A 288,358-nucleotide genomic window follows, 5' to 3' on the forward strand; every position below is an offset into this window, starting at 1 on the left:
CCTTCTACCAATCACCTTAAATCTGTGCCCCCTGGTAATTGACCTTTTCGCTAGGGGAAACAGGTCCTTCCAGTCTACTCTATCTCGGCCCCTCAGACTTTTGTCACCTCTCAGCCTCCTCGATTCTAAAAAAAAACTTATCCAATCTTTCCTCATAGCTGCAATTTTCAAGTCCTGGTAACATTCTTGTAAATCTCCTCCATACCCTCTCCAGAGTAAATGTATTCTTCCTGTAATGGAGACCAGAACTGTACGCAATAATCCAGTTGTGGCCTAACCAGCGTTTTATACAGTTCCAGCATTACATCCCTGCTTTTGAATTCTATACCTCAGCCAATAAAGGAAAGCATTCCATATGCCTTCTTCACCACTATCTACGTGTCCTGCCACCTTCAGGGGCCTGTGGACATGCACTCCAAGGTCTCTCATTTCTTCTACCCCTTTCAATATCTTCCCATTTAATTGTGTATTCCCTTGCTTTATTTGCCCTCCCCAAATGCATTACCTCACACTTCTCCGGATTGAATTCCATTTGCCACTTTTCGGCCCACTCAACCAAACCATTGATATCATTCTGGAGTCTACAGCTATCCTCTTTGCTATCAACTACACAGACAACTTTTGTGTCATCTGCAAATTTCCCAATCTTGCCTCCCACATTTAAGTCCAAATCATTAATGTATACCACAAACAGCAAGTGACCCAACACTAAGCTCTGTGGAATGCCACTGGAAACTGCCTTTCATTCACAAAAAACATCCATCAACCATTACCTTTTGTTTGCTGTCACTGAGCCAATTTTGGATCCAATGGAAGGTGGCATTAGATTGGGTGGCTAGTTTTTTTGGCTGGCACGGACACAACGGGTTGAATGGCCTCCTGTGCTGTAATTTTTCTATGTTTCTAAATCGCCACATTCCCCTGCATCCCAGACCTTTAATTTTCTGACCAGTGTGCCATGTGGGACCTTGTCAAATGCTTTACTAAAATCCATGTAGACCACATCCACTGCACTACCCTCATAATCCTCTGTTACTTCCTCAAAAAATTCAATTAAGTAAGACACAACCTTCCCTTAACATGTCCATGCTGTCTATCCCTGATTAATCTGTGCCTAAGTGACAGTTTATCCTATATCTCAGAATTAATTCTAATAATTTACCCACCACTGAGGTCAGACTGACCAGTCTATAATTATTTGGTCTATCCCTCACACCCTATTTAAACAATGGTACAATGTTTGCAGACCACCAATCCTCTGGTACCTCACCTGTATCTACTGAGAATTTGAAGATCACCTAGTCTAGCTCCTACCTACCTAAATCCACAAATCTTAATTAAATTGTCAGTTAAAACATTGTCAGTATTTTAATTCACAACAAGACCCATTCACCCCATGCTCTGACATACACTGCTCCGAATCTGGCAATGTCTTGAAAAAATTCTCATCCTTCTTTTCAAATCGCTCCATGGCCTTACCCCTCCCTACCTATAACCTCCTCCAACCCAAGAATCCTCCAAGATCTCTGAATTCCTTCCAAGCGAGCCTCTTGCATCTCCAATTTTATTTTCTCCACCACTGTCTTCAACTGCTTAGGCCCTAAGCTCTGGAATTTCCACCCCTCTTTTAAAGGTGCTCCTTAAAGCCTACCTCTTTGAACAAGCTTTTGGTCATCATTCCTAATAACCCATTATCTGGCTCAGTGTCAAATCTTGTTTGGTAATACTCCCGCTAAACTCATTAGGATCTTTTATTAATTAAAAATGCTTTATAAATGAAGCTGCAGCTCTTATTGCTGTTACTCTGCTGCTTTCAACAATGAGAAAAACCTACATAAGTTTTGAAAAACACTAGCAAAATAATACAGAAAACCTGTGAAAGGCTTTATCTACTGGAACCATCTGGTATCTTCACAAGGCGTTTCTCTTGTCTTCAAAAAAGTAAAGCATCAGACATTGTTTCAAATTGTAACCATCAAGCAATTTTATTGAACAAATGAACAAGAATATGCAACAGTAATAGTATATAGATTGCATTAGATAATACTAGCCAGCTTACTGAATAAAAAGATTGCAATTTATATGCTAAGCTATTATTTTGTACTCAACCTTTGTTTTTGCAGCAATGAAGAACCAGCATTCTGTGAGTGAAAATTGCGTGAGGGCAGCATTGGAATTGGCAGTTGTGCAGTCTACAAGAAAGTTTTATCCTTTACCTCCCTTTCCTTGAACCACCTAGCAAACCTATTCATAAATGTTGATATGGTTTCTGCTTCAATCACTAACTCCAGCAGTGCATTCAACAGCTGCACAAACGTGTATTTAAAAGTTTTTCCTGTTCCTTGTCCTACATCTCTTACATGCTTTGACGTTTCTCCATCCCCCTCACCTCTTCCACCTCCCCCCCCCCCCCCCACCCCTCTAGATTCCTCAATCACTGGAAACAATATTAATAAAATTAGCAGTGAAAAAGAAATTTCAAAATTTTCAACACTTACCACTCCTTTCCTAAATGTTCCAGCAACTTACTAATACCTTCTTCACATGATCTCGTTGTTCATGTGTGAACTGAGTGTCATCAGGCTATTCAGTCATGAAAGCCATCTGAACCAATCCTGAACCCATTCTCATCCAATTCCCAAACACATGCTTTACAGAATGTCCCATATGTCTAACCATTTTCATCTTCGGAAGTTCACACAACCTTTGTTAAAACATGAAAACATGCTATTTGCTGTTCTTTTGAAGATTTTAGAGATAAATAAATCACTAGATGGATATAGATGAGGAAGGCCATTTGAGACATCTTAAATCATCTATCCAGAATGGCTAAAAATCATGGTACCCACCACGACTTCAATGATTCTAGTGTTTTTGCCTCCACTACCCTACCTGGATGTGTATTCCATGTGTGGATCATTCTATATTAAGAACTTTCTGAGATCAATATTAAATTTGCCTTTTTACTAGTTTAAAGTTGTGCTTCTTTTTCCTACTCAGTTTTGGTTTGAAGTAGCATCCATTCTTTATGCAATTTGCCCCTCCCCAGCGTTACAACCCTCTGAGAACTCTGCACTTCTCCAATTCTGGCCTCCTGCACATCCCTGATTTTCCTTGCTCCACCACTGGCTGCTATGCCTTCAGCTGCCTCGGCCTCAATGCCTGGAATTCTCTCCCTAAACCTTTCATCCTTTAAGACGCTCTTTAAAATCTACCTCTTTGATCAAGCTTTTGTTAACTTGTCCTAATTACTCATGTGGCTCAGTGTCAAACTTTGTTTGACAATCATTCCTATGAAGTGCCTTGGAATGTTTTACCATGTTAAAGGTGATAAATAAATGCAAGCTGTCGTTATATTTCTCTATATCACTTCCCAGTCGCCTTTCAAGGTTACCAGCTCCGGTTTCCTTGCAGCTCTTCTCTGAACTGCCTCAGGTCTTGAATGTCTTTGCGAACAAAAACAGACTTAGTACTCTAGATGTGCTCTGACCAGACACTGAACAAGGTTTCCTCTGACTTGTACTCTACTATTTTGACAGTATAAAACAGCAAATGTAATTCTTAGTTCACAATGGACATGTTCATTCACTGAGTATGCTCTTCTACTGTGGATCACCGATGAATACATTCATCGATCAATAGCTCTTCCTGGTGTAGAGTTGTAAAAATGTTAGAAAATGACTGATACAATCATGTTGATTGACACCCTTACTTTTACTGTCCGAGCAAACAGCTTTTCTAGTTGGCTCGTAGCTCAGATTTGTTTTTTAAAGTGACTCCCGCTTCCAAAATAGACAGCAGCAGAGAAGAGGTAGAAGAATACAGGTAGGAGATTGGCTAGGTTTCTTTTTTAAAAAAGAGGAGTCAAATCTACATTATAGATTAGGTTAAATAGTAAAATTAAAGAGTAACAGAAATTTGTAGTTGAGGGTTGATATAGTAAAATCTACTTCTGATATGGCTATTTACTACTATAAAATTATTTCAACACAACCTGGAAATTTATAGTACAGCACACAAAAACTGTGCTTTCTGTGCATCTGCAAACAAATAAAAGTTAATGCAAAGAAATAACCAAAGAAATCCTCAGATGAAAGAGGGAAGATAATTTTGAACAAACTCAAATTACTGGTTTACTTACTTATCTTGGATAAGCGTCAAGTCCTTAGTCAAGGAAAATACCGATAACAGCAAATTAGTTACACCATGAGATAATTAATGGAATTTCTTAGACTAATAAAGAAACTGATGCTGTTAGATGTAGTGTGAATGTAATACTAAAAATTTTCATCTAACATTTCAGTGCATATACAACATGGAATCAACACATATAAACACTAGTTACAATTCAGCTCACCCAAAACTCTGCTGCCCATTTCCTACCCCACATCCAGTCCTGCTCAACTATCACCCCTGTGCTGACCTACATTGGCTTCCTGTCTCCCAGTGTCTCAAACTTGAAATTCTCATCCTAATGTTCAACTTCCTTTGTGGCATTGCCCCTTCCTATTACTGTAACTTCCCCAAATTTACAACCCTCCAAGAACTTTCTGTTCCTCTGACTCTGCATTTTGTGCATCCCTCACTCCCTTTGCCCCACCACTGGCAGCCATGTCTTCAGTAATCTGGGCCCAAGCTCTGGAATTCTCTCCATCTTTCTCACTCCTCATTTAAGACCTTCCTTAAAACCCAATTCTTTGACCAAGCTTTTAATCACCTAATTATTTTCCCCTTCGAAATGTCATGGGATGTTTTTCTATGTCAAAAGCATTACATAAATGCAAGTTACTATTGTTGCGGGATGATGAAGGCCATCATTCGTTGCAAGTGAAGGCAATCTATTCTCTGGAATCGTGAAGAATGCTGGGATGAAGCAAATTGTTCATCATACTGAAGAACACACTGACAGAAGTTAAAATTTAGGAAGCCAATAGTAAAAAAGGGTAGAACCCTTTCACTTGAAGTATACAGAGTTCTGGAGTGATGTTACAGGGAAAAGCACTGAAATAAACTGTTTCGGGTGCATTCGTTAGAAAGAAGAGATTAAGAAATGATATACAGTATATGGGGTTTGACTAGGAAAAAGCTTGTTTGGGCCTAACTGACAATTTCTTTGCTTCTGAGCATTCTTACGATAGCCCTGCCCTAGCACTGAGGCCAAAGGGAATCTGATGATTTCTGATACCTACAGTAACTGAAACATCGTTTTAGAACACCAGACATTTTGAACACTTTTACTTAATTCTGTACTTCCTTCCTAGATCAAGCATTAAATGGTGACATGTATTAAACAATAAAAAAAATACTACAAATGCTTAGGAGGCACGAACATAAGAAAAAGGAGCAGGAGTGAGCCATTTGGCCCAAGTCTGTTCCATCATTCAATAAGATCATGGCTTAACTTCACTTTACTGCCTGTGCCTCATAACCCTTTACTCCCTTGTAGATCAAAAATCTAACTCAGCCTTTAATATATGCAATGACCCAGCCTCCACTGCTCTTTGGGGGTAGAAAAGTGCACAGATTAGCAACCCTCAGAAGAAATTCCTCCTCATCTTCCTCTTAAATGGGAGGCTCCTTACTTTGAAACTGTGCCCCCTTGTTCTAGATTCCCATCTGGCAACATCTGTGGAAAGAGAAACAAGAGTTTCAGACTGCTGTATTCAACAATATTGTATAAATGCAGACAGAATCATGTACCAGTCACAGGTAGTATCTACTATCCAGAAAGAATTATCAATTTCTAGTTTCCATTAAGAGCTCTACCATTATCAAGCCATCTAAACACATTGACACTAGTTTCCACAACAGCGCTACTGATATGTCTTTTTTCCTCAGCTGAGGATTCCCCCTACCCCCACCCCCCACTGTGGTTGACAGGGCGCTCAACCGTCTGACCCATTTCCCGCACTTCTGCCCTCACCCATTCCCCTCCTTCCCTGAAATGTGACAGGGTTCCCCTTATCCTCACTTTCCACCTTACACATCCTAAGGATCATCCTCTGCCATTTCCACCACGAAACACATCTTCCCCTCCCGTCGGCATTCCATAGAGATCGTTCTCTCCGCGACACCCTGGTCCACTCCTCCATTACCCCCGACGGCTCGTCCCCTACCCACACAATCGCAGGTGTAATACTTGCCCTTTTACCTCCTCCCTCACCATCCAAGGCCACAAATACTCCTTCCAGGTGAAGCAGTGATTTATTTGTACTTCTTTCAATTTAGTATACAGTACTCGCTGCTCACAATGTGGTCTCCTCTACATTGGGGAGGCCAAACGCAGCTTTGCAGAACACCTTCGTTCAGTCTGCAAACATGACCCCGAGCTTCCAATTGCTTGCCATTTCAATACAACCCCCGCTGCTCTCTTGCCCACATATCTGTCGTTGGTCTGTAGTATTCCAGTGAAAATCGATACAAGCTCGAGGAACAGCACCTCATTTTCCAATTAGGCACTCTACAGCCTTCTGGACTGAACACTGAGTTCAATCATTTCAGAGCATATCATGCCCCTTTATTATTATTATTTTTAACCATGTGCCTGCCTTACACTGGGTTTTTCATATTTGTGCTTTTCGCTAAAGTTGTTCGTTATTCTGTCATTAGCACTCTCTCTGCACTAATGCAGAGTGACTTTCACCGCACCATTTGCACAATCTGCCTTTGCCCCATGACCTCGTCAGTTAATATCTCCGGCCCTCTGTCCGACCTTCCTTTTTATTTTCTTCCCTCCTCTCCCCTTTACTTGCTTAAAACCGATTACATTTCTAACCTTTGCCAGTTCTGATAAAAGGTCACTGACCTGAAACGTTAACTCTGCTTCTCTCTCAGATGCTGCCAGACCTGCTGAGTATTTCTCGCATTTTCTGTTTTTATTTGAGATTTCCAGCATCCGCAGTATTTTGTTTTTATTGCATTGAAACCAATGCCTTGTTATGTGATCTGATTTCAGTCCCATTGCAAAAGCTAGACCAACATTTCAAGTCGAGACTCTTTGTCATAACTACGATGATGGCGGGTCTAACCACGAAAGGTGAACCAACACGTTCGGCCGACCCCTGTTCACAGGAGTGCCATTCGGTTGAATTACAATATTCCCTTTGTAACTAAAGCGGTTTAACGGAAAACTTTATATGGGAGGGGGAGAAAATTCTGTTTTAAAAGCTAAACTTTCAGCGTCTACTTTATGTGTTATAAACTGCTCAAGAGTCAACAGAAAAGTATATAGAAAGGATGAAGCAGCTCCTCTGCCTCCTTCTCCATTCAAGACGGCAGCCCCGTGCCTAAGCTCCAGCGGCGGCCTCACCAACTCCGGTCCGCTTTAAACTGCTGCAGGACGAACGACTAAGTGCAAATCTACCCGGTTGTTATCATAACACCCTCGGCTAATAAAAGACGATTCACAGTGAGAGAGAAACTGAGGCAAATCGCCAGGTCACCATCACTGGAAACTTCCAGATGTCCGAACTGCTGGACAGGAAGTCCCGCCCCTCACGCCAGTCATCCCTTCCTCTGATTGGTAGTCGGACTTCCGGCCGGGTAACCAGGTGAAACGCTCGATTCTGATTGGCCTCCGGCGGTGTCTGTCAGCGGCCCGGGCCGGATGTGGGCCTGTGATGGTCGCAGGCCGCAGCCCGCAGCCGTTTGAAGCTGTCGTTCAGCGCACTCCGGATAAAGGGTTCCAGTCTGAGTGCGTCTTCACAGGACAGACTGTCACCGACCCGAATCGTTAACTCTGTTTCTCTATCGATGTTGCCGGACCTGAGTATTTCCAGTTATTTCTGTTCTTACGCGGTTTGCGGTCTTTTTCTGATCATCATTCTGCTTACATTGGCCCTTATGTTGACAGCTAAGCTTATATATTATATGATCTTCCCTATCTCAACAACAGCTTGTATTTATGTAGTATCTTTAATGTAGTAAACTGTCCCAAGCAATGTTCCTTCTCAGATGCACACAAGTGCACTTAAACCTATAGGCTGCACACTCCCAAAAAAATTGGACGGTATGTTGGTCCCAAGGTGCTTCACCGGAACGTTATCAAGCAAAAACTTACAGCAAGCCAAAGGAGGAAGACATTAGGACAAGTGAGCAAAACTTAGTCAAAGAGGTAGGTTTGAAGGAGTGTCTTAAAGAAGGTGGAGAGGCAAGTTTCAGGAGGAAATTCCAAAGTAAATTCTGGCATAGACTTGATGTGCTAAATGCCCTCTTTCTGTGCTGTTGTTACTTTATGACTCTGAGTTTAGTGTTATGATGATTGCAGGCATAGCTGCCAATGGTGGGGCAAAGGACGGGGAGTAAAGTCTGGCTCGGGTACAAAATTATTACCCAAACCTGGGCCCGACCCAACCACAGCCAATCCGAACCTGACCCCGGCCCCAAGTCCTTTAATTTTATTTCATGCCCGACCCGACCTGAAAATATCAAACATATTATTAGTACTGAAAAAATGCGTCAAAACGTAGATTAAAAGGAAAACTAAACAAAGCCCAACCACATCCAACCCAAACCTGACCCGAGCCTGAATGCTGGACGCATAATATAGACCTGACCCGACCTGTCCCGACCCAAACCGAACCCGACACGTAGTCGGATTTGGTCGGGTAGCCAGGCTTTCGTGTGGAAGAGCCACAGCCCATTGGAGGAGTGCAAATTCCTCAGGGTTGTGGGGCTGGAAGAGTTAGAGAGATAGGGAGGGGCAAGGTCATGGAGGGATTGGAACATGAGGATGAGAATTTTAAAATGGGAGCCACTGTAGATTAACGAGCACAAGGGCTGATAAGATAATGTGACTGGGTGAGGGCTAGAAGAGGAACAGAGTTTTTGATGAGCTCGAGTTTATGGAGGGTAGAAGATGGGAGGCTGACCTGGAGAACATTAGAATACTCAAATTTGAAGGTGACAAAAGCATAGATGAAAGCTCCAGCAGGAAATAAACTGAGATGATGCTGTGAAGGTGAAAGTAGGTGTTCCTTATGATGGAGCGAATATGAGGTCGGAAGCTCAATTCAGAGTCCAGTAAGACACTAAAATTGTAAACGGTCTGGTTCAGTTTAAGACAGTGGCCACGTTGGTGAATGGAATCGGTGGTGAGAGAATAGAGTTTGTGGTGGGAACCAAAGGCAATGGCTTTAGTCTTCCCAATGTTTATTTGAAAGAAATTGTGGCTCATTCAGTTCTGCATGTCGGATAAGCATTCTGATAACATTGAGGCAGTGCAGCTTTGAAAAAGTTGTGGGGTAGTGGAGCTGGGTGTCGTCTGTGTACATGTGGAACCTGTTGTGTCTTCGAATGATGTCACCAATGGGCAAAAAGAGAAATTGGAGGACAAGGATAGATTTTTAAGAGACCCCAAATGTAATGGTGTGGGGGTGAGAAGAGAAGCCGTTGCAAGAGTTTCTTTGGCTACATCTAGGTAGGTATGAGTGCAACTATGCAGTCCCACTCAGCTGGATAGCAGAGGAGAGGCATTGGAGGAGGATGGTATGGTCAACCATGTCATAGGCTGCAGAGGAGGAGGAATAGTGCACCAGTTTCACGTAGATGTCATTTGTAACTTTGATTCATCTGTTTTTTTAGTGGCTGGACAGAAACCTGGTTGAAAAGGTTTCAACAGAACAGTTCAAACAGGTACAGAGTTGAATATTGCTTATTGAATATATTGGTGACTATCTTGTGTTGGGCTTCTTGAGTGATTTTGCAACTGCACCCATCCAGGCGAGTGGTAAATATTCCGTCACACTCCTGATCTGAGTTTTGTAGATGATGGATCATACATGGACTCTGCATGTAGTAGGTTTGATGGGCACCTTGCTTCAGCACCTTGCAGAGGAAGTGTGTGAGCATAGCCCTGTGTGATTTCATTCTCTGGTGATTTTTTTCCCCCCCTCCTATCCTATAAGGAATGGCCTGGCTTTTACATGTCAACTCTGCAGAATGCATAGCTGTGATTATTAACTCACTATATCTGATAAGTGCTGTATGACTTGGCTAAATTGGGCTATTAAATGTTCATGTTGCTATAATAAAAACAGGAAGTGCTGAAAATATTCAGCAGGTCAGGCAGTATCTGTGGAGAGAGATGCAGAGTTAACGTTTCAGGTCTGTGACCTATCATCAGAACTGGCAAAGGTTAAGAAAGAATTGTGTTTTAACCAAGTGAAGTGGCGGGGTGGGGGGGGTGATGGTGATGGAGGGTTTGGCAGGGAAGAGAACAAAAGGGAAGGTGTGTGATAGGGCAGAAGGCAGGAGAGATTAAATAACAAAGATGTCATGGGACAAAGGCAAAGAGTTTTAATCCTATTGGTGAAAGAGAAAGCATTAGTTCAGTGGGAGTGTTAATGGCAGAGTAATGAGCAGCTCTGTCCAAAAGCACTACATGAAAAACAGGTACATGGTTTAAAAAATAAAATAAAATAATAAAAGAGGAAAAAAAGGCCAGTTCTGCTCTGAAATTGTTGAAGTCAATGTTGAGTCCGCAAGGCTGTAGAGTGCCTAATCGAAAGATGAGGTGCTGTTCCTCAAGCTTGCGATGGTCGCTGGAACACTGCAGCAGGCAAAGGACAGAAATGTGGGCATGAGAGCAGGGAGGTATGTTGAAATGGCAAGCAACCAAAGCTCAGGGTCATGCTTTTGGACTGAATGGAGGTGTTCCATAAAGTGGTCACCCAATCGACGTATGGTCTCCCCAATGCAGAGCGACTGCATTGTGAGCAGCGAATACAGTATACTAAATTGAAGGAAGTACAAGTAAATTGCTGCTTTACCTGGAAGGAGTGTTTTTGGGCCTTGGATGGTGAGGAGAGGAGGTAAAAAGGCAGGTATTACACCATCTCCGATTGCATGGGAAGGAGACGAGGTGTCGGGGGTGATTGAGGAGTGGACCAGGGTGTTGCGAAGGGAATGATCCCTCCGGAATGCTGGCAGGGGAGGGGAGGGGAAGATGTGTTTGGTGGTGGCATCACACTTGAGTTGTTGGAAATGGCAGAGGATGATCCTTTGGATGTGGAGGCTGGTGGGTTGGAAAGTGAGGACAAGAGGAGCCCTGTCGCATTTCTGGGAGGGAGGGGAAGGGGTGAGGGCAGAAGTGTGGAAAATGGTCGGACATGGTTGAGGGCTTTCTCAACCACAGTGGCAGGGGGGTGGGGGGAATCCTCGGTTGAGGAAAAAGGAAGACATGTCAGCGCTGTTGTGGAAGGTTGCATCATCCGAACAGATGCATCGGAGATGGAGAAACAGGGAGAATGGGATGGAGTCTTTACGGGAAACAGGGTGTGAGGAAGTGTAGTCAAGGTAGCCGTGGGAGTCGTTGGGCTTGTAATGAATATTAGTCCACTAGTATTAGACCCCATTCCCTTTCCACGGCACTTTACTGTGCTATTGCAGGAGGTGTAATACCTGCCCTTTTACCTCTCTCTCCTCACCATCCAAGGCTCCAAACACTCCTTCCAGGTGAAGCTGCAATTTACTTGTACTTCCTTCACTTTAGTATACTGTATTTGCTGCTCACAATGTGATTGTCTCTCCATTGGACAGACCAAACGTAGATTGGATGACCACTTTGCGGAACACCCCTGCTCAGTCCAAAAGCAAGACCCCGAGCTTCCGGTTGCTTGCCATTTCAACCCCCCCCCCCCCCGCCCCCCCCCACAACCCCCCTCATCCTCGCCCCTTGCTCTCATGCCCACATTTCTGACCTTGCTGTGCTGAAGTGTTCCAGTGAACATCAGTGCAAGCTCGAGGAGCAGCACCTCATCGTTCGATTAGACACTCTACAGCCTTACAGACTGAACATTGAGTTCAATAACTACAGAGCATGACTGGTCATGTTTTTATATTCTATTTTTTTAATTACTTTATTTTTTAACCATGTGGCTCTTTTGGAAAGAGCTGCTCATTACTCTGCCATTAACACTCACTTTGGACTAATGCTTTGTCTTTCACCATAAGCATTAACACACTCTTTGTCTTTGTCCCATGACATCTTTGTTATTTAATCTCTCCTGCCTTCTGCCCTATCACACAGCTTGCCTTTTGTTCTCTTCCCCACCAACGCTGCACCCCCCCCCTCCCCCCCCCAACCGCTTCACTTGCTTAAAATGTAATTTTTTTCTAGTCTTTGCCAGTTCTGGTGAAAGGTCACAGACCTGCTTCTCTCCCCACAGATGCTGCCTGACCTGCTGAGTATTTCCAGCACTTTCTGTTTTTATTTCAGATTTCCAGCATCTGCAATATTTTGCTTTTATTTTAGTGTTTCTATAACCCAGTTTCAGTAACAAATTAATTATTTAAGGCAACTTTCAGAGTGGAAGGATTCAGAATCCTGTTATAATGTGTTTATGTTGTTATTCCTTCTTTGCAGTAATGGAAGTTCAGCGTGAGAAGCTTTCTCAGCTGGTAGAGGATCTCACCACCTCTGGACAGCAAGTGCTAGACACAGAAAAGATGAAGCAGCTAAAGAAAATCTGCAAGTATGGAGTTGCTAAATTGCAATGTTTGCTGAAGGAGGGCACTGTGGCACATTATGTTGGAATGGTGGTTTGTGCCAGTGATTTCCTGCATGGTGGATTTCTGAATCTCCACTCCATCATAAGAGACAGCAAGGGCAGATGCACTCCCCTGAGAAGTGAAAATAAACTGGAGGACAAATCACTGCAGCCCATCATTTCACACCTTCAAGTAGTTGGTTGGGACAGTGTTGTTACAAATTGGGAACAAATGTGTAGTTTTGATTGCGGAATGGCATTTGTTGAAGGGAAAGATTTAAAAAAAAAAAAAATGCTGGCTTCTGTTATAGTAGACCTGATTTTAAAAATCCAATGGAAATTGGCAACTTTAACATTAAATCCCAAACCTGGATCACTAAAGCAAAACTTATTTCTTTTGGTAGCGAATGTTGTTTACGATTACATTATTCAGAGTTTAAATCCTGAATATCTGAGTACGGTTTTGTTCCCAAATTTTGTGTTGCTTCCTTTGGTCTCAAAGTTTGATTCCCTGTTTGATAGCAATGGCTAACAACATTGGTAGACGCGGGCACGATAGCGTCTTTTAAGATGTATCTAGACAGATACATGAATGGGCAGGAAGCAAAGAGATACAGACCCTTAGAAAATAGGCGACATGTTTAGATAGAGGATCTGGATTGGCGCAGGCTTGGAGGGCCGAAGGGCCTGTTCCTGTGCTGTAATTTTCTTTGTTCTTTGTTCTTTGTACATGACAAAGGAAGTGACTCTGCTTAAATATTTTTGAACGTTTTCTCAGTCACTTCCTGGATATTTTGTCTCCATTTGAAGCACTTTGCATTTCTCTACATTAAATTTCATCTTCCACCTGTCTGCCCAGTTCTTCCTGTAACTTATCCTGTACAGCTCTGCAGTCTACCCTCTTCATTAACATTGTGTCATCTGAAAGTTTAGTCACTGTACTTGTGATTCCTAGCTGCAGATCACTTATGAAGATACAAACAAAAGAGATCCCAAATCAGACTGCTGTGGGACACTACTGGTAAATTCACCAAGGCTGATGACAAACCCTGTACTAACACTCACCCACTGGATTGTACAAATTTATATCCTATAGTTCTTCAGATACTGAGTTCTGAAGCTCACCTATCCTGTTGGGGAAGGCCCTAAATAGAAGTGAAGTGCTTTCCCAAGCTCACCATCTCAATTAGGAAATGATGTGGAGTGGGAGGAGACCTGAGACTCAAAAGAATTGAGATAATTAAAGAATGATTCAAATCTTCAATCTTAAATAAATTCTTTTTAAAACAATTATTTTGGAAACTTATAACTTTTTTCAGTTTCTAAATCTGCCTTTCACCCAGTGGATAAAGCATCATCTAGTGTAACATAAAATCATACTTGTAGCCTGCAGATTTTTAAACTGTCTTTAACAATAGCTGCTTATTTGAACAAAACTAAAGAGGCATTGCTGAAACACTCCAGTAGTGTGGGTATAGTAATCATATGGAATACTGGGCATAGTGGCCTGAAAATTCCACAGAATTCTACTGGTTTCCAGTTGTGATGCTAGCGCAACCACCAGGAAACCTAAAAATTTGCTTTCAGCCATTTAAGTAATTTCCCTGAAAGGGGAGTTTGGTGGCCTTCTGATGGGGTTAAGATAGGACGCCAGTAGAACCCTCACAGAACTTCAGGGCAGACGAGCAGGAGTAGGCCCCACTCGACCCTTTGAGCCCGCTCTGCCATTCAGTCAGTTCATGGCTGAACTGATTACTCCACATTTCAACCTACCCCTGATAACCTTTCACCCCCTTGCTTATCAAGAATCTATCTACCTCTGCCTTAAAAATATTCAAAGACTCTGCTTCCACCGCCTTTTGAGGAAGAGAATTTCAAAGACTCACAACCCTGAGAGAGAAAATTTCTCCTCATCTCTGTCTTAAATGGGCAAACCCTTATTTTTAAACAGTGACCCCTAGTTGTAGATTCTCCTACAAGGGGAAACATCCTTTCCACATCCACCCTGTCAAGACCCCTTTGCAATTGTATACTAATAAAAATACTTCAATTTTTACACCACTACTTACATTTTTTTTTTAATAGGTCATCTGAGGATTACATCAAGCACATCTATCACTTAATTATGACGCAGTTAAACCAAGAGCATGCAGAGATCCGCCTGTCTGCTTTCCAAATAGCAAATGAACTATTTGTGCGTTCAAATCAGTTTCGGATGCTGCTTATTTCAAACTTCCAGGAATTCTTGGAGTTAACGGTGGAATCAGATTATGAGCGGCCTCTGCCTCCACCAAAAGAAATAGCTCAGAAATTAAAGGAAATGGCAATTAAATCTGTACAGGAATGGCACGAGAAGTATGGGGAAGCTTACAAGAAACTCTCTCTGGGTTATCATTTCCTAAAACAAATTAAGAAGGTGAATATTTTTATCTTTTTGATAAGTGTTTTGCGGTTTCGTTTCTCTTTTAGGTATTTGAGAAGTTAAATGCTAGTTATATTTGAAATGGAGGTAGAAAAATGTGCATCAATAGTGTACTGTTCCAAATTTTAAAATATATATATCGTCTACAGCACATTTGTGAAATCTTAGACTTAACATGATCTTCTTGTAAGATTTTGTCAGGTTTCCACATGTGACATTGTTAATGTGTTCTTACAGATTTCCTGTGCTTGAAATTTTGAAAAGTCATAGGTTTTAAAGCAAAGAAAAAAATTGTCTGAGTTGTAAACTATCTTGTGTTCTCTCTAAGAAAAGTTAGCTTTGAAACACCCACGGAATGCACAACAATGAAAGTTTATAGTCTTAAAAGGACACACTAAGTTACAACAGTTGCACCTTAGAAGCAAGTGATACATGCTGCAATACCATGGCATAATATCTCCAACCAGAGGGAATAGTTTCCCTCTATTCACTTTTGAGTTAGATCTCATCTTTTATGGTCCAGTGGAAGCAGTCCCGATATCTTCAGTCTCTCCCCACGACTTCCTACTCCTGGCATAATTCCAGTGAACAGATTCTTTATGGCTTGAACTTCTAAAGTTGGACACTGTTATGACCAAGTGAGAAAGGGGTCCAGAGCTTCCCTCTCGGCCTTTTCCTGGTCTGACTGTAACCGGGTTTAATTTTTAAACCACCATGTTTTTAGCTCCCCCTCAGTGAATCCTTGTTCAGTGCTCTCCAATTGTAAGGCAAAGAAATCAACCAGACAGGTTTCCTGAGATTTAAACAAGAAAGGTATAAGTTTATTATTCTTAAAACTCTAATTCGATTAAAACTACAATACATGACGCGATCACGCTAGCATGCATAGGCGATAAACACACACGCAGATGGAGACAGAAAAGGAGAAAGAATAAAGGGGAAAGGTTTATTTCCCTGGAGTTCACTTGCTGTTTTGAGTTCGATGTCTTTGATTGCAGTTAAATCTTGCCATTTTGTTGGGGCCCAGTGCATGCTTTCAAACTTGTTTCGAAGTAGGAGTCTTCTCTCTCGAGGTTTAAGTGGCTTCAGTGAATCTGGAAATTTGAGAGAGGGAGAGAGACCATCCTTCTCTGTTGTCTTCAAAGCAGTCTCTGTCCTCAACCTGTCCTGTGAGCACAATTCAAAAACCCTGGGCCAGCAGGTTAATCATGTAACTGGTTGTTTTCAACAAACTCTCCTGCGTTTTTGTGGATTCCTTTCATCTTAGCAGGCACCTGCAGTGGGGGTGGGCGGGATGGAATGTTGGCTTCTTCCACCTTCAATGTCTGGTGATCAAAATCCATTTGGGTTAATTCAATCAGGGAGCAGTTCCATTGTCTTTCTAGGCACTGTCTCTTCGAATGCAAATTTTTCCAGCCACTGCTGATCTCTTTAAACAATTCATCTCTTCAGTCCAGCAGCAGTTTAAAATTAATGTTTCATATGACAAAATTAATATGCCTCATTTGTGGCAGGTGAGGTCTTCATGACAGATACCCAGAACTGCACACTGTACTCCAATTATGGAATAACCAATGTTTTGTACAAATTTATCATTACCTCTTGTACTCTATGTCCATGTTTCTTAAACTCAAAATGATGTTAGCCTTTTTTCTATCTACCTGTATCTGCACTTTCAGGAATTATGCCTTTGAGCCTGTAATTCTCTCCATGACTATCTTTTAATGTTTTTCCATTCACTGTATGCTCCTTATTCCTTGCGTTTTCTCCCAAAACACAATACTTCACTCTTGTCAATGTTAAATTACATTTATCACCTGCCGGCACATTCTGATAATCTGTTTATGTCTACCTCAAGACTTTTACAGTCCTTCTCACTATTTTCCAAACTTTGTCATTCTTTTTCATCAAATTTTGAGATTGTGTTCCTCTACCCATGCCAAAACCATCTGTATGTACCCAGAACAAATGTTGAACCAGCACTGACGTCTGAGATATGTCACTTCCAACCTTTCTTTGATCTGAACAACACCCGTTTGCATTGGGCCAGAATTTACTGTAACTGGTGAACGAAAGGCGCCTGCCGTTGGTTGGAGAGTTTTTGCAAGTTGCTGCAAGTGGGACAACAATGCAGTGCAGCGTCCTCTTTAGGGCATTTGGGAGCTGTGTGGACAGTGCAAACAGTTGTACGACCATACAAATTCGGAGCAGAAGTAGGCCATTCGGCCCGTTGAGCCTGCTCCGCCAATCAATAAGATCAGGGTGGATCTGTTTCTGTCTTGAAATCCACACTCCTGATGATCTTTGATTCCCTTGCCTAACAAGAAACTATCGACTGCTTCCTTTAAAAATATTCAATGATTCCCCCCTCCACCACCTTCCGAGGCAGAGAATGCCAAAGTCGTACAACCCTGAAAGAAAAAAATTTCTCCTTGTCTATGTCCAAAAAGGGTGACCCATAATTTGAAAACCATGCCCCCCGAGTTCTGGACGCACCCACAAGAGGAAACGTCCACCGTATTTCCTTAACCAATAATATTGAAGAATTATTGATGAACAGAATAGGGTTTGAACCAGGAAGTATAAGTTAGAATGGTGAATTCACTGTCAAATCAGGTGCAGAAAGCAAAATAAAGAGAGGGAAGGGAAGATTGGATTAGAGAGAGGAAAAAAAGAGATGAAAAAGTAAAACAAATCTCCAAAAAAACAATTAAAAGCTGAAAGAGTTAGACTCCATTCTAGTAATTTTCAGCGGCAGGGTGGTTGATTGGGTGTTGACTATGATCTGCAGAGCTTTGTAAATTGTCAGCGCTGTCCCTGGGTTTCTCCCATAAATTGCACAGTGGCGCAGTGGTTAGCACCGCAGCCTCACAGCTCCAGCGACCCGGGTTCAATTCTGGGTACTGCCTGCGTGGAGTTTGCAAGTTCTCCCTGTGTCTGCGTGGGTTTCCTCCGGGTGCTCCGTTTTCCTCCCACAAGCCAAAAAAATTGCAGGTTGGTAGGTACATTGGCCATTATAAATTGCCCCTAGTATAGGTAGGTGGTAGGGAAGTATAGGGACAGGTGGGGATGTGGTAGGAATATGGGATTAGTGTAGGATTAGTATAAATGGGTGGTTGATGGTCGGCACAGACTCGGTGGGCCAAAGGGCCTGTTTCAGTGCTGTATCTCTAAACTAAACTAAACAGTTACACTGGCCTACAGAGCTCTATTTTAAGTGGTTATTACTGTTTAATGCTGCTGATAAGTAACTTTTTTGTGGCTTTTGGATTGGCCATTCAATTGCGTTACTTTATGCACCCACTAATGCATTTGAGCTTCCAGAAAGTTGTGTGTGCTGGGAGTACATTTTTTAAATATAAAAAGATTTTTAAATAAAATTTCACATGCTATGTGCTCAGAGGAATTTCCCTTCTTTAATGTTATGCTTAGCTTCAATACACTACTTTTTACTCATTGTGTTTTGCTTCATTTTCCTCCAATTGATGTTTAGGTGGATTTTCAAGATATTCGGGCTAGAACACAAGCTGAGAGGAAACAAGAGGAAGAGAGATTGAAAAGGCTGGAGAATATTAATAAAGTGAAAGTAAAGAGAGTGGAACAAGAAATGGAAGGTGTGCTTCTAATTCCATTTTCTTTTTGATTCTATTGATTTAAGTGAAGCATCTTCATGGAAAATATTATGTTAAGTAATCCCCTTTTGTGTTTTTTTTAAAAATGAGAAATCTATGTGAAGGACCAATTAATGTTGAAAGAGTAGAAGAGCAGACTAGGCAAGAACTTCCATGAACCTATTTAGGGTTGCAGTGAAGGACCCAGTGCTTTGACCTTCCCATGATCCCATCTCAGATTATAGAAACAAGGTCATTAGGATAATTGAAATGGGTGACCCATACTTGTTAAGGTGCAGCAGAGCTGTATGCCCTGCTGTGCTATCAGCTACTTTGAGGTAGGCCGACCTGAACCCTTGTCAGGTCATGTAATGAGGTAAGTAAAATTCTTTGTCCCAGCAGGGAAATTTGATTGGTGCTTTGAAGATTATCAATCCATATTGTAGGTAAACAACTGAACCACTGGATAGAGGAGGGCTACACTGGACAGAATTCCTGGCTGGCTCTAGGAACACCCGCAGTCATGCCTCTAAAATGCTGCTGGGATGTAAGTGAGGCAGGCAGCAGATGCCCCCACTTCTGGCCAGAATTTGGTAGGATGGGAATCTGGTAGATCTGAGTTCTGCTCTTCTACACACTCTGCCACACCTCCACACGAGTTATGCACCTCAGAAGACCATATTTATTACACTAAAATATAGTAAGATGTAGAGACTAATGAGACCAAGCTTGGGCTTTAACAACCTAAAGGTTTCAGGAAGAAGGGAGCCTAGGAAGATAGGATTTTTTGTTTTTGAGATCTTGAGGAAGAGTTGGAGTAGGCACAGGATGCAGATTTGTGTTGAACTTTATATAGGTAAGCATTCGATATAAGATGTGGTGCCTTCCACTGGGATTTTGAAAAGTTGCAGATAAAGACACATCATGACGTCAGAACTGGCTGTTGCTCTAAGATGGCTATAAGACCTTACTTTAGGTAATAGATCAGTATTTTCGAAATATACTTGGAACAGTATATTATTTTTAATTACAGATACGTGATTGGTTTAGTTGGAGATGGGCTTATTTTGTTTCATCAGCCCAGAAAATAGTTTAATTTGACCGTTGGTATTATTTTGCCCCCCAAAAATCTTATATGAATATTGGATGGAAAACTGTTATAAAAGATATTCCATATAAATAATGGCAGATATAAACTGCCTCTTGGAACTCAAAATAATTCAAAAATCTCATTTATTAGTTTATCTGAAGTCTTGATGTGAGCAAAGTATTCTTAGACTGGTATGGAGTAGATAGTTTTGCTTTTGTTGCCTATCACCAGGCTATTTGAATATTGCTTTGTTTAAACTAAGAGCAGTGGCTTCCTTAAAAGTGCCCTGGAGTTAAAAGACTAAAAGATAGGGATAACTGATGGGCGATTTGAACTGTTACATGCTGTTTTCCCCACTGAGCTTTTAACTCCATGTGCCCTTGCAACATAAAACTCATTGTGCCAGGCCCTAAAGTTTATGTCTTGGGCACTTCCTATTGCAACAAAATAACTTCCCCTTTGTTATTTTTTGCAAGCATTGTACTGCCAGTAAGCTGAGAGGAGGCTACTTTTCTATAAATAGAATATGCCTATATATTAGTTTATTCAAGTAATAAAAAAAATTAAAAATGATGCACATTTATTCTATCTGACAGTATAAAAGCACTGCATTAACTGTAGGTCAAGCTTCTTCCATCGCGCTTAGTCTGTCTCACTTCAAAATAAAAATTAGAAAAAAGGCAAAGACTTTCAATCAAAATGTTCACAGTTTCCAGCAATAAAAGTATTTTAATAAACCTTGCAACCAGGATACCTTTACCACCTGCCTAACCTTGACAATCATACTTTACATTTAAAAAAAAATAAAGAATGCCAGGTTCTGACTTGGCGGTCCGAAGAGCAATTGATCTTTGACTTCACGTAGTGTTTACTTCGCAGCAATTAGAATTTATGGACTTAGCGGCAGAGAGCTTCACCTTGGAGCATAGCAATATGTTATACAATACATTCGTATAACACTTCTCTCTTTGTAAAAAGCATATAAATGTGTGAGCAATGCCACAGGATATCTGCTAATACAAATAGCACATCTGCATGTATTTTCTTTAGCTATTTTTCCATTATACTTGGTGTCGCACTGAATTTCTGTGTTAGAAAGGCAGACATTTGGAATGCCAATATCCAGAGTTTCTCAGCAGTTGAAAATACCTCCAAATAGGAAATGACAGATGTGCAAGAGCTATCATCTTCTTCTTTGGCCTCCTTGTCTCGAGAGACAATGGGTAAGAGCCTGGAGGTGGTCAGTGGTTTGTGAAGCAGCACCTGGTGTGGCTATAAAGGCAAATTCTAGAGTGACAGGCTCTTCCACAGGTGCTGCAGATAAAATTGGTTGTCGGGGCTGTTTCGCAGTTGGCTCTCCCCTTGCGCTTCTGTCTTTTTTTCCTGCCAACTGCTAAGTCTCTTCGACTCGCCACACTTTAGCCCCGCCTTTATGGCTGCCCACCAGCTCTGGCGATCACTGGCAACTGACTCCCACGACTTGTGATCAATGTCACAGGACTTCGTGTCGCATTTGCAGACGTCTTTAAAGCAGAGACATGGACAGCCGGTGAGTCTGATACCAGTGACGAGTTCGCTGTACAATGTGTCCTTGGGGATCCTGCCATCTTCCATGCGGCTCACATGGCCAAGCCAATTCAAGCGCCGCTGGCTCAGTAGGGTGTATATGCTGGGGATGTTGGCCACCTCGTGTGTTGGACTTCTGCGTTGGAGATACGGTCCTGCCACCTGATGCCAAGGATTCTCCGGAGTCAGCGAAGATGGAATGAATGAGACATCGCTCTTGGCTGACATACGTTGTCCAGGCCTCGCTGCCGTAGCGCAAGGTACTGAGGACACAGGCTTGATACACTCGGATTTTTTTGTTCCGTGTCAGTGCGCCATTTTCCCACACTCTCTTGGCCAGTCTAGACATAGCAGTGGAAGCCTTTCCCATGCGCTTGTTGATTTCTGCATTGAGAGACAGCTTACTGGTGATAGTTGAGCCTAGGTAGGTGAACTCTTGAACCACTTCCAGAGCGTGGTTGCCGATATTGATGGATGGAGCATTTCTGACGTCCTGTCCCATGATGTTCGTTTTCTGGAGGCTGATGGTTCGGCCAAATTTGTTGCAGGCAGCCGCAATCCTGTCGATGAGTCTCTGCAGACACTCTTCAGTGTGAGATGTTAATGCAGCATCATCAACACAGAGGAGTTCCCTGATGAGGACTTTCCATACTTTGGTCTTCGCTCTTAGACGGGCAAGGTTGAACAACCTGCCCCTTGATAATGTGTGGAGGAAAATTCCTTCTTCTGAAGACTTGAACGCATATGAGAGCAGCAGGGAGAAGATCCCAACCTGTAGGTACGAGAACACAGCCCTGTTTCACACCACTCAGGATAGGAAAGGGGTCTGATGAGGGGCCGCTATGCTGAATTGTGATTTCATATTGTCATGGAATGAGGTGATGATACTTAGTAGCTTTGGTGGACATCCGATCTTTTCTAGTAGTCTGAAGAGACCACGTTTGCTGACTAGGTCAAAGGCTTTGGTGAGATCAATGAAAGCAACGTAGAGGGGCATCTGTTGTTCACGGCATTTCTCCTGTAGCTGTCGAAGGGAGAGCAGCATGTCAATGGTGGATCTCTCTGCTCGAAAGCCACACTGTGCCTCAGGGTAGACACGCTCAGCCAGCTTCTGGAGCCTGTTTAAAGTGACTCGAGCGAAGACTTTCCTCACTATGCTGAGCAGGGAGATTCCACTGTAGTTGTTGCAGTCACCGCGGTCACCCTTGTTCTTATAGAGGGTGGTGATATTGGCATCGCGCATGTCCTGTGGCCCTGCCCCCTCGTCCCAGCACAGGCAAAGCAGTTCATGGAGTGCTGAAAGTATAGCAGGCTTGACAGTCTTGATTATTTCAGGGGTAATGCCATCCTTCCCAGGGGCTTTTCCGCTGGCTAGAGAATCAATGGCATCACTGAGTTCCGATTTTGTTGGCTGTACGTCCAGCTCGTCCATGACTGGCAGAGACTGGGCTGCATTGAGGGCAGTCTCAGTGACAACATTCTCCCTGGAGTACAGTTCTAGGTAGTGCTCCACCCAGCGGTTCATTTGCTTGCGTTGGTCAGTGATCGTGTCCCCTGATTTAGATTTGAGGGGGACGATCTTCTTGATGGTTGGACCAAAAGCTCTCTTAATGCCATCATACATTCCTCTGATGTTTCCGGTGTCGGAGGCCAGCTGAATATGACTGCATAGGTGTTGCCAGTAGTCATTTGCGCAGCGTCTGGCTGTTCTTTGTGCAGCGCTTCTGGCTGCTTTAAGTGCTACGGATGTTAACTCGCTGGGGGCTTTCTTGTAGTTCAACAGTGCAATGCGCTTAGCGGCTATCTGCATGTTTTTTCTTGAGCTATTTTTCCATCATACTTGGTGTCGCACTGAATTTCTGTGACACAAAGGCAGTCAATTTGGAATGCCAATATCCAGAGTTTTTCAGCAATTGAAAATACCTCCAAATAGTAAGGGAGAGAGAGAGAGAGAGGAGCAAATCTGCAGGAAATGACACAGATGTGCAAGAGCTATACAGTGGTGATATTGGGCAACTTTACCCAAATATTGATTAGGATAGTGTAAGAGTAAGGGGCAATGGGGGAATACTTTCTGAAATGTATTCAGGTGAGCTTCCTTGACCATATGTTCTCAGTCCAACAAGGGAGGAGGCATTGCTGGATCTAGTGCTGGGGAATGAGTGTCTGTGGGAACGCTTGGATAAGAGTGATCATCGTATCATAAGGTTTAGATTAGTAATGGAGAAGAGCAAGGAACAATCTAAAATAGAACTTCTAAATTGGAAGAGGGATAACTTCAATGGGATGAGAGGGGATCTAGCCAGACTAAAATGGAATCAAAGACTGACAGGAAAAACTGTAACAGAACAATGGGCGATCTTTAAGGAACAGATGTTTCAGGTAGAAGCTAGGTACATTCCAATAAGGCCGAAAGGTAGGGGAACCAAAGGCAGAGCTGCGTGGGTGATGAAGGAGATAAAGAATGCACGTCAGGTAAATTCTTCAAGCAAAAACCAGGCCAGATACAATAAGGTGAGAGGGTAATGAAGAGGAAAATACAACTGGCAAAGAGAATGAGAATAGAATGGCAGTTAACATAAAAGGTAACCCAAAAATCGTCTACTGGCATATAAATATTAAGTTAGTAGTGGGCAAGGTTTTAGAAACAGTAATCAGGGGAAAAAATATCAACAAGCACTTGGAGAGGTTCGAGTTAATTAAGGAGAGACAGCTCAGATTTGTAAAAGGCTGATCATGCTTGTCTAATCTAACTGAATTTTTGATGAAGTAACACAGAAGGTTGATGAATGCCATGGAGTTTGTCTATGTGGATTTTAAGAAACAAAGTACCACATCAAAGGCTGGTTAACAAAATTGAAGCTTCTGGAATAGGAGGTCAGTGTCAGCCTGGATGAAAAAAAAAACATTGGCTTAAGGACAGAAAACAGCAAGTTGTGGTAAACATTTGTTTTTCAGACTCGAGGATGGTGGACAGTGGTGTTCCCCAAGGGTCAGTGCTGGGACCACCTTTCGGCCTTCTTGGAATGTACCTGGCTTGTACCTGAAACATCTGCTCCTTAAAGATCGCCCATTGATATGTATATAAATGACTTGGATCTTGGAGTAAAGACTAAAATTTCAAAATTTGCCAGTGATATCAAACTTGGAGCTGTGGCAAACAGTGAGCATGATACCAATCAATTGCAACAGGCTAGTAGAATGAGCAGACAAGTGGCAGACAGAATTTATTAGAGAAGTGTGAGATGATACATTTTGGCATAAGAGATGGAGAGAGGCAATATATACACAATGGCATAGTTCTAAAGACTGGACGGGGGTCTTGGGGGTTCATGTGCATTGATCTTTGAAGGTGGCAGGACTTATGGAGAGAGTAGTTAGCAAAGCATATGGAGTCTTGGGCTTCATAAATAGAGGTATTGAGTACAAAGGCAGTTAAGTTATGATAAACCTTTGTGAAGCTCTGGTTAGGCCGCATCCAGTTCTGGTCACCAACTTTAGGAAGGATGAGAGGGCCCTTGAGAGGGTGCAGAGGAGATTTACCAGAATTGTTCCAGGGATGAGGGATTTCAGCTACAAGGTTAGGTTTGAGAAGCTGGAGTTCTCCTTGGAGAAGAGGAGATTGAGGGGAAATTTGATAGAGGTGTACAAGATTATGCTGGGTTTAGATAAGGTAGTCAAAGAAAAGCTGTTCCCATTAGCTGATGGTACAAGGACTAGGGGACACAGATTTGAAGGTTTTGGGTAAGAGATGCATGGGGGAAGTGAGGAAAACTTTTTTTATACTGCCAGTGGTAATGGCCTGGAACTTGCTGCCTATGAGGGTGCTGGAAGTGGAGACGATGAATGATTTCAAAAAGGAAATTGGTTGGGCACTTGAGGGAAGTAAACTTGCAGGGCTACGGGGATAGGGTGTGGGACTGGGACTGGTGTACAGAGAGCTGGCATAGACTCTGTGCCAAATGGCCTAATTCTGTGTTATGACTTTATGATCTTAATTGATGCAAGAACTGGAATGTTCATATAGACTTGCTGAACTTGACAATCAACTTAAAAAAGCAAAGGAACACTGGATTTTGATGTAGCTTAAAGAGCGATTAATTTCTGACTTTGCTTTTTGCTTACTTAACAGTAATTAAACATTGTGTCATAAAGAGACCTTCACCTTTAGCATCAGAATAACATCTTCTGCATCTTAATTGTTAGCTTGCCTTAGTATAGCACTCTTGCCATTGGTTGTGAGTTGAAGCTCTAATTCAGGACTTCAGCACAAAACCTAGATGGACACTTTGGAACAGGGAGTGCCATATTGTCGGAGGTGCCATCTTTCAGATGAGGCATTAAGCTGCGGCCATGGCATTTTTTGATGAAGGGCAAGGAGTACTGATATCCTGGACAGCATTCATCTCTCAACCAACACCGCTGAAACAGATTCATTGATCTCATTTCTGTCTGAGTCCTGACTGTACATACATAGCTGTTTGCATAACAACAATCAGTATATTTCTAAAGCAATTCATTACTTGTGAAGCATTTTGGAGAAAGGGTTGCTGAGGAGGTGAAAGGTAATATATAAATGCACATCTTTATTATTTCTTCTTGCACAGTATAATCTACTGTCCTCCAATTTACCACTGGATGACCACTAGTTTTAAAAAAAAAGTAACTAGTTCTAAGAGGTAATATTAGGCATTGATCCACTTTTGGTGTTCAGCTAATTATTACAAACCACTTGAAGGTTTTTCCGTAATGTAAGATTTGAAGCTTTTTCATTTGTGGAGTGTGTTTGAGTTTCTGCTGACTTTAAAAAAAAAAAAATCTTTGTTTGCAAAACAGAAATGTCAGAAGAAATTCAAAGCTCTTTGATGGAGCTGGAGACATGTTTCAGACTTCTGCTGCCTGATTTTACTGAGTTCACCTTCAGTGACGTCGGCACTCAGCACGAACAAGAAGCAACTGAGAAAACAGACGAAGCAAGCTGTAAAACAAGTGAGCAGAGAGATGATCACCGATGCTCCACAGATCAGTTTGACGATGAGCAGCCATGCAGCAGTAAGGACCTTGTGCCACTGACTTTGGTGAACAGAGTTCATGAAAAGCAGAAACCGGATGAAAGGAGAGATGACGTGTGTCAAAGTGAGGACAGTGAGGATGAAGAAGTGTTTATTAGAAATCATGGCCTTCTTTCACACAAATATTTTCTTGACTTAGAAATTCATGCAGGTATGTACAGATCACATTATGTGACTAATCTTTAGTTTACTAACTTGCCATTGTTTTAGTTATTAACACATCAGTAACTTATAAAGATCTTTTATAAAACTTTAGAAATTGCATAGCAGATTTCCGCCAATTGGATAATGACATCGGGTTCACAGATATACCAGCCCAAAAATAATGCAACTGCGTACTGGAAATTGCCAGGTAGGGTAGTTAAGGTCAGGACACTTGTTTCCTTCACAAACAGCAGAATTGGCATTTTGGAAGAATATCAAATGGCCTCAAGGGCTTTCTTCATTTGAAGCTACATTGTGCCATCCTTGTTCTGGTGAGTGCAGTAGGGTTGTTTGGAATAAATCATTGGTAAGCTGATAACTAAAATGAATGACATAGAAGATATGTTTCTGAGTGCATAGTAAAGTTTTATTTGCAAGAAATTTTTGCTATATTCATTTCTGAATACTGGTGAGGGTGATGGCTCCTCTGGGGAAAATAGCTAGAACCAAGTCCACAGCTCAGCTATAAAGGGAGGGCAGCAGGAAGATTGGGAAAACAATACTGATAGGGGATTCAATAGTTAGGGGAACAGACAGGCGTTTCTGCAGCCGCAGACATGACTCCAGGATGGTATGTTGCCTCCCTGGTGCCAGGGTCAAGGATGTCGGTGAGCAGTTGCAGAGCATTCTGAACGGGGAGGGTGAATAACCAGAGATTGTGGTCCATATCGGTACCAAGGACATGGGTAGCAGGAAGAATGAGGTCCTGAGGTCAGATTTTAAGGAGCTAGAGAGGAGACTAATAAGCAGGACCACAAAGGTAGCACTCTCCAGATTGCTCCGAGTGCCATGCACTAGTCAGTATAGAAATAGCAGGATAGAGCAGATGAATGTGTGACTGGAAAGATGGTACAGGAGAGAGAGGGCTTTAGATTCCTGGGACATTGAGACTGGTTCTGAGGGAGGTGGGACCCGTACAGGCAGGACGGGTTGCACCTCAACAGGGCTGGGACCAATATCCTTGCATTGGTTTGCTAGTGCTGTTGAGGAGGATTTAAACTAACTTGGCAGGGGAATGGGAACCAGCATGTGACATTAGAAAGGAGAAACGAGGTTCAGAAAGCAGTGTGAGAGACAAATAGCATTAAAGTAAGTAATAGAACATAGAACATTACAGCGCAGTACAGGCCCTTCGGCCCTCGATGTTGCGCCGACCTGTGAAACCATCTGACCTACACTATTCCATTTTCATCCATATGTCTATCCAATGACCGCTTAAATGCCCTTAAAGTTGGCGAGTCTACTACTGTTGCAGGCAGGGCATTCCACGCCCCTACTACTCTCTGAGTAAAGAAACTACCTCTCACATCTGTCCTATATCTATCACCCCTCAACTTAAAGCTATGTCCCCTCGTGTTTGCCATCATCATCCAAGGAAAAAGACTCTCACTATCCACCCTATCTAACCCTCTGATTATCTTATATGTCTCTACTAAGTCACCTCTCCTCCTCCTTCTCTCTAACGAAAACAACCTCAAGTCCCTCAGCCTTTCCTCGTAAGACCTTCCCTCCATACCAGGCAACATCCTAGTAAATCTCCTCTGCACCCTTTCCAAAGCTTCCACATCCTTCCTATAATGCGGTGACCAGAACTGCACGCAATACTCCAGGTGCGGCATGGCCTCGTGGCTCCGAAACTCGATCCCCCTCCTAATAAAAGCTAACACACCATATGCCTTCTTAACAGCCCTATTAACCTGGGTGGCAACTTTCAGGGATTTATGTACCTGGACACCAAGATCTCTCTGTTCATCTACACTACCAAGAATCTTCCCATTAGCCCAGTACTCTGCATTCCTGTTACTCCTTCCAAAGTGAATCACCTCACACTTTTCCGCATTAAACTCCACTTGCCATCTCTCAGCCCAGCTCTGCAGCCTATCTATGTCCCTCTGTAACCTACAACATCCTTCGGCACTATCCACAACTCCACCGACCTTCGTGTCATCCGCAAATTTACTAACCCACCCTTCTACACCCTCATCCAGGTCATTTATAAAAATGGCAAGCAGGAGTGGCCCCAAAACAGATCCTTGCGGTACACCACTAGTAACTAAACTCCAGGATGAACATTTGCCATCAACCACCACCCTCTGTCTTCTTTCAGCTAGCCAATTCCTGATCCAAAGCACTAAATCACCTTCAATCCCATACTTCCATATTTTCTGCAATAGCCTACCGTGGGGAACCTTATCAAACGCCTTACTGAAATCCATATAGACCACATCCACGGCTTTACCCTCATCCACCTGTTTGGTCACCTTCTCAAAAAACTCAATAAGGTTTGTGAGGCACGACCTACCCTTCACAAAACCGTGCTGACTATCTCTAATGAACTTATTGTTTTCAAGATGATTATAAATCCTATCTCTTATAACCTTTTCCAACATTTTACCCACAACCGAAGTAAGGCTCACAGGTCTATAATTACCAGGGCTGTCTCTACTCCCCTTCTTGAACAAGGGGACAACATTTGCTATCCTCCAGTCTTCCGGCACTATTCCTGTCGACAATGACGACATAAAGATCAAGGTCAAAGGCTCTGCAATCTCCTCCCTGGCTTCCCAGAGAATCCTAGGATAAATCCCATCTGGCCCAGGGGACTTATCTATTTTCACACTTTCCAAAATTGCTAACACCTCCTCCTTGTGAACCTCAATCCCATCTAGCCTAGTAGTCTGTATCTCAGTATTCTCCTCGACAACATTTTCTTTCTCTACTGTAAATACTGACGAAAAATATTCATTTAACGCTTCCCCTATCTCCTCTGATTCCACACACAACTTCCCACTACTATCCTTGATTGGCCCTAATCTAACTCAAGTCATTCTTTTATTCCTGATATACCTATAGAAAGCCTTAGGGTTTTCCTTGATCCTATCCGCCAATGACTTCTCGTGTCCTCTCCTTGCTCTTCTTAGCTCTCCCTTTAGATCCTTCCTGGCTAGCTTGTAACTCTCAAGCGCCCTAACTGAGCCTTCACGTCTCATCCTAACATAAGCCGCCTTCTTCCTCTTGACAAGCGCTTCAACTTCTTTAGTAAACCACGGCTCCCTCGCTCGACAACTTCCTCCCTGCCTGACAGGTACATACTTATCAAGGACACGCAGTAGCTGCTCCCTGAATACTAAGGTTATTCGGTGGGGTCAGACTAAGAGCAAATACAAGGAGGCCTAAATTCAGTTTACAGTGTATGTTTGTAAACGCTTGAAGTGTGGTGAATAAGGTCGGTGAGCTGCAGGTGCAAATAGCAAATAAGACTATTTGTGTTGTGGTGATAATGGAGATCTGGCTCAAAAAAGGGAAGGACTGGGTACTAAATATCCCTGGATACAAGGTGGTTAGGAAAGATTGGGAAGGAAAGAAAGGAGGAGGGGTGACAGTATTGATTAAGGAGAATATTAGTGCTGGAGGGAGAGGATGTACTGGAGGGATCAGGGACAAAATCTATTTGGTTAGAGTTAAGAAATAGTATAGGTGGCATGACACTACTGGGTGTATTTTATAGACCACCAACAAGGGTGGCGCAGTGGTTAGCACCGCAGCCTCACAGCTCCAGGGACCTGGGTTCAATTCTGGGTACTGCCTGTGCGGAGTTTGCAAGTTCTCCCTGTGACCGTGTGGGTTTTCGCCGGGTGCTCCAGTTTCCTCCCACCGCCAAAAGACTTGCAGGTGATCGATAAATTGGCCATTGTAAATTGCTCCTTGTGTAGGTAGGTGGTAAGGAATATGGGATTACTGTAGGGTTAGTATAAATGGGTGGTTCTTGGTTGGCACATACTCGGTGGGCCGAAGGGCCTGTTTCAGTGCTGTATCTCTAAATAAATAAATAAAAATAAAATAAAGGGGGAATAATCACAAAGTTTGTAGACAATACAAAAATTGGCTGCATGGTTGATAGTGAGGAGGGTAGCTGTAGACTGCAGGAAGATATCCATGGACTGGTCAGGTGGGCAGAAAAGTGGCAAATGGAATTCAACCCAGAGAAGTGTGAGATGATGCGTTTGGGGAGGTCAAACCAGGCAAAGGAATATACAATAAATGGGAGGATACTGAGGTGTGGAGGAAGTGAGGGACCTTGGAGCCCATGACCACAGATCCCTGAAGGTAGCAGGGCAGGTTGATAAGGTAGTTAAGAAAGCAGATGGAATCCTTTCCTTTATTAGCTGAGGTATAGAATATAAGAGCAGGGAGGTTATGCTAGAACTATATAAAATATTGGTTAGGCCACACTTGAGTACTGTGTGCAGTTCTGGCCGCCACACTCTAGGAAGGATGTGATTGCACTGGAGAGGGTGCAGAGGAGATTCACCAGGATGTTACCAGGGCTGGAGCATTTCAGCTATGAAGAGAGACTGGATAGGCTAGGGTTGTTTCCTTGGAGCAAAGAAGGCTGAGGGGGGACCTGATTGAGGTATACAAAATTGAGCGGCATAGATAGGGTAGATAAGAAGAAACTTTTTTCCTTAACAGAAGTGTCAATAACCAGGGGGCATAGATTTAAGGTAAGGGGCAGGAGGTTTAGAGGGGGTTTGAGGAAATAAATTTTCACCCAGAGGGTAGTTGGAATCTGGAACACACTGTTCCAGATGGTAGAGGCAGAAACCCTCACAACATTGAATAAGTATTTAAATGAGCACTTGAAACGCCATAGCATACAAGGCGATGGGCCAGGTATAGATAGATGGCCAGTACGGACACGATGGGCCGAAGGGCCTGTTTCTGTGCTGCATAACTCTGAGTCTATGACCAAGAGAGAGTATGAGAAGAGACTGGCAGCTATCATGAATGGAATCAAAGTCTTCTGTAGGCATATAAAAAATAAAAGGGGAGTAAGAGGAGGGGGTGGGACTGATTAGGGATCAAAAAGGGGATCTCCAAATGGAGGCAGAATGCGTGGCTGAGATACTAAATGAGTACTTTGCAACTGTTTTTACCAAGGAAGATGCTGCCAAAGAAGGTGCTGCCAAAGTCATAGTGAAAGAGGGGATAGTTGAGACACTGGATGGGCTAAAATTTGATAGAGGAGGTGTTAGAAAGGCTGTCTGATATTTCAGTAGCCAGGATCTGAGGGTGCTGAAGGACGTAAGGGAGGAAATTACAGAGGTACTGGCCATAATCTTACAATCTTACTTAGATACCAGGCAGTGGGGTAGTGGTTCCAGAGGACTGGAGAATTGTAAATGTTACACCCTTGTTCAAAAAAAAAAAGGGTAAGGATAAGTCCAGCAACCACAGGCCAGTCAGTTTAACCCCGTTGGTGGGAAAGCTTTTAGAAATGATCATTTGGGACAAAATTAACAATCACTTGGACAAGTGTGAATTAGTAAATGAAAGCCAGCACAGATTTGTTAAAGGCAAATTGTGCTGAACGAACTTGATTTGAACAAAGAACAGTACATCACAGGAACAGGCCATTCGGCCCTCCAAGCCTGTGCCGATCTTGATGCTTGGCTAAACTAAAACCTTCTGCACTTCCGGAGACCTGGAAATGAAAATGGAATAGTGTAGGTCAGATGGTTTCACAGGTCGGCGCAACATCGAGGGCCGAAGGGCCTGTACTGCGCTCTAATGTTCTAATGTTCTAATATTCCCATCCTATTCATGTATTTGTCAAGATGCCTCTTAAACGTCGCTGTCGTACCTGCTTCCACCACCTCCCCCGGCAGCAAGTTCCAGGCACTCACCACCCTCTGTGTAAAGAACGTGCCTCGCAGATCCCCTCTAAACTTTGCCCCTCTCGCCTTAAACCTATATACCCTAGTAACTGACTCTTCCACCCTGGGAAAAAGCTTCTGACTATCCACTCTGTCCATGCCGCTTATAATTTTGTAAACCTCTATCATGTCGCCCCTCCACCTCCGTCGTTCCAGTGAAAACAATCCGAGTTTATCCAACCTCTCCTCATAGCTAATGCCCTCCAGACCAGGCAACTTCCTGGTAAACCTCTTCTGTACCCTCTCCAAAGCCTCCACGTCCTTCTGGTAGTGTGGCGACCAGAATTGCACGCAATATTCTAAGTGTGGCCTAACTAAAGTTCTGTACAGCTGCAGCATGACTTGCCAATTATTATACTCTATGCCCCGACTGATGAAGGCAAGCATGCCGTATGTCTTCTTGACTACCTTATCCACCTGCGTTGCCACTTTCAGTGACCTGTGGACCTGTACGCCCAGATCTCTCTGGCTGTCAATACTCCTAAGGGTTCTGCCATTTACTGTATACTTCCCACCTGCATTGGACCTTCCAAAATGCATTACCTCACATTTGTCCGGATTAAACTCCATCTGCCATTTCTCCGCCCCAGTCTCCAACCGATCGATATCCTGCTGTATACTCTGACAATCCTCATCACTATCCGCAACTCCTCCAATCTTTGTGTTGTCCGCAAACTTACTAATCAGACCAGCTACATTTTCTTCCAAATCATTTATATATACTACAAAGAGCAAAGATCCCAGCACTGATCCCTGCGGAACACCACTAGTCACATCCCTCCATTCAGAAAAGCACCCTTCCACTGCTACCCTCTGTCTTCTATGACAGAGCCAGTTCTGTATCCATCTTGCCGGCTCACCTCTGATCCCGTGTGACTTCACCTTTTGTACCAGTCAGCCATGAGGGACCTTGTCAAAGGCTTTACTGAAGTCCATATAGATAGCATCCACTGCCCTTCCTTCATCAATCATCTTCGTCACTTCCTCAAAAAACTCAATCAAATTAGTGAGACACGATCTCCCCTTCACAAAACCATGCTGCCTCTCGCTAATAAGTTCGTTTGTTTCCAAACGGGAGTAAATCCTGTCCCGAAGAATCCTCTCTAATAATGTCCCTACCACTGATGTAAGGCTCACTGGCCTATAATTTCCTGGATTATCCTTGCTACCCTTCTTAAACAAAGGAACAACATTGGCTATTCTCCAGTCCTCTGGGACCTCACCTGTAGCCAATGAGGATACAAAGATTTCTGTCAAGGCCCCAGCAATTTCTTTCCTTGCCTCCCTCAGTATTCTGGGGTAGATCCCATCAGGCCCTGGGGACCTATCTACCTTAATGCTTTGCAAGACACCCAACAACACCACCTTTTTGATAATGAGATGACTGAGACTATCTGCACTCCCTTCCCTAGGCTCATCATCCACCAAGTTCTTCTCTTTGGTGAATACTGATGCAAAGTACTCATTTAGTACCTTGCCCATTTCCTCTGTCTCCACACATAGATTCCCTTCTCTGTCCTTGAGTGGGCCAACCCTTTCCCTTGCTTCCCTCTTGCTCTTTATATACGTATAAAAAGCCTTGGGATTTTCCTTAATCCTGTTTGCCAGTGACTTTTCATAACCCCTTTTAGCCCTCCTGACTCCTTGCTTAAGTTCCTTCCTACTGTCTTTATATTCCTCAAGGGATTCGTCTGTTCCTAGCCATCCTGCCCTTATGAATGCTTCCTTTTTCTTTTTGACTAGGCTCACAATATCCCGCGTTATCCAAGGTTCCCGAAACTTGCCAAACCTGTCTTTCTTCCTCACAGGAACGTGCCGGTCCTGGATTCTAATCAGCTGATGTTTGAAAGACTCCCACGTGTCAGATGTTGATTTCCCCTCAAACAGCCGCCCCCAATCTAAATACTTCAGTTCCTGCCTAATATTGTTATAATTAGCCTTCCCCCAATTTAGCACCTTCACCTGAGGACTACTCTTATCCTTATCCACAAGTACCTTAAAACTTATGGAATTATGGTCACTGTTTCCGAAATGCTCCCTTACTGAAAGTTCGACCACCTGGCCGGGCTCATTCCCCAATACCAGGTCCAGTATGGCCCCATCCCTAGTTGGACTATCTACATAGTTTTTTGATGAGCTGACAGAGAGGGTTGGTGAGAGTAATGTGGTTGATATTGTGCATATGGACTTCCAAAAGGCATTTGATAAAGTCACATTATAGGCTTCCCAGCAAAGTTGAAGCCTGTGAATAAAAGGGACATTGGCAGCATGGATACAAAGTTGGCTGAGTGACAAGAAACAGAATAGTGATGAACGGTTGTTTTCAGACTGGAGGAAGGTATACATTGGGGTTTTCCAGGGCTTGGTACTGGGACCAGTGCTTGGACTTCGGTGTGCAGGGCGCAATTTCGAAATTTGCAGGTGACACAAAACTTGGAAGCATTGTGAATTGTGAGGAGAATAGTGTTAGACTTCAAGAGAATGTAGACAGGCTGGGTGAATTGGCAGAATGTGGCCGATGAAATTTAATGTAGTGAAGTGATACATTTTGGTTGGAAGAACGAGGAGCGACAATATAAACTGAAGGGTACAATTCTAAAGGGGGTGCAGGAACAAAGAGACCTGAAGTATAGTGCACAAATTGTTGAAGGTGGCAGGGCAGATTGAAAAAGTGATTACAAAGGATCCTGAGCTTTATAAATAGATTCATAGATTACAAAAGCAAGGAAGTTATGGTAAACCTTTATAAAACAGTGGTTCGGCCTCCACAGGAGCATTGTGTCCAATTCTGGACACCACACTTTCGGAAGGATGTAAAGGCTTTAGAGAGGGTGCAGAAAAGATTTATGAAAATGTTTCCAGGAATGAGGGATTTCAGTTAACTGGATAGATTGAAGAAGTTGGGGTTGTTCTCTCTAGAAAAGAGAAGCTAACGAAGAGATTTGATAAAGCAAAATCACGAGGGGTGGAGACAGAGTAGATAGGGAGAAACTGTTCGCTTTGACAAAGGATCGAGAACCAGAGGACACTGATATAAGGTGAAAGGCAAAGGAACCAAAAATTATATGAGGAAAAGGTTTTTTTTCCCACAGCAAGTGGTTGGGATCTGGAATGCGCTGCCTGAGAGTATTTTATTTTTTTAATTTTATTTGGAGATATAGCACTGAAACAGGCCCTTCGGCCCACCGAATCTGTGCCGACCATCAACCACCCATTTATACTAATCCTACATTAATTCCATATTCCTACCACATCCCCACCTGTCCCTATATTTTCCCTACCACCTACACTAGGGGCAATTTTATAATGACCAATTTACCTATCAACCTGCAAGTCTTTGGCATGTGGGAGGAAACCGGAGCACCCGGAGGAAACCCACGCAAACACAGGGAGAACCTGCAAACTCCACACAGGCAGTACCCAGAATTGAACCCGGGTCGCTGGAGCTGTGAGGCTGTGGTGCTAACCACTGCGCCACTGTGCAGATTCAATCATGGCTTTCAAAAGAAAATTGGATAAGCACCTGAAGGGAAAAATGTTTCAGGGCTGCAGGGAAAGAGTGGGGGAGTAGCTAAATTACATAGACCCAACAGAAATAATGGCCTCCTTCTGTGCTGTAACCATTCTATGATTCTATGATCTTCTGCATGTTTGGATAACAGACTTAAAAATCGAAGAGAGTGAAGACAATAATGCTGTGGTCAACAACATAAAGGACTTCCAAAGACTATTCAGTTATAAATATCTACCAACTGTCCAATATTGGATCCAGGTATGAATGAAAAACTTCAGCGTTGTTAATTTTTGTGTAAAGAATCCTGTGAGCAGGAATAAAAGAAAATGCCAGGAGACATGGTCATAAACACCATCATTGATGATGTAGACATTTTGTTCACAGTCTTAAAGGTTTCAGGGTCTCTTGAGTTCAGCCCAGAAATAAAATGTACCAATTGTAATTCTAGATTTATGCCGCTAGAATGTTATTTTAAAAAATTACTTTACCATAAGGCCCTATAATCATCGTATGCTTTGAGAATTGGTTCAGAAGCTAGATCCCTATTTTTCTTATTTCGATTTGAAAACTTATTTAGATGTTAATTTAGAACATCTCTGGTGATTAAGAACATCACTGGCCTTTTGATGCAAACTGCAATTTTTATATTGTTTAGGTTGGCTGCTGAAAAATAAAAAGAATAGTGAGAGGTTGCTGCAAACAGATCTTGTTAGTCACTGCTTCTACTTGTATGATCCATTTGATTACAGAACAGGTTGTGTTCTTGTGTTATGTCATTCTACTATAAATCTGCATACCTGTAAATGAAAAAGATGTTTTTATTTTTATATATGCTGTTGTTAAAAAAAAAGTTTTATTTGAAGTTTACAGATTTTGTCAATAACTGCAATTTGCATTTGTACTGCACTCTTAACATGAAAAAGCATGCATAGAGTTGTTAGGAAGAACCAGATGCCAATTAATGAAAAATTAGGAGGGGTGATCAAAGGATTGGTCAGAGAGTTGGGCTTTGAAGAGACTCTTGAAGTGGAGAGAAGGAGGGAATTCCAGAATGTGGGGCCTATGTGGCTGAAGTCACAGTTACCAATGGTGGGGGTGAAGGGTTGACAGGATGTATAAGAAGTTATAGCCAGAGGAATGGAGAGTTCAAAACAGGATGGGAGCTGTACCACTGGAGATTGTTCCAGGAAAAAAATTAAACATGAAGATGAGAATTTTAACTTTGAAGAATTGGAGGACCAGGATCCAGTTCTTATACTGCTTTGTCCAGGAAGTCTTAGCTACATTCTAGAGAGCTAAAGAGTAATTAAGGATCAAATATCAAAGGACCAAATCTGCCCTTCTCTGTGGGAATCCTATTTGATATGATGCACATGTTGTAGGAAGTCAAACAAATAGAGACTGAAGACCAAGGAATGTCAGACTTCTCAGCCCGTACCAGAAAGAGAGCCAGTCCATCTCTCAGGATGTCTCATCCTAGGCCATTTCAGACAGTTCTAACCATGGCTATAAACTTTTGCACAAAAGGCTCATTCCAGAAAGCTGCAGGAAACTTTTGCCAAATCAACGAATTCACTGTACACTTACGTAAGGCCAAATTCCATCTTCCTGTGTAGATCAGTTTATGCACCTTGGCAGTGTCCCAGAATAGATTTTTTACAGTACCACCTGATTCTCCAGAGATTTTGGGCTATCAATTGTACCATGTGACCTTGTGTGCCCCAAATGTAAATTGTCTAAATGTGCAGGACATTTGCAAACATTGCTCAGCTTCCTGAACAAGGATTCACAAAGTGCTTGTAGATGTAATAATGCCTTTATTTCATCAGTTAAGTATCTTGCTTCTACTCATAGCATGGGCATAGGGCAGGATGGCTGCTGGGTGACTAGGGATACCTGCTACTCCCATGGTTCACGATGGCACTTTGTCAGCTCCACGGCGTTGCTCAGGCACTACAGTGAAGCACAGAGTAGACCAAAAGTTAGAACTGAACAAGCCATTGGGATGCTTCAAGGAAAGTTTTGATGTTTGCAATATGTGCCCAGAACCATTTCACAAATTTGTGCTAGCATGTTATGAGCTTCATAACGTTGCTATCCAGTAAAGGACTGATAATAGATGTCCCAGAGGATGATCATGACATTGTTGATGCTGAAAACCAGGCCCATGAAAATCATGAGATAGGTCCATTGGTTAGTGCTGCTGGACAGCTGAGATCGAAGACTTTTGCAATGCCATTGCAGACACATAGACAAATATTTTTGATGTTTTATCATCAGGCACCATGTCCATACCATGAGGGTTGTTGCCACTTTCTTAAATTCCCTGTTGATATCAAGACCAAAACTTCCTCCAGTTGAGTATGTGCATGACCGAGGCTGAGTCCTTTTCAGTTCATGGCAGCACCTTCATGCCCCGGACCTAGGTTCCATCAGCTTCACTGCCTGTAATTTCAAATTGTGTCAGGCATTATGGAACCTTGGCATCTTGCTTGACTCTGCACTTAGCTTCAATCCCCATATTTTCTGTTACCAAAATCACTTTTTTCCACCTCGACCTTCCCCCGAAACCTGAGCCCATGCTTGATTTCTCAAGCATCCGTTTAGTTGATCTGCCTGCCTTGACCTTCCATGTCAGACTGGCACAATCAAACCTTAACAATTAAAAGGTCCCACACTCTTATCACCATGCCCTTTGTAAGCTTCACTGACTTCCTACACCCTTGTGTGTCAATTTTTAAAATTCTAGTGATTTACTCCTCTCTCTTTTTAAAGTTTATTAGGACCTTGTCCACCCTACCTTTGGGATCTCCTCCTACTTTACCATTGAGACTGCTCAGTCAGCCACATTGCTCCTGCCTGCTAGAACTCTGTACCCAGTTCCCTGCATCTCATCGCCTCCCTCCCTGGTTTCCCACTTTAACCTTTCTATATCCCTCCCCTTTCCCCATGCTTGACGTCCACCATTCGTCATTTTTCTCCTTATTGTAAAACATTCTATGTATGCGAAGAATGCTATCTAAATTCAAGTTATTGGATTTTTGGTTCCAGTTTTCAGTTTTTTTTTCCATTTTAACTGTGGAAATTATATTGAAACAGGCTTCTAGTGATATAATTCGAAGTAACAAATTTAAAATTTTTTCTAGACGTTCACTAAAGCTGGTATTAGCGACACGCGCTTAAAACGTGCCATTGACTTAAAAAATGCGATTGATGCAGCACTGAAAAAACATGAAGAGATGAACATCAGTTATGAAAAGAGACAGAGAAAAGTGGTGAGTACTGTAATGGTTTATGCCAGTGATTCTGGGTATTTGCATGAGGAAGCAAAATGGCTGCTTAGAAAGCATGCAAGAAAATTCTGCTAATTTGTCTCATTAATTTTTATGTAATTGATATAGAATTATACTGCTACTCACCACTGCATCAAAGTCACTTATGAGTTGATCAGGTTTTCACCCTAAAGAAAAGTTACATCAAAAATGTAATCTTTTTGTATTCATTCACTATGTGAGTGTTGCTAGCAAGGGTGGCATTTATTGCCCGTCCTTAGTTTCCCTGAGAATGCTGGCAAACAGTTACAGGCCTCTATATAAAACTGGATTATTTAATTTGATGTGGCATTATCTTCACGTAGCAAATAAACATCACTCAAAATGTCACAAATCAATTTGAGAATGAAAACTCGTTGTAATAGTTCAAGCTAACATATGAACATACGAATTAGGAGCAGGAGTAAGCCATTCGGCCCCTCGAGCTTTCTCTGCCATTCAATAAGATGATGGTTGATATGATTGTAACTTCGACTGCACATTCCCACCTACCCCTGATAACCTTTCACCTCCTTGCTTATCAAGAATCTATCGACCTCTGCCTTAAAAGTGTTCAAAGACTCTGCTTCCACTGTCTATTGAGGAAGAGAGTTCCAAAGACTCACGACCCTCTGAGAGAAAATTGTTTTCCTCATCTGTGTCTTAAATGGGCGACTCCTTGTTTTTAAATAGTGACCCCGAGTTCTAAATTCTCCCACAAGGGGAAACATCCTTTCCACATCTACTCTGTCAAGACCCCTAAGGATCATATAAGAGGGAGGCAGTGGCATAGTGGTAATGTCACTGGACTAGTAATCTGGGGACGTGGGTTCAAATCCCACCACGGCAGATTAATAAATCTGGAATTAAAAAGCTAGTCTAATGGTGACCATGAAATCATTGTCAATTGTTGTTTAAAAAAAAAATCCATCTGGTTCAGTAATCCCCTTTAGGGAAGGAAATCTGCTGTCCTTACCTGGTCTGGCCTACATGTGACTCCAGACCCACAGCAATGTGGTTGACTCTTGAATGCCCTCTGAAATGGCCTAGCAAGCCACTTGGTTCAAGGGTAATTAGGGATGGGCAGTAAGTGCTGGCCGAGCCAGCGATGCCCACATCCCACGGACGAATTTAAAAAAAAAATGTTTCAATCAAGTCACCTCTTACTCTTCTAAACAAGCCTAGCCTGTCCAGCCTTTCCTCATAAGACAATCTGTCCATTCCAGGTATTAGTCTAGTAAACCTTCTCTGAACTGCTTTCAACGCATTTGCATCCTTCCTAAAATAAGGAGACCAATACTGTTACACAGTACTCCAGATGTGGTCTCACCAATGCCCAGTATGACTGAAGCATAATCACCCTACTTTTTTATTATAAAATAAAACAGGAAGGGTGGTTCAACCGTGGCTTACAAAAGAAATTAGGGATAGTATTGGATCCAAGGAGGAGAAATATAAAATGGCCAGAACAAGCAGCAGATCTGAGGATTGGGAGCAGTTTAGAATTCAGTAAAGGAGGACAAAGAGATTTTAAGAAGGGGAAAATAGATTGAGTAAGCTTGCAGAGAACCTAAAAACTGACTGTAAAAGCTTCTATAGATATGTGAAGAGAAAAAGATAGTGAAGACAAATGTGGGTCCCTTACAGTCAGAAACGGGGGAGTTTATAATGGGAACAAAGAAATGGCAGACCAATTAAATAAATATTTTGGTTCTGTCTTCACAAATTACCTCCCAGAAATGTTGGGGAACATGGGGAGTAGTGAGAAGGAGGAACTGTACGAAATCAGTATTAGTAGGGAAATGGTGTTAGGGAAATTGATGGGATTGAAAGCCGATAAATCCCCAGTGCCTGATAATCTACATCCCAGAGTACTAAAGGAAGTGGCCCTAGAAATAGTAGATGTATTGCTGGTCATTTTTCAAAATTCTATAGACTCTGGAACAATTCCAATGGATTGGAGGGTAGCTAATGTAACCCCACTATTTTAAAAAGAGATAGAGAGAAGACAGGGAATTATAGACTGGTTAGCCTGACATCAGTCGTGGGGAAATGCTAGAGTCAATTATAAAAGATGTAATAGAAGAGCACTTGGAAAACTGACAGGATCGGACAAAGTCAGCATGGATTTACGAAAGGGAAATCGTGCTTGACATATCTACTGGAATTTTTTGAGGATGTAACTAGTAGAATAGGTAAAGGAAAACCAGTGGATGTGGTGTATTTGGACTTTCAGAAGGCTTTAGCTAAGGTCCCACATAGGAGATTAGCGTGCAAAATTAAAGCACGTGGGTTGGGGGTAAGGTACTGACATGGATAGAGAACTGACTGGCAGACAGGAAACAAAGAGTAGGAATAAATGGGTCTTTATCCAAGTGGCAGGCAGTGACTAGTGGGGTACCGCAGGGATCAGTGCTAGGACCCCAGCTATTCACAATATGTATTAATGATATAGATGAGGGAATTAAATGTAATATATCATAGTTTGCAGACGACACAAAGCTGGGGGTGGGAGGGTGAGCTGTGAGGAGGATGCAGAGAAGCTCCAGTGTGATTTGGACTCGTTGAGTCAGCGGGAAAATGCATGGCAGATGCAGTATAATGTGGATAAATGTGAGGTTATCCACTTTGCGGGCAAAAACAGAAAGGCAGATTATTATCTGAACACCGATAGATTAGGAAAGGGGGAGGTGCAGTGAGAATTGGGTGTCCTTGTGCACCAGTTGCTGAAAGTAAGCATGCTGGTGCAACAGGCAGTTGAGAAGGCAAATGGTATGTTGGCCTTCAGAGTGAGAGGATTCGAGTACAGGAGCAAGGATGTCTTGCAATTATACAAGGTCTTGGTGCGACCACATCTGGAGTATTGTTTGCAGTTTTGGTCTCCTTATCTGAGGAAGGATGCTCTTGCTATGGAGGGGTGCAGTGAAGGTTCGCCAGACTGATTCCTGGGATGGCAGGACTGATGTATGAAGAGAGATTGGGTTGGTTAGGCTTGTATTCGCTAGAGTTTAGAAGAATGAGAGGGGATCTCATAGAAACCTACAAAATTCTAACAGGACTGGTGAGACTAGATGCAGGAAGGATGTTCCTGATGGCGGGAGAGTTCAGGACCAGGGATCACAGTCTAAGGATAAGGGGAAGCCATTTAGAACTGAGATGAGGAGAGATTTCTTCACCCAGAGACTGGTGAAACTGTGGAATTCTCTACCACGGAAAGCAGTTGAGGCCAAATCATTAGATATATTGAAGAAAGAGTTAGATATAGTTCTTAGGGCTAATGGGATCAAGGGATACAGGGAGAAAGCGGGAACAGATTACTGAGTTTGGATGATCAGTCATGATCGTATTGAATGGCGGAGCAGGCTCGTAGGCCAAATGGCCTACTCCTATTTTTTTCTATGTATTCAATTCTCCTTGCAATAAAGGCTAACATTCTATTAGCTTTTCTAATTACTTGCTGAACCTGCTTATTAACCTTGTGCACTTGGACACCCAGATCCCTCTGCATTTCAGAGCTCTGCAATCTCTCACCATTCAAATAACATGCTGCTTTTTCATTCTCCCTGCCAAAATGGACAATTTCACATTTTCCCCCATTATACTCCATTTGCCAGATCTTTGCCCACTCACTTAACCTATCTTTACTCCTTTGTAGCCTCCTTATGTCCTCTTCACAACTTATTTTCCTACCTACGTTAGTGTCATCTGCAAGTTTAGCAACCATACCTTTGGTCCCTTCAGCCAAGTCATTTATATAAATTGTAAAAATTTGCAGCCCAGAACTGATCCCTATGGCACACCACTCATGTGAACGAGAAAATGTTCCATTTATGCCTACTCTCTGTCTTCGCTGTTAGCTAGCCAATCTTCGATCCATGCCAATGCGTTACCCCCTATACAATAACCTTTGATGTAGCACCTTATCAAATGCCTTCTGGAAATCGAAGTACAATACATCTACCAGTTTCCCTTTATCCACGGCACATGTTACTGCAAAGAACTCCAATAAATTGGTTAAACATGATTTCCCTTTAACAAAACCATGTTGACTCTGCCTGATTACCTTGAATTTTTTTTAAGTGTCTTTAAGAATAGCTTCTAACATTTTCCCGAAGACACAAATGAAGCTAACTGGCCTGTAGTTTCATGCTTTCTGTCTCCCTCCCTTTTTGAGTAAAGGAGTTACATTGGCTATTTTCCAGTCTAACGGAACCTTTCCCGAATCTAGGGAATTTTGGAAAATTAAAACCAATGCATCAACTATCTCACTAGCCACTTCTTTTAGGACCCTAGGATGAAGTCCATCGGGTCCCGGGGACTTGTCAGCCCACAACTCCAACAATTTGCTCAGTACCACTTCCTAGGTGATTGTAATTTTCTTGAGTTCCTCCCTCCCTTCCATTTCCTGATTTACAGCTATTTTCAGGATCCTCAATAGTGAAGACCGATGCAAAATACCTGTTCAATTCATCTGCTGTCTCCTTATTTTCCCTTATTAATTCCCCAGATTCACACTCTAAAGGACCAACGCACACTTTGTTAACTTCTCTTTTTTAAAAGATCTATAGAAACTCCTACTATCTGTTTTTATATTTCTAGCTAGCTTTCTCTTGTACTCTATTTTTCCACTCCTTGTCAATCTTTTAGTCATTCTTTGCTGTTCTTTATTTTCTGTCCAATCTTCTGACCAGCCACCCATCTTTGTGCAATTATATGTTTTTTCTTTAAGTTTGATACTATCTTTAACTGTTTTAGTTAACCACAGATAGTGGTTTTTCCTCTTAGAATGTTTCTTTTTCATTGGAATGTATCTGTTCTGTGTATTCTGACATATCCCCTTAAATGTGTGCCACTGCATCCCAGTGACCTATCCCTTAACCTAATTTGCCAGTTCACTTTAGCTAGCTCTGCTTTCATGTCCTCATAATTTCCCTTATTTAAGTTTTAAATACAAGTTTTGGATCCATTCTTCTCTGCTTCAAACTTAATATAAAATTCAATCATGTTGTGATTGGTGCTACCGAGGGGCACCTTCACTATGAGGCCATCAATTAATTCTGTGTCATTGCACACTATCAGGTCTAGTGTAGCCTGCTCTCTGGTTGGCTGCTGAAAGAAACTATCCCGAAAACATTCTATGAACTCCTCATCTAGGCTACCTTTGCCATCTGATTTTTCCAGTCTATATGTAGGTTAAAATTCCCTATGATTATTGCTGAACTTTTCTGACAAGATCCCATGATTTCTTCGTTTATGCTCTGTCCTACCTTGTGGTTACTGTTCAGGGGGCCTGTACACCACTCCCACGAGTGACTTCTTGCCTTTATCCTTTCTCATCTCTACTCAAAACACTTCTACATCCTGGTTTCCTGAACCTAGGTCGTCCCTCTCTATTGTGCTAATACCATCATTAAGTAACAGAGCCACCCCTCCATCTTTTCCTAGCTTCTTGTCCTTCCTAAATGTCATCCTTCAATATTCAGGTCCCAATCTATGTCATCTTGCAGCCATGTCTCTCTGATAGCTATCAGATTGTACTTATTTATTTCTATTTGTGCTGTCAGTTCATCTGTTTTGTTTTGAATGCTACATACATTCAGATACAGAGCCTTTAGTTTTGTCCTTTTTATTATTTTTGTAATGTCTAGCCTATCTGCAGCTTTAGTGGGGGCTTTTCACTTCAGCTTTTGCAGTTCGAGTTGAAATGAGACTGTACAGCCCAGCAGAGGGAGTTTGTGCTATGTGCTGGTATGCTGGGAAGAATACAAGAGCACATGGCTGGAAGAGGCATAACAAATGTTGACTGCAACATTTCACTGCTGATTTAGTGTTAAATTTAAATTTGTGTTATGATTATTTTCTGCTGAACTGAGTTCTTTTCCCCCTCAGAATATGGCAAGGCAGCATTTATTGCCCATCCTCCGCAAACTAGAATTTTGTTCTTCTGAACTGAGTTTCAACTGCATTAGTTGTGTTAGAAAAATAACAACAAAACAAGGAACAGTACAGCACAGGAACAGGCCATTCGGCCCTCCAAGCCTGCGCCAATCTTGATGCCTGCCTAAACTAAAACCTTCTGCACTTCCGGGGTCCGTATCTCTCTCTTCCCATCCTATTCATGTATTTGTCAAGATGCCTCTTAAACGTCTCTATGGTACCTGCTTCCACCACCTCCCCTGGCAACAAGTTCCAGGCACTCACCACCCTCTGTGTAAAGAACTTGCCTCGCATATCCCCTCTAAACTTTGCCTCTCTCACCTTAAACCTATGTACCCTAGTAACTGACTCTTCCACCCTGGGAAAAAGCTTCCGACTATCCACTCTGTCCAAAACGCTTATAACTTTGTAAACCTCTATCATGTCACCCCTCCACCTCCGTCGTTCCAGTGAAAACAATCCGAGTTTATCCAACCTCTCCTCCTAGCTAATGCCCTCCAGACCAGGCAACATCCTGGTAAACCTCTTTTGTACCCTCTCCAAAGCCTCCACGTCCTTCTGGTAGTGTGGTGACCAGAATTGCACGCAATATTCTAAGTGCGGCCTAACTAAAGTTCTGTAGAGCTGCAGCATGACTTGCCAATTTTTATACTCTATGCCCCAACCGATGAAGGCAAGCATGCCGTATGCCTTCTTGACTACCTTATCCACCTGCGTTGCCACTTTCAGTGACCTGTGGACCTGTACGCCCAGATCTCTCTGGCTGTCAATACTCCTAAGGGTTCTGCCATTTACTGTATACTTCCCACCTGCATTAGACCTTCCAAAATGCATTACCTCACATTTGTCCGGATTAAACTCAATCTGCCATTGCTCCGCACGAGTCTCTAACCGATCTATATCCTGCTGTGTACTCTGACAATCCTCATCACTGTCCGCAACTCCACCAACCTTTGTGTCGTCCGCAAACTTACTAATCAGACCAGCTACATTTTCCTCCAAATCATTTATATATTCTACAAACAGCAAAGGCCCCAGCACTGATCCCTGCGGAACACCACTAGTCACATCCCTCCATTCAGAAAAGCACCCTTCCACTGGTACCTTCTGTCTTCTATGACCGAGCCAGTTCTGTATCCATCTTGCCAGTTCCCCTCTGATCCCATGTGACTTCACCTTTTGTATCAGTCTGCCATGAGGGACCTTGTCAAAGGCTTTACTGAAGTCCATATAGATAACATCCACTTCCCTTCCTTCATCAATCATCTTTGTCACTTCCTCAAAAAACTCAATCAAATTAGTGAGACACGACCTCCCCTTCACGAAACCATGCTGCGTCTCGCTAATAAGTCCATTTGTTTCCAAATGGGAGTAAATCCTGTCCCAAAGAATCCTCTCTAATTAGTTAACCATTTAAATGATGCACTGCATTGTTACTAGTGACAAACCGCTCTTTCGGCATGTGAGTTTACCAGAAGTCTCACAAGCGTATAAGAAAATTTGGAATGATTAAATGATTACTCAATCATGAACTTCCCTTGCCTGTTGATAACCTACTTTAACTACATAGGTTCCTTTCTCTAGCTCTCCTGGAAAAATTTTAAGCAGTGCTATTAATATCATCATACTGTGAGATTCTGATCTTGACTGCCAAATTATCATTGCTGAGCAGTGACTACGTGGGAAAATGTGAAGACTTGTTATCCTTTCCACCTCCCGCTTCTATTAGCCAGCAGAAGAGAGCTTAGGAGTTGCCCCCTCTGCCAGAAAGCACTCCGAGTTGCCTGGAGAACCTGCTGGAATATGAAAGAAATAGATTGGTGTGGTCTCTAATCACACATTGTTGTCAATTTCACTCTGAGCTGAATTCTGTCATCCCAAAATGTTAAGAATTTTTCAGAGGCCGCACTTTGGTCTTGATTTTTAGTTTCTGCTGGAGTGAAGGTGGGCGGGCGCTACTAATAGCACTGCAGGCCTGCATGCCATTTTCCCCAGCTCCATCCTTCCTCTGGGTCATTTTCACGGAGGCGGAATTGCAGGGCTGGGTGGCAGGGCTACCTGCCCACAAATGGTGAATAGCCAATCCAAGTAGTTAAGGGCCTATTAAGGCCTTTTAACGGAGGTTGACTTGGATTGTCCATTCGGCATCTAGGTCTCCGCAGACAGTGGGGTCCAGTTTAACTGCCTGGAGGCAGCATCCTGGCAGCAAACCAGGAGGTCAGTGCTCAAGGCAGACCTAAAGGCCCTCCCTGACTGTCTGGGTGCAGCATCAGCCGCAAGCCGTCCTTTAGAGGGGAAGCCCCCCATCCCCACCAGACCCCACTGTGGTGACCTGACTGAAAAAGCCATTTTTATTCTGTTTAAAGTTTTAAAAGTTGGAGAGAGGAAGCTTCCATTTTGAAGCACCCGCTCCCTTACCTTCCATTGCAGGCTGCTGCTCTTTTCAAGCTGGAAGACCTCTGATTGTCCCGCCAGCTTCGAGAGCTTGCCCACTGTCCTTAATTAGTCAGTGAGCCCACCCTTTGACTGTTAACTGGTCGCCCTGGGGAAAATCACAAAGAGTGACTGCTTCCCCACACGGTGCAGGTTTCTGACCCTAGCCTCCCATTCTGTTTGGTGTCGTCTTCTCCCTGCTCCTGGCCTTCACCTTCCCTGCAGATATGGTAGGAGTCTACTTGCACACTAGGTCAGACAGCAAGCTCTACAGTCTACCAAGGCTGAAAGCGAAGACGAAAATACATCACGTTCTGATCAGAGAACTCTACGTTGATCATGCTGTGCTAGTCACTCACACGGAAACTCAGCTACAAAGACGCATGGACTGTCTCTCTGGTGCCTGTAACCTGTTCTCCTTGACTATCTTTTGGGCCTCCTTATCTCGAGAGACAATGGATACGCGCCTGGAGGTGGTCAGTGGTTTGTGAAGCAGCGCCTGGAGTGGCTATAAAGGCCAATTCTGGAGTGACAGGCTCTTCCACAGGTGCTGCAGAGAAATTTGTTTGTTGGGGCTGTTGCACAGTAGGCTCTCCCCTTGCGCCTCTGTCTTTTTTCCTGCCAACTACTAAGTCTCTTCGACTCGCCACAATTTAGCCCTGTCTTTATGGCTGCCCGCCAGCTCTGGCGAATGCTGGCAACTGACTCCCACGACTTGTGATCAATGTCACACGATTTCATGTCGCGTTTGCAGACGTCTTTATAACGGAGACATGGACGGCCGGTGGGTCTGATACCAGTGGCGAGCTCGCTGTACAATGTGTCTTTGGGGATCCTGCCATCTTCCATGCGGCTCACATGGCCAAGCCATCTCAAGCGCCGCTGACTCAGTAGTGTGTATAAGCTGGGGGTGTTGGCCGCTTCAAGGACTTCTGTGTTGGAGATATAGTCCTGCCACCTGATGCCAAGTATTCTCCGAAGGCAGCGAAGATGGAATGAATTGAGACGTCGCTCTTGGCTGGCATACGTTGTCCAGGCCTCGCTGCCGTAGAGCAAGGTACTGAGGACACAGGCCTGATACACTCGGACTTTTGTGTTCCGTGTCAGTGCGCCATTTTCCCACACTCTCTTGGCCAGTCTGGACATAGCAGTGGAAGCCTTACCCATGCGCTTGTTGATTTCTGCATCTAGAGACAGGTTACTGGTGATAGTTGAGCCTAGGTAGGTGAACTCTTGAACCACTTCCAGAGCGTGGTCGCCAATATTGATGGATGGAGCATTTCTGACATCCTGCCCCATGATGTTCGTTTTCTTGAGGCTGATGGTTAGGCCAAATTCATTGCAGGCAGACGCAAACCTGTCGATGAGACTCTGCAGGCATTCTTCAGTGTGAGATGTTAAAGCAGCATCGTCAGCAAAGAGGAGTTCTCTGATGAGGACTTTCCGTACTTTGGACTTCGCTCTTAGACGGGCAAGGTTGAACAACCTGCCCCCTGATCTTGTGTGGAGGAAAATTCCTTCTTCAGAGGATTTGAACGCATGTGAAAGCTTGACTATAAGCATCAAGAAAACCATGGTTTTGTGACAAGGTTTTTCATCTCTGCCACTGATCACACTAAATAACACCTCACTCGAAGTACTTAGCAGATTCTGCTACTTTTGGTCCACAGTGACAGACAATCTGTCCCTTGATGCAGAGCTCAATATGCGCAAAGGGAAAGCAGCTACCCGCTTTTGGCCGACTTGCGACATGCATATGGGATAACACCAAGCTGACCCTTAGGACCAAGCTGATGGTTTATAAGGCCTGTGTTCTCAGCAGCATGATGACTTACAGCTACCAGGAAAAGAAGCTTAATAATTTCTATCTTCGCTATCTGCAGTGCTTGATGGGTATATCCTGGCAGGACAAAATCACAAATGTAGCAGTCCTCTCAAAGGCAGAGCTCCCAAGAGGTAGGTTCGGTGGATTGGACATGTCCGTAGGATGGAAGACGGTCGCATACCCAAGGACCTTCTATATGGTAAGGTAGCCGGGGCCAGATGACCAGTGGGGCGCCCAAAGCCATACTTCAAGGATGCTTGCAAGCGTGACATGAAGGCTTTAAAATGTCGACTATTGCACTTGGGAGTCACTAGCTGGTGAAAGAGGGAAAAGGTGACACATCCTGTGGACTGGTGCGCGCTACCACAATGACCACTTCAGCTTGGCAACAGGCGCCAACGTCAAAAACAACAACTCGCAGCGTCACTTGTATTATGTCTCCTGGTTGTTTTCTGGTTCCCATATGTTGGAAGTAATCACACTTTAGACTTGGGAAGGCTGGAGTTTTTGTTTATTTCATTCAGCCACCATACTGTCTGATATAAGACTGCAATAGGCTGGATTTCTGTTACATGTCACTTGACTCCCCTGTGCAGCTGTGAATGTGCCCCGCCCAGAACACTTCCACATAACAATTAGTTCCTAGATAATTAGTTCCTAGTACTTTACAGATGGTATAACAATAAATAACAACTTGGCAGCTTCATATGCAGCACTTGTGCCTCTCAAGGATTGTCCTTCACAGACATCAACAAAGGTGCATCAAGAGAAGACACACCACCAAAATTGATTGTTTGTTGCGTGTCCATCATCTTTCATAGATGGGAGGATGCCAACCCTGTGATATTTAAAGTAACTTTGATCTCTCCACTGTGATTGAGAGTCTTCAATCTCCTGCTGACTGGCCACTGACTATACTGGTTTTTCCACTTCATCCTGTTCCTGGCCAGAAAATCAATCGCCTGCGCTGAGAAATCACTCTAGCATCAATTACCATTGATGGAAGAAAGTTCTAAACTCCTACTGCCCTTTTTGTGTGCAGAAGTGTTTCCCAATTTCAATCCTGAAGGTCTGACTCTAATTTTAAACTATGCCCCCAGTCCTAAATTCCTGAACCAGCAGAAATAGATTCTCTCCATCTACCCTAGAGTTTCCCTTAATATCTTGAAAACTTCGATCAAATTACCCCTTAACCTCCTAAATTTTAGGAATACAACCCTAGTTTGTGTAATCTATCCTCATAATTTAACCCAGGAAGTCCAGTTATCCATCTGGTATATTCTGCTGCACTCTCTCCAAGGCCAGTATATCTTTCCTAAGGTGTGTGCCCAGAACTGCTCACAGTACTCCCAGATCTGGTCTAACCTGGGCTTTGTAAAGTTGTAGCAGAACTTGCATTCTAGTCTCCTAGATATAAAGGCCAGCACTCCATTAGCCCTTTTGGTTATTTTTTTTGTACCGATTCGTGAGATTTTCATTATCTATGTACCTGGTTCTCCTAAGTCTCATTGGAGCTCCACTGTTTCTGGCTTTTCAGAATTTAGTCATTTGTCATTAAAGGATTGAAAGGAAAAATAAAGACTCTTTTTAAAACTTTTAAATATTATTTACCACCAGCAATAGACTATTTGTTGCACTGGGGAAGGAAGTTTTAACTTGGATGAACTGAAAGTAATGCTGAGGTAAAACATTGTGAAAAGTGTGCAGGAGCAGACCTGAATACCTCCTCTGAAGAAATTCCTCTCTCACCGCTGGAACCAGGTGCTATTGAGACCCATAAAGCATTTGTGACCAAATTAGTTTCCTTAACCAATTCCATCATCTCATCCACCCTCCCATGCCATTTCTCCCATGCCATCCCCTTCCTCCCATGGAATACCATTTCATCCTTCCCATTGCCATCTCCATCCCATCCCAAGCCATTCCATCCTTCTGTTGTCACCAGTCCGATGCCAGCTCTTCCCTCCCACTCCTACGTTACTATCCTCATGCCATTCCTCCGATGTCATCCCCTCCCTCCTATGCCATCCCCTTCCATCCCAAGCCATGCTATCCTTCCAATGCCACTGTTCCGAAGCTAGCAGAGACCTGCTAAACATTTGTGGTCAAATTACTATCTTCATTGCAACAGTACTTCTTTAAATACAGGATTTCTGGTTATTCTTTCACCAAAAACTTTAACATAATCAAAACTTCTCACTGTGGAAAAAGCTACATAAAGCTGTCTCATGTGTAAAAACAGTCCTAGGAATATAAATACAAATTTTGTCAAAAGTCTGGTGACTTGTTCATTGTCTTTGAATATGAAAGTCTAATTGGAAACTGTTTTCTTCCGAGTTGAAAAGGCAGGTTTACATCTGATGTGCTCAATATTATTTGAGGAATAAACACTTTGGGCTGGATTTTACCTTAGGCGGACGGGAATTCACCACTGACTTCTGCCTAGCCTGGGGATCCTTCCCGCATTTTATGGGGATCCTTCCTGCGTTTTACCGGTCTCCGGGCTTTAATTGTCCTGAGGTGGGACTTCCATGGCCCCCCCCCCCACCCCGGTAGCTATCGTTGGGCGGCCTTTCATGTCCCCAGCATGCCTGTTTGCCACTGGTAAAATACCCATGGAGGTGGGCGAGGGCCCTTAAGTGGCCACCCAACAGCCTTGATCGGCTTTGGGTGGGCGGGCGGTTTCCCTCGCCCCCCCCCCCCCCCCCCCCCCCTTTCACCGCCTGACTGCCTTAAAGTCGACTGGAGGCGGGAGCGGAGCGGGTAGGCCTCCCGTTCAATTTTACGCCGCCCCCACACCACCATCCAACCCACTGGGCCGGGGTAAAATTCGGCCCTCTATTTCCTTGAAATCTATCCTTTATAATTTCAGCATCTATCATCAAAGAAACCAGCTTACTAACTGCCATTCTTCTCCATTACAGAGTTCTTGTTTAGGATTCAAGATTTGTAGCAACATTATAAGTGCTCCTTCCTTGAGTCTAAGCTTGTGCCATGGTATGCCCATTGGAGTTAGACTGGGTAAAAGCTCTGGAGGGTATAGATTGTTTTCATCATCGTCTTTGTCTATAGAGTCGACGCTGATGTATTCTTTTAAGTTACCTGATGGCTTTTCTAAAACCTTTTGCTTCAAATCCAGTGAATCTGCATTTTTAGTGCAAAGAATAGTTTTCAAATAATAAGTGGAATACATCAATGCTTTCACCAAATCGAAAATCAACACAATTTGATTCCTTGGAAAAACAATTCTCCGGTATTTCAGTTGAACCTCCCAATTTTCATCCCTTAGAACTTGCCCCAAAATATTGGCCACCCTGTGGTTCATGAGAAGAGTGGGTGACCGTGCACCACCACCTCCCTGCACCCACTCCCTACCACTGTAAACAGAGGACCTTGCACCTTACTCCAGGTGTCTTGTATCAGATGGATCAAAAAATTGTAATACTCAGTACCTGAATATTACAATAAAGTTTTAAAATATCCAGTTAACCAACTGTCATTGCACAGGTGCTTCAGCTACTGGCCACCATCAGACAAAAACTGGGCATTATTATTATAGATATATTTGGATTAGGAAAATAGAGTTTGGATTGGCAGAGAATGATCAGAAATTCCCAGATACTGGCTTATTTCAGTTAGTTTCTGAACCTTTCATTGTTCTCCATTAAAACTGCAGCCAAGTAAAATAAATGATGAACTAGTCTCTCAAAATGTATACTAAAATATTATTTAAGAAACAGGCATAATCATAGCTTAAAATATTTAAATGTATGCAACGATTTATGTGAAAATATTTTCAAAGTAAATAAATGCTGTAATAACTCTAATACATTTGTTACGACCAGGGGAGAAAGGTGTCTAGGTGTCCCTTTCAGCCTTCACCTGGTCTTACTGTAACAGGGTTTTATTTTTAAACACACTGTGTTTTGAGCTCCCCCTGGGTGAATCCTTATTCACTGCTTTCCAATTATAAGGTGCACAAACAGGCTTTCTTCGGTTCAAAGAAGAAAGGTGAAATTTATTAAAACTTGAACTCTAATTTCGTTGATGCCTATGGATACACGATGCACCCACGCTAGCATGCATATGTGATACACACATGCAAATAGAGACAGAAAAGAGCAGAAGAAAGATAAAGTGGGGAGGTTTGAGGCAATATCTGAAGAGTTTGTTACTGTTCTTCGAGCTCATTGTAGAGTCCTTGCTTGTCGGTAATTCTTGCTTTTCGTTGGGGCCCAGTATTCTTCTTAAACCTTGTTCACTGTAGGAGACGTTTCTCTCTTGGGGTTCAGGTGTCTACATTGGATTCTGAAGCTGGTGAGAAAGAGATGGGAGCAGACAGGAGAGAGATGTTCTCAATCTGGGAGCCAGGAGCTTTCTGTCTTCAAACACTGTTTCTCCAATTTCAAACTCTCTGTTCAAAACTCTGCAACAGCCAGTTAGTCATGTGACTAATCTGGTTTGACCACATCCGTTCTGGGAGCAGGGACTGATTCTTTTGTTCCAACACTGTCTGCAAGTATGCAAAAATATCTTTCTGGCTAGAGGCTTGGCAATTTCTTATAATAGGCCCTCTTTTCTTGCCAGCAACAATTTGAAGTTTAATGTCCATGTGGCGAAATTAATGTGCCTCATTTTTGGCTGGTGGGGGCCTGCATGACATTTATCTTGGCTTTAGTGCATCAAGGTCCTTCCAAGCATTTGGCTTTGCTTCATTGCCAAAACAGTCCCTAGTGTGCTATGATTGTGCACACCTTCTCGTTTGTTATTGGCTAATTATTTGTCAGTCAGATGCATCTCCATCAAGTTTAAATAGTTAGTGAGTAACAATGCAAGTTGATTGTGATTTTACAATTTTGCCACAATCTTTCAGAATATTGTGCTTTTTTTATTGTACAGTTAGAGGCTGAGGCTAGATGCACCTGACTTACTGGAGTGCTATAATTTGCAGGACCTTCTAGAAAGGATATTAGCATATAAATAGCAGATGCAATGACGACTATCACAGCTGAGTACATTTAATTTTTAGTTTATAAGATAGAATGGGTTTTTAAATGCATAGCCATCAAGCCTGCAGAATGACAAATGAAGTTTAGAGTTCACTTGTCTAAGGATGCCTTATAACATCATTTTTTAAAGTGTAACAGACACTTATTTAAGTCAGAACAAAACTGATTTCCTGGGTGGCAAGTAATTGAGATTGCCTCCCAAATTAATTGGACCATGGAGAATTTATTTTATGATTCTATTAAGATTTTACACAAAACAAAATGTATAGGGAAGCAGATTTTTTCGACCATTCAAATATTTAGAACGATCCTTTTCCTTTATCTTAATTTGCTCTGATAATGCAAGGATGAGTAACTCATTTGATTTTTATTTTTGCCATGATTATGGCCCATTCAGTAAAACATTTCCCCAGTGATGTATTTTGGTGTTTTGACTACATTTAAAAAAAAACTGGAAAGAGATTTGATAAGACAGATATTATACTGATAATTTTCTTTTAAATTGAGGTAGAATATATTGTTCTTCTACCCTTGTGCATTAATAGTAGTGCAAAGTTTTCTGCTCTTTTATGTGTTGGGTAATATTATTGTACTCAGCATTATACAGTTGTAGCTTTCTCCATCGTATATTAATATGACACAGATGCTGTGTTATTTTGCATAATCATTTTTGACTGCACAAGAACAGTCCCTATTCTCCAAAAGTAATTAATTATGTAAAGACCTTTGAGATGTTTGGAGGTGATAAAGCACTATGGGGTATAAATTTATCTTGGGCACAAGCAATAGCAAATTTACACCTCATTTTTAATGGAAACAAAAATTCTGTGGAGTACAACACTGGCTGCCGATTCACAATCACCCGTTTTGTGCTATTGCCAAAGACAGCCAATTTCATTCCACCCACACCCCACTACCACCCCATCTAACTAAAAGTACTTGACTTATGTTAGAATAATATATTTGATAAACTGGAGCTTCTTGGCATAGGTGGTTGCTTTATTGGCGGTCATTGAAACCAGCTTTATGTATGAGTGAGTGGATGTTTGTAAGATTTTTGGAACCGATGTAGTAAATGCATATAAAATAAATTGGGAAAATTTAACAGATTTTTTTTCTAAGATATGCCCTTCTCAGGATTTAATCAGTCCTTTTTCCGTTTTAGAGCTGTCTAGAGTTAAATGCAAAATTGTTTTCCTAATGATTGAAATTTCCTGAAGATTACTTTTTTTGAGAAACAGTAAGCATTGAATAGTGGTGAGATTTCTTGTATTTTTTAAATGCTGTATTTGTTATGCATTGTAGCACCAGACCCCCTCCTACTGCACCTTTCAGAAAATTAAAACACATAAATTCTGTTTAGTGTTTGATGTGCAGTGTGCAAGCTGAAAGCCATAATACCCTAAACCTTGGGTTGTGTTTCACCTTTCATAAATTCCTGGGTAGATTCTATACAAAAATAATTTTCAGGTCCGCAGCTCATTGTTATTCAGACTTGATTGATTGCTGTCATTTACTCACTGAGAAAGTTAAGTGCTGCTGTCATTTCCGAAGAGTATAATTAGGATGTTTCACAGGTCAGCGATAGTGACAGGTTTTCTTTCGATTTGCTTCGACAGATGAAAGCGACCGATGAGGATGATGACGATGATGATGATGAGGATTTTGTTGAAGTTCCAGAGAAGGAAGGTTACGAGCCGCACATTCAGGAGCACCTTCGGGCTGAGTACGGTGAGTTTATGCAGCTGCTGGCTGCCACTTCTCAGCACACACTCCCACAGCTAAGTAAACAAAGCCCCGTTATTAAGCAATAAGGTGATCAGCTGTGTGCTTAATCTGCCCACTGATGACTGAGGAAGTTATTACGGAGTTATTTGAACACCCATTTATTATAAACAAATAAACATCTTGTGATACTTTCTCTTGATAAACACCCAATAACTTTTTATCTCTTGAATGTATTTGTAAATTTCCTTCCTGTCTCAGACAACTCTTCTGTTGTACCTCTACCAACCCTGAACATAGCATTCTAACTCAAGTACCAACCCAACTATTCAAATCCAATTGTCTTTCTTCCCAGCAGTTTAGTAATCTTGATTTTTTTTTTTGTAATTCACAGTGCATACATGCTTTTTGGAATGGAGATATACAAGTCTGCAACATTGTACTTTCACATTGCAGTGATGTTGGTCTTAAAGCACAAACAGTTGATGTATTTATGTAATGCTCTTCCAAATTCATATTGGCATGAAGGCAATCAATTCCAGAAGAGTTGTTTTTTCATGATGCTGTAAGTGTAATTCAGCTGGGTTTACTTGACAAAATACATGCCAAGCAGCTATAAATACCAGATGATGGCATAAATGTGGCAGTCTAAAAAAGGTAACATAATAATACAATCCTAACTAGCCTGAATCAATCCATCCTCTTAATCCTGACATTAAATCCATTTTTGGCGGGTTTCACAATGGTTGGGAGTAAGAGAAAGCAGTCTAATTTATCTAAGATGTATGTAGTCTCAAAGAAAAAAAGGAAGGTCAGATGTATGCTAAACGAACAACAGTTTTCTAATAATTTTGCTTGTAAATGTTAAGTTTAAACAGTCAGTGGAATTTAGATTCACCTGAATGTAAACAATTATGAGTACGAAATTAACACACTGAAATAATTTACTGAATATTATTTAAATTAATCCCTTCAACGCTGAAAGACTTAATTCACTTTTGTATATTCATGTAGATTTTTTATTCTTTCAGTTAGCATCCATAGAGATAGTTTTCTGTGTCTTTCCTGAAATGGAGATTTATAAAGTTTTTACTGAAATTTAGCAACTTCTTACACCAGAATATGCTTGGATTAGTCTCTTATAGTCCTCTTGATTGAGTCAGCGGTTTTGGCTTCAAGGACTCCAACTCAAGGAATTAAGCTTAAATCTTGGCTGACACTCCAGTGCAGCATGAAAAACTACTGCATTGTTGAAGTTCCATCTTTCAGATGAACCATTAAATCAATGTCCAATCTGCCTGTAATGTAGAAATGTGGCAGCCAATTTGCACACAGTCTCACAAACAGCAATGTAATAACGACCAGTTAAACTTTTTGTGATATTGGTTGAGCGATAAATATTGACCAGGAAGAACTCCCCTGCTTTTTTTCAAATAGTGCTACGGGATCTTGCACGTCCAACGAGAGGGTAGATGGCCCCTCAATTTAATGGCTCATCTGAAAGATGGCAGGAACAGAGCAACCTCGGGGGTGCATTTGCAGGACATATTGAGAGAGTGGTTAGTAAAGCATATGGGATCTTGGGCTTGATAAATAGAGGTATTGAGTACAAAAGCAGGGAAGTTGTACTGAACCTTTATAAAGCTCTGGTTAGGCCCCAACTGGAGTATTGCATCCAGTTCTGGTCACCACACTTTAGGAAGGATGTGAGGGTCCTTGAGAGGGTACAGAGGAGATTTACCAGAATGGTTTCAGGAGTGGAGGATTTTAGCTACAAGGTTAGGTTGGAAAAGCTGGGTTATTCTCCTTAGAACAAAGGGGATTGAGTGGAGATTTTATAGAGGTGTACGTGATTATGACAGTGTTAGATAAGTTAGACAAGGAAAACCTGTTCCCATTAACTAATGGTACGAGGACTAAAGGACACAGATTGAAGGTTTTGGGCAAGAGATGCAGGGGGAGTATGAGGAAGGACCTTTTTACGTAATGACCTGGAATTCCGGGGGAGTAGAGGCAGAGACATTCAGTGACTTCAAGAGGAAATTGGATGACCACTTGAAGGAAATAAACTTGCAGGCTACAGGGATCGAGCGGGGTGGTGGGACTGACTGGATAGCTTTGTGGAGCGCAGGCATGGACTCGATGGTCTGAATGACCTCCTTCTTTGCTGTAAATGATTCTATGACCTCAGACAGTGAATCACTCACACAGTGCTGCACTTCAGTGTCAGCCTAGGTTCTATGCTTAAATGTGTGGAATGGAACTAGAACCGACAATCTTTGACTCATAGGTAAGAGGCCTGAGCTGTTTTGGGTTTGTTGGCATGGTAACAATAGGTAGCACTACAATTCACTTCAATGGAACTGGATTAGGGAGTAGAAAAATCAGGCAGGCTTCCCATTCTTAATTGTTGTACAGCAGTCCATGATTGATGGGCTTAGTGATGAAACCAAATTCCACTCTGCTCCCCACTGTTCAGTAGCCTACTACGCTGGCTACACATGAAGAATAGTCATTTGGATGAAATGCTGGATGAACACGGGCACTTGGAGCTAAATTAGAGGTGGAAACAAGATGATTTGAAATAGTTTGCTATGTGATTTCTTTTTTTATTTGATAGTTTTGCAAGAAGTTGGTTGTTGTATGCGATAGCTTGGAATGGTATGATATTGGTTTATGCTGTGACTCTCCTTACGCTAAGTTTGCAGTCTCATCTGGGTTGTAAAGCAAGAGTTCTGAATGTAGGTGTAGAAGAACTACTTTGGATGACTCACCTCATGATTTTTCTCTGAGAATTCTGTGAGTCATTCCAAGTAGTTCTTCTACACCTACATTCAGAGCTCTTGCTTAACGAGCCAAAGTTTAAAATATTCTAATTACACATTCTATTGCTGATAATTTCAAAGTTTTTATGCTTAAAAAAAAAATAAATTTTCCAAGAATCGAAATTAAACAAAGCAAAATGGGAATTTAGATATAAAAAAGGGAATTATCAGCTAATTTTAATTTATAGAGTCATAGAGAGATACAGCACCGAAACAGGCCCTTCAGCCCAACGAGTCCATGCCGCCCATCACCCACCCTATTTATACTAATCCTACATTCATCCCATTTCCCTCTCGCATCCCCACCTACCCTCAATTCTCATGCCACCTACCTACACTAGGGGCAATTTACAATGGCCAATTTACCTATCAACCCACAAGTCTTTGGCATGTGGGAGGAAACTGGAGCACCCGGAGGAAACCCACACGGTCACAGGGAGAATTTGCAAACTCCTCACAGGCAGTACCCAGAATCGAACCTGGGTCGCTGGAGCTGTGAGGCTGTGGTGCTAACCACTGCGCCATTGTGCCGCCCTATCTATTTATCTACTTCCAGTGGCACAATAACAGCAATTTAAAGGAAAATTGTAGAAATAATCTGGAAAAGTTGATAAAAGATAACATGAAAATGTTTTAAAAGGTGGCAAGAGCTTGCTCAGGGGTATAACTAATACAGTCTAGGGTTCTGATGCTGCCTTTATTTCTAACAACCCTGATTGTCAAGTAGTAAAATATTAAGAATATCTTGCATCTGCACACACCTTCTAACAACTTTATTCATTATAAATTTCTGTATTCATATTTATAATGGAAACTGTTTTTCTGGGGGCTGCACTTTAGGAAGATGTGAAGGCTTTGGAGAGGAAGCAGAAAAGATTTACAAGTTCGTTCCAGTGATGAGGGGCTTCAATTACATGAGTAGATTGGAGAAGATGGGCCTTTTAAAAAAAAAAAAAAAAAATTTGTTCATGGGATGTGGGCATCGCTGGCAAGGCCAACATTTATTGTCCATCCCTAATTGCCCTTGAGAAGGTGATGAGCTGCCATCTTGAACTGCTGCAGTTTGTGATGTAGGTACACCACCAGTTCTGTTAGAAAGAGAGTTCCAGATTTTTGACCCAGCGACAGTGAAGGAATGACAATATAGTTCCAAGTCAGGAGGGTGTGTGGGTTGGAGGGAAACTTGCAGGTGGTGTTCCCATGCCCATGCTGCCCTTTCCTTTCTAGTTGGTAGAGGTCACGGGTTTGGAAGGTGCTGTCGAAGGAGCCTTGGTGAGTTGCTGCAGTGCATCTTGTAGATGGTACACACTGCTGCCACTGTGTGTCAGTGGTGAAGGTGGTGGATGGGGTGCCAGTTAAGCGGGTTGCTTTGTCCTGGAAGGTGTCGAGCTTCTTGAGTGTTGTTGGAGCTGCACCCATCCAGGCAAGTGGAGAGTATTCCATCACATACTGACTTGTGCCTTTGTAGGTGGTAGACAGGCATTGGGGAGACAGGAGGTGAGTCACTCGCCACAGAATTCCTAGCCTCTGACCTGCTGTTGGTGCCACAGCATTTATATGGCTTGTCCAGTTAAGTTTCTGGTCAATGGTAACCCCCAGGGCGTTGATAATGGGGAATTCAGTGCTGTTCTCCTTCGAGAAGAGAAGGTGGAGAAGAGATTTGATAGAGGTGCTCAAAATCATGAGGGATCTAGTCAGAGTAGATAGATATTGGCCAGGATTTTATCCGGGCGACGGGGGGTCTTGATGTTCGGCAAAAGCGACACCGAGAACCCTGCATCATCTCTTCTGTGGGAGGCCCACCGAATCGAGTGCCAATTAGGTACTTAACTGGACAGTGGCGGATCTTCCACAGGTTCAAGGACCCTGGCAATGAAAGTCCCGCTCTCTCAGAACTGCTGGCCAATTAGAGGCCTGCAGCTGTCCAACTGAGCAGCGCCACTGCAGAGGTGGTGGCTACTGCCGGTGGAGCACCCACCCAAGGCCCAGGAGCAGTGCTAGACCCAAGCCACAAGTGGGTCAGGGCTGGAGGGGCCTTTCGGGATGGGGGTTGTAGGAGGATTGGCAGCAAGGGCAGGGGGGTGGCTCTCAGAGGGCCCCGCTCCCCTTCCCGATGTTGGGTCCTTCATTCAGGCACTGTGCCTTTTAACATAACTCGGAGAACAAAGGGTTAGAAGTTAGAAAGCATTAGAGTCCATAGGATCTTTCCGTGGTTCAACTTCTATCAGCAGTTTCTATTATCTGTCTCAACAATTTACCAATTAAACTTCAGAGCAGATCCAATGTTGTTAAAGTAAGGGTAAAGCCACACAGCTGAGGAAACCTTCCGTCTCTCTCTCTCTCTCTCTCTCTCTCTCTCTCTCTCTCTCCCTCTCTCTCTCTGCACCACTGAGGCCCTTTATCTTCTCCCTAATCCCAAGATTTCTGTCAGGACATAATCTCTTTCTCAAATTTACATTTTAATTACAAGTCCTGGTGAACTTGCTAAAATCAATAATGTCAGCATTCAGTGGCCTAGCTTTCAGCCACAGGCCCAGCCATGCCATTTCCTGCTATTGATTAATCTTTTTAACTCTATCTTTGTTATTGCTTCAGGCAAATAGGTGACACTGAACAATTTCAAAAAGATTTTGGCTTTTTATAATTTTGTACGAAGGTCACAGCTATAACAATGTGGTTCTGTGTATGAAAAATAGAAGGCAAAAATAGATTTTTTTTTTTAAAAATTGCAAAACAACCTTTGGGTACTTTATTCCACTAGATTTGGTTTATCTTGGCATACAAGCATAATTTTGATTAATGACCCTTTGCTGCCTTGGAATTACTTGATCCAAATTATTTGGAGAAATCCAGCACTCTGCCAAGTAATTTTACTTATTTTCCCCCGACAATTTTTCCCTCTGTTAAAGTGTTTGGGTTTAATTCCAAAGAGGACTGGAGTCTTCTGATTTCTTCTCCAAACCGCTGTTCATGTATTAGCCTGGTCAGTGAGTGTCTTGTGATTTCATTGTTTACTTGACCTTGAGGCCCATCACAGCTGAGCCTGGTTCTCTTCTGGCATGCCAGCACTTTCATTTCCAGCAGGGGTCACATGGAAACCCTGGCTTTCCCCTGACCTCTTTCATGATTTTGGCACCAAGCAAACTGTAGCACCCATGACTGCTACTACTGACTTGCCACAGTTCTCGAATTCAAGCTGGTACTTTTTAGGTCTTCAAGGCTTACTGCCAGGGCGGCGCAGTGGTTTGCACCGCAGCCTCACAGCTCCAGCGACCCGGGTTCAATTCTGGGTACTGCCTGTGTAGAGTTTGCAAGTTCTCCCTGTGTCTGCGTGGGTTTTCTCCGGGTGCTCCGGTTTCCTCCCACAAGCCAAAAGACTTGCAGGTTGGTAGGTAAATTGGCCATTATAAATTGCCCCTAGTATAGGTAGGTGGTAGGGAAATATAGGGACAGGTGGGGATGTGGTAGGAATATGGGATTAGTATAGGATTGGTATAAAATGGATGGCTGATGGTCGGCACAGACTCGGTGGGCCGAAGGGCCTGTTTCAGTGCTGTATCTCTAAACTAAACTAAACTAAAAACAATCCAGTTAACCATGAGGTGGGAGGAAAGAATGCTTATAACAATATGTTCCATTAACTGTCACTTAGGTGACTTATTTAAACACTTTATTGTTTAGGAATCCACTTTTTTTTGTACAGATTTGTTCAGACTTTGTTTCATACACCTTGATAACTGTCTAATGAAGATGTTAAATATAGTAAACTGTCAGCGTAACCAAGAAAATTAGTTTATTTAATGAATCTTGATGCTTAGAATAACAGCATGCTTATCATTGCAATTATTGAATCAGAATTCTGCTTCAAGGGACATGTAAAGTAGGCACTGTAGGATTTGGCCACAACTTGACTGAAGATAGCGGTGACTATTGTTCAACAGCTTTGTTTTGTATATTTTGTTTTTGTGGCTTTTTATGTGTAATATAAACACAAAAACATATGCATATGCATTTTTACTGTAAGAAGTTTATATTGTATATATTGTGTCTGACTCCAGGACTGGAGCCACTGGCACCAAAGACCAAGGAAACCGTGAAGACAGTAACACCATCTGCAGGGCCCCCACGACCACGGAGGAATGATGAGGAACTTGATCCAACATGTGCAGCAGCAACATTAAAGATCTTGAAGACAAAGCTGTCCATGCAGATGTACAGGTAGATGATTTTTATTTTGTCTTTTGTGACAATTTTCTTATAGATAAATGCACCATAATTTACTTTTCAAGAACAAGAATAATGTGCATTTATGTAGCACCTTTAACCTATATTTTTAAAAAAGGACCTTCAGCAATTCACAAACATAATTGGACAAAACACCTCCACCAGCGAATCTTAGTTTCATAAAAGCAAAATACTGCAGATGCTGGAGATCTGAAATAAAAACAAGAAATGCTGGAAATACTCAGTAGGTCTGGCAGCATCTGTGGAGAGAGAAGCAGAGTTAACGTTTCAGGTCAGTGATCTTTCATCAGAATCTTAATTTCATATTGCCCCTGTAACAGGAAGAAACTTTATGCCAGTATTGTAAAATGGGGAAGCAGCACTTTGAGATGATGGGTCATACAAACATACCAATTAGGAACAGGGGTAAGCCACTCGGCCCTTCGAACCTGCTGCTCCATTCAAGTTCATGTAAATTAATGTCAGACAGTTGAACCCATTAAGAACTTAACATTCGATTGTTGTACTCATTCAATGCAGATATATGGCTAGTAATAAAGCATTTTACAAAACATTTACATCATTTCCAGAGATGTACTGAACCAGTTAGAATATAATTAATTGCATTTTCAAATCTGCTCAGCAAGATACCATGGCTGAACTGATTACGCCACACTTGCACCTATCCCCGATAACCCTTGGTCATCAAGAATCTTGGCTGAGGGACTTGAGGTTGTTTTCGTTGGAGAGAAGGAGGAGGAGAGGTGACTTAATAGAGACATATAAGATAATCAGTGGGTTAGTTAGGGTGGATAGTGAGAGTCTTTTTCCTCGGATGGTGATGGCAAACACGAGGGGACATAGCTTCAAGTTGAGGGGTGATAGATATAGGACAGATGTTAGAGGTAGTTTCTTTACTCAGAGTAGTAGGAGCGTGGAACGCCCTGCCTGCAACAGTAGTAGACTCGCCAACTTTAAGGGCATTTAAATGGTCATTGGATAGACATATGGATGAAAATGGAATAGTGTAGGTCAGATGGTTTCACAGGTCGGCGCAACATCGAGGGCCGAAGGGCCTGTACTGCGCTGTAATGTTCTAATGTTCTTAAAAAAAAGTCTATTTACCTCTGCCTTTGAAATAGTCAAAGACTGTGCTTTCACCGCCTTTTGAGGAAGAGAATTCCAAAGACTCATTACCCTCAGAGAGAAAAAATTCCTCCTCATCGTGACTTAAACGGGCGACCCCTTATTTTTAAACAGTGACCCCTAGTTCTAGATTCTCCCATAAGAGGAAACATCCTTTCCACATCCACCCTGTCAAGACCCCTCAGGATCTTATATGTTTCAATCAAGTCGCCTCTTAATTTTTAAAATTCCAGCGGATGCAAGCCTAACCTGTCCAATCTTTCCTCATAAGACAGCCTACCCATTCCAGGTATTAGTCTAGTAAACCTTCTCTTTACTGCCTCCAACACATTTACATCCTTCCTTAAATAAGGAGACCAGTACTGTACACAGTACTCCAGATGTGGTCTCACCTGTATAGCTGAAGCATAACCTCCCTACTTTTGTATTCAATTCCCCTCGCGATAAATGATAACATTCTATTAGCTTTCCTAATTACGTGCTGTACCTGCATACTAACCTTTTGCGATTCATGCACTAGGACACCCAGATCCCTCTACATCTCAGAGCTCTGCAATCTCTCACCATTTAGATAATATGCTTCTTTTTTATTCTTCTTGCCAAAGTGAACAATTTCCCACTTTCCCACATAATACTCCATTTGCCAGGTCTTTGCCCACTCACTTAACCTATCTATATCCCTCTGTAACCCCTTATGTCCTCTTCACAAGTTACTTTCTTACCTATCTTTGTGTCATCAGCAAATTTAGCAACCATACCTTCGGTGCCTTCACCTAAGTCATTTATATAAATTGTTAAAAGATTCAGGCCCCAGCACAGATCCCTGTGGCACATCACTCGTTACATCTTGCCAACCAGAAAATGAACCATTTATGCCTACTCTCTGTTTCCAGTTAGCTAGCCAATCTTCTGTCCATGCCAATATGTTACACCCTCCACCATGAGCTTTTAATTTCTGCAATAACCTTTGATGTGGCACCTTATCAAATGCCTTCTGGAAATCTAAGTACAATACATCCACCGGTTCCCCTTTATCCACAGCACATGTAACTCTCTCAAAGAACTCCAGTAAATAGGTTAAACATGATTTCCCTTTCACAAAACCATGTTGACTTGGCCTGATTACCTTGAATTTTTCTAAATACCCTGCTATAACATCTTTAATAATGGATTCCAACATTTTCCCTGAGACAGATGTTAAGCTAACTGGCCTGTACTTGCTTGCTTTCTGTCTCCCTCCCTTTTTGAATAAAGGATTTACATTTGCTATTTTCCAATCTAATAGAACCATCCCCGAATCGAGGGAATTTTGGAAAATTAGCACCCTAGGATGAAGTCCATCAGGACCCGGGGACTTGTCAGCCCGCAGCTCCAACAATTTGTTCAGTATCACTTCCCTGATGATTGTAATTTTCTTGAGTTCCTCCCTCTCTTCCATTTCCTGACTTACAGCTAATACTGGGATGTTACTTGTATTCTTAATAGTGAAGACTGATGCAAAATATCTGTTAAATTCAGCAGCCATCTCCTTATTATCCATGGTCTCAGCATGTGTGATGCTCCGTTGGAGCTGTAGTCCCAATGTAAAGCTGCTTTTATATTATTAGCACATTATTGTTTTACACCTGCAGTTGACACCAGTGATCTAGGGGTGACCTTGTTTCCTTTACCTTGGACAATGCATCATTGATCACCTATTAATAACGATTAAGTCGATAGAAGAGCAGAGTTTCTCATGTTATGGTGTTTGGTTCCCTATCCCCAGATGTACAGTTGCATAATTTTATATTATGTTGATCTATGAATACACCTGGGTGAAATAGACTTGAAACCGTTATGCAGATTAATAGGGAAGTGCAGTAATTTTTTTTTAAGTAAAGTGAATGAACATTAGAAAGATTCATGTTTATGCAGTATAACATTTTCACATCTTAGAACACTTCACATTGAAGGAATTATTTTGATATGCACTGACTCCTGTTAGGTAGGTGAACTTGATAGTTATTTTGCATACAACTAACTCTATGCCTGTAGAGCTGTTTGAGATTTTTGCTGAGGTAACAGTGAAGGTTAACGAGGGTAATGCAGTTGATGTGGTGTGCATGGACTTCCAAAAGGTTATTGATGAAGTGCCACATAACGGGCTTGTCAGCAAAGTTAAAACCCATGGAATAAAAGGGACTGTGGGAGCATGGATACAAAGTCAGCAAACAGCGAGTAGTGGTGAACGGTTGTTTTTCGCTTGGAGGAAGGTATGTAGTGGGGTTCCCCGGGGCCACTATTCGGACCACTGCTTTTCTTGATCTATATTAATGACCTAGACTTGGGTGTGCAAGGCACAATTTCAAAATTTGCGGATGATACAAAACTTAGGAATACAGTGATCTGTGAAGAGGACAGAGACAGGCTGGTGGAATGGACGGACATGTGATAGATGAAATTTATTGCAGAGAAGTGTGAAGTGAAACATTTTGGTAGGAAGAATGAGGAAAGACAATAAACAATAAAGGATACAATTCTAAAGGGGGTGCAGGAGCAGAGGAACCTGTGGGTATATGTGCACAAATTGTTGAAGGAGCAGGGCAGGTTGAGGAAGTGGTTAATAAGGCATATGGAATCCTGGGCTTCATGAAAAGAGGCATACAGTACAAAAGCAAGGAGGTTATGGTGAACCTTTATAAAACATTGGTTCGGCCTCAACTGGAGTATTGTGTCCAATTCTGGGAGAGATGTTACGAAATTAGAATTAGAACATTACAGCGCAGTACAGGCCCTTCGGCCCTCGATGTTGCGCCGACCTGTGAAACCATCTGACCTGCACTATTCCATTTTCATCCATATGTCTATCCAATGACCACTTAAATGCCCTTAAAGTTGGCGAGTCTACTACTGTTGCAGGCAGGGCGTTCCACGCCCCTACTACTCTCTGAGTAAAGAAACTACCTCTAACATCTGTCCTATATCTATCACCCCTCAACTTAAAGCTATGTCCCCTCGTGTTTGCCATCACCATCCGAGGAAAAAGACTCTCACTACCCACCCTATCAAACCCTCTGATTATCTTATATGTCTCTATTAAGTCACCTCTCCTCCTCCTTCTCTCCAACGAAAACAACCTCAAGTCCCTCAGTCTTTCCTCGTAAGACCTTCCCTCCATACCAGGCAACATCCTAGTAAATCTCCTCTGCACCCTTTCCAAAGCTTCCACATCCTTCCTCTAATGCGGTGACCAGAACTGCACGCAATACTCCAGGTGGGGTCTCACCAGAGTTTTGTACAGCTGCAGCATGACCTCATTAGTGAGGGTGCAGAAAAGGTTTAGGAGAATAGTTCCAAGGATGAGGGACTTCAGTTACATGGATAGCTTCTCCTTAAAGAAGAGAAAGTTGTGAGGAGATTTGAGAGAGCTGTTCAAAATCATGAGGGGTCTGGATAGAGCAGATGGGGAGAAACTGTTCCCATTGCAGGAAGGGTCGAGAACCAGAGAACACTGATTTAAGGTGAATGGCAAAAGAACCAGAGACGGCATGAGGAAAAGCTTTACTGCGCACTGAGTGGTTAGGGCCTGAGCGTGCGGTGTAGGCAGATGCAATGGTGGTTTTTAAAAGGGAATTGGATAATTACCTGAAGAGAAAAAAAATTTGCAGGGCTACAGGTAAAGGTGGGCGGGGTGGGGGGGTGGCGGTGTGTGGTGGTGGAGTGGGACTAGCTGAGGTGTTCTTGCAGAGAGCTGGCACGCACATGATGCCAAATGGACTCCTTCTGTGCTGTAACCATTCGATGATTCCATATGTCTGAATTAGCACACACACAAACTCGGAGGGCGGAGTTCCAGAGCGGTAAGTATAAAAAGCTTACCTTGGGGATACGCGGAGCAGACTCGGAGGGCGGAGTTCCAGAGCGGTAAGTATAAAAAACCTACCTTGGGGATTCGCGGAGCAGACTCGGAGGTCGGAGTTCCAGAGCAGTAAGTTACCTCGGGTGGGGGAAAAAAAACTGAAAAAGTGACGTCACAGGAAAGCTGTGACCTGATTGGCTGGTAGAGAATCTGTACCGAATTTGAAAATAAAACTGATAAAAATTGATTAAAGCACTAATTAACTAATTAATAAGTAGAGTAACTAAATCAGTTAGCATTTATTGTAGAAGTCTCACACTAGGGACCATATAGTTAAGTGTATCATAATTTAGTAAGGATTTAATAAGTATTTATTTTATATTAATTAACTAATTAGTGATAGAAATGACAGTTAGAGGGGTGAAGTGCTTCACCTGTGAGATGTGGGAGGTCCGTGATGCTTCCAGCGTTCCGGGCGACTACATCTGCAGGAAGTGTACCCAGTTGCAGCTCCTCACAGACCGCATGGATCGGTTGGAGCGGCAACTGGATGCACTTAGGAGCATGCAGGTGGCGGAAAGCGTCATAGACAGGTGTTTTAGAGAAGTGGTTACACCCAAGGTGCAGGCAGATAGATGGGTGACCGCTAGAAGGGGCAGGCAGTCAGTGCAGGAATCCCCTGTGGCTATCCCCCTCTCTAACAAGTATACCGTTTTGGATACTGTTGGGGGGGATGGCCTATCAGGGGAAAACCACAGCAGCAGCCAGAGCAGTGACATCACGGCTGGCACTGTTGTTCAGCAGGGAGGGACAAAGTGCAGAAGAGCAATAGTTATAGGGAACTCTATAGTCAGGGGCACAGATAGGCGCTTCTGTGGAAGTGAAAGAGACTCCAGGATGGTATGTTGGCTGCCTGGTGCCAGGGTCAAGGATGTCTCTGAACGGACAGGGGGCATTCTGAAGGGAGAGGGTGAACAGCCAGAGGTTGTGGTACACATCGGTACCAATGACATAGGCAGGAAGAGTGATGAGGTCCTGCAGGGGGAGTTTAGGGAGTTAGGTAGTAAGTTAAAAAAACAGGACCTCGAGGGTTGTAATCTCTGGATTACTCCCTGTGCCACGTGCCAGTGAGACTAGAAATAGGAAGATAGTGCAGCTAAACATGTGGCTGAGCAGCTGGTGTAGAAGGGAGGGTTTCAGATATCTGGATCATTGGGATCTCTTCAGAGACAGGTGGGACCTGTACAAGAAGGACGGGTTGCATCTAAACTGGAAGGGCACTGGCTGCAAGGTTTGCTAGCGTCACTCGGGAGGGTTTAAACTAGTGTGGCAGCGGGGTGGGAACCAGACCAGTAGGACAGCTAGTGAAATAAATGAGGAGGACATAGTAAATAAGGCCAGTAGGACTAAGAGGAAGAGCAGGCAGGGAGATGTTGCTGAGCACAGCGGGACTGATGGTCTGAAGTGCATTTGTTTCAATGCGAGAAGTATAACCGGTAAGGCAGATGAACTTAGAGCTTGGATTAGTACTTGGAAATATGATGTTGCTATTACAGAGACTTGGTTGAGGGAAGGGCAGGATTGGCAGCTAAATGTTCCAGGCTTTAGAAGCTTCAGGCGGGATAGAGGGGGATGTAAAAGGGGTGGGGGAGTTGCATTACTGGTTAAGGAGAATATCACAGCTGTACTGCGGGAGGACACCTCAGAGGGGTCATGCAGCGAGGCAATATGGGTGGAGCTCAGGAATAGGAAGGGTGCAATCACAATGTTGGGGGTTTTGTACAGGCCTCCCAACAGCCAGCGGGAGGTCGAGGAGCAGATATGTAGACAGATTTTGGAAAGATGTAAAGGTAACAGGGTTGTGGTGATGGGTGATTTTAACTTCCCCAATATTGACTGGGACTCACTTAGTGCTAGGGGCTTGGATGGGGCAGAATTTGTAAGGGGCATCCAAGAGGGCGGCTTGAAACAGTTTGTAGATAGTCCAACTAAGGATGGGGCCATTCTGGACCTGGTATTGGGGAATGAGCCCGGCCAGGTGGTCGAAGTTTCAGTGGGGGAGCATTTCGGGAGCAGTGACCATAATTCCATAAGTTTTAAGGTACTTGTGGATAAGGATAAGAGTAGTCCTCTGGTGAAGGTGCTAAATTGGGGGAAGGCTAATTATAACAATATTAGGCAGGAACTGAAGAATTTAGATTGGGGGCGGCTGTTTGAGGGTAAATCAACATCTGACATGTGGGAGTCTTTCAAATGTCAGCTGATTAGAATCCAGGACCAGCATGTTCCTGTGAGGAAGAAAGACAAGTTTGGCAAGTTTCGGGAAGCTTGGATAACATGGGATATTGTGAGCCTAGTCAAAAAGAAAAAAGAAGCATTTGTAAGGGCTGGAAGGCTGGGAACAGATGAAGCACTTGAGGAATATAAAGACAGTAGGAAGGAACTTAAGCAAGGAGTTAGGAAAGTCCTAAAAGGGGTCATGAAAAGTCATTGGCAAACAGGATTAATGAAAATCCCAAGGCTTTTTATACGTATATAAAGAGCAAGAGGGTAACCAGGGAAAGGGTTGGCCCACTGAAGGACAGAGATGGGAATCTATGTGTGGAGCCAGAGGAAATGGGCGAGGTGCTAAATGAGTACTTTGCATCAGTATTCACCAAAGAGAAGGACTTGGTGGATGATGAGCCCAGGGAAGGGAGTGCAGATAGTCTCAGTCATCTCATTATCAAAAAGGAGGAGGTGTTGGGTGTCTTGCAAAGCATTAAGGTAGATAAGTCCCCAGGGCCAGATGGGATTTACCCTAGAATACTGAGGGAGGCAAGGGAAGAAATTGCTGGGGCCTTGACAGAAATCTTTGCATCCTCATTGGCTACAGGTGAGGTCCCAGAGGACTGGAGAATAGCCAATGTTGTGCCTTTGTTTAAGAAGGGTGGCAAGGATAATCCAGGAAATTATAGGCCGGTGAGCCTTACGTCAGTGGCAGGGAAATTATTAGAGAGGATTATTCGGGACAGGATTTACTGCCATTTGGAAACAAACGAACTTATTAGCGAGAGACAGCAAGGTTTTGTGAAGGGGAGGTCGTGTCTTACTAATTTGATTGAGTTTTTTGAGGAAGTGACGAAGATGATTGATGAAGGAAAGGCAGTGGATGTTATCTATATGGACTTTAGTAAAGCCTTTGACAAGGTCCCGCATGGCAGACTGGTACAAAAGGTGAAGTCACACGGGATCAGAGGTGAACTGGCAAGATGGATACAGAACTGGCTCGGTCATAGAAGACAGAGGGTATCAGTGGATGGGTGTTTTTCTGAATGGAGGGATGTGACTCGTGATGTTCCGCAGGGATCAGTGCTGGGACCTTTGCTGTTTGTAGTATATATAAATGATTTGGAGGAAAATGTAGCTGGTCTGATTAGTAAGTTTGCGGATGACACAAAGGTTGGTGGAGTTGCGGATAATGATGAGGATTGTCAGATGATACAGCAGGATATCGATGGGTTGGAGACTTGGGCGGAGAAATGGCAGATGGAGTTTAATCCTGGCAAATGTGAGGTAATGCATTTTGGAAGGTCTAATGCAGGTGGGAAGTATACAGTAAATGGCAGAACCCTTAGGAGTATTGACAGGCAGAGAGATCTGGGCGTACAGGTCCACAGGTCACTGAAAGTGGCAACGCAGGTGGATAAGGTAGTCAAGAAGGCATACGGCATGCTTGCCTTCATCGGTCGGGGCATAGATTATAAAAATTGGCAAGTCATGTTGCAGCTGTACAGAACCTTAGTTAGGCCACACTTAGAATATTGCGTGCAATTCTGGTCGCCACACTACCAGAAGGACGTGGAGGCTTTGGAGAGGGTACAGAAGAGGTTTACCAGGATGTTGCCTGGTCTGGGGGGCATTAGCTATGAGGAGAGGTTGGAAAAACTCGGATTGTTTTCACTGGAATGACGGAGGTGGAGGGGCGACATGATAGAGGTTTACAAAGTTATGAGCGGCATGGACAGAGTGGATAGTCAGAAGCTTTTTCCCAGGGTGGAAGAGTCAGTTACTAGGGGACATAGGTTTAAGGTGCGAGGGGCAAAGCTTAGAGGGGATGTGCGAGGCAAGTTTTTTACACAGAGGGTGGTGAGTGTCTGGAACTTGCTGCCGGGGGAGGTGATGGAAGCAGATACGATAGCGACGTTTAAGAGACATCTTGACAAATACATGAATAGGAAGGGAATAGAGGGATATGGGCCTCGGATGTGCAGAAGGTGTTCGTTTAGACAGGCATCAAGATCGGCGCAGGCTTGGAGGGCCGAATGGCCTGTTCCTGTGCTGTACTGTTCTTTGTTCTTTTGTTTAGTTTGAGGCTTAAAAATTCAACCATTAGTTTTTCCACCGTTACAGTTGTTAACTGAGTAATTATTTATACCTGGAGCTACAGTAGTAAATATGGCTAAAATATTTATCAAAGATTGCAATCTGTAAGCATAAAACCAAGGCAGATAAACAAAATTTGAATGGAGTATGGTTCTAATAATTAAAAATGTGTCAATTCTGCATAATAATAAAAACCCATAGTATAAGAGCGATAATAGGGACAGTTTCTCTCAAAGGAAGCTTTCGGTAAGTACTAAAAATACATTTCTTTTTTGTATTTTATATGCCACCCTTCCTTTCCACTTTGGTCCAGAAAACTCTTGTTGGGATATGGCGCCACCTGCACTGATCGCCTTCCTGCACATCAACCAAGTGATCACTGTTCTTGTGTGTCAGCAAGCTGTTCAATCTCAGGGATTCACAAATAAGCCCATTCCAGTTGCCACTCAATGTCCAGTTACATACACCTCCAGCAGGAAATAGCGACTGGGGCAGGAACTGTAGAAGATTATCCCCTTCATAACCTGGGGCACTGAAGCCAATTGTAGGGGGGAATTTTATGCTGTCCCCTGCAGCAGGTATGGAGGCAGGGAGAGCATTACTTGGATGGGATAGGGGCGGGGTGATCCCACCACCTTCCTGCCTCTGTTGAAATTAAGTCTGGGGTAGGAAGGCCTGTGAATGGCCTTCCTGTCCCGCTGCCAGTTGAGGCCCATAGGTGGGCAATTAATGCCCAATTAAAGGCCTCATCCCGCTGCAATTAGCCCAACGGTGGGCGGGCCTGTCGCCACATGGGGAGTGCGGCAAGAAAAACTGTGTGGTTGCTTGCTGCCTTCCGGTGGAGTGCTGGTGGCTTTGGCGGGGTGGGGGGGGGTCCCTTGTTCAGAGGCACTTATCCCCCACATTCCGCTCATTCATGACCCCCACCCCACGAGACTCCTCCCGTCATGACCTACTTGGGGCCTGGGTTCAGCGCCACTCCACTGGCAGTAGTCACTGCCTCTGTGGAGGAAGAGCTGCTCTCCGAGGGCGGGACTTCTGTCACCATGGTGCTTGATCCCGTGGAAGACTTTCCATTCTCCAGTTAAGTTCCTAATTGACACTTGATGCGGTAGGCCTCCCACAGAAAGGGCGACATGCGGTTCTCGCCAGCACGTTTGCTGGAGGTTGAGACCCTTGCCTCCCGGATAAAATCCCGGGTGTAGTTTTGTACCTGAGATTGGCTAACTCTGCACACGCTATGAGTCTTCCTACTTTTCTTGGCTCAGATACAATATATTGAGCCATAGAGGGAGTCCTGCAAAGTAACAATTTCTCTGCAGCAACTCGTCAAGGTTATTTTCTTAGTACTTCCATACTGTGACCTTTGCTATCGAGTACAGAGGCAATAGTGTTATTGGGACACTGTCACCTCTCAGTTAGAAAGTAAGGGCGGCACAGTGGCGCAGTGGTTAGCACTGCAGCCTCACAGCTCTAGGGACCCGGGTTCGATTCCGGGTACTGCCTGTGTGGAGTTTGCAAGTTCTCCCTGTGTCTGCGTGGGTTTTCTCCGGGTGCTCCAGTTTCCTCCCACAAGCCAAAAGACTTGCAGGTTGATAGGTAAATTGGCCATTATAAATTGTCACTAGTATAGGTAGGTGGTAGGGAAATATAGGGACAGGTGGGGATGTTTGGTAGGAATATGGGATTAGTATAGGATTAGTATAAATGGGTGGTTGATGTTCGGCACAGACTCGGTGGGCCGAAGGGCCTGTTTCAGTGCTGTATCTCTAATCTAATCTAATCTAATCTAAGGAAGTATACTTTTATAAACCACTGCTTAGGCCACAGCTGGTGTATTGGACATCATGCTTTAGGAAGGATGTCAAGGCCTTAGTGAGGGTGTGGAGGAGATTTACTAGAATAATATGAGGGATTTGGGGGCTTCAGTTATCTGGAGAGGCTAGAGAAGCTGGAGTTGTTCTCAGAGCAGAGAAGGTTAAGGGAGATTTAATAGAGGTGTTCAGAACGATATGGGGTTTTGATAGAATAAATGGAGAAACTTTCTCCACTGGCAGGTGGATTGGTAACCAGAGTGCGTAGATTTAAGTTAATTGTCAAAAGAACCCAAGAGAAGATGAAGCAAAATCTTTTTTTACTAGAAATTGTTATGATTTAGAATGCATTGCCTGAAAGGGTGGTGGAGGCAGATTCATAGGCCTGAACACCTCTATTAAATCTCCCTTAACCAAATAGCAGTGTAGTGGGAGTATTTGGTCTTTCACAGAGCCAGCACAAACAAGATGGGCCAAATGGCCTGCTCCTGTGTTATGCAATTCTATGAAAATTAATAAATACCTTCTTCTCCAAGTCACACATTGTCCTGGCTTGGACATATGCTCCTTATTTGTTGTTGCGTGAATATCCTCAAATTCCGTACTTAACATTATTGGATGGAGAACCATTACCACACACATTTTATGGAAAAGACCAATGCCATCTTCTGAGAGCAATTCGGAATAGGCAATAAATGCTGCCTTGCCAGCATAGCTCAAGTGCTGAAAAGAAATGGGACAAAAATGGGCAAATATATTCAGATATACAGTATATATGTTCCACAGAGACACCTACTGTTACAGTCACAAACATCAGCCAACAAAATGGAAAATTTAAAATTTCCCTGAAAAAAAATACATCTTTCCACTAGTGTAAATGGACAGAATTTTCGTTCACCTGAGGAAGCGGACTAGAGGCGAGTGGGCATGCAGTTTCCTGCAATTGGCCGGCGCGTTGGTCTCCTGCCATGGTCCCACCTCCAAACCATTTTCATTCACGCAGGATTTGGGGGTGGCAGGAGTGGGGGGTGACAGCTACTCGCCCGAAAGTGCCAAGTAGTCCATTAGGCCAATTAAAGGCCCTATTAAGGCCACGCTGCAGCATTTTCCAGTCGGCATTGAGCCCCCATTTAAGCTCAAACATGGCTGAGGGATGGAGGCAGCTTCCCAGGGGCAGACCGGGGAGGGGGGGGGGCCAGTGCTCCATCCTGCTAGGAGAACATCCCTCCCCCACACCCGCCATAGCCACAGGGCCACAGCTGCGGCCTTTGGCTGTCCAGTAGAGGGGTTGTCCCTCCATGGTGACGACCTGGCAGATGTGGCCTTTTAGAATTTTAAAAATTTATAAAAGCTGTTCAGAGGGCAGCTCCATCTTGAGGCGCCCTTTCCTTTCTACATCGGTAGCTCCCACCTCTGATGGTGAGATTGACAGTCTTTCTGTGCTGGAGGGCTTCTTATTGGCTCCCTACTGGACCCTGCTCGTTGTCCTTAATTGGACAGCGAGCACGCACCTTGGTTGCTATTTGACCTTGTTAAAAATTGAGTTGGGTGTCAGGTGCCGATGTGATGCAGGTCGGGACCTGGAAATGCACCCAATGTTGGCATCCCAAGTCCAGAAGGAAAAATCAGCCCAATCTGTCTGCATTCCAAAACAATTAGCTGCTGTGTTAAAGGAAGTATATTTTTATTTCTCTTAGCCTTCAGACAGCCACACAATGGTAGAAATAAAGCAGCTTGATGGGGATTATTCCTCCTGTGCGTCCCTATTAATTAACAACAATTTGAATTTGTATTGCGCCTTTAACATAGAAAAACGTTCCAACGCACTTCATGGAAGCTTGTATCTTCATCATGTAAAAACTGACATGGAGCCATAGAAGGAAATATTAGGAAGTATGACAACAATCTTGGTCAAAGTGATGTGTTTTAAGGAGGGTCTTAATGGAGAAGGGAGGTGGTGGTGAGGCACAGAGGTTTAGGAAGGAAATTCAGTTAAGGCTTAGTCTGTTGAAGGCACAGCTGCCGAGGGTTTTGGGATGCAAAAGAGGCAAAGGGACGAGGCCATGAAGGGACTGTACAATATCGAGAACAGATCATCAAAAATGACTCCAGAAGAAGCCCTTCTGCACAGACTGAATAATTTCATTCCCTGGTGTGGTATTGACTAGGAAAGTCATGTGTTGAGCACATGTTCTGTGCAGACTTGACTCATCTCAGGCTTGGTAGTTGGTACACTACAATTGGTCTTGGTATCCTTGGATTGGTAAAGAGAAAACAGTTTAGGGTTCCTATACTTGATAAATATTAATCAATCCTGCTCAATAGTGCATGTATGTGGATTAAGGGTATGAGCAGGATTGATTTTGAAGTGATGACTTCATGGGCCAGCAACTTAGTAGCACCTATTGTACAGGTTCACAGTTGAAGAATGAGATTTGGTAGTACTGTTCCTAGTGTATGTATGAAATATATGTCCTTCACAATGAGACACTTTAATCGGCCATGGTTGCACTGGTTTCAATTATACAGTATATTATGTAGTGTGTGCCTAGTGACTGCTGTCCTTTGTTTTTGTAGAGGTTACAGTTGGTTGCACTGGGTTTTTTCGGAACAATTTGCCTGAAATCAATGTAACCAGCTCGAAAGATCACAGAATTTTCAACACAAATTGCATTCAGCGCAAATTGTGTTTTTTTTTTGCACTGGTTTACAAAACATTACGCTAGAAACAGGCCCTACCCTAAAAGCCAGCCACAACCCTGGAATGAATTAAACACCATTGGGAGTTTCCATATTTGCAGGCTTTTGTGGAGGTCCTAAAAATTAAGCTGGTTCTTTTAAGGCACACCTTAATAGCTTTTGAATGTAATTTATTTTCAGTTAACCACGAAACTGACTATTGTATCCCAAAATAACTAGCAAATGGTTCTTGTTTTTTTCAAGTCATTTTCAATTATTTAAAAATTAGGTTATCCTGGTGTTGAATTTACACTGATTAAAAATGATTTTTTTTTGTGTTTAATACAACCAAAAATAGGTTTAATGAAACTGCACCAAGTTACCACTCTCAATATGTTGAGGAATTTTTAAATTTTAAATTACAGTTTAAAAGCGCTACCCAATTCCACTGGTCCATGGCAGATGTTTCTTTTGGTGATATGCAAATGTGTTTGATTAGAAGCATGAGAGAAAGAGAATGCTTCTCAAAATGGCCACAATTCTGGAACAATTTGTGCTGAGACCACCGATTGCACCCAAAGTGGAAACTCTGCCCCTCTGCTTTTGTTTCCCAGGTGGCAGAATAAGGTCAAGCGATAGATGGTTTATGCTAAAAGAAATTCTCCTAATTGATCATGAAGAACAAAGGAAGAGCTCAGGAGAATTTTTTTTATATCATTAGGTTGTTAGCACATAAAGGACAGGATCTTATCCGCTTTAAAAGTAATCGTGGGTTGGGACCATTCCTGGACAGCGTGCCCAGTGGTGCGATCTTATTGGAGGCCGCCTCCTCGTTCGCCATCTAATTAAGGATGGCAGGCGGGTTCCTAAGACTGCAGGCCCAATCAGAGGGCTTGCAGCCTTGGAAGGATAGCAGCCCCACTAGCAGAGGTGGGCACTGCCACTGCAGGATGGGGACTGTGACAGAGCCTCCATCTTGAGACACCCTCTGAGGAGGTTTTCACTTTGTAAAATAAATTATGGCCACAGCTGCCAGGCCATTCCTGTGGAGGGAAACCCCTCCATAGGATGGGCTGTGGCCGCAGCTGTGGTCCACTGATCCCTGTGCCTCTGGTTGAGGAACCTGATCGAGGTCTTGTGGCCACCCCAATCTGACACTGGCAAGCCGCATCCAGGCACCTGTTGGGCTTCGGCCTTAGCAGGAGGCCAGTCCGCCACAGTGAAGATCTTGGCAGTGACCGCAATCTGCCTCTAAGTGGGCCCTTATGTATGTAGGTTGGCTACCCGCTGCTGCTGGGCAGGTAGGCGTTGCTGGTTTCATCCGACCTTCGGCAAGATTGGCCAGAGGTGGGAATGTGTCAGCTCACCAACCCGATACCCTCGCAGTCCTGCCTTCAAAGCTGCCTTGGCAGGACTGGGAAGATTCCATCCAAAGTGCCCCACCATAAAACACTGATGGATGCAAAATCCATAATCGTTTTTAAAAGGAAACTGCTTGAAAAATAATTTTAAAAGGGTATGAGGAACTACAGGGGGATGGAAGCCAGCACAATCACTGATCTTGATGGAGGTGGGATGAAACAAGCAATGCTTCACCACTCTGCAGCGGCAGATAGCTCATCTGCTATTTAAGGGCCCATTTAGGGGCAGGTTGGGATCGCTGCCGAGATCTTCCCAGCGGGGGATAGACTCTCTGCTATGGCAGTAGTCCAGCAGGTGCTTGGATGCAGCTTGCTGGTGGCAGGCTGGGGGTCCGTGAGGCATCTTTTAGCTTCCTCGCCGCCCCACAGGAGATGCAGGGATCAGCGGGCTACAGCTGCGGCCACAGCCCATCCTGTGGACGGGTTTCCCCTCCACAGGAATGGCCTGGCAGCTATGGCCATAGTTTCTTTCAAAAATGGAAAGCATTTCAGAGGGCGCCTTAAGATGGAGGCTCCCTCGTGGTCCCCATCCTACAGCTGCCCACCTCTCACCTCTGCCAGTTGGGCTGCTGTCCTTCCAAGCATGAAGGCCCTCTGGGCCTGCAGCCTCAGAAACCTGCCCACTGTCTTTAATTGAATGAGGAACACAGAAGATCACGCCATTGGGCATGCTGCCAACAAGTGTGGTGTCGGGAACTAGAAATGGTCCCAATGCGTGATTATTTTTTAAGGGAATAAGATCCCGCTTTTATGTCCTAATGTATAAAAAAAATTCTCCTGAGCACTTCCTTTGTTGAAGGAAAACTTTTAGCATAAACCATCTGCAGCAGTTTAGTGTGCAAAAATAAAATAGTATGAAAATTGCACTTGGATCTGCAAGAAGATAGAAATAACTCACACATTAACATTTCGGGTCAGAATAGTGCTGACTGACCTGCTAGCTGTTTCCAACATTTTCTGCTTTTGATTTCCAACATTTGCTTTTTCCATTTTTGTTTCAAGCAATTATATAATTGAAACCAGCGATGGTTGATTAAAGCAGTCTCTCATTGTGAATAACATACATTTTGTAGTAGGTGAGTACAACTGTGAGACACATTTCTTCTTGGAAGAAGCCATCTCCAGAATATTTTGAGGTGCAGTTTGAATCCAAGGAATTCCAATAATTGAAGAGGGTAAAATATGAACTTCTCGTTGACTAGAAATTACCTGCAGGTGGGATTGAAGATTGGGGGTTACCGTGCATGCGAGACCTAAATTCCTTAGTAGTGAGACTGCTGATTGTAGCATGTCACAGGAAGTACTTTCTGTTGGACAAGACAAAGACAATGCAAATTGAATCTTTGTTAATGAATCTGAGGAGCTTTTGAAATTCATGATGTAGTAGCACACTGAAGAAAGCACTGCTGAAATAGATCTTGATCAAGTAATTGTACTGTGGTTTCAGTGACTGAGTTCTTTGAATCGATCCAGTAGAAACAATTTGGCCTTTATGAATTAGTTGAAGGGTTTCAGGTCACTTGGCAGGAACAGATGAAGGAAATGTACCCCAACCAGTTGAGTAATCTATCTGAGAATGTCTGAAACTGACTACTCACGATGGCCTTGCTAGTAAGACTTGACCTCGAACTAGATGGATGAGGGAGAACAACTAGACAGTTTCTTCATAGTTTCACCAGATTAGTGGAGAGCGGCAAATAATCTTTTCTTAGACAAATGATTGAAGTAAGGTTTGTATAATCGACTATCTTTGAGGGAATCAAATCAAGCCTGTACAGCTTCATTAGTTAGTTGGCAATGACACCGATAGTGTATATGGTCATAATGATTTCAGCTAGATGATACATCATAATGGCTGCAGAGAAACATGAGTGCTGCTGGTCTCAGGATAGCAACTTTAAATTACCATTGGTGCATTTTCTCTTGTAATAAATGGAAGTCTGCACAAGAGGGCAGACGATATCTACTGGTTTCAGTTGTAGAGTATGTAATATTTGCTAGATCTTGCCAAGTTTTGCGTCTAGTTGTTTAGATTGACAGCATGGCCTTGATTTTTTTTTAAGCTGGTGATAGTTGGTGAGGGAGGAGGAGAGTGCATGCGAGCTCAGTAGTGGGTGTTGCACCCCGGCCATGTTGTGAATATGGACTCTGCTGACCTGAACAGCAGGGCTTCATTTAAATGAAACTTCCCAGACACCTGACCAGATTCCCTGTCTGGCAGGCAGACTGGCAGGAGTTGGTACTTGGCTGCAGGAGGCTTCAGACAGGGACCCGTGGGAATGGTCTCTGGCCATCAGTGGACTGGGGATTCTCTTAACCTCAGGCCAAAAATTGGGACGGCTGGGAATTTGTTCTTCATGATGAGATCAGAAGCCAGCAGTGGCTGGGGATTCCTTCTTTGTGTTGCGCAGTTGGGATGGCAGTACTGATGATTCCCCAAAGATTGGGGTCAGTGGGGGAGATGCAGGGAGTGGGGAAGCCAAAGGACTCCTTGTGTGGAGGGGTGATGGTGGAGCATTCCTGCTGCTTCTGACTCACCAGGAATTCAAGGGCCTGGGCCTTTTCTAGTCAGTTGGCTCCTCCCACCAGGTTTCTGCTGTCAGTGCCAGTAATATAATTGGACCATGACTATTGAATTTTAAAAGTGTTAAAGAATCCTTTATGTATGTCAATGTTGATTCTGATGACCACTTTCAAATATCTGGTTCTCATAAGGGATTTTTTTCGAGCAGTTCCAAATCTTGCCACTGAGTTTGCTTATACCTGCATTGGAGAAAATACTTTCATCTCTCCTCCAAACGTATTGTTCTCCTCAAAAAGTAAGGGAGAACAACCTCTTTTTGGGCCAAGTAGGAATTCCATCGTCCAATTTGCAGAAAAACTGCTTTTTTTATCAATGACCCAGTAAAAACATTTTGTAGACAATAACACTGTGCCAATAAAAGAGGTGGCCAATGAGGTAGTAGATGCGTTGGTGTTAATTTGTCAAAATTTGTTAGATTCTGGAAAGGTTGCATCAGACTGGAAAGTAGCAAATATAACCCCTCTATTCAAGAAGGGGGGGAGGCAGAAAACAGGTAACTATAGGCCAGTTAGCTTGATGTCAGTCATGGGGAATGTGTTAGAATTGATCATGAAGGAGGCTATAGCTTGGGACTTAGAAAAACTCAGGGTTATCGGAAATAGGCAGCATGGTTTTGTGAAAGGGAAATCATGTTCAACCAACTTAGTGGAGTGCTTTGAAGGAGTAACATGCGCTGTGGATAAAGGGGAGCCCATTGATGTACTGTACTTGGATTTCCAGAAGGCATTTGACAAGGCATTGCACATAAAAGGTTATTGCGCAGAGCAAGAGCACACGGTGTAGGGGGTAACATATTAGCATGGATAGAAGATTGGCTGGCTGGCAGAAAACAGAGAATTTGCATAAATGGGTCCTTTTAAGATTGGCAGGATGTGACGAGTGGAGTCCCGCAGGGGTCTCAACTGTTTACAATTTATATCAATGACTTAGATGAGGGAAGCAATGGCATGGTAGCTAAATATGCAGCTGACACAAAGATAGGTAGGAAAGTATGTTGTGAAGAGGACATAAGGAGGTTGCAGACTGATATAGAAGGTTGACTAAGCAGAGTATTACTTAAACGGCGAATGACTGCAGAATTCCGAGGTGCAGAGGGCTCTAGGTGTTCTAGTGCATGAGTCACAAAAGCTTAGTATGCAGGTACAGCAAGTGATAAAGAAGGCTAATGGAGTGCTATCCTTTATTACGAGAGGAATTGAAAATAAAAGTAAGAATGTTATGCTTCAGTTATACAGTATACGGTATTGGTGAGACCACATCTCGATTAGTCTCCTTATTTAACTAAGGATGTGAATGCGTTGGAGGTGGTTCAAAGGAGGTTTACTAGATTGATACCCGGAATGAGTGCATTGTTTTATGAGGAAAGGTTGGACAGACTGGGCTTGTTTTCACTGGAGTTTAATAGAGTGAGGGGAGACTGGATTGAAGTTTATAAGATCCTGAACAGTCTTGACAAGGCAAATGTGGAGAGGATGTTTCTTCTTGTGGGTGAGTCCAGAACTAGGAGGCACTGTTTTAAAATTAGAGGTCGCCCTTTTAGGACAGAGATGAGGAGAAATTTTTTGCTCTGAGGGTTGTGCGACTTTGGAACTCTGCCTCGAGGTGGTGGAGGTGGGCTCATTGAATATTTTTAAGGCAGAGGTAGATAGGTTCTTGTTAGGCAAGGGAATCAAAGGTTATCAGGGGTAGATGGGAGTGTGGAACTCGAGACACAAACAGATCAGCCATGATCTTATTGAATGTTGGAGCAGCTAGAGGGGCCGAATGGCCTACTTCTGTTCTTAATTCGTATGTTTGTATGAGCCACCGCTAGATGTTATGCTTAGAATTGAAGAATTGCGACTGGGGCATTTCTGGGTCTGTTCTCAGTTAGCTGACCTCAGCTGTGATAGTGAAAGTGTTGTTACAGTTTGTCTTGTCCCTTTTGTCCTAGAGAGGAAGAGAAAATCAGCAAGGGTTTGCACTTTAAATTGTTTTTCAGTGATCTTTCTGAAAAATGTGTTTGGACATGAAGTGCACACATGATTGAGCTTGAGTGTGATTGTCCCTGTGGTTGAATAGCTGCCTAACTCTCCTTGGTCAGACACACACATGAAGAATGGCAACTATGGACAAGTACTGGAAAACTGCTGGCATCATGGAGTTGTATTCCAGCAGGAGTCAGAGCCTTTGGGAGAAGTGGGAATAAACTATACAGTACATAAACATTTGTAGAACAATTTAAGCATGCAAGAAAAATACAAATTATAAATGAGAGAAATATATATTCTGAGATTTATACACAAGAACAATTAATATTAAAAAAAGCAATGTTTAATTTCTGTAACAGTTTTGTTAGGCTGCAGCTGGATTACTGTGTGGACTTCTAAATACCAGTTATGGGAAGGATATTGGGTCATTGGAAAGGCAGATTAACTAAAATGACACCAGAATGAGAGATTGTAGTTATGAATAAAGCCTCTTTTTAAAAAGAAAATGAAGCTTTTTTCCTCACTGGAGTGGAGTATACAGTGGCACCTAATATATATTTTTTAAGATTAGGTAGGGTATTGAAAGAGTAAGTAGTGAAACATTGGCCAGGAATTCACTTGGAGCTGCTCCTGTTCGTTGCTGGAAGCATGTCGTAAACCGCGTTTAAGTGCGTAAATGGGGTCTCCACTACGCTTTCAACAGCTACAGCTCTGAGGGAATTCCCAGCCATTGTATCTACTGGTTAATAAAATGGTAATAGGAGGGCATATGTTTAGGAATATCACTAGAAAATTGAAGGGGAAAGTCAGAAGAATTCTTTTCACATAGAGGGTTATTGGAAAATGGAATGTTTTACCACCAGTGTCTTTTCAGCCATAAACTATAATTTCATTTAAAAGGGAATTGGGTAACTATTTGAAAAAGATTATTAAAACATATAGGGAAAGGAGGGAAATAAAATGAGAGATGCTACTTCCAGTTGAAGATCAAGCACTGACACAAACCACCTGCACTGTAATTTCAATGGTGCCTAATCTAAACAAGACTGGATATGTAACTAAAAAAAAATACTGGTTATACTAGTTTTAAAATCAAGCTGAGTACACAAAAAATATGAAAATGAGTGTGATTTATTCATGTGTGCTGTAGTATGTAATTGTATCTGAGGATTCACAAATTACTTTGGTACTATTAGCCTTCAGAGGACCAAAGTAACACTTGTGTAGCTCATTTGGTTTAGAATTTTCAATTTCCTCTTCTATTTACGAAGTGTCAGCTTAGATCAGCTGGTAGCTATCTCCGCTCTGAGTGGCAAGATCTGGGTTCAAGCCCCATTTCAGAACTTGAGCAAAGCAATGCTGAGGAAGTATGGCATTGTTGGAGGTGCCATCTTAGTGGATAAGGCATTAAACTGTTCATATGGATGGAAGATCTCTTCGTACTATTCAAAGAGCAGGGAATTCTCCTGGTTTCTTGGCGAACCTTTTGTTTCATATTTTTTTCAAAACAGATTAAGTAATCATTTATTTTGTTTGCTGTTTGTGGGACCTTGCTGTGTGCAATTTGCTATACACATTTGACTATCGTGACAGCATTTCAAAGTAAGTTGTTGGTTATGATGAGATTTTGAGATATCCTGAGGGCATGACGAGGTATTTAAATTTAAAAATGATTAATTTGTTTTCAGTTCACATTTCTCAAAATGTAACATTGAAATGATTTGTTCCTTTTTTAAAAAAAAAATGCTTGTGTAGTCTTTAAAGTGTTTAAATGTTGTTAGTTGCTGTTGACATAAAATGTTAAAGAAAAGTGATGAAAAGAAAAAGGTAGCCAGTAAAATTTGCCATTGTACCTTTTTAGTTGTCACTCTTCTAAGCTGTGTCCACTTTTATTTTCCCCTGAGTGACCTCCAGAATTATCTATAATCCTTGGAGTAAGTTGCTTGCTGGAAACTTCATCAAATTCACTGGCAAGTTGTAATGTGTATAATGACAGTGTTAGTCAAAGTGGGTCTGCAATAATGTGAATGTTAGTGCAAAGGTTAATGAAACTAGAACAGTGATTGTGCAGCACATTATCTTCTATTGATTTTTTTTAATATATGTTCTTCCAGCAGCCTGCCTGGAACCTCAGACGGAGCAGACATGCAGGCATCTACATCAGCAAGATCTGAATTATCCAATGAACTCGAAAAGAAAAGGAAAAGGGAAGAAGAGATAGCAAAAGCTCCTGTGATGCCTTTTGGGATAGACCTTTACTATTGGGGAAAAGAGCAGTCAACAACCGGCAGAATTCTCAAGTAATTTATTTTTTTGATAAATTTTTATTGTTGCAGTACTGAATAAATTGCGGATACAGGATTACCACAGTGGTACTTGGTGGGGTGGGGGGGGGGCTCCACTTTCGTGCAGCAGTGTGAAACTTAGCATTGTTTAGAATTTGAGAATCATAAATATGATTTTCTTTGAAGTGAGGAAATTAGAGGGATAATGGCTCCTTTGTAATTCAGTATGGTGAATTTCTAAAACGACGTTCAGCATATCCAACCAATGCGGAGCAGGAATCACCAAAGTCTTACAATGCTGAGCTATACAACCAACACAATAAAATACAGGTCATAGGAAATCCTGCTCAAACTGTACAGTTCTGCTGTTGAATCACACCTCAAGTGTGATTCACACTTCAAGTGTGGGGCGGCGCAGTGGTTAGCACCGCAGCCTCACAGCTCCAGCGACCCGGGTTCAATTCTGGGTACTGCCTGTGTGGAGTTTGCAAGTTCTCCCTGTGTCTGCGTGGGTTTCCTCCGGGTGCTCCGGTTTCCTCCCACATGCTAAAGACTTGCAGGTTGATAGGTAAATTGGCCATTATAAATTGCCCCTAGTATAGGTAGGTGGTAGGGAAATATAGGGACAGCTGGGGATGTGGTAGGAATATGGAATTAGTGTAGGATTAGTGTAAATGGGTATTTGATGGTCGGCACAGACTCGGTGGGTCGAAGGGCCTGTTTCAGTGCTGTATCTCTTTAAAAAAAAAAAAAAAAATTTTTTTTAAAAAAGAAAAGTAATTTATCCTGTTCTGGTCACTCATGACACAAGGAAGATATGCAAGCACTGGAGGCAATGCAGAAAAGAACCAAAATGCTGATCCCTGGTGTTGATTGTCTGCGCTATGACAAAAAATTGGGGAAACTTATGTTTTTCAGCCTCAAAAGGAGACCTCTGAGATGAGATTTTCTCTAGGTATGTAAGATTGTTAAGGCAATGGAAAAGGTAGATCTAGAAAATTATGGTAATTTAATTGATAGCATAAGTTGCCAATGATTCAGCTAGTGAAAAGAAAACTTACAATTGTTATCAGGATATTCTTCACATAAGGATTAATCAATATGTGAAATAAACCCTGGATGAAATAGTGGAGACAAAAATCATTTGAGAACCAATTGGATGCTGAGACGGTGGGACTCTAAAGTCAATTTGGTGGATAAATGAAGTTGTGCCAAATGAGCAATGAAGACAATTTCATTCATAGTTACAAGGAAGATTTTATTCTTGCCACTAAACAAAAATGGTTATATCATCAGTTCTACTGTTCCCATCCTTCTCGCACCCCCCCCCCCACCCCCACCCCCGATTTTGAAATTTTTCAGTGGCATGATGTATTGAAATGCTAGTTGCATTTGCAAATGAGTGCTTAGGGTTTTGATTCACCTCAATAATTGTCCATGTAGTAAACTTGTTAATAGGGCAAGGTGGAGAGGGACAAGGGGAAAATTCAAAGCCAAGCTGTTCCAGTACAGCTATAGCACTGGCATATACCTGACAATGTGGAAAATAACCCAGGTATATCCTGCCCATGAAAAGCAGGACAAATCAAATCTGGCCAATTACTGCCCCACCAGTCTTCTCTCAATCATCAGCAAAATGATGGAAGGTGTCGTTGACAGTGCTATCAAGTGGCACTTACTTGCCAATAATCTGCTCAATGACACTCAATTTGGATTCCACCAGACTTGAGACCCAATATTATCTTGGTCCAAGCATATACAAAGGAGCTGAATTCCAGATGTGAGGTGAGAGTGACTGCCCTTGACATTAAGGCAGCATCACACTCATGACTTGTGCCTTGTAGATGACGGAAAGGCTTTGGAGAATCAGGAGGTGAGTTACTCACAGCAGATTCCCAGCCTCTGACCTGCTCTTGTAGTCACAGTATTTATGTGGCTGTTCCAGTTAAGTTTCTGATCAATTCAGCATTTGACCCAGTATGGCATCAAGGAGCTCCAGTAAAACCCAGTAGGAATCAAGGAAAACTCGCCACTGACTAGTTGTAGTGGAGGCTAATCATTGTAGCTGCAGGGCATTACTGCAGGACTTCCTCAGGGCGGTGTCCTAGGCCTTCCCATCTTCAGCTGCATCATAAATGACTTGCTCTCCATTATAACGTCAGAAGTGGGAATGTTCGCTGATAATTGCAGTGTTCACTTCCATTTGCAACTTCTCAGACAATGAAGCAATCTGCCCACATGCAACAAGGCCTGGGTAATATTCAGGCTTGGCCTGATAGGTGATAAGTAACATACGTGCCACACAAGTGCCAAGCAATGACCATTTCCATTACGAGAGAATGTAACCACGTCCCCTTGACAGTCAACAGCATTACCATCACTGAATCCCACACAATCAACATCCTGAGGGTTACCATTGACCAGAAACTTAACTGGAGCAGTCTCTTAAATACTGTAACTACAAAAGCAGATCAGAGGCTAGGAATCATGTGGCGAGTAACTCACCTCCTGACTTCCCAAAGCCTTTCCACCATCTACAGTGCACATGCTGTGAGTGTGGTCAGTACTCCCGACTTGCCAGGATAAGTGCAGCTCCTACACTCGAGAAACTAGACACAATCCAAGATAAAGCAGCTGCTTGATTGGCACCCCATTCACCATCATAAGCATTCACTCCATCCATGACTGGTGCACCATGCCAAGATGCACTGCCAAGGCTCCTTCAACAGCACCTTCTAAACCCGTGACTGCTACTGCCTAGAAGAACAAAGGCAGCAGGTGCATGGAAGCACTACTACCTTCAAGTTCCCCTCCAAGTCCCTCAACATTCTGACTTTGAACTATATTGTCATTCCTTCACTTCATTGTGTCAAAAGCCTGGAATTCCCACCCTAACAGTACTGTGGGTACACCTACACCACATGGACTGCAGAGAGGTTCAAGATGGTGGGTCGCCACCACCTTGTTAAGGACATTAGGGATGCACAATCATTGCCAGCAATGCCCACATTCCATTATCGAATTTAAAAAAAAAGAATTCTGTGTTTTAAGTGTAGGGACTTTAAAAATTGCATATTAAAGACAAGGAAGTGGTAATAAGTATAAGAATTAAATTACAGTTAGGATTTTGCATATAATTTTGGGCAGGCCATTATAGAAATGATGTTGGGATCATGGAAGTTTCAATAAGGGTTCACCAAGATGATAATGGATATTGATGGAATGAAGAGGAAGTCCTGAATGATCTCAAGGATGCTATGATTGTGGCTATCTTCAAGAAAGGGGACAAATCCAAATGTGCAAATTACAGAGGCATCTCCCTGCTCTCCATTGCAGGAAAGATCATTACAAGAACTCTTCTGAACTAACTCATTACACTTGCTGAAGAGCTACTTCTGAATCTCAGTGTGGGTTTAGGCCATTAAGAGGCACTACTGACATGATTTTCAGAGCTCGCCAACTACAGGAAAAATGTGGTAAACAACATCAAACTCTCTCAATAGCATTTTTTGACTTGACAAAAGCCTTTGACTCTGTAAATCGTGAGGCACTCTGCAAGATTCTGTTCAAGTATGGATATCCTGCAAAATTTGTCACCATCCTTCGCCTGCTTCATGATATGCGAGCGGTGATCCTTACCAACGGATCCATTACAGACCGCTTTGAGGCTAAGCCAAGAGTTAAACAAAGTTGTGTCATCGCCCCAACTCTTTGCAATCTTCCTAGCAGCTATGCTCCGTCTGACTAGAGATGAGCTCCCTGCTGGAGTGCAGCTTATTTATCGAATGGACGGTAAACTATTTAATCTCCGGCGACTCCAATCAAAAACTAAGATCACTTGGACTTTAGTCATTGAGCTCCAATACGCTGATGATGCTGCAGTAAGTGCTGTGTCGGGATTGGATCTCCAAAGAATCGTCAATGTATTTACTGAGGCATATGAGAAGATGGGACTAGGACAACATTCAGAAGACTGAAGTCCTCCATCAGCAAGCTCTAAATTCACGCGCCCCAGCCACATTGATTAGGATTTATGATGAGTGCCTGGAAAATGTGGAACACTTCCAGTATCTTGGAAGTTATCTTTCACAGAAGGTTGACATTGATGACGAAATTCAGCATCACCTGAAATCTGCTGGTGCAGCCTATGGCCACCTGAGGAAGCAAGCGTTTGAAGATCGCGACATCAAAACTGAAACCGACCTTGCGGTCGTGATCCCTACCTTATCGTACTGGACTGAAACATGGACAATGTACAGGAGGCACCTCAAAGCACTGGAGTCATTTCATCAACGTTGCCTGTGAAAGATCCTACATATCAACTGGGAGGACAGGCACACCAACATTAGTGTCCTCTCACAAGCAGGCATCACAAGCATCGAGGCTATGATTGTCCACCATCAGCTTCGTTGGGTTGGTCATATAGTTCGGATGTCTGATACCAGACTCCCAAAGCAGATGGTCTTTTCCCAGCTCAGTCAGAGGAGGACAGAAAAAACGCTTCAAAGATGTGCAGAAAGCCAACATGAAGAAATGTAACATTGACATCAAATCCTGGGAGACCGTCGTCCTGGACCAAACCAGATGGAGGCAGAGTCTGTGGGAAGGATCCCAGCATTTTTAAACCAAACAATGACAAAATGAAGGGGAAAAGCGATAGCGGCGAAAAGAACAAGCTACATGACCAGACATCCCACATAACAACAAATGTCTTATGTGCCATAAAGTCTATAGATTCCGAATTGGCCTCATCAGCCATCTTCGGAAGACAATCAACCTCACCTGCGAGGGATAGCCAATAATAAATTTAAGTTGAAAGGATAGAGTATTTTTTTCAATGTTTAATGGGAAGCCTGAATGGCTGGCTGACAACAGATACTTGCAATTTAGGTGTGCAATGTACATGATTACATCAAGGGGCTTCAGGTATTTGGGAGGTGAGCCACTCACCATAAAATACCCAGTCTCTGACCTCTAGTAGCTGCAGCATTTATGTGGCTTGTCTTGTCAGTGGTGACTCCAGGATATTAATGGTGGAGGACTTGGCAGTATGACATTGTCATAGTCATATATGACACAGAAGGAGGCCATTCGGCCCATCAAGTCCGTGCTGGCTCTCCACAGAGCTATCCAGTCAGACCCACTTCCCTGCTCGATCCCTGTAGCCCTGCAAGTCTATTTCTCGCCTCAAGTGGCCATCCAACTTCCTCTTGAACGCAAGAACATAAGAAATGTGAGGTAATGCATTTTGGAAGGTCTAATACAGGTGGGAAGTATACAGTAAATGGCAGAACCCTTAGGAGTATTGACAGGCAGAGAGATCTGGGCGTACAGGTCCACAGGTCACTGAAAGTGGCAACGCAGGTGGATAAGGTAGTCAAGAATGCATACGGCATGCTTGCCTTCATCGGTCGGGGCATAGAGTATAAAAATTGGCAAGTCATGTTGCAGCTGTACAGAACCTTAGTTAGGCCACACTTAGAATATTGCGTGCAATTCTGGTCGCCACGTTACCAGAAGGACGTGGAGGCTTTGGAGAGTGTACAGAAGAGGTTTACCAGGATGTTGCCTGGTCTGGAGGGCATTAGCTATGAGGAGAGGTTGGATAAACTCAGATTGTTTTCACTAGAACGACGGAGGTGGAGGGGCGACATGATAGAGGTTTACAAAGTTATGAGCAGCATGGACAGAGTGGATAGTCAGAAGCTTTTTCCCAGGGTGGAAGAGTCAGTTACTAGGGGACAGAGGTTTAAGCTGTGAGGGGCAAAGTTTAGAGGGGATGTGCGAGGCAAGTTCTTTACACAGAGGGTGGTGAGTGCCTGGAACTTGCTGCCGGGGGAGGTAGTGGTAGCAGGTGCAATAGTGACGTTTAAGAGGCATCTTGACAAATACATGAATAGGATGGGAATAGAGGGATACGGAACCCGGAAGTGCAGAAGGTTTTAGTTTAGGCAGGCATCAAGATTGGCGCAGGCTTGGAGGGCCGAATGGCCTGTTCCTGTGCTGTACTGTTCTTTGTTCTTTCAATAGGAGCAGGAGTAGGCCATTCGATCCCTTAAGCCTGCCCCGCCATTCAATAAGATCATGGCTACTCTGCCTCGGACCTCAACTCCTCTTTTGTACCAGCTCCTCATAGCCCTCAGCTCTTCGATATTTCATTGAAGTCATTGATTGTCTCTGCTTCCACCACGCTTGTGGGAAGCGAGGTCCAGGTCATTATCACCTGCTTTCCAAAAACGTCTTCCTCATTTTCCCTCTGCATCTATTCTACAAAACCTTCAATCTGTGTCCTCTAGTCCTTGTACCATTAGATTAGATTATGATTAGAGATACAGCACTGAAACAGGCCCTTCGGCCCACCGAGTCTGTGCTGACCATCAACCACCCGTTTATACTAATCCTACATTAATCCCATATTCTTACCAAACATCCCCACCTGTCCCTGTATTTCCCTATACTAGTGACAATTTATAATGGCCAATTTACCTACCAACCTGCAAGTCTTTTGGCTTGTGGGAGGAAACCAGAGTACCCGGAGAAAACCCACGCAGACACAGGGAGAACTTGCAAACTCCAGACAGGCAGTACCCAGAATCGAACCCGGGTCCCTAGAGCTGTGAGGCTGCAGTGCTAACCACTGCGCCGCCCTAGTTAATGAGAACAGTTTTTCCTTGTCTAACTTACCTAAGCCTGTCATAATCTTGTATACTTCTATTACATATCCCCTCAATTTCCTTTGTTCTAAGGAGAACAAATGCATCTTTTCCAACCTAGCCTTGTAACTAAAATCCCCCATCCCTGGAACCATTCAGGTAAATCTCCTCTGCATCCTGTCAAGGACCCTCGTATTCTTCCTGAAGTGAGGTGACCAGAACTGGACGCAATACTCCAGTTGAGGCCTAACCAGAGCTTTATAACGGTTCAGCATAACTTCTCTGCTTTTGTACTCAGTGCCTCTATTTATGAAGGCCAAGATCCCATATGCTTTACTAACCACTCTCTCAATATGTCCTGCCATCTTCAAAGATCAATGCACATGCACCCCCATGTCCCTCTGTTCCTGCACACACTTTAGAACTGTGCCATTAAGTATATATTGCCTTTTCCTATTCCTTCTGCCAAAATGCATCACCTCATACTTGTCAGTATTAAATTCCATCTGCCACCTGTCTGCCCATTCTGCTAGCCTATCTATGTTGCAGGCATTCATGTCATCCTCACTGTTTACCAGGCCTCCAAATTTGTCATCGACAAATTTTGAAATTCTGTTCTGTATTCCAAAATCTAAGTCACTTATATATAGCAAAAAAAGCAGTGGTCCCAGCACTGACCCTTGGAGGACACCACTGTCTACCATTCTCCAGTCAAAAAAACAACCATTTACTACAACTCACTGTTTTCTGTCCTTAAGCCAATTCTTTTATCCTATTGGACCCTGACCCTCTAATCCATGAGCTTCGGTTTTGTTAACCAGCCTTTTATGTGGCACCTTATCGAACGCTTTCTTAAAATCTGTATAAACATCCACCTCATTCCCTTCATCAAGGAGATGTGATCAGGCTGTCTCTTGTTGGAGATAGTTATTGCCTGACAAGTGTGGTGTGAATGCTTTTGTCACTTAGTAACCCAAGGCAGGATGTTGTCCAGATCCTGCTTCATTATCTGAGAAATTACAAATGAAGCTGAACACCTTGCAATCATCAGCAAACAGCCCCATTTCTGACCATATGATGGAGTAAAGGTTGTTGATGAAGCAGCTGAAGTAAGTTGGGCTTAGGATGTAGTCCTGAGGAACACTCGCAGTGATGACCTGGAGCTGAGATAATTGGCTTCCCATGACCATCTTCCCTTGTACCAGGTGTAACTCCATTCACTGGACAGTTTTCCCCCTGACATCAAGGACAATCATTCTCACCTCACCTTTAGAATTCAGGTCTTGTGTCCATGTTCGACCCAAGGCAGGAATGAGGTTTGGAGCTGAGTGGTCCTGGTAGAACTCAAACTGAGCATCAATCAGTGAGCAGGTTATTGGGTGAGTAAGTGCCGCTTGATAGCACTGTTGACAACTCCTTCCATCATTTTGCTGAAGATTTGAAATAGGCCGATCGGGTGGTAATTAGCTGCCTTGCTTTTTATGGACAGAACATACATGGGTAATTTTCTCCATTGTTGCGTAGATGTCCGTGTTGTAGCTGTTGGCTAGGGGTGTGACTATTTCTGAAGCACAGGTCTTCAGCATTAGAGTTGGGAGATTGTCAGGGCACTCAAAATGCATATTATGCATATTGCAGAGGTGAAAGATTCATCCATCTTTCCTTTGTATTTATTGAGATGAGGACGTCAGTGCTGTGAAATGGAACAGTTTTTCATTTTGGACATCTGATCTCAGTATCAAGCATTCCCAGATCAGGTGCACACAAAAAAGAATGAAGATTTTGAAATAAAAACAAAATGCTGGAAATATTCAAAAGGTCATGCAGCATCTGTGGAGTGAGAAACAAAAGTATCATCTCCGGTCGATGACCATTCATCAGAATGAATCTTTTGAATTTGCTATAAAGTCAAGCAGGTGAATTGCTACAGAATACCTAAAACAGATGACACCCTAGTATCATCAAAAAATGAGTGAGAAAATAGACCAACAACAGACACAGTGCTATATCTAAGGACTAGAGGATAGTGAATAGTCATAGAGTCATATAGCACAGAAACAAGCCCTTCGGCCCATCGTGTCTGTGCCGGCCATCAAGCACCGATCTATGTTAATCCCATTTTCCAGCACTTGGCCCTTAACAAACTTTTAAAAAGAGGCTTCAGACATAAACTTGGAAACTAGTTAGTCTGAAACTGATAATGAAGAAAAATTTGAGAGGATGCTATTAATGTACATTTTAAAAGCATGGAGCCATCAGGATTAGTCAGCAAGAATTGGAAACAATGTGATTTACCCAGGGCAAGAAATCTGATGTGATACACCATTCCACAAATTTCTACATTTATCAAATGTAGCACAGATTGATTCTAAGTACCATAGTTTGTATAAAAAGACCTCGAGGCAGTGGAAGTGCTGGTTTCTGAGCAATACATATAATTTGTCCTCGTGCTACTTTACAAATGTGGAATTCTTGGAGAAAATAGTAAACTGGCCAGTGTCATTTACTTGGAATTTTAGACATTGTTTGATGAAATTTTATATTAGGAGTTTTCAAAATGATAGTAAGGAACCACTGCTGAGGCTCAGAGGAGAAATGGAGAACCAGGTAGACAGAACTATCAGTCTGAACATTTCCCCTTTTTAGAAGTAGTAGCGGTAAAGTGGGAGAGATTCTCATTTTATACCAACACAGTTGAAAGCTGACCTTTTGAACTATTACAGCCATAATTATAGCTGGAATGTTATCTTCAGCAAGACGTTACATCTAAGTGGAAAGGAAAATGTTAAAATTAAAATAACTTTTTAAAAAGAAAGGCTGGAGATTTAGTGGTGTGACACTGCTGGCTGCTGCTTACTGATAGCAGCCAGAGAAAATTGCTGCATCACTGTGTAGTCTGCTTACTCGATATTTTGAGTGTAACGTTTTCCATTGCCAAGCAAGGGAAGCATTTGATTTGTGGGCAGTAGTAGATCTGCCACTGGCCAAATGATCTGTTTCTTGCTTGAGGGAAAATTGAGAGACAGAAGTTTTAGAAGCATCTTCACTTAAGTGTGTCTGATTGTGGTTATTAGCCCTTAAAACTACTGAAACACTTATAGCTGATGCTCCTGTGACATCGAGATAGCTCTTCTTGAGCCCACAAGGTAACCCGATACCATTTCTAACAACTCCAACTTGTCCTTTCCCCTGAGGAAAATTCACATTGAGCTGCATTGTTATCTTGCTCTTTTCTGGTTTTGGTGGATATTGGTCAAGTAATTTTTTTTAAAATCTGAGAACTCCTGGTTAAGTCCAAAATTAGGGTCTTAAATTTTAACAAATCCAATTACGGAGTTATATGTGGTGAGTTGGCTGAAGTAGATTGGGAAATTAGATTAAAATATGTAATGGTTGATCAGCAATGGCAAACAAAGAAATAATTCATAATTCTCAACAAATATGCCTTCCCTTGAGGATTAAAGACTCCACTGTAAAAGTAGTACAACCATAGCTATCTAGAGAAGTTAAGGATAGTATTAGATTAAACAAGAGGCTACAGGAATAGTAAACCTGAGGATTGGGAGGATTTAAAAAATCAGCATGGACAATTGATGAAGAGGGGGAAAGTAGAATGAGAGTAAACTGGCAAGAAATATAAAAACCGATTGTAAGAGCTTTTACAAGTATATAAAGAGGAGTTTAGCGAAAATAAACATGGGTCCCTTCGAGGCAGGGACAGGAGAAATTATAATGGGGAATAAAGAAATGGCAGAGACGTTTACAAATATTTGGCGGCTGTCTTCACAGTAGAAAACACAAAAATCTAAATAGACAACTTTCAGTGGTTTCGCTTTAACTAACCTAATTACACACACAAAAAACTTTTAATAGATTTGTCAAGCACGATTTCCCTTTCATAAAATGGTGTTGACTCTGCCTAATCATATTAAGTGCCCTATTAGATCCTTAATAATAGTTTTGAGGAGAAATTATATGGGGAATAAGGAAATGGCAGGGATGTTAAGTAAGTATTTGGTGTCTGCCTTCACAGTAGAAGACACAAAGAACTGATCTGAAATTGTGGGCAACCAAGGGTCTAATGCGAGTGAGGAATTTAAGGTAGTTAAATATTAGTAATGCAAAAATACTGGAGAAGTTAATGAGACTAAAAGCTGACAAATCCCCTGGTTCTGATGGTCTACACCCTAGGTTTTTAAAAGAGGTGGCTACAGAGATAGTGTATGCATTGGTTTTGATCTTCCAGAATTACTTACATTCTAGAATGGTCCCCATGGATTAGAGAGTAGCAAATGTAACCTGGCTGTTCAGAAAGCAGGGAGAGAGAAAACAAGCAACTACAGGCCAGCTAGCCTGGCCTCTGATTACCAAAACCCAAGCACAGCGTGACTAAGATTGGAGACAGTGCATCATGAGAGATTGAGGACGTAAAACCATGCTTCTCTGCAGTGATCAATTTTCATTTTACAATCTCATTTGCATATCTTTGTTTACCTTTCATTGTTTTAACTACTTTTTGAATTATTTCCATAATCATCTGTTTCAACTTGGTTGCATTTTTCTCGAGACAATGTACATTTCTAGTTTTGAGTAGACGTTTTAATGGCAATATATCTCTAAAACCACCAGAGGGCATTCTACCCTTTGCTTTCGTAAGATACAGGAAGCACTGATACATTTACATTCATGATCCCACTGCTAGTTCATAGACATCAGAATAAATATTTGCTTAGATTTAGAATAGTAATTGGTACTTATTTTTCTTACTCATAACAATGCTGAATCAGTGGGTTAGTCAAAAGAGAAAAGCAGGTTTACATTTTGAGTGTAACCCTTCATCAGAGCTTTTACTTTTTGTTTATAATACCAACTATTTATTAATTCCCCTCTTGACAATGAAATACTTTTGAAGTGTAGTCCTGTGCCTTTACCAATACCTATGATGCCTGAATAGCAACATACTGGTGGCACTGTTTGGAGGCACATTACCAGCCCATGACTCACTGGCATGAGTCCACACCCAGCTACTTTGGCACAATGCTTTAGCATACTACTCTGAATTGCTTCTGACACTAATAATTCATGTAAAATATTGTGATATCTTTGACAAATGAATGCAAACCAGTGTTACACACCCATACTAGGTGGATTTTACTTTTTATACAGATATCTTTAATATTTACTAGAATTGACACTCCACATCGATTCTGGGCATGCAAAGAAATGGAGGAAGAGTCTGAGAGTAAGGAGTTGGCAGCCATGATGAAAGCCAGATACATAACCTTTGCAGGAAAGTTTGAACCTGTAAACCACAAGTGCGGAGCACCTATGCCCAATGGCAGATTTTGTGAACGCCAGGATCGGATCAAGGTTTGTAATGAAGTCATAAATTTCAGAGCATTATTTTATCATTTCTGCAGTAGAATGAAGATGTGATGAGCATGAGTCAGTGGACATGTGAAAGCTTAATTTGAGTGCACATGGCCTTATCACTGTCATGCAAAGCAACAACACTGATTACATGCCAAACTATCTCGTACATGACTTTGTTTAAAAATTAAATGAAATAAGGAAGGTAAAAAACTAAAACCCATCAATAATAAGAGGTTGCAGTGTCACAGCCTGTTCTACAGCATGCACCTCCTATGTCACAAATTAGCAAGAAACTGGTTAGATCTGTGTAAGGATACAATCGAACAAGGATGCTAAAAAGGCAGAACATGCGCAATGTGAACAAAAATGACCACAGGCCAGATTTGGATTACAGTGCTGATTTATGGAGACACAGGAGTGTATGAAGCTCATGGACATGTGTGGTTACAAGCCACAGTCTAGGCATTTGGAAGGATCCAAATGAAAGCTGATGATAAATACAGAATGAGTGAGAGAACAGAGCCTGGGTTGTGGACAATGAAACTGAGTTTTATTGTGGTCTCCATGTTGCTGTCAACTCTGAAGACCTCATCAGAGCCTTGCTAATTAAAATATATAATGTGTTATACTTGGGGCAAAACCTTTAGTCTGGGATTTTGGCGGTGAACCACATATTTTTTCAGGATACAAATTGCAATTATCTCTGGATGGCAATGAGACCTAAGTTGCTCTCACCCCAGAGGAGTCATAATGGGACATTAAGAGACTGGAATTGAAGGTAGACCTTCAATACTTCGAAGCCTAACCTACAACTCATTATTACACGTCAGAGCAATCAATGCTATAAGGGTATTTAGTCAACAAGCCATGTTAAATTTGTTTTTGTATCTTTGCAACAGTGACTTCCTGGTTGATTATTATTACCTCAACCTTGAGTCACACTTTCAACCCAGTATCTAACCAAAATGGGTAAGACAGTTGGCAACTCTGTTCAAAGTTCATGACTCCCCCTATCTAGTCCTGGATTGTTCCAACCAACTCTTAAAAAGAGACACATTTTTTGTTACAGGGAAATAAAGCACAAAAGTCCACTTTTATCCTCTTGAGGTGACTACTAGATCAGAATCCTAGAAGTAAGTGGAGAAAATGGAATCAAGAAGAAAGTGGGGTTACCTACATTGTAATCTTTGTTTTTTGGAAAAGTGGATTTTAATAGTAGGAACAAAGAGCATTGGAGGTCCAAGGCAATAGGGAGGTCACTGTTACTATGTGCAGTTTTTGATGCCTCGTTAAAGAAAAGACATTAAAGCCATAGAGATCTTACAGAAGTTACAAATCTAGCAGGATGACGCCAAGCATTGCACACGATAGCTATGAGGAGAGTATTGACATATTGGGAATATTTCCATTGGAACTTCTGCAGTTGATGTGGTTCAAGAAGGCAACTCACCACCCTCTTCTCAAGGACAAGGGCAAAAGATGCAGGGGGAATATGAGGAAGCATTTTTTTTCGCAGCGGGTAGTAATGACCTGGAATTCGCTGCCCACGAGGATGGTGGAAGCGGAGACGATCAATAACTTCAAGAGGAAGTTGGATGACCGCTTGAGAGAAATAGACTTGCAGGGCTACGGGCATCAAGCCGGGGAGTGAGGCTGACTGCGTAGCTCCGTGGAGAGCTGACATAGACTTGATGGGCCGAATGGCCTCCTTTTGTGCCGTAAATGACTCTATGACTCTCTAATTAGGGGGGGGGGGGGGGGGCAATAAATGCTGACTTTGCCAGCGACACTCCCATCCAATGAACAAATAAAAAAAAAACTTCCTCCAAGATACCTCCGTTCCGATGCAAGTATTTATGTTTTGACTATGGTTCAGTGGGTAGCACCTTTGCCTTAGAGTCAGAGCCCTAAGCTGTGGAATTCTCTCCCCAAACCTTTCCATCTCTCTATCTTTCTTCCTTTAAGACGCTTCTTAAAACCTACCTCTTTCACCAAGCTGTTGGCCATCTGCCCTAATATCGACTAGGATAGTAATGGTACAAAGGGCAGAGAGGGAGAAGAGTTTAAGTGTGTTCAAGAGAATTTTTTCCATCAGTTTGTGTTGTATGCCTTAAAGAGTGATGTCCCTTTAAGATCTTACTATACTAATGGGCAAAGTACCAGGATGCAGTCATGTGACTACAAGCCAGAGTCACTTTGCAAATAGAACACCTAGAGGAAGGTTCTGTAAATAGTTTGCTCTGTACTTTTTTTTAATTCATTCATGGGATGTGGGTGACGCTGGCCAGGCCAGCATTTATTGCCCATCCCTAATTGCCCTTGAGAAGGTGGTGGTGAGCTGCCTTCTTGAACCGCTGCAGTCCATTTGTGGTAGGTATACCCACAGTGCTGTTAGAAAGGGAGTTCCAGGATTTTGACCCAGCAACAGTGATATAGTTCCAAGTCAGGATGGTGTGTGACTTGGAGGGGAACTTGCAGGTGGTGGTGTTCCCATGTATTTGCTGCCCTTGTCCTTCTAGTTGGTAGAGGTCGCGATTTGGAAGGTGCTGTCTAAGGAGCCTTGGTGCATTGCTGCAGTGCATTTTGTAGATGGTACACACTGCTGCCACTGTGCGTCAGTGGTGGAGGGAGTGAATGTTTGTAGATGGGGTGCCAATCAAGCGGGCTGCTTTGTCCTGGATGATGTCGAGCTTCTTGAGTGTTGTTGGAGCTGCACCCATCCAGGCAAGTGGAGAGTATTCCATCACACTCCTGACTTGTGCCTTGTAGATGGTGGACAGGTTTTGGGGAGTCAGGAGGTGAGTTACTCGCCTCAGGATTCCTAGTCTCTGACCTGCTCTTCTGGCCACAGTATTTATATGGCTACTCCAGTTCAGTTTCTGGTCAATGGTAGCCCCTGGGATGTTAATGGTGGTGGATTCAGCTGTGGTAATGCTGTTGAATGTCAAGGGGAGATGGTTAGATTCTCTCTTGTTGGAGATGGTCATTGCCTGGCACTTGTGTGGTGCAAATGTTACTTGCCACTTATCAGCCCAAGCCTGGATATTGTCCAGGTCTTGCTGCATTTCTACGCAGACTGATTCAGTATCTGAGGAGTCATGAATGGTGCTGAACATTGTGCAATCATCAGCGAACATCCCCGCTTCTGACCTTATGATTGAAGGAAGGTCATTGATGAAGCAGCTGAAGATGGTTGGGCCTAGGACACTACCCTGAGGAACGCCTGCAGTGATGGCCTGGAGCTCAGATGATTGACCTCCAACAACCACAACCATCTTCCTTTGCGCTAGGTATGCCTCCAGCCAGCGGAGGGTTTTCCCCCTAATTCCCGTTGACCTCAGTTTTGCTAGGGCTCTTTGATGCTATACTCTGTCAAATGCTGCCTTGATGTCAAGGGCAGTCACTCTCACCTCACCTCTTTGAGTTCAGATTTTTTGTCCATGTTTGGACAAGGCTGTAATGAGGTCAGGAGCTGAGTGGCCCTGACGGAATCCAAACTGTGAGTCACTGAGCAGGTTATTGCTAAGCAAGTACCGCTTGATGGCACTGTTGATGACACCTTCCATCACTTTACTGATGATCGAGAGTAGGCTGATGGGGCGGTAATTGGCCGGGTTGGACTTGTCCTGCTTTTTGTGTACAGGTGATACCTGGGCAATTTTCCACATTGCAGATGCCTGTGTTGTAGCTGTACTGGAACAGCTTGGCTAGGGGCACAGCAAGTTCTGGAGCACAGGTCTTCACTACTATTGCCGGAATATTGTCAGGGCCCATAGCTTTTGCAGTATCCAGTGCCTTCAATCGTTTCTTGATATCACGCGGTGTGAATCGAATTGGCTGAAGTCTGGCATCTGTGATGCTGGGGACTTCAGGAGGAGGCCGAGATGGATCTTCAACTCGGCACTTCTGGCTGAAGATTGTTGCAAATGCTTCAGCCTTGGCTTTCGCACTGATGTGCTGGGCTCCCCCATCATTGAGGATGGGGATATTTGTGGAGCCACCTCCTCCAGTTAGTTGTTTAATTGTCCACCACCATTCACAGCTGGATGTGGCAGGACTGCAGAGCTTAGATCTGATCCGTTGGTTATGGGATCGCTTAACTCTGTCTATCGCATGCTGCTTACGCAGTTTGGCATGCAGATAGCCCTGTGTTGTAGCTTCACCAGGTTGACACCTCATTTTGAGTTATGCCTTGTGCTGCTCCTGGCATGCCCTCCTGCACTCTTCATTGAACCAGGGTTGGCCTCCTGGCTTGATGGTAATGGTAGAGTGGGGGATATGCCAGGTTACCGATTGTGGTTGAGTACAATTCTGATGATGCTGATGGCCCACAGCGCCTCATGGATGCCCAGTTTTGCATTGCTAGATCTGTTCGAAATCTATCCCATTTAGCACGGTGATAGTGCCACACAACATGACAGACGGTATCCTCAGTGTGAAGGCAGGACTTCGTCTCCACAAGGACTGTGCGGTGGTCACTCCTACCAATACAGTCATGGACAGAAGCATCTGCGGCGGACAGAAGCATCTGCAGCAGGCAGATTGGTGAGGACGAGGTCAAGTATGTTTTTCCCACGTGTTGGTTCCCCCACTACCTGCCGCAGACCCAGTCTTGCAGCTCGGTCCTTTAGGACTCGGCCAGCTCGGTCAGTAGTGGTGCTACCGAGCCAGTCTTGGTGATGGACATTGAAGTCCCCCACCCAGAATACATTTTGTGCCCTTGCCACCCTCAGTGTTTCCTCCAAGTGGTGTTCAACATGGTGGAGTTTTGAGTCATCAGCTGAGGGAGGGCGGTAGGTGGTAATCAGTAGGAGGTTACCTTGCCCATGTTTGACCCGATGCCATGAGACTTATTTATTTTTATTTATTTTATTTAGAGATACAGCACTGAAAGAGGCCCTTCGGCCCACTGGGTCTGTGCCGACCAACAACCACCCATTTATACTAACCCTGCAGTAATCCCATATTCCCTTTCACCTACCTACACTAGGGGCAATTTATAATGGCCAATTTACCTATCAACCTGCAAGTCTTTGGCATGTGGGAGGAAAGCGGAGCACCCGGCGAAAACCCACGCGGTCACAGGGAGAACTTGCAAACTCCGCACAGGCAGTACCCAGAATCGAACCCGGGTCGCTGGAGCTGAGAGGCTGCAGTGCTAACCACTGCGCCACTGTACCGCCCCGGACCTCATGGGGTCCGGAGTCGATATTGAGGACTCCCAGGGCAACTCCCTCCCTCCTGTATACCACTGTCCCGCCACCTCTAGTGGATCTGTCCTGCCGGTGGGGCGGGACATACCTGGGGATGGTGATGGCAGTGTCTGGGATATTGTCTGTAAGGTATGATTCAGTGAGTATGACTGTCAGGCTGTGGCTTGACTAGTCTGTGGGACAGCTCTCCCAACCTTAGCACAAGCCCCCAGATGTTAGTAAGGAGGACTTTGCAGGGTCGACAGGGCTGGGTTTGCCGTTGTCGTTTACGGTGTCTCGGTCGATGCCGGGTGGTCCGTCCAGTTTCATTCCTTTTTATTGACTTTGTAGCGGTTAGGTACAACTGAGTGGCTTGCTAGACCATTTCAGAGGGCATGTAAGAGTTAACCACATTGCTGTGGGTCTGGAGTCACATGTAGGCCAGACCAGGTAAAGACAGCAGATTTCCTTCCCTAAAGGACATTAGTGAACAAGATGGGTTTTTACAACAATCGACAATGGTTTCATGGCCATCATTAGACTAGGGTTTAATTCCAGATTTATTAATTAAATTCAAATTCTACTTTCTGCTGTGGTGGGATTCAAACCCATGTCCCCAGAGAAATACTCTGGGTCTCTGGATTACTAGTCCAGTGATAATCCCACTATGCCACCGCCTACCCTACTACGCCACCGCCTACCCTGCTGTATATAATAGTTTAGCTGTAATAAACCTGTTTGAGCTTCAGCAAACTGGACTCCATGCATCTCATTTATGTTGCATCAGACAACATAAAAAGAGCTCATTACACTATGTGGGCGGCAAGGTGGCGCAGTGGTTAGCACCGCAGCCTCACAGCTCCAGTGACCCGGGTTCAGTTCTGGGTACTGCCTGTGTGGAGTTTGCAAGTTCTCCCTGTGACCGCTTGGGTTTCTGCCGGGTGCTCCGGTTTCCTCCCACAGCCAAAGACTTGCAGGTTGATAGGTAAATTGGCCATTTTAAATTGCCCCTAGTATAGGTAGGTGGTCGGAGAATGGTGGGGATGTGGTAGGAAATATGGGGTTAATGTATAAATGGGTGGTTGTTGGTCGGCACAGACTCGGTGGACCGAAGGGCCTGTTTCAGTACTGTATCTCTAAATAAATAAATAATGTTTCCAGTACAATGAGAAAGGAGGCATTGCTGGTCTGGTTCTGAGGAGTGAGGTGGGTCAAGTGGATCAAATGTCAGTTGAGAAATGTTTAGGGGACAGTGATCATAGTAACATAAGGTTTCGGTTAGCTATGGAAAAGGGCAAAGAGCAATCCAGAGTAACAATAATTAATTGTGTGAGGGCCACTTTAAATGGGGTGAGAACAGATCTGGCCCTGGTAAATTGGAGTCAAAGGTTGGCAAGTAAAATTATACTTGAACAATGGGCTACCTTTAAAGAAGAGATAGTTTGGGTACAGTTGAGGAACATTCCCACAAGGGGGAAAGCTAGGGCAAGCAAAGCCAGAGCTCCCTGGATGATGAAAGAGATAGCGAGTAAGGTGAAGCAGAAAAAGTATGCGTATGACAGATAGTAGGTTGATAATACAAGTGAGAACCAGGCTAAATATAGAAAGTTCAGAGGGAAAGCGAGAGAAGAAATAAGAGCAGCAAAGTCAGAGTATGAGAAGAAACTGGCAGCCAACATAAAAGGGAATCCAGAAGTCTTCGATAGGCATATAAATAGTGAAAAGATGGTATAAGGAAGAGTAGAACCAATTAGGGAGCAGAAAGGGGATTTACGCGTGGAGGCAGGGGGCATGGCTAAGATACTAAATGCGTACTTCGCATCTCTCTTTACCAAGGAAGAAGGTGCTGCCAAAGTCATAGTGAAAGAAGCATTAATTGAGACTCTGGATAGGCTAAAAATTGATAAAGAGGAGGTAATAGATAGGCTGGCTGTATTTAAAATTGATAAGTCACCAGGATCAGATCAGATGCATCCAAGGATGCTGAGGGAAGTAAGGGGGGAAATTGCAGAGGCACTGGCCATAATCTTCCAATCCTCCTCAGATACAGGCGTGGTGCCAGAAGACTGGAGAATTGCAAATGTTACACCCTTAATCAAAAAAGGGTGTAAGTATAAGCCCAGCAATTACGGGCTGGGATCATAGGGGACATAGACAAGCTGGTGGAATGGGCAGACGTGTGGCAGATGAAATTTAATGCAGAGCAGTCTGAAGTGATATAGTTTGGTCGGATGAATGAGGAAAGGAAATATTAAAATAAAGAATATAATTCTAAAGCGGATGCAGGAGCAGAGGGACCTGGGGGTTTATGTGCACAAATCATTGAAGGTGGCATGGCAGGTTGAGAAAGTGGTTAATAGGACCTATGGGATCCTGGGCTTTATAAATAGAGACATAAGGTGGAATTTAATGAGGTCATTAGGAGTGGGAATGGAGGCATCGGCAGCTAGAGACTAGCGATGGATGTGCCCACCTGGAAGAACGATGTTGTGACGTTGGTTCTGGATTTGGTCAGCGGCAGGAAAGCTCCAAGGCAGCCTTGCCGCCCCGACGCAATGTGACTGCTATTTGTATTGTTGAACAGGTCATTGTCATACATTAGCATCCAATTGATCGCAATTCAATGGGGGGCTTGGAATTAAGTGAACGACAGGTGTGGGCTCACATGCATTTGGATCCCCAACTGTTGAAAGGTAGTGGAACTGAAGCAAGCCATCAGCAACAGGAATGAGGGAAGTAAGGGGGGAAATTGCAGAGGCACTGGCCATAATCTTCCAATCCTCCTCAGATCAGGCGTGGTGCCAGAAGACTGGATAATTTTTCCAGGGATCCACCGATGACATGTGTGCATCTGTCAGAGGGTGGGCCAGGAGGCAGTTGCACATGCCTGTGAAGCTCCATGACGAGAGCGACAGCAGCCGGCCATGCCAAGAAGGGCCCACCTACGTCAGAGAGTGTACCAGACTCGACACAGCCAACTTCAAATGCCTGAGCAGCAGTGAAAGCCAAGACTGTGGCTCTCCATGGAGGCTGCCACCCACTTACGTGCCACGCTGCAGGATGAGTTGCGACCTATGGGATTCGATGGTCACCCCATTCCAGTGGCCCTGAAGATCACCGTGGCACTCAACATTTACACGTCTGGATTTTTCCAGGGATCCACCGATGACATGTGTGGAGTCTCACAGGCAGCAGCCCACCACTCTATCAAGGAGGTGACCAAGGCCCTGTTCAAGAGGGCTGGCGACTATGCATGCTACTGGACCGACCCTGACAATCAGGCGGAGAGTGCCCCCATCAGCTTCAGGGCCATCGCTGGATTCCTGTAGGTTAAAGGTGTGATAGACTGCACGCATGTGGCCATCAAGGTTCCAATGGACCAACCAACCGCCTTCACCAACAGGAAGGGCTTCCATTCCATCAAATTTCAACTGGTCTGCGACCGCCAATAGTGTTTTCTGCAGGTGTGTACCCACTTCCCAGAAAGCAGCCATGACGTCTACATACTTTGATAGTCCTAGGTGCCACAGCTTTTCAGGCCCCTTGCTTGCCTTCAGGGATGGATTCTCGGGGACAAGGGTTGAAGACGTGGCCACTGACGGCTGTAAGGAATCCTCACACTGCAGCAGAGAAGAGGTGCAACACTTGCCACGGCTCTACCTGAGTGACCATCGAGCAAGCCATTAGGCTGCTGAAAGTGAGATTCTGGTGCTTCGATCAACTCAGTGGGGCCCTGCAGTATGCCCCCATGACGGTCTCGCGTATCTTGGCGGTCTGCTGTTTTCTGCACAATCTAGCACTGCAGAGGTGGGGGGAAGCCTTGCATGAAGAGGACATGATTGTTCGCCAGTCCTCAATCAACAAGAGGGATGTGGAGGAGGCTAATGAGCAGGCAGCACTGGATCTTGAACTCCTTGCACTGGAGGCCAGGCACATTGAGTAACTGGCAAGGAAGGCAAGAGAAATTCTACTGGCTTTCAGCCACCATGATGACCTCTCAGTGAACTCAGCAAAGAGTTATCCCAATGTATCCAGTCTGTTGCCTCCTTTCTGTTTGGATTGTATGCCTAGCACCCAGCTTAACCACGTGCTCTGCCAATGAGGGAGGAAGGGTGAAGGCAGAATCTCACAATTAAGGCACGTGAGGATAAGCATTTTTCAACAACGAATGTGAACTGTAATAACGATAGAACTTTATAACACAATACAAATGACAAATGTCAACTACCCGTGAAACCCCAAGTGTGTCTTGGTGCTTTACTTAATAGGTTTACGAGTGTTTCTACGAAGTGTGAACCTTGCAATAGCAGCTGGGACTGGAGGCAGGCTGCCCTTGGCCTGGGATGACTTTGGCTGCCTGGGGCTTTCCTGTACATGCCCAGGACTATCCTCGGGCATCGCAGCTACTGGAGCTGGGCTCACTGGCAGAGGGGCTGAGGAGCTGCTGTCTGCACTCAGAATGCTCTGAGGGGAGCCCCCAGCTATGGAGGTCAGCCTCTCCTCCTCCCTTTCGTGGCTCACTTAAACCTCCCTGCTGACCAGAGCTGGACAAGGACCTGAAGAAGACTCCAAGCGCCCCGTCCTGTTCTCGCCTTGCCACTGCTGAATTAAACCCCTGGCCAAGGCAATGGTGTGCAAGTCTGTGCACATTTTGTAGGATCTGGCTCTCCATAAGGGTCACCAGCTTCTCAATGGAGGAAGCTATGTGCTCACACGCCTGAGCCATGGCAGCGCTCATAGCATAGGTAGACTCCTCCATCGTCCTTTCATGGCTGCATATGGCCTCTGGCAGCTCCGCCTTACAGCCTTACCTCTCTCTGCAACTCCAGCATGCCCTGTGCTGTTGACACCAGAGGCTCGTCATCAGCTGGGTGCTCAGCATGGGCCTGGCCATTCACAGTCCTCTGAATGTTGGTGGCTTCGGCTGTCACAGTCTCAGCCAGCTGCTTGGGCGCCTGTGTGGTGCTGTCACCAGCTGGTGACCCTGATTCTAAAGTTGAGAGGTTACCCACCGAGGTGAAAGTCAGTCAGTGAAACAGCAGTTTAAGCAGGGCTGGCAGTGCTTTAAATATGATGCAAGCACTTGCGTTCATCTCCTCTGATGATATCATTGGTGTCTTGTCACCCACTGCCATCCTCCAATGGGACGGGTTCCTTGCCTGCTGCGTTCATGTGGGCCAGCCAGCACATGATCATGGTCAGCCAACTGCATACGTGACAAGCGGTGATAGCACCCTTTTCCAGGACCACTGTGCGACCCACGAGGGGTTGACTAAATTCAGCCCATAGAGTGCAAAAACAAGGAAGTTTTGGTGAACTTTTATAAAACACTGGTTTGGACTCAACTGAAGGATTGTGTTCCGTTCTGGGCACTACACTTTAGGATGGATGTGAAGGCATTGAAGAGGGTGCAGAAAAGATTTACGAGAATGGTTCTGGGGATGGTAGACTTCAGTTATGTGGATGGATTGGAGAAGTTGGGACTGTTTTCCTCAGAGAAGGAGAAGGTTGTGAGGAGATTTGATAGAGGTGTTCAAAATCATGGGTCTGGACAGAGTAGATAGGGAGAAACTATTCCTATTGGCGGAAGAGTCTGGAACCAGAGGACACCAATTTAAGGTGATTGGCAAAAGATTGGCACAGGTGACTTGAGGAATAACTTTTTTATGCAGAGTGGTTAGGATCTGGAAAGCACTGCCTGAGAGTGGAGATTCAATCATGGCTTTCAAAGGTGAAGTGGTTAATTATCTGAAGAGCAAAAATTTGCAAAGCTACAGGGGAAAGTTGGGGGAGTGGGACGAGCTGAGGTGCTCTTGCAGAGAGCCAGAACGGACACAATGGGCTGAATGGCCTCATTCTGTAACCATTCTTATGATTCTATAACATAGCCTTATGTACCTTGATGTCTAATTTTGCTTTTTAATGATCATGTGAATTGTCTTGGGGTGTTTTAATACATTAAAGATGCTATATAATTACAAGTTGTTGTTGTTGTTGACGCTCCAGTGCAACACTAAAGGAATATTGCATTGTTGGAGAGACTTTCTTAAGGATGAGACATTAAACTGAGGCCCCATTTGCCCCCTCAGATGAATGTAAAAGATCCTATGACACTATTTTAAAGTATAATATTACTTGTTCCTTTGGTATGTGAACTATTGTCAAATTCACAGGACTGCAAATAACATCTGAAGAAAATGTGGATTTTTATTGTAACTTAACTAGAACATATATAACTACTGCAGGAGCCAACACGCATGTTACTGTGTCAGGCTACACCCACAACTCCCTGGTCATGTGTGACATGACATCACTTCCTCTGGTAACCTTCACTTGCAGCTTCTTAAGGTGGTCTGCTCTTAAGTTAGTCCCACAAAAAGAAGAGAAGGGGAGCTCCCCGGTGTCCTGTCCAATATTTATCCTTCACCCAATATCACTAATATCATTATCTGGCCATTACACTTTGCTGTTTGTGGGACCTTGCTGTGTGCTGATTGGCTGTAGTGTTTCCCTTATTGCAACTACAACTACACTCCAAAAGTACTTCATTGGTTTTGAGTATCCTGAGGTCATTAAAGGCAACATATAAATGCAAGTCTTTTTTAAATAGAGATTTTTAAAATTGTGGAGTGTTTTGACTTGGTGAATAAAGAACTATTCCTCTGATTAGTGATGAAGAGAGGGGTATGGAGGAATTTCTTTATGCAAAGGGTTGTTGGAGCAGAGAGTGATCTAGGTATGGACCATGGTATCTTTTAAGGGAAAAGTGAATAAATATTTGAAACTAATTAAGATATAGGGCTGTAGGGCGGAAGAATGGGAATTACTACATTAGAGCATAGACACCGTGGAATGAATGGCTTCCTTCTGACTATGAATCTTTCGTTCTATGCTACATGTACCAAGGTCATTTGGCTCCATCTGTCCGTCTTAACCATATATAACTGATCTTCATCAGGAAAGGATGAACGGGCTGGGTCTTTTTTCTCTTGAGAAGGGAAGGCTGAGGGGTGACCTAAGAGTTGTTGAAAATTGTGAAAGGTTTTGAAACAGTAACCAGAGAGAGAGTGTTTCCACTTGTGGGAAAAATCAAAACTAGAGGCCATCAGAATAAGATAGTCACCAAGAAATCAAATAGGAAATTCAGAAGAAACTTCTTTATTTGATAAGGTGCCACATAAAAGATTATTACACAAGATAGGAGCTCACAGTATTGGAGGTAATGTATTAGCATGGATTGAGGATTGGTTAACTCACAGAAGGCTGAGAGTCGGCATTAATGGGTCTTTTTCAGGTTAGAAAGACGTAACTAGTGGAGTGCCACAAGGATCAGTCCTAGGGCCTCAATTATTTACTATCTACACTAATGACTTGGAGGGGGCAGAGTGTAATATATCCAAATTTGCTGACGATACAAAAATAGGTGGGAAGGCATGTTGTGATGAGGACATAAGGAATCTGCAAGGGGATATAGATAGGTTGAGTGAATGGGCAAAAACTTGGCAGATGGAGTCTAATGTAGGAAAGTGTGAGGTCATGCACTTCGGTAGGAAGAATCAAAAGGCAGACTATTATTTAAATGGAGGGAGACTCCAAAAAGTGCAGCACAGAGGGATCTGGATGTTCTTGTGCATGAAACACAAAAAGTTAGCGTGCAGATGCAGCAAGTAATTAAAAAGGCAAATGGAATTTTGGCCTTCATTGATAGGGGGTTGGAGTTTAATAATAGGGAAGTCTTGTTACAACTGTACAGGGTGTTGGTGAGGCCGCACCTGGAGTACTGTGTACAGGTTTGGTCCCTGTATTTTAAAAATGATATACTGGCATTGGAGGCAGTTTAAAAGAGATTCACTAGGCTGATATCCTGGGATGGAGGAGTTGACTTATCAAGAACGGCTAAACAGGTTAGCTCTTTCTCCATAAAGTTTAGAAGAATGAGGGGTGATCTTATTGAAACGTACAAGATTCTGAGGGGGCTTGACAGGGTAGGTGTTGAGAAGATGTTTCCACTAGTGGGGGAATCTAGAACTAGGGAACATAGTTACAGAATAAGGGGACACTCATTTAAAACTGAGATGCGAAGGAATTTCTTCTCTCAGAGGGTAGTGAATGTCTGGAATTCTCTACCCCAGAGAGTTATGGAGGCTAGATCAGTGAAAGTATTAAAAGAGGAGGGAGATAGATTTTTGAAATATCGGGGAGTTGAGGGCTATGAGAAGCTGGCACGAAAGAGGAGTTGAGGTCTAGGGCAGATCAGCCATGATCTTATTGAATGGCGAGGCAGGCTGAAGGGCCGAATGACCTACGCCTGCTCCTATTTCTTATGTTCTTATGTTCGTATTCAGGGAGTAGTGAGATTGTGGAACTCATTATCGTAGGGAGTAGTTGAGACGAATAGTATAGATGCATTTAAGGGAAAGTTAGATAAGCAATGAGAGAGGAAGGAATAGAGAATTTTGCTATTAGAATTAAATGAGAAAGGATGGGGGGGAGGCTTGAGTGTAACATATATGTTGTCATGGACTGGTTGGGCTTAATGGCTTGTTTGTGTGCTAATTCTGTATAAAATAGATATTGTCTTTTTAACATTTCTTTACTTGCTAAATTATAACAAGTTATCTTGCACTGATGCTATCTGTTATACAAGCCATCAGGAAATATTAGTCATTTGACTTTGCTTTTTGCTTAATGTCTTGTGTTATGACTAACCCGCAAACGAAGGTGACCGTGGTGACTGCAACAACTACCGTGGAATCTCCCTGCTCAGCATAGTGGGGAAAGTCTTTGCTCGAGTCGCTCTAAACAGGCTCCAGAAGCTGGCCGAGCGCGCCTACCCTGAGGCACAGTGTGGCTTTCGTGCAGAGAGATCGACCGTTGACCTGCTGTTCTTCCTTCGTCAGATACAGGAGAAATACCGTGAACAACAGATGCCCCTCTACATTGTTTTCATTGATCTCACCAAAGCCTTTGACCTCATCAGCAGACGTGGTGTCTTCAGACGACTAGAAAAGATTGGATGTCCACCAAAGCTACCAAGTATCATCACCTCATTCCATGACGATATGAAAGGCACAATTCAACATGGCGGCACCTCATCAGACCCCTTTCCTATCCTGAGTGGCGTGAAACAGGGCTGTGTTCTCGCACCCACACTTTTTGGGATTTTCTTCTCCCTGCTGCTTTCACATGCGTTCAAGTCTTCTGAAGAAGGAATTTTCCTCCACACAAGATCAGGGGGCAGGTTGTTCAACCTTGCCCGTCTAAGAGCGAAGTCCAAAGTATGGAAAGTCCTCATCAGGGAACTCCTCTTTGCTGACGATGCTGCTTTAACATCTCATACTGAAGAGTGCCTGCAGAGTCTCATCGACAGGTTTGCGGCTGCCTGCAATGAATTTGGCCTAACCATCAGCCTCAAGAAATCGAACATCATGGGGCAGGACGTCAGAAATGCTCCATCCATCAATATTGGCGACCACGCTCTGGAAGTGGTTCAAGAGTTCACCTACCTAGGCTCAACTATCACCAGTAACCTGTCTCTAGATGCAGAAATCAACAAGCGCATGGGAAAGCCTTCCACTGCTATGTCCAGACTGACCAAGAGAGTGTGGGAAAATGGAGCACTGACACGGAACACAAAAATCCGAGTGTATCAAGCCTGTGTCCTCAGTACCTTGCTCTATGGCAGCGAGGCCTGGACAACATATGTCAGCCAAGAGTGACGTCTCAATTCATTCCATCTTCGCTGCCTCCAGAGAATACTTGGCATCAGGTGGCAGGACTGTATCTCCAACACCAAAGTCCTCGAGGCGGCCAACATCCCCAGCTTATACACACTACTGAGCCAGCGGCGCTTGAGATGGCTTGGCCATGTGAGCCGCATGGAAGATGGCAGGATCCCCAAGGACACATTGTACAGCGAGCTCGCCACTGGTATCAGACCCACTGGCCGTCCATGTCTCCGCTTTAAAGACGTCTGCAAACGTGACATGAAGTCCTGTGACATTGATCACAAGTCGTGGGAGTCAGTTGCCAGCGTTAGCCAGAGCTGGCGGGCAGCCATAAAGGCGGGGCTAAAGTGTGGCGAGTCGAAGAGACTTAGCAGTTGGCAGGAAAAAAGACAAAAGCGCAAGGGGAGAGCCAACTGTGTAACAGCCCCGACAAACAAATTTTTCTGGAGCACCTGTGGAAGAGCCTGTCACTCTAGAATTGGCCTTTATAGCCATTCCAGGCGCTGCTCCACACACCACCTCCAGGCGCTTACCCATTGTCTCTCGAGATAAGGAGGCCAAAGAAGATATGACTAACCCGTGATTTTCCTGGGAAAACAATTGATAGATTCCTCCCCCACCCCCCCAGCCATTTTCTATATATAGCAAGGACATAGGGGTGACACAATAATGTCATATATATATTGATCGCAAAAGTTTCTTAAAATCTTTGATAGGTTGTCATCTTTGCAAACTGAATACTTTTATTAAAAGGATAAGGAAGATCTGACAATTCCAGGTTTCAAGTTATTAAATTATTTTACTCGGCTGCATTTTTCAAAATTACAGTACATGTATATCTGGATATAAAAGAAGAATTGGTCTTTCGTGAGATCTCTTGCAGTTCAATACTGTAATCCTCCTGTATCTTCATGAAGATTTGAAACGAATAATAACTGAAATGTATCAAGCTATTTGAATAAGATTTGACCATATGTTGCATTAACAGGATGGAAAAAAGTTTTGTACAAAATTTGAGACTATGAAATCTGAACATAACTGGCTGGTATTTTTCACAATCAGTGGTTTGCATGACAGAAGATAACATATTTGGGAGGTATTAACTCCTGAATAGTTCTGCAATTGCTACAACCATGAAAGATCTTCCAAATCTGGAATGGGATAAAGGACATCTTGAGTGAAAAGATCTTTTTTATCCGAGAAGGAAGCTATTATGATAACTGCTGTATAAATATTCATGAGTGTTTCTTAGCATCTGGACTGGCAGACCAACATTGTTATAAGCTGTGAATTACTAATGGGTATCAGAAGCAGTGGTCGAGTGCTAGACAGTTTATTTTACCTCTCCGTAGTCAGTCGTGTTTATACTTGATTGGCTTGTATAACTAGTTTGCCAAGAAATATAGTAGTTGGATTTATATTTCTAGATAATGACTGCGGATGAGAATCTGTTGGAATTCCACTGTTATAGCAAGTATTTGAGATATTGTAGCAGTAGGTGAAGCATGCACTATAGAAAACAATATTTCAAGTTATTTACTGCTTCAGCAAGCTTAGAAAATGTTCATGAAAAGTGTTTTGTTTTGCTAGAGGAAAGAACTTTCTCCACATATTCCTGCTGGAGCCCTACTTCAAAGAATATTCCTAAAGTCACTTACTTGCACATGATAATGCATTTGATACTACCGTTTTGCAGCAGTGGTTTACACTCGATATCCCTTGAAGAATTCAACATTTAAATCTGTACATAAACTTATCTTGAGTATGGCTTGCTTAAGATCTTAATGTTAAAGTGGAAGGAAAAATGTTATCAAAATTTTAGCTCCTGTTTGAATTGGTAAGAACAGGCCAAAGGACTGAACAAATATCAGTCAAAAAGTAAAGGACGTTAGCCCATCTGGATTACCCTGATTATGTATAGGACCCACTCCATTTTCATTTCCCTCTTTGAACCATCTCTATCCACTCCTTGTTGAAATAGGAACCCCTAGTTAATTTCTGGTGTTGTTCCTTCAGATGAGTATGCTCACTCTGCTGGGTGATTGATACACTCTCTCTGGGTCAGCATCCTACCATTCTCCTAGCTCTAGCAATTGCTACTACAAAGCAACTGGTTGTTTTAGTGCTTAGTCAGACAGCACACTCAAATGTTCAACTCGCTGTATGTTCCACAGTGAAGGGTATGTAATTATATCTCAAGCGTTGAGGTTAAGAGGGAGGATGTGCTGGAAATTTTGAATGATATGAGGACAGATAAGTCCCCGGGGCCAGACGGGATATACCCAAGGATATTACGGGAAGCGAGGGAAGAGATTGCTGCGCCTTTGGCGATGATCTTTGCGTCCTCACTGTCCACTGGAGTAGTACCGGATGATTGGAGGGTGGCAAATGTTGTTCCCTTGTTCAAGAAAGGGAATAGGGATAACCCTGGGAATTATAGACCAGTCAGTCTTACGTCGGTAGTGGGCAAATTATTGGAGAGGATTCTGAGAGACAGGATTTATGATTATTTGGAAAAGCATGGTTTGGTTAGAGACAGTCAGCATGGCTTTGAGAGGGGCAGGTCATGCCTCACAAGCCTTATTGAATTCTTTGAAGATGTGACAAAACACATTGATGAAGGAAGAGCAGTGGATGTTGTGTATATGGATTTTAGCAAGGCGTTTGATAAGGTTCCCCATGGTAGGCTCATTCAAAAAGTAAGGAGGCATGGGATACAGGGGAAGTTGGCTGTCTGGATACAAAATTGGCTGGCCCATAGAAGTCAGAGGGTGGTAGTAGATGGAAAGTATTCAGCATGGAGCTCGGTGACCAGTGGTGTTCCACAGGGATCTGTTCTGGGACCTCTGCTCTTTGTGATTTTTATAAATGACTTGGATGAGGAAGTGGAAGGCTGGGTTAGCAAGTTTGCCGATGACACGAAGGTTGCTGGAGTTGTGGATAGTGTGGAAGGCTGTTGTAGGTTGCAACGGGACATTGACAGGATGCAGAGTTGGGCTGAGAAGTGGCAGATGGAGTTCAACCTGGAAAAGTGTGAAGTGATTCATTTTGGAAGGTCGAATTTGAATGCAGAATACAGGCTTAAAGACAGGATTCTTGGTAGTGTGGAGGAACAGAGGGATCTTGGGGTCCATGTCCATAGATCGCTCAAAGTTGCCACCCAAGTTGATAGGGTTGTTAAGAAGGCGTATGGGGTGTTGGCTTTCATTAACAGGGGGATTGAGTTTAAGAGCCGCGAGGTTATGCTGCAGCTCTAAAAGGCCCTGGTTCGACCACACTTGGAATATTGTGTTCAGTTCTGGTCGCCTCATTATAGGAAGGATGTGGAAGCTTTAGAGAGGGTGCAGAGGAGATTTACCAGGATGCTGCCTGGACTGGAGGGCATGTCTTACGAAGAAAGATTGAGGGAGCTAGGGCTTTTCTCATTGGAGCGAAGAAGGGTGAGAGGTGACTTGATAGAGGGGTACAAGATGATGAGAGGCATAGATAGAGTGGATAGCCAGAGACTTTTTCCCAGGGTGGAAAGGGCTATCACCAGGGGGCATAATTTTAAGGTGATTGGAGGAAGGTTTCAGGGAGATGTCAGAGGTAGGTTCTTTACACAGAGAGTGGTGGGTGCGTGGAATGCGCTGCCAGCGGTGGTCGTAGAAGCAGATACATTAGGGACATTTAAGCGACTCTTGGATAGGTACATGGATGATAGTAGAATGAAGGGTAGGTAGTTAGTTTGATCTTAGAGTAGGTTAAAGGTTCGGCACAACGTCGTGGGCCGAAGGGCCTGTACTGTGCTGTACTGTTCTATGTTCTAAGTGCTGAGGTTTATTGCTTTACATTTCTCGATAGTAAATGCCTTAGTTGCCTTAAAGGGAAATAATTCCGTACTTTCAAGTCATATCTGATGCTCACTGATATAAACTTTTGTTGAAATTAAGTTTAAAGTTTCTGGCTCTGAAAATCTCTCAGGCCACAATCCCAGCAGTCATGACTTGATCCTACCTGCCTCAAAACCTGACTGCAGCCAAAATTCACAAAGGGGCTCATAGGCAACTCTCTATGAACTTAGAATGTAGCCAATTTCTTATCAGTGATAATGCAAACATCGCTTTAGAAATGTTTTATTTTAAAATTGAATGAGAGAAGCACCTACATCCCACTTTATGCTAATATAAATTTCTCAGGATGTTTGCTTTGGATTCTTCTGATTTTTGGAAAAAAAGGTTCAAAATGTACTTATGCAGGTCATTTTTGATGAAGTTAACAATACTCTGAATGAGTAGTTGGGTTGAAATCCTTGCTGTGTTTGGAGCTAAGGACTGAGCCTACATCGTGGGGGAAATATTGCTACTGACTAGGAAAACAAGTGCTGTTAAAATGGAAAATTGATCCACTGGTATGCACCATTAACTCTCACTAAGGATATGAGAGTACCTGTACCATGTAGTCCCCCTGATACCATTTGCTGTAAGATCAACTTTTCAAGATGTCTGAATCAGTCATTTTTGTTGTAATTTCACACTTTCTTTCTGAATTACCCAGCATTTTGGTAAAATATGAATTTCTGCTAATAAGGTGTTTTGATCATTGAATATTGCATGCTTTCTTGGCCTGTTTATCTGCTTCAGCTGTAAAATACACTAATTTTTTGAAATTTGTCACAGTCATTTTCAATAATGTACTGAAAAGCTTTCTAATAGGTGTGTCCAAATTGAATATGTATTCAACACCTGCCACTACCTTGTTTGTATTGGGTTTTAGTTATGTAGAAATTGCTACGTGTATTGCATCTGCCCAAGCATTGAACCGCCTTGTCTAAACAAACTTGTCTAAATTCAGTATTTTGGGGCATGGTCCTGTGAAACTCCAAGATGTGGTCCACCATCTCTCAAATAAATTATACCTCCATTTGTTTCTAGTTATTCAATATTATCCCCCAGCAGTGGGTAAATCATGCTGGGAGTATACATTTCATGGAAAGATACTGAAGAATGTGAATGAACAGAGGAACCTACTGTTTCAAATACAGTGGCCAGGATTTTATGTTGGCGACAGGGGTTGCAATGTCTGGAAAAGTGATGGCGAGTTCCCTGCGTCGCCTCTTTTCCGGAAGGTCCGCCGAATCTAGTGCCAATCAGGCACTCAAGTGGACAGCAGTAGGCCTTCCACAGGATCAAGGACCCCACTGTGGGAAGTGCAGCCCTTGGAGAGCGGTTGGCCAATCAGAGGCCGGCAGCTCTTCCACTGAGCAGCACCACCGTGAAGGCGGTGGCTGCTGCTGGACAAGCACCTACCCGAGGCCAAGGAGCGTCACTGGACCAAGGCCACAGGTAGGTCAGGGTGGGAGGGGGTTGGTAGCAAGGGCAGTTGGGTGGCTCTCAGTGGGAACCCTCATTTAGGCACTGTGTCTTTTAACGAGAGACCCCCTTCCACTTCCCCTGGCTCTTGGTGCTATGCTTCTCATGTTGAACCACCTGCTGCATGGCTAATTGCAGCTGCAGCGGAATGAAGCCCTTAATTGGGTTTAATTGCACAGCTAAGGGCCTCAGCTGGCCGTTCATAAACCTGCCGTGGGGAGAGCATAAAATTTCCCCAGTATCTCTGAAAGTATGAGTGCAAGGAGATAGAGCCATGACAAAGGACAATAGAATTTGGCGTTTTATAAATGGGGGGTATATGGTACAGAGTGGAATAAAGAAGTAATGCTGAATTTATACAAAACCTTGGTTTTGCTACAGTTAAGAGAATTGTGTTCAGTTTTGGGTGCCCCATTATAGAAGGGTCATTAACGCCATAGAGAATATACAGTATAGATTAACCAGAATAACCCCATGGGATATTGAAGTTATGAGGAGAGACTTGAGATACTGGAACTGTTTCTACTGAAGCAGATAGGCTAATGGGATATTTAATGGAGGTCTTTTAAAAAAATTATGAAGGTTTTCAGAGTGCGTAGAGAGACTATTTCCTCTGGTGAGAGAGTCAGTGATGAGGAATTTAAAACTGCTCCGAGGAGAGTAAAAAGAAGTTTGGAGGAAATTTTTGGCAGAGGATTGTTGGAGCATGCAAGTGGTGAAAACTGAGAATTACATCTCTGAAGGGAAAATTGGATAAATATTTGAGCTGAGGAAGATATATAGCTATGGGAGAGAGAGAGAGAGCGTAAGGCATTGGGATTACATTTGCAATGCTCGAATAAATCACCTGCATAGTCAGAGACTGAATGGCCTCCTCCAATTCTATAAACGTCTATGAACCATAGAATATTAGAACACATGTTCATGATTCCTTGCGAGCAGTTTATCTGTGACATTCCAGGTTGGTGTGGAACATCTGTCAGATATTGAGTCACAGAGGAAATACTAGCAGATAATTTGCCCTGTTGCAGTGGGAGGAATTTTTTAAAGAAAAAGAATTGAAAGATCAATTGTCAAGTATTTTCCTTCAGTCTCGCTCACGCATTGCCCCTGTGCTTGCTGACCTATCCTGGCAAACCTGATCTGGTAACATGTCAGTTTTAAAATTCTCATCCTTGTGTTCCAATCCCTCCATGAGCTCACCTATCCTTATCTCTGTAATTTCCTCTTCCTACAACCCTCTGAGATCTCTACACCCCTCCAGTTCTGACCTGATTTCCTTTGCTTCACCATTGGTGGCCATGCCTTCAGCTGTCCAGGCCCTAAGCTCTGGAATTGCCTACCTAAACCTCTCTGCCTCTCTCCTCCTGACGTTCCTTCAATCATAACGTCAGAAGTGGGGATGTTCGCTGATGATTGCACAATGTTCAGCACCATTCGTGACTCCTCAGATACTGAAGCAGTCCGTGTAGAAATGCAGCAAGACCTGGACGATATCCAGGCTTGGGCTGATAAGTGGCAAGTAACATTTAGTTTAGAGATACAGCACTGAAACAGGCCCTTCGGCCCACCGAGTCTGTGCTGACCATCAACCACCCATTTATACTAACCCTACACTAATTCCATATTCCTACCACATCCCCACCTGTCCCTATATTTCCCTACCACCTACCTATACTAGGGGCAATTTATAATGGCCAATTTACCTATCAACCTGCAAGTCTTTGGCATGTGGGAGGAAACCGGAGCACCTGGAGGAAACCCACGCAGACAGGGAGAACTTGCAAACTCCGCACAGGCAGTACCCGGAATTGAACCCGGGTCGCTGGAGCTGTGAGGCTGTGGTGCTAACCACTGCGCCACACAAGTGCCAGGCAATGACCATCTCCAACAAGAGAGAATCTAACCATCTCCCTTTGACATTCAACGGCATTACCATCGCTGAATCCCCCACTATCAACATCCTAGGGGCTACCATTGACCAGAAACTGAACTGGAGTAACCATATAAATACCGTGGCTACAAGAGCAGGTCAGAGACTAGGAATCCTGAGGCGAGTAACTCACCACCTGACTCCCCAAAGCCTGTCCACCATCTACAAGGCACAAGTCAGGAGTGTGATGGAATACTCTCCACGCCTGGATGGGTGCAGCTCCAACAACACTCAAGAAGCTCGACACCATTCAGGACAAAGCAGCCCGCTTGATTGGCACCCCATCTACAAACATTCACTCCCTCCACCACCGACGCACAGTGACAGCAGTGTGTACCATCTACAAAATGCACTGCAGCAATGCACCAAGGCTCCTTAGACAGCACCTTCCAAATACGCGACCTCTACCTTTTAGACGGACAAGGGCAGCAAATACATGGGAACACCACCACCTGCAAGTTCCCCTCCAAGTCACACACCATCCTGACTTGGAACTATATCGCTGTTCCTTCACTGTCGCTGGGTCAAAATCCTGGAACTTCCTTCCTAACAGCACTGTGGGTGTACCTACCCCACATGGACTGTAGCGGTTCAAGAAGGCAGCTCACCACCACCTTCTCGAGGGCAATTAGGGATGGGCAATAAATGCTGGCCTGGCCAGTGACACCCACATTCCATGAATGAATTTTTTAAAAAGCCGCTCCTTAAAATCTGTCCCTTTGATCAAGCTTTTGACTCTGTGTCAAAGTTTGTCTGATAGCACTCCTGTGAAGTACCATGGAATGTTTTACTGCATTAAAGGCACTTTATAAATGCAAGTGATTGCTGTTGACCAAACATGGAGCACTATTAGCAGCTGTGGTCAGACAGAAATGTGGAACAGCTATTGCAACACAGATGACTAACCTCTTGGAACTCAATGGTAGACAGATTTTCTTTTAGACTATATGCAGTACTATGCTCATGCATCTCTTTTTGTGTATAGTGCCCTTTCCACGGAAAGATTATCCCAAGAGATGAGCAAGGAAATCCTGTGAATCCAGAAGATATTCAAAGACTGAAGCAAGAAGAACAGAGAAAGCAGGAAGCGAAAGCTGGTATGGCAGTGTGATTTTTTTTAATGTATATTTGTCAGTGAGCTAATACATATGAGGCAAATACGTGAGATTTAAATGTATGTATATTAATGTAGAATGTAAATTTTCAGTTATGTTATCATTGTTGCACTGTACAGGAAAGGGAATAGTTGTCTCTGAACAAGGAAGAGTTCACCCTCAATTCTGCAGCTTAAACCAAGTTGCTTAAATCAGAGACTTTATAAAAAGTGACAGACCAGATTTTTTTTTTAAGAGCTCCGTCATTAGTACCTCCCAGTTACAGTAAATCTAAATACCTTTCTGTTAATGTCATGCATCTTGATTTTCACATTAGGTGTATTGTGTAGCACTTTTCAGCATCATGGAGTAGCAAGAAGAAATATGATCTGGTGAAATATATTTGTGACTATCACAATTAAATTGTGAGTAAGATCAACACATCAGAAGAATCAGATTTGAGGTGTTCTTAAGCGATCTTGCATAAATTGAATGGGATAGTGCCCCAATTTCAGTCTCAGATTGTGATATATAGATTGATACAGAGGCAAACTGGGAGAAACAGGGGGACTAGCAGGGTAGTGAGGATAAAGGAAAGAATTTACATTTATATAGCACATTTCTCATCCTCAGGATGCCCAAAAGTGTTTCACAGCCAATAAATTTCTTTTTGAAATGTTATGTGGACCAACATGGTACCTACTTTGTGCAAAATAGGAAAATAAAACCTACATTGAGTGCTGTCAAAGTTTTATAAAAGTAGACATTTTTTTTTTACATGTTATCTTTTTTTTTAGCCTAGACTTGTCATGCTTTCACTGATTATCAGAAAAATTAGGGATTGAAAGGAGCATAAAACTACTGGGGGTTGCACTTCATTCTGTCTGCACTTCCCAACTATTTTCTTAAGGGTTCATCCTGTTGGCTAGATTACCCTGCCCATATGCAAGCAGGCGCATGTAAATTTGATGCAGAAGGATAAAACACAGTCTCCAACACATTTTGTGTTTTTGACCAGATCTACCTCAATGTAGGGGCCACCTGTTAGGCTGCACATCTAGCATTCAAAGGTCAGCAGTGGGAGCCTGGAGGTACCAACAGGTGCGGGGCCCATGTAAAAGGTCTTGAAGCATGACACAGACTCAGGCATCAGAGTCAAACATTTTCAGTCCAAAAACCTCTTTCTTTTTTTCCCCCTTCAGTCAGCTCTTTCTCCTAGGGCAGTAAGTTCTCAAGGTCTACCACATCAAATCTTCACCCCTCTACTGGCTCAAATTAGGACCTCTCCTCCTGCATATTGCTGGAGTCAGGGGAATCTCTGAGGGGCAGAAGTCTTTGCCCACTGGAGCTGTCCTTCCCAATTCCTATCCCCAGTCAGAAAACCTAAGCCCAATTATTTGGTTGACCAAATTTAAGAGTTTCTATGGATTACATTGCAAAATTAGAGGTTATTGATTTTTGAAACAATCTTATATTTAAAGTAATTCAGACAGTCTGTGAATAAGAGGAAAATTTAAGGATTTAAATTATGGAACATATTGTTGCCTAGTTCAGTGAATGCTAAATCTCCAGGTTCTTTCTTAAGGGTGCTCAAGTTTCCATTGCAGGTGTTAGCTGACTGACCTGTATATTCCCAGCAACTTCTTATATGATAATTGTCACATCTTAAATATGGTTCTTTCATGAGACATTGTTTTTAGACAGGTTGAGTTTCTGAAAAAGCATGGTCAGAAAGAGCTGCTGTTTCGGCACAATATTGCAAAGAAGCAGTTGGGCTACACCGCAGCGGATTTGCAAATAACATTTGTTAAGTATTTTTGATCATCCAATCTTACCTTTTTTGTACTAGAGTCAAAAATAATACAGACATAAAAAGCTGGAAATATGCAGCATATTGATCAGCATCTTTAAACTGAAATGGTAGAGTAACACTTTGGGTGGGACCCTTCAGTAGAAGCTTTTCAGATTTCAAACATTTGCAGTTTTTCTTTTAATCTGTGCTATAAAAATAAAACAAATTATTGAATCAATAGTGCCATTGTGCCACTAAACCTGTTATCTCGCTCTTCCACATTACACACATGCTGAAGTTCCTTGCAAGATATTTTATCTGGATAACGTTGTCCCTTTATGTCTATCTCTCGTGTAAATGAACATCAAGAAAAATGTTTAAACAGAAATGATACTTTGAGTTTCCAAGAATCAGATTGCAAGAAGCACCATTTTCTGCTGTTGTTCCCGATAGATAATTTTGGCTTTGGTGTGCCTTCGATGTTAATGGACATTTTATTGCGCCAATCAAATAATTTCAGTTTTTGTGCTATGCATATCCTAGATTTTGATTTGTAGTTCTAATAAGTGTGCATTTAAGACCAAACTGATGGCCATGTGTGTAATCTCTGATTGTAATTGTGCTGCTCTGCTACCTCCAGGTGGCTTTGAATCTGAATTCAGTCGGAATTCAGCAGTTTGAAGTGTTCAGTGTTCCATTTTAAAATAGATTGAATCCCAAATACTGTTTGACACAGTGAATGAACATAGACATAACAGTATTACAATCTATTTGGGAATGACAGCAGAAAATGTGCATAGAACAGTGGTGTTTCCTGCAGTCTGATCCTTTCTAAATCACTTGATTCTTTCCTAGTTTGCAGTGTTTACGTAAAACCTTAAGTGTAACGCAGATGCCCCACATAATAACAAGGTCTTGGTACTATGAATCAATGATAAAGCACAGTGACCTTTTAATCTGTGGCTTTCATCCTTTCCAATGGTTCGCACATAGGAGCAAATTAAGTACCTATTTTTTGTGTCAGTACTCAAGAATATCTGGTCTTTCAGCCTTTAGTGACTTGTTAACAAACAGGTATCAGGACAACCACGGGAAGGCAGGCCGCTGGCCAGTCAGATGTGAAATAGCATCTCTTTACTAACTACAGTATTGATTTTTCTTCCCCAACAGTGTAATTTTTTTCACCATCAGTAAAGTCAGCAACACTATATGAAGAGCTTTAGGGTCCATCAAGGCTCTAAAGACTGTTCTTCCTTGGCACTCTATTGATTTCTTTTCAAAGGCTTTTAAATTGGTCCTTCATTTTGTTGAAATGCTCATTTCATACTGACTGGGCCCCAGTATTTTTTGCTGTATTTATACAAGTGTCCCATTCATGGTGCTCTAAGCCGGTACCGCCTTGTTGTTATTGGAAGATCTTGTGTCTAACTGTGTTTTATTTTGGCCTTAATCATGGATTAATGGTTTCATTTTTTGACTTGTGTTACTTTATATTTAATCTCTCTCAAGATTAAATAAATCTTTTTTGGATCAACTTTCTTCATGAGCCTGTCTCTTTCTCTTCTCCCTTATCTTGCTCCAGCTCCATTTATGGATGACATTTAGTACTGATTTAACCCTGTGTGAATCACAGTATCTTTGAGTGCTGATTTTAAAAAGAACAAAATCAGATCACTCCTTTCTTCCTAAAATCTATATTTGCTGTTGAATTTTTGTGTTCATTGAGATACAGCGTTGCAGCCAGTTGCATTTTAGACAGGACAGCCCGGCCCTAAAATTCTTTAGGGTTTCTACTAGTGTCCCATCGTAATGCTGGTGTAAGATGAGCACAACCCTCTGGAAAATGGCACACATAGCTGTTTACACCATTTTTCTGTGGGTTCTAGCAGGAGACAGTGGAACCGTTGCGAAATTTCAAGGGCTGTTTTTATATGATTTGACTGGAAACTTTTAATGGTGAAACTAGACATTAGGGTCTATAAATTCATCCAAAATGGCAGGAAGGAAGTGCGTATTGGGAAAGGACAAAAAATTCTTATGCAGTGCCCTATGCCTGAAACAGGCATTAGGCCCTTTGCAAGGAAATAAGGCACCAAATGCATATTTGAGGCCCACACTGCACGATTGATTTGCCCTGAGGAAAGCCAGGTCTTGTTAGTATCTGTTATACCACAATAAAAAGGTAAATTTTTGAAATAAACTTACCTGAATGTGGAGCCAGGAGGAGCAGGTTGGTTAAGAGGTCTTAACAAGAGTAAGGGAAGGTTTGACCCCCAAGGATGCCGTGGAACTGAGGGACTGATATCACAGAAAACATTAATTGTGAGAGTATTACTTAATGTAGCCACAGTGTGCCAATTTATAATACCAGTGGCAGTGCAAAATTAAGCCATATTTTAGATTGTGATGATGTAATGGTGAGATATGCTAGCTACAGGGAATTTGGAAGGTTCATGTGGGGATGAAATATGAAGGACGTATTTTATGTAAGTGTGAATACTGGTGTTTCTTTACATGTAGCTAAAGTATATACACGATTTAACAAAACACTCCAGTTCAGATCTCTGTCCCAAGTTCATTTTGCAAGTTTTGTCAGTTATGGACTGGGGAAAGGAATAATCAGACTTGACAAAATGCTGTATGACTGGTTCCTTTTGGATGTATGTGATTAGTGGGATATTCAAAGCACCTGGATTTAAAAGACCAATTCTGTCTGGAATAGAGGGCCAGATTTTATTCAGTTGACTGGAATCCCAGCAGCAGGCAGGAAGGCAGGGGAGACCCTCCCTCAGCTCTCTGTCAGACCCCCGTTGCTATTTCGCAGCGGGTGGGCAAATAACTGCCCGCTGCTGCGGACGCCATCCCTTTAAGGGACACACTCCCGCCTCCAGAGCTGCTGGCTAATCAGAAAGCAGGCAGCTCTGCAGTACTGGGACTGGTGGCCAATGCCAGTACTGCAGGAGGCCTTGCAGTATGAAGACAGGAGAAGATCCCTGGAGAGGTAAGTGGGATCAGGGTCACTGGGGCCAGTCAGGCAGGCCTCAGCAACTGAGTGGTAGGTGATGTTATTGGTGAGAGGGTGCTTGGGTTTCCAGGGGTGCCCTCCGGGGGCCATGGAGTGCCCTCAAAGGAGGCACCCCCCCCACCCCAACCCCGCTAGGCGACCACCAGCACTCCTCTGCCTTCAAGATAAGGGCTCATGGTGTTGGGGTAATATATTAGCGTGGACAGAGGATTGGTTAACAGGCAGGAAGCAGAGAGTGAGCATAAATGAGGCATTTTCACATTGACAGGCAGTGAATAGTGGAGTGCCGCAAGGATCAGTGCTGGTGCCTCAGCTATTTTCACTCCCTATATTAATGACTTGGATGAAGAGACGGAGAATAATGTATCTAAGTTTACTGATGATACAAAGCTTGGTGGAAAGGTAAACTGCGGGGAGGATGTAGAGGCTGAAAAGAGATATAGATAGGTTAAGTGAGTGGGAAAAAGATGGCAAATGGCGTATAATGGTGGGAAGTATGAAGTTGTTCACTTTGGTCAGAAAAATAGAAAAGCAGAATATTTTTTAAAAGGTGTGAAACTGCTAAGAGAGACTTGGGAGAACTCGTATAAGGAACGCGCAAGGTTAACATGCAGGTGCAGCAGGCTATTAGGAAGGCAAATGGCATGTTGGCCTTTATTGCAAGGGGATTGGAGTACAGGAATAAAGAACTTTTAGTAAAATTTTACAAGGCTTTGGTGAGACTGCACCTGGAATACTGTGTGCAGTTTTTGTCTCCACATTTAAGAAAGGATATACTTGCACTGGAGGCAGTGCAGCGAAGATTTGCTAAATTGGTCCCTGGGATGAGGGGGTTGTCATATGATGAGAGGCTGAGTAAATTGGGCCTATATTCTCTGGAGTTTAGAAGAATGAGAAGTGATCTAATTGAGACACACAAGATTCTGAAAGGACTTGATAGGATAGAAGCTGAGAGATTGTTTCCACTGGTCAGGGAATCTAGAACACAGGTACACAGTCTCCGGATAAGGGGTCAATAATTCAAGACTGAGATGAGAAATTACTTCACTCAAAGGGTTGTGAATCTTTGGAATTCTCTACACCAAAGGGTTGTGGATGCTCCATCATTGAATACATTTAAGGCTGGGACAGATATTTGGTCTCGCAGGGAATCTAGGGATATGAGGAGCGGGCAGGAAAGTGGAATTGAAGCCTAAGATTGAATGGAGCAAACTCGTTGGGCCATATGATCTACTTCTGCTCCTATTTCTTGTGTTAAACAAAATTGAGGTGGCGGTGCGAAGAGGCTTGGCTAACTGGACGGGGGTTCCAGTTGGCAATACGCCCGGCCGGCCATCCATTAACCTGTCACTGTCCTCCTTGTCCCCTTCCTCCCTACCTGTCTCACAGGCCTGTGCTTGTCTGTCCTCTTTTGTTTTCAGCAGGGGTCCCACACAGTCCACCAGCAAAAGCCGGTAAGGGAATTAGGGGTCTCATTGCTGGTTGGGGCTTCCCCACAATGTGAAACATGTGGCAAATGTTACAGAACTCCATCACGTATTTGTGGAGCTTTGGCCAGTCAAAATGCTGTCTTATGTGAGCTTGGGTTTTTCGTACACTGACTTGCAGCCATTGGAAGTTCTTGGGCCATTCTTAGTATTTCTTTATGGTACCTTCGTCTGCACCACTATCTGGTGAACCACTGTCCACTCTTCATCCACAGGTCTATGAGGAGGTCTCCACTTCCTCATCAGTACGTCATTCTTTAAAAAGTAGCACTCAGGGACTCCTTCTACTTCAGTTTTGGTTTGGGCTGCCTGTGTTAACTTCTTTCATACTGGGTAGGCTTGCTGAGCTGGGTCAAAATCCTGGAACTCCCTTCCTAACAACACTGTGGGAGTACCTACCCCACATGGACTGCAGCGGTTCAAGAAGGCGGCTCACCACCACCTTCTCTAGGGCAATTAGGGATGGGCAATAAATGCTGGCCTATCCAGCAATGCCCACATCCCAGCAACAAATAATAAAAAAATCTAAGGAAGGTCTGTTTAACCCATCCTTTTGGTCCTCTAACTTCCTAAAGAAGGTTTCAGATAACCAGACGGTAGGGTCATCTGCCTGCAGTGCCAGTTCTTCTTCCTCTGATAGAGCTTGTTTGGCCATGGACCGAGCCACCACATAGTCAGGGGAATTGCTGGGGGCCCTCTCCTGCAACTGCTCGGTTTCCTTGACGTCTTACGGTCTCTCTAAAACTACTGGGGAAGCTACCACCTTTGCCCCCACCAGATCATTACCCAGGAGCAAGTCCACAGCATCCACCGGTAAACTAGGGACATTCTCCACAGTTACCGGTCCTGAAACTAGGTCACACTTCAAGTACACCCAATATAAAGGTATTGGCATACACTGCCCTCCGATACCATTCATTAGTACTCCCTAGCATTCACTACACTCTCTGGGGGAAAGGCCATGCCTTTTCCCAGCAGAAGGGATTGGGTGGCCCCGGTATCCCTAAGTGCGACTGTGGGCTCGCTGGCCTCACTTGAGCGGGTCACTTTTCCTTGGGATACAAAATCCTGATGACCTTCAGGATTTTGTTAGATTTTCCCTCACTCACAGCGGTAAGTTTATTGGGTCTTACTGCCACAGTTGATGCCACAGCCTGCTCTGCTGTGCTTTCCATCAGGCCCTTTCTCCTGAATTGGTCTGGTGTGCTCTGATTAGTCCTACAGGTTTTCTCTTTAATGTCCAGCAGTCAGCTCGAAGATGACCTGCCTTATTACAGTGGAAACACCCTGGTCTTCGAGTCCCACTCCTGCACTCAGCAATGTCTTTTTTGGCTTGATGAGAGCCCCCTGTGTCTCCAGCTGTCCTTTCTCTCCCTGGGCTGTTCGGGCTCCTATCACCCTCCCACCTTTTATCCTTTTTCGGGGTTCTGGAGGTGACTGAGGAGGGTTTCCTTTGGGGTAAGGGTTTGTGTACAAGGGTAAATTCATCAGCCAGAACTGCAGCTTGCCTGGCTCTTTGAACCTGTTGTTCCTCTGCATGGGTTTTAATAGAAAGGGGAGTGAGTTTTTAAATTCCTCAAGAAGGATCACCTCTGAGATTTTCGTATGTGGGCTGTACTTTAAGTGCCCTTATTCACTCGTCAAAAGCAAGCTGCTGATCTCTCAAACTTGAGGTAAGTTTGGTCAGGCTGCTTCCGGAGGGTTCAGAATTTCAGGCGGTACTCTTCCGGTACTAGCTCATATGCCCCCAGGATAGCATTTTTGGTCATTTCATAATCTGGTGGACTTTCATCTGGCAACCTCATGGACTTTTCCTGTTAGCTTGCTTTGTAACAACAGAGTCCAGCTCTCACCCAGTCATTTCAGCTTTCTTGCAAGCTTTTAAAATGACAAAAAATGGTTCCACATCCCCCTCTTTGAACTTTGGAATCAACTGGGAGAACTTCAAGAGCTGAACACACGGTCTTGAGCTAGGGGTATGTTCCTTACTAGCCGTGCCTTCACTGGGTTTACTGAGTCACCCCCTAGTTAATTCAAGCTGCTTTAGCTCTCTTTCCTCCTCCTCCTCCTTCTGGAAAGCGCTCTCTTTTTTCCTTTCTTCACACTCTCTCTGCTCTTTCTCTCTTTGGAATTCTAACTCTAGTCTCCTCTGTTATAATTGTATTTTAGCTAACATTACCCTGTCGATTTCTGGCTCTAACCCTGTCTCTGAATCTTCAGGTACAAATGAAAAATGGTTGACCACAAATCTTAGGATTTTGGATTTCTTAGCTTTTGCACAGAAAGTAATCCCTAACTGCCCAGCTATGTTCCTCAACTGTTCAATAGATAAGGCCTTTAACCTATCCCAAGTTACTTCACTCAGATACTGGCCTCGAGTGTGGATATGTTAGCAGTGGAACACAAGAAAACCTGTATTGAATTAAATTTTTTTTTTTACTAGGGATCAATTTGGTTTCCCACTGCCATTTTCTTGTTTGTCATTGGGTTATGATCCTGGACTCCAGCCCCTAAATTTCTGTTATGGCCAAGTGAGGAGGGGGTCACAGTTGTCCCTCTTGCCTTTCCTCTTATTTGACAGCAACAGGGTTTATTCATTTTTAACAGTAGTTGTGCTTACCACCTCTGAGTGTTTTACCTTTCACCTTTTATTGTGATTGTGAAAGAACCAATCGGACAGGTTTTCTTGAGTTTAAACAAGGGAGAGGTAAGTTTATTATACATAACAATCTAACCGCGATTTAAAAACTATTTAAAAAATACTCTACACATTCATGCACATTCACACGAGGATCATGAACATACAAATAGAGTGCAAAGTGGAAAGTCGGTATTTTTGGATGGATTAAAGACCAGAATAAATATAAGTTAAATACACAGACTGAGGCTGGATGATTTGTTGGACGTCTGACTGGAGTTGTATTCTTGAAGTCTTGGCTGGTCAAAGTGCACTTTGTGGCTGACCAGCTTTGCTCAGGGATTTTTGGAGGCAGAATCGTAGTTGGTGCTCTTCCCCGGTCTCTGGAACAATCTGTAGTCTTGGAGGATCCACAGTTGCAGACGGTTTTCAAACTTGATGTTTTCTGGAGAGAAAGTTCTGGAGCACAGGTCTTCAGTACTATTGCCAGAATATTGTCAGGGCTCATAGCCTTTGCCGTATCCAGCGCCTTCAGTCGTTTCTTGATGTCACGCTGAGTGAAACGAAGAGAGAGAGAGAGAGAAAGGGATGCACTCCGCCTTCTGCTGCTGCACACTCAATTATTGCTTATCTCTGGTCTAACAAAACTCCCAGTTTTCTCAGCGATGGACAGATGGTTCACATGGTTCTCTCAATCTCTTTTGTTTTTAATGAGGTCCAAAGTCTAAAACCCAAAACCTGTCTCGGGTGTTGTCAGTGGTTATGCCCTGAGGGATGTCTCTACTTATTAATGTCTCAGGATGACTTTGAATGTCCCGCGAACGAGGATGATCTGGATAATCTTCTCAATTAGCCAAAGCATTGTTCTGGCTGGCTTCTTGTTAGACTTCTGGCTCCGGTTGGGGTCTTGTAATGTGCAAAGGTGCTTCAGATGCAAATTGCAGTGGCCATCTTGGCTGCCAGTTTTTTAAGAAGTTAACTGTAGGATTTTTTATTATTCTCGAGAAATGGATGTTGTTCCAAGGTTGGCATTTATTGCTTTTCCCTGATTGCTCCTGAGAAGAAGATGCTGAGCTTTCTTGAACCGCTGCAGTCTTAAGTAATGAAGGTATTCCCATAGGGCTTTTAGATAGGGAGTTCCACAATTCTGACTCCGCGATGATCAAGGAACGGCAATATATTTCCAAGTCAGGTCTGTCTTGGAGGTGATAGTGTTTCTCTGCTTCTTTCAGCCTCTAACAGTGATAGGAAATGCAAGAAAAAGATATTTGCAAATAATTAGCTTAGATCTTAAATGTATGATTTTTTTTATCTACTTGACGAATGAAGAGAAAGGACATCTACTATAGATAAGTCACAATCATATAACAGCCATGAATGGTGGTGGACAATTAAACAACTAACTGGAGGAGATGGCTTCACAAATATCACCATCCTCAATGGTGGGGGAGCCCAGCACATCAGTGTGAAAGATAAGGCAGAAGCATTTGCAACAATCTTCAGCCAGAAGTGCCGAGTTGATGATCCATCTCGGCCTCAACCTGAATTCCCCAGCATCACAGATGCAGGACTTCAGCCAATTCGTTTCACTCAGCGTGATATCAAGAAACGACTGAAGGCACTGGATATTGCAAAAGCTATGGGCCCTGACAATATTCTTGTAATAGTACTGAAGACCTGTGCTCAAGAACTTGCCTCACCCCTATCCAAGCTGTTCCAGTACAGCTACGACACTGGCATCTACCCGGCAATGTGGAAAATTGCCCAGGTATGTCCTGTACACAAAAAGAAGGACAAATCCAACCCGGAAAATTACTGCCCCATCAGCCTACTCTCAATCATCAGTAAAGTGATGAAAGATGTTTAGTTTAGAGATACAGCACTGAAACAGGCCCTTCGGCCCACCGAGTCTGTGCCGACCATCAACCACCCATTTATACTAATCCTACACTAATCCCATATTCCTACCACATCCCCACCTGTCCCTATATATTTCCCTACCACCTACCTATACTAGGGGCAATTTATAATGACCAATTAACCTATCAACCTGCAAGTCTTTGGCATGTGGGAGGAAACCGGAGCACCCGGAGGAAACCCACACAGACACAGGGAGAACTTGCAAACTCCGCACAGGCAGGACCCAGAATCGAACCCGGGTCCCTGGAGCTTTGCGGCTGCGGTGCTAACCACTGCGCCACTGTGCCGCCCATCATCAGCAATGCCATCAAACGGCACTTGCTTAGCAATAACCTGCTCAGTGATGCTCAGTTTGGGTTCCGCCAGGGCCACTCAGCTCCTGACCTCATTACAACCTTGGTTCAAACCTGGACAAACGAGCTGAGCTCAAGAGGTGAGGTGAGAGTGACAGCCGTTGACATCAAGGCAGCATTTGACCAAGTATGGCATCAAGAAGCCCTAGCAAAACTGAAGTCAATGGGAATCGGGGAAAACTCTCCGCTGGTTGGTGTCATACCTTGCACAAAGGAAGATGGTTGTGGTTGTTGGAGGTCAACTTCTGAGCTCCAGTACATCACTGCAGGAGTTCCTCAGGGTAGTGTCCCGAAGCCCAACCATCTTCAGCTGCTTCATCAATGACTTTCCTTCAATTATGAGGTCAGAAGTGGGGCTGTTCGCTGATGATTGCACAATGTTCTGCACCATTTGCGACTCCTCAGATACTGAAGCAGTCCTTGTAGAAATGCAGCAAGACCTGGACAATATCCAGGCTTGGGCTGATAAGTGGCAAGTAACATTCGCACCACACAAGTGCCAGGCAATGACCATCTCCAACAAGAGAGAATCTAACCATCTCCCCTTGACATTCAATGGCATTACCATTGCTGAATTCCCCATGATCAACATCCCAGGGTCCACCATTGACCAGAAACTGAACTGGAGTAGCCATATAAATACCGTGGCTACAAGAGCAGGTCAGAATCCTGCAACGCATAACTCATCTCCTGACTCCCCAAAGCCTGTCCACCATCTACAAGGCACAAGTCAGGAGTGTGATGGAATACTCTCCACTTGCCTGGATGGGTGCAGCTCCAACAACACTCAAGAAGCTCGACACCATTCAGGACAAAGCAGCCTGCTTGATTGGCACCCCATCTACAAACATTCACTCCCTCCACCACTGACGCACAGCGGCAGCAGTGTGTATCATCTACGAGATGCACTGCAGCAACGCACCGAAGCTCCTTCCAAACCCGCGACCTCTACCAAGTAGAAGGACAAGGGCAGCAAATGCATGGGAACACCACCACCTGCAAGTTCCCCTCCAAGTCACACACCATCCTGACTTGGAACTGTATCACCGTTCCTTCACTGTCGCTGGGTCAAAATCCTGGAACTCCCTTCCTAACAGCACTGTGGGTGTACCTTCCTCAAGAAGGCTGATCACCACCACCTTCTCAAGGGCAATTGGGGATGGGCAATAAATGCTGGCCCGGCCAGCGACGCCCATGAGGGAATAAAAAAAAAAGTTACTTATGTACTTGTTCATCTTTAGTAAAATTAATTTACTTGCTATTTTAAACTTATAACAGTCTCTTAATGCTTTACCATTTTAAAGCTTGAGTGAAATCTTTAAGGGATGTGATGACTCCTGTTTGTAAAGGCAGTTGCAAGCCAAAATTTTCTGTTTTCTTGAGTACAAGCGCTTACTTAGGAAGATATGAGAAGTTGGGAGAAAGGAGGAATAAGAAGGTTAGAAAAAATCTAAACACATAATAGTCTATCCCAATACTGTAAGAAATTCATAAATGTTTCTTTCGACAGACTGGCGGGATCCAGAATTGATGCGTGAAATTGAAGCTGCCACAGGTGTAGATCTTGGTTCTTCGAAATGTGACCGAAAAGGTAAAAAGGGAAAAGGAAAGAAGAAAAAGTATCCAAATCTCACTGATTTGAAACAGCAGAGTAATACATCTCGATCAAGGCTGGAGAAACGAGTGTTCAACAAGTAAGGGCTTTATGCAGTATTTTCTTTTGAAGGGCCCCTTTTTCTATTTATTTAGGAATATTTACTTTTTACCTGGAGCAAATACACTTTGCACTTAAGACAACTTTTTTTGAAATTCATATTTCCAATCTTATTTTTTTTCATTATAAGTATTTATATTTCTTTACCAAATTGGGAGTTTGTCATTTGGTTTTGATGTGTTAACCAAAAGTCTGTGTACACAATTTTTTTTCTTCTGCTAGCTTGATTCCAAAGTTCTGGCAACAAGAATCATCAAATGATATGGCATCAAATGAGGTCATTTAGCTTGTGCCAGCTCTTTGAAAGAGCCATCCAGTTGGTCCCAACTACCTGATTCTTTTCTCATAGCCCTGCAAATCTTTTCCCTTCATGTATATATCCACATTACTTTTGAAGATTACTGTTGAATCCACTTCCACCACCCTTTCATGCAGTGCATTCCAGATCCTAACACACTGCTTAAAAAAAAAAATCAGTCCTCAATTATGAAATAACCTAGGCTGACATTTCAATTCAAGTACTGAGGGAGTGCTGCATTGTTGGAGGTGCAATTGGTTAAACCAAAGTCCCATCTACCTGTTCAGGCGGATTTGCAAAAAGGGCAAGGGAGTTGTTTATTGCTCAACCAACGTCACCATAAATGGATTAACTGGTTAATTATATCAGTTGATGGTTAATTCCTATTTGTGTCACTCCAAAACCAAACCCCACAAAATATATATACAAGAAAAATCTATAAAAATGCAACATTTTCATATCCTGCCCAAAAGTTATGTTCTGTAGTGCTTAGAAAGTTAATTAACCTTCAGGCCTTTTTTACCACAAGGAAAGAAAAGAGTTGAATTTTTCAAGTAATAAAATCCTGCTGTTCCTGTCAATAGAATTTAGTGAGTGGTTGCACAGGACTGAGATGGATATCATTTCAGTTACAGCACCACACAGTGCAGTGATGCTGATGCCAGACTTAACATTACACACCAGGACATGTCAAGGCCACTGAATTAGTGCTAAAGACTCCTCTTAAGAATTAGATATTTGGGCTGCAGCTCTGCGGCTTCCTAATTTCACAGGTCTTGAAGATAGAAATAATACTGTTAAATGTACACAGTGGCCTGGTGTGCTTTTATTAACAGAATGTATTTTCAAGGTATTACATTGCTTAAAGTATTGATCTCTTCTGTAACTGCTGCAGGGGAAATCAGTGTTCAGGCACTCGTATTTGAGTTATTGTGATTTTTATTAAATTCAGGCTTTTCCTTTTCGGCATTTAGTTCAAGCTAGTCATTGCTAAACAAATTAGACCTACAATAATAAACATATTTTGTGTTGATAAGATCAGTTCGAGGGATTGGGTGTGAACGATTTTTTAAAAATCCTATTAAAAGAAAGGCAGTTGATTAAAAGCAAATTCATTGATGCCATTTTGCATGAAGCTATTAAACCTTTTGGATACTGGTTGTTGCTTTGAATTTTAAAGGCAGGCATGGATGATTTTCAATACCTGTAAACATAGTCATTTTTGCTTAATATTTTCCATGCAATGATAAATTAAAATTACAGAAGGCACATATAAAGATCTCTTGGAAAAGGACCCTGAAGACCTGAAGTATGAACTCAGCCATAGGTGACTACTAAGTGAAAGTCTTTTCTAAAAAATGTTTAAAGAACTCTGCTGTCCATAAACTCTGCAGGGCACAGTTCGCACATTTTGACAACTAGTTAGTTATGTGAGGAGAGAGAGAGAAAGAGGCTAGAGCTGATTAGTGAAAATGGACAAATACTCTAATTTTGTTATCTTTTGGGATCAACAAATAATTGTGTAGTAGAGCTTTCCATTAGGTCATGAACTTGATCTGCAGTAGGTTTCATAAGGCTTGTGGAAGGAGCAGGTTTGATGTTACCAAACTGCCTTTCATTATTATTTGCTTCCTTTTAAAACAAAAGCAAGGAAATTTAACCCTTTTAGTTTCGGTATCATTCTGGTGAATCTGCACTGCAGCCCGTCCAAGGCCAATATATCCTTCGTGAGCTGCGATGTCCAGAACTGAACACAGTACTCTGCATGGGATCCAACCAGAGCTTTGTAGATCTTTCTCCCCCAAAATGCTGTTGAGGCTAGGTCAATACAAAATTTCGCAACTGAGGTTAATAGATTTATTTTAGGCAAGTGTATTAGGGGTTACGGAGCCAAGGTGGGTGGATGAAGTTGAGGTACAGATGAGGCATGATCTAATTTTATGGTGGAACAGGCACAAGGGCCTGAATGGCCTATTCTTGTTCCTGTGTAATAAAATTAGTTGCTTTTTGTTGACTATTAAAAGATTTTATGGTCTATTTGCACAGAACTGGGGATACGTTCTGAGTCAATACTTTTGGTGATGCAGTCTGTTGGAGGATCCTTATGGATAAAGGATCCACCAGTTTTCACATTGTGTACAATGTAAAATGAAAAGGGAATGGGGGTAAGGGGTGTATGAACAAAGGCAAATAGGGCTGTAAGGAAGAGGCTACCTTACAAAAAATTAATTCATGCAGGGAAGAAGGAGGGGGAACAAACGGGGGAAAAGACTGAGGTTAAAATTTAAATTGCAAAATGTCAGCTGCATAAATCATAGAATGGGTTGCAGCAAAGAAGGAGGCCATTTGGTCTGTGGAGTCTATGCTGTCTTTCTGCAACAGCAGTTTAGCTTGTCCCACTCCCCAGCCCTTTCCCTGTAACCCTATAAATTTTTTTCCCTTCAGGTATTTACCCAGTTCACTCTTGAAATCCACAATTGAATCGGCCTGCACCACCCTTTCAGGCAGATCATTACCACTAGCTGCGTTTAAAAAAAAAAGGTTTTCCTCATGTTGCCAATGGTTCTTTTGCCAATCACTTTAAATCTGTCCCCTCTGCTTCTCCTCCCTTCTGCCAATGGGAATAGTTTCTCTCTATCTACTCTGTCTAGATGTCTCATGGTTTTGAACACCTCAATCAAATCTCCTCTCAACCTCCTAAGGCGATTCTCCAAACTATCCATGTATCTGAAGTCCTTCATTCCTGGAACCACATTATTGCAAATATTTTCCGCGCCCCCTCTAAAGCTTTTACATCCTTCCTAAAGTGCGGTGCCCAGAATTGGACACAATACTCCAGTTGAAGCCAAACCAATGTTTTATAAAGATTCATCAAACCTCCTTGCTTTTGTACTCTGTCTCTATTTATAAAGCTCAGGATCCCATATATCTTTATAACCACTTCCTGCCTTGCCACCTTCAACAATTTGTGCACGTATACCCCTAGGTTTCTCTGTTCCTTCACCTCCTTTAGAATAGTACCCTTCTCGTTCTTCCTACCAAAATGTATCACTTTATACCTCTTTACGTTAAATTGTATCTGCCACTTGTCTGCCTATTCCACCAGCTTACCTATATTCTCTTCAAGTCTATCACAATCCTCCTCGCAGTTCACTGTGCTTCCAAGTTTTGTGTCGTCTGCAAATACTCAGTTGGATTAGATTAAGTTTGTGCAATGGAGCTATAAAATCATCTTGTACATTAAGTAACAGATACTATTCAATGTGGTAAGTGTACAGTTAGTATAAGAGCAAAGAGCCAAAAGAGTGAGTGAGTTTGTGTTAAAGGACTGATTGTACAGTATGCTGATCAGGGAAGAATCCAAGAAAACCATCTGCTCACATGCACTTAAAAGAAATTGTAAAAAGCGGCAAATATGTTGCTGGGTTGTATTAGAAAAGAGTACAAATTAAAATTATTATTTGATTCTATTGCGGTATAACCACATATTATGGTTGATTTATGACCTGAATTCAGTGCTTCAGTTACTACGCTGTACCTGACTTGGGTTGTCTTCACAGGCCCAGTTGAGCTGCTTGGCTTTTGTTCTTTATCCACAGATATTACCTGACCTGCTGATTATTGCTATCAATTTTTGCCTATATTTCAGATATCCAGCATATGGAATATTTTGCTTTTCAATATTCTACTGTTCATTATTTCCTAGATAAGTGACTGGTTACTCAAGCCAAGGTGCGACAATGTCTCAGTACCTTGTGTTAATGTATCATTAATCAGCTGTTTTTTTTTACCGAATTGTTTGTCAATGATGAGATAGGACAAATTACCTTCCCTATCTTTTGTCTTGTGATATTGTGATTAGAATCTTGTGCATTGATAGAAATTGTTTTGTTTCCTTCTCTTGTAGCTATTCAGTGGATATCCAAAAATAGATAGGTTAAAAAGATTTGGAGGAATATAGAGGAATGTGTATTTCACTTTTATATTGGTTATTGTTCATTCATTGACCTTCTGTAAATAAAACTACTTGTTGGTCCAATGCCTAAGTCTCAAGTTAGCGCTTTTAGAGAGAGAAGAATTCTTGTGTGGGCATGTGATATATCTCTAGCTGCTGAACAGAGTAAGGTTTCTCTATTGCAATCCTTGGGTCTCACTATCATTTATCAAGATATGTCGGAAAAGGGGCACTGTGGAGCATTGAGAATATAAAGTCCATGTATAAGAGTTTATGATGCTAAAATATCTAGGCCTGTTGTCTTGTTTCAGAACTTTTTTTTTAATCCTTGGGACCCCAAACATCGCACTGTTGAAGGTAAAAATTCAACTTGATCAGCTGTCATTATACACTCTGCTCGATCTTCCATCCATTGAGGACAATGATAACACTGGACATGGTGCATCATGAGCAGCAGGTCCTTATCGGCCATCTGTGTCCCTGCTGAGGTTGAATTTTACCATCTTTATCTTTAGCCTGCGCACTCTCCCACTCCCACGATTGATCAGGAGGACTCTACTGAAATATGTGTTTGTAAATCATTTTGTTGGCTCCTTTGAATCAGTCAAATACCAAATTTCAATATGCTTTCATTTCTTTGTTATCTAATTGACCTCCAAGAGGTGTGAAAGCGATACATGGCTCTCCCTCCATTTTCTCCTCAATTCTCAGAAATATGTTGCCACTGTTCATTTCATTCGTTTGTTGGTGTCATCATCTTCCCAGAAGGTTGACTGCCATAGATCTCCATCTCTGTCTGCCATGTGCTGCCCTCACACATTCCACATAGGTCAACTGCATCCAGTCCATTATATCCGTCATCCAGTTTCTCCTCTGCTTCCCTCACCTACGTTTTATGTTGCTGTTTACTTTCAATAATTGTCTCATAGGAACTTAGGAGCAAGAGTAGGCCATTCAGCCTATCGAGTCTGCTCCACCATTCAGTACGATCCTGGCTGATTATCCACTTCAGTGCCTTTTTGCCACACTATCCCCATGTCCATGCGATATGCGACATCCAAGCAGCATGCGATCCCGTAACCAACGGATCTGATCTAAGCTCTGCAGTCCTGCCACATCAAGCCGTGAATGGTGGTGGGCAATTAAACAACTAACTGGAGGAGGTGGCTTCAAAAATATCCCCATCCTCTATGATGGGGGAGCCCAGCACATCAGCGCAAAAGATAAGGCAGAAACATTTGCAACAATCTTCAGCCAGAAGTGCCGAGTTGATGATCCATCTCGGCCTCCACCTGAAGTCCCCGGCATCACAGATGCCAGACTTCAGCCAATTTGATTCACTCCCCATGATATCAAGAAACGACTGAAGGCACTGGATACAGCAAAGGCTATGGGCCCTGACAATATTCTGGCAATAGTACTGAAGACCTGTGCTCCAGAACTTGCCGCGCCCCGAGCCAAGCTGTTCCAGAACAGCTACAACACTGGCATCTACCCTACAATGTGGAAAATTGCTCAAATATGTCCTGTACACAAAAAGCAGGACAAATCCAACCCGGCCAATTACCGTCCCATCAGTCTACTCTCAATCATCTGTAAAGTGATGGAAGTTATCATCAACAGTGCCATCAAGCAGCACTTGCTTCGCAATAACCTGCTCAATGATGCTCAGTTTGGGTTCCGCCAGGGCCACTCAGCTCCTGACCTCATTACAGCCTTGGTTCAAACATGGACAAAAGAGCTGAACTCCAGAGGTGAAGTGAGAGTGACTGCCCTTAACATCAAGGCAGCATTTGACCGAGTGTGGCATCAAGGAGCCCGAGCAAAACTGAGGTCAATGGGAATCGGGGAAAACCCTCCGCTGGCTGGAGTCATACTTAGCGCAAAGGAAGATGATTGTGGTTGTTGGCGGTCAATCATCTGAGCTGCAGGAGTTCCTCAGGGTAGTGTCCTAGGCCCAACCATCTTCAATATAAAGTAAAAGCAAGAAATGCTGGAAATACTCAGCAGGCCTGGCAGCATCTGTGGAGAGAGAAGCAGAGTTAATGTTTCAGGTCAGTGACCCTTCTTCAGAACTAGCAAATATTAGAAATGTATAAGGTTATAAGCAAGTAAAGCGGGGGTGGGGCAAGAGATAACAAAGGAGAAGGTGTAAATAGGACAAGGTCACAGAACAGCTGACCAGAAGGTCGTGGAGCAAAGGCAAACAATATGTTAATCGTGTGTTGAAAGACAAAGTATTAGTACAGATCGGGTGTTAATGGACTGCAAATTGAACAGCCGCAAGTACAAACATGAAAAAAAACAGTGGGTAAGCAAACTGAACAAACTAAGATGAAACAAAATAAAATAAACACAGAAAAAAATTTTAAAAAGGAAAAAGAAAAAAATAACGAGAAAAGTAAAGTGGGGAGCCCATCATGCTCTGAAATTATTGAACTCAGTGTTCAGTCCGGCAGGCTGTAGTGTGCCTAATCGGTAAATGAGATGCTGTTCCTCGAGCTTGCATTGTTGTTCACTGGAACACTGAAGCAATGCCTGGACAGAGATGTGAGTATGAGAGCAGGGGGCAGTGTTGAAAGGGCAAGCAACTGGAAGCTCGGGGTCCTGCTTGCGGACTGAGCGGAGGTGTTCCGCAGAGCAGTCACCCTGTCTGCGTTTGGTCTCCCCAATGTAGAGGAGACCACATTGTGAGCAGTGAATACAGTATACTACATTGAAAGAAGTACAAGTAAATCGCTGTTTCACCTGAAAGGTGTTTGGGGCCTGGGATAGTGAGGAGAGAGGAGGTAAATGGGCAGGTATTACACCTCCTGCGATTGCAGGGGAAGGTGCCATGAGAAGGGGATGAGGTTTTGGGGGTAATGGAGGAGTGGACCAGGGTGTCACGGAGGGAACGATCCCTTCAGAATGCTGACGGGAAGGGAGGGGAAGATGCGTTTGGTAGTGGCATAATGCTGGAAATGGCGGAGGATGATCCTTTGCATATGGAGGCTGATAGAGTGGAAAGTGAGGACAACCATCTTCAGCTGCTTCATCAATGACCTTCCTTCAATCATAAGGTCAGAAGTGGGGATGTTCGCTGATGATTGCACAATGTTCGGCACCATTCGTGACTCCTCAGATACTGAAGCAGTCCGTGTAGCAATTCAGCAAGACTTGGACAATATCCAGGCTTGGGCTGATAAGTGGCAAGTAACATTCGCGCCACACAAGTGCCAGGCAATGACCATCTCCAACAATGAGGATCTAACCATTTCCCCTTGACATTCAACAGCATTACCATCGCTGAATCCCCCACGATCAACATCCTAGGGGCTACCATTGACCAGAAACTGAACTGGAATAGCCATATAAATACCTTGGCTACAAGAGCAGGTCAGAGGCTAGGAATCCTGTGGCGAGTAACTCACCTCCTGAATCCCCAAAGCCTGTCCACCATCTACAAGGCACAAGTCAGGAGTGTGATGGAATACTCTCCACTTGCCTGGATGGGTGCAGCTCCAACAACACTCAAGAAGCTCGACACCATCCAGGACAAAGCAGCCCACTTGATTGGCACCCCATCTACAAACATTCACTCCCTCCACCACTGACGCACAGTGGCAGCAGTGTGTACCATCTACAAGATGCACTGCAGCAACTCATCAAGGCTCCTTAGACAGCACCTTCCAAACCCGCGACCTCTCCCAACTAGAAGGACAAGGGCAGCAAATGCATGGGAACACCACCAACTGCAAATTCCCCTCCAAGTCACACACCATCTTGACTTGGAACTATATCGCCGTTCCTTCACTGTCGCTGGGTCAAAATCCTGGAACTCCCTTCCTAAGTGCACTGTGGGTGTACCTTCCCCACATGGACTGCAGCGGTTCAAGAAGGCAGCTCACCACCACCTCCTCAAGGGCAATTAGGGATGGGCAATAAATGCTGGCCTGGCCAGCGTCACCCACATCCCATGAATGAATTTTTTAAAATCCCTTTATGTTATTGGTATTTAGAAATCTGTCAATCTCTACTTTAAACATACTCAATGACTGAGCTTCCACAGCCCTCTGGGGTAGAGAATGCCAAAGATTCACAACCCTCTGAGAAAATAAATTTCTCCTCATCTCTGTGCTATGTGGCTTCCCCCTTATTTTGAAATTGTGTCCCCTTATTCTAGACTCCCCAACCAGGGGAAACATGTTACCTGCATCTACCCTGTCTATCCCTTTAAGTATTTTGTAGATTTCAATGAGACCACCTCTCATTTTTTGAAGCTCTAGAGAATACAGGCCCTGTTTCCCCAATCTCTCTTCAAAGCACAGCCCCGCCATCCCAGGAACAAGTCTGCTGAACCTTCGTTGCACTCTCTCTACGGCAATAATATCCTTCCTAATGTAAGGGGACCAAAACTGCACATAGTAACATGTAAATAGGCTCGCCACACTCTGGGTGGAGAAATTGCTCCTCATATCAGTCCTGAAAGATTTACCCTGTATCCTTAAGACTATGACCCCTGGTTCTGGACTCCCCCATCATCGGGAACATCCTTCCTGCAACTATCCTTTCAAGTCCTGTTAGAATTTTATAGGTTTCTATGAGGTCCCCCCTCACTCTTCACTCCAACGAATATAATCCTAACCGATTCAATCTCCCCATACGTCAGTCCTGCCATCCCAGGTAAACCTTCGCTGCACTCCCTCTATAGCAAGAATATCCTTCCTCAGGTAAGGAGACCAAAACTGCACACACTATTCCAGGTGTGGCCTCACCAAGGCCCTGTATAATTCCTGCTCCTGTACTCGAATCCTGTCGCTACGAAGGCCAACATATCATTTGCCTTTTTTACCGCCTGTTGCACCTGCATGGTTACCTTCGGTGACTGGTGTACGAGAACACCCAGGTCTCACTGTATATTCCCCTCTCTCAGTTTATAGCCCTTCAGATGGTTTGCCTTCCTGTTTTTGCTACCAAAGTGGATAACTTCACATTTATCCACATTATACTGCATCAGCCATGCATTTGTCCACACACTCAACTTGTCCAAATCACCCTGAAGCCTCTCTGCATCCTCCTCACAACTCACCCTCCCACCCAGTTTTGTGTCATCTTCAAATTTGGAAATATTACATTTAGTTCTCTCATCTAAATAATTAATACATATTGTGAACAGCTGGGGCCCTAGCACCGATCTCTGCGGTACCTCACTAGTCACTGCCTGCAATTCGGAAAAAGACCTGTTTATCCCTTCACTTTGTTTCCTGTCTGCCAACCAATTTTCTATCCATCGCAATACACTACCCCCAATCCCATGCGCTTTAATTTTACACGCTAATCTGTTATGTGGGACTTTGTTGAAAGCCTTCTGAAAGTCCAAATAAACCACATCCACTGGTTCCCCCTCATCAACTCTACTAGTTACATCCCCAAAGAATTCTAGTAGATTTGTCGAGCATGATTTCCTTTTCGTAAATCCATGCTGACTCTGTCCGATTCTACCACTGTTCTCCAAGTGCTCTGCTGTAAAATCTTTGATAATGGACTCTAGAATTTTCCCCACTACTGACATCAGGCTGACTGGTCTATAATTCCCTATTTTCTCTCTGTCTCCATTTTTATATAGTGGGGTTACATTCGCTACCCTCCAATCTGTAGGAACTGTTCCAGAGTCTATAGAATCTTGGAAGATGACCACCAATGCATCCACTATTTCTAAGGCCACTTCCTTAAGTACTCTGGGATGCATACCATCAGGCCCTGGGATTTATCAGCCTTCAATCCCATCAATTTCCCCAACACCATTTTTCTACTAATACTGATTTCCTTCAGTTCCTCTCTCTCACTAAGCCCGGTATTCCACAACATTTCTGGTTTGATATGTGTCCTCCTTTGTGAAGACAGAACCAAAGTATGCATTTAGTTGGTCAGTCATTTCTTTGTTCCCCATAATAAATCCCCCTGTTTCTGACTGTAAGGGACCTACATTTAGCTTCACCAATCTTTTTCTCTTCACATACCTATAGAAACTTTTACAGTCAGTTTTTATGTTCCCTGCAAGCTTGCTCTCCTCTATTTTCCCCTTAATCAATCCCTTGGTCCTCCTTTGCTGAATTCTAAACTGCTCCCAATCCTCAGGTCTGTGTTTTTTTCTGGCGAATTTATATACCTCTTCCTTGGAGCTAATGCTATCTCTAATTTCCCTTGTAAGCTATGGTTTGGCTACCTTTCCCGTTTTACTTACGCGCCAGACAGGAATAAAGAATTGTTGCAGTTCATCCATGCGCTGTTTAAATATTTGCCATTGCCTGTCTATCATCACAGGACTCCAGGAGCAATCTAACCGAAGTTCTATATAATTGAACCAAGACTTCACTGCTCTTGTACCTAAATCTTCTTGCGATAAAGGCTAACATACCATTAGCCCTTCCTAATTGCTTGCTGCACCTGCAAATTTGCTTTCAGTGACTTATTGACAAGGACACCCTTGTACGTCTTTTTACACCCTTTGTACGTCTACATTTTCTAATCTCTCGCCATTTAAGAAATACTCTGCACATCTGTTCCTCCTACCAAAGTAGATAACTTTACATTTTTCCACATTATATTCCATCTGCCATGTTCTTGCCCACTCACTAAGTCTGTCCAAATCCCCTTGAAACCGCTTTGTATCTTCCTCACAACATTCATTTCCACCTAGTTTTGTATCATCTGCAAACTTGGAAATATTACATTTGGTCCCCACACTCAAATCATTGATATATACTGTAAACAGCTGGGGCCCAAGTACTGATCCTTGCGGTATCCCACTAGTCACAGCCTGCCAAAGCAAGAATGACCAGTTTATTCCCATTCTGTTTTCTGCCTGTTAAACAATCCTTAATCCATGCCAGTATATTACCTCCTATCCCATGTGCTTTAATTTTGCTAACCAACCTCCTATGGGGGACTTTATCAGAAGCCTTCTGAAAATCCAAGTATACTATGTCCACCAACTCCCCTTTATCATCGTAACATCCTCAGAAAAACTCCCAACAGGTTCGTCAAACATGATTTCCCATTGTCATGGAGGCCCTCACCTGCCAAGCATGAGGCATATTAATTTCAAACTGTTTCAAGCTTTAAAAATAGCCAGATCTTGGCTGGAAAGACAATAAAATTAGGGAAAAGGCAGGTTGAGTGGGACTAGCTGAGTTGCTCTTGTAGAGAGCCAGCATGGACATGATGGGCCAAGTGGCTGCCTCCCATGCTGCGACTGTTATATGATTCTATGAGTGAGAGGTGATCTCACTGAAACATACAAAATTCTGAAGGGTAAATTTATGGGCGGCACAGTGGCGCAGTGGTTAGCACCGCAGCCTCTCAGCTCCAGGGACCCGGGTTCAATTCTGGGTACTGCCTGTGCGGAGTTTGCAAGTTCTCCCTGTGTCTGCGTGGGTTTTCCCCGGGTGCTCCGGTTTCCTCCCACATGCCAAAGACTTGCAGGTGATGGCTAAATTGGCACCTAGTGCAGGGAGGTGATAGGGAATATGGGATTACTGTAGGGTGGGGTGGTATACCCTGAGGCACAGTGTGGCTTTCGTGCAGAGAGATCGACCGTTGCCATGCTGTTCTCCCTTCGTCAGATTCAGGAGAAATACCGTGAACAACAGATGCCCCTCTACATTGCTTTCATTGATCTCACCAAAGCCTTTAACCTCGTCAGCAGACGTGGTCTCTTCAGACTACTAGAAAAGATCGGATGCCCACCAAAGCTACTAAGTATCATCACCTCATTCCATGACAATATGAAAGGCACAATTCAACATGGTGGCTCCTCATCAGACCCCTTTCCTATCCTCAGTGGCGTGAAACAGGGCTGTGTTCTCTCACCCACACTTTTTGGGATTTTCTTCTCCCTGTTGCTTTCACATGCGTTGAAGTCCTCTGAAGAAGGAATTTTCCTCCACAAAAGATCAGGGGGCAGGTTGTTCAACCTTGCCCGTTTAAGAGCGAAGTCCAAAGTACGGAAAGTCCTCATCAGGGAACTCCTCTTTGCTGACTATGCTGCTTTAACATCTCATACTGAAGAGTGCCTGCAGAGTCTCATCGACAGGTTTGCGGCTGCCTGCAATGAATTTGGCCTAACCATCAGCCTCAAGAAATCGAAAATCATGGGGCAGGACGTCAGAAATGCTCCATCCATCAATATTGGCGACCACGCTCTGGAAGTGGTTCAAGAGTTCACCTACCTAGGCTCAACTATCACCAGTAACCTGTCTCTAGATGCAGAAATCAACAAGCGCATGGGTAAGGCTTCCACTGCTATGTCCAGACTGGCCAAGAGAGTGTGGGAAAATGGCGCACTGACACGGAACACAAAAGTCCGAGTGTATCAGGCCTGTGTCCTCAGTACCTTGCTCTATGGCAGCGAGGCCTGGACAACATATGTCAGCCAAGAGCGACGTCTCAATTCATTCCATCTTCGCTGCCTCCGGAGAATACTTGGCATCAGGTGGCAGGACTGCATCTCCAACACAGAAGTCCTCGAGGCGGCCAACATCCCCAGCTTGTACACACTACTGAGCCAGCGGTGCTTGAGATGGCTTGGCCATGTGAGCCGCATGGAAGATGGCAGGATCCCTAAAGACACATTGTACAGCGAGCTCGCCACTGGTATCGGACCCACCGGCTGCCCATGTCTCCGCTTTAAAGACGTCTGCAAACGCGACATGAAATCCTGTGAAATTGATCACAAGTCGTGGGAGTCAGTTGCCAGCGTTCGCCAGAGCTGGCGGGCAGCCTTAAAGACAGGGCTAAAATGTGGCGAGTCGAAGAGACTTAGCAGTTGGCAGGAAAAAAGACAGAGGCGCAAGGGGAGAGCCAACTATGCAACAGCCCCGACAAACAAATTTCTCTGCAGCACCTGTGGAAGGGCCTGTAACTCTAGAATTGGCCTTTATAGCCACTCCAGGCGCTGCTTCACAAACCACTGACCACCTCCAGGCACGTATCCATTGTCTCTCGAGGTAAGGAGGCCCAAAAGAAAGAAGTATAAATGGGTGGTTGTTGGTCGGCACAGACTCGGTGGGCCGAAGGGCCTGTTTCAGTGCTGTATCTCTAAATAAATAAATAAATAAACACTCAGAGATTGCTTCCTCTGGCTGGGGAATCTAGATCATGGGGGCACAGTCTAAGGACAAGGTTTCGATCATTTAGGACTAAGATGAGGAGAAATTTCTTCACTCCAGGCAGGACAAAATCACATGTGGCAGTCCTTTCAAAGGCAGAGCTCCCAATTTACTTATTTCGAGTTGCAACACTGAAACAGGCCCTTCCGCCCATCAAGTCTCTGCCGACCAACAACCACCCATTCATACTAATCCTACATTTAACCCCATATTCCCGAGCACATCCACACAATTCTCCTACCACCTACCTACACTAGGGGCAATTTACAATGGCCAATTTACCTATCAGCCTGCAAGTCTTTGGCTGTGGGAGGAAACCGAAGCACCCGGCAGAAACCCATGCGGTCACAGGGAGAACTTGCAAACTTTGCACAGGCAGCACCCAGAACCGAGCCCGGGTTACTGGAACTGTGAGGCTGCAGTGTTCGCCACTGTGAGCACCAGACATTGAAGATGGGGGGAGCTCGCATTCCAGGTTGACTGCTAAGATGTCCAAATGGACATGGTCAAACCAACTAGTCACATGACTAACCTGCTGGGCAACCTGAGTTTTTTGAATTTGTACAAACAGTTTGGGCAGAAAGCTCCTGGACTGAGAAGATCTCTCCTGACTACCTGCTCCCATTTCCTTCTCACAAGCCTCCAAATCCACTGAAGACACATGAACCCCAAGATAGAAAAGTCTTCTACAGCAAGCAAGGTTTCAGAAGAATACTGGGCCCCAATGGAAAGCAAGAGCTGCCTACAATCAAAGACTTTACAGTGAGCTTGAAGAACTGTAACAAAAACTCTTTAGCTATTGCCTCAAACTTCTGCACTTTATTTCTTCTCTTTACTGTCGTTATTTGCATGTGTGTATCACGTATGCATGCTAGTGTGGGCGCATTGTGTATCTGTTTGCGTCAACTGAATTAGAGTTCAAGTTTAATAAATTTCACCTTTTCTTCTTTGAACCTAAGAAAGCCTATTTATGCTGGTTTATTTGCCTTATAATTGGAAAGCAGTGAACAAGGATTCACCAAGGGGGAGCTAAAAACACAATATGTTTAAAATTAAACCCGTTTACAGTAGACCAGGTGAAGGCTGAAAGGGAACCCTAGACCTCTTTCTCACCTGGTCGTAACACCATTCATAAATCCATGTTGACTCTGCCCAATCAGACCATAATTATCCGTGTCCATTTATCACATCCTTTAGAATAGATTCTAGCATTTTCCCTACTACTGATGTAAGGCCAACGGGTCTGTAGTTCTCTGTTTTTTTCTCTCCCTCCCTTTTCAAATAGTGGGGTGACATTTGCTACCTTCCAATCTGCAGGAACCGTTCCAGAATCTGTAGAATTTTGGAAGATGATCAGTGCATCCACTATTTCTTTAGCTACCTCTTTCAATACTCTGGGATGTAGAATATCAGGTCCTGGGGACTTATCAACCTTCAGCCCCCATTATTTTCTCCAATACAACCTTCTTTGTCTCTGTCTACCTTTCTGCTCTGATGATGTGACCACAGTATTGTATCTTTCTCTCTTTGCTGTTATGCACTGATTTTCTCTTTTCTCCATTTCCAGTACTTCCTCATCAGTCTTTTGTCTGTGTAGGACATCCTCCTATACATACTGTTCATTACTTCTCCCTAAAGACCAGAACAAGGTTAAGAGCTTGACTCCTATCATTTTGTGGCACTTCTTGTTTTATGAAATTAAATCAAACTGAAGGACATCAAATATAGTATCTTTTTTATAAATTGAAATGTAGTCTCCACACAAGAATACTATAGTGGCTATTTAATTTCAATATTGAGGGGTCTGGATAGAGTCGATAGGGAGAAACTGTTCCGTTGGTGGAACGGTCGAGAACCAGAGGACACCGATTTAAGGTGATTACCAAAAGAACCAGACGCGACAAGAGGAAAAACTTTTATGCAGCGAGAGGTTAGGATCTGGACTGCACTGCCTGAGATCTGGTGGAGGCAGGTTCAATCATGGCTTTCAAAAGGGAACTGGACAATTGTCTAAGGAGAAAAAAATTGCAGGGCTATGGAGAACGTCGTGGGAGTGGGACTAGCTGAGTAGCTCTTGAACAGAGCCACCATGGACACAAGAGGCCAAATGCCTTCCTTCTGTGTTATAAACATTCTAGGATTATAGTTTGTTCTTTGCAGCTGTTGGTCCTAATGGTGTCATCTTTGCAGCTGCAAGAGTGAGTTAAAGCTATAACATAATATGATGGTGGTATGTTGAGCAAGATAAGTAATATTCTGCCAGCACACTGTATAAGTCCAAACAATACACCTGTTTATTTTTGTTTCTCTTCGCAGGACTTCAATGAAACGAGTCTCCGAAGCATTGGCTCGTATAGACAAAAGGAAACATGAAAAGTTTGCAAACCAGTTCAACTATGCATTGAAATAAGGACAACAAAAGTGGCAAAAATGGACTCGTGACACTATTATGTGTAACTTTCAGGTCTCTTGCAAAAGGGATTTCAAGCAGCTAAATCTACCTTTTTCCCTACAGATTGTTATTTTAAAATTTTTAGAATGTCAATTTTTACATCAGTGTGCTACATTTGTAAATTAAGTATTTAATCTATTTAGTTATTGTGATGGGCGATAATCATGATTGATAATGTAATATACAAAACTGCTTGGACTTCAGAGTTACTCATGGTATTTTTTGGTGTAATTGAAAGAAATGCACTGATTAACTACTCTTGTTACCAGCAGTTCAAATCAATTTAAACTTTACTACAACCTCTATAGATTTTCTTTGTATTTGAATGCATCTGATAAAGACACACTTTTTAAATCTTTACTTCTTAAATAAAGGATTCAGTGCCTCTTTACTAATTGTGATGCATATTTTATTCAGATTAACAGTGATCCTTGCAACTTAACTGATGCAAAACTATCTAAATGTGTTCTTTCCTATAGAGAGACTGTTAAAATATTTCAGTGGCCCAAATGTTTGGAGTATTCCAGCTTGCGTTTTGTCCAGAGAGTACATGTGGAGAAAAATGTGGGGTAGCTGTTGTGGGGAGAGGGGGGTGCAGGAGGGGAGTATATTGCCGCATGATGATAAACACCCAGAGTGTGGTGGAGGCCAATTCAGTTGTGGCTTTCAAAGGAGAATTGAATGATTATCTCAAGAGAAAAAATTAGGGAAAAGGCAGGTTGAGCGGGACTAGCTGAGTTGCTCTTGTAGAGAGCCAGCATGGACATGATGGGCCAAGTGGCTGCCTCCTATGCTGCGACTGTTCCATGATTCTATGAGTGAGAGGTGATCTCACTGAAACATACAAAATTCTGAAGGGTAAATTTATGGGCGGCACAGTGGCGCAGTGGTTAGCACCGCAGCCTCACAGCTTCAGGGACCCGGGTTCAATTCTGGGTACTGCCTGTGCGGAGTTTGCAAGTTCTCCCTGTGTCTGCGTGGGTTTTCCCCGGGTGCTCCGGTTTCCTCCCACATGCCAAAGACTTGCAGATGATAGGTAAATTGGCCCCTAGTGTAGGGAGGTGATAGGGAATATGGCATTACTGTAGGGTTAGTATAAATGGGTGGTTGTGGGTCGGCACAGACTCGGTGGGCCGAAGGGACTGTTTCAGTGCTGTATCTCTAAATAAATAAATAAATAAACACTCAGAGATTGCTTCCTCTGGCTGGGGAATCTAGAACATGGGGGCACAGTCTAAGGACAAGGTTTCGATCATTTAGGACTCAGATGAGGAGAAATTTCTTCACTCAGTGTTGTGGATGCTCCATCATCGAGTATATTTAAGGCAGGGCTATATAGATAGATTCTTTGTTTTTCAGGGAATCAGAGGATATTGGGAGCGGGTGGGAAAGTGGAGTTGAGGCAGCAGATCAGCCATGATTGTATTGAATCGTGGAGCAGTCTCAATGGGCCATCTGGTCTACTCCAGCTGCTATTTCTTATGTTCCTATGAGTGATGTCCCTCCCATGCCTGTAACATGTCCTCCTTGATTATAAGGGTCAAGGAAACCATGGTCATGGGACAAGGTGTTGCATCTCCACCCCGATTACACTAAATAATACTCCACCAGAAGGGGTTAGCACATTCTACCACCTTGGGTCCACGGTGACAGACAATCTTTCCCTTGATGCAGAGCTCGATACACGCATAGGGAAAGTAGCTACTACCTTTGGCCAACTCATGAAACGCGCAAGGGATAACCCCATATTCCCTACCACATCTGCACAATTCTTCTACCACCTACCTACACTAGGGGCAATTTACAATGGCCAATTTACCGATCAACCTGCAAGTCTTTGGCTGTGGGAGGAAACCGGAGCACCCAGTGAAAATCCACATGGTCACAGGGAGAACTTACAAACTCTGCACAGGCAGTACCCAGAACTGAACCTGGGTCGCTGGAGCTGTGAGGCTGCAGTGCTAACCACTGTGCCCTAATCAAACAGAGGTGGCTTCAGTGGATTGGACATGTCTGCAGAATGGAAGACATCGTGTACCCAAGGACCTTCAGTATGGTGCGGTAGCCGGGGCCAGACAACTAATGGGAAACCCAAAGCTTCGCATCATGGATCCTTTCAAGCATGACGTGACGGCCCTAAATGTCAACAATAACACCTGGGAGTCACTGGCTGGTAAAAGAGGGAAATGGCGACACATCTTGTGGACTGGTGTGCACTACCACAATGACCAGTTGCTACAGCAGCTTGGCAGCAGGCACCAATGTCAAAAACAACAACTCAGCGTCACTTGTGGCAGAACCTGCCTCTCAAGGATTGGCGTTCACAGCCATCAGCAAATGTGCGCCCAGAGAAGACACCCCACCTAAATGGATTGTTTGCTGCGTGCCCATCTTTTGTAGATGGAAGGATGCCAACATGAGTGATGTTCCACAGGGATTTGTGGTGGAGCCACTCTTACTTAAATGCTTCCATAAATTATCTAGAAATAGGAATTAAAGGAACAATTGAGTAAATTTTCCATTTCAATTCTCCCTTTCTACAACTATGCCCACCAGGAGCACAAATCATGAGCTGGGGATGTACAATTTCCCAATATGCACCCTCAGCAGGCACGGACTCCACAGTAAAAGCACTGAAACAAAGGTCACAAAGAAGAGTACAGCACAGGAACAGGCCATTCGGCTCTCCAATCCTGCGCCGATCTTGATGACTGCCTAAACTAAAACGTTCTGCACTGCCCGGGACCATATCCCTCTATTCCCATCCTGTATTTGCCAAGATGCCTCTTAAACGTCTCTATGGCACCTGCTTCCACCACCTCTCCCGGCGACAAGTTCCAGGCACTCACCATCCTCTGTGTAAAGATCTTGCCTCACACATCCCCTCTAAACTTTGCCCCTCTCACCTTAAACCTATGTCCCCTAGTAACTGACTCTTCCACCCTGGGAAAAAGCTTCTGACTATCCACTCTGTCCATGCCGCTTATAACTTTGTAAACCTCTATCATGTCGCTCCTCCACCTCCGTCGTTCCAGTGAAAACAATCAGAGTTTATCCAACCTCTCCTCATAGCTAATGCCCTCCAGACCAGAGAACATCCTGGTAAACTTCTTCTGTACCCTCTCCAAAGCCTCCACGTCCTTCTGGTAGTGTGGCAACCAGAATTGCACACTATTATAAGTGTGGCCTAACTAATGTTCTGTACAGCTGCAGCATGACTTGCCAATTTTTATACTCTATGCCCCGACCGATGAAGGCAAGCATGCCGTATGCATTCTTGACTACCTTATCCACCTGCGTTGCCACTTTCAGTGACCTGTGGACCTGTACGCCCAGATCTCTCTGCCTGTCAATACTCCTAAGGGTTCTGCCATTTACTGTATACCTCCCACCTGCATTAGACCTTCCAAAATGCATTAACTCACATTTGTCTGGATTAAACTCCATCTGCCATTTCTCTGCCCAAGTCTCCAACTGATCTATATCCTGCTGTATCCTCTGACAATCCTCATCACTGTCCGCAACTCCACCAACCTTTGTGTCGTCCGCAAACTTACTAATCAGAACAGCTACATTTTCCTCCAAATCATTTATATATAATACAAACAGCAAAGGTCCCAGCACTGATCCCTGTGGAACACCACTTGTCACATCCCTCCATTCAGAAAAGCACCCTTCCACTGCTACCCTCTGTCTTCTATGTCCGAGCCAGTTCTGTATCCATCTTGCCAGCTCACCTCTGATCCCATGTGACTTCATCTTTTGTACCAGTCTGCAATGAGGGACCTTGTCAAAGGCTTTACTGAAGTCCATATAGATAACATCCACTGCCCTTCCTTCATCAATCATCTTCGTCACTTCCTCAAAAAACTCAATCGAATTAGTGAGTCACGACCTCCCCTTCCCAAAACCATGCTGCCTCTCGCTAATAAGTTCATTTGTTTCCAAATGGGAGTAAATCCTGTCCCGAAGAATCCTCTCTGATAATTTCCCTACCACTGACGTAAGGCTCACCGGCCTATAATATCCTGGACTATCCTTGCTACCCTTCTTAAACAAAGGAACAACATTGGCTATTCTCCAGTCCTCTGGGACCTCACCTGTAGCTGATGAGGATGCAAAGATTTCTGTCAAGGCCCCAGCAATTTCTTCCCTTGCCTCCCTCAGTATTCTGGGGTAGATCCCATCTGGCTCTGGGGACTTATCTACCTTAATGCTTTGCAAGACACCCAACACCTCCTTTTTGATAATGAGATGACTGAGACTATCTACACTCCCTTCCCTAGACTCATCATCCACCAAGTCCTTCTCCTTGGTGAATACTGATGCAAAGTACTCATTTAGTACCTCACCCATTTCCTCTGGCTCCACACATAGATTCCCTCCTCTGTCCTTGAGTGGGCCATCCCTTTCCCTGGTTACCCTCTTGCTCTTTATATACATATAAAAAGCCTTGGGACTTTCCTTAATCCTGTTTGCCAATGACTTCTCATAACCCCTTTTAGCCCTCCTGACTCCTTGCTTAAGTTCCTTCCTACTGTCTTTATAGTCCTCAAGGGATTTGTCTGTTCCTAGCCTTCCAGCCCTTACGAATGCTTCCTTTTTCTTTTTGACTAGGCTCACAATATCCCGCGTTACCCAAGGTACCCGAAACTTGCCAAACTTATCCTTCTTCCTCACAGGAACATGCTGGTCCTGGATTCTAATCAACTGACGTTTGAAAGACTCCCACATGTCAGATGTTGATTTACCCTCAAACAGCCGCCCCCAATCTAAATTCTTCAGTTCCTGCCTAATATTGTTCTAATTAGCCTTCCCCCAATTTAGCACCTTCACCCGAGGACTATTCTTATCCTTTTCCACAAGTACCTTAAAACTTATGAAATTGTGGTTACTGTTCCCGAAATGCTCCCCTACTGAAACTTCGACCACCTGGCCGGGCTCATTCCCCAATACCAGGTCCAGTACGGCCCCATCCCTAGTTGGACTATCTTCAAATCCTTAAATTTGCTGATGACACCAATTTGAAGTATGGCAAATTGTGATGAGGACTGTGAAAGACATCATACGTAAAGTAGCAGGATGGCAGAGAGGTGGCAAATGCAATTCAGTGTAGCAAAATGGCAGGTGGGATGGTTGCAGTTTTGAAAAAAAGACTTGAGAAGTTGGGACTATTTTCACTAGAGCTGAGAAGTTGAGCTTTAACCTGCTACAGATCATTACAAAGGATAAGTAGTGATATATTTTCATTTTTGGAAAGACTAATGACAGGACATAAATTTCAGATAATCACAAAGAACTAAAGGGAAATTCAACATTTGTCCCAAGACCAAGGTTTTCTTGATGCTCATTCACAGAGAAGGTGGTTTGAATCTGTTATTTTCTGTCACAGGCCTTATTGAAGCAGAGTCCATACATTATTTTCAAAGAGAATTAGATCGATTCTTTCAAAAGAGGCATAACAAAGAGTTTGAAGATTAAACTATGTTGTAAATGTGGGGGGAAAAAACACTGGTGCAAACTAGATGAGTTGAAAAGCTCCTTTTTATGCTCTAATATTCTATTTTCCAAAAAAGAAATCAGCCTATCACCGGCATCAGATACCAGCCTGATCTAAGAAGTAATATTCTGTTTAGCCACATTCATGTTGGATAGGAGATCTGCAGAACAAATCTTGGCTTAGTTAGTGAGCTGTAAGTAATGAGCTACCCATTTTCCTCAGAAATGGCAGTCACAGCTTTAGATTATTTGCAGCAGAGTGCTGATGTGAAGTTGTACAATTCTTAAGGAAATGTAAATAACTTGTAGATATTTAATTTCCATGTTTTCTGGAGTAATGATGACATAAATAATATGTGACCAGAACATTAAGTGTTGAAAAATAGCTAAAAAGTATTAACGTTAGATTAACTCGTCAGTTATTAATGTTTATTTTATTAAATCTCACTGTTACTGATTTATATATAACATCTCATGATTTCATCATATTTTTAATGGGACAACTGAGTATTGTCAGTAAGATTAGAAGTTTTATTTTTAAAGAGGAAAAGTTCCATTATTACTGATTAATTTATTTGTTTAAATTATGTGAACAAATGTCTAATAAATCTTATTTCACTTAACTCTAAATGTAATTTAAGACAATAGAACAAGAATGAATAGTAAAAGCTTCTGTTGACTATTGACTGAATAAGATGCTTACCTTGTAGACCAGACCTGATTTTAATCACAGTACTTAACACATTTGTTCTGAAGGATTAACATCTATAGCTCATTCTTATGCATGTAATAAGATCAAAGTGGATAACATGGGGTAAAGTGGATTAAATGCTTGATCCTTCTGACAAACGTGAAATGTAAGTCCTAGTCCAGACTATAAACTTAACATTAACCTAACACCCTAACATTAACCCCGATCCCGCAGCTAGTATTTTCTCCTCTGCCTTAATCCTAAACCTATTTTTTGTGTTAGCTGAACCATTGCTGTGCACCGTATGCTCCAAGTGCTAGATTAGATCCAATTTTTTGGTATGAATGGACAGATAAGTTATAATTAATTGTACAATCATTGCAATTTAAATCCAAAGAAAAACCTGGCACTCCTTAAAAATGAGTTGATAAAGACTCACTCACGTTTTCGATCTGGAGCAGCGGCTGGGGACACTGTGGAGCATCTGTGAGGCTGAGATCATCGTGGGTAGCACATACAGGGAGATGGTCACATCGCAGATAAAGACTGCTCAGGCAAAAAGGGAATAGGTAACCGCCAGGAAGAGTAGAAGAACTAGGCAGGTAGTGCAGGAGTCTCGTGGGTCCCTCTCCCTCTCTAACAGATTTTCCGCTTTGGTTACTGTTGGGGGAGATAGCTTCTCGGGAATGCAGAAAGAACCGAGTCTGTGGCACCACAGATGGCTCAGCTGCACAGGAGTGGAGGAAAAAGAGTGGGAGAGCTATAGTGATAGGGGATTCTATCGTAAGGGGTAAAGATAGGCGTTTCTGTGACAGCAAACGTGACTCCAGGATGGGATGTTGCCTCCCTGGTGCTCGGGTCAAGGATGTCACGGAGCGGCTACAGGACATTCTGAAGGGGGAGGGTGAGCAGTCAGAGGTCGTGGTTCACGTTGGTACCAACAACATAGGAAGAAAGAGGGATGAGGTCCTGCAACAGAATTTAGGGAGCTCAGTAGCAGATTTAAAAGCCGGACCTCAAAGGTTGTAATCTCTGGATTACTCCTGGTGCCATGTGTGAGTGAGTATAGGAATAGGAGGATAGAGCAGATGAATACATGGCTGAAGAGATGGTGCAGGAGGGAGGGCTTTAGTTTCCTGGATCACTGGGTCTATTGCTGGCGAAGGTGGGACCTGTACAAGTTGGATGGGTTGCACCTGAACTGAACGGGACCAACATCCTTGCTGAGAGGTTTGCTAGTGCTGTTGGGGGGGTGGCGGGGGGTGCTAAACTAATTTGGAAAGGGGGATGGGATACAGAGTGAAGGTACAGTAGGGGTGATGCACAGCCAAATAGAGAAGAGAAACTAAGTCAGACTGGAAGACAGAGCAAATATAGGCCTGTTAAAGCACAAGCGAATAATGCAAGGCTGGATTGCATCTATTTTAACGCAAGGAGTCTTACAAGTAAAGCAGATGAATTTAGGACATTGATTAACACATGGGAATATATTATTGCTATTGCAGAGACATGGTTGAGGGAAGGGCAGGATTGGCAGCTCAATATTCAAGGCTATAGAATCTTCAGGTGTGACGGGGTAGGGGGTGGTGTAAAAGGAGGTGGCATTGCACTATTGATCAAGGAGTCAATTACTGCAGTAAGAAGGGATGATATCTTAGAAGGTTCCTCAAATGAGGCCATATGGATAGAACTTAAAAACAAAAAGGAGGCAATAACTTGGCTGGGAGTGTACGACAGGCCTCCAAAAAGTCAGGGAGGGACAAAGGAGCAGATATGTAGGCAAATCTCAGAGAGGTGTAAAAATAATAGTAGGGGATTTCAACTTCCCCAATATTAACTGGGATAGTCTTAATGCAAAAGGCTTAAAGGGGACGGAATTCTTAAAGTCCGTACAGGAGAGCTTTTTGAGCCAGCACGTAGAAGGTCCTACAAGAGAAGGGGCGGTACTGGACCTAATCCCAGGGAATGAAGCCGGTCAAGTGGCAGAAGTGTCAGTGGGGGAGCATTTCAGGGATAGTGACCATAACTCTGTAAGATTTAAGGTAGTTATTGAAAAGAACAAAGATGGACCGGAAATAAAGATACTGAATTGGAGGAATGCAAATTTCAATATGATAAAACAGGATCTGGCCAAAGTGGACTGGGAGTGGCTACTTGTAGGAAAGTCTACATCAGACCAGTGGGAGTCATTCAAAAAGAAAACAGTGAGAGGTCAGGGCCAACATGTTCCCAAAGAGGTGAAGAGTAGGACCAACAAGTCCAGGGAATCCTGGATGTCAAGGGATTTAAAGGATCGGATAAGGAAAAAAAAGGAGGCTTATGGCAGATTCAGAGCGCTGAAAACAGCGGAGGCCCTAGAGGAGTATAGACAGTGTAGGGTGGTACTTAAAAAAGTAATTAGGAGAGTGAAGAGGGGGCATGAAAAAACACTGGCAGGCAAGATAAAGGAAAATCCCAAGGCTTTTTATCAGTATGTTAAGGCAAAGAGGATAACCAGGGAAAGAGTGGGGCCCCATAGGGACCAAAGTGGCAATCTGTGTGTGGAGCCGGAGGACATAGGTGAGGTTTTAAATGATTACTTTTCATAGTGTTCACTATGGAGAAGGACGATGTAGGTGTAGAGATCAGGGAGGGGAATTGTGATATCCTCGAACAAATTGGCATTGAGAGGGAGGAGGTATTAGCGTTTTTAGCGGGCACAAAAGTGGATAAATCCTCAGACCCAGATGAGATGTATCCCAGGCTGCTATATGAGGCAAGGGAGGAGAAAGCAGGGGCTATGACACAAATTTTCAAATCCTGTCTGGCCACAGGAGAGATACCAGAGGACTGGAGGACAGCGAATGTGGTGCCATTATTCAAGAAGGGTAGCAGGGATAGACCAGGTAATTACAGGCCAGTGAATCTAACATCAGTGGTAGGGAACCTATTGGAAAAAATTCTGAGGGACAGGATTAATCTCCACTTGAAGAGGCAGGGATTAATCAGGGATAGTCAGCATGGCTTTGTCAGGGGGAGATCGAGGCGGTGACTAGATGTGTAGATGAGGGTAAAGCAGTTGATGTAGTCTACATGAACTTCAAATTTGATAAAGTCCCGCATGGGAGATTGGTTGAGAAAGTAAGAGCCCATGGGATCCAGGACAATTTGGCAAATTAGATCCAAAATTGGCTTGGTGACAGGAGGCAGAGGGTGATGGTCAAGGGCTATTTTTGCAATTGGAAGCCTGTGACCAGTGGTGTACCGGAAGGATCGGTGCTGGGACTCTTGCTGTTTGTTGTGTACATTAATGATTTAGACGTGAATATAAGAGGTATGATCAGTAAGTTCGCAGATGACATGAAAATTGGTGGTGTCGTAAATAGTGAGGAGGAAAGCCTTAGATTACAGGACGATGTAGATGGGCTGGTAAAATGGGCTGAGCAGTGGCAAATGGAATTTAATCCTGAGAAGTGTGAGGTGATGTATTTTGGGAGGACTAACAGGGCAAGGGAATATACAATGGATGGTAGGACCCTAGGAAGTACAGAAGGACCTTGGTGTACTTGTCCATAGATCACTGAAGGCAGCAGCTTAGGTAGATAAGGTGGTTAGGAAGGCATATGAGATACTTGCGTTTATTAGCCGAGGCATAGAATATAAAAGCAGGGAGGTTATGTTGGAGCTGTGTAAACACTAGTTAGGCCACAGCTGGAGTACTGTGTACAGCTCTGGTTGCCACACTATAGAAAGGATGTGAAAGCACTGGAGAGGAGATTCACCAGGATGTTGCCTGGGCTGGAACATTTCAGCTATGGAGAGAGACTGGATAGGCTGGAGTTGTTTTCCTTAGAGCAGAGAAGGGGGACCTGATTGAGGTATACAAAATTATGAGGGGTGTAGATAGGAAAAAGCCTTTTCCCTTAGCGGAGGAGTCAATAACCAGGGGGCATAGATTTAAGGAAAGGGGCAGGAGGTTTAGAGGGGATTTGAGGAAAAACATTTTCACCCAGAAGGTGGTTAGAATCTGGAACACACAACCTGAAGAGGTGGTAGAGGCAGGAGCCCTCCCAACATTTAAGAAGTATTTTGATGAGCACTTGAAACGTCATAGTATACAAGGCAATGGGCCAAGTGCTGGAAAATGGGATTAGAATAGTTAGATGCCTGATGGCTGGCACAGACACGATGGGCCAAAGGGCCTGTTTCTGTGCTGTATAACTCTATGACTTAGAACAAGCTTGTGCTCTGCCTTGTAAGAGCAGTATTACGGCTCTTTCCAAGACACAATCGCTGGAACTTCCTAGTTTCCATTTGCCAATATTTTAGCTGAAAATTCCAAGCAGGAGCTGGAAATTGCTCAGCAATGTGCTCTACAGTATCTCTACTTATTTTCTTCATGTCCTTGGTTTCCCACTGGGCTGGGCATGACATTATATAATAAGCAACTCATAAATAATCAGTGTATTGATGTTGACGATGATGGCAGATTCTTCGCAGACAAGATCATGGGAAAGCTTTTCTCTGGTAGTTGGCATGATTGTTGGTGACTGAAGAGGCCAATTCTTGATCTGCAGCTCTTGAGCAGTTGGGGCCCAAGAGCTCCTAGTTTGGAGGAGCTCTGGTATAATTAGTCTCCTGTTATCTGCACCTTTCTTTAACAGACTCTTGTCTGTCCATTTCAAGCTTGTAGGTTGCTTTCCTTGTCGTGCGCCAGCTGTCTCTGTCAGCAGCCCCCTGCTCCCACGCTCATTGGTCTGTTCAGCCAGAGAGAGCTGTCTTTTCAGCTGCTCTTTGACTCATTTGCAAGGTGCACCTCGATCTCGCTGACCAGAGCATATTCACCATAAAGCACTGCTTTTGGCATTCTGGAATCCTTCATGTGTGACACATGTCCTACCCAGTGCAATTGGTGTCATGAGAGAAAGCATTCAATGCTGGGCAAATTGTTTCTGTTGAGGACTTTACTGTTTGTGGTGTAATCCTGCCATCTGATGTTCATGATGGATTGAAGACAGTATTGATGGAAGTGCTCCATCAGTCACATTTGTTTTCTGTACAGAACCCATGATTCTGACCCATACAAGAAGGTGTTGATGACAAATGTTCTGTACACTTGAATTTTGGTGGAGATGTGTAGTGAATGGTTTTGCCAAACATGCTTCAAGGGGCCAAAGCAGCTGTTGGCCTTGTAAAGGTCGATTATCTGTGTTCTTTTGACAGTGGCATTATTTGAGATTGTGCTACCTAGACAGATAAATTGTTCTACTGCATTGAGGTTGCTGCTGTCAATACTGATCTGTGGTGGATTGTAATTTCCACAGGGCCATGGTTGATACAGCACTTCTGTTTTCTTTCAGCTAATGGTAAGCCAAAGGCATTTGCTGCCTCAGAGAAACAGTTTACAATAAGCGGCCTTGCCTCCTCCATGTGTGCCTGAAGGACGCAAACAGAAGCTCCAGGATAAGCTTTTATGTGGTTTTGGTACGTGCCAGTAGTCATTGCAGGTTGTCTATTCGGAAGTGGATGTATATATCCATTGTCAAGCCTGCATTTGCCTCTTGAAGCATTATACTGAACAAAATAGAGAAAAGGGTTAACAGCATTGGAGATAGGGAAGCTGTCTGCGAGGGCTCCATTCTGCTTGACCTAACCTTTCTGGCCTTCATGCAGTTGACGGCGAATGATGAGGAACCTTGGAGGGCACCCCAATCTGGATTAGTATCTTCCAAAGTCTGTCCTGGCTGATTGCCTTGGTGAGGTCTACAGAAGTAGCATACAGGCCCATGTTTTGTTCTCTATACTTCTTTTGGATCTGTCTCAGCATAAAAGTCATGTCTGTAGTTCCCCTGTTGGGTCTAAATCTGCACTAACTTTCAGAGGTACAAAAAGATGTGTGGGATTATCTGTTCATCTATGGCATCCAGCAAATAGAAGCTATGATGGTGGGTGGGCCCTCTCAGTTTTTATCAGTCACAGAGCTATGGATTACACAGGCCTGATAAGGTATTTTTGTTTATTCTCATGATATGAGCATCATTCGTAAGGCTGGAATTTATTGCTTTATCCTCCTAGTGGGTCTTCTTGAACTGCTGACTTCTGTTTTGGAATGGTGCTCCCACAATGTTATTTGGAAGGGAGTTCCAGGATTTTGGCCCAATGACTTCAAGGGGAACTTGGAGGTGATGGTGCTCCCCTGCACCTGCTGCCCTTCTCCTTCTAAGTGGTAGAGGTTGAGTGTTTGGAAAGTCCTTCCAGAGAAACTTTGGCAACTTGTTGCAGAGCATCTGGTAGATAGTACACACAGAAACCATTCAGACAGGTGAAGAATGGTGGCTGAGAGGCATTAGGCATCAGGAGGTCATCCACTCAAAGAACAAAGAACAGTACAGCACAGGAACAGGCCATTCAGCCGTCAAAGCCTGCGCCGATCTTGATGCCTGTCTAAACTAAAACCTTCTGCACTTCCGGGGACCGTATCCCTCTATTCCCATCCTATTCATGTATTTGTCAAGATGCCTCTTAAACGTCGCTATCGTACCTGCTTCCACCACCTCCCCCGGCAGCAAGTTCCAGGCACTCACCACCCTCTGTGTAAAGAACTTGCCTCGCACATCCCCTCTAAACTTTGCCCCTCGCACCTTAAACCTATGTCCCCTAGTCACTGACTCTTCCACCCTGGGAAAAAGCTTCTGACTATCCACTCTGTCCATGCCGCTCATAGCTTTGTAAACCTCTATCATGTCGCCCTTCCACCTCCGTCGTTCCAGTGAAAACAATCCGAGTTTATCCAACCGCTCCTCATAGCTAATGCCCTCCAGACCAGGCAACATCCTGGTAAACTTCTTCTGTATCCTCTCCAAAGCCTCCACGTCCTTCTGGTAGTGTGGCGACCAGAATTGCACTCATCACAGCATATCCAGAGACTGGTCCAGTTGAATTTCTGTTCAATGGCGATCCCCAAAGTGTTGATAGTGGGGATGGACATTGTCTGATACTTGCTTGGTGCGAATGTTAGTTGCCACTAATCAGCCCAAGCCTGGATGTTGTCCAGGTCTTGCTGCACATGGGCATGGACTGCTCCATTAGCTGAGGAATTGCAAAAGGAACTGAACACTGTGCAATCATCAGAAAACAGCCCCACTTATGTCCTTATGATTGAGGGAAGGTAATTTATTAAGCAGCTCAAGGTAGTTAGGCCTAGGACACTGCCCTGAGGAACTTGTGCTGCGATACCTTGGGACTGGGATGATTGGCCTTCAACAACCACAATCATCTTCAATTGTGCAGGAATGACTCCAGCCACTAGAGAGGTTTCCCCCTAATATCTCTTGACCTCAGTTTTACGAAGGCTTCTTTGTGCCACACTCTTTCAAATGTTGCCTTGATGAAGGACAGTCATTCTCACCTCATCTCTGGAATTCATGTCTTGTGTCCCTGTTTCAACCTTAAAGGTAATAAGGCCTGGAGCTGAGTGGTCCTGGCAGAACACAAACCTAACATTAGTGAGCAGATTATTGGTAAGTGTTGTTTCATAGCACTGTTGAAAACTCCTTTCATCACTTTACTGATGATTGGAAGAAGACTGATGGGGCAGTAATTGGTCGGGTTGGATTTGTCCTGTTTTTTGTTGACAGGACTTAAATGGGCCATTTTTAACATTGTTGAGTAGATGCCAGTGTTGTAGCCGTGCTGAAACAGCTTGGCTAGCGGCACAGGTCTTCAGCTCTTCAGTCAGCTTTGGCTAAGTGGTAGCAGTCTCACCTCCTGAGTCAGAAGATTAAGAGTTCTCGCCTCCCCCCGGAGCACATAATCTAGGCTGATACCTCAGTGCAGTCATGAGACAATGCTGTATTGTCAGAGGTGCCATCTTTCGGATGAGATGCTAAACAGAGGCCCTGTCTACCCTCTCAGGTGGACGTTAAAAATCCCTTGGCACTATTTCAAAGAAGAGTGGTTCTCCATGATGTTCTAGCCAATATTTATCCATCAACCTAAATCATTGAGACAGATTATCTGGTTATTATTACATTGCTGTTTGTGGGAGCTTGTTGTGTGCAAATTAGCTGCTGCATTTCTTACATTGTAACAATTACTACACTTCAAAAGTACTTCATTGGTTGTAAATCGATTTGGGACATCCTGAGTTCATGAGAGGCGCTCTATAAGTGGAAGTCTTTCTTTCCATCACGCTCTCATTCAATGGCCTTCATCTTTTGTTTTTCTAAGAACCATTTTATTTTTATCCTTTACTTCCTCTTGACATATTCAATTTGAATTTCTTTTGCCGTTTTGATGCTTTCTGCACTCCAGGCAGGCCTTGTATTTCACTTCATTGTTGTGTCCTGTTTGCAATATCTGAGATGTCCTGAGGTAGTGAAAGGCACTATATAAATGTAAGTATTTCTCTTCATTCATTCCTTTTGTACATGTTATGTATAGTATATATTTTTGGATATACAGCATATCCATCACAACAGAAAATCGGGAATATGGCACACGTGCACAGCTCCATTGTTTCGGAGAATTGACCCACTAACATGTGTAATACCAACCAAAAATACTCTCAACCTGGGTGAGAGAATCTTGCTTCATAAAATAGACTTCACTTAAAACACATTGTGTAATTGTAGCGAAAGGCTCCCCCTTGTGTCAGAACAGTTTCCACCTTTGCTTTGCCAGAGCACTTAAAGCCTGGGGACAGGAGAATGATTGCTTTTTTATATCAGTTTGGAGCCCAAAACCAGTCATTTATACTGTTATATATTCTTATAACAGATTCTTTATCCAGTGGGTGATTAGCATACAATTAGGTTCAATGAAGAGTGCAGGACAGCATGCCAGGAGAGCACCAGGCATACCTCAAATGAGGTTTCAACCTGGTGAAGCTACAAAACAGGACTATTTGCATGTGAAGTGGCATAAGCAGCATGCGACAGACAGAGCTAAGCGATCCCGCAAGCAACAGATCAGATCTAAGCTCTGCAGTCCTGTCACATCTAGTCATGAATGGTGGTGGACAATTAAACAACTGACAGGAGGTGGCTCCACAAAGATCCTCAATGATGGGGGAGCCCAGCACATCAGTGCAAAAGATAAGGCTGAAGCGTTTACAACAATCTTCAGCCAGAAGTGCCGAGTGGATGATCCATCTCACCCTCTTCCTGAAGTCCCCAGCATCACAGATGCCAGTCTTCAGCCAATTCGATTCACTCCACTTGATATCAAGAAATGACTGAAGGCACCGGATACTGCAAAAGCTGTGGGCCCCGACAACAATCCGGCAACAGTACTGAAGACCTGTGCTCCAGAACTTGCCGCGCCCCTAGCCAAGCTGTTCCAATACAGCTACAACACTGGCATCTACCCAGCAATCTGGAAAATTGCCCAGGTATGTTCTGTACACAAAAAGCAGGATAAGTCCAACCCGGCCAATTACCGCCCCATCAGTCTACTCTCAATCATCAGTAAAATGATGAAAGGTGTAGTCAACAATGATATCAAGTGGCACTTGCTTAACAATAACCTGCTCAGTGACGCTCAATTTGGGTTCCACCAGGGCAACTCAGCTCCAGACTTGATTATAGCCTTGGTTCTAACATGGACCAAAGAGCTGAACTTAACTGGTGAGGTGAGAGAGACTGCCCTTGACATCAAAGCAGCATTTGACCAAGTATGGCATCAAGGAGCCTGAAGAAAACTGGAGTCAATGGGAATCAGGGGGAAAACTCTCTGCTGGCTGGAGTCATACCTAACGAAAAGGAAGATGGTTGTGGTTGTTAGAGGTCAATCATCTCACCTCCGGGTCATCACTGCAGGAGTTCCTCAGGGTAGTGTCCCAGGCCCAACCATCTCCAGCTGCTTCATCAATGACCTTCCCTCCATCATAAGGTCAGAAGTGGGGATGTTCACTGATGATTGCACAATGTTCAGCACCATTCGTGACTCCTCACATATTGAAGCAGTCTGTGTAGAAATGCAGAAAGACCAGGACAAATATCCAGGTTTGGGCTGATAAGTGGCAAGTAACATTCGTGCCACACAAGTGACTAACTCAAACAAGAGAGAATCTAACCATCTCCCCTTGACATTCAATTGCATTACCATCGCTGAATCCCCCATGATCAACATCCTGGAGGTTACCATTGACCAGAAACTGAACTGGAGTAGCTATATAAATACCATGGCTACAAGAGCAGGTCAGAGGCATGGGATCTGCGGGGAGTAACTCACGACCTGACTCCCCAAAGCCTGTCCACCATCTACAAGGCACAAGTCAGGAGTGTGGTGGAATAGAGCATGGGTACCCGACCCAAACTCGACGGGACCCGACGACATGTGTCGGGGTCGGGTCGGGTCGCTCTTCCGGGTCCGGCATTTGGGCTCAGGTCGGGTTGGGCCGGGGCGGACGCACTCTAATTACAACCTCTGGTATGTGGCTCCAATGCTAATGTACTTTTTGGACTTGAAAAGTTGTTTAGTTACAGTTATTTAAGCTTGTGCAGATAAGCAACAAAGTGCAAAACAGAAGCTAAGTTAACTGAATGGTCGGCTCAGGCGCGGGTAAAAAATGAAAGGCCTCGAAATGAAAAAACTGAAAAAAAACTGAAAAAAAACCTGAAAAGTTGACGTCACAGGAAAGTTGTGACCTGTTTGGCTGGTAGGCAATCTGCACTGAATTTGAAAAATAAAACATTGATAAACTAAGTAACCCTAATTAACTAATTAATTAATAAGTAGAGGAGTAACTAAACCGGAGGGAGGAGATTACTGTATGTAGCATTTAATATTTATTGTAGAAATCTAGCGCTAGGGACCATATAATTAATTGTAATTTAATTTAGTAAGGATTTAATAAGTATTTTAAATTAATTTATTAATTAACGCTAGAAATGTCAGTTAGAGGGGTAAAGTGCTTCACCTGTGACTTGTGGGAGGTCCGTGACGCTTCCAGCGTTCCGGACGACTACATCTGCAGGTAGTGTACCCAGTTGCAGCTCCTCACAGACCGCATGGATCGGTTGGAGCAGCAATTGGATGCACTTAGGAGCATGCAGGTGGCAGAAAGCATCATAGACAGGAGTTTTAGAGACGTGGTTACACCCAAGGTGCAGGCAGAGAGATGGGTGACCGCTAGAAGGGGCAGGCAGTCAGTGCAGGAATCCCCTGTGGCTATCCCGCTCTCTAACAAGTATACTGTTTTGGATACTGTTGGGGGGGATGGTCTATCAGGGGAAAACAGCAGCAGCCAGAGCAGTGGCACCACGGCTGGCACTGTTGTTCAGCAGGGAGGGACAAAGCGCAGAAGAGCAATAGTTATAGGGGACTCTATAGTCAGGGGCATAGATAGGCGCTTCTGTGGACATGAAAGAGACTCCAGGATGGTATGTTGCTTCCCTGGTGCCAGGGTCAAGGATGTCTCTGAACGGACAGGGGGCATTCTGAAGGGGGAGGGTGAACAGTCAGAGGCTGTGGTACACATTGGTATTAACGACATAGGCAGGAAGAGTGACAAGGTCCTGCAGGGGGAGTTCAGGGAGTTAGGTAGTAAATTAAAAAACAGGACCTCTAGGGTTGTAATCTCTGGATTACTCCTTGTGCCACGTGCCAGTGAGGCTAGAAATAGGAAGATAGTGCAGCTAAACACGAGGCTAAACAGCTGGTGTAGGAGGGAGGGTTTCAGATATCTGGATCATTGGGATCTCTTCCGGGACAGGTGGGACCTGTACAAGAAGGACAGGTTGCATCTAAACTAGAGGGGCACAAATATCCTGGCTACGACGTTTGCGAGTGTCATTCAGGAGGGTTTAAACTAGTGTGGCAGGGTGGTGGGAACCAGAGCAGTAGGACAGCAAGTGAAATAACTGAGGGGGAACTGGTAAATAAGGCCAGTAAGACGAAGAGAAAGAGCAGGCAGGGAGATGTTGCTGAGCACAGCAGGACTGGTGGTCTGAAGTGCATTTGTTTCAATGCGAGAAGTATAACAGGTAAGGCAGATGAACTTAGAGCTTGGATTAGTACTTGGAACTATGATGTTGTTGCTATTACAGAGACTTGGTTGAGGGAAGGGCAGGATTGGCAGCTAAACGTTCTGGGATTTAGAAGCTTCAAGCGGGATAGAGGGGGATGTAAAAGGGGAGGGCGAGTTGCATTACTGGTTAAGGAGAATATCACAACTGTACTGCGAGAGGACACCTCGGAGGGCTCATGCAGCGAGGCAATATGGGTGGAGCTCAGGAATAGGAAGGGTGCAGTCACGATGTTGGGGGTTTTCTACAAGCCTCCCAACAGCCAGCGGGAGGTAGAGCAGCAGATATGTAGACAGATTTTGGAAAGATGTAAAGGGTTGTCGTGGTGGGTGATTTTAACTTCCCCAATATTGACTGGGACTCACTTAGTGCTAGGGGCTTGGATGGGGCAGAATTTATAGAACATAGAACATAGAAAATACAGCACAGAACAGGCCCTTCGGCCCACGATGTTGTGCCGATCCTTTGTCCTCTGTCAAGGACAATTTAATCTATACCCCATCATTCTCCTTTATCCATATACCTATCTAAAAGCCGTTTGAAAGTCCCTAAAGTTTCTGACTCAACAACTTCCCCAGGCAAGGTATTCCATGCCCCGACCACTCTCTGGGTAAAGAACCTTCCCCTGACATCCCCCTTATATCTCCCACCCTTCACCTTAAATTTATGACCCCTTGTAACGCTTTGCTCCACCCGGGGAAAAAGTTTCTGACTGTCTACCCTATCTATTCCCCTGATCATCTTATAAACCTCTATCATGTCACCCCTCATCCTTCTCCGTTCTAATGAGAAGAGGCCTAGAATGTTCAGCCTTTCCTCGTAAGACTTATTCTCCATTCCAGGCAACATCCTGGTAAATCTCCTCTGCACCCTCTCCAAGGCTTCCACATCCTTCCTAAAATGAGGCGACCAGAACTGCACACAGTACTCCAAATGAGGCCTTACCAAGGTCCTGTACAGCTGCATCATCACCTCACGGCTCTTAAATTCAATCCCTCTGCTAATGAACGCTAACACCCCATATGCCTTCTTCACAGCCCTATCCACTTGAGTTGCAACTTTCAACGATCTATGCACATAGACCCCAAGGTCTCTCTGCTCCTCCACATGCCCAAGAACCCTACCGTTAACCCAGTATTTTGCATTCGTGTTTGTCCTTCCAAAATGGACGACCTCACACTTTTCAGGGTTAAACTCCATCTGCCACTTTTCAGCCCAGCACTGCAACCTATCCAAGTCCCTTTGCAGACGACAATAGCCCTCCTCGGTATCCACAACTCCACCAACCTTTGTATCATCTGCAAATTTACTGACCCACCCTTCGACTTCCTCATCCAAGTCGTTAATAAAAATCACAAACAGGAGAGGACCCAGAACTGATCCCTGTGGCACGCCACTGGTAACTGGGCTCCAGGCTGAGTATTTACCATCTAAGACCACTCTCTGCCTTCTATCAGTTAGCCAATTCTTAATCCAACTGGCCACATTCCCCACTATCCCATGCCTCCTGACTTTCTCCATAAGTCTACCATGGGGGACCTTATCAAATGCCTTACTAAAATCCATGTACACCACATCCACTGGTTTACCCTCATCCACTTGCTTGGTCACCTGCTCAAAGAATTCAATCAGGCTTGTGAGGCAAGACCTACCCCTCACAAAACCGTGCTGACTGTCCCGAATCAAGCAGTGTCTTTCCAGATGCTCAGAAATCCTATCCCTCAGCACCTTTTCCATCAACTTGCCTACCACCGAAGTAAGACTAACTGGCCTGTAATTCCCAGGGTTGTTCCTATTTCCTTTCTTGAACAGGGGCACAACATTTGATACCCTCCATCCAGGAGGGATTCTTGAAACAATATGTAGACAGCCCAACGAGGGACCTGTACTGGACCTGTATTGGGGAATGAGCCCGGTCAGGTGGTCAAAGTTTCAGTAGGGGAGCATTTCGGGAACAGTGACCATAATTCCATAAGTTTTAAGGTACTTGTGGATAAGGATAAGAGTAGTCCTCGGATGAAAGTGCTAAATTGGGGGAAGGCTAATTAGAACAATATTAGGCAGGAACTGAAGAATTTAGACTGGGGGCGGCTGTTTGAGGTAAATCAACATCTGACATGTGGGAGTCTTTCAAACGTCAGTTGATTAGAATCCAGAACCAGCATGTTCCTGTGAGGAAGAAGGATAAGTTTGGCAAGTTTCGGGAACCTTGGATAACGAGGGATATTGTGAGCCTAGTCAAAAAGAAAAAGGAAGCATTCGTAAGGGCTAGAAGGCTGGGAACAGACATAGCTCTTGAGGAATATAAAGAAAGTAGGAAGGAAACTTAAGCAAGGAGTCAGGAGGGCTAAAAGGGGTCATGAAAAGTCATTGGCAAACAGGATTAATGAGAATCCCAAGGCTTTTTATACATATATAAAGAGCAAGAGGGTAACTAGGGAAAGGGTTGGCCCACTCAAGGACAGAGGAGGGAATCTATGCGTGGAGCCAGAGGAAATGGGTGAGGTACTAAATGAGTACTTTGCATCATTATTCACCAAACAGGAGGACTTGGTGGATGATGAGTCTAGGGAAGGGAGTGTAGATAGTCTGGGTCATGTTGATATCAAAGAGGAGAAGGTGTTGGGCGTCCTGAAAAACATTAAGGTAGATGTCCCCAGGGCCTGATGGGATCTACCCCAGAATACTGAGGAAGGCAAGGGAGGAAATTGCTGGAGTCTTGACAGAAATCTTGGTATCCTCATTGGCTACAGGTGAGGTCTCAGAGGACTGGAGAATAGCCAATGTTTTTCCTTTGTTTAAGAAGGGTAGCAAGGATAGTCCAGGATATTATAGGCCGGTGAGCCTTACATCAGTGGTAGGGAAATTATTGGGAAGGATTCTTCGGGACAGGATTTACTCCCATTTGGAACTTATTAGCGAGAGGCAGCATGGTTTTGTGAAGGGGAGGTCGTGTCTCACTAACTTGATTGAGTTTTTTGAGGAAGTGACGAAGATGATTGATGAAGGAAGGGCAATGGATGTTGTCTATATGGACTTCAGTAAAGCCTTTGACAAGGTCCCTCATGGCAGACTGGTACAAAAGATGTAGTCACACGGGATCAGAGGTGAGCTGGCAAGATGGATACAGAACTGGCTCAATCATAGAAGACAGAGGGTAGCAGTGGAAGGGTGCTTTTCTGAATGGAGGGCTGTCACTAGTGGTGTTCCACAGGGATCAGTGCTGGGACCTTTGCTGTTTGTAGTATATATAAATGATTTGGAGGAAAATGTAGCTGGTCTGATTATTAAATTTGCGAACGACACAAAGGTTGGTGGAGTTGCGGATATGATGAGGATTGTCAAAGGATACAGCAGGATATAGATCAGTTGGAGACTTGGGCGGAGAAATGGCAGATGGAGTTTAATCCGGACAAATGTGAGGTAATGCATTTTGGAAGGTCTAATACAGGTGGGAAGTAAATGGCAGAACCCTTAGGAGTATTGACAAACAGAGAGATCTGGGTGTACAGGTCCACAGGTCACTGAAAGTGGCAACGCAGGTGGATAAGGTAGTCAAGAAGGCATATGGCATGCTTGCCTTCATCGGGCGGGGCATAGAGTATAAAAATTGGCAAGTCATGCTGCAGCTGTACAGAACCTTAGTTAGGCCACACTTGGAATATTGCGTGCAATTCTGGTCGCTACACTACCAGAAGGATGTGGAGGCTTTGGAGAGGGTACAGGTTTACCAGGATGTTGCCTGGTCTGGAAGGTATTAGCTATGAGGAGAGGTTGGATAAACTCGGATTGTTTTCACTAGAACGACAAAGGTGGAGGGGCGACATGATAGAGGTTTACAAAGTTATGAGTGGCATGGACAGAGTGGATAGCCAGAAGCTTTTTCCCAGGGTGGAAGAGTCAGTTACTCGGGGACATAGGTTTAAGGTGTGAGGGGCAAAGTTTAGAGGGGATGTGCGAGGCAAGCTTTTTACACAGAGGGTAGTGAGTGCCTGGAACTTGCTGCCGGGGGAGGTGGTGGAAGCAGGTACGAAAGCGACGTTTAAGAGGCATCTTGACAAATGCATGAATGGGACGGGAATCGAGGGATACGGACCCTGGAGGTGCAGAAGGTTTTAGTTTACACAGGCATCAAGATCGGCGCAGGCTTGGACGACTGAATGGCCTGTTACTGTGCTGTACTGTTCTTTGTTCCTTGTTCTTTGAATGAGGTGGGCCAAGTGAACCAAGTGTCTGTCAGGGGACACTGGGGTAAGAGTGATCATTGTATGATAAGGTTTAGATTAGTAATGGAGAAGATCAAGGAACAATTTAAAGTAGAACTTTTACATTGAAGGATGGCTAACTTCAATGTGATGAGAGGGGATCTAGCTAGGATAAAATGGAACGAAGGATTGACTGGAAAAACTATAACAATGGATGATCTTTAAAAAAGAGATGTTTTAGGTACAGGCTAGGTACATTCCAACAAGGGCGAAAGGGAACCTTAGCCAGGGCTCCTTGGATGACGAGGGAGATAGAGAATATGATGAAGCAAATCAGGAGAGTGTATGGTGCATGTCAGGTGAATTCTTCAAGTGAGAACCAGGCCAAATACAGTAAGTTTAGTGGGGAATTGAAAGGAAAATAAGACTGGCAAAGAGAGTATATGAGAATAGAATAGCAATTAACACAAAAGGGAATCCAAAAATCTTCTACTGGGCAAATAGGGTGATATATGCTTAGAAGCGCAGGATAAGGCTAGAATATGCAATGTATTGGTGTTTCTAAGGAAGAGGATGCTGATAAAGTCTTGTTGGAAGCAGAGATGGTAGAAGCAATGGATGGGGTGAAAATTGACAGGAAAGATGTACTGAATAGGCTGGCTATGCTTAGAGTGGATAAGTCACCTGGTCCAGAGGGCTTGCATCCCAGGTTGCGAAAGGAAGTGGGAGTGGAGATAGTGGACATGCTTACCATAATCTTCCAATCCTCCCTAAATATGAGGGAGGTGTCAGAGGATTGGAGAGTGGCAAATGTGACACCCTTTTTCAAGGAAGGGTTGAAGGACAGTCCTCGTAACTACAGACCAGTCAGTTTAACATCAATGGTGAGCAAGGTTTTAGAAACAATAATCTGGAACAAAATCAACAGGCACTTGGACAGGTTTGAGTTAATTAATGAGAGTAGCATGGATTTATAAAAGACAGATTGTGCTTGACTAATCTAATTTAATTCTTTGATGAAGTAACAGAGGAGAGGAAGGATACAGAATGCAGGAAACTACAGGCCAGTTAGCTTAACATCTGTCATAGAGATGTTGTTAGAAGCTATTATTAAAGATGTTGTAACAGGGCACTTAGAAAAGTTCAGGGTAATCAAGCCAAGTTAACATGGTTTTATGAAAGGGAAATCATGTTTAACCAGTTTATTGGAGTTCTTTGAGGAAGTAACATTTACTATGGATAAAGGGGAATCAGTGGATGTACTGTACTTAGATTTCCAGAAGGCATTTGATAAGGTGCCACATCTAAGGTTATTGAGAAAAATAAAAGCTCATGGTGTAGGAGGTAACATATTGGCATGGATAGAAGATTGGCTAGCTAACAGGAAACAGAGAGTAGGCATAAATGGGTCATTTTCTGATTGGCAAGAATAACAAGCGGTGTGCCACAGGGATCTGTGGCCTCAACTTTTACAATTTACATAAATGACTTGAATGAAGGGACCAAAGGTATGGTTGCTACTTTTGCTGATGACACAAAGATAGGTAGGAAAGTAACTTGTGAAGAGGACATAAGGAGGCTACAAAGGGATATAGATAGGTTAAACGAGTGGGCAAAGATCTGGCAAATAGAGTATAATGTGGGAAATGTGAAATTGTCCATTTTGGCAGGAAGAATAAAAACGAAGCATATTATCTAAATGGTGAGAGATTGCAGAGCTCTGAGATGCAGAGTGATCTGGGTGTCCTATTGCATGAATCGCAAAAGGTTAGTTTGCAGGTTCAGCAAGTAATTAGGAAAGCTATTAGAATGTTATTGGTTATTGCGAGGGGAATTGAATACAAAAGTAGGGAGGTTATGCTTCAGTTATACAGGGCATAGGCCACAGCTGGAATATTGCGTACAGTTCTGGTCACCACATTACAGGAAGAACACAATTGCTCTGGAGATAGTACAGAGGAGATTTACCAGAATGTTGCCAGGGCTTGAAAATTGCAGCTATGAGGAAAGATTGGATAGGCTAGGGTGTTTTCCTTAGAACAGAGGAGGCTGAAGGGTGACTTAATTGAGGTGTACAAAATTATGAGGGACCTAGATAGAGTAGACAAGAAGGACCTGTTTCCCTTAGCGGAGAGGTCAATTACCAGGGGGCACAGATTTAAAGTGATTAGTAGAAGGATTAGGGGGGACATGAGGAAAAGCCTTTTCACCCAGAGGGTGGTGGGTGTCTGGAATTTGCTGCCTAGATCGGTGGTGGAGGCAGAAACCCACAACTTATTTAAAAGATACCTGGATCTGCACTTGAAGTGCTGTAACTTACAAGGCTATGGACCAGGTGCTGGAAGGGGGATTTGAATGGGCAGGTAGTTTTCTCAACTGGCGCAGACACAATGGGCTGAATGGCCTCTTTCTGTGCCATAACCTTTCTATGGTTTCCATTCTTGGCACTGGTGAAACCACATCTGGAGTACTGTGTACAGTATTGGTTTCCTTATTTAAGGAAGGATGTAAATGCGTTGGAAGCTGTTCAGAGAAGGTTTACTCGACTAATATCTGGAATGGGCAGGTTGCCTTATGAGGAAAGGTTGGACAGGCTAGGCTTGTATCTGTTGGAGTTAGAAGAGGAAGAGGTGACTTGATTGAAACATACAAGATCCTGAGGGGTCTTGACAGGGTGGATATGGAAAGGATGGTTCCTCTTGTGGGAGAATCTAGAACTAGGGGTCAGTATTTAAAAATAATGGGTCACCCATTTAAGAGAGAAATGAGGAGAAATTGTTTCTCACAGAGGGTCATGAGTCTTTGGAATTCTCTTCCTCAAAAGGCAGTGGAAGCAGAGTCTTTGAATATTTTTAAGGCAGAGGTAGATAAATTCTTGATAAGCAAGGGGGTGAAAGGTTATCGGGGGTAGGAGGGAATGTGGAGTAATCAGTACAGCCATGAACTTATTGAATGGCGGAGCAGGCTCGAGGGACTGAGTGGCCTACTCCTGCTCCTAATTCATATGTCCGTATGTTCATGAGATTGATGAAGGGAATGAGGTGGATGTTGTCTATATGGATTTTAAGAAAGTGTTTGACAAACTACCACATAAAAGACTGGTTTACAAAACTGAGACTCATCGAATAGGAAGGTCACTGCCAGCTTTGATAAAAAATTGGCTCAAGGACAGAAATCAGTGAGTTGTTGTAAATGGTTGTTTTTCAGACTGGCGGATGTTAGACAGTGGGTTCCCCAAGGGTCAGTGCTAGGACTACTGATTTTTTGATATATATATAAATGACTTGGATATTGGAATATAAAATAAAATTTCAAAATTTGTCAATGATACCAAACTTGGAGGTTATGGCAGACAATGAAGATGATACCAGTTGGCTGCAGCAGGACATAGACTGGCTAGCAGAATGGGCAAACAAGTGGCAGATGGGATTTAATACAGAGAAGTGTGAGGTGATGCATTTTGGCAAAAAGGATAGGGAGAGGCAATATAGACTTAATGGCACAGTTTTAAAGAGTGTGCAGGAACAGAGGGACCTTGGGGTTCATGTGCATAAATCTTTGAAGGTGGCAGGGCATATTGAGAGAGTGGTTCGCAAAGCTTATGGGATCTTGGACTTTATAAACCAAGTGCAATAAGCAGGGAAGTTATGCTGAACCTTTATAAAGCTCTGGTTAGGTCCCAACAGTCCAGTTCTGATCACCACACTTTAGGAAGAATGTGAGGGTCCTTGAGAGGGTGCGGAGGAGGTTTACCAGAATGGTTCTGGGGATGAGGGATTTTAGCTACAGGGTTAGGTTGGAGACGTTATTCTCCTTGGAGGGAAAGTAGATTGAGGGGGGATTTGACAGAGGTGTACAAGATTGTGACAGGTTTAGTTACAGTAGACAATGAAAAGCTTACCCCGTTAGATAATGGTGCAAACACAAGGGGACACAGATTTGAGGTTTTGGGCTACAGATGCAATGAGGATGTGAGGAAGAATTTTTTTACACAGCGACCTGTGATCTGCTGCCTATGAGGGTGGTGGAAGTAGAGACGATCAATGATTTCAAAAGGAGTTTTTAAAAATTTGTTTCATGGGATGTGGGCGTCGCTGGCCAGGCCAGCATTTATTGCCCATCCCTAATTGCCCTTGAACAGGTTGTGGTGAACTGCCTTCTTGAATTGCTGCAGTCCATCTTGGGCAGATACACCCACAGTGCTGGAGTTCCAGGATTTGATCCAGCGACAGTAAAGGAACGGCGATATATTTCCAAGTCAGGATGGTGTGTGGCTTGGAGGGGACCATGAAGATGGTGGTGTTCCCAAGGGCCTTTTTTTAATTCTTTCACGGGATGTGGGCATTGCTGGCAAGGCCAGCATTTGTTGCCTGTCCCTAATTGCCCTTGACAACTGAATGGCTTGCTAGGCCATTTCAGAGGCCATTTAAGAGTCAACCATATTGCTGTGGGGCTGGTGTCACATGTAGGCCAGATCTGGTAAGGATGGAAGATGTCCTTCCCTAAAGGACATTAGTGAACCAGATGGGTGGTGGATGGCGTGCTGATCAATCGGATTGCTTTGTTCTGCATGTTGTCAAGCTTCCTGTGTATTGTTGGAGCCACACTCATCCAGGCAAGTGGAGAGTATCCACCACAGTCCTGACTTGTCAATTGTAGATGATGGAAAGGCTCTGGGGAGTCAGGAGGTGGGCTACTCACCGGAGACCTGCTCTTGCAGCCACTGTATTTATATGGCTGCTCCAGTTCAATTTCTGGTCAATAGTAACCCCCAGGATGTTGACCGTGAGTTATTCAGCAATGGTAATGCTGTTGAATGCCGCGGGGAGATGGTTAGATTCTCTCTTGTTTGCCTGGCACTTGTGTGGCATGAATGTTACTTTCCACTTATCAGCCTATGACTGAATGTTGCCCAGGTCTTGCTGCGTATGGGCAGGCACTTGAGGGAACTAAACTTGCAGGGATACAGCAATAGAGCAAGGGAATGGGACGGATTGCTCTGCAGAGAGCCAGCATGGACTTGATGGGCTGAAAGACCTCCTTCTGTGCTGTAATAACTCTATGACAATCATTGTGCAGCTGGTGTTTGATCAGCAAGAGTAAATCTTGCACATTAACATCTGCTTTTCTGGCAACTGCCTTGAAACCACTACCTTGTGGCAGTCCAGTCAGCCAGTCCTTTGTGGTGAAGACTTGAAGGTTTATGGATGGCATTTTGGTGACAAGGTTTAGCCTTTGCCTTCCTGTTCATCCCTGAGATTTGGTGATGGACTCCACTGTAACCTCTGTGCCTACTGCACATCCTGAAAGACCTTTCTTTATTGTCTTTCTTTATTGGAAAGGTAAGTGTTGAAAGTTTACACATACATTTGAGGTAGGAATTGGAAGAGGCTGTCTGTAAGTGAGGCTTGTGAGGGAAAGTCCTTTTGCAGGTACCAGGTGGAAGAGAGAGAGAACCATGGTGTACACTGTACGACTCTGTGGCGACCCATAACACTGTGAACGTGTGGGGAGGACATAGTGTGATGCCTGTGAGATTTTTCTTTTAAGAGGAAAACTCACAATATATGAGCCCACAGACTTTTCAGCAAGGGCTGCCCTCTTCTGATCCTCTGTTCAGGATCAGCTGGCTCCTTTTGCACTTCCCTCTCCTTGGACTCTGTGACTCACCCAGTGCAAAGCCTTTATTATATCATTATCTACCAGAGTGAAAATACCTTGACTTGGTTAGTGGGAGAAAATGAGTGAATAGCAGCATTGGTGAGACAGTGGGCCTGTGTGCTGAAGCAGAGGGCTCTGCTTGATCTTCTTCCTTCTCCCCCTCCTCCTCTGCTTCCTTTTGCTTTGATTGATTTGCAGAAGAAGAGAAAGAGAAGCTAAATATGTGTAGCACAAAGTCAAGGAAAGGCAGAACTGGTGAAGGTGTAGCAATAATTGATAAGCTGAAAAGTGACATGTGCTCCTGCAGAAAGCAGTGGAAGAACAATATGCTAAAGAGTCATACCTAGAGCTGGTATGTATAGACCCTCCAACTTTTCCATTCCTCACTACAAGGAAGTCTTCCCAGGAGATCCGTGGCTGATTTCAAATAGGTGATCAGCTGCCTCAAGTCACTGATCTCCCTCCCCGGCAGCCTGCCTCTCCTAGGTATTGTGCCATCTTCTCCTGCAAGAAGAATGCGGAGTGTATCAAAAAACTATGCTTCTCGAGACATTCATTGCATAACTAGTATCTGCAGGCTGTGGATGTTACAGGAAACGTAAGCACTGAAAGTTTACACAGACTTTTGAGGTAGGAGTTGGAAGAGACTGTCTGCATGTGAGGTTTGTGAAGGAAAGTCCATGTGCAGGTACCAGGTGGAAGAGTGAGTGAGAGAACTGTGGTGTACACTGTACGACTCTATGGCAGCCCATAACACTGTGAGAGTGAGGTGTGGACAGTCACAGGTAGTGCATTCAGGGTGCATGTGCAAAGGCGTTGCATGGTTCTCTTGCCTTGCCAGCTCTTGTCAGGGCATTAAACTTCTTCCAGTATTGTATCATTGCCGGGGGTTCACTGAAGTGGCACTCACTATCACTGCAATCTCCCTCTACATGGATGGCACCAATGACTTCATTGGTCTCCTGCCATGGGCACCCATCAGGTCATCCCATCCTTTACCTTGTATTCTAAATCTACCGACAGGTCTGCATCAAAGAAATTTGCAACACGCTACTTGTAGGGTGCTGTTCCTGCCATTCCCTAAGAAAGCATTTGATAAGGTACCACATAAAAGGCTGGTGAACAAAACTGAGGCTCATGGAATAGGAGGGTCAGATAAAAAATTGGCTTAAGGACAGAAAACTGTGATTTGTAGCAAATGTTTTTTTTTCAGACTGGAGGATGGTAGACAGTGGTGTTCCCCAAGGGTCAGTGCTGGGACCACTTTTTTTTTGCTATTGTTATGAAAGTGACTCTGTTTTGTGAAAAATATTTTTTTTTAAAAGGAATTTATAGTTAATCTAAATAAATGTTTTAATAAAGGGGACAGTGAGGGCCGATTGGCAACAGTGTTGCAGTTTGTCAGCCGGCTTGGGCTAGGCTTAGAACAGAAGCCATGGCAACAGAGGCGGAAATTGACAGGCACTGCTTTGATTGGACAAGCCCAATAGCAACAGAGAATAAAAGCAAAATACTGCGGATGCTGGAAATCTGAAACAAAAACAAGAAATGCTGGATTCACTCAGCAGGTCTGGCAGCATCTGTGGAAAGAGAAGCAGAGTTAACGTTTCGGGTCAGTGACCCTTCTTCGGAACTGACAAATATTAGAAAAGTCACAGATTATAAACAAGTGAGGTGGGGGTTGGGCAAGAGATAACAAAGGAGAAGGTGCAGATTGGACCAGGCCACATAGCTGACCAAAAGGTCACGGAGCAAAGGCAAACAATATGTTAATGGTGTGTTGAAAGACAAAGCATTAGTACAGATTAGGTGTGAATATACTGAATATTGAACATCAGCAACAGAGAACATGTGGGTGGGCAGAAAAATGCCAAACTGGTTGTTGTCAGTGCATGTGTGTGATACCTTCTGGAAGGAGACAAAAGTCAAGTGCTGCTAAAGTGTCAAAGAAGGACAGAAAAAGGAGAGAACTCCAAGGAAGAAGACAACAACCCTGCTCATGTTCTTGCAATGCCCTAAAAGACTCAGTGGAGTTCAGTGTGCCATTTTGTCTTGTTTCCTGCATTTCAAGAAGGCCTGCTAAATTGCTTTTTAATGCCGCCCGAAGAGAGCTAATTCTGGAAGATTAGAAACATAGAAACATAGAAAATAGGAGCAGGAGTAGGCCATTCGGCCCTTCGAGCCTGCTCTGCCATTCATTATGATCATGGCTGATCATCCAACTCAGTAACCTGTTCCCACTTTCCCCCCATACCCTTTGATCCCTTTCACCCCAATAGCTACATCCTTCTTGAAAACATACAATGTTTTGGCCTCAACTGCTTTCTGTGGTAGCGAATTCCACAGGCTCACCACTCTCTGGGTGAAGAAATTTCTCCTCATATCAATCCTGAAAGGTTTACCCCGTATCCTAGACTATGACCCCTGGTTCTGGACTCCCCTACCATCGGGAACATCCTTCCTGCATCTACCCTGTCAAGTCCTGTTAGAATTTTATAGGTTTCTATGAGATCCCCCCTCACTCTTCTGAACTCCAACAAATATAATCCTAACCAACTCAATCTTTCCTCATACGTCAGTCCTGCCATCCCAGAAGTCAGTCTGTAAACCTTCGCTGCACTCCCTCTATAGCAAGAATATCCTTCCTCAGATAAGGAGACCAAAACTGCACACAATATTCCAGGTGTGGCCTCATCAAGGCCCTGTATAATTACAGCAAGACATCCCTGCTCCTGTACTCAAATCCTCTCGCTATGAAGGCCAACATACCATTTGCCTTTTTTACCGCCTGTTGCAACTGCATGCACCTGACTCTTGTACGTGAACACCCAGGTCTCGTTGCAAATTTCCCTCTCTCAGTTTATAGCCCTTCAGATAATAATCTGCCTTCCTGTTTTTGCTACCAAAGTGGATAACCTCACATTTATCCATGTTATACTGCATCTGCCATGCATTTGCCCACTCACTCAACTTGTCCAAATCACCCTGAAGCCTCTCTGCATCCTCCTCAGAGCTCACCGTCCCACCCAGTTTTGTGTCATCTGCAAATTTGGAGATATTATATTTAGCTCCCTCATCTAAATCGTTAATGTATATTGTGAATAGCTGGGGTCCTAGCACCGATCCCTGCGGTACCCAACTAGTCACTGCCTGCCATTCGGAAAAAGACCTGTTTATTCCTGTCTGCCAACCAAATTTCTATCCAACACAATACACTACCCCCAATCCCATGTGCTTTAATTTTACACGCTAACCTCTTATGTGGGACTTTGTCGAAAGCCTTCTGAAAGTCGAAATAAACCACATCCACTGGCTCCCCCTCATCAACTCTACTAGTTACATCCCCAAAGAATTCTAGTAGATTTGTCAAGCATGATTTCCCTTTCGTAAATCCATGCTGACTCTGTCCGATTCTACCACTGTTCTCCAAGTGCTCTGCTATAACTTTAACAGTTAACAGTTGCTCGGAGGTTGGACTGTGTGATAGTTTGGGGCAGAGAGTGTCATCTGCTATTTATCAGGGGTGGGCAAGTGATCTGCCCAAGTGTGTTTTTTTGTTTGATAACAGAGCTCTGATCTACAACTTTTTTTTTTTGGTTAACCGGAATATATGTGTGTGTATGTGTGAGTGAGAAGGGACAAAGGTAAAGGGAACTTTTAAAAATATTGGATATTTAAAAAATTTGATCTATATGATACTGTTTACTTCATTACTAGTTAAGACTTGTTTTATAATAAATTGTTAATTTTGTTGTTCAGTAAAGAAACCTGGTTAGTGTGTTCTATTCTGCGAAAAATAATGTATCTGATTGACTGTTTCAACAAGTGGGAAAACTTTAAAGAATATGTTGTGACCTGTGGAGATGTGGGACTGAATTAACAGTGCACTCCTCCCACCTTGGTCGTAACACTATATATAAATTACTTGGATCTTGGAATACAGAGTAGAATCTCAAAATTTTCTGACGACACTGTTACGATCAGGCGAGGAGGGGTTGACGGGCTCCCCTGTTTTCCGTCCCCTTGTTTGACCACAACAGATTTATTTCTTTTTTAAGTGGATATCATTGCCAATTTAATGAACGTTCAACTGTTTATGTGCTGTAATCATAAAAGAGCCAATTGGACAAGTTTTCTCAAGTTTAACAAAGAAAGAGGTTATCTTTATTGTACTTAAACCGATTTAAGTAAAAATAATAAAATATGCTTCAACTTTCACCCCCCCCCCCACCCCAACACACACGTGCACACACACACACACACACAAATATACATAAAGAGGTTACCGAGTGGGGGAAGGATAGATTGGTTCAGTTAGAGTCCAGAGAAACAAAAGAGGTATACAGTCTGTGGAGGTTGGTAACTCAGCTGGCTTCAGGCTGAATTCAGTGGTCCTGAGGCATCAGGTTTGAAGAAGTGGATGCTGATTCGGTGGGTCTCCGGAGACAGCAATGTGACTGAATTCCTTCGAGGGAGATCTCTCTCTGTTCTTTCATAAAGTTCTCCACTCTGTAGCTGATGGAGTTTTCTGTCTGTTCTTTCCGGAAAGTTCTCTCTCTCTCTAGCTCCCTCCTCAGGCTTAAGTAAGTAAGCACAGTCAGCAGACAGAGATCAACGCTTGCAATGTTTGAGTGTTTCGACTCCACCAGTTTAATATTCAGGTTTCCTTCCAGTGGATTAAGTAAATCATTCATTGATGTAGCATGTTTTCATGACCTCTCCACACTACACAGAATTAAATGCAATGATAGGAGCATTTCATTGTAAAGTTGTAAAAATAAAAAAAGCTACACACACAGTCAACCTCAAACACTCACTTATCAATCTCACACTGCCAGAGCTATGCTCTGGTTTAATTTTCATCCAGGATGATTCTGTGCTGAGTTAGACTCTGGATAAAGCATCAGCTATAATATTGTTTTTCCCTGCAATGTGGATAATCTTTATGTGTTGAGGTTGCAAAAGCAGGCTCCATCGAAATAGCCTTGTGTTCTGGATTTTGAATTACTCCACAAATGTCAAAGGATTGTTGTCCGTATAAGTTATGGTCTCTCTATATCCATTTTGGGCATATATGTCAAAATGTTTGAGAGGCAGTAACAGTCCCAGAGTTACCTTCTCCACAGTAGAGTATCTCTTTTGATATCTGTTTATTTTTTGGAGGCATACCCAACTGGTCTCTCAATCCCTGACTCATCATCTTGGAGCAGGACGGCACCTACCCCTAGGCCACTAGCATCAACTGCCACTTTAAATGGTTTGTTGAAGTTTAGAGCTGCTAGAACCAGCTCATTGGTTAAAATGGATTTCAGCCTCTTGAAAGCTGTTTGGCACTGCCCTGACCACACTACCTTTGCTCTTTTCTGTAACAAGTCTATTTTGGTTATGTAGGTGATGTTTCCTACTCGATCAACAGTCTTCCAGTTAGGGAACTGGGTAGTAGTCAGCTCTGGTCACTGCATTAACCTTCTTGCAATCAATGCAGAGCCTTGTTGAGCCATCGGGCTTGGGCACGAGCACAACTGGGAACTCTAGCTGCTTTGACAGGGCTCAATCAGCTTGTGCTCCAGCATGTACTGAATTTCTGCCCGAACCTGGGTTAGTTTCCCAGGACCGAGGCAATGGAGATTTTGCTTTATGGGAGGGATCTCTCCAACATCCACATCATGTAGGGTTAGAGTTGTGCACTGTGGTTTGTCTCTGCAGATCTCTTTAAATGCTGTGAGTAGCCTTGTTAGGTCTCCTCTCTGTTCTGTGTTTATGTAGGACGGTACGGCGTCAAATCTCCCTAACATTTCAGTGTTGGCTAACCGGATGGTAGGGGGTACGATTTGGGAATCCTCCAAGCCTCCCTCTAACACGTCCTCACTGTCCCTTTCACCCTCCTCTTTCCTGACTGCCTGACAGACCTGTGCTTGTTTGTCCCCTTCCCGGCTGTGATACTGCTTTAATATATTGATGTGGCACAGTCTTTGCTTTTCCCTACGGTCTGGGGTGTCAATTAAGTAATTCACCTCGCTAATCCTCTTTACTACTCTATAGGGACCACTAAACCGGGTTTTCATTGATTCACCCTGTTTGGGTAATAGCACTAACACATGGTCTCTGGGCTGAAATGTTCTGGCCTTGGCATGTTTATCTTCCTGCCTTTTCATAGCTGTCTGGAAGATTTTTCGGTGTTCCTGAGCCACTGCACAGACTCTTGTGAGCCGTTCACGGGACATGGAGATATAGTCTAACAGGGATGATTCGTCCCTGTGTCCCAAAAACCTCTCCTAGTTTTAGACGACATTTCACTTCATGTCCCTAAACTAATTCATAGGAACTAAAAGCAGTGGACTCATTTGGTGAGTCTCTGGTAGCAAACAGAAGAAATCCCAACCCTTTGTCCCAGTCAGGGAGATACTCATAGCCGTATGCCCTGATCATTGTCTTTACGGTCTGGTGGGACCATTCCAAAGCCCCTTGTGAATGTGGGTGGTGGGCTGAGAACTTTAACTGGGTTATGCCCAGATTACCCATTATCTTTTGAAAAATACTAGACATAAAATTCGTGCCCTGCTCCGACTGGATCTCGGCAGGCAGCCCATATCAGGTGAAGAATTGGGTTAGCCCGTCCACCGCTACCTTGGCAGAGATAGTTCTTAGGAAAATGGCCTGTGGAAATCAAGTAGCCACATCCATCATAATAAGATACCGGTAACCCCTTTTGTTTTCGGCAGGGGTCCCACACAATTAACCAGCACTCTGTTGAATGGTTCCTCAGAACCGGTATGGGAATTAGGGGTGCAGGTTTTATTGCAGGTTGGGGCTTCCCCACAACCAGGCATGTGTTGCAAGTTTTACAGAGTTCTACCACATCCTTGTGGAGTTGTGGTCAGTACAAATGCTGTCTTATGCGGACTTGGGTTTTTCAGACACCGACAAGTCCAGCCATTGGAATTTCGTGGGCTATTCTCAATATTTCCCCACGTTACTTCGGGGGCAGCACTACTTGGTGGACCACTATCCACTCTTCGTCTGCAGGTCTGTGAGGAGGTCTCCACTTCCTCATCAGCACCTCATTCTTTAAATAGTAACACTCTGGAACTCCCTCTGCTTCAGCTTCAGTTCTGGCAGTCTGTGCTAACTTTTTTAACCCTGGATCAGCTTGCTGAGCCTCAACCAAGGAAGACCTGTTTAACACTTCCTTTGGTTCCTCTAAATTCCCAAAGAACGTTTCAGATAACCAGACAGCAAGGCCATCCATCTGCAGTGCCAGTTCAGCCTCCGCTGACGGAGCATGTTTGGCCATGGACTGGGTCACTACCCAGTCAGGGAAAATGCCAGAGACCTTCTCCTGTAACTGCTCTGTCTCCCTGACTGCGTTTGGCCTCTCTAAGACCACTGAGGAAGCTACCACCTTTGCCCCCATCAGGTCATTACCAAGGAGCAGGACAACCCCATCCACAGGTAAATTAGAGTCAAACCTCATGGTTACCAGTCCTGAAATGAGGTCACACTCCAGGTGCATCCAATATAAGGGTATGAGCATCTACCTTCCCCTGATACCATTCACTAATACTTTGGCATATAATGCACTTTCTGGGGGGTAGGTCATGCCTTTTTCCAGCAGAAGAGATTGGGTGGCCCCGGTATCCCTAAATATGACTGTGGGCATACTTGTTTCACTTGAGGGGTATATGATCACTTTTCCTTTGGACAAAATCCTGATTTTGCAGGGATTGCACTCACAGCCATATGTTTAGAGGGATTTACTGCTGCAGTTAGAGCCCCAGCCTGGTGCGCTGTGCTTTCCAACATGGCCCTTTTTCTTGCACTGGTCTGGTGTACCCTGACTAATCATATGGGTTTTCCCCATAACTTCCAGCAGTCAGCTTGAAGGTAACCTGCCTTGTTGCAATGGAAACATGCACCGTGATCACAAAACAGCCATTCGGACAGGTTTTCTCAAGTTTAACAAAGAATGAGGTGAACTTTATTGTACTTAAACTGATCTAAATAAAAATAATAAAATATGCTCCAACTTTCACACACATACTTTCACACAAATATGTTACAGAGAGGAAGGATAGATTGGTTGAATTAGAGTCCAGAGAAATAAAAGAGGTATACAGTCTGTGGAGGTTGGTAACTTGGCTGCCTTCAGGCTGAATTTGGTGGTCCTGAGGTTTCTGGTTTAAAGATGTGGTCACTGATACGGTGATTCTCTGGCTTCCGGTTTGAAGATGTGGACGCTGATTCGGTGGTTCTTTGGGAGACAGCAATGTGATTGAATTCCTTCAAGGGAGATCTCTGTCTGTTCTTTCCAGAAAGTTCTCTACGGTGCAGCTGAAGGAGGTTTCTGTCTGTTCTTTCTGGAAAGTTAGAGGGCGGCACAGTGGCGCAGTGGTTAGCACTGCAGCCTCACAGCTCCAGGGACCCAGGTTTGATTCTGGGCACTGCCTGTGTGGAGTTTGCAAGTTCTCCCTGTGTCTGCGTGGGTTTTCTCCGGGTGCTCCGGTTTCCTCCCACAAGCCAAAAGACTTGCAGGTTGGTAGGTAAATTGGCCATTATAAATTGTCACTAGTATAGGTAGGTGGTAGGGAAATATAGGGACAGATGGGGATGTTTGGTAGGAATATGGGGTTAGTGTAGGATTAGTATAAATGGGTGGTTGATGGTCGGCACAGACTCGGTGGGCCGAAGGGCCTGTTTCAGTGCTGTATCTCTAATCTAATCTAATCTAATCTAATCTTCTCTCTCTCTAGCCCCCTCCTCAGGCTTAAGTAAGTAAGCATAGTCGGCAGACAGAGTTCGAGCCTTGCAAGGTTTGCGTGGTTCTTCCCCACCAGTTTAATATTCAGGTTTCCAGCTCGTGGATTAAAAAGATAATTCTTCGACCTAGCACTTCGTGACAATACTAAACTTGGAGGTGAGGAAAACAGTGAGGATGATGTGAACCACCTGCAACAGGACATAGATAGGCTAGCAGAATGGGCACACAAGTGGCAGATGGAATTTAATACTGAAAAGCATGAGGTGATGCATTATGGCAGAAGGAATAGGGAGAGGTAATCTATACTTAATGGCACAGTTCTAAAGAGTGTGCAGGAATAGAGGGACCTGGGGGTGCATGTGCATTGATCTTCGAAGGTGGCAGGATATATTGAGAGTCTGGTTAGTAAAGCATTTGGGATCTAGGGCTTTATAAGTAGAGACATAGAGTACAAAAGCAGGGAAGTGATGCTGAACCTTTATAAAGCTCTGGTTAAGCCCCATCTGCAGCATTGCTTCCAGTTCTGATCACCACACTTCAGGAAAGATATGAGTGCCCTAGAGAGGGTACAGAGGAGATTTATTTGAATGGTTCCAGGGACGGGGTTTTCAGTTACAAAGTTAGGTTGGAAAAGCTGGGATTGTTCTCCTTAGAACAAAGGAGATTGAGGGGATTTAATAGAAGTGTGCAAGGTTATGACAGGCTTAGACAAGCAAAAACTGTTCCCATTCACAAATGGCATAACGACTACGGGGCACAGAGTGAAGGTTATTGGCAAAAGATGCAGAGGGAATATGAGGATGCACTTTTTTTATGCAGCAGGTGGTAATGACCTGGAAATCACTGACAACAGGGGTGGTGGAAGCAGTGACAATCAATGACCTCAAGAGGAAGTTAGATGGCCACCTGAGAGAAATAGACTTTTAGGGCTACGGGAATCGAGCTGGGGAGTGGGACTGACAGTATAGCTCCGTGGAGAGCCGGCATGGACTCGATGAGCCACATAACCTGTGCCATAAATGGCTCTATGATTCTTTGAGGGGATTCATGCCTGAGGAGAGTGCAGCCATTGCTAAGGCTCTTTCTTGGAGTTCTGCAGGTCTTATTCTTCTGCTTTTTCCCCCATTGTCACTGCCTGTTTAAGTTTCTGCAAAAGAAACAGGCTTGCATTTATATAGCAGCTTTCATGACCTTAGGACTTCCCGAATTCTTCATAGCCGTTTATTTTAGTTTTGAAGTGCAGACAAGAGTGCTACAAGGCTGTCACTCATCGTTTTCATACCCATCAGTAACAAGTGTGTAATTCCCCACCATTATTAACGTGTAAATTGCACAGTAACCTGTGGTGAAGAATCAAGGAAACATGATTAGTAAAAATGATGGCACTAAAGACTGACAAATCCCCAAGACCTAATGGTTTCCACCCCAAGGGTTTAAAGGAAGTAGGTGAAGAAATTGCAGATGTTTTAGCCATACTCTTTCAAACCTTTTGATTTAGATTGCAAAATTGTGAATGTAATTCCATTAGTTGAGAAAGGTGAGAGAGAGGAAATTATAGACCTGTTAATCGAGCATCTGTTGTGGGGAAGTTATTGGCCTCTATAAATAGGGACAGAATGACTGAACACTTCGAAAAATGTGAGCAGATTAGAGAAAGCCAACATGGCTTTGTAAAAGATAGGTCATTTCTAATGAACCTAATTGAATTTTTAAATTAAATAACTAAAGTTGTAGGCAAAGGGATGTCTATTGATGTAGTTTATATGGACTTCCAGAAGGCATTTGATAAGGTTCCACATAAAAGACTGCTACCCAAAATTGATGCTTATGGAATTAAAAGCAGATTATTGACCCACTTAGGAGATTGGTTAGGTGGTAGAAGGCAGAGAGTAGGATAATGGATATGTACTTGAATTGGAATTAAGTGGCTAGTGGTGCCCCACAAGGACCTGTGCTGGGGCCTCAACAATTCTCTATATTTATTAATGTCTTGGATAACACAATAGAGAGCCATATATTCAAGTTTGCCAATGACACAAAGATTGGTGGTATCGTAAATAGTGTAGACAGGAACATAAAATTACAAGGAGACATTGATAGATTCGTGAGTGGGCGAAATGGTGGCAGTTGGATTTCAATGCAGTTAAGTGTGAGGTCATCCATTTTGGACCAAACAAGGATAGATCCAAATAGTTTTAAAAGGTGACAAGCTAAGAATGGTGGAGGTCCAAAGGGATTTAGGGTCCATGTACATAGTTCAGTAAAATGTAGTAGTTGGATACAAAAAATATGAAAAAGGCTAATGGAATGTTAACTTTATAACTGGAAGGCTGGAATATAAAAGGGAGGATGTTTTGCTACAACTGTGCAAAGCACTGCTTACACCACATCTGGTATACAGTGTACAGTTATGGGTAGCACACCTTAGAAAAGATATATTGGCCTTGGAAAGAGTGAAGTACAGATTCAGCAGAATGTTACCAGAGCTCCAAGGGTTAGATTATGAGGAGAGATTACATAAACTAGGCTTGCATTCTCTGGATAGTGTAGCTAGAGAGAAACATTTTTTGCTCAGTGGGGTATCTAGGACAAGGGGACATAATCAGAGCCAAGCCATTCAGGAAAGGAGTTACGAAACACTTTCTTCATGCAAAGGGTGGTAGAAGTGTAGAAATCTCTCCCATAAAAAGGAGATGCTTACTCAATTCATAATTTTAAATCTGAGATTGATAGATTTTTGCTAGTCGAGGGTATTAAGGGAATGAAACTAAGGCAGGTGGATGGAGTTACGATACAGATCAGCCATGATCTCATTGAATGATGGAACAGGCTCTAAGAGCTGAATGGCCTACTCCTGTTCCTACGTTCCTATGAAGAGATACACCGTGAATTGTGAATTGCCACAAGTTGCTGGTCAATTTGTGCCATTCTGCTGTTAGCTTCATAAAAACGTCTTGTGCCCTTAACCTCCTCATGATTTTTATGAAGTTGCTGCACTTGTACATTAATTACCCAGTAAACTTGACACAGAAATGTATATTTTGTAATTATCAGCATAAGAACCCTTTTAATGACACGGAATTGTTAATGACTACCAATCAACCTCTCTTGCCCAGAAAGTAAACAATTATAACTGTGGAGTCTTATTCCTTCAGGTTGTAATTGTTTTTGGGAAGTATAAAAACATCAAAGTTAAATTTTTACATTTTTCTTACTTTTTCTTTCTGTCTCTTTTTTCTCTCTCTCTTAATCCAGTCTTACCTTCCCTCTCTTTATTTATTTTTCTGTATCCGATTTGACATTGAATATGTTCCTTCTAATTCAATATCATTCTCAGTCCTTCTTCTGTTTATTTTTGTTCTTAAATCTCATCGGTTAAGGAGATACACTAGTGATCCCATTATTCACCAAGGTCCCAGATTCCCTGCTGCCCTCGTTATCAGCTCGCACTTCCTGCAAATTTGTGGGTAAATGTTTTAAGGCATAAATGTGTAATTGTAAGCCTAACTAAAGTCTTCAGTTAAAGATGCTCTGCTGCAGCAAAATCTGACCCACCATATCAATGCAAATAGTTGTTTTGTTGATAGTGATGATGTTGATTGGCTTGCTAGACATTTCATACAATTGTAGATTGATATAGCACTGAAGGATGTCATCTGGTGCATCATGCCTGTTCTGGGTCTTTAAAAGAGCTATCCAGTTAGTTCCACTCCCCTTTTCTTTATCCATAACCCTACATTTTTTTTTTCAAATTCAGGTATTTATCCAATTCCCTTTCAAAAGTCACTATTGAGTCTGCTTCCACCACCCTTTCAGGAAGTGCGTTCCAGATCGTAACAACTTCATGTGTAAAATATTTTTTCCTCATTTGTATCTGGTTCTTTTGCCATTTACCTTAAATCTGTGTCCTCTGGCTACTGACTCTTCTGCCAGTGGAAAGTTTCTCCTTATTTACTCTATCAAAACTCCTCATAATTTGAACATGTCTATCAAATCTCACCTTGACCTTCTATGTTTTAAGGAGAGCAACCCCAATTCCTCTAGTCTATCCATGTAACTGAAATCTTTCATCCCTGGTACCAATCTAAAAAATCCCCTCTGCATCCGTCCTAAGGTGTGGTGCTCAGAATTGGCCACAGTGCTCCAGCTGGGGCCTAACCAATGATTTATCAAGGATTAGCATCACATCCTGTCTAAAATGAATCACTTCACACTTTTCAAGCATTTTCTATTTTTATTTCAGATTTCTGGCATTCGTTTTTTCTTTTTTTTATTTCTACAGAAGACTGGTTAAAAGAGATTAATTCATGTTATGTCTTTTTCATATGAGAATTCTGTCAAGACAATTGTGCTCAGATTTGGTTCTGCTGAAAGGTCACAGACCTGAAATGTTAACTCTGTTTCTCTCTCCACAGATGTTGCCAGACCTGCTGAGTATTTTCAGCATTTTCTGTTTTTATTTCAGATTTCCAGCATCTCAGTATTTTGACTTTGTTTGGATTTGGTATCCGTTCAGTGGTGGAGAGCTGACCTGAAGTGCATCCTCTATTGGTCTTCGCTGCAGCTGCACCAGGCGTTTTAAATATTCATAGAGGACAACTCTTTTCATTAGCCAATTTACATTTCAAGATTATCAATTTCTGTGAAGAGATGCAATTTTTATGTCAGACGTTATAAGTTCCTCACGCTTCATGTGCCAAGAGTCGCAGAAAAGGCTGTCAAAAAAGCCTCACTCAGGAAAGCAAACAAGGACAAACGGTTAATAGGATTAGAAGGATATCGTTTAATACCGTCACGCAACAAGCTACTGTACCAACTGTTGGGAAATTGCATTGGTAACACAACTCTCGGGCTTGCACTCCTATAGAAGTCTGTTTAAATTAGGAAAAGGAGGCGCGCCAGCATCGTTTCCCACATAATGGAAATTTCATGAGCTCAGGAATCATCTGTGACAACAACAATCAGGTATTAATCAGGAAGGTCTTTAGAACAAAACCTATCAGATGAATGAGGAATTTTACTGGGCAGATTCTCTGTATTACTGAAACTTAGCCCTTGTCTTCTGCCAGATTTTTTTTCTCTCTCTCTAAATTAGGCTGGCGATAAATTTGACATGTTAATGGCGAACTGAGAGAATATGAAAAACTACAGAGTGTGACAGATTGGGGAATAAAATGTGAATTGGAAAGGGAAAAAAGCGAAGGAAGGCTGGGGAAAAGAAACTGTTACATAAACAAAGAAGCAGAAAAGTTCTAACAAGGCGAAAAGGAGGTAGAAAAAAGACTGGTAAATGAAATTGTGATAAAACTGGCGCGAAGGAATGGAATCGAGTGTGTAGTTAACACAGAAATGATGCTTACTATAAAATATAGAAGACAGTTCTGTGACTGCCTTTCCTAACTCCCCTTTCAGATTTCAGTCTTGATTTTCCCCAAATATCTTTTGCAAGTTTGAAAGACGCGCGCCAAAAACGTGTACAAGTCAAAGTAAGGGAGGGGGGAAAGTTTGAAAAGAAAGGAATGATATAATGACTCCAAGATGTAACATTAATTCACAGGAGGGTATTTAAAAAGCACAAATCAAAAGTTTTACCATAAAATGGAGAAGGAGAAAAGGTGGGACAAGGCGAAAGAATACGGTGAGGTGGTCAGAAACAGTATAAAATGGGTAGACCTGAATGCTCAGGCCGGCACCTAATCTCATTAATGCCTCTTACTAAGAAAAGGTGCGGCGGCATTTTAATAAACAGCAAAGTCAGCATCTTTAGTAACGGTGCGGATTGTTCATAGAATATGGAAATAGGTTTAACATGTCAAATATATTTATTATCTGGTGGGTGCACTAAAATACAACAGGCAGACAGGGTGATTAGCATAGACTCAGTTTATTGATTGTTCATTTAAAGTATTTTAGCTACCAAAGTGCTCATTCGTTAATTAGCCATATAATTTCGGAGTACCACTCTCTCATAAGTTACATCAATTACAAATTCAACTATAGAACATCATAAATATACAATGTAAATAAAAGCAACAAAATCTCAGATCCGTTTCTGATATGTTTGTGTGTGTGTGTGTTTTGTTACTATTCTCCATGTCACGGCTTTAAAAAAACATGATTGTGAACAGTATTTTAGGACTGGTTGATTTTTACCTTTCCCAGTTCCTCGGTCCACGGACGAAGCGGTTACTTCATCTAATAAATAATAATTCAAGTAATGGATAATAATGATTTCACAAGAGAAACAATTCTCTGTCAACGATATGCAGAACTGCCACTTTTGTAAATTATGTACCCTGAGACTTGAGTTGGGTGTTTCCTAACACATTTTACAGAGAAAGATTACAATAATACTAACAAAATAATAACACAATCAATTGATATTGTGTGCGGGTATCCAGTGGGTTTTCATCAGCATCATTCCATTAAGAAATGGAAACCAGTTCAGGCAAATTGCAAAAGAAATAAAAAAAATCAAGCAAAACCATCAGCCACACCAACAAGTTTCTTCCAGTTATTCCAAGTTCAGGTGATGTTTTTAGGCAACAGTCCCTTGACATTGAGGGCAGGCTGTTAGAGAACACAGGGGAAAGTTTCCAGTTTAAAACTCAGGGGAGGTAGAACCTTGTTACTACCCCCTTTCGATGGAATCACAAGAATTACTGTGAGATTAAAACATTGAAAGTTTATTTTCCCTTTTCAATAACCTTTTTTTTGACCCATAGCCTCAGTACAACTTCCGAGTATCTTTGACATGAAATCAAATAAACGTGGTTTATTAGTTGTCGGCTTTAGATATAAGGACGATGTACTGACCCTCACACTAACGGGGAGGGGAATGATTGCCCGAAAACACACGTAGAAAATCTTCGCTATTGATTTTCTCCTCACTGAGTAAAAGGAGCTTCAGTCAAAAGCTGCAGTATCTGCTCGGAACTGCGTACCATGTATTCGGAAATCTTCAATCTACCAGCATTAAGACGATAACACAAACTGATCGCAAAATAAAATGCTTCGAAGTCCATTTTTAGCAGCAGGAAAAATGGTAATATTTCTCTTTAACATAACTTACAAAAAATAAATTAAACTTCATATAACCGAGAGGGGATATACGAATCGGGTGTAATTTTACACGTTTTGATTATTGTAAAAGGTGATCTAGAAAGATAGAAAAAAAGAGGGGTAGGGAAAGGTTGGTGAATCAAACCTCAGCTTGTTTTTGTGTCCACAATTACATTTCTAGTTTCATCCTTTGAATAATGACCTACACTCCCTGCACACGATACAAGGCTTTCGCTGCAGCTAAAGATATATTCTGATTTCACGGCGTTTACAGGGGCGGGGAAGGGTTAAAATATCCAAAATGAACCCTGCATATTTATTACAACAATTCACTGAAAAAGTACCGGGAACCGCAGAAGCGAAAGCGACCGACATTGTACACAAATAACTCCCAGAGTCTTTCTCCACGTCCGCATCCAAATACCTGGCACAGGAATGCATTCCTCAAATTCCAGCCTCTCCAGAAACGCCTGAGAATTTCTCCAATTACAAAAGTATTCCCTTTCTATTTTGGGATGTGAGAGGAATACCGATTCTCTACAAATCAGAGGCAACATCCAGTTTTATAGGATATCTCCTTTCCTTTCACAACACATAGTCTGAAAATCTAGAACACGCCAGGAATAAAGTTTTTTTGTTAGATTGTTGGTGGGGTGGGGGGGGGGGGTAATATTTGCAAATTGAAAAACACATTTGATATTTTACACCTCGGAAGAACAAAGCTGTATTGCACGAAAAAAATACCATTCTGGGGGAGGATGCAAAGGGATCCGGCGTTACAGTATCTCCAATTCTGCGGCATTCCTGCCATCGCAAATGGATAATCAGGCATCGACCTGATTTTTAAAGTGTGCTAAATTGTGTAAAATAACGTGAGCAATAACACATAAATATACCAAATTGGGTTAAATGGAAGGGCTGGGCTGCGGTTACATCATTACTATCCCAGTTTTTTTTTAAAGTAAGAGATTGTTGTATTTGTTTCCATGCAGTGGTGGGTAAACAATTGCGACTTTAGTGTTGAAGATCAAATTGAGTTTAGAAGTGCAAAGAAGCTCAGTTTAAAAAAAAATCAGTTAAAAAGTGTGGAGAAAATATTTATGTTGTGTTGCAGCTTCATTAACATAAACAGTAAAATAAAGGTGAATATAAAGTGTTAATATTGGGTATCTGGAGTAGGGGGACCAACAGATTAAATTGTGACTGGTATAGATCTCCCCTTGGCACCGAGGAAACAGCGAGGGTTATTGGGCTTTTAGCCCCAGAATGTTTTTTTAAAGAATCTAATACAACGCTACGGTTACTTATTTGGGGGCGATTTGTAGTTAGTTTGTTTTGTTGTGTAGTTCTGGGGTGTTGAGTTTGGTTGGGAGGGGGGCCGGGGGATGGTTTCTGTGTTTTATTGTAAGTGAGACGCGTAGAAAGCCGGAGCGCCGTAAGTCTGCGAGCTGAGCATGAATGGGGAGAGCACGGCGGCCGGGGAGGGCAGGAAGGGTAACTGAGTGGCGCAGACCAGGCCGCCGGGGCCAGGATAAGCCGAGTGCATAGACAGCGGCCCGCCCACCGGAGAGGACGAGCTCATGGGGCTCAGGCCGCCGAGGTGACCCCCCGATGGTCCTCCCAAGCTCGACCCCACACCCCCTCCTCCTCCTCCAGCCCCTCCTCCGCCTCCCCCGGTGGGAGCGCTGGTGTCCGCCCCGGGGTTCTGCTTCTTCCACTTGGTCCGGCGGTTCTGGAACCAGATCTTGACCTGGGTCTCGGTCAGGCTCAGGGACAGGGCAAGGTTCAGGCGCTCGCACACCGACAGGTAGCGGGTCGACTTGAACTTGTTCTCCAGCGCCACCAGCTGCTCGTAGGTGAAAGCGGTGCGGGCCCGCCGGGGTTTGCCCGACTTGGCGTCCGAGCCGCTGCGCTTCCTCTTGCTCCTGTGCTGCTGGTTCTGCTGCTGGGGCTGCTGCTGGCATGCCTGCTGGTTCTGCTGGCTTTGAGGGCTGGCAGGGCTCAGACTTTCTCTTCCACCACCACCACTATCCTCTTCCTCTTCGTCCTCTTCGTCCTCCTCATCTCCCTCCACCCCGGACATCCTCTCCCCTGCAGCGGCCAGATTGCTTCCTCCTCCTGTTCTGCCGCTATTATCGCTGTATTCTTCGCCTTCCTCTTGTCGCTGAGTCTCGCTGCTGCTGCTCTGGTCGGCCTCTAAACTCCGGCAAAAGTCCTTCTCACATTCCTCAGCTTTGTAACTGTCTAGGAAATCTTCATCTTCTGAGTAGCAGAGGGAGACAGAAAGAGAAAACGCAGAGGATTAAATACCAACATTTGCACAGCGCTTCCAAGGCGAAAAGATAACAAAATAAAGTCTCCCTTTTGAGCATCTTAATGTAAAAATTTGAATATTGTCTCAATGTTTCTGAAGCAACCATTGCTCTTTTTAATAAAGTGCATTTCACTTCAAAACCAAAATTCAGCGCACAAAATTCACATGAAGATTTAAAAGTTCAAAACACATCACACCAATCGGCGCTGTAATACCTGAATTCGCAACTCACTGTTAAACATTACTCTGATCTGTAATTAAAATGTGAACGTCCTCAGAACCCGAACCCAACCCATTATTGTTATAAGGTCAGATTGCCTTAAATATTAAACACCGTGTGTGATATCAATATCGACCTATATTAATACAATAACTCGGTTAACAGTTTTCTATTGAATGTAAACGAATTTTGTCAATTCCAGCTAGCATAAGAATTTGCTTCTTCAGATTTCTTTTGACAAAAAGTTTTAAAAGTTCTCTTTCTGTAAAGCAATTAAATCTACAGTTAATACGGAGAAGGAAAACTGCTTAAATTGTGAAGGAAAATTAAAGGAAGTAGATTGCTTAATTTGAACAGACTTTCCGTCTTACTTGTCTCTCTGCCTTGATTTATCCTGCAAAGTGACGAAATGAGAAATTAACAGTTGTTGCGAGTGACACATTCGGCGATTTCTAGGTGTCATTTGTGCAGATGTGCTGAATAGCCACAACTCGGAGTATCCCAATAGTGTGTGTGGCGTGCTTGCTGGTTAGAATAAGGCGGATATCGACTTTCTGAAAATTACTCACTTGTGTAAAACCTGAATATACCTGCCATTTTATTTATCAGTGTAATCTATATCGCCGCCAAATGGTTTAAATACCTTTGACTATAATTATTTATAACTATTTAATAAGAAAGGCGTGTACTGTGATGAAAAGTACTCGTCGGCACGCGCGTTTATATCTTTCTACAGCAACTCTTGCATATAACAGGGACCGGTTAATGAAAATTATCCCTGAAAGATATAAAGCCGTGCTAATTAAACTCGATTGGTGCCTGTAAGGGGATTCCGTCTATTACAGAAACTAATTACTGGACACTTACATTAATTGTGATCATATTAAGGCCTCATTAGACAGACTAGTGGGGGGGGGGGGGGATAATAAAGCACTTAAAAACATTTACCACTTTTAATAGAAATTACATACGGTCACATGAAGGCTCCAGTTCTTTTCTTGAAACTCCTGCCTTATATAGTGTTCGTGTTTGCCCTCCATCATTTAATCAGCAACCAAACATGGGCAACGTGCAGTGTGTTATTATAAAACTGTCCCATGGGAACGGCCGCAATTAACAATCTGACCTTCCTAATGTATTCTTACTGCAATCTGAAGCTCGTCTGCTTACTTTGTATATAACATGCTTCATTTGATTCAAACAATAACTGTACATCCTCAAACTTTAACAGGATAATACACCTGGATCATATTGGGTGCAAATAACTGGCTTTGGAGATAACGTATTATAATGGGCAGCACTTTGTATTCCCAGGTTGTGATTTTCAAGTTTAAAGAAAATACTGTTCAATAACTGTTGTGTCTTTCTATCCTCGAATGTCACCAGATTTGTGGGCAGAAAGTTAGTACATTTTTTGAAAGACGTGTGCAGGCTGCAATCTGGAGTCTGGGTCGAAAGCAATACACGATCAATAGGAGCCACTAATAACTGTAATACGTTTTAATCGAGTAATTATCCGAATTTTGACCCTATAATTTAGACGTTTTAGGAGTGTTTGCAAGCTGTTTGAAAGAGATATGCAGAATTCGATAATAGGATATCGATCACCCCAGGCCAACATGCCACTCTGGGCCGATTTCCGCCATTATAAGAGCTCTTTAACACTGCTAAGCACATTTTACCTTAAATGTAATCGAAGAAATTTAATTGTTTTTCTAGAGATAACCAGCGTTTTGTCACAATTAGTCTGATTCGTCCTAAAAACCGAAGGGGAGAGAGAAAATTGAATCTGTCGCCCAAAGCATGAAGGATAAACTCCAGAGATGTCTTTGAAAGATTGGAGAAAGCGACTTTAAACGGCAAGCGACCTCTTTAAAAACGACCAGCCAAATGCAACATAAGAGGCTTCAAATTATACAAAGGTAATGACATCGAATCATATGGTGGATTTTAGGGGCTGATTTATTAATAGGGTAAACCATATTGGCTTGCAAAATCTAACACATAACCGTTAAGCATTTTGAAAATCACAAATCCTTCCAAATCAACGCAATTAAGATGTTTTAAGATCATTTTGAAAGGAGACATGTTCCCACCGCTACTTATAACATTGAACAGACTTACCACTGTGTAACTGTACCTGCGAGTTTTCCATCGGCGTAATTGACCGTTAAAACCTTACCTTAACATAACGTTGTTTGCATATGAAAGCGTCTGACAGGGGATTTCGGCTATAAACACATGAGGGGAAGGTTAGCGACTACGGCCGTGATTACTTACCTGATCGCGGTTGTCTCGTGTTTTCAGCAGCGCTTCTTACTTTTGCACATTAGCGGAAAACTTACAGCAACACTTGTGTGCGCGGAGCGGTTAATACTAGCGCACACAGGACCCACATACTTACTGATTATGTCAGTTGACTTCTTGCATGTGTCCAAACCGTTCTCGTTTATCGTCTTCTGATCTGTAATTTCACAAAAAGCATCTGCAGCCCTTTCCCCCGTCGCTGCCACTGTGTACTCGCTGCCGGCTCTGTACAGAATGCTGCACTGCCGCCGTTTGCTGCTGTTAAATTTGTTGGGATCCAAAATGTCCAAGACCGAGAAAGAGGTGGTCCTGTTGTTGCTGGTTGGAGCAGGGACCACTACCACTGCCTCTTGGGCAGAAATGCCCTGTGTGTCCCCTTGTCTCTCCCGGCTGGCGGCGCAGGAGAAAACAGCTAGATCACTGCCTGGGAGCCTCTGATCCCCATTCACAGCCATGGCTTCAGTGTGGATGGTACAAGACATCCGATCTGCCACCGCCGCTGATGGTAAGGAGATATCAGTGGGCTGAACCTTTTCTCTATTCACATTCATGACTCCCCCAAAAAAACTATGTAATAGTCTTTTTTTTTAAAAGCTGTAATATACACAGTTGAATGTTTGAATTCTGTTCACTCCTGGCGTCGATCAAGGGTGTTAACGTGAAGTCACAAAGTGCTACTGATCCTCAGAAGGTCCTCACTGTGTCCCCTAGGACTCTCCCTAGACATTTCTGTCCCACACACGCCAGACTGCATGTTATTTATGCATTCATATTCAGCAACGTTTTGTAATTGGCTACAAATTAATCCATTGCCCCTAATAGCCTCTAATCTACATCACAGAGAGAGACGGATGATGTTGCCTGTGATATACTTGGCTGTCAGGTCTTTTTCAGCGCACTTCCACTCATCTGGAAAGCATCTAAATAGCCTTATTTGGGAGAGGGTGGCGCTTGCTTTAAATAATTGTATTGCGGGGGGGGGGGGGGGGAGCAAACAAAGAACTGTTTTCCACCTTAAACACCCACTCTTCTGTTTAACACGTCACCCCTTGGCTGTAAGGGTTAGATTTATAAAAAATGAACACTTTACTAGAAATTAAAGTTAAGCAATTTTAAATTACGATCATTTTAACAATGCCGCCTCACTAATGGAAGTGCTAAGTTTAATTTAATGGATGACAAACGGGCTTTTAAGGTAAATCGGTTTTTATATGGAATATTGAATTTTAATTTAAAAAGTAGTGGTAAATATGGTGATAAAATGGATGCATTATAACGTCACGTTTAAATATTGAGGCCAACTTTCTTTCAGAACCAGCTCTCCTGTGTAATTTGAAGCACTGAGCATTCTCCACGTTGAATTAGCTGCCAAAAAGTAGATTTGGTCGCCTGCACGAAAATTAGATTGCTCTCTCTCTCTCTCTCTCTCAGATTCGTGACACATACAAGGACAGGTCCTCTGCAATTACCGCGGGCAATGATCCTTTGGAAAGCAGAAATTAAAAGTTCGGTGAAATAATCGGCATAACAATCAGTTGCAATTTTCGGCGGAGTGCGCGGGGCGACGGCGGGAGAGGGGGGGGGGGGGGTGGGCGGTGGACGTTGAACATTATTAGACCATCAAAGGGTTGTGCCCAGGGGGCTTACTCGAGCCCTCGGGCTTCACTCAAAGGCACCAGCCATTCTCTGTAATATGACAAATTGAAAGAAGCTATTAGATTTCAATCAGCGCCCCATAACATTTGCGTCGTCGGTAATGACTTTATTCTGATTTAATTAACATTTGCACTGAAGATTTTTCCTTTGATTTTTAAAAACTTTTCTCACAGTGGTACAGAGTGGGTACAAACAATCATATTATGTGATGATATACATGGGCAGATGGATGAATGACAGACAAGTGCATTTGTTTGGTCAGACACGGCAGGGACATGCAGTGGAATATGCAGATATTGAAACCAACTCAAAGTTTTTCTAGCTGCCGTGGGATATATATGGGTTTTAGTGCTAATCCATTAAAGTCCTTTTAAGATCATCTTTAATAAAATCACTGTCTTTTAAGATTAATATTCTGAACGACCCTGTTCTTTTAATGTGGTTTCATACCTGATGTATCTATTTTTCATAATATGGACTAATTTCCCAAAATGAGTTCGAGTTTCAATCTAGAGATGGATCACTGACACACAGCTATATATTTATCACTTTCCCATAGCAGAGGTTTTTTTTAATGCTGAAAATAAATGACGAAAATCACATGCAGTATCCAGGAAATGCACATTGACTTACACACATCCACGCAAGTTATATAGAAATAAATTACATAAAGGGGGAGAAGATTAAAGTATTTAAAGTTATTCACATACCAATCAGCCGTAACAAAGCTGAATAAATATAACGTCTGGTACGGACAGTTCCTAATACATCTGGCAAATTGTGTTACTGTAAAAAAATAGGAGTTTGCACGGGATCATATAGATGTCCGGGCTGCTAGATGAGAGCTGACAAGTAATATCTCATTCAGCCAGTGCAAATGACCAGCCCTTCTCTCCATAGATTGCAAGAAGTTGAAGTTAATCTTTAAAGTTTGAATGCTCTCTGCCGTCAGCCGCTGGGTAATTACCCCCGATCCGAGAGTGTTTTAGAGAGAGGGGAAAAAAATAAAAGCTCTCTCTTTCTCTCGCTGCTGCAGTATCCGATTGCCCCTGTTATTTGGAGAGAAGCTACTGGCAGTCATTTGCATGTAAATGAAACGGTGTAAAGGACAGCAGTGGGCTCTTGTCAATGACAGACAAACTTTAGAGAGGGGACCACCCTCTAATTTCCTGCAAATTACTCCGTGTACAGCAGCAATGAGCTGCTTCTAATGACTGACCACAGCCTGTCCCTGCTGGAGCACAAGACAGGCAGATCACATCAGAGCTTTGCTTTTTCTCAGAAAAGTAACTCAATAGAAATGATTGAACTCAAATAGTTTACAGCTATCTATTCATGTCCCTAATACATTTATAATCTGCATTTGATTTACCACTGATTACAGGCGATCTTTATTACATTTCCAACCATTTGAATGACGATGATAGGTGGATAATATTAATTGTTGTCGCTTTGCTGAACATATAGCAAATCCCATCAACCCAGTCGGTAACGTGAAAGGGCATTTTCAATATTACAAGAGTTTCCAGTTTTAGCAAAGATCCTGGGCCAGTTTCATTGCGTCGCTGAGTTGGAATGACATACCTGGCCACATTTGACCAGACCTTTCAAAATGACACAACAAAGACACTAATCGGGTCAGATCAAACCTCATCATGTGTGTAGTTAAATAAATAGCTTCAAGTAATAAAAACATCTGAATACTATCAATGGTAAACGACAAGTTTCCAAGGAACAATTATATCCCGCTATATATGAAATAACAGTTGAACCAACTTGGGATAATGTCAAGCATGAGGATCTTTTAAATGAAACATCAGACACGTTGCTTAATTTGAACAGACCAAAGGGAATACAGGTGAGCTAGTTTCCTTATCTGTGTAAAGTGTGTAGAAATTATAGAATAATGAGGTAATTAACTAATTTTTTTTGACAATGCTCCACATTGCAGGAGGGAGCACAGCAGTTCGGCGACGGGAGCCCAGGACTTTAATGTAAGTATTGAGGTTTGGTTACAGATTTCTAGGCTCTCAATATTCTCCAAAATGACACAGGATGTAACAGAGAACAAGGCGCTGGGCTCAGCAGTTGAATTCCCCTGAAGTACACACTTGTACAGAGGCTTACGACGCACGGCTCCTTCTGAAATCAGCTGAAGATCTTAAGCATAGTGCCGTGGTTGTAAGGGAGAACTAAATATAGTTCATAATTCTGCAAGGACGCGATCTTTTCCTTACTATTACTAAGAGGAATCCAAGTATCTCCGCACACAGAAACCTCTGCCCCAGATGGGGAGTGACAAGGTGTCAGTTCCTGCACTTATGACAGTGTTTCATCATTTCTAATCATTCATGATACAGGCAGGGGAGGGGGTGGATTCCCCAGTCTGCAAAACGAAAAGTAATTACATCAGTACATCTGTGACAATCTACATTGCGTTTATTATTTCTCTCCGTGACCCCTCCGGATTATTTACTTATTGAAGGTCTAACAGGTTTATTTCATGACCAGATGCTATCCTCCAATTAACCCTTGGAGCGCCGAGCTGGGTATGGTTTAAAATTTGTCATTACATCCCAATAACATTTCAAGCCAGTATTGGGCTAAAAGGACTGGGAATTTTCATAGCTCCTTATCCTGAATCTCCAACACGTCTGTCTCCAGCCAACAAATTCATTGGAGGCGCAATGTTGTTGTTATGTAGGTGAAACAATTGAGGAGTCTCACTTTCTAAATGCCTTGGACATTGTTTTTTCTGAATTAGCTGACAATTGGAACTATTACACATGGAACAAATTAACAGTTTTTCATTTGACAAAGGCTCCGTCTAACTTAATATTTAGGTTGCTACATTCTTTGTATAATTTTGCATCACTTAAAAGAATGCATAAGTTTGAATTCTGTCAATGTAATTAAAGAAGGTTGGCCAGATCCTTTGATCTGGTTCTCGGATTCCCCGAATATTATCGATGCAGATGGTTGTGAGATCTGTGCACTTGTACCAAGTGACAGGGGAATCCAGCCCCGATAAGGTTAATACACTCAACCAGGACTGGACAGCGTTAGAATACTTGTAAAGAGAAATTACATTTTATTCCTTCAAGCCTCAGCTCAAGTCCCCGGGTGCTGGTAATCATGCCTCTAAACAAGTGCATGTTCAAATAAAAATGAAGAGTGAAAATTAGCTCTGAATCAAGACAATCGGAAAGAAGAAACCATTCATTTCCGAGCATAACAAAAACTGATGGCAAAAAGCACGAAAGCATTCTAAATAATGGCAAGCCGCATCAATAATCTTTTTTTGTGTGTTTAAAGTGCTACAAGAAGTTAAAATAACTCAAAGGCGAAAATCAATAACTGCCGGCTATTTTCTATGGGAGAATAATAGGCGAGGAGTGGTTTGAGCACAGCACTCACTTCACATAGGGACCGGTGGCTGATATCTCAGCACCCATCGGAAAGGAAAGGGAGGGGAGGGACGGGACGGGACGGGATGGGGTGGGGAGGGACGGGGAAATCAAATTTTATTCCCATTCCCTCCATCCCTTCCAGCTCATATAACAGATCGTGTCCCATCAATAGTGTCAGGTACTTATGGAGGAAGATTTAAATGCACAGGGGAATGCAGGTTAAGACAGTAATGAGCTTAATTGAGGTTAATGCTCTCTGCACAGTCCTTGATTATTAAATTAATATTATCTCCAACATGGATCATAATTAGAAGTTTAAACAACGCTCTCGGAAACCTCTGAAGATCTATTAAACCCCGACGATCCTGACAGGCTATTGAGCGGGGAGAGAAAAAAAAAACAGAATCTTGTGCTGTGGAAATTCGCTCTTTCCCCGCCCTCTCATTTCTCTCTCCCCCCCCAAACTGCAGCATGGTTTAAAGTTGTTTGAGAAGAAATATCGAGAGTGACTATAAGCAGTCCTGTTCGTTAACGATTTTAAATGAGCTCTGACGCTGGTAAAATCTGACAATTGCCTATCATGATAGGAGATGATGGTTAAAATTACCAGGAATCAATATTCTCACCGGGTGTCCAAGCCTGATAAGGCCAGGCAAGACAATGTTGACTATTAAAGTCGACAGCTTGAGATATTACACTATTAGTTATGCTATTTTTAATAATCTATAATATTTTAGGTTTAATTAATTAATTATACGGGTCAGATAATATCTGGGGATAGAATGAGGTCTGAAGGGTCTATTAAGACTGGTAATGAGAAAGGAGAAATCTAATCTAAGGACGAGTGGCCGTGAAGGAACAAATATACAACTGACTTTATAGTGAGGTAGCCGGAATAGGCTTTCTCACAGTGAATTGCTTGTAGTTCGCATGCATTTCCTTTTAGACCTTCTACAAGTTTATTCCGAAGCCGTATTGTAGATAGATGTTCCATGTAGTAATATGAAAATTGTTTTGCGCTAATAATATATACTTATGACGGCAATTTCCCAGAACGACTCTTTGGTTGATCAATATAGTCTTTCTCAATCATCCGCTGGCTGTTCATTTTCTAACATCCGAGGCTGGAGTATTTTAATTGTTTATTTCATGCAGTAAAGTAGAAATCCAATTAATGTTATCCGATATTTCTATTGCTGCATGTTTAATATGACAAATTTGTCACTTCCCATGATTTTTACATTTTCGAATTGTATTTGGTAGCGTTTTTTTTCCATACACGATATGCATTTAATAAATCATAAGGGGCGGTGAATATAAATCTATCCAAATTCAATATTAATCAGCGATTATACCAATTGAGCTCATATATATTCGGGAAGATTTATTGGCAACTATCTATATATTCAAAGGTCACAAACCTAATGTCCTTAATGCCCCCACCCCCCATTGTTTTAAAGGTACAAGGATTTCTTAAAGGGATTAATAGACGCAGTTTTTCGAGTAAAGCTTCCGCAGCTGTTCACCTACTCATCGGTTCATCTCCTACTACAGCAGTGCCGTTATTTCTTAATAAACTTGCAATGTTGATGCTGATCCATCCAATGAGTATCATTCTCGAACAAAAACAATTCCTAAACTGAAAGAATGAGCTCGAGAAAGTGAGGATACATATTTTCTATAAAAGAACTCATAGATACCCGGGATTGATTTTAACCTAGGGATCTAATCCAGAGGTTCGATGCTGTCTTCTTTATGGTTTAAGACATCATGTGAAATCCAGTATTAGGTTACTGTCTTGTAATCATTCCGGGCTCAATTATTCTGTACTTAGTGGGAATGAAAGACATTAGTGAGTTTATCTGCAAAAACAACAAATTGCACAAATAGACCGTTTTGTATTCCATAGCCGGGGAAATAATGAACCTCACTATACCTTTTCCCATTCTCTTCAGCCAATAGAGTAAATTCTGCCGCTCTGCAAAAAGTTCAGAAATTAAAAGATTTTTATTTCAACTGCTTTGTTCTTTTCACCTCTATTCAAGAAAAGTTCTTTTCTTTTCCACTTTAGATTTGTCCACACTAACAAGGGAAAGCTGTTCCCATTAGCTGATGGTACAAGGACTAGGGGACACAGATTGATGGTTTTGGGCGAGAGTAGCAGGGATGTGGGGAAGAACTTTTTTACACAGCGAGTGGAAATGAGCTGGAACTCACTGCCCACAAAATTGTTAGAAGCGGAGACAATCAATGATTTCGAAAGGAAATTGGATGGCCACTTGATGGGCCAAATGGCCTCCTCCTAGATTCTATGACTCTATTCATTATTTCTAAACCAGGTGACCTGGGCATGGGCTTTTCTCAATATCACAGTGTGCAAGAGTAAAACAGTTGGACTGGCTGTCTGAGGAAGTCTCTCTCTCCAGCAACAAAAACTTGCATTTATGTAGCACCTTTAATGTAGTAAAACAACCCACGGTGCTTCACAGGAGCGTTATTAGACTTAATTTGATACTGAGACACATAGAGATATTAGGATAGGTGACCAAAAACCTGGTCAAAGAAATTGGTTTTAAGGAGCATCGTAAAGGAGGGGAAAGAGGTAGAGATGTGAAGAGGTTTAGGGAGGAAATTACAGAGCGGAGGGCCAAGGCAGCTGAAGACATCCCTGCCAATAGAGGGGAGAAGGAAATCAGTGATGCACAAGATGCTAGAACTGGAGGAATGCTGTGTTCTCAGAGGGTTGTATGACTGGAGGAGGTTACAGAAATAAGGAGGTGCAAGGCCAGGAAGAATTTAAACATAAGGATGCAAATTTTGAGTTCGAAGCATTGCTGGACTGGAGGTGAGAAAGCACAGGGACTTGGTGTGAGTCAGGATACAGGCAGCAAGATGACAGACGGTGGAAGATAACTCCTCAGACTTCATCTGTGATATCTTTCTGAGCAGAATCTACACATTGCCACTTTGTCAGTTCTTAAACATTTCCATGAAAATTATTAAGAGCATTTTTTAGTAGTCTCATCATAATCCAATAGAAATGATTGAATCATAAGAAGACATTTGTAAAATTAGAACCAGAAGGATAGAGCAATTTTTTTCTGAGGAAGATCACAATGAAGAACTCTATTTTGTATGATCATTCTGCTGAAACAAATGACTGGATGGAGAACTCATAGTTTCAATGGTAAAGTGTTGGACTTGCAATCCAGTAGTTAAAGTTGGCATGTCAAGTTTCCATTTTGATATTTCAACTCATTAAGCATGTTTCCCTACTACTTGGTGAGGTCATTATGCTATTGAAGTGCAGTAGAGAACTCTGTTTCAGGTAAATCAAGCGATTGATAAGCCACCAAAATAGTATTTCCTGGAAAAATTGCCTTTTCCTTAAGTTGATCAAAGGAAACACAGATGGTGCGATTGATGGTGGAGGTGTGAACCCAATATTATCTCACTGTCTGAGCTGAGAGAAGAGACACAGCACTGGAGGCACAAGAAAGAGAATTTCAAATAAGGTAATATAGGGAGAAATGATCAAGACTACGTTTTAAATACTTGTCTCATATTTACTCATGGGAGTAACTTTATTCATTTGCTCACTTGATTTCTTGATTTCTGGAACGTGTGACTCCCCAAGTAAATTCAGATCAATATTTGGAAACAGCTTCCATCTTATTTCACACATATTAACATCTGTGAAAAGGGCTTCTTAGATAGTGAATTGAATATACTTTCTAATCGAATGACAACGAAGATGAAACTCAGGTTCAGTGTTTGTACAGTCACCCCAGTGTTCATGCAGCCTGTTAAAGCTCCAACAGAAAAAAAAATCAGAGTTCTTTTCACTTTCCTAATTTTTCAACCAATTTTACATTTTCTTTGCTTCTTCAGCAGAAGGTTTAAGCTTGTTCTTGAGATCCAGTTTCATGGATAATAGGCCCCCTTCAGTTCTTATCTCAAATACCCATTATTCATAGGCAGGCTATTTGATGGCGCAGTTCAGGGAGGGAGTGGATGGGGAGCCATAGCCAAGTCCCATTTTGTCCTCACTTGAAATTTACATGTCAGCAGAATCAGCAGGGAGTTCGAGACAACATTTAGAAATGGCAACCTTAACCACCTTCCTCTCCTTTAATGTAGGGGCACTCCTATTGTCACCAAACTGATACAACCTTAAGTATGGTAGTGCAGCGTTTATGTTGCTGGACTAGTAATCCAGACGCCTGGACTAATAATCCAGAGATTGTGAATGCAAATCCCACCTTGGCAGTTTGAGAACTTTAAATTAAAAAAATATGGACCATGCAGCTGTTGGATCATTGTAAAAATCAAACGGGTTTGCTAATGTCCTATAGGGAAGAAAACTATTGTCTTACATGGTTTGGCCTATATGTGGCATCAGTCCCATGCCAATATGGTTAACTTCTCTGTGAAGTGGCCTAGCAAACCACTCAGTTATATCAAACCATTACATGTTCAAGGTACACCCCCACCATCTCAGGACAATGAGGGATGGGCAATAAAAACTGGCCTTGCCAATGATGCCCACATTCCAAGAATTCATTTTAAAGAACTAACTTGGAACAAAGGTGGATTGAAGAAGTCTGTTTGAGTCACTGTCTTAATTAGCTGATTCATTGGGGAATAATTTTAGAACTTAATTTAGATTCAGCAGATATCAAGAAACGAGTGAAAGCACTGGATACTGCAAAGGCTATGGGCCCTGACAACAGTACAGCAATAGTACTCAATACCTGTGCTCTGGAACTTGCTGCACCCCTAGCCAAGCTGTTCCAGTACATCTACAACACTGGCATCTACCCAGCAATATGGAAAATTGCCTAGCTTTGTCCTGTACAGAAAAAGCCGGTCAAACATCTTTCTTTTTTGCTTGCTTGCTTCTTTCTTCTTTCTTTCTTTTAAAACAAACAAAGAACAAAGAAAATTACAGCACAGGAACAGGCTCTTCGGCCCTCCAGGCCTGCGCCGATCCAGATCCTCTATCTAAACATGTCGCCTATTTTCTAAGGGTCTGTATCTCTTTGCTTCCTGCCCATTCATGTATCTGTCTAGATACATCTTAAAAGACGCTATCGTGCCCGCGTCTACCACCTCCGCTGGCAACGCGTTCCAGGCACCCACCACCCTCTGCGTAAAGAACTTTCCACGCATATCCCCCCGAAACTTTTCCCCTTTCACTTTGAACTCGTGACCCCTCGTAATTGAATCCCCCACTCTGCGAAAAAGCTTCTTGCTATCCACCCTGTCCATACCTCTCATGATTTTGTACACCTCAATCAGGTCCCCCCTCAACCTCCGTCTTTCTAATGAAAATAATCCTAATCTGCTCAACCTCTCTTCATAGCTAGCGCCCTCCATACCAGGCAACATCCTGGTGAACCTCCTCTGCACCCTCTCCAAAGCATCTACATCCTTTTGGTAATGTGGCGACCAGAACTGCACGCAGTATTCCAAATGTGGCCGAACCAAAGTCTTATACAACTGTAACATGACCTGCCAACCCTTGTACTCAATACCCCGTCCGATGAAGGAAAGCATGCCGTATGCCTTCTTGACCACTCTATTGACCTGCGTTGCCACCTTCAGGGAACAATGGACCTGAACACCCAAATCTCTCTGTACATCAATTTTCCCCAGGACTTTTCCATTTACTGTATAATTCACTCTTGAATTGGATCTTCCAAAATGCATCACCTCGCATTTGCCCTGATTGAACTCCATCTGCCATTTCTCTGCCCAACTCTCCAATCTATTTATATTCTGCTGTATTCTCTGACAGTCCCCTTCACTATCTGCTACTCCACCAATCTTAGTGTCATCTGCAAACTTGCTAATCAGACCACCTATACATTCCTCCAAATCATTTATGTATCTCACAAACAACAGTGGTCCCAGCACGAATCCCTGTGGAACACCACTGGTCACACGTCTCCATTTTGATAAACTCCCTTCCACTACTACTCTCTGTCTCCTGTTGCCCAGCCAGTTCTTTATCCATCTAGCTAGTACACCCTGGACCCCATGCGACTTCACTTTCTCCATCAGCCTACCATGGGGAACCTTACCAAACGCCTTACTGAAGTCCATGTATATGACTATTAAGTTGGTAAAACATGACCTTCCTTGCACAAAACCATGTTGCCTATCACTGATAAGCCCATTTTCTTCCAAATGGGAATAGATCCTATCCCTCAGTATCTTCTCCAGCAGCTTCCCTACCACTGACGTCAGGCTCACCGGTCTATAATTACCTGGATTTTCCCTGCTACCCTTCTTAAACAAGGGGACAACATTAGCAATTCTCCAGTCCTCCGGGACCTCACCCGTATTTAAGGATGCTGCAAAGATATCTGTTAAGGCCCCAGCTATTTCCTCTCTTGCTTCCCTCAGTAACCTGGGATAGATCCCATCAGGACCTGGGGACTTGTCCACCTTAATGCCTTTTAGAATACCCAACACTTCCTCCCTCCTTATGCCGACTTGACCGAGAGTAATCAAACATCTGTCCCTAACCTCAACATCTGTCATGTCCCTCTCCTCGGTGAAGACCGATGCACAGTACTCATTTCGAATCTCACCCATTTTCTCTGACTCCACGCATAACTTTCCTCCTTTGTCCTTGAGTGGGCCAATCCTTTCTCTAGTTACCCTCTTGCTCCTTATATATGAATAAAAGGCTTTGGGATTTTCCTTAACCCTGTTTGCTAAAGATATTTCATGACCCCTTTTAGCCCTCTTAATTCCTCGTTTCAGATTGGTCCTACACTCCCGATATTCTTTCAAAGCTTCGTCTTTCTTCAGCCTCCTGGACCTTATGTATGCTTCCTTTTTCCTCTTAGCTAGTCTCCCAATTTCACCTGTCATCCATGGTTCCCTAATCTTGCCATTTCTATCCCTCATTTTCACATTACTATTTCACTCTCCTTCTCTCTTCCTTCTTTTGTCTCTGTTTCATTCTCACTCTCTCTCTTCCTTCTTCTTTTCCCACAAGATTAGCCTTGTAAAAGCCGTCACCACCACCAGTGCTACAGATCAGTGAAGTCGAAGGACTTTAACTAGCATGAAGAAATGAAGCATTTTTGTTTATGATAGTTTCTTTCTTGCTCAGTTACTTCTAGCAGTTGCTGCAAGGTACTAAGAATATTAATTCTGTTCGAGTGTGACAGTGTTTGTGATATCTGTGGCTTGTTTGCGGCCATTTTCCTTGGATGGGACCCATCTCAAAGATCATTCACAATGTTTGGAGAAGATCAATGGTTTCTCAGAAAGGAGACAAACCATTCTATTCAACTATAAGCATCATATTGAGTGTTTACAGCAGTTTTCAGAATTGACCTCGGCACCAGTAACAGCTAAGGCGCACACTGCCCTGTCGACCCTGCAAATACCTCCTCACTAACATCTGGAAAATGTGTCAAAATTGGGAGAGCTATCCCACAGACGTGTCAAGCAAAAGCTGAACTCCAGAGGTGAGGTGAGAGTGACTGCCCTTGGCATCAAGGCAGCATTTGACCGAGTATGGCACCAAGGAGCCCTAGCAAAACTGGAGTCAATGGGAATCAGGGGGAAAACTCGCCATGATGCACTATAGCAGCTTGCCAAGGCTCTTTGGACAGCACCTTCCCAATTCGTGACCTCTACCACTTAGAAGGACAAGGGCAACAGACATAAGGGAATACCACCACCTGCAAGTTCCTTTCCAAGCCAAACACCATCCTGACTTGGAACTACATCACCATTGCTACTTCAGTGTTGCTGGGTCAAAAACCTGGAACTCTTTCCCTTACAGTACTGTGGGTGTGCCAACACCACATGGATTGCAGCAATTCAAGAAGGCAGCTCACCATCACCTTTTCAAGGGCAATTAGAGATGGTCAACAGTGGATGGCTTTGCCAAGTACAAATAAAATGTGCTTGATAACTGTAGCTGTGTGGGTAAATGTCATTTTGAATCTCGTGAATGTTTGACCACCTCAGTGTGGTTATAAGAAATATAGTCATAATGTGCTTTGATCGAGGTATCTACGTAGGCATTTGGGCCTACATTTGGGTTGCAATACATGAAGACTACAATCAATCTTAAGCCAGCAGAGATAATTGAGGGGGGGGCGGGGGTGGAGGGGCAGCCGGGGGCATTGACTTGGATAGCCATGTGAGCAGTGAGTGACCACATTTCAAGGATCAGTCTTATGGTGATGGTTAGGGTTAGGCAGAGGAAGCATCATTATTGTTTCAAACATCTTGAGAATAGTAAAGTTTGTAGTTGCTGTAACTATAATGCTTATACTGAATACATTTTTAATGCTCAACAAATTAAGCCTTGGCTCAGTGATAGTACTCATGTCTCTGTGTCAGAAGACCATGGATTCAAGCTCCAGTCCAGAGACATAAGCACACAATCCAGGACATCACTTCAGTGCAACACAGAGGGAATCCTGCACAGTCAGAGGTTCTGCCTTTTGGATGGAATGTTAAATCAAGGCTCCATCTCACATAGATGTAGATATTCCATTTCACTATTGGAAGGCGAGCCGGGGAGTTCTTCTAACGTCCAATGTAATATTTATCCCTCAACTAACATCACTAAAATAGATGATCTTGTCACTATCTCAGTGCCATTTGTGGGATCTTGCTGTGTGCAAGTAGGTCGCCAAGTTTCCTACATTACAACAGTGACTGCACTCGAAAATACTTCATGAGTTGTGAAATATTTTGAAACATCCTGAGGTTATAAAAAGTGCTATATAAATGCAAGTGTTTTTTTCTTTAATTTTGTACTTTATAACCCAAACCATGGGGTGTATATTCTTCTGCCAGCTGAAGATAAGCGATGTTGTGACCTATCCCAGTAAGGTGGAGTATAGTGATAAAGATTCTGTTCAACCTCTGTATCACATTGCATTTACATTTGGGCAGGTAAGGATGCATTTTGGCTCACAGAGGACAGGAACTCATTTATAGGAGTGGTACTAAACCCCAGGAAGTATTCAACAATAAAACCCAAAAATGTAACACCATCCAAATCCTAAAACCATCACATCTGAAAAATTATCATTGTTTTAATTTTTTTTCTTTGTTCATGGGATGTGGGTGTCTCTGGCTAGGCCAGCATTTATTGCCCATCCCTATTTGCCCTTGAGAAGGTGGTGGTGAGTTGCCTTCTGGGACCGCTGTAGTCCATGGGGGCTAGGTACACCAATGGTGTTGTCAGGAAGGGAGTTCCAGGATTTTGTGATAGGGAAGGAATGGCGACATAGTTTCAAGTCAGGATGGTGTGTGGCTTAGAGGGAAACTTGTAAGTGGTGGTGTTCCCATGCATCATCTGCCCTTGTCCTTCCAGGTGGTAGAGGTCGGGGTTTGGAAGATGCTGCCTGAGTAGCCTTGGTGCATTGCTGCAGTGCATCTTGTAGATGGTACACACTGCTGCCACTGTGTGTCGATGGTGGAGGGAGTGAATGTTTGTGGATGGGGTGCCAATCAGGCGGGCTGCTTTGTCCTGGATGGTGTCGAGCTTCTTGAGTGTTGTTGGACCTGCACCCATTCAGGCATGTGGAGAATATTCCATCACACTCCTGACTTGTGCCTTGTAGATGGTGGACAGGCTTTGGAGAGTCAGGAGGTGAGTTACTCACCACAGGATTCCTAGCCTCTGACCTGCTCTTGTAGCCATGGTATTTATATGGCTACTCCAGTTCAGCTTCTGGTCAATGGTAACCCCCAGGATGTTGATAGTGGGGGATTCAGCGATGGTAATGCCATTGAATGTCAAGGGGAGATGGTTAGATTCTCCCTTGTTGGAGATGATAAATGCTTGGCACTTGTGTGACGCAAATGTTACTTGCCACTTATCAGCCCAAGCCTGGATATTGTCCAAGTCTTGCTGCATTTCAACATGAACTGCTTCAATACATGAGGAGTTGTGAATTGTGCTAAACATTGTGCAATCATCAGCGAACATTCCCACTTCTGATCTTATGATTGAAAGAAGGTAATTGATGAAGCAGCTGAAGATGGTTGGACCTAGGATACTACCCTGAGGAACTCCTGCAGTGATGTCCTGGAGGTCAGATGATTGACCTCCAACAACCACAACCATCTTCTTTTATGCTAGGTGTCTTCAACCAGCAGAGAGTTTTCCCCCTGATTCCCATTGACTCCTGTTTTGCTCGGGTTACTTGATGCCATACTCGGTCAAATCCTGCCTTGATGTCAAGGGCAGTCACTCTCACCTCACTGGTTAAGCTCAGCTCTTTGGTCCATGTTTGAACCAAGGCTGTAATGAGGTCAGGAGCTGAGTGGCCCTGGTCAAACCCAAACTGAGCATCATTAAGCAGGTTATTGCTAAGCAAGTGCTGCTTGATGGCACTGTCGACGACACCTTCCATCACTTTACTGATGATTAAGAGTAGACTGATGGGGCGGCAATTAGCCGGGTTGGACTTTTAAAAATATAGATACAGCACTGAAACAGGCCTTTCGGCCCACCGGGTCTGTGCCGTCCAACAACCACCCATTTATACTAATCTGACATTAATCCCATATACCCTACCACATCCCAACCATACTCCTACCACCTACCTACACTAGGGGCAATTTATATTGTTTAGTTTGCACTGGAGTGCTGACTTGGGGCTGCATTAGAGTGCTAAAGTGGGAGTTTTGTGACTGAGGGAGTTCAGTGAGGAGGGAGCGAGGAGCTCCTTTCCTTTCCTACCTATCCTCAAAGAGTGTGAGGGGAGCCAAGAGTTTCCAAAGAGCATAGCTGACTGGTGAATAAGTCCTGGTGGGTATTTTTCAAACTGGATTGAATTGTAAGTCATTGTTTTAGTAAGACTTAGTTGATTTTTTATTATAATAGACTTCTAAAGTTTTAAATTTAAAGGGTTTAGTCATGGCAGGAGAGCTTAAAGCTGTGGTTTGCTCCTCTTGCTGCATGTGGGAATCCAGGAATATTTCCTATCCCCGGGACCAGCATCTGTGCAGGAAGTGTGTCCAGCTGCAGCTCCTGGAAGCTCGGGTTTCAGAGCTGGAACGGCGACTGGAAACACTGTGGAGCATCCGCGCGTCTGAGAGCATTGTGGATAGCATGTATAGAGAGGTGGTCACACCGCAGCTGAAGGGACTTGAGGAAGGAAGGGAATGGGTGACCACCAGGCAGTCCAAGCGAAACAGGCAGGTAGTTCAGGAGTCCCCTGGGGTCCCGCTTACAAATCGGTGTTCCATTTTGGAGGCTGATGAGGCTGGTTCCTCCAGGGAGTGCGGACAGAGCCAAGCTTCTGGCACCACAAGCAGCCTGTCTGCACAGGAAGGGGGAAAGAAAGGAAGAGCAATAGTAATAGGGGATTCTATAGTCAGGGGAACAGATAGGTGCTACTGTGGCCGTCAACGTGACTCCAGGATGGTGTTGCCTCCCTGGTTCCAGGGTCTGGGATGTCACTGAACGGCTGCAGGGCATCCTGAAGGGGGAGGGTGATAAGGCAGAGGTCATGGTACATGTTGGTACCAATGACATAGGTAGAAAGAGGAATGAGGTCTTGCATCAAGAATTCAGGGAGTTAGGCAGTAGACTAAAAAGCAGGACCTCTCGGGTTGTAATCTCTGGGTTACTCCCACTGCCACGTGCTAGTGAGTATAGAAATAGGAGAATAGCACAGATGAATGCGTGGCTTAAGAGTTGGTGCAGGAGGGAGGGGTTTAGATTCCTGGACCTCTGGGACCGTTTCTGGGGAATGTGGGACCTGTACAAGTGGGACGGTCTACATCTGAACCAGAGGGGGACTAACATCCTTGCTGGCGGGTTTGCTAGTGCTGTTGGGAGGAGTTTAAACTAATTTGGCAGGGGGAGGGGACGCAGACTCCTAGCAGAATAGGGACACAGCTAAGCACAGGAAAGCAAACAAGTCAGAGGGAATAAAGGGGAAGTAAGTTTCAAGGGAGTAAGACCAAACCTCTACTTTAATGCCAGGAGTATTACAGGTAAAACGGATAAGTTAAGGGCAAGGATTGACACGTAGAATTGTGATATAGTAGCCATCACGGAGACATGGTTGAGGGAGGGGCAGGATTGGCAGCTCAATATCCCGGGATATAGAATCTTCAGGTGAGACAGAGGAGGGGGTAAAAGAGGAGGGGGCATTGCACTATTATTTAAGGAGTCAGTTACTGCAGTAAGGAGAGATGCTATCTTGGAGGGGGCATAAAATGAAGCTTTATGGGTAGAGTTTAGGAATAAAAAAGGGACAGCCACATTGCTAGGTGTTTATTATAGACCCCCAGATAGTCAGCGGGAAATTGAGGAGCAAATATGTGCGCAATTCGCAGAGGTGTGTAAAAATAATAATAGGGTAATTCTTCTTTGGCCTCCTTATCTCGAGAGACAATGGGTAAGCGCCTGGAGGTGGTCAGTGGTGTGTGGAGCAGTGCCTGGAGTGGCTATAAAGGCCAATTCGAAAGTGACAGGCTCTTCCACAGGTGTTGCAGAAAAATTTGTTTGTCGGGGCTGTTACACAGTTGGCTCTTCCCTTGCGCGTCTGTCTTTTTTCCTGCCAACTGCTAAGTCTCTTCGACTTGCCACACTTTAGCCCCGCCTTTATGGCTGCCCGCCAGCTCTGGCGAACGCTGGCAACTGACTCCCACGACTTGTGATCAATGTCACAGGACTTTAGGTCGCGTTTGCAGATGTCTTTAAAGCGGAGACATGGACGGCCGGTGGGTCTGATACCAGTGGCGAGCTCGCTGTACAATGTGTCTTTGGGGATCGTGCCATCTTCCATGCGGCTCACATGGCCAAGCCATCTCAAGCGCCGCTGACTCAGTAGTGTGTATAAGCTGGGGATGTTGGCCGCCTCGAGGACTTCTGTGTTGTAGATACGGTCCTGCCACCTGATGCCAAGTATTCTCCGGAGGCAGCGAAGATGGAATGAATTGAGACGTCGCTCTTCGCTGACATACGTTGCCCAGGCCTCGCTGCTATAGAGCAAGGTACTGAGGACACAGGCTTGATAGACTCGGACTTTTGTGTTCCTAATTATATTAGGTGATTTCAACTTTCCCAACATTAATTGGGATAGTCATCGTGTTAAGGGCTTAGATGGAGTGGAGTTCTTAAAATGTATACTGGAGAATTTCTTAGCTCAATATATAGAGGATCCAACAAGGGAGGGTGCAGTGCTGGACCTAATTCTGGGGAATGAAGCCGGACAGGTGGTTGATGTATTGGTGGGGGAGCATATTGTTGATAGCGACCACAACATGGTACAATTTAAGCTTGTTATGGAGAAAGATATAGACAAGTTGCAAAAAACGGTTTTGGATTGGGGGAGAGCGAATTTTAGTAAAATAAGGCAGGATCTGGCCAAGGTAGACTGGAAAGAGTTACTTGTTGGGAAATCTACAGAAGAGCAGTGGGGGGCATTCAAAAAGGAAATGGGGAGGGTACAGGCCCAACATGTTCCCTCTAGGGTAATAGGTAGGAGCAACAAACCCAGAGAACCATGGATGACCAGAAACCAGGGGAGGCGGTGGCGTACTGGTATTGTCACTGGACTAGTAACCCAGAGACCCAGGTATTGCTCTCGGGACATGGGTTCGTATCCCACCACAGCAGAAGGTGGAAATTGAATTCAATTAATAAATCTGGAATTTAAAGCTAGTGTAATGATGGCCACGAAACCATTGTCGATTGTTGTAAAAACCCATCTGGTTCACTAATGTCCTTTAGGGAAGGAAATCTGCTGTCCTTACCTGGTCTGGCCTACATGTGACTCCAGATCCACAGCAATGTGGTTGACTCTTACATGCCCTCTGAAATGGCCTAGCAAGCCACTCAGTTCAAGGGCAATTGGGGATGGGCAATAAATGCTGGCCTAGCCAGCGATGCCCACATCCCATGAAATAATAAAAAAAAACATTCAGGGTACGATGAGAAGGAAAAGAGAGGCTTTTAGCAAATACAAGAAAAGCAAATCAATGGAAGCATTAGTGGAGCACAGAAAGTGTAGGATGGAGCTTAAGAAAGCAATTAGGAGAGCAAAGAGGGGATATGACAAAGCTCTGGCTGGTAAAAGTAGGGAAAATCCCAAGATATTCTATATCAATGGGAAGAGGATAACCAGGGAAAGCGTAGGACCCATTAGGGACCAAGGGGGAAATCTGTGCGTGGAGCCAGAGGACATTGGTAGGGTGTTGAACGAATACTTCACATCTGTCTTCACCCAAGAGAATGAGGATGTAGATATGGAACTCAGAGAGGGAGACTGTGAGTTTCTTGAGCAAATTGTCATGGGGAGTGACAAGGTATTGGAGGTTTTGGAAGGCTTAAGAGTGGACAAATCTCCAGGTCCGGACAATTTGTGTTCCAGGATGCTGTGGGAGGTGAGGTTGGAGATTGCAGCGGCTCTGACCTTAATTTTTAATTCCTCTCTGGCCACGGGGAGGTGCCAGAGGACTGGAGAACAGCTAATGTGGTCCCACTATTTAAGAAAAGTTGTAGAGATAAGCCGGGGATCTACAGACCAGCGAGTCAATGGTAGGGAAACTATTGGAGAAAATTCTGAAGGAGAGAATCTATCTCCACTTGGAGAGGTAAAATTTGATTAGGAATAGTCAGCATGGCTTTGTCAGAGGGAGGTCATGCCTAACAAATTTGATTGAATTTTTTGAGCATGTGACCAGGTGTGTAGATGAGGGTAGTGCAGTTGATGTAGTTTACATGGATTTCAGCAAAGCCTTTGACAAGGTCCCACATGGGAGACTTATCAAGAAAGCAAATGCACATGGGATACAGGGTAACTTGATAAGGTGGATTCAAAATTGGCTTAGCTGTAGGAGACAGAGAGTGATGACAGACGGCTGTTTTAGTGACTGGAAGCCAGTGTCTAGTGTCGTACCACAGGAATCTGTGCTGGGTCCCCCATTGTTTGTCATTTATATAAATGACATAGATGACTATGTGGGGGGTAGGATCAGTAAGTTTGCGGATGACACAAAGATTGGCCGAGTGGTTAATAGTGAGGCTGAGTGTCTTGGGTTACAGGAAGATAAAGACGGGATGGTCAAATGGGCAGAAAAGTGGCAGATGGAATTTAACCCTGAAAAGTGTGAGGTGATGCACTTTGGAAGGAGTAATGTGACACGAAAGTATTCAATGAATGGCCTGACGCTGGGAAGTTCCGAGGAACAAAGGGACCTTGGCGCGTTTGTCCATAGATCTCTGAAGGCAGAAGGGCAGGTTAATAGGGTGGTGAGAAAGGCATATGGGACACTTATCTTTATCAATCGAGGCATAGATTACAAAAGCAGGGAGGTCATGTTGGAGTTGTATAGAACTTTGGTAAGGCCACAGCTGGAGTACTGTGTGCAATTCTGGTTGCCACATTATAGGAAGGATGTGATTGCACTGGAGGGGGTGCAGAGGCGATTCACCAGGATGTTGCCTGGGATGGAACATTTAAGCTATGAAGAGAGGTTGGATAGGCTTGGGTTGTTTTCGCTGGAGCAGAGAAGACTGAGGGGTGACCTGATCGAGGTGTACAAGATTATGAGGGGCATGGACAGGGTGCATAGGGAGCAGCTGTTCCCTTAGTTGAAGGGTCAGTTACGAGGGACACAGGTTTAAGGTGAGTGGCAGGAGGTTTAAGGGGGATTTGAGGAAGAACTTTTTTACCCAGAGGGTGGTGACAGTCTGGAATGCACTGCCTGGGAGGGTGGTAGAGGCAGGTTGCCTCACATCCTTTAAAAAGTACCTGGATGAGCACTTGGCACGTCATAACATTCAAGGCTATGGGCCAAGTGCTGGCAAATGGGAATAGGTAGACAGGTCAGGTGTCTTTAATGCATTGGTGCAGACTCGATGGGCCGAAGGGCCTCTTCTGCACTGTATTATTCTGTGATTCTGTGATATGCATTTTTATAGCACCTTACATGTCCTCTGGTCTAAAGTGCTTTCTAACGAGTTAAAATTTTGAAAGTGCCATCACTATTGTTTTTGTCGTCAAATACTAAAACCAAATTTGCACACACCAAGGTCCCATAAACAGCAGAGATGAATAAACAGCTAATCTATTTTGGTGGTTTTGGTTGAGTGATGATATATTTACCAGGATACCAGGAAAACCCTGTGTCTTCTCAGAGAAGTGCCAGGTGCTCTTTTACGTCACCTGAATGATCAGATGGGCTTGATGAAAATGTTCTTAAACATTTCTATGATTTCATCTAATCTAACTGAAAGATTCATCAACGTGGCTAAAACATGTTTTACTGTTAAATCATGCAATTAAATTGACAATTGTACTCCAATTTGTACTCCTAAAAATCATTGATATGAATGTGGCAGTTTGCTTTCTATGTTTGACTATTATGCTTTCTGGTATACACCAATTGACAGAACATGGATTCAGTGAGGTGAGTTATGTATCATCTAGTGGCTGTTTTTTGAGTGCCAGTGTCAGTTGTAGCTGAGTTGGTAGTGTTCTTACCTCTAGCTCACAAGGTTCCTTGTTCAGTTCCCATTATAGGGCTTCAGCACAAAGATCAAGGCTGATACTCCAGTGCAGTGCTGCACTGTTGGAAGTGCTGTCTTCTGGATGCGATGTTTAAACTGAGGCCCTGTCTCCCTGCTCAGGTGAATGTAAAAGATCCCATGGTACTATTTCGAAGAAGAGCAACGAGTTATCCTCAGTGTCCTGGCCAATATTTATCCCTCAAACAACATCACAAAAAAAGCAGATTATCTGGTTATTATGATGTTGCTGTTTGTGGGAGTTTGATGTGTGCTTACTAGCTGCCTCGTTTCCAGCATTACAACAGTGACTACACTTCAAAAAGTACTTCGTAGGCTGTAAAGTGCTTTGAGACGTCCAATGGTTTTGAAGGGGGAATTGTTTTCTTTTTCTTTTTCCCTTCAACACATTGGCAAAACCCTTAGTTGGTGTACATGGAATTCTTCAATTGGCTGCTAGAACATGGGAAATGTAAATTTTAGGCAGTAGCTTTTTTTCTGCACGTACTGCATGATAGGATATAGCCCACATCTATGGTACTCTGAGTTCTGATGAAAGGTCATCAAACTGAAACGTTAACTCTGTTTCTCTCTCCACAGTTGGTGCCTGCGTATTTCCAGCATTCTCTGTTATTATTCCTATGGTTCTCTAGTTGAGTAGTTCCTAATCTTGGACAATCAGGATAAAGTTTTAATCAGAAGTGAAGTGCTTCTTTGGCTCACATTAAGGTTCAATATATGTGTTAATCATGGTACATAACTGCAATTGCTCTGTGTTTGGGCTTTTATGAATTATAGTTGGCATACACAAATTCAAAGACTTCTACAGACAAACTAGGACAACATGTTTTCTCCTAAAATTCTGCCTTTGCTAATCCCTGTATTAAGGATATGAATAGGGTCTCAAAGAGTTTTAGATTAGATTAGGTTAGATTAGAGATACAGCACTGAAACAGGCCCTTCGGCCCACCGAGTCTGTGCCGAACATCAGCCACCCATTTATACTAATCCTACACTAATTCCATATTCCTACCAAACATCCCCACCTGTTCCTATATTTCCCTACCACCTACCTATACTAGTGACAATTTATAATGGCCAATTTACCTATCAACCTGCAAGTCTTTTGGCTTGTGGGAGGAAACCGGAGCACCCGGAGAAAACCCACGCAGACACAGGGAGAACTTGCAAACTCCACACAGGCAGTACCAGGAATCGAACCCGGGTCCCTGGAGCTGTGAGGCTGCGGTGCTAACCACTGTGCCGCCCCATGAGTTTTAGTTTTTTAGTTTTAGTTTTAGAGATACAGCACTGAAACAGGCCCTTCGGCCCACCGAGTCTGTGCCGACCATCAACCACCCATTTATACTAATCCTACACTAATCCCATATTCCTATCACATCCCCACCTGTCCCTATATATTTCCCTACCACCTACCTGTACGAGGGGCAATTTATAATGGCCAATTAACCTATCAACCTGCAAGTCTTTGGCATGTGGGAGGAAACCGGAGCACCCGGAGGAAACCCACGCAGACACAGGGAGAACTTGCAAACTCCGCACAGGCAGTACCCAGAATCGAACCCGGGTCCCTGGAGCTGTGAGGCTGCGGTGCTAACCACTGCGCCACTGTGCCGCCCATCATGAAACTCATGAAATGTCCATGAGTTCATCATGGACATTTCAAATAAAATGTTTCATATAATAAATATTAATATTTCTGTATTCTTTATGAATTAAGTTTTTCCGGCAGGTTGGATCTTTATATTTGGGTATGGATTTGTGTATGGGAGGCATAGGTACCAAGCATTAAAAATGTGGCAGAGTTTGATGAAAGCAGGAGACAGAAGAAGCAATGGTACAGCATTTTATATCATACTACATGCAAGAGAAACGTTGAGAGTGAACTCAGTAGAAGCAGCAACAGAGGTTGACAGGAAATTCAACATGAGGAGTAGTCTCAGATGAAGTAGAATGTGAAGATACAGTAGCAGATGAGATTTGACTTTCATTTAAGGCCTAGTTAACTTGTAGTAGTGCAAGAGTTACTGATAATTTAGGAGGGCATTTTTTAAAGTGCTAGGATGTAACATTACATCTGTGAAAGAAGTTTAAGAAGTGTTAGTAGTGAAATTGTTGACATCATATAAGTTGGGGTCAACGTACCCTTTATTTCTTTATGGAATGCACGGGTGATTTGTTTAAGTGCGCACGTGCTTAAAAGGGTCGACTTATGTATGGCCTGTATGGGAACTTTTGGGTTGCTGCATGGCCTTGCAGCTTGGAGGGAACATTGGTTGGGTGTGTTTTAAAGGGGCATTTTGAATGGTTTGGATTTTTGAATATAGGTCTGAAAAGTTTTGTTTTACCTTATGATCTATGTACTTCGGTGACAAAAGAGATTCATCCAATCATGTTTGCAGGTAGCTTCTTGTCACGGAACTGTATTTTTTTCTTCTCTGATTAAAACACATTGTGCATTTAAGACTCTGTTAAAACAGTGTACCTTTAAGACAGAGAGCAAAGTTTTAGATTTCTGAAGCACAGTTTGCCAGTTATACCTTTTACCCAGGCAACAGCAGGAGAGAGAGGTCACATGGTGTAATGTTTCAACTTAATTGTGTGTAAAAAAACAGCTAAAAACAGTTTTGAGAGATACCGGTGAAGCGTCTTACAAGAGGAAGGAGCTGTCTATTTCTCTCAGCAGAAATTCTACAATGAGCTACAGGCCATGTTTATTGCCTAAGGAGGAAAAAACCCTTTGAAGAGACCATTTGTATTGCTGGACATATCAAAATTACTTTTCTTTACTTCCAATCCAAGAAGTCTTTGCTTCAAGATTGAATCTCTCTTGACTGATTGTGTTTTCTGGAATTCACAGTAAAGTTCTGACAGCGAGACTGCCGGTTTTAAAATCCGAGCGGACCCATTGCTATACTCCTTGTTTAAAGAACTGTGTGATGCCCGCTGCAGCTGAAGTGCTTTGAATGCCTAGATACTAAAAGACTGTTCATCAAATCCTTGTAGAGATTTCAAGCAGCATTTGAATATTTTTACACTAGGATACCTCACCCACCAGGAATGTGACTCACAAAAACTTATAACCCCGTTATTTATTTATTGTTAAAAAACAGCTAATTTTTAAAACATCATATTTTTTCAAGAAAACGATTAACCATTGATTTTTGAATGTATGTGTGTGAATGGGGGAGTTAGGTTAAAATAAGAAGTTATAAGGTCTTTAGATATAGGTTTATCTTAATAGTGTTTAAGATGTAGTTTTGATAAATAGTTAATTTGTTGTTGTCTAAAGATACTTGGTTTGGTTTGTTTTATTCTGGGGGTTAATAGGGTGTTTAATTTGGCTGTTTTCCGGTTGGGTGGGAAAACGTTAATAATATACTGCGACCTGTGGAGTGATGGGACTGAATTGACAGTGCATTGCTCCCGCCTTGGTCGCAACACATTGTTTATACTTAAACAAAAATAGTTTTCATAATTTCCTTCCTCCCCATTGTGAAAGCTTGTCTTCCATATTGTTCCAGATAACACATGGTCCGTGTGATCTCTTGGATTGGTACCATCTGGGTTGGAGAGGAGTTTTCCAAAGCAGTTTTTCCTTTTATTAGTCCTGGGGCTTTCTCTGAATTTTTTGCCAGTCATAGGAGATTACATGGCCATGGGGGTGCAAAGTATGGGGTAGGAAGCATCTAGCCATCATGAGTGGGGCAGACTTGATGGGCCAGCTGACCTTTCCTGCCCATTGTTTTCATATGTTCGTATGGTCAAGTCGGTTTTCCTTCTTGATTCACTCAACACCCTAATTCTATATTTTACACATTCAGCCTAACACAATGTAAATCCCTCCCTCAACAAGCAAACAGAAATTCTGTTCTTTTCCTTTCACAATTACAGTTGAGCATGGTTAAGCTCCGTTAAAGCGAATTATTTTAACTGAAGACAGCACCAAATGCTTTCTATACCTGCCTCAGTTCCAAATGACCAAATCCCCTGTTCACATGTGGTTGTACACTTCACAAACTAACCCTGTGCAACTGAAGTACACAGCTCATGTGAACATTTTAGCATGTTTCCACTTGCTCCTTCTGCCGTTCCCGGCGATGCCAATCTTGAGATGCTAGTTTCTCCATTTCTCAATCAATCATGAGGACAAGAACTAGTGTCACACGATTAATGTCTCCATGTATGAGAGTGCTGGTGGTTGCTTTGTAAACAAAGGCACTATCAATCTTTTATACAAAACCATGATTCTCTTCCAAGTGAGTGAAGCAAATTCGAAACATGCTGTTATGGTAAGTAAGCTAGACATCTTTTGTTTTAAATTGCTAGTCTTCCGATTTCTTTTGTCACAGAACATTGGGGGAGCAGTAATTCATATTTAATTGTGAACTATTCAAATCTACCACTTTAACCAGACCTTGCAAATTCTAATAAGTTCTAATTAAACTGCAATATCATATGCTGGTGGTAATTAGGTATATAAAATGGAGTGAAAGATTAAACTGAAACAGCAGCCTTGCTTTTCAGAAGCAGAACTATTTATTCCAGTAAAGTAATTAATTAAATGAAGATAAACCTTTTTTTGGGAGAAAGTCAATAGTACAGGTAGGTAAGCAGGAAAGTAACTGAGACCTGATAGCTAAGAAAGTGAACAAAGTTTCTGATTTTTCACAAATGGTTAGCAGAGGTCCAATGCACAACACATATGTACCACAACAAATAATGCCTCATTTGATCTGACTGTTTGAATGCAAATCAGTTCCATCTGCTCAATGAGAGTACACTGCAGAGATGCAACAGTCTGGTAAGTATAAAATATAGTTTTCTTTAAACAATCTTCCTGTACCATATAGTTAATTTGAAAGCACCTTTTATAATCAGCTGGCTGACAGAACTGTGTTAACCCATTAATTGACATGTCAATCTTCCACTTAAATGGTACGAATTATTCTGACTCTCCCTGGCATTTGCAGCAGCATTTCTGCATTTCCTAGACATGCCTAGTCCAAAGTTATTAATGGAACAATATCATTTGTGCAATTCACAGATGAGTCATCTTCATCTAGTTCCACGGCATCAACACCTAAGGTGCTAATCATCTCAGAGGACACTGATGGGGTACAGAGGAGATTGAGCAATCAGATGATGAGAAGCATTATCATTTACTGAGTAATTGTGACAGAAGGAACAGAATCAGATGAAGTATGCAAATTCTTTACCTGCCATTGGCTACTTCATAGCTTTTCTCAGGATGCCTGATATCAGTGAAAAAATCTGCAATAACAGAAATAAGGGCCATGTCACAACAAATGGGAGATGTTAATCTTCCCATCCCTATCTTGAAGCCAGGCCATGGATCATGTCCATTGCCAGTGCACAGTCTGGTCAACTTGCACAAAATGATGTAACAGCATTTGTCACATTTGATGGGGTGGTTCAGTTCTCTAGTCAATGGGTGCAATCTCATTGACCGTATTCTTGATCACTATGGGATCTTGTCACTTCAGAACTCTGTCAAGGTGTCTGAAGATCGTTCTGTGTGAAGTTTGGGACCAGATCCAGAATATCACCCGATGGAAAATTCTTCCATTGTCAGGTTCTTCCATAGCTTGATTGCTTTGTAAATTTGTGTTTTAAAAACAAGAATGATATTAGGTTTGGAACACAAATGCCAGTGTATTATTCTGGAAAATGTTCAGATTTTGCCCCCCTGCTCTCCCACCTCCAGCTGGTAATTGGCTAAATTTTAGCTCACCAGTGTAAAAATCACAATTGTTTTAAAACTATGTTGGATTCTGGAAACCAGTATTACCAGTACTATTAATACCCATATGTAATTTAAACCCTAGATTTCCATTTGGGATACAATATTATAGCTGGTCCCCTTGCAGTTTGGCTCCTGCACACCCTTGATTTCAGGAAATAATTTTGACCAGTTCTCCCCCACCCCCAGGATATTAACATAAGTCATATTTTTAAACCAATGTATTAAGAAAAATCAATGGAAAACCCAAAGGATCTCAGCATTAATCATGTTTCTTTGTAACTGAGTTTTAACAAGGTGCTGATGATGAGACTAACACTTCACATGCTAAACAATGATGGAAGTATGAAATATCCCAGAAATATCTATTTTTAATGGTTTATGCAGTAAGTAGCGTCAACTCATTGTCAAATGTAATTTCGAAACAGCTGCACAGTTTAGAAGACAGAACTTTTGTATAAAATGAATATAGTTAGCTTAACATCTGTAGCAGGGAAAATTTAGACTTTAATTAAGCTTGAAATCACTGTGTAGCTAGATAAAGAGCAAATAGTTGAAAGTAGCTTGCACAGATTTCAAAGGAATGATCATGCTTGGCAAATCTCATAGAAATCTTAGAGGGGGCTAAAAGATATAGTAGATTGGCAAAGAAATGGATGTAGTGTACAGGGACTTGAGGAAAACCTTTTAGAAAGTATGACATGGGAGATTATTACAGAAGATCAAGAGTATGGACCTAAGCGAAGAAATAAAAATTGGTTTGAAGAGGGAAACTAAAGTCAGAATTAAAGGCCACTTTTCTGAGTGCTTGGTAGTGAGTAGGTGTGCCCAACAAGATTCAGGTCTGGGGCCACTTCTGTTCACTCTATACGTAGGTCTTGAGGGAGTGGTGTCAAAATTTGCTGATGATACTGAAATAGGTGGTATACTTATTTTTTTAGAAAATAAAAGCAAGCTATAAAGTGATATTGCTAAGATGGGGAATGGGCTAAAAACTGGGAGATGGAATTCAATGTCAGTAAATGTGATGTGATGCATTTTGGTTAAAAAAAAAGTTATTCCTGAATGTAACTGAAGAACAGAGGGATTTGGGAGTGTAGGTTCACAGAACATTCAAGGCAGCACCTCAGGTTAAAAAGACCATCATAAACTATAGAATTAGAGGTTTCAGCACAAGATATGTGGAATGTGATAATGAATCTATGTTAAACCTCAATAATACCGTGGTTATAGTATTTTGTTCAGTTGTTGTTGTTGTCAGTCCCATGAAGTGAGAGTGACGTCTGCCAGACTTCATGATTTGTGTGTCCTGAGGTGATTCATCCAATCCTGGAGCCACAGGACCGACAGACAAGAGTTGCCCTGAGGAAGGGCAGGGGGCGGGGGTGGTTCTCAAGCTAGGGTTCTGATCTCCTTCTGCTTTTGTCACTTCTCTGCAGCAGAGTTTATGCAGTTAGTTTCCGACTGTGTTGTGGCTTGTTGGATGAGGCACTGCCACGTGGCACAGTTTGTGGCAAGTTACTCCCATGCACTGATGTCAATTTGTCCCCATTTCAATGAGGCCTTCAATGTGACCCTAAAACATTTTCTTTGTCCCCCTTGAGTTTGGGTGCTATCCTTAAGGTGTGAGAAGAGGATCTGCTTCTGAAGCTGATTATCTGGCATACGGATGCAGTATCCAGACCAGCAGAGCTGATTTCACATGATCATGGTGCGATGCTGGAGGAATTGGCTTCAGCAAGAATGCTGGAGTTTGTTCGCCTGTCTTCCTATTTGACTTTGAGTATCCTGTGGAGACACCGCTGCTGGAAAGTCTGTGCTGCCAGGAGGTGCTTTTGGTAGACCCAACTCTCACTGCCATATAGAAGAGTGGTGACAACAACAGCGTTGTAAACTAAAGCCTTTGTCCTCTTTTGGAGATCTTTGTTGTCAAAGACATGGTTATAAAATTTTAATCAGGCTTCGCTGGTACAGCCAAATGTGTTCTGGATCTCCACTTTGATGGTGACCTTTTGACAAAGGTAACTGCCAAGATATGAGAAGTGCTCAACGACATCTAAAGTCTCCCCATCAATAATAATAGCTGGAGATGTAGATGCTTGTCTGTGGGAGGGTTGGTGGAGGATTTTGTTCTCATTAATGTTGAGTGAGAGACCAACACTTTTGTATGTTGAGTTGAAGAATTTAAGAGTGGCCTGAATGTCCCTTGCAGTATGGTCCACAACTGCACAGTTGTTGGCCTATTGTAAGTTGTGGATATGTTGGAAGGTCACCTTATTCTGTATTATTCTATACAGTTTGATGGCTCCACCTCCAATGGAGTGAAACAGGGTTGTGTCATAGCCCACACTCTGTTGGCATCTTCTCCTCCATGCTCCTGACCTTCGCCTTTGCTGCAAATATGGAAGGAGTCTACATTAGGTGAGATGGCAAGCCCAAGGCTGAAAGCAAAGACAAAAATACATCACGTCCTGATCAGAGAACTCCTCTATGCTGATGATGCTGCGCTACGCGCTCACATAGGAACACATCTACAAAGACTTTCCCGTGCCTGTAACTTGATCTCCTTGACTATAAGCATCAAGAAAACCATGGTTATGGGACAAAGTGTTGCATCTCTGCCCCTGATCACACGAAATAACACCCCACTGGAAGTGGTTAGCAAATTCTGCTACCTTAGGTCCACAGTGACAGACAATCTGTTCCTTGAAGCAGAGCTTGATATACGCATAGGGAAAGCAGCTACCACCTTTGGCTGACTTGTGAAACATGCATGGAATAGCATCAAGTTGACCCTTAGGACCAAGGTCATGGTTTATAAGGCCTTTGTTCTTGCACCCTGCTGTATGGCTGTGAAACATGGGCGAATTACAGCTAGCAGGAAAAGCTCAATAATTTCCATCTTGGCTGTCTGCGGTGCAATATGGGTATAACCTGGCAGGATAAAATCACAAATGTCGCAGTCCTCTCAAATGCAGAGCTCCTAAGTGTGTTGGCACTAATCAAACAGAGGCAACTTCGGTGGATTGGACACGTCCGCAGAATGGAAGACGTTGCATACCCAGGCTCCTTCTGAATGGTGAGGTAGCCAGGGCCAGATGACCAGTGGGGCACCTAAAGCGCCAAGGATGTCTGCAAGCGTGACATGAAGGCCCTAAATGTCGGCTATCACACTTGCGAGTCACTAGCTGGCGAAAGAGGGAAATGGCGACACATCCTGTGGACTGGTGTGCACTACCACAATGATCAGTTGCTACAACAGCTTGGCATCAGACACCAATGTCAAAAACAACAACTCACAGCACCAAATGGCAGTTTCACGTGCAGCACTTGTGGCAGAACCTGCCTCTCAAGGATTGGCCTTCACAGCCATCAGCAAAGGTGCACCCCAAGAGAAGACAACCCACCTAAATGCATCGTTTTCTGCATGTCCATCATCTTTAGATGGAAGGATTTAGTTTAGAGATACAGCACTGAAACAGGCCCTTCGGCCCACCTAGTCTGTGCCGACCATCAACCACCCATTTATACTAATCCTACACTAATTCCATATTCCTACCACATCCCCACCTGTCCCTATATTTCCCTACCACCTACCTATACTACGGGCAATTGCTAATGGCCAATTTACCTATCAACGTGCAAGTCTTTGGCATGTGGGAGGAAACCGGAGCACCCAGAGGAAACCCACGCAGACACAGGGAGAACTTGCAAACTCCACACAGGCAGTACCCAGAATTGAACCCGGGTCGCTGGAGCTGTGAGGCTGCAGTGCTAACCACTGCACCACTGTGCCGCCCTCAATGCTAACCAACCACCCTATTCTTGGCTCTCAGCCTGTTGAGGTTGAAAAGCTTCCAGTCAAGTTGATACTCAGTCATGACCCTTTGTGGAAGTTGGTCACAAATGAGTTCCATGACCAGGTTGAGGTAGATAGTGAAGAGAATAGGTGCAATCACACAGCCTTGCTTGACTCCCATCTGGGTACGAAAGGCTCGGTCTCCAATCCATTGCAAAGGACAGTTGCTGTCATGCAGAAGTCGCAGAATAGTAATAAGTGTTGCTGGAAGTCCAAGTCTCTGGAGAACTTTACAAAGGGCTTGATGGAATCAAATGTTTTTGATAGATCAATAAAGGCTATGTAGAACTCTTTGTGTTGTTCCAGACACTTTTCTTGAATGTGTCAAGTGATAAAGATCATGTCTGTGGTTCCCCTGGATGGCCGGAGACCACATTGGGTTTCTGGAAGGATATCTTCTTTGACGGGTAGAAGGCGGTTCAGGAGGGTTTGTGTGGGAATCTTCCTGACAGAAGGGATACATCTCTATAGTTCCCACAAATAGATTTATCACCCTTCTTGAGAAGTGAGACAATGATGGCATTGTGGAGGTCAGGCGGGAGTACTTCTTCCTGGAATTTTGTAAAAAGGTCTGAGAGTTTGAGCGAGTGTTTGTGACCACCAGCTTTATAGATCTCTGCAGGAATGTTGTCTGGACTACAGACCTTGTTATTCTTCATCTGTTGGATAGCCTTAGCTACCTAGAACAACAGATGAAGACAACAGATGAAGAATAACTAGGCGTGCAGATATTATGTTCAGTACTGAGCTTCATACAATAGGAAATATCGAGGTTTTAGAAAGGGTACATTGTAGATTCACTAGGATGCTGCCTGGTATGATGTGATACAAATATGAAAAAAGGCTTGAAAAATTGAATTTGTTTTCATTACAGCAATGGAGATTACAGGGCAATATGATAGAAGCGTTTAAAATAATGAAATGATGGGACTAGGTAGATAGAAGTAAATTGATTCCAGTATTTGAGAGATCAAGAACAAGGGACTATAGATACAAGATTAAATGGAAGAGATTTAGAACAGAAGACAGAAGATAGTTTTTACACAGAGAGACGTGAGGATGTAGAATTCAGTTCCAGGAAATCTGGTTAGGGCAGAAACATTCAAGATTAGATTGGAGAGGTGGATGAAAGAATAGGGGCTCAAGCAATATGGGAATGGAGTTACTAGAACTATTTGCTCGCAAAGAGGTTAAATGTTAGTTAGGTTGAATGGCCTGATTTTGTGTTGTAACTTTGGTGTATTCTCATGGATCTTCAGCTCCCTCTGTGTGGAACAATCATTGTTGTTTTTGTAAAAAACACTAGTTTGGTACACAATGGGCAGAATGTTAACTGCCAAGGGGAGAAGGGTTCAGGTCCTTCAGGAGGGTTAAAAGTGGCATAGGGTCGGAAACTCAACATGATCACGCCTACTCTAGGTTTAATCCAGGCAAGTGATGAACACACGTGCAGCAGTCGGGTAAGTCATTACAATATGCAAACAGGTAATTTACTTTAATTTTCACCCAACATTCTGGTTGTAACAGCCAGCGCATGAATTTCCTGAGCTGTGTGGAACTTGCCAGGGTTAAGCAGGTGAGCACACAGTGGAGAGTACTTGTTCAGTGAAATTGACAGGCTGGGAAGTCTTCAAACACCGAAACTGAATAGTTGTAGCCATGCCTAGGTGAGAGGCTGCTGCTCACAGCACTTCTTCTGAGAGTGTGCTTTCACTGCTTGACAGGTGATTTCCAACTACTTGGAAGTCAATTCACCTGTCTTGAACTTCACTCATCGAGATCTGCACTTCCCTGCTGTCAACCTTCACCATGACATGGGAGCAGCTTATGCAGCTTTACCTTGAACCTGTGATGAGGAAGAAGAGGAGTAACACCAGCAACACCAACAGAACCAGGAGCAAATGGAGCAGCAGCAGCTGCCATCTCAGCCACATGCCACTCCACAGGACAGAGGGGATGGACACAAAGATACAGCTTGAAGGAAGTGAGACCTCCCATCGCAGAGGATCAGCTCTCTCAACATGTGTGAGCACCAGAGCCTCAGGAGGCTCAAGCATTCACGGAAAGTCGTTGCTGACATCTGCAGCTGCCTGGAATAAGACTACTTCACAGTGGACCAAATTGGCATGCATCATCAATGGCTGACAAGGTGCCAATTACTGGAGGCCTCCCTCCACTGCCCTCCCAGGGTCTCTGCTTCTCGCTAAGGTGCCGGTTACTGGAGGGATCCCCTCACTCCCCCACCCAGGGTCTCTGCCTCTTTCCAAGGTTCTGTGCTCGCTTCTCCTGCAAAGAGAGGAAACAAAGAGTTGTCAATGTGAGAAATGGATTGTGTGGAGAGGAGGGAAGGACATTTGCAGAGGGTGACTGTGAGGCATGGATGTGAGATGGCATAAAGATGTGTTGAGTGTCAATGTTGGCTGTTCAGATGGAAATGTGAGGAGATCCCTGGAGAGAGAGGTATGAGTAGAGCTGAAAGGTGTATTGGTCTGAGCAGTGTTCTGCAGGAGAACGCTGGGAAAGTTAGAGTGTAGAGCTTGGCACCCGGAAGTTTTATGCCCCTCACCCTTCCTGCCCTCCTGAGGTCCTTGAACCTCTTGGGCACAGTCTCCAGGTTAAGGCACCACTCCTCCTACTCACTTCCTTGGCCACTTCCATCTACGCCTGCTTGGTTTATGAGGCTGACCTCTTCAACCCATCTTTGGAAAATATCAGCTCATTTCAATCCCTCAGATCCCTCAGGAGGTCCTCAAGGTAAGAGTCAGAGACCTGGGGGTGAACAGCCTTCGCAGGTCTCCTTTTCATTTCTGTTGTTGCTGAAGCCTCAGGAATCAATGTACCGTTCAGCCATTCTGACCCCTACCAAGGTCCCTTTAACCAGAAATCCTTCCTTTCATAGATGCGGCATGTCATCCTGCCCGCCCTCTGTGATTGGGCGGGAAACCCAGAAGCGGGATGTTAACGCGATAACTGAGTTAAAGAGCCAAATCAAAGCCTGTTTCAATTACAAACTAGATCGCGACTCGCGACCGGCCTCCCACTGCGTGCAGGCCCCATTAGATAAAATTCGGCCCAATATGTCAGAATCAGAATCACCTGGTTAAAGCAGATGTAGGATATTACAGCCCATCAAATGGTGTATGTGAACCATCTTTTGCCAATGTATTTTATCTTTATCTATGCTTGAAAGTTCTGGAGCAAGCAGATGCTGAATCTTGGCATTATTACGCCAAATTTTCCCTGGTTGATTTGTTCTGTGCAAGCAGTCCTAACATACGTACAGATCACTACAATGAGGCAGGATTTCATAAGAAAAATGGATTAAAAGGCACATCAAAAGATCTACAATTCTGGTTCAAGAAAAACAGTATAGTAGGGTGAGAATTAAGGGAATTAATTATTTTTTTTTCAATCTGCTGATTTATTCTTATTTCCTGAGCACACAGTGGGTAGGCTATATTAGAAAAAAATAAGTAAATAAATATGCTGTGAGCAACAGCCTCTCAACTAGGCATGGCTGCAACTATTCCGTTTCGGTGTCTGAAGTAAATAATTAAAATCTGATAGTCATTATGGAGACGTGGCTGCAGGATGACTAGGATTGGGTCCTCAATATTGAGGGGTATATAACATTCAAGAAGAATAGGAAGCTAGGTAAAGGTGGAGGGGTAGCACTGTTAATCAAGGATGGCATTGGTGCAATAATTAGAGATGACCTTGGTTCAGCAGATCAGGATGTAGAATCGGTTTGGGTGAAGATGAGGAATAGTAGGGGAAAGAAGTCACGAGTGGAAGTGATCTACAGGCCCCCTAACAGTAACGACAATGTAGGTCGAAGTATCCAAGAAGAAATATTGGGTGCTTGTGATAAAGGGGCGGCAATGATCATGGGTGATTTTAATCTACATATAAACTGGAAAAATCAGATTGGCAATAGTAGCGTGGATGAATAGTACATAGAATGCTTTTGAGATAGTTTCTTAGAGCAGCACATTCTGGAACCAACCAGAGAGCAGGTTATATTAGACTTGATATTGCATAATGTGACAGGATTAACTAATGACCTCAGAGTAAAGGCACCTTTAGGTAGCAGCAGCCACAATATGATTGAATTTTACATCCAGTTTGAAAGATAGAGGAGTGGATCTAAGACTAGTATTTTAAACTTAAATAAGGGCAACTACATGGGTATGAAAGCTGAGCTAGCTGAAGTGAACTGGGTTACTAGGCTGAGAGATAGATCAATAGAGAAGCAGTGGCAGACATTTAAGGGGATATTTCAGAATACTCAGAATAAGTATATTCCTACTACAACGAAAGATTCTAAGGGGAGGACCCAACATCTGTGGTTAACTATAGAAGTTAAGGAAAGCATCAAACTTAAGGAAAAAGCATATAATTGTGCAAAGATGAGTGGCAGGTCAGATGATTGGTCAGAATATCAAGAATGGCCGAGAATGACTAAAAGGTTAACCAGGAGAAAGAAATGAGAGTATGAGAGGAAGCTAGCTAGAAATATAAAAACGGTTAGCAAGAGTTTCTACAGGTATTTAAAAAGGAAAAGAGTAAGTAAAGTGGGTGTTAATCCTCTAGAGAGTGAGAACGGGGAGTTAATAGTAGATAATATGCAAATGATGGATGTTATGAACAAATATTTTGCTTTTGTCTTCACTGTAGAGGATACAAAAAACATTCCAGTAATAGCTGTAAATCAGGAGGTGGAAGGAAGTGAGGAACTTGGTGAAATTACAATCTCCAGGGAAGTGTTACTGACCAAACTGATGGAGCTGTGGGCTGAGAAGTCCCCGGGTCCTGATGGGCCTAGGGACTTAAAAGAGGTAGTGAATGCATTGGTGTTAATTTTTCAAAATTCGCTAGATTCTGGAAAGGTTCCATCAGACTGGAAAGTAACAAATATAACCTCTCTTTTCAAGAAGGGGTGGGGAGGAGGCAGAAAACAGGTAATTATAGGCCAGTTAGCTTGACGTCTGTCGTGGAGAAGGTGTTAGAATCAATCATTAAGGAGGCTATAGCTGGGCACTTAGAAAAACTCAAGGTAATTGGGAAAGGTCAGCATGGCTATGTGAAAGGAAAATCATGTTTAACCAATTTATTGGAGTTCTTTGAAGGCATAACATGCTCTGTGGATAAAGGTGAGCCCATTAACGTACTGTACTTGGATTTCCAGAAGGCATTCGACAAGGTGCCACATAAAAGGTTATTGTGCAAAGTAGGAGCTCATGGTATAGGGGGTAACATATTATCATGGATAGAAGATTGGCTGGCTGGCAGAAAACAGAGAGTATGCATAAATGGGTCCTTTTCTGATTGGCAGGATGTGACGAGTGGAGTCCTGCTGGAGCCTCAACTTTTTACAATTTATATCAATGACTTAGATAAGGGGAGCGATGTCATGGGAGCTAAATTTGCAGATGACACAAAGATAGGTAGGAAAGTATGTTGTGAAGAGGACCTAAGGAGCTTGCAGACAAATATAGATAGTTTGAGTGTGTGGACAAAATCTGGCAGATGGAGTATAATGTAGGAAAATGTGAAGTTGTTCACTTTGTCAGGAAGAATAAAAAAGCAGAGTATTTCTTAAATGGGGAACAACTGCAGAATTCTGAGGTGCAGAGGGTTCTAGGTGTTCTAGGGCATGAGTCACAAAAAGTTAGTATGCAGGTACAGCAAGTAATAAAGAAGGCTAATGGAATGCTATCCTTTATTACGAGAGGAATTAAAAAAATAAAAGTAAGGATGTTATGCTTCAGCTCTACAGGGCATTGGTGAGACCGTATCTTGAATACTGTGTGCAGTTTTGGTCTCCTTATTTAAGGAAGGATGTAAATGTGTTGGAGGTGAGTTAGAGGAGATTTACTAGATTGATACCTAGAATGAGCGGGTTGTCTTATGAGGAAAAGTTGGACAGACTGGGCTTGTTTTCACTGGAGTTTAGAAGAGTGAGGGGAGACTTGATTGAAGTATATAAGATCCTGAATGGTCTTGACAAGGTGGATGTGGAAAGGATGTTTCCTCTTGTGGGTGAGTCCAGAACTAGGGTGCACTGTTTGTAAATTAGGGGACGCCCTTTTAGGACAGAGATGTGGAGAAATTTTTTCTCTCAGAGGGTTGTGCAACTTTGGAATTCACTGCCTCAGAAGGTAGTGGAGGCGGGGTCATTGAATATTTTTAAGGCAGAGGTCAATAGATTCTTATTAGGCAAGGGAATCATTGATGGGAGTGTGGAATTCGAGACAGAAACAGATCAGCCATGATCCTATTCAATGGCGGAGCAAGCTAGATGGCCATTCAGCCCATCTAGCTTGCTCCGCCATTTAATAAGATCATGGCTGATCTGTTTCAGTCTCGAATTCCACACTCCCATCAATGATTCCCTTGCCTAATAAGAATCTATTGACCTCTGCCTTAAAAATATTCAGGCTAGATGGGCTGAATGGCCTACTTCTGCTCCTGATTCGTATGGTCCATATCCCAATAACAGAGGGTTTATTTTTATGAGCCAAGGAATTATGGATACATTTGTGCATTATATTGGTTAGAGTCCCATGTGCAGGGTTGGGGGCCCTAGTACAGAAAGAACATTAAGGCTACAAATGGTGTACAAAGGGATTCTCTTGAACACATTTAGGATTTTGCCACAAATAACTTTCAGTGGAAATCTTTCCAAACATATTTTGTCATTTCATTAATATTATACAACTCTCCTTTAAAAGATGCAATGGCTTCTGCCTCAACCAGTGTCGGTTCACCAGGATGATTCCATGGATAGGACAGCTATAGTTATAAGGAGACATCTGAGATACTGGAGTTGTTTCCACAGGACCAGAGAAGGCTAAGTGGGGATTCAATAGAGGTTTTTAAAATTTTGCAGAGTTTTTAAAGAGAATGACATTTTTTCCTGCTTGGAGAATGAGCCACTAAATAAGTGAGAAGAACAATTAGGAGCAATTTATTTATGCAGGAGGCTGTTGGAGCATGAAATGTTTTGCCACAGAGAATGGTTGAGGCAGAAGCCATTGCATCTTTTAAAGGAAAGTTGGATAATGTTAATGAAATGACAAAATGTGTTTGGAAAGATTTCCACTGAAGGTTATTTGTGGCAAAATCCTAAATGTGTTCACGAGAATCCCTTTGTGCACCATTTGTAGCAAGATCATTAGCACGTTCTTTATACTAGCTTTCATAGAATCATAGAATCTTACAGCGCAGAAAGAGGCCATTTGGCCCATTGTGCCTGTGTCGGCTTTTTGAAAGAGCTATCTAATTCATCCTATTCCTTTTTCCACTTTTTATTCAAAGTTTTCCTCACCCAGGGCAGACAATACAGCACCTGCTTTTAATGGCCCTGAGCTCCAGCAGTGCTGTTCTGGCACTGAGGCTTGTTATGGACAGGGGAGAGATGGTAGGGATAGCTCTTCCTTATCACCTTTCAACTGACCGAAGACAGCATATTTAAAAAAAGGTGTTTTTAGTTCCTGAGTGTTTTAATTGTCAGGAACAGATAAATTATAGGTTTTCATGTAAGTTTTAAAAGAAAGATAAATGTTCGTTGTTCAACACCTGAATATACGCAATTACACCCACTCTCACACTCATACAGCTACACACACACTCAAGAAAAAGATTGCAATTGTAAAAGTAGCATGTGTTTTGGTGTTATGATTTCAGGAGTTCTCAGTTACACTTGCTTTTCCCCAGGGTGAAGACTTGAAATGATGCAGACCTGTAATCCTTTTTGGTCCACTGAAGATAAGCTCCGGAGGTTTAGGAGAACGGATTTTCTGTTTTATGTTAGCAGTAGCATATTTCTCTTGTTTTACTTCAGTCAAGGTTCAATGTCAAAGCCTGGTACAATTCCTCAGGTGGAGAGTTCAGAGCCAACCCCAGCTTCTGACTACATGTGGCTTAAAGCTGGTGGTCCTAGGCAGGGTCTTCTCTCTTCATTGGCATTGATGTTTTTCTCTCTCTCTTTCTGTCTACCCAGAATATGCCTTATTAAAACCCGTTATCAGAAACCTAGTTTCTGTCATGTGACCAGAGCATCGCTTTCCATTGTCCTCATAAATAGTTTCTGATGGTTAGGCCATTGTCAGACAATGGAGTCTGGGTATCACTCATCCACATACCATCTTGATAAGATAGGGCTTTTCACACCCATTTTCTGGATTTCAAGTTTGGAGTTAAGAGTCTGCAACAGTATTGTGAACCCAGGCTTTTTTCAATTAGTTGGAGAAATGCAGCCATTGCCACAGGAATGGTCGATGGCATTTTAATGACTTCTCAAAGATATGTCCAGAAAGGTCATTTGCATTTTAATGACTTTGCTAAAGTTTATTCAGACGTGAAAATTAGATCGGGGTTCTTGCAGCTCTATGAGTATTGGCAGGAAAGAAAAGGTCACCTGACCGCTCAACTCCATTTTGTTTTATAGGAAAGTGTTCATTTTGGGTTATACTTCATAAGTTCGTATTTATAGCTCATAAGTTTGTATTGCATGAGCTGAATTATGGGCAATGACTTCATTAAGAATTTTTTGAGATGTTTGTGATCCTAATGTATGCCTGGTGCACAGGCTCTCATTGCCTTGCTCATCACCTATGCTATTCATCGTAGCCATAATGCCTAAGTAAATGATAATAGGGGTTATTTACATCCACTGTGCATCAGTGTTATAGGGTGCTGAGCATCAGATTATGGGTCTTCGGTTAAGGCAGGATCCACATGAAGATTGGTGACTTGCGAATTTCCAATGCATGTTGAATAGTGCCCAGTACCTTCAGGAGAGAAAAGCAGCAAAAACAAGGAGAAAAACTAGCAATATTAAAAAAATCCACCTCTCTGCATGCTTTCCTCTCTAATTTTTCCCAATGTAAGGGTAGGTGGTAACGTAGCCAATGCTTTCCCAGTCCTGGTGGAGTGTGATACTTGGCAAATTTGTATGTGTCTGTTTTCCTGCTAGTCTAGTGTATGTATATCTACATGTGCAAATGAACAGGTTGTCTAAATTTTAGTGATCTACAGGTGGAGAACATATTTATTGGTCTTTGTGGTACAATAGGAGAAAAAGTATCTGAGGCCTGTGGCATGGAAAGTTTTGGTATACATCTGTTTATCCTTGCAATACAGTGCAAGCATGCATCCGAGTTCCCTTCCATTCTAGAAATAACAAAGAATGGGATCTGAACCTTGGATCCTGCTTTGTGACGACCCAACTTTTGGACTCATTAAAGCTGAATTCACAGCAGAAAAATGCAAAGAAGCCCAAAATTCTCAGTCCTAATATAACGAGTAATATAATCTTGGAAATTCTTAAATGGCTGTTTTATTATTGGAGGTAGAGTGAATGGAAACATCAAGAGCTATTTTACTGCTCGCACAAATACGATGCAAATAAGACATAAGGTAATAAGTTTTAGCTACAGTCTTATTACAGAAACAGCATTGCATTAGCTTACTTCATTTCATACGTCCATCAAGTTTATAGAAAAAAAAAGCATGCTGATCAATTGAAAGTGGTATCTCAGGCTACAGCTGTAGTCATTTTTCATCTTTAGTGCATTTCCCCTGGTATATATCAATGGCATGAAATATGCTGAGTTCATGTATATAAACATAACTCTACAGCTTGTAGTGGCAGGTAAAACTGCACACACACTACAGAAAGGATGCTGAAACTTATAATTGCACCAGAAATCTAAGCAAAAAACACCAAGAAATGTTGTGCAGTGGATTTGTTTCTGGCTTTTATAATTCAGGACTTGAGGTCAAATACACCTTAGACCAAAGGTAGTTAAAATGCCCTTTTTTTATTGCCAATTTTCTTCCTGTTCCTCCCTTGATCTCTTGGAGATTTGACCTTACCAGATTTGCTTAGAACTCATCAAGGGACACCAGTAGGCGTATGGTACCTTATCCAACTGCTGATCCTCACTAGTGAGCCCAGACAGTGAGGGTCCAATTTTAACTCTGTGTGAGTGAATGGGTTTTGAGTGAGACTATATGACCGGGGGTTGGGGTGCGGGGTGCGGGGGATGGTGGAGTGGGGGAATATAGCAGCCAAATGTGATCCTGTTCGCATCAAAAGTATAGACGAACAGGAAAACTGGAGCTGATTTTCTTCTCCCGACTCCAGGTGCTTTTAACTATCACTCAGACAGAAATCAACTGACTCAACAAGGATTGGAACCATTGTAATGTTTGTCCATTTCCTACACTGGTCATTCTAATTAGGGGAATATCGTGCAGTGGGCCCAGGCCATTCAAAACCATACTGAATTGACTTGGTAGTTCAGTTGGGAAAGAAAGAATGTAATTGAGCCCTATGGATGCCTCCGCAAGTTAATCATCATTTATCCTATTGATGTAATAGGACCTCCATTTGCATAAATTCATGAGGGCCCTACTTGCTTTGGGTGGGTACCTCTTTTGCTTGCCAAACCCTGCTGGTTAAAATCAGAGATAATGGGAAAGGGTTGTATCCCAAACTGATGAATAACCTGCTCATATATAACATTGTAATCAACTCCATAGACTTTTGAGTCTATTAAAGGGCTATGCCAGGATAAAATTGTAATATATTACCCATAATTAAGCTTTTGTTATTTTAATTATTCATTTGGTATCTTTAGCTGCAATCCAGCAGCTACTTTCCATTTCTAAGGAAGCTGGGCTGTTGTATCTGAACTGCCAGTTGAATGATGCCAGCTCCTCAGTCCCTCTTTTGCTTGCCCCATTTCCTGTTAACATGAATGGAACATTTCTCAGACACCTGAGCAACATCCAGGGCAACCTTTGAGATAATTTATTGATTCCCTTCATTTTTTATTATATACAGTGTCTTTCATGTCCTTAGAATATCAAAGCAGTACCTTTGAAGTATAAACAGCATTATTGTGTAGGCAAACACAGCAGCCAATTTGTGCACAGCAAGCTTGCAGGATCAGCATGTAAGATAAATTGATCACTTTAGTGGTGTTGTAAGTGCCCCATCTAAGCCCCTAGCACTAAGTGAGTCCCAGTCAATATAGGGGAAGTTAAAATCACCCACCACGACAACGCTGTTACCTTTACATATTTCCAAAATCTGTCTACATATCTGCTCCTCTACCTCCCGCTGGCTGTTGGGAGGCCTGTAGTAATCCCCCAATATCATGACTGCACCCTTCCTATTCCTGAACTCCACCCATATTGCCTTGCTGCACGACGCCTCCGAGGTGTCCTCCCGCAGTACAGCTGTGATATTCTCCTTAACCAGTAATGCAACTCCTCCACCCCTTTTACATCCCCCTCTATCCCGCCTGAAGCTTCTAAATACTGGAATATTTAGCTGCCAATCCTGTCCTTCCCTCAACCAAGTCTCTGTAATAGCAACAACATCATAGTTCCAAGTACTAATCCAAGCTTTCAGTTCATCTGCCTTACCTGTTATACTTCTCGCATTGAAACAAATGCACTTCAGACCACCAGTCCCGCTGTGCTCCGCAACATCTCCCTGCCTGCTCTTCCTCTTAGTCTTACTGGCCTTATTTACTAGTTCCCCCTCATTTATTTCACTTGCTGTCCTACTGCTCTGGTTCCCACCCCACTGCCACACTAGTTTAAACCCCCCCGAGTGACGCTCGCAAACCTCGCAGCCAGGATATTTGTGCCCCTCCAGTTTAGATGCAACCCGTCCTTCTTGTACAGGTCCCATTTGTCCCTGAAGAGATCTCAATGGTCCAGATATCTGAAACCCTCCCTTGTACACCAGCTTTTCAGCAACGTGTTTAGCTGCACTATCTTCCTATTTCTAGCCTCACTGGCACGTGGCACAGGGAGTAATCCCGAGATTACAACCCTAGAGGTCCTGTCTTTTAACTTTCTACCTAACTCTCTAAACTCCCCCTGCAGGACCTCGTCACTCTTCCTGCCTATGTCATTGGTACCGATGTGTACCACAACGTCTGGTCCCCACTCATTTGTAACAGAAACAGAAAATACTGGAAATACTCAGCAGTCTGGAAGCATCTGTGAAGAGAGAAACAAAGATAACATTTCAGGTCAATGACTTCTCATTTGTGTCCTTTTCAGGATGAACTGTCCAGGTTTTTAATAATCTTTCTATATAACTCAAGGGCATGAGGGATAGCCTTGTGGCTGTTTCATGTACCAGCTGCAGGATATGACTGTTTCCCTTGTATCGCAGTGTCCAGACCTGAACTCAAGGTGTGGTCTGACCACTCTTCACTTTCGATGTGGTGGCCTTAGATTTGAACTTCACTAAACTGGCAGTGTTCTGTTAGCTTTTTAGTTTGCTGCTTTGCATTGACTGGATGTGCTAAGTGTTGAGTCTACTATCAGTACCCAATCTTTTTCTTCCTTAATTAGTTTAGCACCTTTTATTGAGTAGGTGTATCTGCTATCCTCGCGTCCAGTTCATTATACATTTATTTATATTGAATTTCATCTGATGCAGTTCTGCGTATTTTGTGTAGGTTCTCTTTTAGTCCTTCGGTCGCAATTCCAGAACTGACCTTTACCCTTATCCATCTTTGCATTATCTGCGAGTTTGAATTACAACTTGCTTCTAAATCTAGATTTTTTATGTAGATTTAAAACAGTAGGGGCTCCAACAATGCGCTGTGGGACACTCCACTCAGTACACTTCTCTAGCTCAATATCACTTCTATAACTAATCACTATAGCATCAAGAAGATAAAGAAACAGGTAATTGGACAATCAAGATACTGAACCATTAAGTTCCATGTGGATTTTCAATGACTATGTTGTGTGTACTGTACCTGTACGTAGGCTTTTAATGACTGTTGTGTGTACTGTACCTATATGTGGGCTTTTAATGACTGTTGTGTGTACTGTACCTGTATGTGGGCTTTTAATGCTGTTGTGTGCACTGTGCCTATATGTGGGCTTTTAATGACTGTTGTGTGTACTGTACCTGTATGTGGGCTTTTAATGACTATGTTGTGTGTACTGTACCTGTATGTGGGCTTTTAATGACTATGTTGTGTGTACTGTACCTGTATGTGGGCTTTTAATGACTGTTATGTGCACTGTGCCTATATGTGGGCTTTTAATGACTATGTTGTGTGTACTGTACCTGTATATGGGCTTTTAATGACTATGTTGTGTGTACTGTATCTGTATGTGGGCTTTTAATGACTGTTGTGTGCACTGTACCTGTATGTGGGCTTTTAATGACTGTTGTGTGCACTGTACCTGTATGTGGGCTTTTAATGACTATGTTGTGTGTACTGTAACTGCATGTGGGCTTTTAATGACTGTTATGTACACTGTTCCTATATGTGGGCTTTTAATGACTGTTGTGTGTACTGTACCTGTATGTGGGCTTTTAATGACTATGTTGTGTGTACTGTATCTGTATGTGGGCTTTTAATGACTGTTATGTGCACTGTGCCTATATGTGGGCTTTTAATGACTATGTTGTGTGTACTGTATCTGTATGTGGGCTTTTAATGACTGTTATGTGCACTGTGCCTATATGTGGGCTTTTAATGACTATGTTGTGTGTACTGTATCTGTATGTGGGCTTTTAATGACTGTTGTGTGCACTGTACCTGTATGTGGGCTTTTAATGACTGTTGTGTGCACTGTACCTGTATGTGGGCTTTTAATGACTATGTTGTGTGTACTGTATCTGTATGTGGGCTTTTAATGACTGTTATGTGCACTGTGCCTATATGTGGGCTTTTAATGACTGTTGTGTGTACTGTACCTGTATGTGGGCTTTTAATGACTATGTTGTGTGTACTGTATCTGTATGTGGGCTTTTAATGACTGTTGTGTGCACTGTACCTGTATGTGGGCTTTTAATGACTATGTTGTGTGTACTGTATCTGTATGTGGGCTTTTAATGACTGTTGTGTGCACTGTACCTGTATGTGGGCTTTTAATGACTATGTTGTGTGTACTGTATCTGTATGTGGGCTTTTAATGACTGTTGTGTGCACTGTACCTGTATGTGGGCTTTTAATGACTATGTTGTGTGTACTGTATCCGTATGTGGGCTTTTAATGACTGTTGTGTGCACTGTACCTGTATGTAAGCTTTTAATGACTGTTGTGTGCACTGTACCTGTATGTGGGCTTTTAATGACTATGTTGTGTGTACTGTATCTGTATGTGGGCTTTTAATGACTGTTGTGTGCACTGTACCTGTATGTGGGCTTTTAATGACTGTGTTGTGTGTACAGTACCTGTTTCAAGATAATTCCAATAAAAGTTGTCAAATTGATTCTTCAGCCACAGTGTGCTGCCAGAAGGCTATGGTTTTCTTCTTAAGCGGAATGATATTCTATTAGTTTGTTATGGGAAAAACGGCAGCTAAAGGGAGGGTGAGCTGCCTGACGGTAAGTTTTTTTCCAGAACATCTGGTGGGCCAGGAGAAACGGAAGTTCTTTCCTCCGGCTGTCCAAGCTTACCTGCTGCAATGTGATCTTGTGCCCCCTTGCCATCTTGTGCTCCCCCACCATCCCGTGTGCCTCTGCCATCATGAATCCCCGTCATCTCTCCCTGTCATCTCTCGCCCCACGATCCGATCTCCCTCCCTCCTATGCACTTGATCACAAAGTCATTCTAACGCTGATTTTAATCAAAACAGGCCCACAGCAACGGGATGGGTCTCGGTCAGAAGTCACTGACAAGTAAAATCAGTTGGGGTGCAAAATGGGTATCGGACACAAACCTACCTGGCAGGTTAAGTTAACATTGGGATTTTTGTTTCTACTTTTACTTCCAGCTTGTTCCCTTTCCTTTGTGAGGCATGGCAAGTCAAGTTTCTGGCAGTGGATTCCCACTGCTGTTTCTTGCGTTTGAATGCAAGCAGTATCAATGGGCCATTTGATGATGGGGATGATCACAGTGAGTCCAGCCTTGCTGTCACCTTGTGGAAATCCATCAAATGAAGAGAGCTTGATTGACTTCATCACATCCTTGCTCAGTGATGTCAAGGCCAATTGTTCTGCAGAGAGTGAACTGGTAATGGAGTGAGAGAAGAGATTGAGAGTAAGGACTTATAAAGTGGGAAGTCAATGAGAGTGGGAATTCAGTAGTGAGAAGGAAGTCAGCAGTGTGTAAGCAGTACAGAATTGGTGTTTTTTACTGAACTGAAATTTAAGCTTTGATTTTAACTTGAGTGAACTGTTAGTCGTCAGTCAACTGTAAGTAGGTTATTGGCCAGGTGTTAATCAGCTACTGTAGGTCGATTTTATAACCTGATGACATTCAGCGACAACCTGCATTTATTTAGTTCTTATACCACAGTAAAATGGCCCAAGGTGCTTCACAGGAGAGTTATGAAACAACATTTGAGACCAAGACTGGGATATTCGGACAGGTGAGAAGTTTGGTTTTAGGGAGTGTCCTATTGAAGGAGAAAGACATAGAGAGGTTTAGGGAGGAAATCCCAGAGCTTAGGGGTCAGCAACCCATGGCTCCGGAGCAGCATGCAGCTCTTTAACATGTCATTTGCGACTCCTAACCTTTTTCAGTTGGATTGCATTATCATAAAAAAAGCCAAAAGAAATTAAGTCAAGAAAAGTAAGAGTCGTGTTTTTATTGTGGGGATAAAAGGTTATTCATTATGCTGCAGTTAGTGCAGCTAATGGTTTCAAATGATTATTTTAACAAAAAGCATCATTGTGCTCTAAATAAACCTGCTCGAGGGATATAGCTACACCATGGTTATAGATAATGCCTTTGGTTTGAAGAACAGGTTTTATGGTTGTGACAAATATTGTTTTTAATATAGCTGAGAAATAATGTATTCTGAATGTGCTATTAGAAGCTTTTTTATCACCAGAATCAATAGCTGAAAGAATTGTCTTAATTCTACATCTTAAGTTAAAGCTTGTTTTAAAGATGACTACTGAGAAAATTATAGTAAAATTTTTCCATTTATCACAAGATCTGTTATAAAAACACAAAGACAAAAAGCATTCTTTCTGTTTTGTATATAACTTTCTTATTACTTTTTGATTCAAAATGGAAATGTGCTGTTTTTCCATTAAATTAATACGGTCCACCATACTTATATACAATTCATGCAAATTGACGCATACAACCTGAGCATGCATATAGTGTAGCAATGCAGAATAAAATAAAAAAAAAAGAAAAACACTAAAAATGTGATAATTCAGAATTAGTTCTATTTTAATCCTCATTTTTTTATTGATACATAAATTCAATACGTGTGTCTTATTTATTATATATGGAAATTATGCATTCTACCAGGGACAGTTGGCAATTTCCATGCACTTGGTTTAGAAATGTTGATTTTATTTTTGTCCTGTAGCTCCCAATAGTTATTATTTTAGGGAACTTTTTCTAAAAAAGCTCTTCAGGTAAAAAAAATTGCCGACCCTCATCTCAGAAGCTCAAGGCACAGTCATCAATGATGGAGTGGTGAAAATCGGGCATGTGGTAGATGTCACAATTGGAGGAACGCAGATATCTCGGAGAGATGTACAGCCGGAGGAAGTTACAGAGCTAGGGAGGGATGAGGTGATGGAGGGATTTGAAAACAAGGAAATAAATTTTAAAGTCAAAGTGTTGTGAAACCAGGAGTCAATGCCAGGAATGTTGGGTGAAGAGCACTCTGTGTAAGTTTGGATATGGGCGTAGAGTTTTGGATGAGCTAGCTCACGGTGTATAGAAAGTTAGAAATCAGTAACAAGAGTATTTATGCGGCTTTAAGGCATCAAAATGGGAATTGGATAAGCACCAGAAGAGAAAACATTTTCAGGGCTATTGGGAAAGGGTGGGGGAGTGGGACTACTTAAATTCCTCTTGCAGAGAGTTGGCATGGACACAATGGGCCGAATGGCCTCATTCTGTGCTGAAGACATTCTAGTCTATGATTCTAGTCTTACTGCCGCATTAACCCTGACAATTGGACCACTGTGACTTTCAATGGGTCCTACTGCTGAGTGGCCAATGAGCCTGCCTATTTCAAATTGTGGGGCCCTTTTGGCATGCAAATTGGAGTCCTCTAACATACATAGGATGCTGACTGCCATTTTCGGATAGAATTGGGTGGAGTCTGTGCTTTCTCTCGGCCCGGTTCCACCAGCAATAGATCTGAAGAGGCCCAGGAAGAAGGGCTTCTCCTGGTTGACAAAAATATTGTGGGTTATTGCTGACTCAAGCTCACCTGCCTCCCCCACAACCGAAGGATCTACCTGCAGCTCCCATTGCCATACCAATCAGCTGACATTCCTATGGCCCATAACTGGTGAGTTGCCTCGGGATGTCTGTTTAGCATCCATAGCTCACAAGATTGTGCATGGGGAGGGAAAGTAACCAGTCACCATGTCCATGTAGGAGCCAATGATGTAGGTAAAGAAAAGCCTGAAAACCTGCAAGATGAATTTAGGGGATTAATAAATCACATTTAGGAGCAGGAGTCACAGAGATTTATCTCAAGATTACATTGACAATCATGTGCTAGAATAAGGAAGAACAGGAGGATTAGGGGAATCAGTGCATAGCCAAAGATGTGCCAACAGGGAAAAGGGTTTCATTTTGTTGGACATTGCCACCAGATCTGGAAGAGCTGGGAGCTATTCTGCAAGAATGGGCTACATCTGAACAGGGAAGATGCTAATGTAGTTAGGGACATGGGAGATCGAACAGGGAAGATGCTAATGTAGTTAGGGACATAGGAGATTTTATTTACCCACTTATTGATTGGAATAGAGAGGGAGTAAATGGAGAAAAGGAAATTGAATTCCTAAAATGTGTACAGAACTTTTTCCCCAATCCATGTGTTAATAGGCTTACAAGGGCAGCAATGTTGTAAGATCTGGTTATGAGTAATAAAATAGATCAGGTGGATGAACCAAATATGGATGAGCACCTTGGGAGTCGTGACTGCACAATAAAAAAAACTAGAAAGGGTAGAACTAATGCCCCCAGGACGGGTGGGAGAGATTTGGATGGGGTCAGTGGGATGTGGGAGTTAAAAATTGAAAGTCAGGGAACACTTCCCCAACCCTCTGTGTGCACGTCTGCTGCTATTTTTGAGTTGCATGACGTGCTTGTGTCCATTCTTAGAAAGGCAGGACATTCATTATCATAGATAAAGCAGGCTTCTACAGTGCAATAACAGTTGTTGGCAGGGTTTCCAAGGGCTCAGGAAACCCAATGCGGAGTGGAGGTGTGAGCTGTTAGCTCTTGCAGATTTGTGCCTTTTATAGCACTCCTTGTGGGCCAGGAGCAGCAGAAGTTCTGTCCATTGCCCCTCAGGAATGGCTTTCACCTCCCGTCTGCGGATCACAGCCTCTCCTCGCTGCTGTAATTGACAACTCCCCCAATGCCTAAACCCCTCATCTCTCCTCTGTCTCCCTGTAAATATCAGGCCAGACAGTCAGAGTTAAGGGTCCAGTGGTTGGAAGCGGGTATGAACATAAACTTGTGGTTTGGGAGGTGCTGCCAAAGAAGCCTTGGTTAGTTGCTGCTATGCATTCTGTGGATAGGTTGATAAGGCCATAAAAAAGCAAATGGAATTCTAGGTTTAACACAAGAGGTATAGGGTATAAAAACTGAGAGAATAAGAACCTATATAAAACCTTAATAATACCTAGAACAAGCTATTAACCTCCACACTATACGAAGCATATTGAAGGTTTAGAGCGAGTCAAAACATGATCCACTAAGATGCAGCCTAGTATGAGGAAATAGAATTATGAAGAAAGGCTTGAAAAATTGAAGCTTTTTCTGTTAGAACAGCATAGATTATGGCCAATGTGATAGAATCGTTTAACATTATGAAACCTGGGACAGTGTCGATAGAAACAGATTGTTCCAGAACAGGGTCAAAGTCTAAATGGCCTACTCCTGTTCCTGTGCTCCCATGTTCTTATATTGCCAGTGGTTGAGGGGGCAAAAATGAGAGTAAATGTAACAGATTTAGAACAGATGACAGGAGAAACTGTTTTTACACAGAGAAAATTCACTTCCAGGGTTAGTGGTTGAAGCAGAAACTATGTCAAAATTCCAGATTAAATTGGATAGGTCAATGATGGAAATGAAGATAAAGAGATATGGGACTGGGCAGGTACATGTGATTATGGCTGTTTGTTCACACGGAGGGTAATTGCTAGTACAGCCTAGGTAGGCTGAATAGCCTGTTTCCATGTTGCAACTTCCTCATATTTCTCACATAACTGCTCCAGCTTAGATTAGGTAATAGCACAAATCAGTGATCAAACCAAAGCATTTTCCTTATCTCTGTGGCTTAATAGAACTCTAAATGTGGCATCAACCACTACCCCAGATGGAAGGAAGTGAATCATTGTAGAGACCAAGCCCCGTCTTCATATTGAGGAAACTCTCCATTGGCATCCATGAGGTGCTGTGGGCCATTAGCAGCAGCAGCAGAATTCTGCTCCGCCACAATCTGTAACCTCATGGCCTGGCAGATCCCTCACTCTACCATTGCCAGCAGGTCAGGGGACCAACCCTGGTTCAATGAGGAGTGTAGGAGACCATTCCAGGAGCAGCACCAGGCATAACTAAAAATGAGATGCTAACCTGGTGAAAGTACAACACAGGACTACATGCATGCTAGACAGTGGAAGCAGCATGCGATAGACAGAACTAAGCAATCTCACAACCAATGGATCAGATCAAAGCTCTGTGGTTCTGCCACATTCAGTCATGAATGGTGGTGGATAATTAAACAACCAACCGGAGGAGAAGACTCCAGAAACATCCCCATCCTCAATGATGGCAGACCCCAGAAGGGCAGTGCAAAAGGCACGACATTTGCAACCTTCCTCAGCCAGAAGTGCCGAGTGGATGATCCATCTCGGCCTCCTCCTCACAGATACCAGTCTTCAGCCAATTCGATTCATTCCACGTGATATCAAGAAATTTCTGAATGCGCTGGTTACAACAAAAGCTATGATAATATCCCAACTGTAGTACTGAAGACTTGGGCTCCAGAACTAGTTGCACCCCTAGCCAAGCTGTTCCACTGCAGCTACAACATCTACCCTACAAGATGGAAAATTACCCAGGTATATCCTATCCACAAAAAGCAGGACAAATCCAATCTGGCCAGTTACCGTCCCTTCAGCCTCCTCTCAAGCATCAGAAAAGTGATGGAAGATGGGACAGTGCTCCCAATCAGCACTTACTCAGCAATGACCTGCTCATCAATGTTCAGTTTTAGTACTGCCAGGGCCACTTGGCTTCAGACCTCATTGCAGCCTTGGTCCAAACATGGACAAAGGAGCTGAATTTCAGAGGTGAGGCCACCAGTGATAGCTGTGCCTTCAGTTGCCTAGGCCCCAAGTTCTGGAATAACTTCCCTACATCTCTCTTCCCCTCATTAAGAATTATGGGAAGCAGGCAGGAGAGTGGAGATAAGGTCACAATAAGATCAGCCATGTGCTTATTAAATGGTGGAGCAGGTTTGAGGGGCACAGTGACCTATTCCTCCTCCTATTTATTATGCTCTTATCTACGCTTTCCTCCTTTCTCCTTAAAACCTATCTTTTTGACTAAGCTTTTGGTCATCTGATCTAACATCTCCTTTAGTGGCTTGGTATCATACTTTGTTTGGGACATTTTATTATGTTAAAGCTCCTATATAAACATAAGTTGTTGTTTTTGAGTTAAACCAGGGCCCCATCTGCCCTCTCAGGTGGATGTAAAGTATCCCATGGCACTATTTCAAAGAAGAGCAGGGGCATTATCCCAAGACTCATGGCCAATATTTATCCCTTAACTCACATCACAAAAAATAGATGATCTGGTCATTATTACAATGTTGTTTGTGAGAACTTGCTGGGCACAAATTGACTGCTGAGTTTCCTACATTGAAACAGTGACTACACGCCAAAGGTACTTAATTGGCTGTAAAACTCTTTGGGATGTCCCGAGGTCATGAAAGGCACTATATAAATGCAACCATTTATTTTCTTTCTTTATTGGGTGCTGATCAGTAAGATTTTATAGTGACTATCTGAAGCTAGGTGTTACTTTACAAGTCACACTGAACATGGAGTCACCAAAAGCAAATATCCACCTATCTCTCTGACAATGAAAATAATACATTACCTCTCTTCATAATAACTAGTAATAAGAAATCCAAGAAGTAATTTAGCACACTTTAACTCTTAAATATATTTAATGGCTGTCTCCTTTTAATCGCGAATGGCTCTAGATGTAATTATGGAGAGACATGTTTCCACAATTAAATGCTATCCTTAGGCTGCTTTTTGTTCAGATCATTTTACAGTGTATGTGTGTGTGTGTCAAATGCAATCAGCAGAGTGTAACCGAAGTGCATGAGTTTTAGCACAGATAATTAAAACAAGATGTTCTTCAGTCTAACAATTGTATTTGCCCGAAAACACTGACAAGGTCATCCTTCTGAATAAGGCTCTCAATCAGTTCTGCCTGCTCAGTAAAACAGCAACAATCAATCCACGAAATAGTTAAAATCTGAGTGATGTGAAGCTGACTGCTGTTGTCGGTTGCAGAAAATGTTGGGAATGTTTTGTTTTCACTCTAATCCCAGTTCACAGTAAGATCCAATGACCCCTGTTTTTTGGGTTCTAAGGTGAGTGAGAAAGCAGGAGTATCTTTTCAGCATAGAGAATTCTGCTGGTCACTGTGTGTAACAATGTCATTAACTAGTTTACGAAGACTTCTGCTGCTCTATGTTTGTAAACTGACCTTTTAGAATACATATACATTCTCACTAAAAATCTAGAACAGAGGGAATCTTGTTTAATATGATGCTACTACATACAGAACCATAGAATATTACACCATGGGAGGAGACCATTTAGCCCATCACAACTAGAGCTATCCAATTTTTTTTATTCCTTCCTGGAATGTGGCCATCACTGGCAAGGTCAGCATTTGGTGCCTATCCCTAATTATCCTTGAACTGAATGATTTGCTTGTCCAATTCAGAGGCCAGTTAAGGTTCAATCACATTGTTGTGGGTCTGGAGTCACATGTAGGCCAGACCAGGGAACAACGGCAGATTTCCTTCCCTAAAGGACATAAGTGAACCAGATGGGTTTTTATGACAATTGATGAGTTTCATGGCACTATTACTGAGACTAACTTTCAATTCCAGATTTCTATTAATTAACTGATTTTTAAAAATTATTTAATTGAACTTAAATTCCACCAGCTGCTGTGGTGGGATTTGAACCCATATCTCTAGGGTATTCGGCCAGGCCTCTAGATTATTAGTCTAGTGACATTACCACTACGCCACCATCACCCCCTATAGTTATATAACAATTTATCCCAATCCCCTGGTCTTTCCCCATAGCCCTGAAAATATTTCCAATTGATCCTATTGATGAAAGGAACCAATCCCCACAGGTCGGTGTAAATGTCTGATACGAATTTCCTGCTGGCTTTCTGTGTGATAGCTGTGGGTAGAGTAATGCAGCAGATGTGTCAGGTTAGTATTTTCAAGTCACCAGCTGCACAGATAGGTGTAGGGTAGCAGTTATTCTCCTGACCTACTTGAGCCATATTGACATAAACAGTGTGATTTTAACGTTGGACTGTATTATAGATATTTCTTTAGGGCGTAATGGATCATCCAAGGAAATGGTTAATTTTTTTTCTTTTTCCCTACTAATTTTCCCCTCTGTCCACCTATCTTAAAGGCATTGCCTCATTGCTAATGCAGAGATCAGTGGGCATTGGCAGTCTTCAGATACCTTGTCCGAGTGGTTGTTTTTCATGCATTTTGGTAGGCTAGTCAGCTGTGGGAGTATCGTAGCTGATTCCAATCTGCTCCTGATAACCATATGGGTTACTTACAGTCCAGTTTCTGGATAACAATCAGGGATGGGAAAATGGCCATTTTTTCTTAGCATGATGAGCCCAATAATAGTGCCCCTACCACTGCCTTGAGATCAACTAAACAATATACTAAGGATATGTTTAATGTTGATGTTAAATGGAGCAAGTTATCCTGTTACCATGGAATCTTCAGTTCTGTAATAGATTGGTTTGAGGGTGATGTGTTAGGTCAGTCTCTAACCATATCAACTAGTGTCCAGGATATAGAAGCTGATGATTAACCAAGAAATAATCTGGAAAATAACCTTCTCCAACAGCTGCCAGCCGTAACCTTTTACACAGAACCAACCCTTGCAAATTGGGTGAAATCCTATCAATAGTCACTAGCTCATTCATTACATAGCCTTGGGAACATAATTAGAGCTCAACCAATCATCAGTCAATCTCACCCTTGGTCTCCATGGAGCTTTGTATTATAAACCATTAGGTGAAATTTAACACTGGAGAGGGCGAGTCACATTTGCTATTGTAACATTGTCTACTCTACCCAGAAAATGAACTCTGTAAAAGTACGCAACTCTTAAACTGGGACTGTGACGCCCATTAATAACCTTTTTCAACAGGCTGGTTGGTTAAACAGATGTACTGATGATGAGTTGTATCTGCTTCCCCTTTCTCTCTGTAAATGTAAAAACAAAAATGACCCTCCTCTGCTCGGGTGTCCATGGGCAATCCACTATTCCCTGTCTGATGGAGTCTCCGCCAACTCTGCTATTGAGGCTGTTGTTAGAACATGTGAGAGAAAGCCAAAAGATTTTTTTTTTTATTTCCAAAATATACTTTATTCATAAAAATTTGTAAAAATTACATTACCAGTTTCAAACAGCACCAAGTCAAAAAATACAAACAGTGCAATTGAGGTCCATTTGCTTCATTACAATCATGAGTTGCCTCACAACCCTTCCATTTCACATTTGTCATGCCAATTACATTTTTACATTTTACAGCAAATGAAAAATTTCCCGATACAGTTCGAGGGGTTTCCCATGGATCCAGCCCCTCAGTTCAGCTTGGTGGGGGGACCTTACACTGTGGTCTTTCCCCATTGAGCCTTTGCTGCGGCTGCCCCAAGCTTTAGTGCGTCCCTCAGCACGTAGTCCTGGACCTTGGAATGTGCCAGTCTGCAACATTCGGTCGTGGACAACTCTTTGCGCTGGAAGACCAGCAGGTTTCGGGCAGACCAAAGGGCGTCTTCCACCGAATTGATAGTCCTCCAGCAGCAGTTGATGTTTGTCTCGGTGTGCGTCCCTGGGAACAGCCCGTAGAGCACAGACTCCTGTGTTACAGAGCTGTTGGGATGAACCTCGACAAAAACCACTGCATCTCTTTCCACACCTGCTTTGCAAAGACGCATTCCAGGAGGAGGTGGGCAACCGTCTCTTCCCCACCACAGCCACCGCGAGGGTATTGCGCGGAGGGGGCGAGACTTCGGGCGTGCAGGAAGGATCTGACGGGGAGGGCTCTTCTCACCACCACATCTTTTGATTTTCTTGTATTACTGTGGGGATGTAGTTGGCATCTGCTGGCTGCCACATCTGAGGGCATACTTCTTAGTTACCATCTTCTAAATGATGCACAGATGCACCACAAACACTCAGGCAAACTTTCTCCCTCCACAATTCACCATATTTTAGGAATGTAGGAAGGGAAAACCATTCAGCCCATAATCATGTTCCACTGTCTTGTTACCCATGGCAGCTTGGTTTTATCAATCCAAATTCCCTGCCTTTTATCTATAGAGGTAATTCCACAATCTCACATGAGAGCATGGGTGGGAGAATCAGTCCTGCAATGGTGTAGCCCTATCTTTAGCTCACAATTCCAGGAGTGCAGCTTCCTTCCTGGAAGTATGTAGAATCATTCTTCCCAACACTTGATGCTATCTACCCTATCTAGTATCCATCTATGCCTCTTTTAAGCATCTCAGTTGACTTTACATTTGTAAGTTTTTGAGCAATGCATTCTACATCCTCACCATATTTTGCATGAAAAGATTTTTCTTGTATTACCTTTAATGGACTTAGTTTGAATTCTAAGATTATGTTCCCTTGTTCTAGTTTCCTTACTAGAGGTATGAGTTATTCTTCCATCTACTCCATCAATTCTGTTCCTACATAATATTACAGTACCGCACTGGTTTTACATCTGATTTGACTTTATAAACGTTGAGGGCTAAAAAGCATGCTTCTAAAGTTTATTATTGAAGTGCACCACCCACACAGCCCAGAACTCTCCTGAACAATGATTACACTAATTGTTTTTGATGCCTGCGAGTGGAATAGGAAAATTAAATAAAGGTTGGAATTTATATAGTGCCTTACACAGCTTCAGGATGTGCCAAAGTGCTTTACAGCCAATCAAGTACTTTTGAAGTGTAGTCACTGTTATAATGTAGGAAATGTGGCAGCCAGTTTGCACACAGCAAGCTCTGACAAACTGTGATGTGATAATGATGAAATTTCTTCATTTACTGATATTGATTGAGGGATGAATGTTGGCCAGGACTATATTGGAGGCTATATTTGGCCACTATAGTTAGAAGACACAAGCTTAGTCCCCTTTTCCATCATATTCATGCATATCAATCGGCATGGGATGGCAGAGAATCATTTTGATACCTGTGGTGATAGATGCTCAACAAGATGGCGACAGGGGCAGTGCAAGAATAGGAAGGATTGACATATTGCATTGTCACTATTAAATTAATATTACACTGATTCTTGGCTATTGACCTTGACAAATGAAATGTGGTATTAAAAACTATGAGGCTGAACTTCTAATGCAAGCAGTTGTGACTAGAGTGGGATTTATGTGCTCCCGAGCCCAAAGACGTGGGAATGGCATCACCAATACGTTTTCTGTGGGCTGCCTTCATGTTGCATTGTGCGGTCCCTTTAAGATTGCCGTGCAGCTGCACGTATTTGCATCTAAAAGGTGATGTTGCTTGTATGTGGTCCGTTTGTTCCCGGTGCAGCACATTCCCGATTGCTGTGCACCCGCGCAGCTTAGAGGGAACACTGGTTGCCAGCACCTGCAAAGTTGCTACAATACACCCACCCCAATCTGTCTGTGAAAGACAAAATGGCCCAACGCTGCTCCACCTGAGGTGCCTGAAGCCTTTCTCGGGGCTAAAGAGAAAAAGGAGCCTAGTACTTCAGAAAGTTATCCAATCCCTGCTTTTCAAAAGGACTCAGTACAACTCACACTAGCTTTCTTTTGCAGCCTCATAAGGGTACGCTGGACGGAATTTCTGGATAACCCAAAATGACTGTTGGCAAAATGTGAGCAAATGTTTAACACTTTTGCTTGAAGTTCCTCTTCTAGTGCAGAAGAAGTTTAAGAGAATGGGTTAACATCTGCATTAAAACAGATGTTTTGCTCTGTTAATATTATCAAGCGTAATTTCTAGGATTTATTTTCATAAATTCTCTTCTGTTCCGTAATCATTTGCTACTTCCATCAGTACAACCCAAGACCTGTTTGTTTTTTTCCCTGATAAAGAAAACAGCTTGAGATCAATTACATAGATCTTACAGCAAAGAAACAGGCCGTTCGGCCCATCTGGTCCATGCCCATATTTATGCTTCATTCGAGCCTCCTCCAACCCTGTCATCTAACCCTGCCAGCATATCCTTCGAATCCTTTCTCCCTCATGTACTTATCTTGCTTCCTCTTAAATGCATCTATGCTATTTGCCTCAACTACTCCTTGTGGGAGCAAGCTCCACATTCTAACTACTCCCTGATAAAGATGTTTCTACTGAATTACTTATTGGATTTATTCATGATTATCTTATATTTATGATCCCTAGTTTTGGATTCCCCCACAAATGGCAACATTTTCTCTACATTTACCCTATTAAATTCCTTCATAATTTTAAAGACATCTTTCAGGTCACAAGTATATAAAGTGAAAAGAGTAATTAAAAAATGCTAATTCTTTTGTTTAAAAGATTTGATTTGATCTTTTTATTCAACCTGTGATAGTTGAATTGCAGACGTTCCTAGCTTGAACACCCTTTGAGTTAGAACTTCACCGGATGAATATCTTCAGGTTGAAGAATAGAAGAAGTAATCATGTACTGTACATAAAATCGTGCTATTACTCCCGCTGAACACCTCTGTTTATATAGTTAACAACTCTGAGATCCATGCATGGAGCACTGCTCTCTCCTGCAGAATCATTGTTAATTACGAATCCCTCCATAAAAGACCAATTAAAAATTAACATCAACATAATTAGCTAACGCTGATATTTCATTTACTACATTGTTTAAATAATTTTCCTGAAATTACCCTTTCAGGCACTCTGTCTAATTTAAATAATAGTAGCAGTATGTCAAATAAATTAAGTGACAGTTTGTATTTTTTTCAAATTATAAATTAATATTATTTTTTGATAATTGCTTATGCTAGGAAAATTTCACAGTTATTTCTAATCCTATTAATCCTCAACATCCAATGTAATAGGACAAATATAGGGCTGAAAAAAAATCTTCTTTGCCAATTTCCTTTTCTTTTCCTTCTAAGGCCATTTCTACATGACCTCCTCCAGGTACAAGGGCACAAAGGCCCAGGCCATGAACTGCATTACTGTCAAGGAGCACGCTCACAGCAGGATCAGTGGTGGGGAATATGCTCGAGAGCATTTTATGGGATACTGTCAATGTTCATCTAAAGAGCACGGAGGCCATAAGGAGTCGTCGACATGGTTTTAGAAGCAATAGGTCATGCCTGATGAACCTACTACAATTCTTTGAGGAGGTGACTAAATTAGCTGACAAAAGCTGTCCAACAGATATGATTTATTATAAAGTTCCACACAAGAAGACAAGAAAGCATAGGAACAGGAATAAGCCATTCAGCCCCTCAAGCCTGTTCTGCCATTCATTAGATCCTGGCTGATCTGTATCATTAAGTCCACCTACCCAACTTTGTTCCTTATCTTTTAATACCCTTGTCTAATGAAAATCTAAGTCTAATGAATATCAATCTCAGTTCGGAAACTTTCAACTGACCTAGCTTGGAATGAGAAGAGGCCATTCGGCCTATTGACCCTGCTTCCTTCACAGACCGTGTACTCTAATGGCCAGTTGATCTATTAAAGGAGGTAGCCAAGCCTACATAGAGCCTCTAAGAAAATAAAGCTTTCCTCTTTCAAGTAAAATTCCAGAATATTAATCAAATCTCCTAACTCACATTATTCAACTCTGACCAACTGTATTCAACAGATGGCACATGTAGGGCTGAATTTTATGAGGCCTCCAGCGTCGATGGTCATGGTGGGGGGGCCCGTAAAATTCTTCCAGGAGAGGCCCACCACGACCCCTGACGTCAAGAAGGCTCAACCGCATTTTACCGACAGCAAGGCCTCAGTGCGGTTCCCTACTAAAACTTATGCAAAAAAATGTTAATTAACTTACCTGGACTGGGAGGTTGTCCCATCTCCAATATTCTGGCAGGTGGCTGGAAGTCCTGCGCCTTCCAATCCCCGTTTGGGGATTCAAGGCGAGACATTGGTGTGGAGGGGGGAGGTATGAAATTATCAGGGTGGTGGTGGGGAGGGGGAGCGGGGAAGACACTTTTTATTGGCTGTGGGGATAGAGGGAAGGGGTTGAAGGGCAAATGTGACGAGGTGGAGGGGGGTGGGGGGGGGAAGTTCGGGTTGGGAATAAAGTAAACTTTTGAGAAATATGCCAATAAAAAAACATTGGGGGTGGTGTGGGGTGGTTGAAAAAGGGGCTCCATCTTTTAATTATTTTTATGAAGAGAATGCACATAAATGTAACTTTAAAAATTCATTTTTTTCCTAAGGGTTTGAAGCCCTTTAAAAATGGCACCGGTGTCTGCGCAGTTGCTGGGGATGGAATGGTTGCCCCCTCTACGTCCTCAGGGGCGGCGGCTCTGTCCCCTCCATTTAAATGTCACAGGGGCTCAGTGACTACGCATCGGTGCCTGTAGGCCGCCGACTTCAAAGCGTGCCACCGTGATCTGCGGCGCGCTAATAAAATTCAGCCCCTAGTCCCCCAGCATGTTGGCATCCTTCCATCTACTAGAGATGATGGACATGCAGCAAACAATACATTTTAGATGGGCTGCCTTCATATGGTTCATATTTGCTGATGTCTGTGGAGGCCAATCATTGAGAGGCAGGTTCTGCCACAAGTGCCACACATGAAGCCGTCAAGTGACGTTTTGAGTTGTTGCTTTCGGCATTGGTGCTTGCTGTCAAGCTGCTGTAGCCACTGTTTGCTGTGGTGGACATTTCCCTCTTCCGTCAGCTAGTGACTCTCAGGTGTGATAGTCGATGTTAGGGCCTTCATGTCATGCTTATAGGCATCCTTCAAGTGGAGCTTTGGGCGCCCCACTGGTCGTCTGGCTCCAACTACCTCACCAAACAGAAGATCCTTGGGTATATGACCATTTTCCATCCTGCGGGCGTATCTGATCCACCGAAGCTGCCTCTGTTTGATTAGTGCTAATACACTTGGTAGCTCTGTCTTTTTCATATTCTGGTTCCGAGCTGTCTTCTTCAGGCGTGTGTTTAAAATGCTTGGCTAGACTTTTCACCAGTTCAGGTTACTTTGCTTTTTGTCTGAAAGTGATTCCCACCTCTGTAGCTAAGCTTTTTAAATCTTCAACACTTAATTTCACTTATCATGGGACATCTCTCTTTGCTCTACAAACTCCTTAGCATTAAATATAGTCATCTCTTTTGCTTCTAGCATAGTAGAGAAAAAAACAGAAGAATACAAGAAAACCAGTTTGTTTATTTTTCCACAATTTTAGAGGTAAATTTTTCCTCCCATTTTCCAAATCTCTCGTTTATCTGGCAGTTCAGAACCCGGACAAGCCCCCAATTTGTTATGGTCACATGGTGCAATGTTCAACTCCCCACGTGACCACAGCAAGTGTTTTTGTCATTATGGTTTAACCTTTTGATGTTTTATTTTCAAATAAACAGACAGTGGTAGGTTTTCTTGTAGGCTTTTTAAATAAAACGGAAAATCAATTGTTTATTGATCAATATGACTTATCCCGAAATTGTCACAATTGCATCCACTCACGCCTGCACTCACATGCACACATACACACGCACACACAAGAAGAGACAGATAGAGAGGAAAAAAAGGGAAAGTGACTTTTTAGTGGGGGGGGGGGGGGGGGGTGGGGGCAGGGAGGTCATGATAAACCTGTTGAATTCGCTTGGAAATCAAATTCTCAATGGGTGCAGGCCGGAGATTGTTGTAGATTTCGCTCTTGATTGAAAGTTCAGTTGAAGATGGTGGGTCACTTCTAGTTCACAGCTGTCCAATGTAGGTATTGGATTCTACAGGAGGGCACATGCCTTCTGGCTTGTTGGAAAACAAGCTGCTTATGTTGCTTCTTTCTCTTTCTCTCTGTCTTTCTCTATTTAGGCTGTCATTTTTAAAGTTAAAACTGTGTTACTTCTCACCTTCTGGTAGGAGACGTTCTGATCTATTCCCCATGGTGATCGCACAATAGCCCAGGACATGGTTACTTCACACCTTCTTTGTTTCAGATATTAAAGTCTGGAATGTTTTAGGATGGGGTGCAATTGATACCTTTGAAGATTTGTCCTTTGTCTTTGTTAGACAGATTGAATACCTTTTTCTTTTGTGACCATTTTGAACCATTGTTCATTTTTAAATGACAAAGTTAGTTTTTCATAACTCTTCAGAGTTAGTCCATAATTTGTATCATCACAGTACTGGTGTGCATGATATAATGAAAGTTTATTCTAAATATTTACTTCCCTATTGGTAAAAATAATTCTTCTTGTCTCTAAATCTTGCTTGAGACTTGTTAATTGTGTTCCCATATGTACCAAGTCTTCAACAAGGGGAGACGTTATATAACCTAGTCAAATCTGCACTATCTAGACATCTTTGCATTTCAGACCTGAATTATCTATTTTCTTTGTGTTTTTATCTCATGAGTTCTGAAAGCTTGTCTTCATAGCTTAGACCCCTATCTCCTCCTGCACACATCTTTCAACTTGCTGCGGTGTACTAATGTCCTTCTAACGATATGCTTCCCAAATTGGCACACAATCGGGAGGAAATTGGTCTTTAGTGGTGGAGTAAATCAGTTGATGAATTGACAGCTGATTATACACCTCATTCCATTTAATGGAAAAGGCAATACGACAAGGTGTGAAATGAGTGCCCATTTTACACTAATGCTAATAGTCCAAATGTGACTATTGGTCTCAAAAAGTGAAGAGGTAAGATATTAATGCAAATCTATAACAGTACAGATTTGCTAATAATCTGATCCTATGATGGTCTCTACCAGCTGAGCATGTGGAGAAACCCAATTAAAGTGAGCTTTTCTAGGTTTAAGTCATTTTTGGACAGTTACCCTCAGCGAGTTTGAAAGGTTGGTTTCCATTGAAGTGAATAGTCTTAATCTGAAATATACATGGCCGCTGCCTGTAACATATCTAATAGAGAGGGCAGAGAAAGATAAGAAGCCTAAATGGTGGATCTCTGTGGGGTAACAACTCCAGGACAGAAATTAAGGTACCTCTTCTGTTAAAATAACCGAGAAGAAGTTGATGTGAATGAGTTACACCTTCGTATGCTAATATTGTCAACAGTAATTTTTACATTTATAAATTGTTCAGATAGATCTAGGGGAGCACTTGCTGTTAATACCGCTCCATATATTTCCTTCTCCTTTGAATCCTTCAAAAACTAGCTGGATAATGATGCAATGGTCATCAGCAGGCAAGTAGAATGGAAGGTAATCACATGGGAGACTGAGGTCACAAAGTGTAGGGAACATCCCATGGAAATCCAAAGAAAAGATTTTGTGTGACATCGTAGTGTAGCATAAATTGATCTCTAATGCATAGATTTGTTCTCTGCCACCCAGTTAAATTAAATGTAAGTCTAAGTATTGACAACAATTTGGCAATTTGACAATTTGGCAATTATGGGGAAGATGGGAAATATATGGAGCGGTATTAACAGCAAGTGCTCCCCTAGATCTATCTGAACAATTTATAAATGTAAAAATTACTGTTGACAATATTAGCATACGAAGGTGTAACTCATTCACATCAACTTCTTCTCGGTTATTTTAACAGAAGAGGTACCTTAATTTCTGTCCTAGAGTTGTTATGATCTGGAATGCACTGCTAGTAAGGGTGGTGGAAGCAGATTCCATAGTAACTTTCAAAAGGGAATTGAAATTCTACTTAAAAAGGAAAAGACATGCACGTGCTTTGGAGAAAGAGCAGGGAAAGTGGGATTAATTGGTAGCTCTTCAGAGAGCTGGCAAAGGCACAATGGGCTGAGTGGCCTCCTTCTATTCTGTAGTCCATGATTATCTGAAGGGATTCATTGCCTCCTCAGCCTGAAGGATACTCCTCAGACTTCAGCTTTGAGCTTTCTAACACACTTTGGATCATGACTGAAATGCTTGTATCAATAGTTGAGCGCTATAGAATCATACAGAACAGGGGAGACCATTCAGCCCATCATGTCTGTGCCAGCTCTGAAAGAGCTATCCTTTTAACCCCATTCTCCTGTTCTTTCCCCATAGACCAGCACATTTTCTGCTTTTCAGGTATATATCCAATTCCCTTTTGAATCTGCTTCCACCGCCCTTGGAATTATGGCCTTCAGCTGCAGTCAATATTTGCACGATGCACAACAGACACCTGATGCTTCTTATCATTCTCTCGAGGGAATTCTTGGTTGAGCTTAGTTTTTTAATTACCTCTCTACGATTACGTGACCCACACAGAATCAGAAATGTTACAGGAATCCTTGATAGAAAACAGAATGAATCTGACATTCATTTAAATTGATATAATTGTTTAAATGTAGCACATTTTTTAATGTGCAATATATCTATCAAGCCTGCTTGCAGTACATAGGAGTAATGCATGCACTGACAGTAAGGCTTTTGTTTCACAGGGATCCTCGGTTAGTTGGCTTTGAAGGGATGGAATTGACAGGTCAATCATTGGAAAAATAATACTGTGGTTTTAAAAATAACAACGCTACGCTCATGTACAGGGTACCTTTACATATATATATATATATATATATATCAGCTTCAGCTGGTCTATTTTTCTCATCTTTGCTGACATTTCGTTTAGCATTCATTTGTTTTAGTCAGCATGGGTTGGGGGCGGGATGCGAGGGGGGTGGCCAAAGAAATTCACATCTTATCGTGATAAATAGTAAAATAATCACTGAATGAAATCTATAAGTTTAGAAATGGATGAATGTCATTTTCTTCCAACTCTGAAAACAAAATTGACTGGTAACGTCAGTCTGAAATGGCTAAATCAAATGTCCGAGAGGCTTGTTCAGGACTGATTTTAGCTGTTAAGTGCTTGTCAGAGCTGTGCGCTCCCTCTCACGACTCTGTAAAATACAAAAGAATTATAGGAGCTCTGGGGTCACATAATTCATTGCACAGTAGATTTAACCTGCCGACGAGTAATTCATATTTGTGGGAATAATATTGTTTTCCACTTTCCGAGAGTTATCGCTGTGTCTCGCTTCCAGGTCACTGTGGATATCAAAAATCAATTTGGAAAGATGGATGGTGTCAGAGAATAAAGCGTGAAGCCAGTGGTGCTTTCACTCTTTCTTTTTTAAATGGATAGGTTGAGTCAGTTATACTTTAGTTGAAAGCTGGGCGAGAACAATGATTACCCTCTTATGTACAGGCAGCACCTGAAGTAAAACCTGCATTAGCGCCGAATTCTATGGATCAGAGGCAGCAGACATTTGCTCCAAGCAGCAGGCAAACAATAAATGGGATATCTTAATGCTATTTTATAAGTTATAGAGTGGTCACCTGTGACTCAATGGGCAGCTCTCTTGCCTCTGAGTCAGAAGGTTGTGGATTTCAGCTTCCACTTCCAGAGACTTCAGCATAAAATTTAGGCTGATGTTCGAGTGCAGAACTGAAGGAGTGCTGCACTGCTGTCTTTTGGATGAGACTTTTAAACCGAGGTCCCGTCTGCCCTCTCAGATGATGTAAAAGATCTCATGGCAATATTTTGAAGAAGAGCAGGGGAGTTCTCCATGGTGTCCTGGCCAATTTTTATCCCTCAACTGGTATCTGTTTCTTCCTGTGTTGTGCCAATGTTCAACCACGAATCTGGGGTGTCCTCTCCAGGGCACAGGCCTGGGTGTATAGTATGGAGACCCTGAGTTGCCCAAGCATCAGGACCTCCCACACATCGGCATTGCTAGTATTGTCCAGAAGAAAGGGAAAAAAAAACCAGTATTGTTTGATATCAGCTCTGATGCAGGAGTTGCTGGAAAACTGCCTGATAAGTAACAGGTAGATGCCTACAGGACTCCACTCTGGATTTTCTTTCAGGGTTTACTCCCTAAGCTGCCTTCTCTCCCAAGATACCCACAAGACATTGCGTCCTGTTACCAGTGCAGTCTGTGTCTTGCAACTGCCAATCATGTTTGTGATGCTCATAATGCATTTTGCAGTGTGTTCATGAGGTGAAACCTCTTCCAGCAGCAAAACGTGTGTCCTGTTGAGGAAAATAGAGAATGGTGGCACATATTTACCAATAACTGGGGATCTGTTTCTTGGCACTAGGGCGACCCCTTCCACCAACATTGCAAAAAACATTAAAATAAAAGCAAACTACTGCAGATGCTGGAAATCTGAAATAAAACCAAATAAGTTTGGAAATAGTCAGCAGGTCTGGCAGCATCTGTGGAGAGAGAAGCAAAGTTAACATTTCAGGTCAGTGACCTTTCATTAGTTCTGATGAAAGATCACTGACCAGCAACGTTAACTTTGCTGCTCTCTCCACAGATGCTGCCAGACCTGTTGAGTATTTCCAGCACTTCTTTGGTTTTATCGCAAAAAGCATTATCTGGTTATTATCATTCCGCTTGTGGGAGCTTACTGTTCACTAATTGGCTGCTGTGTTTCCTATATTACACATTGATTACATTTAAAAGTACTTTATTGGTTGTAAAGTGCTTTCGGACATCCTGAGGTCTACTAAGTAAATGCCTACCATTCTTTTGATATATAAAACTACATTTTCAAGCCTTCACAAATCTACACAAGCGCAAAACCAGCCAGCGTTTAGGGACAGAGAGAAGCTGTTTGAATGTTATGGCTTAGGTGTGAAAGTGCTGACACTTTATATTGTCAGAATCACTGTTTTTTTTAAAGAATGACTTAGCTTATTCATATTCTGTATATGACGTAAGTGCCAAACTCAGGGATTGGCTTGGCTTCTTTTGCTGGAATTTAACACATTGAAGCAGAATGAGGGTTTGGATGGACTAAGAAAGATTAGAAGGACTGAAACTTGCTTCAGAGGCGCAAGTAAAATAATATCACTTCATGTAATCAGTATCTGGGGTTCTGCTCAAGGTCGCTCATTGAGAGTTGGAAGTAATCTTTCCTTTAAAGACCTAAGATTTCATAATGAAATATATTTCACCCTTAGTCACCTCACTATTTACAGGTAACTATATTTCCTTCCAGTTCGTCTCTTACATAACTGCTTACACAGGAGAAGGGCATAAGCAAGTCACAAATTATTTTCCTTGTTCTCCATTATTAGCAGGGGCTAAGGAGTGATATCGCTGTGGACTGAGTGGTAAGGGCCATCATTCTCTATTTTCCTCAACAGGACACATGTTTTGCTGCTGGAAGAGGTTTCACCTCATCAACACACCGCAAGATGCTTTATGAGCATCACAAACATGATTGGCAGATGCAAGACACAGACTGCACTTGCAACAGGACCCATACTCATTGGATTATGAAGCAAACATCTATCAGGGCCTTGACTCAAAGATGCAGCCCAATTAGGTAGGCCTCCAGAATGTTTTTAAAATTTATTCTCTGGATATGAGCGATGCTATTTAGGTCATTATTTGCTGCCCATCCATTGTTGTCCTTGAGAGTTTGGTGATGAACCTTGTTCACTGCAGTCTGTGTGGTGAAGGTACTCTCGCGATGCTGTTAAGTAGGGAGTACTAGGATTTTGACACAATGACAATGAATAACAGTGATATGTGTCCAGCTGGGGGTGGTGTTCCCATGCACTTGCTGATCTTGTCTGTTATGGTGGTTGAGTTTGTGGCTTTGGGAAGTGCTGTCAAAGAAGCCTTGGCAAATTTCTTCCTAATGAAATGGGTTTAATTTACCCTGGTACTGGTCACCCCTCAGTCCTCCCTTTTCCAGGGGAAGGAGCTCCAGACTGTTCAGCCCTTCCTGATAAGAACAACCTCTCAGTTCTGGCAACATTCTAGTAAATATTTTTTTGCACCTTCTCCAGTCCATCTATGTCCTTTCCATAATAATGGAGAAGTCTGAAGCCATTGGGTTGAATTTTACACCCCCCCCCACGACATTGGAGGTCGTGGTGGGGGTGTGTGTGGAAAATGCCTACGGGAAAGGGCCACCATGCACCCCAACGCTGTGAAGCCCCGGCCCGATATTGCCAACGACGGTGAGGCCTCGTGGCAGCCCCACTTGCCGCTCAGCGACGGGACTTCCATTAACATATGTAAATAAATTTAAATCACTGCATTAATTACCTTTACGTTTCCACCGTCTGTCCTGGTGTGATATTCGTGCCGGGACACACGGTGGCTGGCACTCCCATGCCTGCAGACCCCCGTCCGGGGAACCAAGGCGTAACACTGGTGGGGAGGGGGGGAGGAGGTAGGTTTCTCAGTGCGGTGGGGTGGGGGGAAGCGGGGTCAAAGTGACATCATTGGTGTAGGGAATGGTGGGAAGGGTTATATTGAAAAGTTTATGTACTTTGTGGGGGGTGGGGGAGGGTCAGGTAGGTGAGGGAAGTGTTTTGGATGGGGGAGAGGGCAAGTAAATAATTTTATGGTTATTGAGGGGGAGGGGGGTGTGGGAGAGGGGCAATTTTAATGGATTTACATTTTTTTATTACCTGTTGCTTTAAATATTCAAATTGAATGGTAGGGCTTGAAGCCCTTCAAAAATGCCGTCAATACCTGCGCACAGGCAGCTCACGCATTGCCGGGGACGGACAGCCCGCCCCCTCCATGTCATCGGTGGGGGTCCATCCCAGCTTTTTAAATGAGCCGCCTCACTTAATATCGTGGCGGCTCCATGATAAGCGGTCTGTGCGGACGGACTACCATTGTTTTTGCCAACGCCGAATATAAATTTCAGCCCATTGTCTTCGATCCCCACCACAAAGTCCATCCCTTTCCCTGGTAACTGACTAAGGGTGAACCAGACTGGCTGCAATTTTGATGTCATATTTAACTCTGTAATGTGCTTCTGACCACATATTTATTTGCTCACCAATGGCACCTACTTTCACTTCCATAGTATCACCCAACTCTGCCTCTTCCTCAACATATCTGCTGTTGAAACCCTCATTCATGTCTTTGTTAGCTTTACACTTGACTATTCCAATGCTCTCCTAGATGGTCTCTCCTCGTCCACTCTACATAAACTTGAGTCCATCCAAAACTGTTGCCTGTATCCTAACTTGCACTAAGTACTGTTCATACATCACCCCTCTGCTCGCTGACCTACATTGGCTCCCAGTATAGCAACACCTCAATTTTAAAGTTCTCATCCTTCTTTTGAAATCCCTCCATGGTCTCATCCCTCTCTGTTTGTGTAGCCTTCTGCAGCACTAGAAACCTTCGAGATTTCTGCACTTCTACAATTCTGGCCTCTTGTGCATCCAAATTTTAATCACTCCACCATTGGCAGCTGTGTCTTCAATTGCCTAAGCTCTTAAATTCCCTTCCTAAACCTCTCTTCCTTCTAACTCTCTCACCTCCTTTCAGATGCTCCTTAAAACTTTAACCAAGCTTTTGGCCATCTGTCCTAATATCCCCTTATATGGCTTGGTGTCCAACTTTGTTTGATAATGCTCCTGGGAAGTGCCAGGGGACGTTTTACTATGTCAAAGTGGCAGATAAATTCAAGTTATTGTTGTGATTGTTGTTGCTGGAGACCAGACCATAATACTCCAAGTGTGGTGTAACTAAGGTTCTATACAAATTTGACATAACTTGTCTGCTTTTCGATTCCATCCTTGTAAAAATGAACCCCAGTGCTTTGTTTGCTTTTTAATGGTCTTATTAAATGGCCTGTGTTGCTACTTTAAGTGATTTGTGCACCTCTATCTGCAGATCCCTTTTTTCCTATACCCCATTTAGATACTTATTTTCCAAGGAATATGCAGTCTCCTTATTGTTCCTACCAAAATATACTATCTCACAGTTGGCTCTACTGAAGTTCATTTGCCAATTACACACCCATTTTACAAGGTTATTAATGTCTTCCTGTATTTTGTCGCAGTCCTCCTTTGTATTAACTATACCCCCCAATTTGGTGTCGCTGCGAATTTTTGAAATTGTAATTTCAATTCTTGAGTCCAAATCATTTATGTAAATGATGAACAACATTGGTCATAAGAACATGAGAAATAGGAGCAGGAGTAGACCATATGGTCCGTTGAGCCTGCTCCACCAATCAATACGGTCATGGCTGATCTTAGTCTTCAATTCCACTTTCCTGCCCACTCCCCATATCCTTTGATTCCCTGAGAGACCAAAAATCTGTCTATCCCAGCCTTAAATATACTCAACGATGGAGCATTCACAACTCTCTGGGGTACAGAATTCCAAAGATGCACAACCCTTTGAGTGAAGAAATTTCCCCTCATCTCAGTCCTAAATGATTGTCCTCTTTTTCCTGAGTCTGTGTCCCCATGTTCTAGATTCCCCAGCCAGGGAACACAACCTCTCAATGTCTACCCTGGAAAGTCCTTTCAGAATCTCATTCTTCTAAACTCCAGAGAATTTACTCAGCATCCCATCATAGAACAACCCTCTCATCCCAGGGGCCAATATAGTTCACCTTTTTTGTACCTCCTCCAATGCAAGTATATAATTCCTTAAACATGGAGACCAAAATTACACACAGTACCCCAGGTGTGGTCTCACCAAAGCCCTGTACAATTGTAGCAAGATCTCTTCATTCCTGTACTCCAATCCCCTTGCAATAAAGGCAAACATGCCATTTGCCTTCCTAATTGCTTATATAAGAAGAAATAGGAGCAGGAATAGGCCATTCAAGTACACCCAAATTGCTTTGAACATTTACAAGTTTCACACCTTTAAAAAAAATTCTGCTTTTCTATTCTTACTTTCAAAGTGAATAACCTGACACTTACTCACATTATAGTTCATCTGTCACCTTGTTGTCCACTCACTTAACCTATCTAAATCTCTTTGCAGCCTCGTTGTATTCTCCTCACAGATTGCATTCCCACCTAGCTTTGGATCGTCAGAAAACTTAGATACATTATTCTCTGTCTCTTCCTTTAAGTTATTAACATAGAGTATAAATAGCTGAGGCCCCAACACTGATCCTTGTGGCACTCCACTTGTTACAGCCTGCCAACTTGAAGTTGCCCTTTTTATCCCTACTCTTTGCTTCCTGTCTGTTAACTAATCCTCTATTCATGCTAATATATTCCCCTCAACTCCATGAGCCGTTAACTTGTGTATTAACCTTTTGTGTGGCACCTTCTCAAATGCCTTTATGGAAATCCAAGTACAGTACATCTACAGGTTCTCTTTTATCTACCCTATTAGTTGCAACCTCAAAAAACTCTTAATAAATTTGTCAAACACGATTTCCCTTTCGTAAAGCCATGCTAACTTTGCCTGATCATGCTAATGTTTTCTAAGTACATTATTAAGACTTCCTTAATAATAGATTCCAGCACTTTCCTGAAGACTGATGTCAGGCAAACTGGCTTGTAGTTCCCTGTTTCCCCTCTCCCTCCTTTCTTGAACAGCAATGTCACATTTCCTAGCTTCCAATTGCGGGGACCATTCTAGAATCCAGGGAATTTTGGAAAATTATAACCAGTGCATCCATTATTTCTGCAGCTACCTCTTTTAGAACTCTAGGATGGTCCCAGCACTGATCCATGTGGAACACCACTTCTGACCTTTTGCCAATCTGAGTTAATAACTTTCAGCCCCACTCTCTGTTTTCTGTTTTATAACCAGCTTGCTAACTATTCTGCTATTTGTCCCTAACTACACATACTCTGACTTTAGTCATGATTGCACTATGCAGTGGCTTTTTGGAAATCCAAGTATTTACTCTTTCTGTTATATCTTCAAAGAATGGTCATGCATAACCTTCCCTTTAGGACTGTGCTGACTAGTCTATTTTTTTTTCAGTTTCTAGATGTTTTTCCATTGCACCTTTGAGTAAGGATTCCATTATCTTTCCTACCACCAACATTAAATTAATTAATCTATAGATTTGTGGGCTGCGATTTGCGAGTCAGTCCATTTTTCCATGAAAATCACAAATTCATTGGCTTTACTTATATGCAATGTGTCTGTTACAATATTTAATATTAATGCTGATTATGTTTTGATAAACATGGGAATCAAGGCAATTCCATATTAACCTTTTCATCTGTAAATTAAGTCTAATCTACTGGCTATAATTGTATCTAAGGGAGAAAAAGAAATTAATTGACCTTTGCTTCTCTCTTGTAACAGACAATTACATGCTTTTGCATTGTTTAGATTCATTTTAATGGCACATATTGTTAATTTTAATTGTTGTCTGGAATGTTAATTTATTGCAGTATCTGGCCTCGTCTTAGTACAATATGTCTTTACCAAGGTAATTATTAGGTTATAAATATGTTACAGTTTATCATGGTATTAGATTTTAAAAGAGGGACACTAATTAAAACCACAACAAAACTGGAAGGCCTGTTGAGGTTTTGGCCAATTATGCTTGTCTCTTGGCTGAGGAGTGTTTATGCTAATTGACAAGGATATAGACACTGAAGTGAATTTGTTTACAATGTTTGTTTACAATCTGTGCTGTTCACCTAAATTCACTTCGTAAAAAAAATTTAGAGTCAGAAGGAAATGGGTACTAGGACCTTAGGGAAACCAAAGTGTATATAAATCACAAGCTGTGGCAGTTTCATAGTAGGTGCATAATATTTCTAATGAGTTTAATTTTGTAGTTACAGCTGATATTTAATTGTACATTTTATTAATAACAAACAAGACTATGTATACAAATTATTCATCCAGCTTTATTTAAATGCTAACAGCATTATTGATTGAGATGGGACTTAAGATACAACAATGCCAACTTGTATTTACACAATGCTTTTGTTGTAATCAAAAGTCGAAAGTCACTTCACAGGAGTGTTATAAAGCAAAGTTTGACATTGAGGCACATAAGGAGATATTACGGCAGATGACCAAATGCTTGGCCAAAGAGGCAGGTTTTAAGGATAGTCTTAAAGGAGGAGAGAGGGGTAGAGAGTGGATTAGTTCTGGATTTCTCTAACAAAGGGCAGGATATTGAACCCCATATGGGGCAAGCACTGAGCCGAGCAGGCATGAAAATTCGTGCCACTGGCTGTTGTGCCACTTTGCCAGCTCCACCCCACCTCCCATTTCCCCGGAAGCGGGATCGGAGTCGGCAGGGCTACCCGCCTGCAAGTGGTGAGTAGCCAATTAAGGATAGTTAAATAAAAGCAAAATACTGCGGATGCTGGAAATCTGAAACAAAAACAAGAAATGCTGGATTCACTCAGCAGGTCTGGCAGCATCTGTGGAAAGAGAAGCAGAGTTAACGTTTCGGGTCGGTTCCGAAGAAGGGTCACTGACCCGAAACGTTAACTCTGCTTCTCTTTCCACAGATGCTGCCAGACCTGCTGAGTGAATCCAGCATTTCTTGTTTTTGTTAAGGATAGTTAAAGGCTTATTAATCATATTGTCAAAGATCGACGGGAATTTCACACTCCTCCTTTTCCTACTTGCTTAATATTTATATACCGGTAAAAGATCTTTGGGTTCCCTTTTATGTTAACTGACATTCTATTTTCACCTTCTCTCTTTGCCAGTATTATTTTTCTCTTCACCTCTCCTCTCAACTTATGTACATGGCTTGGATCTCACTTGATGAGTTCACCTGACATGCATCATACACCCTCTTTTTTTGTTTCATCATCATCTCTATCTCCCTCATCAACCAAGGAGCCCTGTTCTTGGGATTCCCCTACCTTTCACCCTAGCCTGTACCCGAAGCATCTCTTCCTTAAAGATAACCCAGTGTTCTGATACAGCTCTTCCTGCCAGTCTTTGGTTCCATTCTACCCTGGTTAGTTCCCTTCTCATCACATTGAAATTATCCCACTTCCAATCTAGACATTCTACCTTATTTTTTTCCTTGCTTTTCTGCATTACTAGTCTATTTTTATTATTCATTCATGGATGTGGGCATCACTGGCTACGCTAGCATTTATTGCCCACCCCAAATTGTCCTTGAGAAGGTGGTGGTGAGCTGCCTTCTTGAATTGCTGCAGCCCTTGCAGTCTAAAGCTCATGATATGATGATCACTCTTACCCAAGTGCTCCCCCACAGACACTTGGTCCACTTGGCCCATCTCATTTCCCAGCACCAGCTGCAGAAATGTCTCTTTTCTAGTTGGGCCAAGAACGTATTGATCAAGGAAATTCTTCTGAACACATTTGAGAGGAGGTGGTGGTGTAGTGGTAATGTCACTGGACTAATAATCCAGAAACCCAGGCTAATGTGCTGCAGGCATGGGTTCAAATCCCATCATGCCAGATGGTGAAATTTGAATTAAATTAATAAAACTGGAATTAAAAAGCTAGCCTAATGGTCACCATAAAGCCACTGTCAATTGTTGTAAAAACCCATCTGGTTCACTAATATCCTTTAGGGAAGGAAATCTGCTGTCCTTACCTGGTCTGTTCTACATGTGACTCCAGACCCACAACAATGTGGTTGACTCTTAATTGATGTAAAAAGCCACTCAGTTCAAGGGCAATTAGGGATGGGCAATAAATGCTGGCCTAGCCAGCAATGCCCACATCACATAAATAAACATTTTTCTTTTAGGAATTCTTCCTTCTCCCTACCCTTTGCTCTAAAATTATCCCAATCGATAGTTGGGTAATTAAAGCCCCCAAACATCACCACTCTATAGTTCTTGCACATCTCTGTGATTTCCCTGCAGATTTGCTGCTCTCTCTCTCACTATGTGGAGGCCTATAGAATACCCCCCAGTAGCATGATCATACCCTTTTTGTTCCTCAACTCTAACCAAATGGATTCTGTCCTTGCCTCCTCAAGGGCATCCTTCAAAGAACAAAGAACAAAGAACAAAGATAATTACAGCACAGGAACAGGCCCTTCGGCCCTCCAAGCCTGCGCCGATCCAGATCCTCTATCTAAACATGTCGCCTATTTTCTAAGGGTCTGTATCTCTTTTCTTCCTGCCCATTCATGTATCTGTCTAGATACATCTTAAAAGACGCCATCGTGCCCGCATCTACCACCTCCGCTGGCAACGCGTTCCAGGCACCCACCACCCTCTGCGTAAAGAACTTTAAACGCATATCCCCCCTAAACTTTTCCCCTTTCACTTTGAACTCGTGTCCTCTAGTAATTGAATCCCCCACTCTGGGAAAAAGCCTCTTGCTATCCACCCTGTCTATACCTCTCATGATTTTGTACACCTCAATCAGGTCCCCCCTCAACCTCCGTCTTTCTAATGAAAATAATCCTAATCTACTCAACCTCTCTTCATAGCTAGCCTTTTCAGTACTGCAACGTCTTCCCCATTAGGTTGGCCATCCCACCTCCCTTTTTTCCTTCTCTATCTTTTCTGAACACTTTATATCCTTGTATATTAAGCACTCAGTCCTTGCTATTTTAAGTCATGTTTCAGTTAATGCCACTGTGGCATAATCCCATACTGCTATTTCTGCTTGTAGCTCACCAATCTTATACACCACACTTTGTGCGTTTACACACATGCATTGTAATCCTGTCTTTGTATTCCTCGTAGTCCTTCTCATTCTGCTGTCATCTAATATGGAACTACTCCCTTCTCTAGTGCTGTCTAACACTCTCACGCTGACCCCACCTAATACTTTGCTATTTCCTACTCTAGTGCTATCTGTCACTTCCAATTCTCTGTGCACCTTGATGTTTCGCACTTACATTATCTCCTGGTTCCCACAGCCCCGATAAGTTATTTTAAACCCTCCCCAATATCACTCGCAAGGACATTTGTCCCAGCTCTGTTCAGGTGCAAGCCATCTGGCCTGTACAGGTCCTACCTTCTCCAGAACTGGTCCCAGTGTCCCAAGAATCTAAAGCCCTCCCTCCTGCACCATCTTTCCAGCCATGAATTCATCTGCACTATTTTCCCATTTCTATACTCGCTTGAGCTTGGTACTGGGAATAATCCGGAGATTACTAATTTTGAGGTCCTAATTTCTTACCTAGCTCACTAAACCCTTTCTGTGTGCACTCCAGAATTTGGAGCAGCCCTGCCAGTCCGCTATCTATTAGGTAATAAACCTTGGTACTAATAATAAACCCTGCTACTACTAATATTAATTACCCTACCAATAGTAATAAACCTTACCAATACTAATAATAACCTTACTACTGCTAATACTAAACTTTGCTGATACTAATAAACCTTACCAGTATTAATACACTCTACCAATACTAAATCATTACCAATAGTAATAATAACCTCACCAATAGTAATAAACTTTACTTAAAATAAAAGATAAGACTCATCAGCTATTCATTTGTTACTCGTTATTAATACTTAGTATTTTTAATGCTTTTAAACTTCCTGTTGTTTAGACTCAGTCCCTAGCAGCAATACTCACCAGCCAATCAACTCATCGCTCTCCTGTGATGTCATAGTTTGATGTTTTTTTTTCAAACTCTGGCGTGCAGTGGTGGTCAGTTCCTTGCAGGCCCACCACTGCTCCCAACTCCGTCCAGTGAAGGCCCCGAGTCTGAGTCTTGCTTTAGCCACTCCCTGTTAGTCAATTCTTTGCAGGTCTGCCGCCGCTCCTGACTCCCTCCAGGTAGGTGAAGGTCCTGAGCCTGGGTCTCGCTTTATTCGCTCCTCAGTGTTGTATGATTGCCTTTAAGAGTGATGTCCCTTTAACATCTTAGTATGCTAATGAGCCAAGTACCAGGATATAGTTGTGTGACTCGAAGCCAGAGTCGCTCTGCAACTGTAACACCTAGAGGAAGATCCTGTAACTAGTTTGCTCTGTACTGTATGTAATAGTTTAGCTGTAATAAACCTGTTTGAGGTCTTCAACCAACTGGAGTCCACGCATCTCATTTTTGTTGCATCAGATAACATAAAGAACTCATTATACCAGTGTGGTGAGAAGACAAAGTCTAAGTTGAAAACCACGGGTGAAACAGCTCTCAAAACGACCTTCCTACAGTGACTATAGAGAAAGTTCAACAGAAATACTGGCCCAAACAGTGGACAGAAAAAAGAAGTTACCTCAAGCTGTAGAAGACAGAGCTCAGAATGACAGGAGGCAAGTAGATTGGATGAGTCGTTGTACCGATGGTCGAGGGAGACTGGTTTTAAACAAAAAGCTTTGAAGTGCTTAAATGATTGATTTTTTCTGAAGGCTCCGTTTATAAAAAAAAGGGAAGATCTGATTCCTTTCCTAGGCTGATCGAGGTCGGTGCCATTACAGGAGGCATCCGATTGCAAAAGCAAGGGAAAGCCCTGATCACTGCAGAGTTTCTATTCATGCAGTCAAAGTTTAAAAAACTAATCAAACCACTCAAGTGTGAAGAAGTGCTTCCATTCACGAAGCCACACTTAAAAAAACCATTAAACCACTCAAGCATGAACAACATAAATAAGCTCTTACAAAAAAAGCAATTGAACTGCCTAATGAGCAGCTGTGTATACAGACAAGCTTAAATGCTGCAAACAAAATAAACACAGACCACTGTCAAACACCTGTGTTATGACCGAGGCTGGAGGAATGCACTGTTAAATCAGCATCTTCTCCACAGGTCACAACATATATTTACATTTTCCCACTTACCGAAACAATCAGATACTCTATTTGTCCCCAGAATACAGCACACCAACCAGGTTTCTTTAATAAATAACTAAATTATCTGTTTATTATAAACCAAGTCTTAACCAATAATGAAGTAAAACATACGCACAAATGGAAATATTAAAGCCCCTTATTTTAATCTATCCCTCACATACACAACAAAAAGTTAACTGGGAAAAATTATTTTTGTTTAAAGTTGTTACAAAGAAATAGAACGAATAAAAAAAAACCTGGACTGAAGAGAGGATATGGAAGTCCTATGTTTTGGCAAGGTGTCTCAAAGGTGAATAGGTGGCTGCCTCTAGAAATCTTCCTAGAACAGTTCTTTCCAGGCAATGTTAATGAACAGTCTAGGTAAGCTTTCAAGAAATGCAGCTACAGAAGGCTTCACATAGGTCTTACATCAGGTGTGCAGCAACAAAAGTTTAATTTCTCATACATTTGATTCAAAGTTCCTTCAAAGATGCAGAATATCTTTAAAGAGAGAGATAGTATACAACTTGATACAGGATTTTTGTTTTCAAGAGAAAGATAAGCAGGGTTTTCTTCTGTTTTCCTTCCAGGTCAGGAAGCAAACTTCTTTCTGTTCTTGGCCAAACACCCACTGGCTTTTTTAGCAGTTAAAAATGAAACAAAAACCTTTCCTGAGGCAAGTCAAATGACAGCCATAAATCCCGACTTGTCAATAAGCAAATTGCTCTTCAGGTCAAAACACAACCCCCTGCTGAGTTTACTTGAAATCAGATGCATTCCAGTAAGATTTGTTTACTGGTCAACCTTCTGTTGAACTTCTTTTAAAAACAACCACAAATTTCAACCTCTTCAGTTTTTAAAATATATATTCTCATGTTTTAACAAAAAATGGAAACCCTCGTAACACCTGCTCCTCTCAATACAAGCAGCTATTCTAAATAACAGACAGTTTCTTAAAGGAGAAACAGTGCTGAGTCATGTGACTAAGTCTTAAAACAAGTTTAAGCAAAAGAACAGCAGGAAGATGGATACCATATTTTCCAGCATGAACTGGAAAGCTACTGATATCCTATCTGAGTTCCAACTTTTTAAGCAAAGAATGCAATAATGCTTCACTGACCAAGCAATTGTAGAACCAGAAAAACAGCCTCCAAAAGTACTAATAGCAGTTGGAACTGAGGGCTTGCACAGAATCAATACCTCCGGATTATCCGAAGAGGACCAGAAAGATCCTGCAAAGATATGGAAAGTGCTAGAAGATCAGCTCCAATTACGAGTGAATTTTAGAATTCACCCCTAGAATTGATGTCCTACAGGCAACAGCCAGAGGAATCAATAGACCAGTTTGTCAGCAGATGCCGCAGCAAGAGCAACAATTGGGATTTTTCAGAAGCTGAGTTATCAGAGTGACTAATGGAGCTGGTGATTGTATCAACACCCATTGAAGCATTTCAAAAAGACCTCTCGGGGAAAAAGAAAGGTCACAGGATTGATGCATTGCTGGAAGATGGCAGAAAATATGCAGCTATTGTAGCTAGACAAAAGCACCTGCAAGCACTAGGTGCAGCCAATAGTATTGGCATGATAACCAGGTCGAAAAGAGCAAGCAAATTGTGTGGTAAGTGTGATTGGTCCTACTCACCGTGAAGTTGTCCTGTATTTCAAGACCTGTGCATGTCAAGATTCAACGCCATAGGAGATTTCAAAGGCGATGCTGTACTGCACGTCAGAGAGGATGCAATTCCATCATTCAACCCTCCCAGAAAGTGCAGTGTGCACAGACAAGAAAAGCTTAAGTGTGAGTTAGATGACATGGAACGCAATGGCATCATCCATTGTGTGCATCATCACACCGACTCGTGCAGCTCAATCACATGCGTACTGAAGAAGGATGGAGCAATCAGGGTATGTCTAGATCTGAGGCATCCAAACCTCTCCCTAAAGAGATGCCCCCACAAGATTCTGACATTAGAGGAATTGAATCCCAAGTTCACAGGAGCCAAATTCTTCTCCACGTTGGATGCTAAACATGGATATTGGTCGGTACACCTAGATAAGGAATCTCAAGAAGCCACCACTTTCAGGGCACCATTTGGAAGATATTACTTCCAGCGACTACCCTTCGGCTTATCTGTCAGTCAATTTCAGCAGCATAGGGACAGAATTATAGATGATGAAGGGTCAGTGACCTGAAACGTTAACTCTTCTTCGCCCTCCACAGATGTTGCCAGACCTACTGAGTCTTTCCAGCATTTCTTGTTTTTATTTATTATTATTATAGAAAATGTGCCTGGCTGCATATGCATTGCCGATGACATTGCAGTAATGGGCAAAATCAAGGAAGAACATGATCAAAATCTCCATTTCCTGATGGCAGTAGCTCGTCGCGAAGGGCTCGTTTTTAACAGCAAGAAGTGCCAGGTGAATGCATGTCAGATCAATTTCTTTGGCTCCGTCTATTCAGGTTGCATAATCTGTCCTGACCCAGGCAAAGGTGAAGATGTAAGGCATATGCCTACCGCACAAGACAAAGAAGATCTTCAGAGATGTGTTGGATTTTTCAACCTCTTGGCACCATACATTCCAAACTTTTCTGACAAAGCATCATCGCTGAGAGAGCTCTTAAAGAAAGATGTACTATTTGTGTGGCAGGAGGACCATCAGTATATGTTTGAGTCTCTCAAACAAGCATTGTCAGCAGTAACCTGTACCCTGCAGTACTACGATCCAAGGAAGAAGACAATCCTGGAAGTCAGTGCATCACAGAAAGGGCTAGGAGCGTGCATCCTGCAGGATGGCAAACCAATTGCATTTGAGTCCAAGTGCTTATCCTCAGCACAATCCAATTACTCAAACATAAAGTGTGAAACACTTGTTCTGATGTTTGGGATCACAAGGTTCCACACCTACCTGTTTGGTAAGTAGTTCACAGTGGAAACTGACCACAAACCACTGGAGATGATTTGGCGCAAACCAAGCACACCACCTCGATTGCAGTGACTTTTAGTGAAAGTACAGGGGTGTGATTTCAACATCTGTTACAGACCGGGTATCAAAATGGTGACCTCAGATTCGCTGAGAAGAATGCAAACATGAGCAAGAATGAAGAAGTTCCACGGATCTGCAAGTAGGCAGCATGGATATCGAGGTGGAAGATGTGCTCAAAATCGGTTTATTGCATTTTGGTCAACACAAATGTGACCAACTACAATCAGAAACAGCCAATGACCCACACTGTGGAGAGTCATCATAGAAGATTGGCCGGATACGATAAAAGAGGCGCCAGAAACCCTCAGATGCTTTTGGCCCGATAGAGATGAACTCAGTATCTGGAAAGGAATCACCTTCAAGGGAAAACAAGTGATTGTGCCCAAAGCTGTCTGACAGGACATCTTGTCACAACTTCACAAAGGCTACATGGGCATAGAGAAAACAAGATGACTGGCAGAAGACACTGTTTATTGGCCAGGGATCAACAATGACATCGAAAGATTAATGAGGATGGGCGAGGCATGCCAGAGCCACCAGCCACAACAACGTAAAGAACAGCTACATCCTCACATGGTTCTGCCAGTCCCTTGGTCCAAAATTGCCACTGATCTATTTTCCGTTATTGGAAACGACTTTATCTTAGTCACTGATTATTTCTCCAAATTTCCAATTGTCAGACAGATAAAAGAAACTTCAAGTGCGGTTGTCACAGACACATCGAGTGCCATATTCAGTCTATTCAGTGCACCTGAGGAAATCATTTCTGACAATGGGCCACAGTACCTTTCAGGGATATGTGTGCCAAATGGGGTGTAAACCATGTGACATCCTCACCACATTACCCTAGATTTAATGGTCTTGCCGAGCAAATGATCCACACAGTCAAAGCACTTATCCTGAAGTGTAGGACAATGAAACAAGATTTTCGTGTTGCCATGCTCCACCTCAGAGCTACACCTATGGATATGGCACCAGCAGAGATCATGTTTGTCAGATAAGTGCAGACGATTCTGCCAAGCTATCATTTGTCCAAATTCTCTGAGATGTAGGAGACACTGCTCGAAAAATGGGAGAATGAAAATGGTGCATGAATGACATGCAGGGGTGGAACTACCTCAGCTACACGTAGATCAAAAGGTCAGGGTCATACACCCCACAATGAGAACATGGTTACCCATAGAGGCATCCAACGTATACAGTGAGCCAAGGTCCTATGAGATTACAACATCTAGCAGAGCAGTATTGAGAAGGAACCAAAGCCAACTAAGAGAAGAATGCAATACTCCAATTACATGCAGTGAACTCGAAAGAATACACTCCGACGATGAGGGTGTAACGGAACAGCAGGACAACGACCAACACAGTGACAACATGCCTGCAAACCCAAAACAGCCAAGGGTGAAATCCACATCCCCAGAAGATTATACCATAACTAGATCTGAAAGAGTTCTCAAACTACCGAAACGATATATGGACTCTTAAGCTTCTATACTTGTAAATTTTATAATCTGTATCCTATATAACTAGTTTTGATGTTATCTAATTTTATGTGTTTTTACTTGTAACATACCAGACTTATCTTTGGAAAGAAAGGGGATGTTGTATGATTGTCTTTAAGAGTGATGTCCCTTTAAGATCTTATTATGCTAATGAGCTAAGTCCCAGAATATAGTCATATGACTCAAAGCCAGAGTCACTCTGCAACTGTAAAACCTAGAAAAAGGTCCTTTTAAATTGTTTGCTCTGTACTGTAAATAATAGTTTAGCTGTAATAAATCTGTTTCAGATCTTCAACCAACTGGACTCCATGCATCTCACTTATGTTGTATCAGGTAACATATGAGAACTCATTACACCCAGTAGTCGGTTCCTTGCAGCTCTGCCGCTGCTCCCAACTCCCTTCAGGTAGGTGAAGGCCCCGACCTGGGTTGTGCTTTCTCTGCTCCCTGGTTGTTGGTTCCTCTCAGGTCCGCCGCCACTCCCGACTCCCTCCAGGTAGGTGAAGGCCCAGAGCCTGGGTCTCGCTTTATCCATCCCCTGGTGGTCGGTTCCTCGCAGGTTCGCTGCCGCATCCGACTCCCTCCAGCGAAGGCTGCGAGCCTGAGTCTGGCTTTAGATGCTCCCTGGTAGTTGGTTCCATGCAGATCCACCACCACTTCCAACTCCCTCCAGGTAGGTGAAGGCCCAGAGCCTGGTTCTCGCTTTATCCACATCCCTGTAGTCGGTTCATAGAATCATAGAAAGTTTAAGGCACAGAAATAAGCCACTTGGCCCTTCGTGACTGCCAGCCGAAAAATGACCCACCTATTCTAATCTCACCTTCCAGCATTTGGTCTGTAACCCTGCAGCTTATGGCACTTGAGGTGCATATCCAGACTCCTTTTGAATGAGCTGAGGGTCTGTGCCTTAGCTACCCTTTCAGGCAGTGAGTTCCAGACCATCATGACCCTCTGGGTGAAAAAGCTTTTCCTCATCTCCCCTCTAATGTTTCTACCAATCACTTTAAATCTATGCCCTCTCATCACAGACCACTCTGCTAAGGTGAATAGCCTCTTCACCGCACACTTTATCCAGGCCCCTCAAAATTTTGTACATTTCAATAAGATCTCCCCTCAGCCTTCTCTGTTCCAAGGAGAACAACCCCAGCCTATCTAATCTTTCCTCATAGCTGCATTTTTCCAGTCCTGGCAACATCCTCGTAAATCTCCTCTGTACCCTCTCTAGTGCAATTACATCCTTTCCGTAATGAGGGGACCAGAACTGCACACAGTACTCATGTTGTGGCCTAACCAATGAGTTATACAGTTCCAGCATAACCTCCCTGCTCTTGTATTCTATACCTCGGATAATAAAGGAAAGGATTCCATATGCCTTCTTAACCACCTTACCGACTTGTCCTGCTACCTTCAGGGATTTGTGGATATTCACTCCAAGGTCCCTTACTTCCTCTACACTTCTCAGTATTTTCTCATTAATTGTGTATTCCTTTGCCTTGTTTAACCTCCCCAAATGCATCACCTCACACTTCTCCAAGTTGAATTCCATTTGCCACTTTTCTGCCCATCTGACCAGACCATCAATATCTTCCTGCAGCCTACAGCTATCCTCCTCACTATCTATCACATGGCCAATCTTTGTGCCATCCGCAAACTTCTTGACCATGTCCCCTACATGTACGTCCAAACCATTAATATACACCACAAAAAGCAGGGGACCCAGAACTGAGCCCTGTGGAACACCACTGGAAACAGCCCTCTTGTCGCTAAAACAGCCGACAACAATTTCCCTTTGTTTCCTGCCACTGAGCCCATTTTGTATCCACCTTGCTGCATTTCCCTGGATCCCATGGACTTTTATTTTTTTTAACCAGTCTGCCATGTTGGACCTTGTCAAAAGCCTTGCTAGATTCCATGTAGACTGCATCATTTATCTTCCTTGTTACTTCTTCAAACAAATCGATCAAGTTGGTCAAACAAGATCTTCCCTTAACAAATCCATGCTGACTATGCTTGATTAACCTGTACCTTTCTAAGTGACAGTTTATCCTGTCTGTCAGAATAGATTCCAATAATTTGCCCAATACTGAGGTTAGACTGACTGGCCTGTAATTATTCGGTCTATCCTTCACTCCCTTTTTAAACAGAGGTACAACTTTGGCAATTCTCAAATCCTCCGGCACCACACCTGCATCCAGTGAGGATTGGAAAATGATGGTCAGACCCTCTGCTATTTCCTCTCTTGCTTCTTTTAACAGCCTAGGATACATTTCATCTGGCCCTGGTGATTTATCAACTTTCCAGGATGCTAATCCCATTAATATTTCCTCTCTTCCTATGTTAATCACATCCAATACATCACACTCTTCCTCCTTAACTACAATATCTGCATGGTCCCCCTCTTTTGTGAAAACAGACGCAAAGTATTCATTAAGAACCATGCCAATAACTTCTGCTCCACAATAGGTTACCTTTTTGGTCTTATACGGGCCCTACTCTCTCCTTAAGTTATCCTCTTACTCTTAATGTGTTGATAAAACATCATTGGGTTCACCTTGATTTTGCTTGCCAATATTCTTTCATGCCCTCTCTTTGCTTTCCTAATTTCCTTTTTGATTTCACACTTCCTTTTTCTATACTCCTCTCAGCTTTCTGTCGTACTGAGTTCTTGGTGTCGGTTATAAGCTTTCCTTTTCTGCCTTCTTTTACCCTATAGGGTCCTTGACATCCATGGGGCTGTCGATTTGGCCGCCTCACCCTTTTTCTTTGTGGGAACATGTTTACCCTGAACCCCTTGAATCTCCCCTTTGAATGCGTCCCACTGTTCTGACACTGGCCTTCAAATAGCTGTTTCCAGTCCACTTTTGCTAAATCACTCCTCAGTTTAGTAAAATTGGCCTTGCCCCAACTGAGAACTCTAACTCCTGTTCTATCTCTCTCCTTTTCCATAATTATGTTAAAACTGACTGAATTATGATCACTACTACCAAAATGCTCTCCCACTGCCACTCTTTCCACCTGCCCATCTTCATTTCCTAAAACTAAGTCTAAAACTGTACCCTTTCTTTGGACTTGCTGCATACTGAGCAAAAAAGTTCTCCTGAATGCATCTCAAGAATTTTGCTCCCTCAATTCCTTTCACACTAAAACTATCCCAGTTAATATTGGTGTAATTAAAATCCCTTACTGTTACTGCCCTATTGTTCTTGCACTTCTCAGAGATTTGGCTAATATCTGCTCTTCTATCTTCCTCTAACTGTTTCGGGGTCTATAGTACACTCCCAGCAGTGTGATTGCCCCTTTTTTGTTCCTTAGCTCAATCCATATGGCCTCATTTGATGAACCTTCCAACATATCATTCCTCCTCACAGCGGTAATAGTTTCCTTGACCAAAATTGCCACGCCCCCTCCTTTGTTATCCCCTCCCTATCGCGTCTGAAACCCTGTAACCAGGAATGTTGAGCTGCCATTCCTGTCCCTCCTAAGGCCATGTTTCTGTAATAGCTATGATATCATACTGTCATGTGTCTATCTGTGACCTTAGCTCATCTGCTTTATTTGCTATACTCCTTGCATTGAAATAGATATCCTTGAGCACTACCAAACTCTTTTAAAAAAAATGTTCTAACCCTCATTTCCTCTGTCTTCCAGACTCATCCATTAATTTTCCGCCTTCCATTTTAATTTCTGATTTTGTCCCAGCTGAGTCTACCCTCAGGTCCCCATCCCCCTGCCAAACTAGTTTAAACCTTCCCCAACAGCACCAGCAAAGAACTCAGTCCCAGCTCTGTTCACGTGCAACCCGTCTGGCCTGTACAGCTCCTCTCTCCCCCAGAGCCGGTCCCAATATCCCAGGAATCTGAAACCCTCCCACCTGCACCATCTTTCCAGCCACACATTCATCTGTCTTATCCTTCTATTTCTATACTCACTTGCTACTTTTGAGGTGCTGCTTGCTAATTTCTTACCTAGCTCCCTAAGTTCTGACTGCAAGACCACATCCCTCTTTCTATGTATGTCATTGGTTCCGATGTGGACCACGTCTACTGGCTGTTCACCCTCCCCCTTCAGGGTGCTCTGCAGCCGCTCAGTGACATCCTTGACCCTGGCACCCAGGAGGCAACACACCTTCCTGCATTCACGTCTGCCGCCATTCACGCCAGACACGCCTGTCTGTTCCCCTGACTATTGAATCACCTATCACTATGGCTCTTCCAGTCTTCCCTGAACCCCCTGTGCAGCTGAGCCACCCATGGTGCCATGGACTTGGCTCTGATGCACTCCCCAGGTGAAGCATCACTTTTCTCAGTATTCAGAACTGAATGCCTGTTGGAGAGTTCCTTGCAGGTCCGCCGCCGCACCTGACTCCCTCCAGTGAAGGCCCTGAGCCTGACTCTCGCTTTATCCGTTCCCTGGTAGTTGGTTCCTCGCAGGTCTGCCACCGGTCCTGGATGCCTCCAGGTAGGTGACCCTTTTTCTGTTGTAAACTTCCATTGTTCTATAATTGCTATAACCTTCTATCCTATTCCCAACCAAATATTTATCCAGCTCCTTTTTGAAGAAACAAATTAAAAAGAAACAATTGCTTTTGTTGGCAACCTGTACCACACATCCAGCAAGCAGGGACAAAAAAAATTCTCTAATCGTATTAATTTGAGTCTTATAATTTGAAAACTGCTTCATTTAGATCTGATAGTCTAAGCAGCCTGTTCACTGAAACTGTGCCACTGAGCATCATAACAATACATATCATGTTCCCCTTCAGCCATTTTTTCTATAATGAATATAAGTTCAGCTCTCTCCCCATAACCGTACGTCTAAACTCACCCTTGTTATTCTTTTCTAAACCCAATTCCTCTGATCGACTGAGGATATATGAGTCATTCTATTGCTGTTGAAAATAATTGGAGTTTAAATGCAGATTTGATTGCAGCACTCTCCAAGGTAAGACCTGTTGTTTTTATCCCCTCATTCTGTCTATAAATAGGTGCACATACCAATTTATTTTACAAGGACTGGGTGGCATGGGCAGATTCCATATTATGCTGTTCTTTCACCTCTGGAATTTGCGTTCAAACCCAGCTCAGAATCCTACAAGGGAGAATTGTAAGGCTACGTCAGATGAACGGAAAAGATTCCATGGAGTTCCCCAAGGTGTCCTGATCAATATTTATCCCTCAACCAATATCTCTAAACCAGATAATCTGGACAGAATCTTATTGCTGTCTGTGGGAGCTTGGTATTGCAAATTGGCTGCCACGCTCCCTACATTACAACAGTGACTACACTTCAAAAGTAATTAATTGGCTGTAAAGTGCCTTGTGATGACCTGAGGCTGTGAAAGGTGTTATATAAAATGCAAGTCTTTCTTTTATAGAAGCAGTGTATGAAATGAGTTTGTCCGGCTTCAAAACAGTTCCTAGTGGGTACTAGCCCACAGCATAAAACTGTCTTCTTCTTCTTTGGCCTCCTTGTCTCGGGAGACAATGGGTAAGCGCCTGGAGGTGGTCAGTGGTTTGTGGAGCAGCGACTGGAGTGGCTATAAAGGCCAATACTAGAGTGACAGACTGTCTACAAAGCAGCATTTAACTGCCCACCTCATTTAGAGAGGAAGCAAAGAGTCACTAGTATGGGAAGTAGGAAAATATGATATTGGTGGGGACTGCAGTTTTGAAAATACAGAACTTCATTGGAGTACTATTATAGAATTATAGAATAGTTACAGCGCAGAAGGAGGCCATTCGGCCTGTCATGTCCATGCCGGCTCTCCGCATAAGTAACTCACCTAGTCCCACTCCCCTGCCTTTTCCCTGTATCCCTGCAAGTTTTTTCTCTTCAGATAATTATCCAATTCTCTTTTGAAGGCCTCGATTGAATCGACTTTCATTACGCTCACAGGCAGTGTACTTCAGATCTGAATCACTCGTTGCGTAAAAAAGTTTTTCCTCACGTCGCTGTTGTTTCTTTTGCCACTCACCTTAAATTGGTGTCCTCTGGTTATGGGTCTTTTGGTCAATGGGAACAGTTTCTCCCCATCTACTCTGTCCAGAGCCCTCATGATTTTGAACACCTCTATCAAATCTCTTAATCTTCTCTTCTCCAAGGAGAACAGACCCAGCTTCTCCAATCTATCCATGTAACTGAAGTTCTTCATCTCTGGAACCAATCTCATGAATCTTTTCTGCACTTTCTCTAATGCCTTAACATCCTTCATCCATTAATGGTCCTTAAAAGAGCATTCCCTATTGCACCAGAGTGACATTTGTATTTCTCGCCAATCGTATGGGAAATCCCTCCAGGTGGATTGTGGGGGCTGCGGAGGCTGCGGGGGTTGCCTTTCCTGCTTGTGGCTCTTTCTGTGGGGCAGGGAACCTCCAGCTCTGATTGGTTCCTGAACTGCCCCAGGGAGACTGTCTCCATGAAGATGGCGGCCTCCGCACACAGCAGGAGGCCGCCCCGCCATCAACAAACTGCTAGTGACTGCATATAATGGCCCTTAATTGGGCCTTTAATTATGCAAATAGTCAGCCCACCTCCGTGGGCATCTGATCTGCTTCTGTTTCTGCCACTTGGGGGCCAGTAAAATTCATCCATTAAAGGCGGCGAGAGAGATGGAGATGGAAAGGATTTGGATGGTAATTCCAATGTTCAGTGCCTAAATTGCTAAAGGCACAGCCACTAATGCGTTTCTTGTTGGTCTAGTGGTTAGGACTTGACGCTGTCACTGTTGCAACCTGGGTTTGATTCCCAGTCAGAGAAGCATGCCTTAAAGAACAGTTTCTCTGTCAGGGGAAGGATAATTGTTTGGGTTGATGAAGGGAATGTGGTGAATGTTGTTTGCATGGATTTTAAAAGAGTGTTTAATAAGGTACCACATAAAAGGCTGATTAACAAAATTGAGGCTAGTGGAATAGGAGGGTCATTGTCCAATTGGATAAAAAATTGGCTGAAGGACAGAAAACAGCCAGTCGTAGTAAATGGTTGCTTTTCAGACTGGAGGATGGTAGACAGTGGTGTACCCCAAAGGTCACTACTGGGACCACTGCTTTTTTCCTATATATAAATGACTTGGATCTTAGAATAAAGAATAGAATCTCAAAATTTGCGGATGACACCAAACTTGGAGGTGTGGCAAAGAGTGAGAATGATATGAGCCGCCTGCAACAGGTCATAGATAGGCTAGCAGAATGAACAGAGAGGTGGCAGATAGAATTTAATACAGCCAAGTGTGAGGTGATGCATTTTGGCAGAAGGAATAAGGAGAGGCAATATGTACTTCATGGCATAGTTCTAAAGAGTGTGCAGAAACAGGGGAACCTGGGAGTGCATGTACATAGATCTTTGAAGGTGCAGGACATATTGAGAGAGTAGTTAGTGAAGCCAATGGGATCTTGAGTTTCATAAATAGAGGCATAGTGCACAAAAGTAGGGAAGTTATGCCGAAACGTTATAAAGCTCTGATTAGGCCCCAACTGGAGTATTGGACCCAGTTATGGTCACCACACTTTAAAGAAGGATGTGTGGGTCCTTGCGAGGGTGCAGAGGGGATTTACCAGAATGGTTTCAGGGATGGAGGATTTTAGTTACAAGGTTAGGTTGGAAAAGCTGGGGTTGTTCTCCTTAGAACAAAGGCAATTGAGGGGAGATTCAATAGGAGTGTACATGATTATGGCAGGCTTAGATAAGTTAGACAAGGAAAAATTATTCCCATTAAATAATAGTACAAGGACTAGGGGACACAGATTGAAAGTTTTGATGCAGGGGAATATGAGGAAGCACTTTTGTACACAGTGGGTGGTAATGACCTGGAACTTGCTGTCCACAAAAGTGGTGGAAGCAGAGACAATCAATGACTTCAAGAGGAAGTTGATAGCAACTGGAGAGAAATAGACTTGTAGAGCTACGGGGTTCGAGACAGGGAGTGGGACTGACAAGATTTCTCTGTGGAGAGCCAGCATGAACCCGATGGGCCAAATGGCCTCCTTCTGTGCTGTAGATGACTCTATGATACTAATGATGCGGGACTGGGTGATGTACAAGAGGTTAGAAATGGAGGAATACTAGGATCACAGAAGATTGTAGGGCTGGAGGAGGTTACACAGATAGAAACCAGATCATGGAGGGATTTGAAATTGAGGATGACAATTTTAAACTGGAGCTGTTGCTGGCCAATGCAGGTCAGCGAGCTTTGTGTAAGTGTGACTGAGATTTGGTGTCAGTTACTATATGGGCAGCAGAGTTTTGCTGTCTGTTTATAGAGAGTGGAAGCTGTGAGGCCAGTCAGGACAACATTGGAATGGTCTAGTCTCGATGTAACAAAGGGACAGATGAGGGTTTCAGCAGCAGATGGGCTGTGGCAGGGATGGAGATGGGCGATATTACAGAATTGGAAGTCGGTGGTACACGTGGTTGAGAGGATTTGGGGTCTGTAGCTCCACTCAGGGACAAATAGGACTTTGAGGTTGCAGACTTAGTGCTGAATTATAGATAATCTGGTCATTCGTGAGACACTGTGAGCTATCATCAGCAGCAACATTGTATTCTACATCCATAATCTATAACCTCATGGCCCAGCATATCCCTCACTCTACCATTACCATCAAGGCAGGGGACCAACCCTGGTTCAATGAAGAGGGTAGGAGTGCATGCCAGGAGCAGCACCAGGCATAACTAAAAAGGAGGTGCCGACCTGATGAAGTTACAAAACAGGACTGCGAGCATGCTAGATAGTGGAAGCAGCATGCAATAGACAGAGCTGAGTGATCCCAATCCAATGTATCAGATCTAAGTTCTGCAGTCCTGCCATGCGCAGTTGTGAATGGTGGTGGGCAATTAAACAACTAACTGGAGGAGGAGGCTCCACAAATATCCCCATTCTCAATGATGACGGGACCCAGT

General features: G+C 43.0%; 2 protein-coding genes across 7 annotated transcripts; one reads left to right on the forward strand and one right to left on the reverse strand.

Annotated features, from left to right (window-relative positions):
- Positions 1-7,592: 7,592 nt before the first annotated feature.
- On the forward strand, positions 7,593-149,576 carry uvssa (UV-stimulated scaffold protein A). 6 transcript variants are annotated; one of them, XM_068029571.1, is made up of 15 exons: positions 7,593-8,113; positions 9,583-9,633; positions 12,365-12,473; positions 14,574-14,904; positions 18,404-18,524; positions 26,014-26,400; positions 35,833-35,942; positions 38,831-38,959; positions 55,819-55,930; positions 62,808-62,967; positions 84,905-85,090; positions 96,915-97,098; positions 120,291-120,402; positions 133,125-133,308; positions 149,050-149,576. In XM_068029571.1, the coding sequence occupies exons 3-15, from the start codon at positions 12,367-12,369 to the stop codon at positions 149,141-149,143; spliced, it is 2,217 nt and encodes a 738-aa protein (XP_067885672.1). In that variant the 5' UTR covers positions 7,593-8,113; positions 9,583-9,633; positions 12,365-12,366; the 3' UTR covers positions 149,144-149,576. The 6 variants fall into 6 exon arrangements, with proteins under 6 accessions (XP_067885672.1, XP_067885692.1, XP_067885682.1 ...); XM_068029591.1 differs by having other exon boundaries at positions 7,593-7,768; XM_068029581.1 differs by lacking the exon at positions 9,583-9,633.
- Positions 149,577-194,468: 44,892 nt separating this feature from the next.
- Positions 194,469-198,461, reverse strand: nkx1.2lb (NK1 transcription factor related 2-like,b). The gene is made up of 2 exons (XM_068046971.1): positions 197,924-198,461; positions 194,469-195,331 (listed from the first exon to the last, which is right to left on the reverse strand). Exons 1-2 carry the CDS (start codon positions 198,459-198,461, stop codon positions 194,469-194,471), a joined length of 1,401 nt encoding a protein of 466 aa, XP_067903072.1.
- Positions 198,462-288,358: the final 89,897 nt, after the last annotated feature.

Source organism: Heterodontus francisci, chromosome 1 (assembly GCF_036365525.1).
Source record: "Heterodontus francisci isolate sHetFra1 chromosome 1, sHetFra1.hap1, whole genome shotgun sequence".
Taxonomy (NCBI): domain Eukaryota; kingdom Metazoa; phylum Chordata; class Chondrichthyes; order Heterodontiformes; family Heterodontidae; genus Heterodontus; species Heterodontus francisci.

What these genes read in the sequence shown, in the direction of transcription:
- uvssa (XM_068029555.1), top strand. An exon ending in TGACTTAGAAATTCATGCAG is followed by an intron (nt 26,401 to 35,832) that starts GTATGTACAGAT and finishes TTTGGATAACAG; the next exon opens with ACTTAAAAATCGAAGAGAGT. An exon ending in AAAAGAGACAGAGAAAAGTG is followed by an intron (nt 38,960 to 55,818) that starts GTGAGTACTGTA and finishes TTGCTTCGACAG; the next exon opens with ATGAAAGCGACCGATGAGGA.
- nkx1.2lb (XM_068046971.1), bottom strand. Translation starts at nt 198,461, where the DNA reads ATGAATGTGAATAGAGAAAAGGTTCAGCCCACTGATATCTCCTTACCA. An exon ending in TTTTCCGCTAATGTGCAAAA is followed by an intron (nt 195,332 to 197,923) that starts GTAAGAAGCGCT and finishes TCTGCTACTCAG; the next exon opens with AAGATGAAGATTTCCTAGAC.